General features: G+C 50.2%; 3 protein-coding genes and 1 long non-coding RNA gene across 18 annotated transcripts; 3 read left to right on the top strand and 1 right to left on the bottom strand.

The window, feature by feature from the left end:
- The first annotated feature begins 2,085 nt into the window (after window positions 1–2,085).
- On the top strand, window positions 2,086–13,892 carry CCDC42 (coiled-coil domain containing 42). Of its 2 annotated transcripts, none has more exons than XM_027047737.2 (7): window positions 2,086–2,398; window positions 2,678–2,783; window positions 3,039–3,143; window positions 4,633–4,830; window positions 9,804–10,025; window positions 10,113–10,271; window positions 10,490–10,882. In XM_027047737.2, the coding sequence occupies exons 1-7, from the start codon at window positions 2,316–2,318 to the stop codon at window positions 10,499–10,501; spliced, it is 885 nt and encodes a 294-aa protein (XP_026903538.1). In that variant the 5' UTR covers window positions 2,086–2,315; the 3' UTR covers window positions 10,502–10,882. The 2 variants fall into 2 exon arrangements, with proteins under 2 accessions (XP_026903538.1, XP_026903536.1); XM_027047735.2 differs by lacking the exon at window positions 10,490–10,882 and adding an exon at window positions 13,609–13,892 and having other exon boundaries at window positions 2,097–2,398.
- Window positions 13,893–14,699: 807 nt separating this feature from the next.
- LOC113595989 (uncharacterized) lies at window positions 14,700–56,017 on the top strand. Its single transcript, XR_003416695.2, has 5 exons — window positions 14,700–15,038; window positions 21,467–21,589; window positions 22,228–22,324; window positions 26,633–26,703; window positions 55,964–56,017. It is a non-coding gene; the product is annotated as an uncharacterized LOC113595989 (long non-coding RNA).
- Window positions 56,018–88,197: 32,180 nt separating this feature from the next.
- On the top strand, window positions 88,198–218,943 carry MYH10 (myosin heavy chain 10). Of its 7 annotated transcripts, none has more exons than XM_027047670.2 (43): window positions 88,198–88,500; window positions 94,944–95,319; window positions 111,678–111,834; window positions 118,851–118,878; window positions 134,054–134,156; window positions 134,754–134,780; window positions 140,575–140,667; window positions 151,572–151,635; window positions 153,512–153,610; window positions 156,293–156,436; window positions 156,685–156,780; window positions 158,297–158,415; window positions 159,036–159,188; window positions 162,592–162,765; window positions 164,830–165,003; window positions 165,242–165,356; window positions 169,540–169,602; window positions 178,504–178,697; window positions 178,790–178,911; window positions 180,904–180,973; window positions 181,061–181,221; window positions 184,567–184,675; window positions 184,768–184,899; window positions 185,604–185,810; window positions 189,189–189,326; window positions 190,100–190,223; window positions 191,569–191,740; window positions 193,027–193,239; window positions 196,462–196,606; window positions 197,923–198,129; window positions 200,799–200,903; window positions 202,149–202,301; window positions 202,688–202,936; window positions 203,185–203,397; window positions 205,044–205,256; window positions 206,371–206,532; window positions 210,422–210,550; window positions 213,143–213,231; window positions 213,987–214,110; window positions 214,194–214,402; window positions 215,309–215,417; window positions 216,326–216,498; window positions 217,293–218,943. In XM_027047670.2, exons 1-43 carry the CDS (start codon window positions 88,442–88,444, stop codon window positions 217,435–217,437), a joined length of 6,111 nt encoding a protein of 2,036 aa, XP_026903471.1. In that variant the 5' UTR covers window positions 88,198–88,441; the 3' UTR covers window positions 217,438–218,943. The 7 variants fall into 7 exon arrangements, with proteins under 7 accessions (XP_026903471.1, XP_026903470.1, XP_026903472.1 ...); XM_027047669.2 differs by having other exon boundaries at window positions 134,751–134,780; XM_027047674.2 differs by lacking the exon at window positions 88,198–88,500 and adding an exon at window positions 88,613–88,767 and having other exon boundaries at window positions 134,751–134,780.
- On the bottom strand, window positions 182,436–273,244 carry NDEL1 (nudE neurodevelopment protein 1 like 1). Of its 8 annotated transcripts, none has more exons than XM_027047711.2 (10): window positions 273,189–273,244; window positions 263,653–263,704; window positions 248,571–248,668; window positions 246,712–246,865; window positions 245,634–245,782; window positions 243,749–243,885; window positions 241,733–241,906; window positions 237,509–237,600; window positions 233,828–233,979; window positions 182,436–183,044 (listed from the first exon to the last, which is right to left on the bottom strand). In XM_027047711.2, the coding sequence occupies exons 3-10, from the start codon at window positions 248,654–248,656 to the stop codon at window positions 182,546–182,548; spliced, it is 1,443 nt and encodes a 480-aa protein (XP_026903512.1). In that variant the 5' UTR covers window positions 248,657–248,668; window positions 263,653–263,704; window positions 273,189–273,244; the 3' UTR covers window positions 182,436–182,545. The 8 variants fall into 8 exon arrangements, with proteins under 8 accessions (XP_026903512.1, XP_026903509.1, XP_026903508.1 ...); XM_027047715.2 differs by lacking the exons at window positions 182,436–183,044; window positions 263,653–263,704; window positions 273,189–273,244 and adding exons at window positions 226,159–227,402; window positions 230,754–230,788; window positions 257,085–257,255; XM_027047708.2 differs by lacking the exons at window positions 263,653–263,704; window positions 273,189–273,244 and adding an exon at window positions 263,160–263,287.
- Between the last annotated feature and the right edge of the window lie 10,821 nt (window positions 273,245–284,065).

Genomic DNA, 284,065 nt, shown 5'->3' with positions numbered 1-284,065 from the left:
ACACTTCCAAACTCATTTTATGAGGCCAGCATCACGCAGATACCAAAGTCAGGCAAAGACACCACAAGAACACTACAGGCCAGTGTCTCTGATGCACACAGATGTCAAAGTCCTCCATAAAATACTAGCAAACTGAATTCAACAACTCTTCAAAAATAGGGGACTCCAAGACCAAGTGGGATTGATCCCTGGGGATGCAAGGTAGGTCGAAAATCAATCAGTGTGAGACACCGTATTCACAGAGTGAAAGATAAAAGACACAGGATCATCTCAAGGGGTGGGGGGGGGGGGAGCACTGGGCAAAGTTGGACCTTGTTAAGCCATTGTTTATAACAGCAACTAACAGCAATACACTTGACCCATACAAGTTCTTCTGTAACAACCATTTTGAAACATATTTAATACAATTCGCCCCTGTGATTCCACTTATAGGGAACCTAAGACATACATGGGATGGAATACAACGTAGACAAAAAGTGGTTTCTTCCCATCCAGAGCTTGATTGTGCACCCAGCACTATGCTGTTCTGCCTTGCCGGATAACATTTTTTAAGACATTGACCTAGATCTTTTTTTTTTTTTTTCTCCTGATATTTTCCTCCTCTCCTTTTTAAGCAGTTAATTGTCTCAGAGGGAGGATGGGACCTGACCAAAAACACAGAAATGCCTAATTGTTTTCCAACAACCTAAAGCCAACAGGAGATCCTGCCGGATGCCTCAAAGGCAAACATCAAGATGCACGAGGGCTGGGCGCAGGGGGGGAGGGGAAGCTGGGCTCACCCAGGCAAGGAATCTGTGAATCCCAGACAGCCCTGCATCTTCCCCAAGGCCCCTGGGAGGGCAGGGGGAGCCCAAAGAGGGATGGGTAGTGGAGCGGAAGATTCCCGTGCGAGGTACAGAGGAAGCAACCAAAAGGGCTCCCAGACAGGCGGGGTGCACGCGCAGGAGAGGATGCCTTAGCAGCTGCCTGTAGGCGCCGACCTGGCCCTGGGCCACCTGATGCCATAGATGCAACCAGGCACGTGCCCATATACCAGGGCAAACAGGTGACTCGAGAAACAGGCAGCCCTCGAGGAGGGGGAAAGAGGGTAAACCCCAAACGAAGACCGTGCTGGGCTCTAGGAATAAACAAAGAAGTGTCCCCTTTTGCGAAGCGTCCCGTCCTTACTGGCGCTCTTGTCATCCTGCTGTGGGCCTGTTTCTTTGGGGGCGCTCCCGGTGAGAACCCCTATTGGCTGAGAGGCGGGTGGGGGTGCCGTCGTGTTCCCCCTCATCCCCGTCCCGCCCCCCCCCCCCCCCAGCGGTCAGCGCCAAGGGCGCTGGGGAGCCGGAAAAGGTGCGGCGTCAGGCGGCCAGCAGGGGGCACCAGAGGACCGGCAGTGCCGCGGGGAGGGCTCGCCCACTGGGGGGCGCCGCCCTTCCCTGGAGGGACCCCCCCCCCCCCCCCCCCCCCCCCCCCCGTCCCCAGACCCGGAGGGGCAGAGTCCAATGCAGGCGCCGGCGGGGAGCAGAGGGGACAGTGCGGAACCGGGAACCGTGTCCCGCAGCAACGACTCGAGGTCGCCGCCGTCACCCCCCACCCCCACCCCGCCCCGGACTCCTGGGCGCCCGCCTCCCCACGCCCCCACCCCCCAGTGGGCCTCCTTGGTCCCCAGGCTCCCCGCCTATCCCCACGCGCATCCCTCCCTCGCCCACCACTTGGTTCTCAAGCTCGGGCCTCCTCCCACCCTCTTGCAGGCCCCCACCCCTGCCTCCTTTTCTTCTGGGCCATTTGTCTCAGCTCCAGTCCCTCCCTCACCCCCCCTCACTCTCTCTCTCTCTCTCTCACACACACACACACACACCCCTGAACCCCCAAGGACACCCCTCTACCAAAACCCCCTCTTGGGCCATGGCCGCCCAGACCCTCCCTCCCAGGCCTGGACACCAGCATCTATTCAGTCCTAACTTCGTCCCCAAGCTCCTGGGGGGGAAATGCAGGAGCAGGGGGGTGGGATTCCAGCAAGACTGGGGTCAGGGGGGACAAGGGTCAGAGAGCAAAGCCTGAGTTCCAGAGGGTGGTCCACAGAACCAGGAGATCCGTTGCTAGGTAACCAGATCTCCCTTCACTTCCCAATACATCATCCTGAGCTGCCCACGGCAGGTGTCCAGCCGTCTTTCCCGGGTCTCGGACACCCACCCTCCGGGGGACCCTGACAAGCAGGAGGAAGGGAGAAGCAAGAGCCCAGCTACCGCCCCCCCCCCCCACCCGAGCCACCCCCAGCCACTGGTTCACTGCGAGGATCCGGCCGCCTGGCCCATCGGGTCACCACCAGCATGAGCCTGGGCATCATGGAGGAGGACGAGCTGGCCGAGTACTTCCGGCTACAGTATGGGGAGAGGCTACTACAGCTGCTGCAGTGAGTGCCCCCCACACCCCCCCACGCCCCACCTCCCAGCCCGTCCCCTCCACTTCCCACAACCCTGCGCCCCTCCCCCCCCCCCCCAAGTCCTCATCGCCCTGCCCCAGCGTGCTTCCCAGGCGCCAACACAGCCCTGTCCCCTCTCAACACACCGTCCCTTTCACTCCCGTGGGGGACAGGACCCCCTTCCCCCTCCGTGTCCACGGGTTACCGCCAGCCCCGGCCCGCCCCAGGCGCTCGGAACCCACCTGCCTGTCTTGCCCGTGTCTTGGGCAGGAAGTTCCCCAACATTGAGGAGCAGTCGGAGTCCCCATCCATCCGGCTCCTGGAAAAGAAGAAAGAGGCCAAGATCATGCACACTGCTATGGAGCAGAAGAAGGAGGTGGGGGACCGGAGGGGCGGAGGGCAGGAAGGGCCCCGGGGCTCAGAGCCCCGGGACAGTCCTCCTCTGTGTGGGCGGCCAGAGCTGGGAGTCCTGGTGAAGCTTCTGTGTTCCCAGGGAGGAGAGAGGAAGGACCTGACCCTCGAGGGGAGCAGTGTCCTGGGCAGGCAGGCCTGGGGACAGAGCCGCCCGGGAGGGAGGGGCGGGGCGGGGGGAGGGGCCCTCCTGACCTCTCTGCCCTCCCCGACCCCCAAGACGTTTCGGCGCCGGATGGAAACCCTGAATCTGCGTTGGGAGGAGCTGGGTACCAAGGAGGCCCAGCTGAAGGCTCACATCCAGAAGTTCGAGCAGTTCATCCAGGTGTGAGGGGCCCGGGGGAACCCACCCTCGCAAACTGGCCTCCTCCTCCTCCTCCTCCTTGCTCTTGCCCACTGGTCACCCCGGTTAAATGTCTCTTTGAGGCTCAGCGACGCCTGGGGCTTCTCCCTGCGCGTCCTCAATACTGTTCGTAATTTCTTGTTTCCCTGGTACACACAGTGTCTCCAGTGAACGAATGAATGAATGAATGGATGGGTGGGTGGATGATGACGAATAAACGAGGGTGCCGCGGTCAGGGTGAGGCACATGGGGATACAAAGGGGAACCAGGTAGAATTTTATTCCTCGCCACTCAGCCACCCCTCCGTCCTTGTACTGAAAAGACCAGGCAGGGGTTGGTTGAAGGACCAGGCCCAGGCATCACAATCCAATTCCTCTCCATCCGTCCTCAGAGGAGGATTTAACCATCCGGATTTGTCCAGACCAGCTCCAGCCAGCACTGATGGGGCCCTGAGGGGCCTAGCCCAGCTCCCAGGGGTGATCCCACGGGGGACCCCTGCTCTTAAGCATTTCCAGTCTTGCTCTGTGCGTAATCCACGTGGGAAAGAAGCTGGCGGCCTGCGTGTATCTTCCAGGGGTCCAGTCCTTCCCACTGGCCAGAGAAAAGCTAGTGGTGTGTGGTTGGGGCGGCAGGAGATTTGGGGGTGAGAGGTCCTCCAAATGGCTTCCAGAGGCTCCACAGTGTGGGAATCCTAAAAAAAAAAAATTGTTACAAATATGGACCCCTGGGTGTCTGTTTGCTTGCAACCCCGAGGGGACGAGGGGGATCCTGGGCAGCTCAGTTGGTTAACTTTGGCTCAGCTCATGATCTCGTGGTTCGTGAGTTCGAGCCCCGCGTCGGGCTCTGGGCTGACAGCTCCGAGCCTGGAGCCTGCTTCCGATTCTGTGTCTCCCTCTCTCTCTCTCTGCCCCTCCCCCGCTTGTGCTCTCTCTGTCTCAAAACGAAATGAACATTAAAAAAATATGAAAATAAAATAAAAAGCTCCCCAGGGGATTGTGATACGTAGCTGGACTTGAGAGCCGCTGGTTTAGGGGACCCTTGATCCTCTGGGGGGCCCCCGGGGCACAGGGCAAATGTCACGCGTGCCTTCACCTGCTTCCACTTTCCATCCGTGTGGAATCCCGGGAGCCCCCGAGGAGGGAAAGGAGCCACACGGGGGCACTGGGAGGGGTGGGTGTGGCCCCTGATCTCTGCGGGGGGGTGGGGGGGAGGCTTTGCGGGATGAAGGAGAAGGGGGGTCAGCCCGATGGCCAGAGCTGAGCCTCATGTCTGTCTTTCAGGGCACCACCTCCTGGGCCTCAGTGTGAGCTATGGGAGTGCGGCCTGGCCCCGCCTGCCTCCTACCCCAGCCCCCTAGGCTTGGACCCCCAGCGTTTCCAAGAGAGGGGCGAGGGCCTCGCCGGGGGAAGGGCAGCACCAGGGTGTGACAGGTGCCACCTCCCCTCTTCCCGTTCCCCCCCCCCCCACCCAGGAGAACGACCAGAAACGGATCCGCGCCCTGAAGAAAGCCAACAAGGAGCGCGAGCTGAAGAGGCAGCGGGTGCGCGAGCTGGCCAAGGTCAAGCAGGAGATGGGGGCCCTGCGGCTGCAGCACCAGCGGCTGAGCACCAGGATGCAGGAGTTCTCCGTCTTCAACAAGTACCTGGAGAAGGTGGTGGAGCACTCGGAGGTGAGGGGGGGCGGGAGTGGCTGGGGAGGGGTGTGTGTGTGTCTGTGATAAGCTTTGCCTGCAGTGGGATGTGGCCTGAGCCCAACCCTCCCTGCCCTCGCCCCCGGGTGCGTTTTGTAGACCCGAGAGGCAGTGGAGACAAGGGGGAGAAGGTAGCAGAGGCCGAACCCAGCACAGAGCTATAGAGGCCACTACCCGCCTGCACGGGGCTCCCCGACCTCCTCCTTGAACAGGGGCTCCCCTCCTGTCTCCTACTTTCCTCCCGCCTCTGGGCCTTCCTCCTCAGCCTCCTCCCGGGCTCCTCTGCCCAGCCCCTTCCTTCAGTGGTCCTCCACTTTTCTCCCTGGGCATCCCCCCCTCCCCCCACTCAAGACCTCCCATGGATGCCTCCCAGGCCGCCGGTCTCCCCACGCCCCCCTGGTGACAGCAGCGGGCAGGGCCCCCTCCCCAGAGGGAGCCAGTCCTGAAGTGTGTCCTCCGTGGGGGTTGTGGATCCGGGTCCTGAGGGCAGAGCCGGGACGCAAAGGATGCTCCGCTTTTTAAAGTTCCAGCAGCTTCCATGTAGAACTAATTTATCTGTGTGTGAGGCCCAGATCTGTGTTATGCCCTCCATTCTAAGGTGGATCCGTTGTGTAGTAAATGGTTCAGTTCATCCCCGGGAGGCAGGTAGTGAGGGAAGACCACATATCAAAGCAGCAGATAAATGATAAGATAGGACTCATCCTCCCCCCTCCCCTCCCCCCTCCCTGCAGCCATCAATCTGCAGATCTGACCTATCCTGCCTCCGAAATATTTCTGGAATCTGGCCCCTGTCCCTTCCCCATCCAGACCCCCAAGGTACCTCAATCCCTCATCCGGAGGAATTCAACACAGCCTTATTCCTGGTCACCAGCCTGTCCCTCTTTCTACAGCCAGCGTGACCCCCCTGCCCCTCTTTCTTTCTCTCTTTTTCCTTCTTCCGTTCTTCTTTCCTTCTTCCGTTATGTCTTCCAAAATATTCTAAGCATACTGAAAAGTACAGAGAAATATATCATAGCACCCAAGTAGGCGTCACAGCTTTGTCAAATCTTAGTATTTCCCTCCAGTTCTGTTTCCTTAAATAAAACCCTGTCTTTAATTGAAAGCCCTTGGGAGCAACCCCCCCCCCCCAAGCCCCATCCTTCTTCCCCTCTTTGTGGAGGTAACCAGTATCCTGATTTTTAAACTGCTCATTCTCATGCCTGCTTTTATTATTTTGGTGACGTATTACGTATCCAAAGATCCAGGGGGCTCAGTTGGTCGAGCATCCGACTTCAGCTCAGGTCATGATCTCACAGTTGGAGCCGCAAGTCAGGCTCTGTGCTGATGGCTCTGAGTCTGGAGCCTGTTTCCGATTCTGTGTCTGCCCCTCTCTCTCTCTGCTCCTTCCCCTGCTTGCGCTCTGTCTCTCTCAGTCTCTCAAAAATAAATAAACATTAAAACATGTAAAAATAAGGGCGCCTGGGTGGCTCCATTGGTTAAGTGACTTCGGCTCAGGTCTTAATCTCGCAGTTTGTGAGTTTGAGCCCCACGTCGGGCTCTGTGCTGACAGCTCAGAGCCTGAAGCCTGCTTTGGATTCTGTGTCTCCCTCCCTCTCTGCCCTTCCCCTGCTCGCTCTCTCTCTCTCTCTCTCTCTCCCTCAAAAATAAACATTTAGGGGCGCCTGGGTGGCTTGGTCGGTTAAGCGTCCGACTTCAGCTCAGGTCATGATCTCACGGTCCGTGAGTTCGAGCCCCGCGTCGGGCTCTGTGCTGACAGCTCGGAGCCTGGAGCCTGCTTCTGATTCTGTGTCTCCTTCTCTCTCTGCTCCTCCCCTGTTCATGCTCTGTCTCTCTCTTTCTCAAAAATAAATAAACATTAAAAAAAGATTTTTTTAATACATAAATAAATAAATAAATAAACATTTAAAAATGTAAAAATAAATAAAAAATTAAAAACACTAATCTTTTTAATTATGGAAAATTTCAAACGTATACAAAAATAGTCTACTGAATGCCCGTTACTCACCACATAAGTCCAACAATTATCAGCTCATCCTATCATCCCCCATACCTTCTTCCCACCTCCGCCATTTTGAAGCAAATGATATTTTTTTTAGCCTCTAAGTGTTTCAATATGTGACTCTCCAAGATAAGGGAAATGCCATTGTCACACCTCGTAAAAATGTGACAGTAACTCCTTAATATTAAATATCCAGTCAACATTGAAATTTCCCCAACTGTGGCACACGTGCTTTTTGTACAATTGATTCAATTTGTTCCAATCATGGTCCAAACAAGGTCCCGACATGGCATTTGGTTGGGATGTTTTTCAAGTGTCACATACATGATTCTGCTGATCAAAAGAATCCAAACAGGGGCACCTGGGTGGCTCAGTCAGTTGAGTGTCCAACTTTGGCTCAGGTCATGATCTGGCGGTCTGTGAGTTCAGCCCCGCGTCGGGCTCTGTGCTGACAGCTCGGAGCCTGGAGCCTGCTTCGGATTCTGTGTCTCCCTCTCTCTCTGACCCTCCCTCAGTCACGCTCTGTCTCTCTCTCTTTTTCAAAAATAAATAAATATTTTTAAAAATTTTTTTAAAAAGCCGAACAGAAAAGAGAACATAGGTATGATCCTGCTGATATATTTAAAAACAGGCACAAGTGAATCCTTGGTGATAGAATCCACAATTCTGGTTTCTCTGATAGTGGGCGGGCAGCTACTGAACATAAGGGGGTGGAAGATCCTTCTAGAGCTGGAAATGTTCTGTCTTCCCTTCTTCACGTATTAGTGAGAAAACTACCAACGGGAGAAAGATATCATAGACGGGCTCTTCCGTTCATCAGCTACCTTTGATGACCTCGTGAGTCCTAAGGGAAAGGCTTGTTAAGTGCCGGACCCTATATTCCCATTTTCACGTTAATGAACGGATTCTCTGGCAGCTTCCAAAAGTGACCTGTAATGTTGTTGGTATCGTTATGAATTCGTGGGTTGTTGACACATCTGGTGTGCTGTGATCCTTTGCGCTCACTCTGGCTGATGTTTCAATGTCCTGTCCTTACTTGTTTATTTTTTAAGTTTATTTGTTTATTGGGGGGAGGGGCAGAGAGAGAGAGAGAGAGAGAGAGAGAATCCCAAGCAGGCTCCACACTGTCACCACAGAGCCCGACGCGGGTGGGGCTTGAACCCACGAACCTCGAGATCACAACCTGAGCCGAAATCCAGAGTGGGACGCTTAACCAACTGAGCCACCCAGGTGTGTCCTATCCTTGAACAGCGGGAGCCTCTGCAGGTGGGCACCCCAGTCCCTTTGACATCAGCACTGAGTACCCTTGGGAGCTCCGTTCAACTTAACTGTCATGTGCTCTTGGGTCGTGGACTCGGTGAACTTCCGGAAATGCAGACGTAACGTTCTCTCTCTGCTTCTTAGAATCCTTGAATGGAGGAAGTCCACTCTCCTCTTCCGGGTTCACGGGGCATTTCTTTTTTTTTTTACTTCCTGCAGGTGGACCTCTCCGTCCCCATCTTGAACCCAGGCTATTCGTCCTAAACCTGCCACACACCCCCGCCCCACCCCTGTCATCGTTGGGCTGGCTGCTCCCTTACCTGTCCTCGCCTTCCCCCACCTGCCCCCGCCTGGCCGGCTATGTTCATACCTCTGACCTCACTTTGGCCACCCCAGGAAACCTTTGCTGGCTGTCCCCACCTCCTCTAATGCCGGGTTGGGTGGTCCCTCCCCCACAGGGGCATGCTGATGGAAAGGCCCACAGGGCACTTCCCGGAACGCCAGTCTGTCACTGGGAACGTCACGAGATGGTGAAGGCGCTCAGGGCGTGTCCCCTGGGCAGCCGGAAGGCCCACTCCGATAAACCCCTGGGGAGGTGAGTTGGCATCCTGGATCGGGTGCCCACGCCACCTTCTATGGAGAGAGGGCCACAGGGCTTCTGTTCTGCTGCCCGTGGTCTGCAGGGTCGGGTCAGAATGTCACGGCCCGGCACCGTGCTGGAGGGGACAGCCAAGCCCGGCAGGCCACCCGCCCCGCCGGTGCCCTCTCCAGCCCCCAGCTGGAGGCAGACCTCAGCAAGTGTGAACAAATACCAGAGAGCCTTGGGCTGAAGATACTACCCTACAGTCTTTGGCCGGCCCCATCCTCCAGTCCTAGATAGGGCTTATCACTCCGAGTTGTAACTCTTTCCCTGTCTGTCTGTCCTCACTCTGTACCACCCCGAGTTTCAGGCTTCCTAAGAGCAGGGTCTGCCTTTCTTATCTCCTGCTCTGGGCCTAGTGCTTAGCATCCGGCCTGGCTTACAAATGGTTCTGGGTACATTCTTGTTGGATATGGTCATTACTGCCTTGGGAGACATCTCAAAATGCATTTCCCCGCCCCCCTCCCCCCCCAAGCCCCAACCACCAGGTCCTCTAGAATCCAGCTGGGGGAACTTTGTGGAAAATTCAGGTACCAGGGACCCTCTCAGACCCCCTCGTGTTTATTAAAACGAACGTCTTGGTGGAAGGGAGCCTGGGTGGCTCAGCCCGTTAAGCCTCCGACTCCTGATTTCGGCTCAGGTCGAGATCTCACGGTTCGTGAGTTCGAGCCCCACGTCAGGCTCTGTGCTGACAGTGTGGAGGCCGGCTGGTATTCTCTCTCTCTCTCTCCCTCTCTCTCTCTGCCCCTCCCCTGCTCGCACTCTGTCTCTCTCTATCCCTCTCTCTCAAAAACAAAATAAACATTAAAAAAAATGTAAAGCTCCCAGGTGATTGCCACGTGCAGACCGAGGACCCTAGCTCCCGATTGCACGTGCCCCCCGACACCTGTCCCATGGCCCATACCAACCCAGGAGGGCCAGCGGGGGGACTCCTCATGGCCTCTGCCCTTTGACCTTGGCCGAGGGCCTCCCCACTAGGCTGAGGCATCCAGCCGGGGACCTGGCAGGCGGGCCTGGGGGGCGGCCGTGCCGTGACGGGAGCCCCCTCTGCAGTTCGAGGAGATCCACGAGGTGATTTCACGCTACAAGACGCTGATAAGCATGCACCACGACCTCATGCAGTCGGCGCAGGAGGGCCAGGAGAAGATTGAGCGCGCCAAGGCACGGCTGGCACGCTACATGGAGGAGAAGGACGACGAGATCCTGCAGCACAACAACGAGCTGGCGCGTCTGCAGATGCGCTTTGACCGAGCCCGCAGCGACGTCATCGTCTGGGTGAGCGCGGGGGTGGGGGCTTCTGGGTGAGCAAGGGACACACACACACACACGCCTGCTCATGCCCCGGCCCCGTCGCCTCCCCAGGAATCTCGCTGGGCACACATCCAGAACACGGCCGCCAAGAAGACCCTCTTGCTTGGCACCATCAAGATGGCGGCATTGAACCTCTTCCAGATCGTGAGCAAGCAGCTGAAGGAGACCGCCGCCGTGTCCCTGGAGGACACCCACAAACAGCTGGACATGGTAAGAGGGGGTGCAGGTGCCCTGCCCAGCTGCCTCGACTGAGCCAAGATGGCTGTCCATTGGTCCAGTGGAAGAATGAACCCCACAGAGCAGTGGTTCGCAAATTTAACAGGATCAGAGAGTCACCAGGTCAGGAGAGGTACTACTGGTCACCGCCTCCAGAGTCTCTGACTCGGTGGCTCCAAAATGAGAACCGAGGGATTTTCATTTTTCAACAGGTTCCCAGGTGATGGTGCTGGTCTGGCTTCCACGCTTTGAGAACCACGGCATTAGCGCTGAGACCCTTTTGGCCCTGGTGAACGCGGGCCCCAACGGGGACCCACGATTGAATTCATCGCTGGTGCAAAAACAGTCTTCTTAGATTCTAGAGACGTGCTGAAAGCTCCGTGCCTGGGGCCCACGCTTTGGGAAAAGAGGAAATTGGGGGTGGGGGGAATCAGCAAGTCTAGGAAAGTCTGTCTTATTAGGGGCACCCTGAGATTTTTCTCTTTGAAGTAACTAAAAGGAAATTGGAAAGGAAATAACTTTCTCACTATGCTTCAAAGCCGTGTGATGCTGTGTCCATGTGCCACCCCAAATCGTCTCCCTTATGTAAATTTTTTTTTAATTTTTTTTTAACGTTTATTTATTTTTGAGACAGAGAGAGGCAGAGCATGAACAGGGGAGGGATAGAGAGAGAGGGAGACACAGAATCGGAAGCAGGCTCCAGGCTCTGAGCTGTCAGCCCAGAGCCCAACGCGGGGCTCGAACTCATGGACCGTGAGATCGTGACCTGAGCTGAAGTCGGACGCCCAACCGACTGAGCCACCCAGGCGCCCCACGTAAATTTTTTTTTAACGTGTATTTATTTTTGAGAGAGAGAGACAGAGCGTGAGCCGGGGAGGGGCAGAGAGAGAGGGAGACACAGGATCCGAAGCGGGCTCCGGGCTCTGAGCCATCAGCACAGAGCCCAATGCGGGGCCCGAACCCACAAACCGCGAGATCAGGACCTGAGCCGAAGTCAGACGCTTCACCGACTGAGCCACCCAGGCGCCCCAGAATCATCTCACTTCCCACCAAAGGCACAGATATCCCGCACTTTGGGGAGCTCTGTACCAGAAGACAGGTTAGCCATACTTCCTGTCAGATGCACAGAACCATGACTAATTATTTGTTCCTTTGGCAAAAGCCTTGAGTGCTGCTGTCAAATAACAGAAAGCTCCTCAAGACCAGACTCTGTGTTTGGTTAGTCGTTTGCTGTATCTTGGTGTCTAAAACAGTGCCTGGAACACAGTAGGCGCTCAATAAGCGTTTGGTGATTGACTATCAAATCCAAGCCAACGAAAGCAATGGGCCAGAAGGCATCTCCCCTATTTAACAACAACAACAACAAAGTAAAACCCGTGAAATTTAAAGATTTCACCCCGCTGACCAGCCAGGAGGAGGGATTTCCTCAACCCGGAGAATCAGCCTGCAGCTCAGAGCACATAGAATAGAATTATCGACAGTTCAAAGACTTCGAAGGCAGTTTGTAAGAAAGCTTGCTCCCGAAGCCACAATTCTCAAATTTTCTGCGAGCAGGAGGCTTGTGCACCCTTCACATTTGTTGAAGACCCTCAAAGAGCTTTTGTTTGTATGGCTTATAGCTGCTGATATTTACTGTAGGAGACATTCAAACAGAAAAATTAAAAATCCTCAATTCATTGTTCAAGGACAACAAGAAGCATGTTAACGTAAATGGCGTTCCTGACGCAAAGCACATTTCCAAAAGAACGCTCTGTGGGACAAGGAACATGTCTGCAAATCCACTTAATGTCTGGCTTCCTGGAGGACAGGTGGGTTCTCCCTTCGGCTTCAGCATTCGTCTTGTTGTGACAGCCTATGTCACGGAAACGTCCTGCTCTGGTAAAAGCCACTGTTCGCTCGTGAGCGAATAAGAGAGACAAAGACAAATGATGTCTTAGTGTTATTGAAAAAGGAGCTTAGGGGCGCCTGGGTGGCTCAGTCGGTGAAGCGTCCGACTTCGGCTCAGGTCATGATCTCACTGTTCGTGAGTTCAAGCCCCGCGTCGGGCTCTGTGCTGACAGCTCGGAGCCTGGAGCCTGTTTCCGATTCTGTGTCTCCCTCTCTCTCTGCCCCTCCCCTGTTCATGCTCCGTCTCTCTCTGTCTCAAAAATAAATAAACGTTAAAAAAAAAGAAAAGAAAAGGGTCTTGACACACAGGACTTTGCTGGGGCTCTGCCCCAGCCTCTCCAAGCAGATAACATTTCCAAAGTTTACTTGACCACAGAACCCTCTTGGGGGGCGGAGTGTGATCGCTTATTCTAAGAACATAGTTGGAGGAGTGCTACACTTGTCTTCTCCGTGATCTTGGGGAAGTTACTTTCCTTCAGTGACTCTGTTTCCTCTTTTGCAAAACAGGAATTGTATCTGCAATAGTAACCGTATGGGGGCGGGGAACGGGGCTGTTGAGAGTTTTGGACGGTCGCGTGGTCCCATCCCCAGGAACATCCTTGAAGAGGAGACATTTAATTTGATTTTATTTTTAACGTTTATTTATTCTTGAGAGAGAGACAGAGAGAGGGGGAGGGGCAGAGAGAGAGGGAGGCACAGAATCCGAAGCAGGCTCCGGGCTCCGAGCTGTCAGCACAGAGCCCGATGCAGGGCTTGAACCCACAAACCGTGAGATCATGACCGGTGCCGAAGTCGGACGCTTAACCGACGGAGCCACCCAGGCGCCCTGAAAAGGAGAGACTTTAGAACTGAGATCGTAGAGGCCATCTAGGCCAGCCTGTTCTCCCCCTTCCCTTCTTAAAGATGAAGAAGCTGAGTGCCAGAAAGATGAATCGATTTCCCCAGGGCCGCGTGAGGAGGCCAGGTGCCCACGTAGCACGCCGAGTGCGTGTTCCTTGAAACAGAAGCTTGCGAATAGAACTCAAGCTTCCGTCGATGACTCAAGAGGATCATAAGGGGCGTCAGTTCTGGGTTCCGAGCAAACGCCCACCGTGAAGGCTGTTCAATTGTGGAGAGCCGTTTCCCCCAAGCTGCTGGCCCCTGCCTGCCGGAGGCTTCTAGTACCAGGGTCTGCTCTGCATCCCCTCGCCCCTCCCCTCCCCAGACAGTCAGCTGGACTTCGTACTTTCACCGTGTGTGCCTCCAGGAGTTCCCTGTTTGTGCCTTCTAGTCTGCCAAGCCTGAAGCTTCAACTAGAATAATTGTCAAATAAGGGATAGTGGCCCCGAGAAATCAGTCACAGGGAGACAGTGACTCCTTACAAGCTCTGCCCGGCCATGCTCCGTTTGGGGGTGGGGTGGCCTGCTGCTGGCTGGGCTGAGCCCCGGTCCCCTTGCCTTGTTAGATCCAACAGTTTATCCAGGATCTGTCAGACATCTGGACAGAGGTGAGGAGGAAGGAACAACAGCAAGTCCGGGTTTAAGGAGCAGCGGTGGTTCCAGAATGTTCTGAGACAGAGACGGAGAGAGAATAAGGCCCTGGTGAGCTTGTGGCCCACCCAGTCAGCTCCGTCTCGCCCTCTGGGACCCCAATGCCTTCCTGCTGGCGAGCACCCCGCCATTTACCCCTTAGGGCCTCAGTCCCTCCCATCCCCGAAAACATTAAATCCTATCAGACATTTGTTCCTAAGTTCTGTCTCTTTTTGGTTTATTCAGGGGGGAAGAGGGTCCACCGAGGGGAGAAAGACACCCCCTCTTGAAGCCGGCCACTTAGGCTGCCCAGGGACCAGAAAACGAATCTCAGGTCTGGCAGCTCCCAGGCTTTGGACTTGCACACAGAACTAGACCAGCACAGGGTGAGAACGTAGGACCCTTCTTTCCCCATCACTTCAAAGAAAAGATTCTTTTTTTGAAGTCGGTGTTTCTAACCGGGGTGCAAAGACTCACTAGAAACTATGGAGGCAGCTTCCCGAGTGGGAGTTCGACAGGTGGGGAGTCAAGAACCCTCCCCAGCCCAGGGAACGAGCCCTGCCCTGCTCCCCCTGAGCACCCACAACACGCAGTGTGGTACCAGCAGCACTAACGTGGGTATCGCAGGCAGGCTGCCCGAGGACGCGTCTTAGCGGGCTGGAATGAGAGTTGAAAACCAGCAAAAACTGAACTAAATGCGGACCAATGCAAAGTCTTGCACTCGGGGCCCCAAACTCAAAACCATCAGGGCAGGTCCGAGACCAGACAAAGAAAGCGTTTATGGAGCCTAGACTTGGCGCACATCATCCGGGTGAAATCCCCGTGTGGCACCACCGTCCCCGTCCTACGGGACAGCACGCTTGCTCAGGGACAAGGTCGCCATTCACATTGGGTCTGCCTGCCCTGGGCAGGTGCTCAGCTCAGCCAGGCGCCTCTCAGAAAGCAAGAACACCCATGGCTTCCCCTCCGAAGCGGGTAGCAGAACAGGAGTGAACAAGGTGATGGGGGGGGGGGACGCTGGGATCCCCAACTGACAACACTTGGGCAGCCTCCTCTCCGCTGGGGTCCTGCGGGAGGCCCTGGCCAGTCCGGGCTTTGGAATACACCCTCTGCATCCGCCAGGTGGTTCTCAAGGCTCGCTCCCCAGACCCGCAGAACCAGCAGCACCTGGGAACTTACCAGAAATGCCAATACTCGGGCCCCGCCCCCAGACCCGAAAATCAGCAACTCCGAGGGCGGGACCCAGCGACGAGAGGGGGTATAATAAGCCTGCCAGGTGATTCCGTTGCCTGCTCCGGTTGATTGAGGGCCACTGCTGTGCCGGGAGCCGCTTTCAAGGACCTGGGCTCCTTCCGGCTCCTCCCGCGTGAGTAACAGTACCGGGAATCCAGCCTGTGCCAGTCGGGGTGAGAGCAGAGACCAGAGCCCCCGGAGGATGCACACGGATGTGTGTAAAGGGCTACAGTACAGGGATTTGACCTCAGGCAGGTGTCAGTGGCCTGTACAAAGCTGACGCTGGGGCTCGGAGCCCACAGCGGGAGGCAGCCGGGGAAGAGAGACGGGGAGGGTGAGTCCGAATCCACACGCACAAGCCGGAGTCTGTGAGGACGGACAGAAGCCGCATTCCGCCTGGGGGAGCCGAACACGCACACCTGGCCCAGGGACTGAGCCCAGGAGCCAGAGGAGGGGGGCCCGGGGAAGGGGGGCCAACTGCCGAGCTCCACTTCTGCTCCCCCAGGCCTCCCACGGAGTCTCTCTGGGACCCCCAGGCCCCCTCCCCAGAGACACCCAGGGAAAGTGGCTCCGGGAGCTCCTGCTGCCCGGGCCCCAAGTGCCCACACGGCCATCCCCTCCGTGTCACGTGGCCCCGGCCAGAGGGACTTCTCCGTGGGAGGGGCGGGGGGAGAGGCCTTCTGGAAAACCCAGGGTGGCCAGTTCTGGGGGTGGTGCTCGGAGGGAAAGGGTCGAGTCTCTTACTGGAGGGACATGAGCGTCAAGGGCCCTCCCGGAACGGGTCTGTGGGCGGAGGCCGTGCCTCTAACCCAGCTTCCCCGAACCTCTGAGCCTCCTGGGCTGTGTCCGGGGAGGCGGGAGAGGGTGTGGGACCCACAGTTCCCCCAAAACCCTGTGGCTGTGAGGTGGGGGTTGAGACAACCAGCCGGTAAGGACTGAACCCAGGTCCTGGGTGGCCTAGGACCCCCTCAGCCCTGCCCCAACCCCCTTCCCCTCTCTTCCTCTTCCCCTCTCCCCTACCTTTCCCATTCCCCCTCCCTCTCTCCTCCCTCCCTCTCTCCTCCCTCCCTCTCCCTCCCCTCCCCTCCCCTCTCCCCTCCTCCCATTTCCCCTTCCCTCCCCTCCCTCCCCCCTGCTCCTCATCTTTGGACTGTCCAGTTTCCTGCTTAATTGAACACGCTCAGGTTTACCTCCCCCACACGTGTGTGCACATGTGTGTACAAATCACTCCAACACTACTGCACTTTTCAGGTTTCCAAAGGGGCCCAGCCCCGGCCGGGAAGAAGAAATTCTGTGGGTCTAGGCAGATTTCTTGATTACGAGCAGAGCCACAAACCCGCAAACTCCTTCCCAAGCCCACAGAAAGGGGCAGAGCACATGCAGAAAAGCCCAGGGATCCTCACAAGGACTCTCTCACTGAAGAGCGCCTGGGGCAGCCGGGGACAGGCCCTCCCCCCTCCCCCCCTCCCCCAGCCCCTCGGCACCGGCTGCCCTGGGCCCTGGACCCCCAGAAAGAAGTCCAAGGCCTGCCCGATTAGGGGAGAGCTGGGCTCCCAGATGCATGAGATCACCTTCCAAGGAAAAGCTGGAGTAAAGGGCCTGATTAGAGCGTTCCCAACTAGAAAAGACACCAGCTCGTTAAAGCAGAAAGAACGGATTGGTTCCAGAAATGAGTGGTTCTCATCAGCCAAGGCAGGAAGCAGGGCTCCCCGTGTTTTCTGGGTAAAGGGAGGCAAGAGGAGGGGAGACCTTCACAGACTTCCTCTCAATGCTAGAACACCCCGATCCCCATGGAGCCTGTTAGCCCTTCCAGCCGGAAAAGGGGGAGGGGGCTGGAGGGGCTCTGGAACCTTCTTATTTCAAGCCAGCTGTGGGTGGATCACTCAGGTACCTGAGCAAGCTCCCCGACTCTAGGACCTTCAGTCTTAGCAATCTCTATGGGAAGCAGGTGCGTGCGCGTAGCAGGACGGCGTGGGCAAGCGGTGCCCCCCAGGCCCAGGCCTCCAGAACTTCTGCTTCTCCCACACTGAGACGCTGTGACGCTGGCTGAGTTCAGGCCTCGCCTGGGAAACTCACCCCCAATGGCCTGATGTTCCCACGTGCTTTCCCCCTTTGAAACTTTTTTTTTTTTAATGTTTATTTACTTTTGAGAGAGAGACAGACAGACAGAATCTAAAGCAGGCTCCAGACTCTGAGCTGTCAGCACAGAGCCCGATGTGGGGCTCAAACTCATGACCCTTGAGATCATGACCTGAGCCGATGTCGGAGGCTTCGCTGACTCAGCCACCCAGGCGTCCCTCCCCGCTTTGAAAATTTAACATTTTGACGTTGAGACCGCTCCCCATGTAGACCAGGAGTGATCGAGGGCACAGGGCCATGGGCTGGATCCAGAAACAGCCAACGGAGCGAAAGCCAGCTGCACAGAGATGCAAAACTGTGTTTTCCAGCGTGTGCAATCTGTGCACAGACCTGGAGCCTTAGACCAACACGCACTAATGATCTCACAGGTAGACCAGGAGTCCGAGGACGCACCGGGTTCTGCCCTCAGGACTGTTGTCACAATGTTGGTTGGGCCAAGCTCTTTCCTGGACAGTCTAGGGAACAACCCACTTCCGAGCCCGTTCAGGTTATTGGCAGAATAACTGTGCAGCCGGGAGCCTGAGGTCCGCATTTCCTTGCTGGTTGCTGGCTCTCTGGCAAGAGGCTGCCCGCATTCCTTGTCCTATGCCATGCCCTCTGTCTTTGGAGACAGCAGCGGAGTCATTGTCCTGCTTTCCATCCCTCTGGCTTCCTCTTCTGAACCCAACCAGAGAAACTCTGCTTTTATAGGACTCGTGAGGGGCACCCCGGTGGCTCAGTCGGTCAAGTGTCCGACTTCAGCTCAGGTCACGATCTCGTGGTCCGTGAGTTCGAGCCCCGCGTCGGGCTCTGTGCTGACAGCTCGGAGCCTGGAGCCTGCTTCGGATTCTGTCTCTCTCTCTCTCTCTCTCTCTCTCTCTCTCAAAAATAAACATTAAAAAAAATTAAAGGGCTCATGATATTAGGTTAAGCCCATCCAGATCATCTCCCCCTTGCCATGTAACATGGGAGTCATACCGGGGGGTGATGATCTTAGCAGCCGTGTTAAAACTTTGTCTTCCGCACTAATCCAGAAAAGACCTCAGAACAAGAGGGACTGTGACAAGGCGGGGTGTCGAAGGCCCAGATGAGGCACGGAGGGCAGGAACCCTTTCAGATGTGGACCTGACCTCCCATTTATGCGCTAGTGATAGCTTTGGGGTTCCCCTGGGGCTTATTGCCTTCTGGGGGGGGGGTCAATGAATGGACTTGAGTCAGTCTGGGAATCTCCTGACATTTCATGAAACTTTTACGTACACGCATGTATGGATTTTTCATGAGTGAGGGATGGGGGGGCAGGAGAAATTCCCTATCTTTCGGTAGATTCTCCCAAGAATCTTAACAAGACTAGGAAGTACTTTTTTTTTCTTTTAATTAACAGTTTTATTGAGATAGAACTCCTATACCATAGAACTCATTCACTGAAAGTATACATTTCAGTGGCTCCAGTCGTGGAGCCATCGACACAATTTCAGAACCTCTTCATCACTGCACCCCCAGAACACCTCCATAGCCGTCAGCAGTCTTTCCCATTTTCTCTCAAACCCCCAGCACTCAGGAACTACTAATCTACTCTCTGGATCTCCTATCCTTGGCATTTTCTGAAAACGTTTATTTTGAGAGTGGATGAGGGGAGAGAGAGGGGGGGGGGGGGGAGAGAGAATCCCAAGGAGGCTCCACACTGTCAGCGCAGAGGCCGGCACGGGGCTGACCTGAGCTGAAATCAAGAGTCGGATGCTCAACCCACGGAGCCACCCGGGGGGCCCTGTTCTGGGCCTTTCGTATAAGTGGAATCACTCTATTGCCTTTTGCTTCATTTACTTAGTATAATGTGTTCAAGGTTCGTCCACGCCATAGGATGGGTTGGTACATCACTCCTTTTTATGGATGAATGATATTCCATTGTATAGACACAGCACGTTTTCATATCCAGTCATCAGTTGACAGACATTGGGATTGTTTCTCCTTTTTGGCTTTGTGAAGAGTGCTGCTGGGAACACTCTTGTGCAAGGTTTTCTGGGGACATCGGTTTCCATCTCTCCTGGGTCACGTTCCTAGGAGACAAACTGTTGGTTCCATGCAGGAACTCTGTTTAACCTTTCTAGGAAGGGCTAAACTATTGGGAGCTACTGCATCTTGAGATACCGGGAGTGCTTTCGTATCAAGGAGGAATGGAAAATTAGCAAAAAGGAAGGCCAGCTGGCCAGGAAGAGTCAGAAGAAAACCCAGAATTTGGTGAAACAATGGCCCAGGACACAGTTGAAGATCAATGAATGAGATGCCCAATTACGTGCCATCCAGAATCCAAGGAAGGAGGCTGGACTGTGAGTTAGGGACCAGGAAAGCCACCCTCCCCTACCCATAATTCATTTCACAGCCACCCCAGGCAGCATCCCTGCTCCCACCCACCCTCCCCGCTCACACCCAGGCTTCTGTCAATCAACAGATAGTGGTGACATTGAGTGCCTCCTATGTGCCAAGCCCAGAGAGAAGCTAAGGGGACAGATGGGGAAACAACTGATGTGGGTTCTACCTCTTGGAGCTTATGGTCTCTTGGGAGAGGCATTAAACCAGTGGTTAGCCACATGACGGTGAGGAGGAGGAGGAACAACGAGAAGAAGGTTGTCCTAACACAACATGGGGACACCCTGGGAAGGGCTGGGGTCACTGGACCAGAGACAGCGAGGACAGAAGATAGGCAGGGTGGGATCACGCTGGGGCTCGTGGGGAGGTCTTTCCAAGGATCTTGTGTTTTATTCTAGCCTGAAGGGCACGTAGAGGGTTTTATTAAAGAAACACAATAAAGAATACGAGGCCAAAGACTGCGCTATGAGCAGAAGTTTTCTTGTTTTTTTGTTCTAGAGTGACAGGCTCAGAAACCCAGTTTGGCACCCAATCTAGGATCTGGGGAATGAGGTTTGGGCAAGGAGAAAAGGAGTAGGTCTTTAAACCTGAAAAACAAAAACAAAACTCACAAACCATCTCTGTCCTGTGCCGGGAAGGCAAGTCTGGTGAGATCCGAGCTTCGTCAGGTGGGCACGGGGTCCTCACCATTTGATGGCAGGCAGGGCGCCTGGCCCAGGGTGACGGCTCATACGTCTCAGCGCACGCCAGACCTGCACTTCTGTGTGTGGTCTACACAGCATGTCAGATTTAAGCCGGGGAAGAGCATGGTCAGACTTGCCCTCGGAAAAGATGGCTCTACCTCCTGAGTGTGTAGAATGAACTGGATGGGGCACAAAAGGAGGGGGCCCAGGCGGGCCCGGGTGGCTCCGTCAGGTCATGAGCTCACGGTCCATGAGATCCAGCCCACATAGAGCTCTGTGCTGACAGCACGGAGGCTGCTTGGGATTCTCTCTCCCTCTCTCTCTGTCCCTCCCCTGCTCATGTGCTCACGCACTCTCTGTCTAAATAAATAAATACACTTTAAAAAAAAAAAAAAAAAGGTGGCTCGAGTGGCCGCAGGAGACCATGTTACTAAGGGATAATTTTTTTTAACTTAAAATTTTTTAATGTTTTTATTTTTGAGACAGAGACAGAGCATGAGCAGGGGAGGGGCAGAGAGAGAGGGAGAGAGAATCCCAAGGACTTGCAGGGGAACAATAATGCAACAGATCCAAGTGGGGTGTTGTGGGTTGACCGGGGTGCAGAGGGTCCACAGATCTTCCCGGCTCCCGACAGCAGATCCTGGGATGCCTCAGGAAGCCTGGGGCTCTTCAGAATCCAGTTGGAAACTTCCTTGGCTTCAGTATTTTGAAGGCTCCTGCCTGCTTAGCATTGCATGTTACCTGGACTCTCTGGGTTCCCAAATCTTAACTCTCGATTATTTATATACTATTTAAGTTCCATCTCCTGCTTGAATTTTTATTACTTACAACGTTAAGGATGCAATTTGGGGGGTGCCTGGGTGGCTCAGTCGGTTAAGTGTCCGACTTCGGCTCAGGTCATGATCTCAAGGTCCGTGAGTTCGAGCCCCGCGTCGGGCTCTGTGCTGACAGCTCCGAGCCTGGAGCCTGCTTCGGATTCTGTGTCTCCCTCTCTCTCTGCCCCTCCCCTGTTTGCATTCTGAACCTCTTTCAAAAATAAACATTTAAGAAATTTTTTTAAAAGGATGCAATTTTTAAGAGGCAATCTAGCGTCGTGGTTTTAAATGCAGACTCATAAACTCTGAGTGCCATGACCTCGAGCATGTTTCTTAATCTCTCTGTGCCTCTGTTTCCCCATCTGTAAAACGGAGAGCCTCGCAAGCAGCTCATAGGATTGCTATGACAACCTATGCTATGCTATGACATATGCAATTATGCTATGACATAATTGACATAATTAATGTACGTACATCATATTACGTACCTGGGACATAGGAAGTCTGGAATATTTTCTGTCATTGTGATTCCGGTGATTGAAAGAATTCACGAGCCATCATTCTGTTTCACTCTGCTCCAGAGGAGCCTGGAGGTTGGGACCAGGATGCCTGTCTCCATCAACACTGTGGTCCTTAACTAACGAGCGAGTGTCAGGAGTGAACACACAGATGGGAAGATTCAGCCGCGTCAACAAATAGCAAGGGTGAGAACTTCCAGCATCGTTGCCATCGTGTGCATGTTGAGTGCCTGCAGTCTCCTCCAAGTGTGGGTCTGAGGCACCAGAGAGGGGATGCTTGAGACAGTGATCACCCACCTCCCCATGCTGCCCCAGCCCTGCTGGGGGAAGGTATCGCTGAAAACGTGAAGGTAACTCCTAGTGGCCTCTTCTTTCTTGAGACACAGCAGGAGTGATGAAGACAGAGGGTAAGGGTGGTATTTATGCCAAGTTTTGGCCCATCCTTTTCTCCTTCCCCACAATTTTTTCCTGCATGTGCCCTCCAGGATCCCCTCTGCCTCTTAGAGAGAGAGAGCAAGCTGAGGACTGGTTAGCGGACGGTCCACACAGTGCCCCTCCTCATGGGAGGTACCAGCAGAGTTTAAAATACTCCTTCTAATAATCATTATAGATACAAAGCTTGTATAGCACTTGCAAAGAGTAGGCTTTGATACTCTGCTCTACAAAGAGGTGGAGCTAATTCCCTTCCCCTTGAGTGTGGGCTGGGCTTCCCAGCTCGCTTGGGAAGAAAGGAATATGGCGGGAGTAAGGGTTTCTGACATCCAAGAGTAGGTCATAAAAAGCACTGTGGTTTCCTCCTTTCTCTCTCTCTGGGTTCCATTCAGTCTGTGGAGAAGCCAGCTGCCATGTCATGAGGACACTCAAGCGACCCTGGTGGAGAAGTCTACACGGGGAACAAAGTCCTCCCCCACCAATAACCATGTGAGTAGATCTCGGAAGTGGGTCCTCCTACCTTAGATGAGCCATCAGATGCCTGTAGCCTTGGTCAGTATCTTGACTACACTTCATGATACACCCGGGGCCAGAATCACGCAGTTAAGCTGCTCTAGATTTCGGATCCTCAGAAATCATATTATTGGGGTTTGGTTTTTTTGTTTTTCTTTTGTCGTGATCTCACTTTCTCAGCCCTTTCTTGGCTGACAGCCAGTCTAAAGCAGCCACCCCATCACTCTCTACTATCCAAATCCCATATACTCTTTTATACCACCTATGACTACTTAACTTTCCTCTTTGTTCATGGTTTTTAGCTAGCTCCACTGTAATTTAAGTTCCACGAGAGCAGGAATAGGTGTTGGCGTATTCAGAGGTGTGTGCGCATTATCGGCAGCCGTGCCTGGTACACAGTAGGTACTCATTAAGTGTTTGGGGGTGAATCAAATGAATGAAAGGTATATTCTTTCACGGAAGGATCTGTGTTGATCTTCGCATCTCCACGATTCTGAACGCAGTAGCTGGAGCGTGATCAGAGCTCGCTTAACATTCCAGGACAAAAATAACTTTGTAAGACAGTAACGAAGTGAAAAATGAACAGTGGTGATCCCCGAACCCCTCATAAAATACGTGTGATATTCTTTTACGCCCCTAAGTCTGAGGTAACGTATTCCCTAGACCTACCGCAGATAACCATGACAAAGAATTAGTTTTCTTTTTCTTTTTTTTTTCCTACTCACTTGAAAACAGGTTGCGGACATCGTGACCCTTCGGGCCCAGATACTTTAGCGTGTTTTTCTAAGAACAGTAACACTGGATAATTTTATTTCAGTTTATTAGGATTTATGACACCCACTGTATTTGCCACGGCAGCACATACGCTAAAAATAGGAATTATCACACCCATGAATTCGATATGGGTTAATATCTAATATACAGTTGAATTTCTCCAACTATCCCAATGGCTCCCGGCGTCATTTAGAGCAAAAGACAAAGTCCTCACGGAGGCCACGAGGCACCACCAAGGTGCATTGGCTGTTCCCTGTGTGTCCAATTTGCTCTCATCTCCTTCAAGTCTTGGCTCAGATGGCTCCTCCTCTAGGGGGTTGACCATGACTACCCGTTCTTGAACTTCAGTCCCCCCCCCCACCCCCTGGTTCTCCCATCCCCTTGCCCTGTAGATGTTTCTACACAAAGTATCCTCTTGGAACCTCTTCGATTCTGAGTAGTATGTGTCTCCCCTATTAGCATGGGAGCCCTGGGAGGTCAAGGGCTGTGGTCTGTGTTCTCTGCAATGTTCTACTGCCTAGAACAGCGCCTGGAGCAAACATCAGCGGCTGGTTGCAAGCTGGGCGCGAGCCTAGAGATGTGCCTCCCACCGGCTCTGGCAAAGGGGACCTTGGGTGGTGTAATGATAATGGGCCACGCGCCATCTCTGCTGGAGAACTTGGCCACATTTCGGGGAGACCCGGACAGGATGAGGGCAAGCCCTGCTAGCCAGAGAGGGACTGAGGGATGACGGTATTTGCTGGACTCTTATCCCTGGCACCACGATGTTCTGCCTCACATCCTGTATCTCAGAACATCCCTCTTACCCCGGAACATTTTTATACTCCCCTTTAAGAAAGAGTTAATAGGGGCGCATGAGTGGCTCAGTCCGTTAAGCCTCTAACTTCAGCTCAGGTCATGATCCCACAGTTTGTGAGTTCAAGCCCCACGTCGGGCTCTGCGCTTGGAACCTGGAGCCTGCTTCAGATTCTGTGTCTCCTTCTCTCTCTGCCCCTCTCGCCCCCCCCCCCCCAAATAAATACACATTTAAAAAAAGAGTTAATAGTACTAATAATCACTGGCATGTCATAATAAATGCACCCCGTGTAACAGTCATGATGCCAAACCCTTTAAACCTGGTGTCTCTAATGTAATCCTCTTAATAATCCTGCCAGGCGGGTTTTATCGTAAATCTCATTTTCGGGACAAAGATGATTCAGAGGTTTAGCTGACTTTTAAAATTCGTATTTACTTTACTGAAATTACAATTCAAAACATCTAGCTCTCTTCCTTAAGCTCCGGCTTACAAATCTTATTCTATTTATGCCCAACATATTTTAACTCTCACTTCTAAAACGAGTTTGAACGTCTGATTCCAGTGACCAAGTTAAACTCCCATAAACATTTTAAATTGTGGGCAAACATCTATTGTGTTCGGTTTCCTCTTAGTGTACTTTAATGGTGTGACAAGACAAAATCTTTCCAAGTATTTAAATTCACATTATTCACCCAATAAATTAAACTCAAATCAATAAATTTGAGTTCTCAGAAATGTTCCAATACTATGGATAAGTTTAAGAAATTCTCAGTTTAAAATTCTAAAGCCAGAGGTGCCTGGGTGGCTCAGTCAGTTAAGCATCCAACTCTTGGTTTCGGCTCAGGTCATGATCTCGGGGTTCGTGAGTTCGGGCCCCACGTCGGGCTCGGTGCTGACGGCTCAGGGCCTGGAGCCTGCGTCTGACTCTGTGTCTCCCTCTCTCTCTGCTCCTCCTCCCCCACTCGTGCTCGCTCGCTCTCTCTCTCTCAAAAATAAACATTAAAAAAATGTTTTTAACAACAAAGAAATAAAAATAAAAAAAGATTAGTCAGGTCATTTCTAAAGCTAAAGATCTCTGAGCCAGATGGGATCCAGCATTCTTCCCTACTTGACGGCCTCTGTGGACCAGGCAAGGCTTAGAGATATTAAACTGATGTGTGATTGAATCATGGTTTAGGAATCAACTGTTTTTCCACCGAGTGGTGGAAATTCAGGCGTCCGCCAACAACGGGAGGGGACTTGGGGAGGCCGCCAGTTTCTTCCCAGGTCTGTGACATCACGCCCCATTCTTCTGCCACCTGGGAGGTCAGCCAGCAATTAGGGCAGGAAATGGGGAGACTTCCGTCAAGAATCCTGTGTTGCCTTCTCTCCTGCCCTGAAGGACAAAGGTCACCCGGGTGGGACCAGAAGACAGGAGCAGCAGAGAGAGGTTCCTCCCGAGGCAGCACAGAGGCGCCCAAACACCTGTTTATTGATCTCCTTTTGAGTTCCATTAAGCCCAGGTAGGCTGATAGGGCGGATGGATTGTTCCCATTTTTCATTCATCCAACAAGTATTCATCGCGCGTGTATTACAGGCAAGGCGTTGCCTTCAAGGAGCTCACGGTCCCCGGCAGAAAGCAGTGGCCGGAGCTGGGGCCGAATGTAATCTACGTCACCGGAGGCTGGGGAGGGAGGGTCATCTCCCTCTGGTGGAAAGAGATCAGAGCTGGCTTCGTGAAGGAGGGGACATTCGATATTCGGCTGTGTTTGCTGGGCACCTACTATATGCCCGAGGGGCTTGGGGACGAACGAGAAAGAGCTAAGCAAGGTACTGCAGGTTACGAGGGGCTAATGTTCACTGAACGCTTCCGTCCCGCTGACCCTGTTCTAAGGGCTTTACCCAGACTGACCTGCGTAGTCCTCCCTGCCCTCTGTGAGGCAGGAAACCCTCGACGCCCCCATTTTGCGGGTCAGGAGACTGATTTCACTTGCCTGTGGCTGCACAGCAGTCCCCTCCCGTCCGAAATGTAATGGCTTCGCACAGCAACCATTGTATCTTACTGTTTATTCGGCGGGTCAGGAACTCAGGGCTCAGCGGGGACAGCTCATCTCTGCTCCACTGGGTGGCACGGCATCGCGTCCGCCACATTCACAACGCTGGTCAGCGACTGGCGCAGAGCCAGCCCGGGTTCGAGGGGAAGGGATTCGGTCGACAGGCAAGGAGCGGCAAAGTCACGTGGCAAAAGCCACGCGGGATGGAAGGGATTGCTCTGGTCATCTTTGGAAACAATCTTACGCCAACGTGGGGTTTAAGTGACTTGCTTGACGTCCTACCGCTAATAAGCAGGCTGTGGGCAGTCAGCGGGGTGCAGGTGAGACGTGCAGAAGCCTGGAGAAGCTTCGCGTACGACGGAGCCTGGAGCGTAACCGTTCAGGTCGCCGCTTGACGAGAATGAGGCAAAAACGCTAGGCCGCGGATGACCTTGAGTGCCAGGCTAAGCTGTCTGGACTTGACCGTGTAGGCAGTGGGAAGCTGCGAGAAGGTCCGGAGCGGAAGGACTTGTCCAGGACCGTGCCCTGGGGACACTGGGAGACTGGCGGGCCGGTGAATACGGACACTGCCGGAGTGGTGCTCTCTGATCTGACCCGGATAGCACAGGAGGGAAGAGAGGTGTGTATGCAGGAGACATCCGGGGTGGATCCCACCTAACCCTGTAACTTGGCATTTAACAGGTGAGGAAATCGTGACTCCGAGAGGTCAACGCTCCGGGATGTCCTAGCAAAGCCACCGGCAAAGGCAGAGGGTAAGAGGCCCGTGGGTGAAAGTGTAAACGGAGGGTGGGGGCCCGGGGTCCAGGTCTCATGACCCCTAATGCATTCAAGTGCAGTGGGAGCGTTCGCGGTGGGAAGCAGGGAAGTCGGGGCTCCGTTGACTTCAGTGTGGGACACATGGCACCAGCCTGGCATGGCTGTCGGTCCAGTGCGCTGTCCAATGAGGGGGTGACTCGGCTTGAGTCAACAGAAAGAGCCCGCCCGGGGGGTGACAGGGTACCCTTCCGTGCTGGCAGCTCGGAGCCTGGAGCCCGCTTCAGATTCTGTGTCTCCCTCTCTCTCTCTGCCCCTCCCCGACTCGCTCGCTCACTCTCTCTCAAAAATGAATACATGTGTAAAAAAATTTAAATAAAACTTTTTCAAAGCAGCAGGGAAGAGACAAGAGGGGGTGGGATACACAGGGCTTGCAAAGCTCTCACTTTGAAAAAAAAAGGGGAAAGAGCCTGGTTGATCTCACTCTTAGCATCGTTGGCTGAAAGGGGGTTCCCCACCCCCCTCTGTACCGGTCGCTCCCTGGGATCTGTATTTTCTATTCTCCTGACACACTTTGTGCACAGAGAGTGCATTTTGGCTCCCTCCAAAATCGGGCTCTAAATTTAGAACCGGCCTCAAAACTTCTGATCTTTGAGCTCCACTCGCCTGGCTCGGCCCAGCCTGCAACAGCCACTTATCACCATTCACGTTCTTCCTATTTGGTTCTCCGGTTGTCTTAGAAACGGGAACGGGTATGATAGGTCGTGGCCAAGAAGCCTCAGCCAGAGCCTCACCAGGCTACCCGGGCAGGACCCGGTGCCTGCTCTTTGCGTAAAGAACGTTCTCTCCGAGCAGAAAGCGTGTCGCCCTCGCTATCTCCGAGCTGGGCCCCTTGGGCGCCTTCCAAATTCCTCCGGTCTCTCTCCCATCTGTGGCAAGTTCCTGCCCTGTCTTCTCATCTCTGCAATCGCCGGGAAGGGGAGGAAGCCGTCCTTGGTTTGTGCCTCGGCCAGCTGCTTGCCATCTGGACTCAGGCCGATTAACCCCCGACCTCCAGCCAGCAGCCTTTCTGTCGCCTCCTTCCACGTGCCCAGGCTGGGAGAAGGAGCTAAGAACCTCCTAGTCCCTCCTAGTCTAAAACGAAGAGTGGGACGGGTGGGCCTCCACCCCCACGGTGCGCCCCGCTTGAAACGGCCCGTGCCTGAGGGGCGCCTGGGTGGCTCGGTGGGTTAAGCAGCGGGCTCTTGATTTCGGCTCAGGTCATGATCTCACGGTCCAGTCCGTGAGATCAAGCCCCACACTGAGCTCCACGCTGGCAGTGCGCGGAGCCTGCTTCGGATTCTCCCTCTCTCTCCCCCTCCCCTGCTCACACTTGCTCTCTCTCAAATAAATAAACTTAAAAAAAAAAAAATTCCATGCCTCTACGAGCATGACCATTTTTACCCAAGAAATGGTCCTTTAATAATCAAAGAGAGGAGCATCACAGAATGCCATCCACACATCCCTGAGAGCAGCAGTGATGTCACATACCGAGTTCCAGCATCCCTCGAGGAAATCCAGAGGCATAACCCTCCAAAATCAACCCAGAACAATTCTGCGGGAGACCAGGCCCATCTGGATCCCATCTGTAGTCGTTCTGAAGGTCCGTCCTAACCTTCTAGAGCAGAGTTTCCCGAATTGCTCTCCGCGGAACACCAGGATCGCAAATGCACTTGGCCTTCGTCAACCTGTTGTCCGATACGTTTGGGGAAAGCGAGGTTGCTTTGCTGCAGGACTTCTCAGAGCCTTTAAGGCTAAGGTGCCTTGAGTACAGAGCCACAGACATTTTGCTTACCCTTCATAGCACTGTGGTTTTGCCATTGTGCTATTTCCATTCTACAGATGAGAAAAGGAGTCTCAGACTCACACGTGAAGGAGTCGGGATCTGAATCCAGAGGCCACGTGCCTAACACGACGCTCTATTTTTCTCCCCATGTTAGTAAGTTCCAGAAAGAAGTTACGGGCCCGGAGAGGCTGCCTTTGTCCCAGCTGAGACATCTCAGAGGAAACAGAACAAAGGGTGGGTTTGGCGGGAAGGAGAGGAGAGAGTAAGGGGGACACGTTAGGCATATGTAGAGTCAGGTGTAAAGGCTCACAGCTGTGACAGGGACGGGGACTCACATCTCCGCTGCTCCTCACGACCGGAACCAGTCTCTGGGGCCGGTCAGGTGGAGGTCACAAAGGAGAAAGACACACAAAGACTTGTGGAGGTTCAAAGATGCCCATTCTAGAAACATCCACCGTGCACCCAGATGCGTACTGCTCCACTGCCCTCCCCAACGTCACCCCCGGGTGGCCAGACTGCTCCTAGGGCATTCGGAGAGTCTGGATCACCAGTCCCTCGTTCACTGAGGGAACACAGCGCCCTGTCTGGGAGACACGGTGGCGAGCGAATCTATTGTTCTCCGGGAGAGACACGCCTTAAAAATAATGCTCCCGAGTGGTGTCGTTGCAGCCAAAGTAAGTCCTCTGAAGGGAAAGGACAGGGTTCTGTGACGGTACGTTTCAGAGGAACATGATCTAGCGTAGGGAGCCATGTGGCCATGGAGGGGGACCACTCGCCTGTCCCTTCCAGAGGCCCTCTTGCAAGGGACGTACTTGGCTGGTGGCCCCCAGCTGCCACACCTTCAGCCTCAGTGTTCACACCGAGTGCTCCCTCCCCAGGCAGCTGCTAGCCAAGGAGGGAGCACAGCAGGGGACACCGTGGCAGGGCCACCTGCCGGTGGGGACGCTCTCAAGGCTGTCGTGTAATCTGAAGCTCATCCTTCCCTCTCCCCACTTAGAGGCTCCCCACCCCTCCCTGCCCCCTTCACATCACTTGGGGATCTGCCTCTTGTTGAACAACAGAATTCAACGGAGTAAATCTGGAAGGTCTTGTTGGCTGCAGTCAACAGTTCATGAATCCAGCAGCGTCCCATCCAGCAGAGAGAAAGGAGCTCTGAGTTGCTGTACAAAATGAAAGACTTTTATACACAGAGGAGTGCAGGAAAAAGGAAGTTCTGTACTGGCAAAAATAAATAAATAAATAAATAAATAAATAAATAAATAAATAAGAAGTGGGTTGGTTATTACCGGGTCACTTTCGTTTCACGGATGGCTGGGATCTACCAGGCAGATGACCATCGGTGCTGATTAGGTGGTTCTTGGCTGACTGGCCCAAGATTCCATTTCTGGGAGAGCCGAGACTGGAATTAAGTTGGATCTTGGGGGCACCTGGGTGTGGCTCCGTCGGTGAAGCATCTGACGTCGGCTCGGGTCACGATCCCACGGTTCATGAGTTCGAGCCCCACGTTGGGCTCTGTGCTGACAGCGTGGAGCCTGCTTGGGATTCTCTCTCTCTTTTTCTCTCTCTCTCTGTCTCTCTCTCTCTCTGCCCCTTCCCCACTTGCACTCTCTCCCTCTCTCAAAATAAATAAGGAAACTTTAAAAAAATTCTTTAAAAAAGTTGAATCTTGGTTTGGGGACGCGGGGCTTAGCATAAACAGCTCAGTTTGGATGGAGCCTGTTGTCTTGTGTTTAAGACAAGGAAAATAAGAAAATAAATATTTTGAGCTGAATGATACATGGAAAGATAGTCCATCAAAATTTGTAGTAGAGGGGCGCCTGGGTGGCTCAGTCGGTTGGGCGTCCAACTTCAGCCAGGTCACGATCTCGCGGTCCGTGAGTTCGAGCCCCGTATCGGGCTCTGGGCTGATGGCTCAGAGCCTGGAGCCTGCTTCCGATTCTGTGTCTCCTCTCTCTGTCCCTCCCCTGCTCTCTCTTGCTCTCTCTCTCAAAAATAAACATTAAAAAAAGAATTAAAAAGGAAAACAGATGAACAGAAAATTAACAAAGCCAAAAAGTTGATCCATTGAAAATATCAAGAAAATTGGTAAATTCCTAACTAGATGGATCAAGGAGAGAGAGAGGAGGAGATCTCGTGGTTTGTGAGTTTGAGCCCCACGTCGGGCTCTGTGCCGACAGCTCAGAGCCTGGAGCCTGCTCCGCATTCTGTGTCTGCCTCTCACTCTGACCCTCCTCTGTTCATGCTCTGTCTCTCTCCCTCAAAATAAATAAACATTAAATAAAATTTTTAAAAACAACAATTTACAACCTCTCAAAACTGATGCAAGATGAAACTGAAAATCCAAATAGTTTTATCTATCGAAGAAATTGAATTCATGATCAAAACCCTTCCCACAAACAAACAGAAGCAAAGAACAACTTCAAGCCCGGATAGTTTTACTGGTGAATTCTCTCAAATATTTAAGGAAGAAATAACACCAAACTTACACAATCTGTCAGGAAAAAAAAAAAAGGAATAGGAGGGAACACTTCCTGATTTATTTTTATTTCCTTTCATGTTTATTTATTTTTGGGGGGGGGCAGGAGCAGAGAGAGGGAGATAGCAGTGAGTCTAATGCGGGGCTCGAACTGGTGAACTGTGAGATCATGACCTGAGCCGAAGTCGGACGCTCAACCGACTGAGCCACCCAAGCACCCCTTCTGAATTTATTTTATGAGGCCAGCAATACCCTGACACCAAAATAACAAAGAGATTATAAGTGGATGGATGGATAGATGGATGGATGGATAGATGGATGGACAGAATCCAGGTCTCCATATCTCAGTTCAATAAGATTTATTTCTTCCTATGCTACCTACCCAGAAATAGGTCATCAGGAAGGCTGTGCTTGTCATAGACACTCAAGGATCAGGTGGATGAAACACCCATCTTGACGCCTGCTTTCACTAGGATCACGGCAGAGAAAGGAGACATGGTGAATTGCATACTGATTCTTAAAGCTTCTGCCCTGAAATGACCTATTTCACTTGTGCTCATGTTCATGACCATGTCCCAAGGAGATGGGGAAGTCCTCACATGTGCTCAGCCAGGGAGAAGGGACAGTGACTCTCTCAGGAGCCACAGCCCTATACATAGTGACAGAAGAGCCTAAATAACCCAATGCGAGTGACTCGCCCAGTGAGAGAGGACAGAGTGGACAACACGGGGACCCTGGGACCTGGCCTTAAAAAATGCCACCACCCTGAGAGAGGGGATGAGCCCGTGACAGAAGCCGAGATGGGGTAACCAGGGGTGGGGTTGGGACCGGATATGTTCGTGATGAGATGGGCCCACTGCTTCCGACGTGAATGAGGGGTCCCGTAAGACGAGGGTGAGAACAATGAGGACGTCACCAGACGTCACCAGTATGTCAGTGGAGCGACAGAGGAGGCAGCCAGAGTGGAAGGGGTAAGAACTGAGGGTGAGGTGGAGACAGGAGTGCGGAATATGTTCGGACACCCTTTGAAGACGCTGGCGGGGAGGGGAAGAAGGCTGTCTACCTGGAGGGGAACGATGTGTGTGTAGAGACGACTCGTGTGCTCGTTCGGCGGGAGAAGCCAGAGAACGTTCAGATGTTGACGGCAAGGGCTGAAATGCACAAGAGAAGGCGGTCAGGGACAACGCGAGGTTCCTGGAAGGCGGGACCTGGAAACCGGAGGTGACAGAACGAGGAGGGAGGCGCCGTGCGATGGAGACAAGCCAGCAGAGGAAGCAGGGGAGAGGCAGTGGAAAGGAGGGAACAGAGCGGGGCAGCGGCGGGAGGCGGAAAGTCTGCAGCGGAGTCTTGGTGGTCCCTGGGGTGGCTTCCTGTTCTGGAAGCCCTTCCAGATCCATTCTGACTTCCGGTTCTGGACCCTCTGGAGTCCCCCTTTTTCTTGAAAATATTTCATGCATCCGTCCAACAGATATTTATGGAGTATGTGCCATGGGCCAAGCCTGGTCCTGAGCACTGCAGGTAGAAAAGTCAAGAAGACAGATCCCAACCTCTTTGGCGAGGCAGGTGCCCTCGGTTTGGACCGATAGACGTGACGAATATGGGGACCAGGGGGGAACGGACTTCCCATAGCAGGAAGAGGGCTGTTGGGGAGGGTTTGTCATGGGGAACGTCTTGGGGCCTTTGGGGAAAGGGGGTGTGTGTGTCCAGATACGTCTCTGGGGCAGCTCGATGCAGAGAACCTCTCTGGGCTTTGAGGGCTGTGACGTGCAGCTGTGTGCGGTCGATCATATGCGTGAAAAGCAAGAGAGACGGATCGAGAAAGGGACGCCCTTGTAGGAAGCGTGCCCTCTCTGATTTCTTGTTGCCCCTTTTCACTTTCGTGATAGACGCTTGAACACGCGGACGATGACGGAGAGAGTAGCACCGTGAACTTCCGAGAACCCGCCATCCTCTCTAGGACTGACCCCTCCTTCCACCGCACACCTCTGTCTGTGCGCGCCCGCCCCCCCCCCCCCCCAAGCCGGCAATCCATCGTGCATCTTGTCACAAAATCTCAGTTTCGGCTACTCCCGAAACCACGACTACGTCTCTGGGCTCTTCTGCAACCTGAGTCCATAGAGTTCTCTCGAAACTTCATTTCGAAGTGAATTTTCTTCCTCTGGTAATGGAAAGAATCCTGCCTAATTATAGAGACCCAGAGTTTCGTCCCACCCAACCTTATCTGCCTGTCACCCTGGGCCCAAGTACCCTTTCAAGGGCATCCGCCGTTTGCTTATCTACGGCTGCATAACGAGTTATCCCAGACTTAGTGACCAGCCTCTAAGATGGCCCTTAAAGATCCTCACTGGCTGGTAACCATGCCCCTGGTGCAGTCCCCTCCCATATCCTATCAAGGTGACTTGCTGAGGCCAACAGAATACAGTGGAAGTGATCACGTGTGACTTCCAGTCGGGGTCGTAAGAGACATCGCGCTTTGCCCCTTGTTCCCGCTGGGCGTTTCCCACTGCACAGCCCTGGGGGGCTTCCTGGAGGAAGCAACGATCGAACCATACCCTAAAGTCTTATTCTCCTCTCCGAATGCTCAGTGGACACAGGTCTCTGAAGGCATGTTCGGTGATGAGACTCACCCCTCAGGACGGGCTCTCGAGCTTTCTAGGATGCCCAGGGACACTTCTCGTCAATGTATGCACCCCCCAGGGCAGAAAGCCAGCCAAGGCCCCCAGCCCGAATTTTCCTGTAGGGCCACACCAGAGCAGCTCCTCGGGGACTCCCTGCCTCTGCCATAGCTCAGAGAAGTGGAGCTGAAGGAGGGGCCACAGTCCTCGGGGCCAGGAGCGGTGGCCGTCCCAAAGCAGGTGCCCACACACAGACACACACGTCCTGAGCTGAACCGTCAGTGTCAGGAGATCGAGCTACTAGCCTCCGCTCGGGTCCCCCACCCCACCTCTGCTGACCAGCTGTCTCCCTCCCTGTCGTGCCTTCTCCAAAGGGGGAGCCCAGAGCCTGCTAGAACGTCCACCCCCTTCCAACGACTCCTGGCCTTCCCGCCCACACGCCCCGTTTCCTGCAGAGCGCCTCCCGCAGGCCTGCCTTCTCTCCCGTCCTCATTTGGACTCCAATGTCCTCTTCTTCCCTTCTGCTAAATTTCCTTGTTAATGTCACGGGCAGTGGGAGGGCAGGAGCGCGTGTCTCTGCGCGTATCCCTGTGTGTGTGCGCGTGCCGGAAGCCGGTGTGGGGGTATGTGCCGGTGTTGCCGGGGGTGGGGCGGGGGGGATGGGCTCAGATGCCACAGGAGGCTGGGGCTGGAAGAGGCCTCCCTGCTCTGGCCCCTGCCCACCCCCTGCCTCACATCACCCCACACTCCCCCAGCTCTTGCCCCTAAGCCTGGAATTTCTGTCCCCAATCCCCAGCCACTATTAGGCAAATTACTGCTTGTCCTTTAAGGCTCTGCTGTGTGTCACCTCCTCCCAGGACCTTCCTGGAGCCCCTGAGTCTGGGCTGGGTGTCCCCTACAGCAATGGCTAGGTACCTGGGGGGGGGGGGGCGCTGCTGGAGGGCCAGGCCGTTGCCTGTGCTGGTGACCGTCCCCCCAGCATCCAGAACAGCACCTGGCCCAGAGTGGGAACTCAGGGCACAGGGGGTGGACGTAGCTGTGGGGTTTGGCTGCTGGGGACAGGGCACTGGGATTAGAAAGAACTGGAGAGGGTAAAAAAAAATTTATATATATATATATATGAAATATATGTAAAATATATATAATATATACATAAAATATATATTTATAAATATTTATATTTTATAATTAATATTTATAAATTTATAATATTTATAAATATATAATATTTATAAATATATATGTATTTTCTTTTCTTTTCTTTCCCCCCACTAAACAGTCTAGCCTAAACTTTCTCCTGGTGTGTTAAGGTCAAGGCCACTGTAGGGATGTCCGAGGAATGAGGGTTCATTATATCCTTAGAGATGCAGGGGGACTGTGCCCCCCACCCCGCTACCCACATACACACCGGCACCCTCCTCCCCCTCACCCCCCCAACCAGGCTGCTTTCCGGAAAGAACGTGGGTTTATCACTCCTAAATTCTAAACTTGCTGGTTTGGGGCCAGGATCAAACACACGGCAGCTCGGAGCCTCCCCCAACCGTCCTCAATCCCACCCCAAACTCCCGTGGAAGTCGGGGCCTGGGCGAGCGGGGCGGGGCCTCCCGAGCCCCCGCCCTGCTCCCCCAGCCAATCGCTGGGCCCCTGGGGTTTCCGGAGCAAGGGGTGGGGGCAGGAGTCCGGGAGCCCGGCTGCGAGGGGTTCGAGCCAGGCAGGCCGCATGCTCCGGGGACTGACGCAACTGGAGAATTTGGCTTCTTTTTATCACATATATCATTTTGCCATATATGGTCACCAAACGCTACTGGCAGCGAGGCCCGGGCCCAGATGGTGGGCTCCCAGAGCGAAATGAGCTACATAGCAGCTCAGAACAAACAGACCATCGCTCACTGGGCCGGACAGGTGGGTGGGCCAAGAGAGGGGTTATATATAGTTCTGGTCACATTCCTTCACTAATGCATGTTGGCCCCCAAATGCGCAAACAGTCTCCATTTCTGGCTCTTTTTACTGAATTGGCTAATTGCTATTCTATAACCAAGGGAACCGAAAAAAAATCCCGGCAGGAATGTGGGGGGAAGAGAGCCGCGGGCCATTTCCCTTCCTTGATCCTGTGACCCTCTCCGCCTCCGCTCGCCTTCTTCCCTCCTAGCCCCCTGAAGTCTTTCTCACTCAGCCACCGCCACCGCGGAGGGGCCCCCCTCTGCTGACTCTCCTCGTTCACCCCCCACCCCTGCCACTCCCCACCCCTCCAGCCCAGGTGAGGCTGACCAGGTGCAGAGGAGCCCACGGCTGGGCAGGCTTCAAAGTGTGGACACAACCCCCCCAGCTCCCAGAGCCTGCCCTTGCCAGATGTTGGAGGCTGGTACCCCCCCCCCCCCGCCCCCAGACTGTCTGACCAAGCAGGAGGTGGCACTCCAGCCCTCCTAGGGACCCGAAGGTCGCTTTAAGGCCAGCACAGGAAGCCAATCCCCGAAATTCCAAGAGACCCAAATAAATAAATACTGGGATTCCCCCAAAGCCAGTGTCAGGACTTCACTTTCTCCATCCAGCCTGAGGTCTCTGGATTTCTGAGGTTCGCACCTCCAGCCCGGATCTCCTCCAGAGCACCAGGCTCGCGTTACAGGTGGGGACCCAAGCCTAAAAGCCTAAAACAAAGACAGACAGATCGAGGTTAGACCAGCTCTTGAGTGGTGGGTGCACGTTTGAGGGTGTTGGCAGGAGCGGCCGAGCCCCCAGTGTGAAGAGACCAGCTTCAGAGCACATGCACTCTGGGTGAAGTGTGGCTTTGGTGACCCCCGTCTTTAAATTCGCTCCAAATCCCAGGGACGTGTTGTTCCAGGATATATACACTGCCTTCTGCATGCGAGAAACCGGAGGCAACTTTTATAAGCCGCAGGTGTCCAAGCCCGATGCCTTGTGACGTAATGGTCTGGGGTAGGTCTCTGGCGTGTGATCTGATATATATCTGTTTCCCCAAGCTGTCCTGGTGACCTGATGTGTGCGTGCCACAAAGCAAGCGGGGGCTTCCTGGGGCACGAGCCCCCCCACCCCCAGCTCCTGATCGCAGGCCGGGCCAGCCTTAGGTCCCCCAAGCAAAGCCACTGACCAGGAGGCAGACGGGACCTAGCTGGTCAGGAAGGACGAGCCCCAGCCTGGGAGTAAGAATCCTGACTCCTGCCGGTCTCTGCCCTGAATTACCAGAGCCCATTCCTCGACCCTCCCAGTTTCTTAAAACCCCAGTCTCTTCCACCACAGGGTCTGGAGCCAGGCGAGTTTTATAAAGACCAGTGAGATCATTTACGCAGTAGGGACGCAACTGGACAATGACGATGCTGGGTGCTGAAGACATGTTATTTCACTTGCTTCTGCTACCCTGCCCACTTTAAAGATGAGAGAATTGGGGCCCAAAGAAGCTAAGTCCCTTGGCCAAGGTCACTAACCGCATGCGGGAACTGGAATACAATTCCAGAGCGTGCGTGCCTATAAACCACGATTGGTGGGCACACACCAGTCTTATTCCTGGCCATCTTTGGGGGGATGTCAAGGCCAACCCAGGCAAGACCAGTTCTGGGAGGGTGCTTGAGGCCATGCAGAGAGATGCCCTCCGCCGTGGGCTGCTGACGAGTGGGTCTCAAAGCCTGCCTCTGCGTTGTTGTTGTTGTTTTTAATGTTTATTTATTTTTGAGAGAGACAGAGACAGAATGTGAGTGGGTTAGGGGCAGAGAGAGAGGGAGAGGCAGAATCCCAAGCAGGCTCCATGCTGTGAGCCCAGAGCCCGAGGCGGGGCTCGAACCCACAAACCGTGAGAGCATGACCTGCACGGAGATCAAGAGTCAGACACTCAACCGACTGAGCCCCCACCCCCACCCCCCCGCCAGATGCCCCTCTACCTTCTTTTGAGCAAAATCGGAAGGAGGAGGAATTTAGGTCTTATGCTTTATCGTCTTATGCTTAAGTTAAAAATCAAGAAAACCAAGTTTTGGGGCGCCCGGGGGGCTCTGTCGTTTAAGTGTCTGACTCGATTTCAGCTCAGGTCACGGTCTCACGGTTCGTGGGTTCGAGCCCCGCCTCGGGCTCTGGGCTGACAGTGTGGAGTCTGCTTGGGATTCTCTCTCTCTCTCTCTCTGCCCCTGCCCCACTGGCTCTCTGTATCTTTCTCAAAATAAATAAAAACAAACTTAAAAACAACAACAACAACAACAAAAAACCTGTTCCCGTTTCATGGAGGCCAGACTCCCAGGGTTCTTGCCTCTCTTCCCTGTGGTGAACCTGCGAGCCGCGAGATCGTGACCCGAGCAGAGAAGGAGAGTCAGATGCTTAACCAGCTAAGCCACCCAGGTGCCCCTTTGGAATTTTCAAACATGGACAAAAGCAGAGAAAACAGTACAGAGAACTCCCTCATACCAACCACCCTGTTTCAACACTTAGCAACACTCGAGCTCTTGCCTGATGACCCCCTCACATGCGGGTTGTTTGTTTTGGTTTTTTTTCCTGGAATATTTAAAGGGAATTTCAGATATATTATTTCACCCATTAATACGTCAGTTTTTATCTCTAGCAGATAAGGACTTTGTTTTGTTTTGTTTTTAACACAACCATCATACCGTCATCACATCCAACAAAACCAACCGTAATTCCTTCAGATAAAATAATCTGTGTTCTGTTTCGTCTGGTTGCCTCAGAAATGCCTATTTTGGCCTTGTTCGGCTCGGGGTCCAGACAAGGTCTGCACGCGGCCTCAGGGTGACATGTTTTGGGTCTTTTCATTTATGACACTTTCCGCCCTCCTGCTCTGGTTTTCATGTCGTTCTGTTGTTGTTGAAGAAACGGGGTCATCTGTCGCGTAGAATTAGCCACGTCGGCTGACTGTGTCCTCACTGAGTGCCTTAGCTGTCCCTCGAGGGTAAAAGCATACGTTCAGATCCAGGACCTGGGTTTTCTCAGCCCTTGAGGCGCATCAGCGTCACTTGGGGAGATGTGCAACATTTCAGAATCCGTGGCCTTGCCCCTGGTGGTTCTGGTTCGGCAAATGTAGGGTAGAGCCCGGAGCCTCTTTTTTTTAAGTTGCTCTGTTGATTCTGCTGTGTATCCCCTGGTTGAGAACCACTGACCCCATAGTTGGGCTTTTCTCAAAAAGGGCTGCTGATTATCCCAGAGGAGGAGAGAGAGCAGGGAGAGGAGGAGGGAGGAGAGGAAGGAGAGGAGGAGAGAGAAGGCAGAGAGGAGGTGGGAGGGGAGGAAGGAGGAGATGGGGTGGGAGGGGACACAAGAGGGGAGGAGGGACAGGAAGAGGGATGGGAGGAGGGAGAAGGAGGAGAGGAGGTGGGAGGAGAGGAGGGAGAGGAAGAGGGAGGGGTGGAGGGAGGGGAGGAGGGACAGGAGGAGGAGAGAGAGGAGGGAAGGGAATAAGGAGGAAAGGAAGAAGGTAAGATGGGGAGGGAAGGAGGAAGGAGAGAAAGAAGGAAGAAAGAGGGCAGGAGGGAGGGAGGCAGGGAGAGGAAGGGAAGGGAGGAGGAGTTGTTACCAGATAGCTACTGAGCACCTAGCACTAAGTTAGACTAGAATGGCATTGTTGGGGGGGAAATAAAAGAGGTTCAACTTGCTGGCTTAAAAGTTTAGACCGGGGAGCCAAGAGTCTGACTGTAAGAAAGAACAGACTTCTATTACAAGACCTAAGCCTGTTGTCCCACAGGTCACTTTCATACTTTGTGAGTCCATCCGTGAACAAGAGAGGACTAACGGACAGATGATGCTAAAACACAAAGATGCTCTGTGACATCGGGACCTAGGATAAGTCCCTTATGTGGTTTATAAAGCAAGCCACGTTCCACTGCAATGAAAAGAAAGAGAGCTCCTTTCTGTCCTCTTAAATAAAAGTCTATAGTCAGTATTGAAAGACTATCATTTGTGGGGAGCCTGGGTGGCTTGGTCGGTTGAGCGTCCGACTTCGGCTCAGGTCATGATCTCGCAGTTGACGAGTTCGAGCCCCGCGTCAGGCTCTGTGCCGACAGCTCAGAGCCTGGAACCTGCTTTGGATTCTGTGTCTCCCTCTCTCTCTGACCCTCCCCTGTTCATGCTCTGTCTCTCTCTCTCTCTCTCTCAAAAATAAAGATACACATTTAAAAAATTTTTTTAATAAAGACTATCATTTGAAAACGTAATCTTTATGACTGAGTGTGAAAATATTTTTTAGTTTTTTTTTAAGAGAGAGAGTGAGCAGGGGAGAGGGGCAGAGGAAGAGAGAGAGAGAACCTAAAGCAGGCTCCACACTCAGCATGGAACCCGATGCAGGGCTCCATCCCATAACCCTGGGATCACGATCTGAGCCGAAATCGAGATTCGGACGCTCAACTGACGGAGTCACCCAGGCGCTCCCTGAGTATGAAAATGTCTCGTTATCCACAGCGGTGAGTCTGATATTAGACAAGATGCAAATGGGGGGGGGGGCGGGAAAGCGTAAAGGAAAAACTCACAAGTTTGACTCATCAAAACAGAATGTATTTAATGCGGCGAAACAAAATTAAGTCAAAAGCTACAGGTTAGGAGAAAATGCTGGCCACATGTTTTTCCAAAATAAAGAAAACTCTCCAACAAGTCCGTAAGAAAAGTACAAGCAATGACCAGGGGGAAATGGGAACAGTAGTTTGCAGATAAGGATTTCCACGTGGCCAAGAAATAAAAATATGGTCAAAGAAAGAACAAGTTAGAACAGCAGTAAGATACTTTTTTGTTTTTCACTCATAAATTGAACAAAGAGTCAAGCGTGTTCATGGCAAATGTTGACCACAGAGGAAGCGAATTCTCTCAGGTATTGCTGGAACTGTAGATTGGTCGGACTGGGGGTCTGGAGATATTGGACAGTATCTACTGAAGTTGCAATGCCTGCCCCCCCCCCCCACCTTGAGAGCCCCGCCGCTTGGTACCTAATCTGAAGAATCCGTTCATCCAAAGAGCCGTTTACAAAAATGTCTTTCGTTCACCTGTTTATTCCGTGAATGTTTCTTGAGCGCCTACTGTGTACCACAGTTTTAGACACAACAAGAACAGGGCATCAGGAAAAGCGTTTTCAGAGGCGCCTGGGTGGCTCAGTTGGTTAAGCGTCTGACTTTTGATCTCTCGGCTCGGCTCATGACCTCGCAGTTCGTGAGATCGAGCCCTGTGTTGGGCTCTGTGCTGACAGTGTGGAACCTGCTTGGGATTCTGTCTCTCTCTCTCTCTCTCTCCCTCTGCCCCTCTCTCCCTCTTTCTCTCTCTGTCTAAAAATATGTATATTAAAAATACCCATACTATAAATTATTCTAGGGATGTCTGGATGGCTCAGTCGGTTAAGTATCCAACTCTTGATTTTGGACTCAGGTCATGATCTCATGGGTGCGTGAGTTCAAGCCCCAGGTCAGGCTTCGTGCTGACAGCACAGAGCCCTATTGGGATTATCTCTTTCTCCCTCTGTCTCTGCATCTCTCTCTCTCTCAAAATAAATAAACGTAAGGGGCACCTGAGTGGCTCAGTCGGTTGAGCGTCTGACTTCGGCTCAGGTCATGATCTTGCAGTTCATGAGTTCAAGCCCCATGTCGGGCTTTGTGCTGAAAGCACACAGCCTGCTTCAGACCCTCTGTCCCCCTCTCTCTGCCCCTCCCCTGCTTACACTCTCTCAAAAATAAATATTTTTAAATAAATACATATGTTCTATAGAATCTTAAAAGGATGAAATGGGTCTCTATGGACTGACATCATGATGAATTCTCCAAGATATAATGTTGTTAAGTAAAAACAAACAAAAACCACATAGAACCTAAAGCCTACAATCCAGTATGTAGAATTTAATCCCATTTATGTAAAAAAAAAAAAAAAAGGCAACATGTTATATATAGGTACATGTATGGATGGAAATGAAATGTTCTGGAAGAAAACCCAGCAAATGGGTAATGTGGTCACATCTGGCAGGGGCTTAGGATTTGAAGGGAGAGTCAAGGAGAATTTTTGCTTTTTCAGTATGGTTTGAATTTTTCACAGTGGGAATGTTTTTACAAATGCCTCGCATATTAAGAGGAAAAGAAAGCACTGTTACAGAACATAGAAAAAGATGGAAAGCTTCCCAATTCAATTAACAAAACTAGCACACCCCTGATATCAAAACCCAACAACGTTAGCACAAATACAGAAGGCTAGGGATCAATGTCACTTCTGAATATGGATGGAAAATTCCTATGTCGAACATTAGCAAATGGAATCCAGCAGTATATAAAAAAGCATGACTAAGCAGGGTTCATTCCAAAATCACAAGGATGGATGAATATCGGGAAATCTATTCATACAATCTATCAAGACAATCAGTACTGCCCTTGGGCCAAGACAACAGCACCCCCCCCGCCCCCCACCAACCTCCAGCCCTCCCCCAAAAGGTTAAAGGATTCCTCTCAGCCAAGAAGACTTGTCCTTCCCTCTTCCCTAGTAGACCACACTTTCGGTACTGGGACTCCAAAATGACCCGCCCAGTTGGCCCCAAGCCCACTTCAAGGGCTGCCTGGGTCCGTGCCCTCAAGGGTGGCACCTATTTTATTGAACAATTTGACATGCTGGTTTGCAATTTCTTTTTTTTTTATTTTTAATTTAAAAAGGGTGTTTTTTAATGTTTGTTTATTTTTGAGAGAAAGAGAGAGACAGAGCATGAGTGGGGGAGGGGCAGAGAGAGAGGGAGACACAGAATCCCGAGCAGGCTCTGAGCTGTCAGCACAGAGCCAGACGCGGGGCTCGAACCCACGAACCGTGAGATTGTGACCTGAGCCGAAGTCAGATGCTTAACCGACGGAGCCACCCAGGCGCCCCTGGTTTGCAATTTCTAAATAATTAGACATATAACAGACCAGGCCTCCATTTATACTCTTGGCCATTATACTCAGGGCCACCCAACAATAACAGAACCCAGGGGAAGAAAAGGGTGATACCAAAAATAGAACCAACATTGGAAAGATGGATTGAGGGGAAGAAGGGACAGACAGTGGGGTGGGGGGTGGGGGGTGGAATTAGAGACATTCTAAAACTCAACCACTTGGTCCTTGATATATGTTTGCCATTGCCTTCCCTCTGCTAGATGCAGTGAGGAATACCAGGGTAAGGAGGGGTGGAGAAGAGAGTCTATGAATTTAGAAACTTTGAGGGGGTGGCAGCGGGGACTGCAATTTAAAAATTAGGAACAACTTTTCTGTTACCGAAGAGGGACTTTGCAACTTCTCTTTAAGACCAACTGCTTTTTATCATCGTTTGTCTTGGCCAAGCAACGCTAGAATTGACCCTTTGTCGCGCGACTATGACGCAGGTACGCACCCACTCTTCTTAGACACGCTGTGCGGTTAACACGCCCTGAGTGCCTTTGTTAATTGTGGTGGGTTCCTCGTGCCATTCTCTTTGTCTGCTGAATCAGAGTGTGTAAGAATGTGGTAGTATTCTGGCCTTTTCTACGGAGAGGTGGTTTGGGGCTTAGTTTTTAAGGGAGGTTGACTTCTGGAGACGAGAGTCTAAGGAACAAAGCACCAGAGAAGGTACTCTGAACTCTGAGACTTCCAAATTGTCTTCTATCTTTAACTCTGTCCCCCAATGATTTTTAAATATTTTTTCTTTTTAAGTAGCTTTATGAAGGCATAATTTACATATTGTAAAACCCACCCATTTTAAAGGGACAGTCAGACAAGTTTTAGTAAAACTTATACAGCCGTACAGCCATCACCAGAGTCCAATTTCTAGAATTTTTCCCGTCACCCCAAAGATTTATTTCGTGCCTTGCTCCCGTCGCCAGCCCTAGGCAACCACTGATCTGCTTTCTGGCTCTATAGTTTTGTCTTTTCTAGAAATTTCATATCAATAAAGCCGTACCCTATGTAGTCTTACATAAGCGCGGTTTCTTTCGGTCAGCGCCCTATTTCTGAGGGGCCTCTGTGTTGTAGAATACATCAGTCCTTCACCCTGACGTCGTGTTCATGCCATTACTGAGTCGTCTCTCATCGTATGCTTATCCCACGTTTGTTTATGTTTCATCAGCTGACAAAAACATTTGGGTTGTTTACAGTTTGGGACTATTACGAAAGTCGTTGCCGTGAACTTTTGATATGAGACTTTGTATGAGCACATGCTTTAATTCCTCTGGGGTGTATGACCTCAGAATGGTGAGTCATCTGGTGAGTTTGTTAAGACTTTTAGGATCTGGGGTGCCTGGGGTGGCTCAGGCAGTTAAGCATCCCACTCTTGATTTCGGCTCAGGCCATGAGCTCATGGTTGTGGGATCGAGCCCCACGTCGGCCTCTGTGCTGAGCGTGGAGCCTGCTTGAAATTCTCTCTCCCCCTCTCACTGCCTCTCTCCCCCACTATTACTCTCTCTCTTAAGATAAATAAATAAACATTAAAAGAAGAAAGATGTTTAAGAATCTGCCCAACTGTTTGCACAAGTGACTGTATGGTTGTAATTCTCACAAGCAAGGACTAAGGGTTTCATTTCCTTCACATCCTTGTCAGCACTTGGTTATCATCACTCTTTTTCGTTACAGCCATTCTGGTGGAATATTTCATTGTTGCTTTAATTTGTATTTTCCTAACGCCTGATAATGTTGAGCACCCTTTCATATGCGTTATTTGCCATCTACGTATCTTCAGGGAAGCGTCTGTTTAAGTCTTCTGCTCGTTAAAATTGGGTTATCTTCTTATTAAGAATGAGGGGCGCCTGGGTGGCTCAGTCGGTTAAGCGTCTGACTTCGGCTCGGGTCACGATCTCACGGTTTGTGGGTTCAAGGCCCGCGTCGGGCTCTGTGCTGACGGCTCAGAGCCTGGAGCCTGCTTTGGATTCTGTGTCTCCCTCTCTCTCTGCCCCTCCCCTGCTTGCTCTCTGTCTCCCTCTTTCAAAAATAAACAAACATTAAAAAAAAAAAAAAAAGAATGACCTGTTGTGGGGCGGAGGAGGGGGGTGTGCGCCTGGGTGGCTCAGTCGGTTGAACATCAGACTCTTGATTTCGGCTCAGATCATGATCTTATGGTTTGTGAGATCGAGCCTTGCATCAGGCTCTGCACTGACAGCATGTAGCCTGCTTGGGATTCTCTCTCCCCCCTTCTCTCTGCCCCTCCCCTGTTCATATTCTCTCTCTCTCTCTCTCTCTCTCTCTCTTTCTCTCAAATGAACATTAAAAAAAAAAGAACGATCTGTTAAAAACATAAATTGTGTCAGGGTGCCTGGGTGACTCAGTTGGTTAAGCATCCACCTTTGGCTCAGGTATGATCTCACAGTTTATGAGTTTGAGCCCCGCATCTGGCTCTGTGCTGACAGCTCGGAGCCTGGAACCTGCTTTGGATTCTGTCTCCCTGTCTCTCTGCCCCTCCCCCACTCATGCTTGCCTCTCTCTCTCTCTCTCTCTCTCAAGGATGAATAAACATTAAAAAAATTTTTTTAAAAGGTACTTTAGGGGCGCCTGGGTGGTTCAGTCGGTTAAGCATCCGACTTCAGTTTGGTCATGATCTCAGTTTGTGGGTTCGAGCCCCGTGTCGGGCTCTGTGCTGACAGCTCAGAGCTTGGAGCCTGCTTCGGATTCTGTGTCTCTCTATCTCTCTCTGCCCCTGCCCCTGCCCTGCTTGCATTCCCTCTCTCTCTCTCTCTCTCAATAAGCATTAAAAAAACATAAATTGGGTCACATAACCTTCTTTGTGGAAAACCTTTTCAGCGATTCCTTGTTCGCCTCCCTCTCCTACACCCCCGGCTAACTCCCCATCATCCTTCTTCCCTCCCTTCCGATGTCTCGTCTTCAACCTAAGTCAGGAGCCTCTCACATGATACTTTGTCAGGGCACCGGCTACCCTGGTAATGAAATATTTGAATGTGTGGTTTAAATCGTGGCCTCCCGTGCCCTCCGACAGGCCCCATGAAGGGGCCACGGCTACGGGCGCCATCTTGTTGCCCTACGGCAGCCTCAGCATTTCGCCATCGCCAGGCACACAGAGGGCTTCCCGAACACATTTGCCGAATGAAAAACTGAAACAAAGAGGCCCTGCTTCCCTGAGGAGCGAGGTCCCTGAAAGGCCAAGTTGGTTCCCAGCCAGGGGATGACAGCAGTGTGAACTGGCAGGAGGGTCAGCCATGATGGGAGCCACAAAGAGGAGCCGTGCAGTGGAAAATCACAGGACGTGTCTGAGAGGAACTCGTACACCAGGAAGCGTCTGTACCAAGAGCCTGACCTAGAGACGGGCCTCTGACAGGAGAGAATTTGCACACTAGGCATTCCTTCCTGAGGAATGGTAATTTGGCTCTTGAGCTGGGAGTCAATGAGAAATCACCACAGATGAGGTACAGAGAAAGCTCTACTGTGGGAGAGGCTGTGGGAAAGGCCTCCGTGACTCAGTCTCAAAAGGAGAAATTCCCTCTCTCCACACCCCAGGTTATGGCACAAGAAGCCAACGGGAAGCCAGTCCTGTCAGGACAGTTGACAGGGCCGCTGGCTTCTGCGGATGTGCCGGAAATTTTCTCTCAACCTTTTTCTCTCTCAGCCCTGTTTCCTTCCTTGTCTCTCTCTTCACTTGGAGTGAAAACTTGTTCGTGGGTGACTCTATCTGTTTCAAGTAACCTAATGTTATTCAACGTTTGGATACGTTGAACTCTTTGAAATATCGCACTCAAAAAAAAAAAATCTAAGTGTCCCTCCGTGTCCCCAAATGAGGTTCTTCCATGTTATATGTTTCCCGTGGGCTGGTGGCCTTGGACCGATGAGCTATGTGAGCCGGAGTCCTTTTCATTTCTGCAAAGCTGTGTGACTTTTGATGACGGAGGAGATAAAGAGTGCTAACCAAGAGTGCAGGGTGACTTGGAAAGGGTCAGCTGTGAGCCAGATGTTTCACATGCCACACTGGGAATCCCCAAGGGCCATGGGGATGAGGGACAAGGTACCCAGGACTGGGTCTTGAGCCCCGGCAAAGTTTTAAGACCCTCTATCAGATTGTGATCTAGAGAACCTGGTAGCAAACAGCGCCTCTTAAACCATGGGCATTGACTTCTTCATTCTTACACGTACAGGAGAGAGAGGATCTCTAGAGAATACACCAGGATATATGGTTACCTACTCTTGGGGAGGGGGAGGGGGTCAGGGATCAGAGGCAACATTTCTACCAGGTAGCTTCAAACAATTGTTTTTATTTTGAAACAATCTCCACTTTATATGAAAGCGGCAGGTATGGTAAAAACGAAAAACAAATGAACAAAAAAACCAAAACAAGACAAAAAAATCAAAAAGCAAAAAAACTTTTTTTTTTCCTGAGCCATTTGAGAATAAGTTGCCGAGGGGCGCCTGGGTGGCTGAGTCGGTTGAGCGTCCGACTTCAGCTCAGGTCATGATCTCACGGCTCGTGGGTTTGAGCCCCGCGTCGGGCTCTGCAGTGATAGCTCGGAGCCTGGAGCCTGCTTCGGATTCTGTGTCTCCCTCTCTCTCTGTGTCCCCTTCCTAGCTTGTGCTCTCTCTCTCTCTCAGAAATACATAAATGAACTTAAAAAGAAAAGAGAATAAGTTGCTGATAGGATGCCGCCATCATCCCTGGTGGATTCCCTACGGCCAGGACCTTCTCTGACATAGCCACGATACGATCAATAAAAACCAGAAATTAACATTAGACCCGTTTCCGCCATTCACGTTTCGCCAAGGGCCAAACAACGTCCTTCCTAGAAATGAAAGGATCCGGTTCATAATCACGCATGACTGTTTAGTTGTCTTTGGTCTCCTTCGGTCTAGAACAGTCCCCGAGAGCCTAGAACAGTCCTCAAGAGCCTTCTCAGCCCTCAAAGACGTGGAGATTATAGGCCAGTAGCCCTAGAGAAGGTCCTTCAACTTGGGTGCCCCTGACGTTTCCTCACGATTAGATTTGGGTTCTGGAATCTCCGGCAGGGCCGTCACCAAAGTGATCTGTGATCTTCTCACATCTCATCCCGTCAGGTGGCACGTGATTTTGATTTGTCGCGTCACTGATGAGGTCATCAACTCTAACGGCTTCATTAAGGTGTTGTCTGCCAAGATTCTCCTCCGTAAAATTACTCTTTATCCCTTTGTAACGAACAGGTGTTTCGTGGGGAGGTCCTCTGAGACTATGTAAAATGTCCTGTGCCATCTCAGATTTTCAATGCATTCGTTTTTTAACGTAGAGACTCGTAGGTCCCTATTTTTTTTTTAATTTTTTTTTAACGTTTATTTATTTTTGAGACAGAGAGAGACAGAGCATGAATGGTGGAAGGGCAGGGAAAGAGGGAGACACAGAATCGGAAGCAGGCTCCAGGCTCTGAGCCATCAGCCCAGAGCCCGACGCGGGGCTCGAACTCACGGACCGCGAGATCGTGACCCGGGTGAAGTCGGATGCTTAACCGACTGAGCCACCCAGGCGCCCCCCTATTTTATTTTCTTTAGCTTCTTAAACTTTACTTTTTTTTCGAACCGTGTGAATGTATTAACTATTTGAAAACTATTTTTTATTTTTATTGTTTTTAAGTAATTTCTTTTTTTTTTTTTAATGATGATGTATTTATTTTGAGAGAGAGAGCAAGCAGGGCGGGAGCAGAGAGAGAGAGGGAGAGAAAGAATCCCAAGCAGGCTCTATACTGGTAGCCCAGAGCCCGACTCAGGGCTCAATCCCACAAACTGAACCACGAGATCATGACCTGAACTGAAATCAAGAGTTGGATGCTTAACCGACTGAGCCACCCAGGGGCCCCTAAAAGGGAACTTTTTTTTTTTAATGTTTATTTTTGGGAGAGAGAGGGTGGGGAGGGGAGGGGCAAAGAGAGAGGGAGACGAGGAATCCAAAGCAGCCTCCAGGCTCCCAGCTGTCAGCACAGAGCCCAGTGCGGGCCTCGAACCCATGAACCATAAGATCATGACCTGAGCCAAAGCCAGATGCTTCACTGACTGAGTCCCCCCGGCGCCCCTAAAAGGGGACATTTAAAAAAAATTTTTTTTAACATTTATTTATTTTTGAGACAGAGAGAGACAGAGCATGAACAGGGGAGGGACAGAGAGAGAGGGAGACACAGAATCAGAAGCAGGCTCCAGGCTCTGAGCCATCACCCCAGAGCCCAACGCGGGGCTCGAACTCACAGACGGCGAGATCGTGACCTGAGCTGAAGTCGGACGCTCAACCGACTGAGCCACCCAGGCAGCCCCCAAAAGGGGACATTTTAAAAGAAAGGGCCTGAAGTCTAAAACCGTCACCGGTCACACGCCTTCACCGAAGCCATCATTAATCCTTTGACCAGGCTGAGGGTGTGTGCCACCCAAGGTGCCTGGGCATGTGCGTGGGGTTAGGGGTGGGTGTCATCAACCCCAGTGGGACCCAGGGCTGAGAGTGGGAACGCTGCTTTTCTATATGGAGGTGGGTGGCTGTTACCAAAAGCAGGGAGAACAGAAAGCAGTCATGAAAGACCATAGCGGGTGTGGAAACAACAACATACAGACAAGGGGCTGTGACCGGAGGTGGGAAGGAGGGGAAACAGGAATAGAACTGAATGCCAGCAAGTCAAGCAACAGGCCCCCAGGGCCAGACGGCGCGGGGCCCGGGAGGCCCCTGCTTGCTGGTGTTTCGAGTTGCATGCTGGGTCACTGTCCCTAAAGTAGGGACCCAAGCGGGGCCAGCTGACCCCAGCTGGCTGAGTGGCCTGTTCGGGGGGCCGGGGGATCAGCTCCTGGGAAAGCGGAACACGTCTTCAAAACAAAACAAAACAAAACAAAACTGAGCCTCGGTAAAAGACTTCCGCTGACGGGATGACCTGGTGAATCTCCCAGTTGTGCTTCCCAGGGGTGGCCGTGAGCCCAGCGTTTGACCTTGGGACAGATGCCGGTGCGGAGCAAGTCATCGGCCGCTGGGCTCTTTGGGAGACCCCGGTTTGTAAACGCAGGAAGTATCGCCACATTACGCAAATTATGCTTAATGCCGCTTACTGTGTGCCTCTCCCCCCGGCTTTTCTCTCTCCCCACCTCCCAGCCGCAAACCCGTGTAGTCTGCTTATCATTCCTGCGTGCACGGATATTTTAGGAAACTGTTTGCATGTTGGCGGCTGTCCCTAGTCTGACCAGCACACCTCCGCAGACAGACACATTCTGCAGATTTCTAACAAAGCAAATATGTTGGTTTTGGCACAGGTTAGCCCCAACTTATCAGGCTATATTGCTTGGTTGACTAGGAGAAAATATCTAGGGAAAACACATTTTATGATTTTAATTGTTATTATAGGTACTCTCAAAAAATAAATCTGTGATCTGCAATATATTTCAGTGAAAGAACTCACATCTGGTTCCGATTAGCTCTGGAGTCTGTTGGCTGACTTAGCACGGGAGTCTTTTCTGGAAGTCAGCTCTGTGTCTCAGGGATTTTGTTTTCACCCAGAGAGGCACAGTGGAGACCTTGTTCCAACACAAAGGCATTAACTGTGTGACCCCCTCAAAACATGGCAGTGCTAACCAAAGACCTTACAGCGTCAGAGTCCTGTCCCAGAGGACTGAGACAGGCAAGTCTGAAGGCAAGGGCAGAACGGATGGAGAGTTCCAGAATAGCTCCACGGAGTCTCTGACGTTTGAACCTCCGTTCACAAGGAGGGACAAATAGCAGCTTTGATCGAGACAGTGGCACCTCTCACCCTTGTTCTGGGTAAGAGGACAGAATCAAAACCCTGTGATATGTTCACTTTTGTCATGAGCAAGATGGCGGGATTAATGGTGGGTTGGAAGAACGAGAGGGATTCAAGTTCCAGTCTCTCCCTCTCAACTCACGTTGGGAGGCTGGCCCATTGGGAGCCATGTGGAAAAAATAGCATCCTGCCCTTCCTCTTGGGACATGAGTGGCTCTTGCTTGGGGTGGCCTCCTTTTTCTCCATCTATGTGGCCTTCAGTCCCCCAGCCACACCCTTCAGAAAGCCTTTGATGAGTTGCCCCATGCAAGTCTCCGGGAGCCACTGAATGACTAGTCACTTTTTGTCACAAGTAGGGAGCTACGTAGCAGGGATGAATGGGTGCCTCTTGAGATGGAAATGTGTGAATAATAATATTTCAAACAGCCAACAGTTGTGGAGTATTGACTGTGTGCAAGACGCTGCTCCAAGAGCGTCCCAAGGGTTAACTCACTGAATCCTTACCGTAGCCCCACGGCAGGGGGGGGCGGGGCCACCATGATGACCCCATTTCACAGGCAACGAAACAGTGACAAAGACTTGGCTGAGGTAACTCAGCTGGTTCTACAACAGTCATCGGCAACACTGTAATAATCCATTTATATTTCACAGGAACATCCCTTGCGATGTTTGCAAATGACACAAAACATGTAAAAGCATTGAAAATTCCATGAGAATTCCCAGCTCCTGGTCACAGTTTTGGCTCTGTCCAACCTCAGCGTCCTGATCGTTCTAACCGTGTGTCATCCCTCAACAATGTGCCCTCCTTCCCAAGCCTCAGCCCCCCGCCCTTACTCAGACCTGCCTCTGTCTGCCCCGAAATGTTGTCATGGCCTCTTATCCGGTTCCTGGCTTTCTGTTGCTTCTGTCCTCCAATTCAGGTATTGCTTCAACCTCTCCAGCCTTGTCCGAGTTATGCTCTTTGACGCCCTACATTCTCTTGAGTGAGGAACTTGAGCCCAAGTACTGTGGCAGGTTATGGGAATTCAAAGTGGAAAGGTCACAGTCCTCATCCTCAAATTGTCTTCCATAGTGAGAAGACAGACTTGTTAACAGATACACAATCGCCATCATAGGAACATAAAAAACACGGCAGTCGATGAAGGGTCTCCATCTCCCCGTGGGCTTCAGAGGGGGCTTCACAGACAGGGAGCTTTGAGCTGGAAGAATGAGCTGGAGTCCTGAGTGGATCAGGGGAGCAAGTTCCAGGTAGAGGAATAGTGCACAGTGATAGGGAGCAGAGAGAGAGCCTGGGTGCACAAGGGTGAATCGTTATGTCTGGTGAGAGCACAGAGTTTGATGGGAGATGGACGGAGTTGAGAAAACAGGAGCCAGATAAGGTCACTCTGTGATTGTATGGGCCTAAGTCCAACTGCAAGGGGGCGCCTGGGTGGCTTAGTCAGTTGAGCATCTGACACTGGCTCAGGTCACGATCTCACGGTTCACGGGTTCGAGCCCCGCGTCAGGCTTGCGCTGACAGCTCAGAGCCTGGAGCCTGCTTCCAAATCTGTGTCTCCCTCTCTCTCTCTCTGCCCCTCCCCTGCTCGTGCTCTGTCTCTCTGTCTCTCTTTCAAAAATAAATAAACATTAGGGGCACCTGGGTGGCTCAGTCAGTTGAACGTCCAACTTTGGCTCAGGTCATGATCTCACAGCTCGTGAGTTCCAGCCCCGCGTTGGGCTCTGTGCTGACAGCTCAGAGCCTGGAGCCTGCTTCCGATTCTGTGTCTCCCTCTCTCTATGCTCCTCCCCCACTCATTCTTTCCCTCTTTCTCTCTCTCTCTCAAACAAAAAAAAATTTAAAAAAATTCAAATTACTCATTCTTGGGTCAAATTCCAGGTACCCTTACATCCCCCAAGTTTATTTTACTGGAAAACCCACAAATTAAGATCCCCAATGGCCTGTTTGTATGTATGTGTGTGTGTGTGTGTGTGTGTGTGTGTGTGTGTGTGTGTGCGTGCAGTGAGTTTTTACTTGATTGAATCAATTACTTCCGGATGGTCATCACTTAGGCTCCGTGATGGTCACAGTCTAGCTCCCGTCTCGTCGTACTTGGTGGCATTCCTCGTAGCAAAGGGGAGCCGTGGAAAAGTGAGATGTGTTCCAAGAGCTCAAGGAAATAATCATCGCTGCCGTTTGCTGGCATTCAGCAGGGCGCCCAGCACGGGGCACACAGCCTCTCGTGTAATACGTCGTGAACCAGATAGCATTATGCCCATTTTCCAGATGGGAACCAGCCCCAGACCGTTGCAGTGCTATCCCCAGGCAGCCTGAAAACCAGGGTTGAAAGCCCGGTCTGTGGCTCCTAGCCATGTCCCTCTACCTGGCAAGGACCCCAGGGCTCCGTGCAGCATTGAGGCCCTTGCGGCGGGGTGGGGGGAAGCCCGCTCAGGGAAGACCCTGCGGACAGAGCAGCTCTGACCCCAGGCTCCCCGGCCCCAATGGGGAGCAGAGCGTCCCCGGCAAAGGCAGGCGGACAGTTCCTAGTTCCACAGCATCAGTGATCTTTGGATCTAGATCTCAGCTATGCCGCTCCTGTGACCCGAAATAAAGAGAACTGGTGTAGATGTGCGTGGGGAGGAGCTGGGTTTTAACTCGTTTGAAAAGACTCTAACTTGCTGAGGCTCTCAGAAGAGGAATTTGGGGAACTGAGTGTCCTCAGACTTCTCCACCTGCTCTCCGGCGGAGCCCTGCCAAGCGGCCGCGGAATGCAATGCCCTGCGTGTGCCCAGCCTCCCGAGGCTCATCCAGCTCGCTCATCCTGCTGGGGCACAGGTCCTGCAGCCGGGGTGGGTGGGGGTGAGCTCCTCGGGGAGGGAGAGCTCCGGGCTGCCGGCTCCCTCTCGCCGCATAGTTGGAGCCCCAGATAGCCGTGCGCTCAGAAGGAAGTCAGAGTCAAACACCGTGTGGCCTCCATCAACACGCAGGAAGCAAGTCGGGTCAGGGCTCCAGGCAGAGTTGGGTCTCCAGCAAGGAAGATGGCGGCCTGGATGTTCCCCACGGTGGGTGGACCTCCCGAAAGAGCAGGAAAGAGGCAGGGAAGCTAGAGAGAAAGAGGGTCTCCCCCTGGGCCAGGAGGGATGGAACGGGGCCGGTTTGCTGGGACGGGCAGAGGGGAGCGTACAGACGCATTTTTTCTTTAAAGACTAAAAACCCAGGGTGCCTGGGTGGCTCAGGCAGTTAAGCCGTCCGACTCCGGCTCGGGTCATGATCTCACAGTTCAGAGGTTCGAGCCCTGCATCGGGCTCTGGGCCGACAGCTCAGAGCCTGGAGCCTGCTTCCGATTCTGTGTCTCCCTGTCTCTCTGTCCCTCTCCCCTTGCGCTCTGTCCCTCTCTGTCTCTAAAGGAAATAAATACACTTACAATAAAATCATAAAACCCTAACGAACCCGCATCTTTTTCCTGGAGGAAAGAAGTATTTTGCTTCCGTGTCTGTTTTAAAAGTTAGAAAAAGTAGCTGTGTGAATCTGGACGATCACTTCAGCTCTGTTGAGCCTCCTACCTGTGCAATGGGGAATGAAACCAGAGGATATTCTGTTACAATCCCTTTAATGTTTTTAACGTTTATTTATTTGTTTATTTGGGGAGGGAGGGGGGAGGGGCAGAGAGGGAGAGAGAGAAGCTCTGTTTTGACCCCATTTAGCGTGAAGGTCAGAGATACTCAAACCTTCCCAAGTCCTGCCCCAGACCTACTAGTCAGAGTCTCCAGGGAATGGGCCTGAGAATCTGTATTGTATTTTACTAATTATTTAATATTTTTTTAGAGAGGAGGAGACTGAAGTCTTATTTTTTTGATTTAACTTTATTTTTTATTTTTTTTTAATTTACATCCGAATTAGTTGGTATATAGTGAAGCAATGATTTCAGTAGATGCCTTAAAGCCTTATTTTTTTTAATGTTTATTTTTTATTTCTTTTTGAAAGAGAGAGAGAGCACACAAGAAGGGGAGGGGCAGAGAGAGAGAGGGAGGGAGAGAGAGAATCCCAAGCAGGCTCTGAGCTGTCAGCAGAGCCCGACATGGGGCTCAAACCCATGAACTGCGAGGTCATGACCTGAGCCAAAGTCGGACGCCCAACCGACTGAACCACCCTGGCGCCCCAGCATTATTTATTTATGTACCCAATTTTATTGAGATATAATTAACGTACAGCACGGTATGAGTTTAAGGGGTACAGCATAATGACTTGATGTGCATATATGTTGCAAAATGATGATTGCAGTGGGTTAATATTAAGCAGTTACCAAAAAATTCTCTTTTCCTTGTGATAAGAAATGTTCGGACCTACTCTCCTAGCGACTTTCTTTCTTTTTTTTTACACTTTTATTTATTTTTGAGAGAGAGAAAGACAGAGCACAGCAGGGGAGGGGCAGAGAGAGAGAGAGAGAAGACACAGAATCCCAAGCAGGCTCCAAGCTCCGAGCTGTCAGCATAGAGCCCGGTGCGGGGCTTGAACTCACAGACTGTGAGATCATGACCTGGGCCAAAGCTGGACGCTCACTCGACTGAGCCATCCGGGTGCCCCTCCTGGCAACTTTCAAATATACCATACAGCATGGTTGACCACAGTCACGCAGTATTTATTTACCTTACAGCTGGAAGCTTCTACCTTTCGACACCTTCACCCGATCCCTCCTACCCCCGGCTGTGGCAACCCCAAATCTGATCTCTGTTCCCACGAGTTTGCTGAGGTTTCTGGATTCCACTTACGAACGCGATCATGCGCCATTCGTCTTTCCGTGTCTGGCTTAGTTCACCGGCATCTCTGTTTTAGTCGGTACCCTGATGAGTCTTCCCTCAAGAAAATTCAGGAATTGCTGTAGGGGACGGGACCTCTCTAAACTCCCCCTGCCCTATTTTGGAGAAAGGAACAGAGGAGAAGAGCCTGGGAGCACGGGCCTTTCAAGGGCTCTGCATTGTGAGGGACAGGAGCCCGCAATCCTGGGGTCTTTCCGTCACCTGTGGTGTCTCCCACCTGACCTGCCGTTCAGCAGCTCCGGGGTTCTGAGTCTCTTCGGGGGACTTGCTCACACATCTGGGCACCCAGAAGGGGTAGCAGGTGATGAGCAGGGAGCCTGCGGGGCTCTCTCCAGATCCAGGTTTCAGAAACAGGGGTTCTGGCTCGTCTCTGCCGCTGAACTTGAGCCAGGACTTGGCTTCTCTGAGCCCCCGTTTCTTTACTGCTGAAGTAATCGATAATAGACTGTACTATTTACGGTAATCGGGGAACATCACCCGGGTCTAACTCTTAGGCTTGCCAACAGCATCCAGCGAGGCATCGATAGAAGGATGTTGAACAGTATAAAACTCTTCACCAGAGGCTCCCAGAGTGTGCACCATCGTGCGGGCTATTAACAGTCTTCCGTGAAAAGAAAAGCGTCTGTAGTCAGTGGAGGAAATGCCTGACTTAAACTGAATTAAACAGCCTTCAATCTAGGACTTCTCTGAGTCCTTTATGAATGCACTGCGCTCCGCCAGGACCAAGGGGGCGTGTGGGGGGCTGGAGGGGGTAGGACTCAGACGTCCTCAGGCCGGTTTGTTTGGTGACACCCCGAAAATGGTGGAAACGGCTCTTTCTGCGTGTGTGAGGCGAGGCACACGTAAGGCGAAACACGGCTCGCGAGCCTCAAGCGCGTTCACGCCCTTGTGTGACGGCCACGACCTTCTCTCTTTCCAGGACGGTTTCATCTTCCCGGCTGGCAACGCGGCTCGTTCAACTCCCGTCCCCCTCTGAGTCCTCTAGGGACCTCACGTAAGTGGGATCATATGATATTTGTCGCCTTTCAGTCAGCCCCGTGTCCCTGATGTTCATTGACGTTCGTAACATAGACCCAGAAGCGATGGCTAGAACATCTCTTGGGCGAGGGTTCTGCGGAACATGCTTTGGAAACGATGCTCTTTCTAGATCTGAGGGAGCCCTCTTAAGCGAGAAAATTTGCCAGGGACATTCCTGCCTTAAATGATTCGGTGGGAAGGCATCCGGGTCAGGAGTCAGTACTCCCGCGCCTCCCTGAGGAGGACCCCTGCGGTCCCTACTTTTGGCCATGGTTAATGAAGTGTGATGAACCAGATGAGCTTTTGAAGTCGGGGCGATTTAATGCCATCTCCCACTGCCCCTTTCAGCCTTTCCCACCTCAATCAGCATACTGCTAACAGCGAAGACAGGGCTGCTGCTGTTTCCTCTTCCACGTTCCTATGTTCCTACCACAGGCGTGGCTTCCCTTCCCTTCCACCATCATTCCACCTTTTTTTTCCACAAAGAGAAGAGTAGTCACCTAGTTTATTCTAGGCCACAAAAGATGAGCCTCGGGGACAGCCCTGTTCTATGAGAGAGGAGTGATTTCCTACTTTCTTCTTCAAGAGCCGACTTCTCTCTCCCGTTAGGAATCTCCAGCTGCTGCTTGAATTTTAAATATAATAACCAGGTTTATGCATGAGGCAAGCTTTGCCTGGTTCCCTTAGCAACGGCTCTAACTTTTACAGCCTGCTCGGAGCTCGTTCTAAAGGAACTTGTGGATTTCATGAAAATAACATCTCCATGATCCTGAAGGGAAGAAATTTTAACCTTTCAAAAGGATGGAAATCTAAAATTAAGCCACAAGGCAGAAGGAAACCCTTGGAGCCCCTAGAATAACCTTCATAAAGTCTCGCGCTAAAGACCAGAGCTGTATTTGTGAGAAAAGTGTTTAGCCCTGGAAATTCTGTTTACTCTTTTTTAATGCATCCTTCTCAACAAACGGATAACAGGGAGGGGGCTACTAAAGACAGACAGTTAGCAACAGTGCTAAACCATCTGATCGCCTGGGGACAAAGGAGACAGGAAAACTAAAAAAACCATGATGCACTGCGCTGTGACATTTCCGACAGACCCCCAATCAAAACGGCCAGAATAAAGTAAGCGTCCAGTTTTTGTAAAGATGAGCCTCCGTTACCTAGAAAACTTAACTGTTTTTGAAGAATCTGGTGTCAGCAGAGCCATTTATAATTGAAATGTCAAGCGCCATTATGTTTTGAATCAAAAAGCCTAGCAAGGCATTCAAAGATAGATTAAAAAATCTATCAGTTGGATGAATCACCACTGGTGTGTTCCCCAAGCAGGGGGAGCAGGGGAAGTCTTGGGTAAGACTAACTCTTAGATTTCCCAAATGTTGGGAAAACCACCATCTCAAACGCAAGGGTGGTCCTCTTGTGTAGGCAGAAGCTGGGATTTTAACGCAACGGCACCTTGCTGCATTCATTTAAGGAAACCCTCTAAAGGGTCTTTGATTCTGTCAACGTGTCCCCTGCTAGGGAAACGGGGGCTTTGCTTCTCTGCATGGTAATGTAAACCAGTGTCTTCCCCAAGGGCAGGGCCGTATCAGGGCAGGGCCTCAAATTGTTTCTACTGGGACCGCGTGTGACGGACGTGGTCTTGTCCAAGACTGGGGACACTTATCAGAGGGTCCAGGAAAGATGTCTACAGGCTTATCTTCACTGCCAGCTGGCAGAGGTCCCCTAAAGGCAGACAGATAGGTATGACCTGAGTCAATCCTTAAAATTCCCCCAGGCCACATTATTCTAGAACAACCGTGTCATCTAGACTTTTGGAAATGTGCTGATTCCAGAATATTGCTCGATGCCCTTTGGGGACAAAGAGCAGGACCACATTCTTCCGGGTGTGGGTGGGGTTTACCCAAAAAGGAATGGATGTTCCCATAAATGTCACCCTGGGGTCCCCGAAATAGGAACTTGGAAGGCGCCTTAGACTCTCCAAGGGAAAAACCATTTCTCGTTCTTGGAGCCTTGTGGTCTGAAAAGCCTGGACTCTAGGGAGGGTTTCCCCCAGTTACTCCCCCCGTGGGAGATTAAGTTGAAATCTGCATGGGGGGAACGTGACAAGGGCCACAGAAAGACACCAGGAGGGGACAGGGTTCCCAGTTCACATGCCGGACGCTGTGGTACAGTTGCATTCCCGATCAACAACAGATAATATTTTAGCATAAGTACATCCCAAATATTGCATGGTTCCTAATATTGCACAGGAAATACTTACACTGCAAAACCATTTGTTGTTTATTTGAAGTTGAAATTGTGTAGGCTCTTGTGCGCGTCTCTTCTGGAGTTCGGGAAAACTTGCAGAGGAGAACCCAGGAAAAGTCTGTGGTCAGGGAGGCGGTGATGGGGCGGGCGGGGCGGGGGCGCCCTGGGCTATTGGAATTTGGACGTTAAAGGGCGATGTGATCTCCTGACCTGAAGTCTGTCACACTTGGGTTACAATTCCAACATGAGGCATCAGGGTTAAGGACTGAGATACCGTTATGTATAATGAAAATGTATGTTTGGTCTTTGACCCCATTTCTGGCACAGAGCTCTTAAATTTTTTTAATGTTTATTTATTTTTGAGACAGAGACAGGGCTCCAGGGGGGTAGGGGCAGGGAGGGAGGGAGACACACAATCCGAAGCAGGCTGCAGGCTCCGAGCTGTCAGCACCACAGCCCAATGTGGGGCTGGAACCCATGAACCGTGAGATCATGACCTGAATCAAACTCGGAGGCTTAAAGGACTGAGCCACCCAGGTGCCCCTGGCCTGGGGCTTCTTAAACTTCTAGGAATATCCTAAATGAAGGGAGCCATAAAAGGTGCCTTTTCTTTTGTTAATGAGGTGACTCTCTCGGGATACACCTGTGGGAGGGGGCCGGTTGCCAGGACAACCAGCCACGTGTTTAGGGGGTTGGACCTTTCATCCCACCCCCACCTTCTGGGAAGGGAAAAGGGTTGGAGCTCGAATCCATTGCCAGAGGCCACTAATTTAATCAACCGTGACTCTCCTGACTGTGCAAGGAATCCGCTATAAAAACCCAAAAGGACGGCTTCTGAGACCTTCCAGGTTGGTGAACACGCGGAGATGCGGGGGAGGGGGTGGTGCCTGGAGAGGACACAAGCTCTGAGCCCCTTCCCCCGCATCCTGCCTGTCCCACTTCTTTCCCGCTGGACCTGAATTACATCCTTTTATAATAAACCTAGGTAATCCGGCAAATCAGACGTTTCCCCGAGTTCTGTGAGCCTCTCCAGCAAATTAATCGAGCCCAAGGAGGGGGTCGTTGGAACCGCCCATCTCCAGCAGGTCCGGCAGAAGCGCAGGTGATAACCTGTGGTTGGTGACTGAGTTGAACTGTAGGAAACCCAGCTGGTTGGGGTGGGGGGTGGGGCCCCCCTCCCACCCCGATGTTGGAATTGGGTGCAGAACCCTCATAGGGGCGTTTCTACACAAGGGCCTCCCTGAGCCTCCGAATTATCACACAGGGTATTGACATGAAACTTACCCTGTTGTCTCTGGTTCAGCCGAGCCGCCCACGCTGAGAACACGGGATGTCAGGTGCCCACGTACCTACTAAAGACAGGCTCAGAACCATCTGTGTGGAACTCCCTAAAGTGATCCAAGAAACTGGTGGGGGACCCTCGGAGCATCAGCCACTGAAGGTTGTGCAAGGGAAACTGAGGCGTGCACAGGAGACTGGATAGGGAAGGCTTTCCCTGAGTCATCCGCGATGAGGTGCAAAGGAAGGGAGGGGGTGATCTTCCCTTCCTGGAGCCCCGCGAAAGGGACCTTCAAGTACTTGGAGAGCCTGGCTTCGTCCCAGGGGGTGGCTTCCCGCCGGAGCCTGCCACACCTGGAAAGTAAAGGGGCTCAGGACAGCTGCAGTTCCACTGAGTGACCGGACACAGGTGCAGGGACCTTCCGGTGGTCCCTGTGTGCCCATGGAAAGTGGCCAGGCTTATGTTATTTGAATAGGGCCTCCATGAAGAAGCGAAAAAGAATGATGCTGAGTAGACGTGGCCCACTTAGAGCCCACACTGTGTGTGGTGCCATTTATATGAAATTCTAGAAAGCGCCATATTATCTACAGTGCGCTAGAGAGCTGGTCAGGGTTCCCCCGGGGGGTTGGGGAGGGTCGAGAGAGAGGAATCGCCAAAGGTCGTGAGGAAATTTGGGGGAGTGATGGAATGTTCATTATCTTGATTTTGGTTCCTAGGGCTCCTTCAGAAGTGAAAACTTATTTGGATGCCTGGGGGGTGGCTCCTTCTGCTCAGCATCCGCCTCTTGATTTCGGCTCAGGTCATGATCTCACGCTGCTTCGGGAGTTCGAGCCTCGCATGGGGCTCTGTGCTGACAGCATAGAGTCTGCTTAGGATTCTCTCTCTCCTTCTCTCTCGGCCCCAACCCCATTCTCTCTCTCTCTCTCTCTCAAAAGAAATAAACTTATAAAACTTAAAAACTTAGAAAAAGTCAAAACTTATAATGAACTCTAAACATGTGCAATCTGTTGTATGCCAGCTACACATATCCAGATACAGTTGTTGAACCAAAAAAGGACTCCAGGATAAGAGAACCTTCTGCGGAGAGCCCGTCTACTCCAGCAGAAAGAGGTTGGATACAGAAGCTAGTGGGGAAGAGGGCTGACTTAGCCCTGAGTGGTGAGCCAGGTGGATCATTATCCAGACCACAAAGTAGTGCTGTGGGCTGTCCCCAGTGGGAGGCTCTCTGGGGAAGTCATAAAAGAACCCCTTGTCACAAGGAGCCAGAATCTGACCAGCTGCCACATGCAGAGAGTGTTCAAGCCAAGAAAAACTTGCCCTGCCCCTCATTCCCCATGCTATCCTCAGCCCTAATTCTACAAGAGCCTGAGGCAGTGAAAGTGAGGAGCGAAATCAGGGGGACCCACCCCACCTCGGTGACCCCTTCCCTGTTGCAAATTTCCAAACCTGGGGCAGGGGAGATCAGAGAGATCAGATGGCTGAGAGATCAGAGTTCTTTTCTCTCTTTTTTTTTATGTGTATTTAATTTTGAGAGAGAGAAAAACAGAGCACGAGCAAGGGAGGGGCTGAGGGAGAGGGAGACACAGAATCAGAAGCAGGCTCCCAGCTGTTAGCACAGAGCCTGACGCGGGACTCGAACTCCTGAATCGTGAGCCAAAGTCGGACGCTCAACCAACGGAACCATCCAGGCACCCTGAGATCGGCGTTCTCATGCAAAATTTGATTTCAGAGCTTCTCAGTTCCTGAGAGACTCTGGTGTGGGAAAGATAAAATCGTTTCCTGTTTACGTACCAATGAGTCCGGCTCACTCAATAACCAGTTGTGTTTGATCGTGCAGAGTCTGCCTACCTGGTCTATTCTACCTCCCGAGGGCCAAACAATCCGCTGATTTTTCTTCATTAACTCCATGGGAGATGAAGAAAAACAGAGCCTACGTGGGGATCTTGTCAGCTAAAGGGGTCTTGCGGGAAGACGACAAGACGTTTTCGGAGGGGACGTGGTGAAGTGGTCGAGAGCATGGACTCTTAAGGCGGGACTGCCTGGATGGGAATCCTGGTTGTAGGATTTCAGGCGACACCCACCATAAGAAACACCTTAGGCTAAGTTGCATTGTAGTAGAGAACATCTCCGAACACTCAGTGGCTCAGGAAAACAAAGCTTTGTTTCTTGCTCATATCACATGTGCATTCCGGGGTGACTTTGGGTCTTCCCCCTGGGACGGGACTGAAGGAATGTTTCTTATCGGGAACACTGCTGGCATCGGGGCAGCCGGGAAAGGGTGGTTAAGGGTGGATCCATTTAATGGCTCTTAAGGCTCGTTCTTGAAAATGGCGTATGTTACTCTCTGCGAACACTTCCTTGGCTAAGCTTGGTGTCAGTGTGGTGGGGGAGACAGAATTCTCCCACAAGGAGTAGAAGGCAGAGACTATTTGAGACGATCCCAGCAATCTGTTGCGATACCTACCTGTGCAAAACGCTTAAAATAGTGCTTGATGAGGCGGTGTCAGTGCTAGGAAAGGACTGTTACCAGCATCTCCTTTTCCTCTTGACTATCTTGGTGGTTTTCCTAAGGAGGCCGGCTGCTCTCAGACACTCAGTCCGTACGTCAACCGCCCAGTTCTGCAAGAACCACCAAAACAGCAGAGCCGAACCCTAACCGAGAGGTTGCTGGAATCCGGGTCCCAGAGCCTGATTCGGGGTCCGATGGAAACAGTCCAGTGAAGAGGCGGAAACCGAGCTGTTCTGCTGGGCCACTGTCTGCAAGTCTTGCCCTGAAAGACAGGCGTCAAGGTACCAGGCGATGATTTCTCAGTTATTTCAGGAGGCGTAGGACTCCACAGTGTTATTCTTGTCTCCAGGCAGACACAATGCCTCCAACTGCTGTCAGTGTTTACGCCACGGGGGGGGGGGGGGGGGAGGGAGTGCTACTGGGGGCCGCACCCTCGGGGCTCAGTCACTGGCCCATGGGTTTCCAGAAGCATCGCGGGATCCGCGCCGCCCCATCGGGCAGGCTGGCACAGGAGGCTTCCCGGTGGGCGTCTGATTTGGGGTTTTCAACGGGGTCGTCAGAGTCTGGGGCTGGAGGCTGTCACGGAATGGTAGGCAGCGAGAGGATTCTTGCCTGTCTTGGAGCCTCCAGGCTGCTTCGGGCGCGGGACAGGGGCCACTCCTGGGTCTCAAAGACTCTTCTCGGGCCTCAGAGCATTTCAGAACCCTCCCATCTAGAGGGTGCAAGGGCAGATACGCTGCCTGTTACAAGTGGGAAACCAAGGCAGGCGAGTTGCCTGCAAAAGAGGGATAGAGACACTGAACCCACGTCAGTCCTTAGGAGGACGGCTTTACCTTTGTTCCCTTCTGGTGGCTCAAAAACCATCCTGGCATGCTCACAGTACAGCTACCTTCTGTCTCATTTTACCGCGTTTCTGCTTACCGGTTGGCCAAGGGCTTTGGGCTGTACAGACGAGGGTTGAAGTCTTGTCCTGTGGCTTGCGAGCGCCAGGAAGTTCACAATTGTCCATGAGGCAAGGCTGTGAGCTTCTGCAGGTGGATTCCAGCTGGGCTTTGGAGGGTGGCATCCCCCAAAAAGATGTACGCAAGTCCTGACGCCCGTACCTGCGAATGTGACCGTATGTGAACTTCGGGTCTTTGTAGGTGTGATCGAGTGGAGGGGGGGGGGTCATACTGAAGCAGGGTGAGCCCCCATCCGAGGACTGGGGAGAGTCGGACACAGACGCAGGTATGGAGGAAGAACACCATGTGACAACAGAGGCAGAGGTTGGAGTGATGGGTCTACAGGCCAGGGAACTCCCACCATTCCTGGCAGCCACCAGAAGCCAGGAGCGGGCATGCAGGGATCCTCCCGTAGAGCTTTTGGGGCGAGCACAGCCCTGCTGAACCCCTGATTTCAGACACTGAGCCTCCATAGCCACGAGAGAACAAATCCCTGTCCACGTAAGCCACCCAGCTAGTGGTGGTAATTTATCATCAGCCCCGGGAAACCAGTGTAGATGGGTCGGACTCCGAGGTGCAGAAAAGGACTGCACACGGTTCCTCTAGTGATTCTAACGACTTTCGGACGCATATGGTGCCCTCATGGAATAATTAGTAATTGGATGTGGCTGGAGGCAAGGCGGTAGAACGGAGGGAGTCTGGGATGGTGGGAGATGGTGGAAATACGGGCTGGGGCCTCAAGTGCAAGGTTAAGGAGTTCAGCCTTCATCTTGTATGAGACGGGAAGCCATTAGCATTTTTGATCAGAGTCGAACTGTCCCTAGTGACTTACTTTTGTTAATCAGGGGGTAAGAAATTGCCTTCCCAGTATGGCACCCCGTCCTGCTCACTAGTTTGGGCCGCAGTCATGTCAGACGGTGCTGGGCTTAGTGCCGCAGGAAGGATGACCCAAAGGTAGGGAACAGGGTCTAATCTCCTTTGCATCCTTACCCCGCAGAGTAGGTAACACGGATTATTTAGGACGTCGGCAGCAAGTGACGGAAACAGTTTCCTTAGGCAACCCGGCAATGCATTGGTTCGCAAGACGGGGGGAGAAAACGAGGGGGCATGTGATTTTGCTAGCGCTGCTGGGACACTGTGACGTATAATAAGAAATAGACATTTGGTCTTCTTCCCAGTTCCTGGCACAAAGCTCCAAAAACCCTTGGATTTACCTAAGGGATGAGAGCCATAAAACGTGCCTTGTTACGGTCAAGAGGCGTCTTCTGGAAAGCTCCTAGGCCACCTCAGGATGGGGACTGGTTGCCAGGACAACCAGTGGTGGGATTAGAGGGCGGGAGCTTTGGGGACGAGGGTGGGGCTGGAGGTTGAATCAATTGCCAGAGACCCGTGATTTCGTCAATTGTGACAGCGTAATGTAGCCTCCGTATATACCCCAAAGGAGGGGCTTCGGAGCCCTTGGGCACTTGGAGGGGGGGGTGCACTTAGGGCATGGAAGCTTTGAGCCCCTTCCCCATACTCCACCCTCTGGATCCCATCCACCTGCTGTGTTCCTGAGCTAGGTCCTTGTATAACAAACCAGTCATCTAGTAAATAAAAGGTTTCTCCAGTTCCGTGAGCCGCTCCGGCAAATCACTCAAGCCCAAGGGGAGGTCGTCAGAACCTCCGATCTCCAGCAGGCCGTTCGTTCGGAAGCACAGGTGACAACCCGGACTTGGAGTTGGTGCCCGAGGGCACACCATCGGGACGGAGCCCTTGAGCTGGGGGGGCTCTGATGTGGACGGTGCCAGAACAGAGCCGAGTCCTACGATGCCCAGTTGGTGCCTGAGAAGTGCTTGGTGGGAGAGAACTCCCCCCCCCCCCCCCCCACCGCATCTGGAGTCAGAGGTGCGTGAGTGCGGTAGCCGTGAGAGAGTCAAAGAGAAACACAGGAATAGGTTTCCTTCTCAGAGACCCCAACAAATGACCACAAACCAGGTGGCATAGAACCTCAGACACTCCTCTCTCACAGTCCCGAACGTTAGAAGTCTGAAGTCAAGGCGTCAGCAAGGCTAGTTTCTTCCAGAGTGTCTCTCTCTCTCTCTCAAAAACAAATAAACCTTTAAAAAACATTTTTTTTAAGGTTCGGGAAATAACAGGTACCTGTACACCTGTAATTAACATGACGTTGGATGTTACCTAGACTTCAATGATCAAAATTTAAAAAAAACAACAAGAAAAAAAGCAGGTGACCAGCATCAGTCTGAAAGAAAATCACTCTTTTTGTGCAAAGCTTGGTATCTCCTTCTAGAACAGGTGGGGTGGAATCTGCTGGTTTCCCTATCTTGCTTTTATTCTCCTTCCCTTTGGTAACAACACCGCCATGTTCCTTTAGGGTAATCCCCCCACTACCTCCGTTCCAGCTCTGGGGGGGCCAGGGTGGTCTCCTGAAAAGCCCGGACTGGCCATCAGCACAGTCCGTCATCCCCTTGGCCACAGTGATTGGCACCGAGAAAGGCCTCCGGTGTGTCTGGTGGGTCCTCATTGCTAGACTTTTTCTGGAACCACTGGTACAGAGAAGCGTTCTTTTCCGCGGGGGTTGCTTGGTAGGATGTGAGGCTTCCAGGGACCATCTGTACCCCTGCCTGGGACAGCCTGCCTCCGAAAGGAACCAAGACGGAAGAAAGCAGGGCTGAGACACAGAATCTGCGGCCTGGTGGCATATTTGTGGCAAATGGATCTCCCACCAGACTGAGGGAGAGGTTTACAGGGGTCATCAGAGTGGAGTTGTTTGCTGCTGACCTGTGATAACGGAGGAATGAGACCAGGCCCCGTTCATCCATTTATCCACCTGTCTGTCCAACAAATCCTTATCAAGGATCTACAAAGATCCAGGCTCTTTGCTAGTTTCAAGAATGAGTTAAAATAAATACAGTAAGACAGAAGCCCCATCTTCAGGGCCTTCCTGGGCAACGAGGAATGCTAAAGGCGTGTTTCCAAATTATAATGTGGAATGGAGGGGCATTCCCAGAGGAGGAACTTCTTGAATAAGGTAAAAACTATAAAGGGACAAGGGGACAGGCCAAAAATTGCACCGTTGTAGAAGATGAGAAGTCTGACAGGGGAATCAGGCAGCCTTGAACACTGGGTTCAGAGGTAGCTGGGGTGGTGCAGTTGGTTGAGCATCTGACTTTGCCTCTGCGTGTGATCTTGAGGTTCGTGAGTTCGAGCCCCGCGTCAGGCTCCGGGCTGACAGCTCAGAGCCTGGGGCCTGTTTTGGATTCTGTGTCTCCTTTTCTCTCTCTGCCCCTCCCCACTCGTACTCTGTAGATCTCTTAAAAATAAATAAAACCTTAAAAAAATAAAAAAGAAAGAAAGAAAGCTGGGTTCCGAGACAAGTATTGGAAGGCCAATGGAAGCCAGTGGAAGCCAGTAACTATTTATTTATTTATTTATTTATTTATTTATTTATTATTTTAATGTTTCCTTATTCCTAGAGAGAGAGAGACAAAGCATGAGCAGGGGAGGGACAGAGAGAGAGGGAGATGCAGAATCTGAAGCAGGGTCCAGGCTGTGTGCTGACAGCTCGAGTGGGGCTGGAGCTCACGAACCATGAGATCTTGACCTGAGCTGAAGTTGGACGCTCAACCGCCTGAGCCACCCAGGTGCCCCATAACTTTTTGATTTTAAAACAGGAGCCCCGCAGAGTATCTCCACGAAAGCAATCACAGTGTAGAACGTGGTTGGAAGGGCAGGAGGCAGAATGTGGGAGCGGTTTTCCAGGTAAGACGTGACAAGGTCCCGAGTAGGGGAATGTTCTGGTTATTAATTGCTGCGTTAACAAATGACCCCAAAACTTGATGGCTTAAGAAAAAGAAACAGAACCCGATGGCTAATAACAACAGTTTTATTTATCTTCCAGTTGGAGAGATCAGGAGTTCGGGCTCAGCTACAGGTGCACACATAGGTCAGCCCAGGGCTCAGCTGGATGGTCTTTCTGTCCCACGTAACACCAGCCCGGGTCACTCGGGGGGATTCAGCTAGTAGGCCTGGAGGGTCCGGAGCGTCCAAGATGGCTTCACTCTTGGGTTTGATCTCTTTGGCGGGAAAGGCTGGAAGGCTGATGTCTGTTGGTCCCCTCCCCCTCTTCATGGGGTCTGTTCAGCAGAACACAGCTGTAAGCGTGTGAGTTTTAAGAGACAGGAAGTGAACATGGTCTGCCTCTTAAACCCTGGGTCTGGAGAGTAGCACAGTATCCCTTCTACCCTACTCTGTTGGTTCAAGTGGCACAGAGTGGTGACAGCTCGGAGCCCGGGGCCCGCTTTGGATTCTGTGTCTCCCTCTCTCTCTGCCCCTCCCCTGCTCCCACTCTGTCTCCCTCTGTCTCTCACAAAATAACAAAAAAAATGTTTTTAATAAAAACAAGTGGGGACATGTATTTTGTATCTCAGTGGGAGCGTTGTCTACTCCACTGATACAGAGGCCTCTGATGCACCCACCAACACACTCAGCTTGCACTCAGCTTGCTTCCCACACGAGTGTTTCCTGGAGAACCTCTCCACTGACCCCTATTTTAAAGAAACAGAGGGGCGCCTGGGCGGCTCAGTCCGTGGAGTGTCCGACTCTTGATTTCAGCTCGAGTCATGATCCCTGGGTCATGGGATTGAGCCCCAAGTCAGGCTCTGCGCTGAGTGTGGAGTCTGCTTAGGATCCCCCCCCCCTTTCTCTCTCTCTCTCTCTCTCTTTCTTTCTCTCTCTGCACCCTCTCCCACACTCATGTGCTCCCTCTCTCTGAAATAAATTTTTGGGGCACCTGGGTGGCTCAGTCGGTTGAGCGTCCAACTTCGGCTCGGGTGGTGATCTCATGGTTCATGGGTTCGAGCCCCCCGTTGGGCTCTCTGCTGATCGTTCAGAGCCTGGAGCCTGCTTCAGATTCTGTCTGCCCCTTCCCTGCTTGCACTCCGTCTCTCTCAAAAATAATTAAACATTAAAAAAAATTTTTTAATAAAAATAGATAAATAAAGTTTTAAAAGATTTAAAGAAATAGACATTTCTGGCATTAAGAAACCATTTGGGGGCTTTTGGAAATTCAGAGCAGTTTTATTTCAAGGTAGACTCAAATGCCCATGATACATTATTGAGTTAAAAAATAATAATAAAATAAAAGCAGGGGCACCGGGGTGGCTCAGTTGGTTAAGCATCTTTCTCTGGAGTTCAGCTCAGGTCATGATCTCACGGTTCACGGGACCGAGCCCTGCATCTGGCTCTGTGCTGTAAGTGTGGAGCCTGCTTGGGATTCTCTCTCTCCTTCTCTCTGTCCTCTTCTCCTACTTGCATGCACGCGCGCTCTCTCTCTCTCTCTCTCAAAAAATAAATAAGCATTAAAAAAACAAAACCGGGGCGCCTGGGTGGCGCAGTCGATTAAATGTCCGACTTCAGCCAGGTCACGATCTTGCGGTCCGTGAGTTCGAGCCCCGCGTCAGGCTCTAGGCTGATGGCTCGGAGCCTGGAGCCTGTTTCCGATTCTGTGTCTCCCTCTCTCTCTGCCCCTCCCCCGTTCATGCTCTGTCTCTCTCTGTCCCAAATAAATAAACGTTGAAAAAAAATAAAATAAAAAAATAAAACAAACAAAAAGCACATCGAAGAGCAGATTGTATAACATTTGGGGGAAAGGTGTATGTATAAATGCTTTGCAAAAGGTACGGAAGGATACTGTATCCACCAGGACAGGCGAGGGTATGTCTCTGTCTTCACTGTGGGATTCAGCTTTCTGGAACATCACTCCTCTTGTGACAGAAAAGGGAGCCACAAGCCAGTTCTTAAAGAGTCTCCTCAGAAGTGACTCTGGTCACTTCTGCTCACAGTTCATTGGTCAGACAAGTCCATGGCTAAGCCTGACACGTTAGGGTGAGGGCGTGCATTCCCTGTGGGCAGGAATACAAAATACTCTCACAGAATCTACTGACCCGTAGCGATTACTCCTGAGGTCCTAGTGCAGGGGGCGTGAAAGAGAGGTGAATTTTCACTTTCTTTCTTTTTTTTTTTTTTAAAGATTTTTAAAATGTTTCTATTTATGTTGAAGGGGGGAGGAAGGGGCAGAGAGAGAGAGGGAGAGAGAGAATCCCAAGCAGGCTCCAGGCCGTCAGCACAGAGCCCGACTCAGGGCTCAAACTCACGAACCCGGGAGATCACGACCTGAGCTGAAATCAAGAGTCGGACACTTAACCGACTGAGCCATGCACACGCCCCGACTTTCTACACTTGTATATTATTTTAATGTCTTTCAAAAAGCATGCACTAGTTTTGTAATTAAAAATACCTTTTAGCTACCTTCTTTCTTTTTGACTTTGTATTGTGGAAAAATTCAAACGTAGGCAAAAGCAGAGAGGAATTGTATGATGAACCGCGCCCCGGCCACTATGACCTGTCACCCAGCTTGCAGGGATTCCTAACTCAGAGACAGTCTTGCTTCAATAATAACCACCCACTCCTCCCGGGTTATTTTGAATAAGTTGCAACATCGTATTATTGTGTCTTAAATATTTAGGTATGTATCTGTAGATTGCTTTTACAAATAACCACGGTATGATTATCATGCCTAAAAAATTAGCAATAATTGCTTTCTATCATCAAACATCCAACCAATGTTCATTTTTTCCCAATTGTTTTATACACACACACACACACACACACACACACACACATACACACACACACACATATATAACATAAATATAGGGGCGCCTGGGTGGCTCAGTCAGTTAAGCGTCCAACTTCGGCTCAGGTCATGGTCAGGTCAGGTCAGGATCTCATGGTTTGTGGGTTCGAGCCCCGCATCGGGCTCTGTGCTGACAGCTCGGAGCCTGGAGTCTGCTTCGGATTCCATGTCTCCCTCTCTCTCTGACCCTCCCCTGCTCATACTCTGTCTCTCTCTCTCTCTTTCTCTAAAAAATAAAATAGGGGCACCTGGGTGGCTCAGTTGGTTGAGCGTCTGATTCGGCTCAGGTCACGATCTCACAGTTTGTGGGTTCGAGCCCCCCATGTCGGGCTCTGTGCTGACAGCTCGGAGCCTGGAGCCTGCTTCAGATTCTGTGTCCCCCTCTCTCTCTGTCCCTCCCCTGCTCATGCTCTGTCTCTCTCTGTCAAAAATAAATAAAAATGTTTGAAAAAGTTAAAAAAAAGACATATATTTTTAAACATATATATGATCTATATATACATGTTAACATATGTATATAGTTAACATATATATATATATATATAACATATGATATACATATGTTATATATATATATATATTTGCGCAGTTTGTTTGACCAAGTTCCAAATAAGGTCCATACGTCAGGTTTGCTGATACATTTCGTCTCTTGATTTTGACCTACAGATCTCTCTTATAACCTCCCTCTCTCCCTTCTTTTTAATATCCTTGCAATTTATTGTTGAAGAAACTGGGTTCCTTGTCCTGTAAAATTTCCCGAACTTTTCAGATTGCTCTCCCCTGGTGATGTTTAACATGTGTGTCTGTTCTCTGGATTTGCCGTCAATCAGCAGTAGGGTCTAGAGGCTTGATTGGATTTAGGTTTGGTTGTGTATGTGTGTATATATTATGTTGGCTTATATACTTGCACCAGGAGACAAAAGTTCATTTGCTTTTCTTCTTGTGACTTAGCAAACGCTTCATGATGATTGCCTAGATCCATTATTTTCAGGGGTTATAAAGCTATTCCAATTTCAATTCTACCTTTCCTCTGTCATTTATTCGCTGCAGTAACTTCTGTAGCGAAAGCCCTTCCCTTGTCAATTCTTGGGCTGTCCCCAAGGTGCAGTTCATATAAGGAAAGGCAAGCCTAACACTTAAATTTTTTTTTTTAAATCTCTATTTGCCTGTTTCCAAAATCATGACATTGCTCGGTTAGTGTCTTCACAGCCAACCCAATAATTCACTTTTTGCTGTTGTTTTAACCACGATGAACGCATGTGTTTAAACCTATTTGCCATGTTTCGATTTATTGTTACTTTTATCAGTGTGCCTGATAAATTAAATGGCACCTTCCGTCTTTGGCCAGAGGGAGCTCCTTCCAGCAAGCTTCTGAGAAGGACCGGGCTCAGCCATTGATATTTTGTTTCCAAGTTCATGTCCTATATTCCTGCCGCCCACCTGCGCTGGGCCATTTCTCCAAGGAGCCCTGGTTTGGTTAATGGGAAATAGTATTATTTACCACAATTTGTAGCCCCTAGGGGTACTCATTGTTGCTAGGCCTTTTTAAGTGGGCAGAGCCAGGAAATACAGTTGACCTTTGAAGGATGCGGAGGGTTAGGGGACACCCAACCCCCTCACAGTTGAAAATCCACATGTAACTTTTGACCCCCAAAAAAGGTAACTCTGCTGATAGCCTACTGTTGACAGGAAGCCTTACCAATAACAGTTAGCGAACACATACATTGTATGTTCCGTGTATTGTATGCTGTATTCTTGCAATAAAGTAAGCTAGAGAGAAGAAAATGTTGAGATGTAAAGAAGAGAAAACACATTTAACAGAGCTGTGCTGCATTTATTGAAAAATTCCACATACAAGCGGATCCGTGCCGTCCAAACCGCATTCATCGTTCGAGGGTCGGCTGTAGTTTTTTTAATGTTTTTATTTTATTTTTAAGATAGAGGGAGCGGGGGCGAGGGGGGGAGGGTGTTGCAGAAAGAGAGGAGGACCGAGGGTCCGGAGCAGGCTCAGTGCTCACAGCACAGAGCCCGATGCAGGACTGGAACTCGGGAACCTAACCGTGAGATCATGACCTGAGCCGAAGTGCGATGCTTACCCGCCTGAGCCCCCCAGGTGCGCCCCCCGCCCCTGGTCAGCTACGTTTTTTTAATGACAAAATATTATCATCAATTCTTGCCAAAACTTCTGATTCAAAGTCGGTATTACAAAGCTTTTACTTAGCCTCATCTATCTTACACTATGTACCTGCTTTCTCCTACCCAGAAATCCTGGTTCTGGACAATATAACAGAACTGCCCTTTCGCTTCCTCCCACAGCATGCACACAGCAGGATGAATCACCGACACTACCACCGACAGTGGCTCAAGATTCCTTTCCTTTCCTTTCTTTTTTTTTCTTTCCTTTTTCTCTTTCTTTCTTTTCTTTTCTTTCTCTTCTTTTTTTCTCTTTCTTTTCTTTTTTTCTTTCCTTCCTTCCTTCCTGCTTTGTTTTTTTTTCTTTTTTCTTTTTTTTTTGGCAGTTCTTTCATTTTTAGGCTATCCCACTAGGAATGTACACTCAAGTTTCTATGCTTCCAACTCACTAGGAATAGCTTTTCTCTGTGTGGTTATGACTCAGTTTGGACAGAGAGTCAGGTTAATTTCTTTTATCTCCTTTAGATTTTTTAGTGATGATCCTTTCTTAAAACTTCAATTTCCGGGGGCACCGGGGTGGCTCAGTCAGTTCAGCGTCAGACTTCAGCTCGGGTCATGATCTCACGGTTCACGAGTTTGAGCCCCGCGTCGGGCTCTGCGCTGACAGCTCGGAGCCTGGAGCCTGCTTCGGATTCTGTGTCTCCCTCTCTCTCTGCCCCTCCCCAGCTCATGCCCTGTCTCTCTAAAAAAGGAATAATCATTAAAAAAAAATTTTTTTTAAACGACACACCCTTTCTTACAATCTACTTTTTTCTTAAGTTTATTTATTTTGAGAGAGAGAGAGAGTGTGTGAGGGAGGGAGGGGCCGAGAGAGAATCCCAAGCAGGCTCCACCCTGTCAGCGCAGAGCCCCACGCAGGGCTCGAACCCACAAACGGTGAGATCGTGAGCTGAACTGAGATCGAGAGTCGGACGCTTAACCGACTGAGCCACCCAGGCGCCCCCACCCTTTCTTCCATTCTAAGCATAGTCTCCTCCACCTTGCTCTTTTCATTGGCGGTAACTCCAAAGCAGAATTTTCCTTAGAACCTGGGAAAAGGGGTTCCTACCCTGGGTCCCTGCTGTAGATCCCATGCTTTAGAGGGGACCCTCCCGCCTCCATTTCTCAAACACGAGCAACACAGTCACTGAAGAAGCCCGGCCCCCAGTACTCAGCACTGGCACAGTGGAGCGTGATGCGGGACCCAGAGCACACTGTCTCAAAGCCAACACCATGCAAGCCCCGGGGAGATGCTTCTCCTGCCTCTCGCTCGGTGGCCTTGAGCAACGGTGACTGTGCCTGACGTCTGGACCGCCTGTGGGCTGTGCTCCCACCCCAGGTGGGAGGGGGATCGACATAGCTTTGAAGTATGGCAACGGTGTGAGCCAGGCGAATGCTCAGGTTGGAGCAAAGGCAGATAAACGAAGGCCCCAGATCCCCCGAGAACAATCTGACTCCCCCTCGCGCACTGAAATAGACCCGCGCAGCCGTGCCCGGGGGCGCCCGTTTCTCTACAGCTTTGCCAAGACTGTGTTGTCAAACGTTCGGGTTTGGGCCAATCGGATAGGTTGGAAAGAAGATCTGTGTAGTTGGTTAATTTTTATCGTCCTTGTTAGGAACGAGTTTGAGCATTTTTTCACAGCATCGGGGACCATTTCATTTCCTTTTCTGTAACTTATACGTTCATGTCTCTAGCCTGTTTTTCTGTGGTGGGCCTGGGTATTTCCTTCTCTACTTTCAGAAGCTCCTAGAAGGGAGAGTGAAGCTTTGTGTCTGCGAGCACCTGCAATCCTTGTCTAGACTGCACTCTGGATTCGATTTGGGGAATTCAACAAAACATAAGGCATCATCCGTGCCCCCAAAGAGCTTAAAAAATTAACTAACAACGCAATACATGAGCAACTCTGTAAAGCAGTAGGGAAAGAGAGATCTCACCAGAGGACAGCATTAACTGCCAGATACAATGACCCCAGAAATTCAGAGAGGGGGAGTGATCGGGGTCTGGTGCCCAAAAGGCCTTAAAAGGGGTGGTTGGTTCTCAGTTGGGTCTTCAGGAACAAATTGGAAACATACCAGAGAAAGTTGAAGGTAGAAATCCAGCTCCTAGTGGGGAGGGCGTTGAAAGCTGGGTGGAAAGTGTGGGCTTCTTGTGTAGACCACAGGACCCAGACCACAGGACCCCAGGAGGAGGAGAAAGACGTGTCCTAAGATGGCAGATGAGAGAATACAGGCCATTGACCCGGAGGCCTGAGACACTTACACCAGCAACCCTCCTCCACATAACCCAGCACCATGGAGGGGGGAGAGAGAGAGGGAGAGAGAAAGAGAGAGAGAAGCAGCAGGGCTTGGAGGAGGGTGGTGGTCTGGAAGACGGAACATTACCTAAAAGGACTAATTTTTTTTAAGATTAAAAAAATTTTTAAGTACAGTCCACCCCTCCGCTCCCCCAACGAGGCTCAAACTTACAACCCCAAGATCAAGAGTCCCATGGTCTGCTGACTGAGCCAGCCAGGTGCCCTGTGAAAGCACTATCTATCTATCTATCTATCTATCTATCTATCTATCTATCTATCTGTTTATTTCTTTTTAAGAGAGAGAGAGAGAACGAGCAGAGGAGGGGCAGAGAGAGAGGGAGACGCAGAATCCGAAGCAGGCTCCAGGCTCCGAGCTGTCAGCACAGAGCCCGATTCAGGGCTCGAACTCACGAGGCGTGAGATCATGACCTGAGCCGAAGACGGTTGCCTAACCGCTTAACTGGCTGAGCCAGCCAGGCGCCTGTGTGAAGGCACTATTTCAATAATCAGATCAGACAGAGGGTTCCCAACGAGGGCTAGCCATCATCATTCGGGGATCATAAGGGCGTGAGCAAAGAACGAATGACCGATTGGCGACCGTCCTTGGCAGTAATGGTAAAGCTCCGAGGGGCAGGCAAGCCCAGTGCCCTGTGCTCTCCTGCTGAAGGCCATGAGCATCCACTGCCTGGACCCACGCTTTCCCCCAGCAGGAACCGGCCGCCTCTGGTCTGACAAACAGATTCCTTGGCTGTGTTTCTGTGACAGTTATAACTGAGGAATTCGGCTTATTTTGGGTGAAATCCCTGGAAGTCCAAGTTCAGATCTCAGTCTGGGCAATGCAGCCACATTTTCCAATGAGTAACTCCGTCCAATATAACTCCTGGCAGGGCGACCCTATCCGTGGCTGGGAGAATGTGCCGTCATGCGCAGTAAATAGCAAGACCACGGTGTGTGGGGCTTGACTCATCTGTCAGAGAAGGGGTATTTTGAAACCTTGACCTCACTTGCAAACATGTGTTTGCACATACCTTTTGTCAGATGCAGATTTTCTGTTCCCAATTTAGCTTTTCCGAATTTCTCCCACTACCACCATGAAAGATGTGGCTATGAAGAGAGATAGAGAAACTTTTAATAGATCTTGACTCCAGGTATGTTTGGGGGGGGGGGGGGCGCTCATCTGTCTCTAGGCCAGCTTCCTGTTGGCTCAGGAGCCAGGACTAGGGAGACGAGAGAGCAAAGTACCAGAATGAGAACAGCTTGTCATTTACTGAGGGGTTACGTGCATTCCAGACACCAGGCTCGCGGCTTCGTGTACGGCCGTCCCCGAACCTACGTCGTGACCTGACACGTGGGAAGGAAACGGAGACCCAGAGAGGCTAAGGGACTTGGCTAAGGTGGAGTCACTCCTGAGCTGGGGTTTGAACTCGGGCCGCGTCTCCAAAGCCTCTCGGTTTAACCCACGTGCTAAACATCACCTGGAGGCCACCTGCTTGTAGCACAAGCCTCGCCTCCAGTTGGGGACCTAGAAGAAGTCTTGGGCATTTTCACAGGCTGTCAGGCATTGTAGGGAAGAGAAGGTAACTGGAGGTCCCTACGATTTGTGAATAGACACTTTGGGAGAAGAATGGGCATGCCTCTATTTCGGTCTCCCCCAGACTCCCTGTGGTCTTGACGGCCTTTGCCCGCCTGTCCGTACTTCTGTCCAAGCTAAGCACAAGCCCCCCGTTTCCGTGAGTTCTTTCCCACCCCTCCCCGCCCCCCACCCGAACACGTTGGCATCTTTGGAATTCTACGACCCGTCCTGAGATGCTCTGAACTATTTTTCTCCGCACGCAGTAGGAGCTCTGCACACAGTAGGCACGCCACAAGACTGCCGTGGCCAACCGTGCTGATAACACGGACAACCCCGGATGGAGAGTGAGCCGGTGACTTAGGGCAAATCGTGGCTCCGCCTGCCTGCCGTGTGCTCTTGGGCGAGTGTCTGACTCCGTGCGTCATCTGTGAAATGATGACAGGGTGACTTCTACGGCCCCTTCCGCCTGCACAGGTCGAGATTCTCTGATTTCCCACACGCCTGTCTGAAGGTCAGACGCGGGGTCTGGAGCTCCTTTGTGGAAGCTGGGTTCCTGGGCAGGGCCTCGGCGTTGCCCACCTGCCAGCCAACATTCACATACGTTCTATGGAAAATAGTGCTGTTATCAGTTGGCTCAGAGCCATAGACGTTCTCGATAGAAGGAAATTGGGGAATCTCCTTCTATGAGCGCATCAAAGGGCACCATTTCCTCATACGCCAGAAACACTGCACAACTATGAAAACTTGACTTTAAAATAGGGGGAGCCAGGGCGCCTGGGTGGCTCAGTCGGTTGGGCGTCCGACTTCGGCTCGGGTCACGATCTCGTGGTCCGTGAGTTTGAGCCCCGCGTCGGGCTCTGGGCTGATGGCTCAGGGCCTGGAGCCTGCTTCGGATTCTGTGTCTCCCTCTCTCTCTCTGGCCCTCCCCCGTTCATGCTCTGTCTCTCTCTGTCTCTCTGTCTCAAAGGTGAATAAACATTAAAAAAAAAAATTAAAAAACATAGGGGGGAGTATAGGCCTTTGCTTGAGCTCCCCCAGTGGTGTTTCTCACACCAGACAGCTTCCGCAAGGCTCCCTGGGGGACGCACTGCACCGGGTGGTCCCATCGCTGGCTTCCCAATCCCAACCACTTTTGGCCAGACTTCTTTGAAGAAGAAAATGAGCCGGGGAGCCTGGGTGGCTCAGTTGGTTAAGCATCTGACGTCAGCTCAGGTCATGATCTCGCGATTTGTGGGTTCAAGCCCCTCGTCGGGCTCTGTGCTGGCAGCTCAGAGCCTGGAGCCCGCTTTGAATTCTGTGTCTGTTCCTCCCGCACTCTCTGTCTCTCTCTCAAAAATAAAATAAATATTAAAACTTTTTTTTAAAAAGGAAGAAAATGAGTTAACTTGACTAGAATATTCTTGCTCATCTACCAGTGGGATCCTGGAGAGTTTCTGACAACAAACGTCTTTCAAACACCGATGATGGATGCCACGTCATATGAGGTGCCATGGGGACATGAAGTCAGGCAAGATGTAGTTTTCCCCTTAAGATGTTCATAATCTAGAAGAACCAGTCTCGTCTACAGATCACCTGAGCACCAGAAGAATTATGATCAATGTTATAAGGAAGGGACCCAGGCGGGAATGTAACCTGGTTCCATGAGTGCCCCTCACAAAGTTAACTGGGACATTGTGTGTGTGCACGTGTGCCCTCAGGGCAAGGAGAGAGTGTCCATAGTTTCCATGAGATTGTCAAAGCTTTTGGTGATTTTTTTTTTTCCTGTGTAATCCTTCTAGAAATTAAAAGAAAAGAAGAATCACATTTGGTTGGGCTGGAGGAGGGATGGGAAGCAGAGGTGGAGCCTTTTGGAGGAGGGAGATGCCCGAGACCAGCCTCCAAGCACAGGTAGAATTTCAGTAGGCGCGGATCTGGGGAAGGCCCTGGCAGAGGAAGTGTTGTGACCGAATTGGGGTGGTGGCAAAGCCTGGGGGTGCGTTCAAGGAATTAGGATTAATCCAGTTTGTGGAGTCACCGGGACAGGGACTAGAGGAGAGCGTAAAAGTAGCAGAGGCGGGATTTGGTATCACAAGCTGACCTGATACTTGCCATTGATTACATATTTGTCAGCGGTCCGGCTCTGTGCCCTGCCTTCAGGGAAGGAGGAACTGTGCCCCAAAGAAGCTCATGTTTTAATTTAGAGGGAGAGGTGTGAACAGGCAGGAAACAAAGTCGGTTTAAGTACAACAGGAACTCAACGTTTTGGCCAGAGTATTGAGTGAAGCTTCAGAAGGAGGTGAATTGACTCAGCCGGCACATTATGGGGGAACCCGGCCAGGTGGGTGAGTCGAGGAGGGACCTTCCCATGGGAAACAGCACCGGCCAAGGGGAGAAGATGGCCAGAAAGAAGCATGAGAGGCCGTTACCGGGAGAAGCCACTGTGTTGAAGGGACAGGAGACAAGCGTTTCCGCGAGTAGGTTGAGACCCCATGAGCATCACGCAAAGGAATTTCTTATTTTCGCTAGGATCTCATTGCCTTTTCCCTAAAATCCAGTCCTCCCGGTAGAAATCCTACCGACAAAAATGATTTTGGGGGGGGGCACCTGAATGGCTCAGTCGGTGGAGCATACACCCTTGATCTCGGGATTGTGAGTTCGAGCCCCATGTTGGGTGTAGAGATTACTTAAAAACCTACGATCTTTGGGACATCTGGGTGGCTCAGTCGATCAAACGTCTGACTCTTGATTTTGACTCAGGTCATGATCTCATGGTTTGTTGAGTTTGAGCCCTGCCTCCGGTTCTGTGCTGACATCACGGAGGCTGCTTGGGATTCTCTCTCTCTCTCTCTCTCTCTCTCTCTCTCTCTCTCTCTGCCCCTCCCCCACTCGTCCTTTAAAAAAATCTTAAAAATCTTTAAAAAATGAATGCTCTGTCATGGAATGACAGTTACGCAATGTCATTCCATTGCACGAGAGACCAGTTACACAATGGAATGAATGTTTATGTCCTCCCCCCACCCCCCCACCACCAAATTTGTATGTTGAAATCATAGCCCCTAATGTGATAGGAAGTGGGCCTTCGGGAGGTGAGTAGGTCATTAGGATGGAGCCCTCGTGTGTGGGACTACTGCCCTTATTAAAGAGACATCAGAAAGCTCCCTTGCCTTTCCAATCACGTGAGCACACAGCCAGAAGATGGGCTTCTATGAAGACACCTTGATCTTGGACTTCCAGCCCCCAGAACTGTGAGAAATGAATTTCTGTCGTTTATCAAGCATCAGTTACTTGGAATTCTTTTATAGCAGTCTGACTGGACTAAGGACAATGATGCCACGTCATACGACAACAGTCAGGCTTGATTTTGAACTCGGGCCCTCTGCACCATCACATGATTCTCCAGGCTCCCACCAGGTCCCATCTACCAGGGACCAGCAGACGCTCGGAGACCAACAACCTTGCTTTCGCTTCAGACCATTGACCAGACTCCGGGTTTCTCCAACGGTTTGCCTTCCGGAGTCCCCGGAATGATGACAACCTAGGTTCTCCAGTAAACCTCCCGGTGGCTTGTTTCTTGCCCACGTGAACCCCAGCAATGGTTGTCCACATTGCTAACATTTTCCTTTCTCCTGTTATCTTTTTCTGCCACCTCTTTCTCTTACTTTTCTGTCCATCTGCTCCTTAAATATTTACTGATTGGCAATTACTCTGGACGCTTGGGAATCCCCGGATGTATAGGGTATGGCGTTGGCTTTCGACAAACTCCGGGACCACTTCCCACCTTGTTTTCTGCTGCGTGCAGTACATCCTGTAGTCAAATGCTGTTACTTCCCACTGTTTTCTGGTATCACTTTTCCTTGCCTGGGTTTTGGTCTCTTGCACCCAGCCCACCATCCTTTTAAAAAAAAAAAAATTTTTTTTTATGTTTATGGGGCGCCTGGTTGGCTCGGTTGGTTAAGCATCCGACTTCAGCTCAGGTCATGATCTCACGGCTTGTGAGTTTGAGCCCTACGTCGGGCTCTGTGCTGACAGCTCGGAACCTGGTGCCTGCTTCCCATTTTGTGTCTCCCTCTCTCTGCCCCTCCCCCGCTTATGCTCTGTCTCTCTCTTTTTCAAAATAACACTTTTAATGTTTATTTATGTTTGAGAAAGAGAGAGACAGAGCACTACCAGGAGAGGGGCAGAGAGAGAGACACACACACACAATCCCAAGCAGGCTCCAGGCTCTGAGCTGTCAGCACAGAGCCTGACGCGGGGCTCGGACTGACAAACCGTGAGATCATGACCTGAGCCAAAGTCGGATGGCCAACCAACTGAGCCGCCCAGGCGCCCCTAGCCCACCATCCTTTTCTGCTGCGATCCTGCTCACCTTCTTGGGCTTGGCTAAAATAGCATCTGGAAAGCTAGAAGGGATCTCCTCATCCATCCATCCACCCATCCATCCATCCTTCTATCCAATAGTTCCTGGGCTTCTGTTATGTATGAAGCATGGAGCTAGTTCCTGGGGATACCAGCTGAACAGACTGGACTTGCCTGCAAGGTGTTGACCGTCTAACTCTGTGCCCTGTGCTCTGTCCTCCACGGTAGCCACCAGCCACGTGTAACTCTTGAGCATTTAAAGTGCAACAGGTCTGAAATGAAATGTGCCACAGGTCAAAAACACATCGGATTTTGAACACTTAGCACAAGGACAAGAATGTGTAACATCTTATTAATGATTTTTAACTGATGACGTGTCAAAATGTACTATTCTTTCTGCCTTGGGTTAATACATTGTTAAAATTAATTCCAGGGGCGCCTGGCTGGCTCAGTTGTTTAAGCATCCGACTCGGTTAAGCATCCGACTCTTGATCTCAGCTCAGGTCATGACCTCACGGTTTGTGAGATCGAGCCCTGGGTCGGACTCTGCACGGACAGTGCGGAACCTGCTTGGGATTCTCTCTCTCCCTCTCTGCCCCTTCCCTGCTTGCGCTCTTTCCCTCTCTCTCTCTCTCAAAATAAATAAACATTAAAAAAATTGATTTCATTGATTTCACTTCACCTTTTCTAAATTTTTTAAGTTTACTTATTTATTTTGAGAGTGACAGAAAGAGCACAAGTGAGGGAGGGGTAGAGAGAGAGGGAGACAGAATCCCAAGCAGGCTCCACGCTGTCAGCACAGAGCCCGACGCGGGGCTCGAACCCGCAAACCGTGAGATCTTGACCTGAGCCGAAACCAAGAGGCCGATGCTTCACTGGCTGAGCCACCCAGGTGCCCCATCACCATTCACTTCTACGGGACAGCGCTGGTCTTGATGGAGGCAAAAACATGTAAGGAGTTTTAGACAGGTGCTTCTATAAAAATGTGTGCATAGGATTCAATGGGTGATTATTTTTAATTCAGGAGGCCAGGAGACCCAGGAGGAAAGGAATCAGTTTATGTGTTAAGCGTTGTGCTAGGCACTGTAGATATGCTTTTGCTCCATGTAGTATCTTCGTGAGTTGGCTTGCCACAAAATACCTCACTTAATCCTTGCACAAGTAATCCCCACATCTCTCCAGCCTGCTGGGACCAGGTGACCAGCATCTCTCAGCTGGACTTTTGCTGCAGCAAAAAATCTTCCCACACCCCGCTTCCGTCCATCCACTATATTATAACCAGTGGGATCCTTCTAAAACGCAACCCCAGTCATGTCAGTCTTCAAATGAAAACTCTCCCGTGGTTCCCTGTTGTCCTCCGGATAAAATCTGAATTCCACCTCGGGGTCTACAGGCACGATCTGGCCCCTGCCTACCTCCTTGGTCCCAGAATTTCGCTGCCCCTCCTTGCTTGTTCTCTTGGCTCTGGCGACTCTGAACTTCTTTCTGTGCTCAGAAAACCCTGTGCCCTCTCTTCTCTGGGCTGTTTTCTCAGAAAGAATTTCCCCCCTCTCTCTGGTTAACGTCTTACTCTTCAGATTACATTTTCAAAATTACTTCCTCTAAGAAGACTGTCTGGGACATCCCCCGTCCCCACCCCTATATTTATCATACAACATTGGATCCCCGTAACCCTTTTTGGATCAGGGGACTCTATGAGAATCCGCTAAGACCTGTAGATCTCCTCCCCAGGAAAAAAAAAAAAAAAAAAGGCACACAATAAATTTTGCATGCAATTCAAAGGTTTTATAGAATTAAAATTCTTTCTTTTTAAATGTGTATTTATTTATTTAGGGAGAGAGAAATCGAGCAGGGGAGGGGCAGAGAGAGAGGGAAAGAGAGAATCCCAAGCAGGCTCTGTGCTGTCAGCTCAGAGCCCACTGTGGGGCCCGATCTTATGAACTGTGAGATCGTGACCTGAGCCGAAATCGAGCGATGGAAACTTAACCAACGGAGGCACCCAGGCGCCCTTGGCATTAAAATGCTTTAGATTTCCATGGACTCCAGACTCAGATCCCCTGCTCTAAAATTATATAGTTATTTATAATTATAATTATCGGCCTATTTGCTTATATCTCCTGCTAGACGTATGCTTCTATAGGGCCCGATCTGGCCCCTGCCTACCTCCTTGGTCCCAAGGGTAGAGACTATGCCTATGTTGATATAGGCATTTCCTCAGCACCTGGCACAATCTAGACACAAAAAACACTCAATAAGTATTTGCGGGAAAAAAAAAAAGCATTTACAGCAGATGTGACTTGCTCTATGATATTAGGATGCAGGGACTATCAACTATCATGCCTTCGTGTTTCTAAATCACCTGAAATCTGACTTAGCCTTATCCTACATAGTTGGCAAGAAGTCTTACATTAGTGCATTTCAGGAAACTCTTCTCATGGTTTGTTTGTATTTTTTTTTCTTCCCAGAACCCCAGAGCTTAAGAGGCCCAAGAAAATTCTGGAAGGTTTTTTCCTTTCTCAGCTCATTGAGGTCTCTGTTTTTAGCATTACTCCTGCTGATTCAAGATGTCAACAGGTGGGCACCGATCTGTCAGGCTGGTCAAATGTGACTGCCCCTGACAGGCTGTAAGTTGGTCATTACAGTTGTCTGCGCCCTGGGGTGCCTGGGTGGCTCAGTCACATCTGACTTTTGGCTCAGGTCATGATCTCACAGTCTGTGAGTTCGAGCCCCATGTCGGGCTCTGTGCTGACGGCTCAGAGCCTGGAGCCTGCTTCGGAAATTTTTAAAAACAATTGTCTGTGCCCTAAGGCCCTCCCAGGAACCATGTTGAAAGGAGGCCCCTCTCTGTACTTGTCACGGACACTCTAAACCTCTGACTCCTTCCCACTGTCAGGGAAACTGTTCTTTTCTTTTCTTTTTTTGTAGTCTCCATGCCCAATGTGGGGCTCGAACTCGAGACCCTGAGATCAAGTCAGTGTTCCATTGACTGAGTCAGCCAGGCACCCCAGGGAAACAGCTCTTCAACTCAAAATTACTACCCTTTTTATCTCTCTTGGATGATCTGGCTTGAAATTCCTCAACAGGCATAACAAGGACGGAAAACTCAAATAAATGGCTAAAAAGACTAGGCAAAGAATGCCAGTGAGGGTGGCTCAGTCAGTTAAGCATCTGACTTGTGATCTCAACCCAGGTCTGGATTTCAGGGTCGTGAGTTCGGTTCTGCGCTGGGCGACAAGCCTACTTAAAAAAAGAAAGAAAGAAAGACGAAGGAAGGAAGGATGGATGTCAGTGAGTGAAGCAGGTCGGCTCTAAGAGACCACAGGGATCAGTGGTGACTGAGGCATACTGGAGGACACATGCTTTGTCTAAGAATGAGTGGCAGCCGAAGCATCACCAAATTGCTGTTGAATTTCCAGATCTTCCAATTTTTTTTTTTTTTTGAGAGAGAGAGAGAGCACAAGTGAGCAAGGAGCAGAGGGGGAGAGAGAGAGAGGCGAAGAGGGAGGGAGAGAGAGAAGCAGGGCTCGTGCTCACCCAAAGTGGAACTTGAGCTCACCTGACACGGGGCTCGAACTCACGAACCATGAGATCACGACCTGAGGCAGAGTCCGATGCTTAACCGACCGAGCCACCCAGGTGACCCCAGATCATCTAATTTTTCAAGGGAAACCAGAAATCTGGATTTTCATGTGATAGCTCTTTTAAAAAAAAAATTTTTTTTTTTAATGTTTTATTTATTTTTGAGACAGAGACAGAGCATGAGCTGGGAAGGGGCAGAGAGAGAAGGAGACACAGAATCCAAAGCCAGCTCCAGGCTCTGAGCTGTCAGCACAGAGCCTGACACAGGGCTCGAACTCATGAACCGCGAGATCATGACCTGAGCCGAAGTTGGACGCTTAACCGACTGAGCCACCCAGGCGCCCCTGTCTTTTTTTTAATTATTAAGGTGTATTTTGCAAATCATGTCATTCACAGTATAAAATTCAGTGATTTTTTTTTTTTTTAGTAGATTTATCAAGTTGTGGAACCATCACCATGAATCAGTTTTAGAACATTTCCATCATCCCAATAAGATCTCTCATGTAGGGGCGCCGGGGTGGCTCAGTTGGTTGAGCGTCCAATTTCCGCTCAGGTCATGAGCTCCCGAGTCGGGCTCTGTGCTAACAGCTCGGAACCTGGAGCCTGCTTCGGATTCTGTGTCTCCCTCCCTCTGTGCTCCTTCCCCGTTCATTCATTCTCTCTCTCTCTCTCTCAAAAATAAATAAAAACATTTTTAAAGTAAAAAATAAATTAAAAAATAGAAAATAAAATTAAAACAAAAAAGATCCCTCATGTAAATATACCGTTAATCTCGCGCTGTCCCTCCTCCCCCCACCCTGGCCCTCACCCCAGGCAACCATCATTCTACTATGTCTATCGCTCTGCTTTTTATGGGTATTTTAGATCAATGGGATCACACAAAATGTGGTCTCTGTGTCTGACTTCTGTCACTGAGTGTAATGTTTTCGAGATTCACCCATGTTGTTGCACATACATACCTATCTGTAGTTTGTTCCTTTTTATTGATGAGTAGTACTCTGTTGTATGGATGTAGACATTTTGTGTATCCATTCCCCAGTTGACGGAATGCCTTTCTTTTCTTTTCCTTTCCTTTCCTTTCCTTTCCTTTCCTTTCCTTTCCTTCCTTTCTTTTCTTTTCTTTTCTTTTCTTTTTTCTTTTCTCTTTCCTTTTCTCTTTTCTTTCTCTTCTCTTTCTTTCTTTCTTTGTCCCTTCCATCCTCCCTTCCTCTTCTCTTTTTCTTTATTCCTTCCTTCCATCCTTCCTTCCTTCGTTCCTTTCTTTCTTTTCTCTCTACTGTTGTGAATATTGCCACTGCTGTGAGCATTTTGTGTGCAAGTCTTTGGGTCCATATACGTATTACATTTTTGTTGTTGTCGCTTGGTAGATACCTAAGGGTAGCGTCGTGGATCCCTTTATGTTGAAGTTTTTAAGCACGTGGCAGATGATTTTTCCGAGTGGGTGCTCCATTTTATATTCCCACTGGAAATGACTGAGCTTTCCTGTTTCTCTACGTCCTCCCCAACACTTGCTATTATCTATCTTTTCGATTCATTCCCGGTGGGTGTGGAGTGGTATCTCATTATGATTTTGATTTCCTTTTCCCTAATGGCTAATGGTGCTGGATAGATTTTTAAATGTTGGAATTCTTTCAAGTAAAAAAAAAAAAAAAAAAAAAAAAAAAAAGCTTTGTATCAGCCCTGTGCAGATGGAACAAAAAAGTTTAGAACAAAACAGGTTCATGGGCCGGAACCACCCTGAGGGAATGAGTTTGGACTTCTGACCTAAACAGTGCAAAACAATGGTCTGTGAACTTTCTCTTCTGGGGGTAAAGCAGCCTGGACTGTCAGCAAAAATTACTATGGAGAAAGAAGGGAAAGATTTCTTTCACTTGTAATGAACTTGTAGACTGAAAAACAATTGTTAATCTATTATGTTTCGTGATGCCCTTTTCCCCTCTGGTACATCATCCTGTTATGTATCCACTGAATGAGTCCTTAAAGTATCTATTTATATCTCCCTTTTATTACTTTTTGAGAGAAAGAGTGCGAGCAGGGGAGGGGCACAGAGAGAGGGAGACACAGAATCCGAAGCAGGTTCCGGGCTCCGAGCTGTCAGCACAGAGGCCGACGCGGGGCTTGAACTGCAAGATCGTGACTTGAGCCAAGGATGCTCAACCGGCTGAACCACCCCGGCGCCCCATATTTATTTCCCCCTCTTAAAGATGAGGTTAAAGAATTGATCAAAGTTTAAACACCCATTAATGGCCGAGATGGATTCAAAACCAGGTTTATTGGGTTGGAAGCCCTGTGTTTTCTTAAAGATGAGGTTAAAGAATTGATCAAAGTTTAAACACCCAGTAATGGCCGAGATGGATTCAAAACCAGGTTTATTGGGTTGGAAGTCCTGTGTTTTTCTCATCAAAATGGCAGCAGATTCTGGAATACAGCTCCATGGGGGAGGAGCCTGGCTGGTTGGATGATAGAGGTAGGAGGGACATGATATTGGAGCCAGGGAAAGGAAGGGATCAGGGGTTTCAAGGCTGCTTCCATTAACAGACAAAGGGAAGTTGGAGAGAGGGTGAGCCTGGGTGGTGGGGTGAAATGGAAACAGGAAGAAAAGAGCTTTAAGACTTGCTGCTTTGCGGTTTCCCTCTCACCCAGGTACAGATTTCCAGCAGGCAGTTAAAAACGTCAGGTCTAAATGTTGGGAGAGTCGCCGGGGCTATAGAAAGATACATTTGGGAACATTCTCTTTGATACTGATTTCTCATTAAGACTAACATCCTTGTGACATTTAATTCTGGTGAGTTTCCTGCCTTCTTCTGATGAGGATCCACTGAGTTTGTTTTAAAATTGTGGGAAGCGGTACCTGGGAGGCTTAGTCCCTTAAGCGACCGACTGGATTTCAGCTCAGGTCATGGTCTCTCTGTTCATGAGATCCAAGCAGCGAGTCAGGCTCTGTGCTGACATCGTGGAGCCTGCTTGGGATTCTCTCTCTCCCTCTGTCCCTCCCCCACCCCCGCAAAAAAAAAATTAATTTAAAAAAAACGTGGGGGGCGCCTGGGTGGCTCAGTCAGTTGAGCGTCGACTTCAGCTCAGGTCATGATCTCACAGTTTGTGGGTTTGAGCCCCGCACGGGACTCTGGGCTGACAGCTCGGAGCCTGGAGCCTGTTTCAGGTTCTGTCTCCCTTGCTCGCTGCCCCTCCCCCACTCGTGCTCTGTCTCTGAAAAATAAATAACGTTAAAAAAAATTGTGCGAAACTACAGACTTGGTGGCTAACAGGGTTGTCTGTGCATGAATGCTCTAGGCGTGGCACACTGCATTCAGAAATGACCAGTGGAGTCTTTGGTCCTCCCTGAACACACTTAAACATTCAGAAGAGGAATGTCGTTCGCGTATTTTGCACAGTTAACCTGTACTCTCCGTGCAGACTGCATTAAGGGCAGACCTCTTCATGGAACCAAGTCACAAGTCACCTGGACAAGGAGCGGCTTACCCCAGGGGCCTGGTGGGGGGTGGGGAACCAGATGCACTAGGACAAAGGACACAGGACCTGATTCCGACTTCCCCAGGAAGGACTGCGCTCAGAGGCCTCTTGGAGCCCTCTCTGAATTCCACCAGCCAACCCTTCCTTATCATTTCCTGCCTTGTTTTTTTGCTTTATTCACTTTTTTTTTTAACCAGACTGCAAGTTTCCTAGGCTTACCCACTTACATCACACATATTGCAACGCACCCATCGCCAACATTAAATAACTGCATTTTGCTCTAAAAATTTGGGAAAGGGCTTTTGATGATTTGCAATTTTCGGCAGAACAAGTAATTCGTTTTGCTCTTGTGACTTAAACTCTGTTATATGTAATTATGTAAGTCATGTTACAGTTGACTGGATGCTGCAGATATTTCAGATATTAAATATTTATTAGCTTCAATTTTTCCAGTTTCCTTTCCTTATTTTGGAGCCTCCCCCTCCCCCCAACCCGCCCCCTCCAGTTCTCCAAAGTCTTCTGAGGCCTCCGAAGAGCTTACAGGCGCTAGGGGATTGGACAGGGGGCTCCTTGTGATGAATGAATGAAGCAAAGAACGAATGAGTGAGGTGAACGAACGTCCTTTTCCCGAGTCTTCTCTCCTAGGCGGGCTCGCCTCTCGTTCTGGGATCTCAGCCCCAGCCAGGAGCCCGGGTAGGGAGCGAGGCCCCTCCCCGCGCAAACACCCCAACTGCGGCAGCAGAGAAGGCCGCCCGGGATCGCGACGGCGGCTGCGGCACGGCCCGCGGCCCGGGGCCCCCGGCGGCGCCCGCGCGCATGGGCAGAGCCGCCCGGGGCCCCGCCCCCTCCCCCCACTGCAGGTGAGCCGCAGAGCCGCGGCCCCCGCCCCCCGCAGCAGCGCCGGGGGTGACGTAAGGCCTGTGGACCGCGCTCGGGCCCCGCCCCTGCAGGCAGCGCCGGGGGCCCGCGGTTCGGCGGTGGGAGCCGGTGCGGCTGCGGGGCACGCCGGCTGCGGCACGGAGAGGGGGCGGCGAGGCGCCCGAGTGGGCTGCCGCGTCGGCCCGACGCCGGGCGAGGCGCGTCCGGGCGCGGCTCGGGGCTCCCGCCGCGGCACACCTGCCCCGGCGTCCGCACGGCCCGGGCCCCCGCGAGGTCCGCAGCCGCTGCTCCGCGGGCTCGCGGGCTCCCGGCCGCCCCGGCTGTCCGTCTCCGCGGGCGCCAGCCAATCGCCCGCGGCTGCCCCGGCCGCACCTCCCGGAATCTGTGACGGGCGTGCGGGACAGCCTATGAGACTGCGGCCCCGGCGGCCTGGGCTGGGAGCGGGAGCCAATGAGCATCATTCCAGGTGGGTGGAGGGAGCGGACCTCGGGAAGGTAGCTTCGTTCGGGTTGCTAACGTCTTCCCTTGGAGATGGGCGCGCAAACGGACCAGTGGGTCTGGGGGCGGCGGTGACGGGCGTGGAGCTGGCCCAATGAGGGTGGGAGTGGGTGGGGCAGCCCCGAGCGGCAGTGCTAAAGGAGCCCGGCGGAGGCAGCGGTGGGTTTGGGACTGAGGGGCCGGATCTGTGGTCTCGGCTGGGGACGTGCGCCGGCGCCACCATCTTCGGCTGAAGGTGAGAGGTGCGGCGGCCCGGGTCCGAACGCGGCGGCCGCGGGCGGGGGCACGGCGGTGGGGGAGGGAAGGGTCCCGGGCCGGGGGAAGGGTGCGGGGCGCCTGTGGGAGGCAGGAGCACGGAGAAGACCGAGGGGGCGCTGGGTGGAGGGCTGGTGCTGCGGACCCGGAGATTCGTGCGGGGACCGGCCCTGGCGGGGGGTGCGGAGGGAACCGACCCCGGTGGGTGGAGAGCCCTCTGGAGAGTCGAGGAATAGGGTCCTGGAGCTTTAGACCCCGGCAAGGATCGCGGCCTGGGTGTGCCGGGGGGACGACCCTTGGGGTGGGGGGGGGGGGGCTGGGGATGGCAATCCGGGGGTGGGGATGCAGGGACCTGGTCTTCGGTGTGTGGGATCCGGGGGGCACGGGGGTCGGGAGGCCTAGTGCTCCGGTGGAGGCCCCGGGGGTCCCGCGAGGGGAGGGAGCCGCGGTGCGGGCTGGAAAGCGCGATCCTGGGTGTGGGTGGGGGGCGCCCGACAAGAAGGGCCGGCTCCTGGGTGGGTTCCCGGGCGGATTAGGCCGGCCCGGCAGCCCGGGTGCGGTAGAGGGTTCGCAGGGCTCGGAAGGCCGGCGGCGCTCCCGGCCCCGAGGGGTGGGGGGCCCGGAGGGCAGGGGCCCCTCCGCACGGCCCGGGCAGCGCGCGGCGGGCGAGGGTCCGAGCCGGCCGCCGGCGCGCGGAGGGGTGGGTGGACTCCGCCGGGGCCGTGGGGCAGGAGCGCGGGCGGGGGGCCGAGGCCGGACGCGCGGCGAGGCCCGGGGCGGGGTGGGGGGCGAGGCGGGAAATGTGGCGGGGGCGCGCTGCGGCAGGGCGGCCGGGGGGAGGGTCAGCCCTCGCCTCGGGATCCCTTTATTGTGTAAGCGATCCGGGCACGGCTCGCCGCGGACTCTCTGGCTGGCCTTCTGCAGCTGGGGTCACACCCTGAGCCCATGAAATGGGCCTGGAATGGGGTCGGAGGGGAGTGGAAGCCGCCGAGTCGCGGCGTTCGCGGGGGCTTTGTGGGCCTGCGGTGGGCGGGTGCGGCTCGGGGGGACCCGGGAGGCCCCCCGGCCCGGCCGGCCGGCCCGGGAGCCGGGGCCTGGGGAGGGAGGCTGGTCGCTCGGCGGGTCTGGGCTCAGCTGGGTGGCGTGGCCTCTGCCTGTGACCGTTATCTGTTTCTGGGGCCTCTGCGGCTCCGTTCAAGACCACTGCGGTGGATGCAAGGGGGTGGGGTGGCTGGGGTGGGGTGGGGTGGGGTAGGGGAGAGCAGGCGGGGTAGCTCCAGCCTGCGAACGGAACAAAGGCTGCTGTTTTTGCCCAATAATATAATATACTAAATATAATACTTTGGCTTTGCTGAGATTTTTTTTTTTTTTTTTTTAATGCTGGGAACTGAAGATTCTCTGAGGCAGGCTTCATTATTCTCGATAGTACCTCACTCTGGAAAACTTTAATCTATTTATTGTTTTATTTCCTTCATCAGTCTGCCCTTACCAAGTATTCTCTTAGTCCCATGCTTTTGACGTTGAAGTATGCCCCCGTCTGTCTCGGATTCTGAAAAAGTGGCCATTTTATTTTATGCATCCTTTTACTTATGTGTCTCAAATTCGGTTCTTCCCTGGCCTTATCTGGAGAAACCATACGGTGTAATCGGGCGGTGTGCAGCCCGAGCTTTTGCAGCAAAGGGATGTGACCCCAGAGGTTGGCTTTTTATTTGGGCTCCTTGGGGAAATGATCACAATGAAGACAGACAGAATGAAAGGCGAGCTGGAGGAAATTCTGAAGGGCACGTCGTGCGGGGAGGGGGAGACTGTATGCTTCAGCATTTGGTGGACTTTCTCAGCGAATGGGAAGCATTGAAATTCTTGGGGTTGCCTCCACACCCAGCAGGAAGATGTTAGCAGAGAGAAGGTGTGGGCCACAGATAGCGGGTGCCCTTTTGCGTTTGGTTTGGGGGCGTGCTCATTTGGTTCAGCGGCATTTTTGGCGCATTAATAGGTTCCCACGTGCCTGTAAGGTGAAGTCGCCTCAGTGGGGGTGTTAAACCAGGTGGGACAATTCTGTTTTAGTTGATCTGTTCTAGAGGGATGTGCTGTCACAGATAATGTATCCATCGTTGTTTGGCTTGGCGTGGGTAAGATCTTCACAAAATTGAGTTGTTTTCCCATCTCTGTGCCTATAGTAGGTGCCGGGAGGCAGCTGAGAAGTTTGCTGGGTGGCATTTCGCTGGAAGTAAAAAATGGCGGTGCGAAGGGGGTGTGTGTGTCTAAATCCAGTCAAAGGGATGGGGCTTTGGCTCAGTAGGGGGTTCCTTCGTCTACAGATCAATGACTTCGCTACAATTAGCCAGTTATTCCAGATGATGCCAAACACCGTCCAGTTATCTTTCTGTCTGTTGCAAAGAGCTTCCTCTTCATTCCCTTTTCTCCTAAGTATAAGTGGTTTTTTCTTTTCCTATTAAACGTAAAGCCTTTGCGGGATTGTGCTAGTGTGTTCATTGCTGAGCCTGCCTTCTTGAAACCGGAATCGATAGGATTTTTATTTGGTGGAGAGGCAGCGTGGAGCATACCTCACGCCCTTCAGAACACCCCCGGTCACCTGGCTGGGACTCTGAGGTTAACCCCAGCTCTGCTGCTTGTGACATCCGCGACCTCGCGCTGGTTATCGGCTTTCTCTCCACCTTAACGCCTTCATCTGTAAAATGGAGATATTGATGGTTGTGAGGATTGAGAGTCGGTAAAGGTAAACCGTGTAGAAAGAATAGTGCCCGGCCGTAATTAACGATAGAGAGCAGTGTTTGCTATTTTTAAAAATTGTGCTCTGCTCCCTGCCTGCAGACTAGGCTTTTGGGAGTGGGCTCAGCGTTAAATAGCAGTATTCTCAAGATCGGGGACCAAATGCACGAAGGAATGGAGTTAAAGTGAACACAGCCTCCTCGCTGGCCGCCCGAACTCGATCAGACTCAGCAGCCTGAGTCCCTACTGCCTGCAGGGAGAGCAGTTGAAAATGTGAGGACGAGAAGGATTAAGTTGCCAGATTGACCTGAAAAAGAACTTCTCAGAGGGCCGCATTTGGGTCAGGATTGGGAGGAATGGTAGGTTTTGGGTTGTGGAGAAGGTGAAGGTCACGATGAGGGTAGGGACCACGCCTGTGATACTTGGTCAGTGTCCTGTGGCCCCCGGAAGCGGCTAAGTGCTCGCCATACAGCCAGGAACAGGAAACGGTCCGGTCCGCTCAGCGTCTTAATTACTTGTAGGAAACTCTGGAAAAGTGGAAGTAATTTGTAATCTCACTATCCAGTGAAGATTCAATGTGTATCTGTTCCTCTTTATCCACTTATTATCTGTTTTTAATTCATTATCTGTTCCCTTTTAAAAAAAAGAAGTGTGTATGTAAATTTCCCCCACAACATCAGGAGCATTTTATAATTAACATTTTTGTGATCTATTGTTTTCCCCCACCTTACAATGACAATCATTTCCTCACCTAGAAAAAATACAGATAAATTTAAAATATACCAATTTGGGGTGGCACTTGGGTAGCTCAGTCCAATAAGCGTCTAACTCTTGATTTTGGCTCAGGTTGTGATCTCACGGTTCATGAGTTTAAGCCCCGAGTTGGTTCTCCCTCTCTGTCTCTGCTCCTCCCCTGCTTGCACTCTCTCTGTCTCTCTCAAAATAAATAAACTTAAGAAAATAAAATAAAATGCACCGATTCGGCAAACTAATTTTTAAGTATATAATTTACTTTAAAAAAAAAAAAAAAAAGGTCTGCTGCAGAAATGACCTGTTAAGTTATTCTAATTTATAGCCACCCACTCAACTTAAGCATATAATTACATGCCCAATGTAATTACATGCCAATTACAGAAATTTGTGCACGCACGCGCCTACGAGAAGCGAGACCACTTCCTAGGTGTCATGTGGGATATCCAGTTCATACCTCTTAATCATGAGAGTAACTTGTTGCCATATTTTGTTAGGGTGGGATATTTTCTCTTTCAAAAGGCTGCCATGTGTAAAGGTGGGGTGTGTGTCCTCTTGTCCGGGTCCAGATTGACCTTGGATGATTCCCCCCTCAGTGCCATGGCTCCCTTCTTAGCGGTTTGCAAAGTATACGTTGCAAAGACAGAAAGCGTGTTACTGGTCTTACGAAAGCCGGTCCCTGGAGGTGATGATGGGCGTTGGAAACCATTCTTCAGACTGTACATGCTCCCCGTGAAAAGTTTCTGTACTGTATGGCCCGCCTGCTCGTGAATGCCAAAGAAGGCAAATACAAGTTGAACTCTAAAACATGTTAGCATTTTTGTTTGGAGAAGTCTTAATGCTACATCTTTTGTGATTTTTTTTTTTTGTTCGTTTGTTTCGTCTTGTTTTCTGATTTTTGTTTTACTCAAGTCCGTGATTTTCAAAATGGTAGGATATACGTTTTAAATCAGGTTAAGAATTAGTCTAGAACATTGGGTGTCAACCTTTGTTTCTATGCCAGCATACCTGTTAACGCCAGTGGCTCACCATGGCAACCAGAGAACTAAGGAGTGATGGTTCTCAAGGGGGGGGGGGGAAGCCAGGACCAGCTGCATCTGGGAAGTTGTTAGAAATGCAAATTACCAGGCTCCGCCCCGGACCCGCTGAACTGGGGACTCTGGGATGGGGCTCCAGCAAGCCTTTTGCGTGCTGCACCCGCCAAAGTTTGAGAACCAGGCTCTGGGGCGTGCATGTTTGTGATGCGTTGCCTTAGGACAAATAATTTCTGAAATGTACGTTTTTATACCATTTCAGTGATTTCACGGAGCTTGAAATTTGTGGACCCAAGGTTAAGAGCCTCTTAACAACTTTGGACTGCTTTTCTTTTGAGATTTTATTTTTAAGTAATCTCTATACCCAGAGTGGGGCTCAGACTCACAACCCTGCGATCAGGAGTCGCCCACCCCACCGACTGAGCCAGCCAGGCGGCCCTGGACTACTCCATGATTGGCCTTGCAGCTTTCTGTCTTTTGCCTACTAAGAACCCCCATCGTTTTGTGGGGGAGGCAAAAACTGGGAAGATGTGATAGAGCAAGAAGAGTTACTCAGTTGGCTTCTTGGGTTGATTTGGACGAGGTCACGGAGACCATACTTCTGGGATTTGTAATAACCTGGAATTTGGGGTAATAACAAAAGTGTTTAATGATGGCATCAGATTCCACAAAGATATTGTCAGGCAGGAGTGATGAGTCATATCGGAAAGGTGAGTGATGACTGTAAAATCTCGTCATTTGATCCAGAAAGTCAGGGGCACAAGGATAGGACGAGACGCAGCTGAGAGAGGCTTGTATGGAGCCGTGGCCGACGGCTCAGTATGAACCAATGGCAGATGGGTGTTGAGTCAACCAATTAGGTCTTAAGATACATCAATTGTGAAAATCACGAATGTTCTAGACTAACTCCTAACCTGATTTGAAAGAACGTACTTTTTTCTTTAAAAAAATTTTTTTAACGTTTATTCATATTTTTTTTTTTTTTTTGAGAGACAGAGACAGCATGCGAGCAGGGAAGGGGCAGAGAGAGAGGGGGACACAGAATCCGAAGCAGGCTCCAGGCTCTGAGTGGTCAGTGCACCGCCAGGTGCGGGGCTCGAACTCCCCGTGAGATCATGACCTGAGCCAAAGTCAGACACTTAACCCACTGAGCCACCCAGGCGCCCCTTGATGGTTTACTGTTTAGCAGCTACTGTGCCTTTTGTAGCTCCGCCCCCGTGGCCACCGTAATTCAGACACCACCTCCGTGACCTTTCATCAGGAGTCTCTGCTTTCCTTGTCTTCATTCTCCTTTGCCTTCTTGACTCCCTGTTTAATTTGTGGCAGGGGCGAGAGAAGAGATGAGGTGGGGTGGGGGGGGGGAAGTCCCGCAGGAACTCGGCCTCTTCCCCCTGCTTGGTTTTCGGCCCTTGGTAACAGAGGGCATGTCTTGAGGGCTCCTAGTTTGTGGTCACCCCTGACATTTACTTTGGATGCCCGGTTAGCGTGGCCGTGAAGGGGATGACCCCAGCGCCTCTGCTACCGTTGATGCTTCCTTTCGGCCAAAGGTTTTGATTTAAGTTCCTCAGAGGAGTAAAATCTGTGAGTTGTCCAGTATTTGTAAACACCTAACCTTGTCCTCCTCCTCGTCTTCCTCTCCTAGAGGCAATTGCTCTTGGATCCTTCTGTTTACAATGGCCCAGAGAACCGGACTCGAAGACCCAGAGAGGTACCTCTTTGTGGACAGAGCGGTCATCTACAACCCTGCCACTCAGGCCGACTGGACGGCTAAAAAGCTAGTGTGGATCCCGTCGGAACGCCATGGTTTCGAGGCAGCCAGTATCAAGGAAGAGCGGGGAGATGAGGTCATGGTGGAGTTGGCCGAGAATGGAAAGAAGGCGATGGTCAACAAAGATGACATCCAGAAGATGAACCCACCTAAGTTTTCCAAGGTGGAGGATATGGCGGAATTGACGTGCTTGAACGAAGCTTCTGTGTTACACAACCTGAAGGACCGCTACTATTCAGGACTTATCTACGTGAGTATTTCCGGCCACGTGATCGTGGGAGGTGGTGGCTGGGAATTCAAGTAAATTGCACCTGCCGTCGTGGGAGCCAAATGAGAACGTGCAGTACCCGTGCTCTCTGTTTAACGTGACTGTCCGTGTTACAGATAGAAAGGCCACCTCTTGCTTACCCCAGTCTCCCGTTCCTTTGTATCTTAGCATGTAATTTTACTTTATTATTTTTAATTTATTTTTTAAAATGTTTCTTTATTTTTGAGAGAGGGAGCACAACCAGGGTAAGGCTAGGGAGAGAGGAAGACACAGAATCCGAAGCGGGCTCCAGGCTCCGAGCTGTCCGCGCAGAGCCTGGCACAGTGCTCGAACTCACGGACCGTGAGATCGTGACCTGAGCCGAAGTCAGACGTTTAACTGACTGAGCCACCCAGGCACCCCTTAATGCGTGATTTTAAATAATCCAACCTGTGATTAAATATACTCACGTGGTAGTTGAAGACTTTTGTAGTGGTTTGCTGGAGTACGATGAGATCAGGAGAGCGTGTGGGAGGAAGACCAGGGCGTTGGATGTGGGGTGAGAGTTGCGTTAATAGTAGGATCCAGACCGCAGACCCGCGGGAAGTCCGTGTGTGTCCAGGAGCGTGGAGCACAGAGCCCTGCCAGCACAGAGGATTCTGTGAGGAGTGAGGGCAACCGAGTTACCAAGTGCAGGCTGGTGGGAAAAATGGAGACTGAGGGGTTTTGTTTTTGTTTTTTGTTTTTTTTTAATGTTTTATTTATTTTTGAGGGAAAGAGAGAGCACGAGCCGGGGAGGGACAGAGGATCCGAAGCAGGCTCTGTGCTGACAGCAGCAAGCCCGATGCGGGGCTCGAACTCCTGAACCACGAGATCACGACCTGAGCCGGAGTCGGACTGAGGTTTTTAAGAGGAAGCCAGGACGAGACTGAGGCCGGGGTTGCCCTGTGGTCAGCAGTTGACGCGTGTGTTGCAGTCACTGGCGATGTCACTGACCACGTGGAAAGAGTTACTAAAAATACTAAGGGATAAGGGAGAGCGGAAAAACGCAAGCCAGATACCCGAAAAGCTCTAGAATGACAAAAAAAAAAAAAAAGCTTGAGGGGATAGTAGACACAGGGCGGCAGTGGCTTAAAGAAGGCGCTAGAGAGCTTTGATTCAGAATAAAACAAAGCAGAGGGAAAAGTTGATTTCGTAAAGGTCTGAGTTGGGAAGAGAGCGGGTGAGTTTCTTTTTTTTAATGTTTATTTTTAGGGGGGAGAGAGAGCATGGGGGAGGGGCAGAGAGACAGGGAGACAGGATCTGAAGCAGGCTCTGAGCTGTCAGCACAGAGCCCATTGCGGGGGTCAAACTCACAAACTGCGAGATCACGACCTGAGCTGAAGTCGGATGCTCAACCGACAGAGCCGCCCACGTGCCTGACGAGGGCCATAGTTTTGTGCGAGGGGGGTGGGTGTGCTCCCGGGGCTCTTGGTCACTCAGAACTAGTTTTCCCAAAGAAATTGGCTTATTTGGTGACTATTTACTGAACACTGTGTTCTAGGTGCTGGGGAGAGGGTGTGGGGACAGGCCGGGTCCCTGCCTTTCTGACACATCCCAGAAGGAAATGAAACCGGACTGAGGATAGAGTAAGTCGGGAGAGTGGCTTTCCACAGCGGCTCCGTGAAGGGCTCTTCGAGAAGGTCGCGTTAGGGCTGGAACCTTTCTGATAGGAGGGAGCTGCCCAGGGAAGGATCTGAGGAGTGGATGGTTCTCCCACAACCTTTGCCAGAGTAGTACAGTCAAGCCTGACGGCCCCCCATTTCTGTTGTCTCTGTGAGGTAAGGCGCAAAGTGGGGGACACCCACCACGGGTTGGGAAGGCGGCTTGAACTGGAAAAGGTTTGGGGAAGAGAAGTCACCAGTAAGAGCATCACGGGAGAGCAGCATCGAGGATCTGGCCAGGATTGCACAGCAGAACGTGTGAGGCCACCACGTCCTGGCCCGGCTTGTGGTTTTGCCAGGGCACAGGCCCGTCCCGCCCTGGGAAGGCAGGGGACCCGTGGCCATCGTACCCATTGCCTGCACGGTCCCCCTTCCTTTCCTCCCTGGTCCAGTGGGCTGCAGGGGGCTGGGGGGAATAAGGGAGCGAAGGAGGGAGGTGGGTCGCGATGTGAGATGTCTGATGTCTCCTGTCAGATCGCCAGCTGACATCTCAGATTTGAGCAGGGGTCAGTGTCGGGTGCTGTCTGGTGCTGGAAACGCGACACCGGGGGTGCAGGGAGCTGCAGTGTGGAAGGGAGCCAGCCGCCTTTCCTGCCAGCCTCTTCACCTTGATTCCCCGCCTCCGACCTCCTCGCAGCTTCCTACGAGTGGGAGAGAGGAGGGACATTCAAAGGGGAAGAAGATTCTGGGTAAAAGAGAAGGAATCGAAGAAAGGACACCTGAGTTTCTCTGTAGTCCTTCCTTGCCGTGATTCTAAGAGTTTGCAAGTGTCTTTTATCAAGTAAGTTTGATTTTTTTTTTTTCCCAGCTAAACTCAGGGACAACCTGAGCGAGGTCTGGATTTCTTTTCCAAGCGCGGCCCCCCCTTGGTCTTTAGAGAAGGACAAACTGAGTTCATCTCGAACCAGTGAGGTCCCAGTGGAGCTCAGAATTTGGGACAGTCGTGTCTGCGGTTAGTGGGGTGGAGGAAGGGCTCCCGCCAGCGACAAGCTGGAGCACTTGACCTTCAAGAATCCTAGTAAGAGGGGCGCCTGGGCGGCTCAGTCAGCTAAGCATCTGGCTTTAGCTCCGGTCACGATCTCCTGGCTCGTGAGTTTGAGCCCCATGTCGTGGAGCCTGCTTGGGATCCTCTGTCTCCCTCTCTCTCTCTGCCCCTCCCCGCTCTCTCTCTCTCAAAATAAATACATAAACTTAAAGGATCCAGTAAGAAAGTGGGGCTGCGGGTATCCACGAGGGTGAGGAAGATATCCTTGGCGTTGGGATTCACCAGTGGGTGGGGATTGAGCAGCTGAGATGCAGACACTGTAGGGAGTTGGGAGCGACCTTTTGGACGCGTTTCTGGAGACCGGTGGTAACGCACATTCACGTGAGTGAGTTACGTTGCCAACAGGCTTAGTTAAGTCATTTCCTTGTATCTTCGTCGAATGTACCCTCCCCGACCTCCCGCCTCCTCAGGTCACATATCTTCATCCTCTCTCCTAGTAAAACCATCTGAAACCTGTAAATGCCTCCTCTGCTGCTGGTTTAGCTCACCTCACACGCGCCTTTTGATGCGTGGTATTTTTATTCACCAGCCCTAGATATTTTCTGTTTTCCGTTACAATTTCTTGTCCAACCTGTGAACCACCTAAAAGGAGACTTTAAAAATTTCGCAAGGCGGGGTTTCTAAGTTGTCTTTTTATTACTGATTTTTAAACTGCATGCATTGAAAAGAATACGGTTCACATAATACCGTTCCTTGTTTTTTGTGGAGACTGGCTGTGTGCCTTGTGTATCGTCAGTTTCGATGAGCGTTCTCTGGGCCTGACGAGAGCGTTAATTCTGTTATTGTTCGGTGGGGGGTTCTGTGTGTGGCCCTTGGACTAAGCTTTTTAATTCTGTCTAAATCTTCCTTACTAGTTTTTGTCTGCTTTGTCTATTAATTCCTGAGAAGTGTCTTAAGATCCCCCGGTGTGTTTTATCAACCAAGCCTACATCCCCAACCAATATAGTGTAGTTTTTGCTCTTTACGAACTTGTACCTGAACGAATCCCATAGGAGATGGTCTTTGTGTCTGTTTCTTCACTCAGCATCACATTTTTAAGGTTCATCTGTATTGCTTTGCGTTGGTATAATGCAGAAGTTCTCAAAGCACGGCCTGTGGACCCTCAGGGTCTCCCTAAGACTGTTCCAGTGGATGAGTTACAATGGCTCTCGTGATTATTTGAAGACGTTACTTGCCCCTTTCACTGTCAATGTTGGTACTGAAGGTACAGAAGCGATGGTGGGGGAAGGCAGTGACTCCAGACTGTGCTAGCGGTCATTATAATCCAGTGTCGCATGAGGCTGCCCTTAAGAAAGCAGGAGAAATCACTGATTTTATGAAATGTCAACCCTGGAGTCTTTTGAATATACCACGCGATGGGGTGGTAAAGCATGCATAAAACACTTCCATACTGAACCGCGGGGAAAGGCAGGGGCGTAGTTCTATGGGTTGCAAACTGAACTCGCTATTTTTTTTTTTTAAGAGTGCACAATTTTTATCTGATAGAGTGACTGTGACTCACAGATAAGCCACCGTTACTCAAACTGGGGTGTTCAGCAGACACATTTAGAGAAATGAACAAAGCGGCCCTGTCCCTTCAGACGGAACAATTGATCATCTTTGTTGCCAATGCCAGAATCTGAGTTTTCGCATGAAAATTCGGATTTGGGGAAACTCCCGTTTACCCCTGTGGACGTGACAGCCTGTCAGCACTTGCAACCCTTTCCGATGAGACAGAGGGCGATATTAATGACAGATTTTTTTTTCCCAATGGCGTACGATGAAATGGCATCATCTGGAAGGCCATCATAACTCACTGAGCCAGCGTTTTCCAAATGATGTGTACATAGTTACAGAATCACGGATGGGTTAAAGATTCTTTCGACAGGCAAGATAAGCTGTTGGATTTTGACGTAAGGAACAGGATGCAAGTTCGTCGATAGGGATACGTGTGCCACGTTGCGTCTGATCTTGAAGAAATTCTCACTTGTCGAGTCTCGGGGTAGCATCCAGGGGGAGTCTCCACGGTAACTGGGAAAGGCAGTTAAACTCCGGCTCTCTTTCCCAAACCAGCTATGTGTGTGAGGCTAATTTTCTTCATTTGCTCCAACCGACACAACATAGCACCACAGATTGAATGCGAAAACAGATTTGAAAACCGAGCCACTTTCTCTGGAGCCAGACAATCAGAAGATTTGCAAAAATAGAAAGCAGCACCACCTTCTCACTTTCGTTTTGGAAAACGTAAGGTTATTTTCGTAAGAGACGCTGTTGATGTTAACAAGTATCGTTACTTTAAAACGAAGAGATTTATTTTAAAATGGGTATTTTGAAATGAACAGGTATATGTTTATAAAAGTTTGGTTATATAAAATGAAAGGTCTCTGGGGTCTTTAATCATTTCGAAGAGTGTAAAGGGGCCCTGAAATGAAAAAGGTTGGGATATTTCGTTCATCCTGTTGTAGCGTTATAGCATAACGTTCCACGGTAAGATTTCTGGCCCAGTTTATCCACTCAGCTACTTTTGGACATGGGTGTTTGCCAGTTTGGGGCCAGTACCTGGGGCCCACCCGCGTGCGTTTCTGTACGGTATGTGAGGAGTGGGAATCCCGGGTGGTCGCGTACACAGATCTGTAACTCCTACATGCAGTGTTTCTAGATAAAGCCTGATTTAGGCAGATTCTAGCAGGAGACAGAAGGCCCCGGTCTGAGAGGGGAATGTAATGGTGTATTTCACGGGGTTGGCCTCGGCCCCATTTGGAGTCGGATTCTGTGTGTGGTGTGAGATGGCTGTCCAGTTGACCCAGTGCTCCAAAGTGCCACCTTGTCACATATCAGGTGCTCCTAAGTGGGCTCTTAATTGTTTCGGGGGGCTGTGTGCCCATCTTCTGGCTGAGATCACATTGTCTTTAGACTAAGTCTTGGTATCGGGTGTGGTAGGTGCCCTCATTTTTGTTATTCTTTAGGGTGGTTTTGGCTGTGACATCTTTTGCATTTCAATATAATTTTAGAACCGTATGTCAGTTTTACATACGCACATGCACACACATGCACCCTCGCTGGAATTTTGTTTGGGATTTTGTTGATTCTGTAGATCAGCTGAGGAGAGAAGCACGATCTTGGCAATATGTGATCTTCTAGTTCATGGCTGTATCTGTTTACTTAGTTCTTCATCTTCCATGATCTGTTTTATGGCTGTCTGTGGAGGCCAGGATGGCTTTTCTTACATTTATTTTGGGATATTTGATTTTTTTTTGGATGCTACTTAAATCGTGGTTTTAGCATTTTCTGATGGATGCATGATGTAGAAATACAGTTGTCGTGGTTTTAAAAATTTTTTTTTAATGTTTGTTTATTTTTGAGAGAGAGAGAGAGAGAGACAGAGCATGGGCAGGGGAGGGACAGAGAGAGAGGGAGACACAGAATCCGAAGCAGGCTCCAGGCTCCGAGCTGTCAGCACAGAACCTGACATGGGACTCGAACTCACGAACCATGAGATCATGACCTGAGCTGAAGTCGGATGCTTAACTGACTGAGCCACCCAGGTGCCCCTGTCATATTTCTTACAAGTAAAATCTTACTAAGATTGTTTATTGGTCATGACAGTTTAGCTGGTGATTCTTTTGGATTTTCTACGTTTTTTTTCTACTTTTCTATGGATATTCCTTTTTTGTTTGTTTACCTATTTATTTTAAAAGAGAGATAGAGTACACAGGTGGGGAAAGGGCAGAGAGCAAGGGAGAGAGAGAGAATCCCAGGCAGGCTCCACACCATTAGCACAGAGCCCAACGTGGGGCTCGAACTCATGAACCGTGAGATCATGACCTGAGCCAAAATCAAGAGTCGACGCTTAACTGACTGAGCCACCCAGGCGTCCTCTATGGATATTTCTATTGGATTTTCTATATGTCTACAAATAGTGACAGTTTTATTTTTTCCTTTCTAATTCTTGCACATTTCTTTTATTTGCTTTATTGTGTTTCCTAGGACCCTCAGTAAATATTTGTTAAACAGCAGTGGAGATCATCGGTGTCTGTCATTCCTGATCTCAGAAGTGTCATCATTTCACCATTAAGAATGATGGTTGCTTTGGGGTGCCTGGGTGTCTCCGTCAGTGGAGCACATGACTCTTGACTTCAGGGTTATGAGTTCAAGCCCCATGTTGGGTGTAGAGATGACTAAAAAAAATAAACTTAAAAAAAAATGATGGTTTGCTTCCATTTTGTTTTGTTTTTAATATTCTTTATCAGATTAAGGGAATTCTTCTATTCTTAGTTTTTATCCTGAATAGAAGAATTTTTAAAATCCTGTTTGGATATCACTTGTCAAATGTTTTTTCCAGCATCGAGTGAAATGATAGTGTGATTTTTCTGGCTATTTTGTTATGGTGGTGAATTACATATATTTTTGAGTGTTAAATTAACCTGGCAAGGGCTAAGTATTCTTTTTATATACTGGATTCTGCTTGCTAATATTTTGTGTAGGATGTTTGCATCTCTATTCATGAGTGAGATTGGCTTAAAATTTTCCTTGTTTTGTAATATCCTTGTCGTATTCTGCTCTCAAGTGATGCTGGTTTTATGAAATGAATCAGGGAATATCTCACCTTTGTGTGTTCTCAGATATTGCTTGGAGAGGGTTTGTGTTATTGCTTTTTAAAATAACTACAGTTTTCTTTGTAGGCAAGTTTTTCTTTAATAGATGTAGAACTTTTCAGGGGCGCCTGGGTGGCTCAGTTGGTTGAGCATCCGACTTGGGCTCAGGTCATGATCTCGTGGTCCGTGGGTTCGAGCCCCGTGTCGGGCTCTGTGCTGACAGCTCGGAGCCTGGAGCCTGCTTCGGATTCCGTGTCTCCCTCTCTCTCTCTGCCCCTCCCCTGCTTGCACTCTTGTCTATCTCTCTCTCTCAAAGATAAACCTAAAAAAATTTTTTAAAAAACCAGATGTAGAATTTCTCAGCTCTCTAGTTTCTTCCGTTCGTTTTGATAATTGTGTTTTTCTAGGAATTTCTCTGTTTCATCTCAATTTTCAAATTTATTGGCATAAAGTTGTGCATCATACACTCTTATTTTCTGTAGAATTTGTAGTGACACTCTTTAATTCCTGATCTGCTACCCTTTTTTTAAAAGAAGTCTAGGGCCGCCTGGGTGGCTCAGTCGAGCATCCAATCTCAATTTCGACTCAGGTCATGAACAGGGTCGTGGGATCAAGCCCTCTAGAGCGTTGGGCTCTGTGCTGATCATGGAGCCTGCTTAACATTTTCTCTCCCTGTGGGGATGAGCACTGGGTGTTGTATATAAGTGATGAATCACTGGGTTCTACCCCTGAACCTAATACTACGTTGTAGGTTAACTAACATGAACTTAAATAAATCATACGCTCTGAATTTTTTTTTACATTTATTTATTTTTGATAGAGACAGAGCACAAGTGGGGGAGGGGCAGAGAGAGAGAGAGGGAGACACAGAACCTGAAGCAGGCTCCAGGCTCCGAGCTGTCAGCGCAGAGCCCGACGCGGGGCTCGAACTCACAAACCGTGAGATCATGACCTGAACTAGAGTCGGACACTTAACCGACTGAGCCACCCCGGCGCCTCATAAATTACACACTCTTAAAAAAAAAAAAAAAAAAAAAAAAAAAAAAAAAAAAAAAGATTCTCTTTCCTTCTCCCTCTGTCCCTCTCCCCCGCTTTCACACTCCTTTTCTCTCTCTCTCTCTCTCTCTCTCAAGTAGAAAAATAAAAAATAAATAAGGAGTCTCCCCAGAGGTGTAAGTGCTAGGTGTTTAGCTGTATTCTGCAAGTCCCAGTATGTTGTATTCTCATTACTGTTCAGTTCAGAATACTGAGGGTGTCTTCATGGACGTTGCGAGTTATTTAGAAGTAGGTTGATTAATTTCTAGACATCAGGGGGTTTTCAGGGGCGCCTGGGTGGCTCAGTGAGTTGAGCGTCCAACTTCGGCTCATGTCATGATCTCGTGGTTCATGAGTTCGAGCCCCGCATCATGGTCTGTGCTGACAGCTCGGAGCCTGGAGCCTGCTTCGGATTCTGTGTCTCCTTCTCACTCTGCCCCTCTCCTGCTCACACTCTCTCTCTCTCTCTGCCTCTCAAAAATAAATAAACATTAAAAAAATTTTGTTTCAAACATCAGGGAGTTTTCAGGTTGATTTTGTTGTTTCTAATAATCCCTTTGGTCAGAGAACAACATACCCTGAACGATTTCAGTCCTTTGAAGTTTGTTGGACTTGTTTTATGGTCCATCATGTGCTCGAGCTGGGTAAGAGGTCAGCATGCTCTTGAAAAACACACACATCCGCTGTGATTGGATGCAGGGTCCCTCTTGTGCAGTGTATATGCTCATGGTTTTCGAGTTTTATTTGCTGTTCTCTATCGGTCACCGTTAATCTGTTCCTCTTTTCAGTCCTGTCATTTTTGCTGTATATGTGTTGGAGCTATGTTGTCACATGTATCCAAAGGTAGGATTTTTAGATCTTTCTGGTGGATCCTCGTGAAATGGTCTTTTTTTAAATAGTAAATACTTCTCAGGGGGCCGGGGTGGCTCAGTTAGTTAAGTGGCTGACTTCTGCTCAGGACATGATCTCACGGTTCGTGAGTTCAAGCCCCGCGTCAGGCTCTGCGCTGACAGCTTGGAGTCCGGAGCCTGCTTCGGATTCTGCGTCTCCCTCTCCCTCTGCCCCTCCCCCACTCGTGCTCTGTCTGTCTGTCTGTCTCTCTCTCAAAAAGAAAATTTAAAAATAAATAAATAGAAGTAAATACTTCTCTTGGGAAGTATTCGCTTTTTTCCCTTTTGCTTAGTGTTTGCACGGCTTGTTGTTTTTCAGACTTTTATGTTCAGCCTTCCTGTGGTTTTCTATGTAAGATGGTTGGTCTCTGATGGACAGCCTGTGGTTGTTATTTTTGGCCCTAATCTGACAGTATTAATATTTTAACCAGAGTATTTAGCTGATGTACGGGTACAGTAGTAACTGAAAAATTTCAGTTGAACTCGGCCATCTGACCCCTTGCTTCCTCTTGGTCCCCCCCCCCGTTCTGTGCTTTTCCTTCTTTCTCCCTCCTTTTTCGATGAGGTAACGTTTATTGTTACCATTGTACCTTTTCACCTCTCGCCCTGTGATGGGTATTTTTGCTCTCGTCTTCGTCATTCCTTTAGCGGTCACCTGCTCTCCAGCGCAGCCTTGACCAACCAGAGACTGACTGCCACTGCTGCTCTTTACCCGCAGTGGACGCAGAGCGGCCCCGGAGCACTTGAACTCTGTCCCTGCTGCCTCCCGGCCCGCACGCTGCTGCTCAGTATGTTGACGTGGATTTCTCTGTCTAGATTTAAAAAAAAATTTTTTTTTAATGTTTATTTTTGAGAGAGAGAGAGAGAGAGAGCGAGCACAAGCATGAGTGGGGGAGGGACAGAGAGAGGGAGGCACAGAATCCCAAGCAGGCTCCAGGCTCTGAGCTGTCAGCACAGAGCCCAACGCGGGGCTCGAACTCACGGACCGCGAGATCGTGACCTGAGCCGAAGTCGGACGCTCAACCGACTGAGCCACCCAGGCGCTCCTCAATTTTTTTTTAAGTAAGCTCCACGCCCAGCATGGGGCCCGAACTCACAACCCCGAGGTCAAGAGTCACATGCTCCATTGGCCAGGCCAGCCAGGTGCCCCTCCTCCTTCATCTCTCACGTTTCTTCCCCCCCCCCCCCCCCCCCGCCCCCGGATTTAGAGTCCAGAGCTGGTGGTGATTTTCCCACCACGCTGTGTGCCGTTGAGAACCCAGCCTGCGGTTTCACTCTCGTACCTTTGACGCTAATCTGCTTCTTTGCACTGGCGCTTCCTAAAATTTTCTCTTTGTCTTTGGTTTCCAGCCCACTCACTCCGAGGTGCTTAGGTGAAGTTTGCGTCTCTGTATCAGGCGTGGAGCTTGGAGCATTTTCGTCTGTGCCTTGATGGCTTTGGTTGGTTTTGGAAAATTCTCAGCCATCGCCCCTTCCAAGACCACTTCTGCCCCGTGGTCCCTTTCCTCCTGCTAGCACTCTTGTGCCACTGAGTCCAACCTTGTCACTGCGCCCCATGCAGCCTTCCCATCCTTGTGTATTTTAATCCCCATCCCCCGCCCCGCACCCCCGTGCTTAGCTCAGATATTTGCTTCTGATAAAGTGTGGAAGAACTAATTCTTTCTTCATCGGTATCTAAATTGCCTTTAAACACACCCGGTGAATTGCTAATTTCCATTACTTTATGTTGCATTTTTCATTTGGGTTTTCTTTTTATGATTTTTTAAAGGCTTTTTATGTTTGTTTTTTTATGGTTTCTTTTTATGGCTTTTCTTTTAATGGTTCCCGATTCTCTGGCAGAATTCTCGATCACGTTTTTTAATCACTCGAACATGCCACTGTCCAAGGTAACAAGACGAGGCGATGCAAACAGACTCACAGGGGTGCAGATGTTATCCTGCATTGTAGGTGTCTCATGTGCCCGTGATTGTACGGAAAGAAGCGCGGAGGCAATGACATTGAGCTGTGTCTAGAGTCCTGGTCTGGGCAGGCGGGTAGGTGAACGGGTCTAGCACGCGTAGCTCATCATGGATCAGGGGCTCAGGTGAAAGCCTGGGACGTTTCCCCTCCTCCCAGCGGGCAGGGTCCTAGTTCTGTGCTCCTGACCTTGCATGCTGCTCAAGATTTCACTCTGCTCAGCCTCCTGGTCCTCAGCCACCGATTTTGGGATTTGTAACTACCGTCTGCGTGAGCAGGACTTAATAATTCTGTGTCATCATTCGCTCACGTTCACACTGCCCTTAGGTCTCACAAATGTTCATTGCAGCGGGTCTACTCACTTCAGGGTCCAGAGACGGTCACTGTATGCTAAGTAGTTGTTCTGTCTCTTCTGATCTGTCCGTCTCCCCCCTTTTAGTTGAAGAAACAGAGTCCATTCTGTAGAACCTGCCATAGTCTGGATTTTGTTGATTGCATTTGCGTCCAGAGGCTTGATCGGATGTGGATTCAGGACACGCTTAATGCCAGCTCGTCTCTATCTGTGGTGTTGAGATTGACAAGTGAGTCAGCCCGGGGTCTGGGGTTTTGTTCGGCAGACGTGTGTATGGGGAGTGTCCTTGTCTGCCATTCACCTAAGGGTTTAGCAACCAGTTTGTTTTCGATGATTGTCCTTTTTTACAGAATTTTGGCCTTTCTTCCCCCAAAGAAGCAGTAATGATTATTCTAGTGTCTTTATCCTTGTGCCTTCTTTTGTTATTGTACCTCTTGTCCTGTTCTTCTCTAAGAGGGAAGCGCTCTCAGAATAGATGTGCCCACTGGATCGCTTATTTCCTGATATCCGTTCTGCTCTTTATTTTCTCTCCACTGTGGGGTTTTGGGCGTTCATGTCAGAGGACTGCTTACAGCCGTTCCTTGCCGGCCTCAGCCACGTCTCCTTTCCTTGTGCATTTCTGTTCCAGTTGGTGGAGTCCCTGTTCTACTACATTCTGCTGCACCTGTAAATCTGTTTCCTAAAGCTTCCTTTTAGCTGATTTTGTAGGCAATTTCCATAGGCACATCCTCTCTCTGAAGCCTCTGGATGACGATGCTTTCCTCCTCACATAGGGTTTCGGGTTTGTCGTTTCAAACACGCGTGCGAATTTCCGTGGGTGCAGTGTTTGCAGATGGTGTGGGTGAACTCTCCTTCGGGTGGTGGCCTGATGCCCTCTGCGAGCTGCAGCGGGGGAGCGGCCTGGGTGAGACCCCCCGTTCGGTCCTGCTTCTGCTCTGTGCCCTGGCCCTGACATCCTCACTGCCTCATTTCCTGGCTGCCCAGTCCTTGGAACCTTGAAAGAACGTGCACGCGCATTCCTGTCGGATGGTGGGCGTTCCGGGCAGAGAGAGCTGCGTGTGCAGAAGCCTGGAGGCGTAAAGCAGGGCAGCGTGTCTACAGGACGGCAGGTTTCTTGTGCAGGTGTTTTTGCCTGTCGCTCTGAGGAAGGTGTGTAACAGAAGCTGGTGTGTCGGAGGCCGCACAGACGTCCGTCAGGCCTTCACAGTGCTTCAGAATGTTCTCTTGGCTTGTCCAGCTCTCCCTAGGCGCTCTCCCGGGCGCGCCTGCTGTAGCGCATCCCCATTCAGCATCGCCCAAGCTCCGTACGCTCAAAGGGGATTCGTCATCTCCCCCACATATCAGACTGTTCTTCCTGTATGTACATCGGTTGAACGCTGGGGCTGTTAGCTCGCATCTTTGGTGGTCTTTATGTGCAGACCTGTTGAGCGCCATGGAGTCTCCCTCCCCCCAGCTCTCTCGTGACCCACCTCTTCCCTCTCATCTGAGCCCCGGCACTGTGCTGGGACTGGGGCAGTAGTAGTCTCCACTCCCCGCTCCTCACCTCTTGCCCTCCGGTCTCTTTTCCGTGGGGCTGCCAGATGGATCCTTTTACACACATGCTCCTTCCCTTCCGTCGCTCTTCTGCCCTGAACCTCTGATACCTCATCGCCTGTGCGGGCAGAATCTAAGCGGTTGAGTCCGCCCTTCTGAGCTCCCACCGTGCACGTTCCCTGCTCGGCGAGGCCGAGTTGTTCGCTGTGCCTTGCCTATATCCTGCCACTGAGTTTCGTGCACTTTCTATTTTATTTTTTTTAAGTCTATTTATTTATTTTGAGAGAGGGGAGAGAGAGCAAGTGGGGGAGGGGCAGAGAGAGGAAGAGAGAGAGTCCCAAGCAGGCTCCTCGCCATCAGCACCGAGCCTGACGCAGGGCTCGGTCTCTCGAACCGTGAGATCATGACCTGGCTGAGCCACCCGGGCGCCCCGCTCCCCCTGTTTTCATGGCAACTTCTTTATCCCTCCTTTTGCCCTTTAACTAGTTTTTGAAAGGACATCAGAGACCATCTAGTCTGAATTTTGTACCTCGTTTTGCAGTTTCTGACCAGACGGCCTTGACTTTCGGGGCCTGGGGTTGGTTGCGTGTGCGGCTCCAGAGTTTCTGTCCCATTTATAATCGCGTTCATCTTTCTCCTTCTCTTTTCTTACCGCTCTCTTTTTAGCGTCTCGTGTGTGTGTTTAGTCTGTTGTGTTCCTACCTAGAGGTGTGTGTTTCTTGAAGGCGTAAAAAGTCTCGTGTGCCTGTTCACACACTGAATGAGGTCTAATTGGAACTTTGGAGTCAGAGAGACAGGATTTTAACAGCATACTGCCCTCCTGCCATGTGCCCCATGTGCGTCATGAGTTCAAGCGCCAGGATGGGTGTAGAGATTACTTAAATAAATAAACATTTCTAAAATAATCATTGAGATGTATAGTTAGGATGTGTTAACCTGTCTGTATACAGGAGCCAGCCAGGCTTGTCTGGGACCTGAGCTGCCCGGACGAGAGAGCCGACAGTCGGAAGACCCGAGTGTCCAGCGAGGGAGGGGGCAGGCGCCTTCTCTGGCCTCAGGCAGACAGGGGCGATGTCCCTCTGGCCAGCTCAGAAGTAAGGCGAACAGCTCCTAGCCGTGAACTTGAGGCAGAGCCTTTCGCCTCTGCCTCCTCTCTGCCCACACCCGCACCTCCTGTTGTGACTTAGGAAAGCTGTGGGGGGCACAGCCTGAGATGAGGTTCTGACCCGACCACTGCCCTCCTTCCAGCAGGCTCCCGTCCCCGCGTTAGCACCGGTCACTGCAGTGTGCGCCTAGAGCCGTCTCGAGGGTGCCTTCTGGCGGCAGCTGCGGAGGTTTCCGCCTTCACAGACACAGCTGTGGCTGAGAAACCCTTTAGGGTCCCCGGGGAGCGGGCCACGCAGCTGAACGCCGTCAGCCCCGGCCTTTGTAGTGTCCTCTTGCCTGTGGACTCGGTCCCCCACATCACCTTCATTAAAAGGCCTGCGGGGCGCTTGGGTGGCTCAGTCGGTTAAACACCTGACTTTTGGCTCAGGTCGTGAACTCGTGCTTTGCAGGTTCGAGCCCCGCGTCGGGCCCTGTGCTGACGGCTCGGAGCCTGGAGCCTGCTTCGGGTTCTGTGTCTCCCTCTCTCTCTCTGCCCCTCCCCCGCTCCTGCTCTGTCCGTCTTTCTCTCTCTCAAAACTAAATAAACATCAAAAATACTAAAAAACAAAAAAGGCCTGTATCACAGTGCCACGGACTGCCACTTCCAGATGCCTCGGTCCTTGGAGGACTGGGGCCCCCGGCAGCAGCCTGGCGGTTCTGTTCTTCCCTGACCCCCACGGTCAGTTTTGTACACTCTTCTCAGAAATCATTCTTAGCGAATTAAGAAAACCCCCAAATCAAAAGCGTTCCTAGTATCGGTTCTAATAGTGGTGACTGTGCTGGCCAAGAAGGGTTCATGTCTTCTAGACTAATGGCTCTTAAAAATTGTTGAGGACCCACGGGGCACCTGGCTGGTGCAGGGGGTGAAGCATGTGACTCTTGATCTCGGGGTCATAAGTTCGAGCCCCATGCTGGGTGTAGAGATGATTTAAAAACAAAGCCTTTGAAAAAAAAATTGAGGGGGCGCCTGGGTGGCTCAGTCAGTTAAGCGTCGGACTTCTGCTCAGGTCATGATCTCACGGCTCGTGAGTTGTTGAGCCCTGCGTCAGGCTCTGTGCTGATGGCTTGGAGCCTGGACCCTGCTTCATATCCTCTGTCCCCCTCTGTCTCTGCCCCTCCCCTGCTTGCACACTGTCTCATAAATAAATAAAAACATTAAGAAAAATAAAATAAATTGAGGACCCTTTTGTGTCCTTTAGTGTTTGTGCGGTTTATATTTATCGGTACTTACTGTATTTGAAATTAAAACAAATTTTAAAAATATGTATCAACTCACTTAAAAATAGTAAGCCACGTATTTGTTTAAATAAATTCATTTCAAATAAGTGTACAACAGGCAGGCCTGGGGGGCTCAGTCGGGTGAGCGTCCGACTTCAGCTCAGGTCATGATCTCACGGCTTGTGAGTTCGAGCTCCGCGTCGGGCTCTGTGCTGACAGCTCGGAGCCCGGAGCCTGCTTCGGATTCTGTGTCTCCCTGTCTCTACCCCTCCCCCACTCATGCTCTCTCTCTCTCTCTCTCTCTCTCTCTCTCTCTCAAAAATGGATAAACGTTAAAAAAAAAAATAAGTGTACAACAAGTTAACATAAATAGTCTGTCACAAAACAAACGCTGTTTTCCACAGCAAAATACTTAGAGAAGTTTTATGTTTTTGCAAATCTCTTTAACAACCACGTTTTCAGGTAATTGTGGGTATTCTTTGATTCTACACCCAAACTCAACACATGGCATTTCCTAAATGATTAGCTGCAGTGTGGAATCTGGAGCTCGATTACCGACCTTTTCGTACCGCGCACACTCGGGAAAGAATAGCCCCGAAAACATGAATCACGGGCTGCTTGAGCCTTTCGCTGGTAGCCCTGTGAGGTTGGGAAGCATATGTTGCTATGGCCATTTTACAGATGAAGGAATTGAGTCCAGAAGAGTGCCCCTTAATAAGCGATCTGTGGGAGAACTGTCTGTGGCTTGGACTCGTATATCCTCGGCTCGATTTAATTAGGAGAAGGGATTACTTACTCTAGGGATGAAGGCTCCCGTTCAGATTACTGTATGGTCTCTGGCTGTGCGATATATTCAGGGATTGTTTGTTTGTTTGTTTGTTTTACCGCTGTATTTTATTTTTCTTCTAGACTTATTCTGGACTCTTCTGTGTAGTCATAAACCCTTACAAGAATCTTCCAATCTACTCTGAGAATATCATTGAAATGTACAGAGGGAAGAAACGCCACGAGATGCCTCCACACATCTACGCTATCTCTGAATCTGCGTATAGATGCATGCTTCAAGGTAACTGGGAGGGTTAGAGTGCTAAATACTCAGTTTCTTAAATGTGCGTTAGTGGTTTTGTTTGTGTCTCAAAGGGCTTTAAGCTTAAACAATCTTGAAACGTGGTTAAGTGTTTATTGTGGAGGAATTACGAAGTCTTTTTTTTTTTTCTAATGTGTTTATTTTGAGAGAGAGCACGGGGAGGGGCAGAGAGAGAGGGAGAGACAGAATCCCAAGCGGGCTCCACACTGTCAGTGCAGAGCCTGATGTGGGGCTCGATCCCACAAACTAAGATCACGACCCGAGCTATAGTTAAGAGTCAGATGCTCAACCGACTGAGCCACCAGGCACCCGTAAAAATTTTTTTTAATTAGTTGATTTATTTCGAGAGAGAGTGAGAGAGAAAGAGCATGAATGGAGGAGAGGGGCAGAGAGAATCCCAAGCAGGCTCTGCAGTGTCAGCACAGAGCCTGACGCGGGTCTCAATCTCGTGAACTGTGAGATCATGACCTGAGCTGAGAAATCAAGAGTAGGATGCTTAACCGACTGAGCCACCCAGGCGCCCCTGAATTAGGAATTTTTAAGATGGCAATGGGCAGTGTGGCCATTTTCTAGAAGAAGTAGGTAAGTATGACTGTTGCTTCATAATTACTTCACATTAATTTTTTTCATTAAAAAGCATCTAGTTTTTATATACGTTTGCTGTCCATCACAAACCGGGATAACCAGAACTCTCTTGGACTGGGTTTTAGCACCCACAGGAAGAGCCACGGGAGGGATGATGGAAAAGGTAGAGGCTTCATTGGGGAGCAAAAGGTCATAAAATATTTCTGTCATAAATACGTAGAAGAGGGGACAACAGAAGTTAGAAAGCACTGGGCCGGTTGGTGGATCGCAGTGGCTTCCTTTTGGGCTTAGGATGAAGTATAAATTTGAAGAGTCATCCCTTTGAATCCTGGCTTTAGACACAACGGTGTACGGAGGGACATTTTCCTGAAAACCAGAACGTGGCCATTTTGAACGCATCTCCCTCTTATTGCTCAAAAAGACAGCATTGAACACGGGACCTCCTAGTGCTCTGTGAGCTCTCCTGTAATAACGCTCCCTCGTTTCATCTTTTACAAAATAAACTGGGCAAAGTACGATAAACTCTATTGGCTCTTATAAAATAGTTCTGTGGGGCGCCTGGGTGGCTCAGTCAGTTGAGTGTCCAGCTTCGGCTCAGGTCACGATCTCACAGTTCGTGGGTTCGAGCCCCGCGTCGGGCTCTGTGCTCACAGCTCGGAGCCTGGAGCCTGCTTCGGATTCCGGTGTCTCCCTCTCTCTCTACCGCATCCCCACTAATGCTCTGTCTCTCTCTGTCTTAAAAATAAATAAAACATTAAAAAAAATTTAAAAAAAATTAGTTCCGTGATCTTCAGGAACCGGGATGTGATCTGTCCACCTGTCACTGCATTGCAGGCCTTGGGGGCTGGGTCTGAAGGGTAGCGGGAAGGCGTTCGTCAAGTATAGCGCCCAGCCCCTGCTTTCACGTTTCGTTGGGACGCTTATGTACCAGGTCCCTGGAGGCAAACAGGAAGGACTTCAGAGCTAGAAGGGTGACTCTCCAGAATCTGTTTAGGCCGAGAAAAGATGAGATTTAACATGAGTTCTTAGTTTCAGAGCCAGAGAATACTAAGAAAATGGCCACCGCTGGGGGGGCTTGCAGACCGCGGAGAGAGAATGGCCAGCTTCTTTGGTTTTGGTTCTGTGTCTCTGCGAAGAAGAATCTTTATATGCAGAAAAACGTTTGTATGAATGAGCGCGCTCTGCCTCATGTGGGAGAAGCCATTGGAGACAGGACACTCCTTCTCCAGTTGAACCCGTGTTTCCACACCCAGACAAGTACGTTCTCACAGTTGACGTGGCTGACCCTTTGGTCTCTGAAGTATCATCTAGAAAAGGGGGGTCTCCGGAGGGCAGTTCCAACTCTGAAAAAGGGGCAGAGGCTTCAGACCTCTGAGCTTCACGTACCTGCCAGGGAGGGTTCTAGAATCTATTGTTGACAGTCTAGGAACAACGTGACAATACACGCCACATACCTTTCGCTTAGCGGGAAGGAAAAGCACAGTGGACGGTGTTAACGACAATCAGGACCACCACACGGCGTTCCAGAGTGTCACAAACGTGACGTCCCCGGGGCTGTTCGTGGCAAAGGTGCCCATGGGGTGCTGGTGACTAGCTGAGGTTGTCCGGGTTTGTCAGGGTGTGCACTAAAGGCCATTTAAAAATGTTGCAACGTTCTAATCAGCATGCAGGACGCACGCCCGTGAAATTTGTAGATGACGTGAAACTTGGCAGGGAAAATAAATACATTTGACGAAAAGAGAGAGTTTTTGAAATTATCTTGACAGGTCAATTGGAAAAATTGAATCGAACGAAATAGTTACCAGTGATTAAATGCGAATCATGTCCCACGACCGGGTTGCCAGACCAGCCCTGTGCGGACAGAACAAGGAAGAGGTGGCTTACCAGCATATCGTGTCGTTGCTGCTATCCTCGTTAGTGCTGGAGTGAACATTTGTTGACTATTCCTGTGTGCCGGGCACTGGCCCGATGTTTCATGTGCATGACATGATCTACCACAACCATCCTGTCAAGTAAACAGAGTTGCTGTCCCTGTTTTACTGGGGCACCAAACAGTTAAAAACTCGACCCAAGAAAATGTCGGTCGTAAGGGGTTATGAACTAGGATTCAAAGCCAAGGCAGTGTGACACATTCGCATCCACAGTCATGAAATTCCACGTGAAAAGCAGAAAGAATTAGTTGATAGTTTTGGCTACATGACAACTGAAAGTTGTTCAAAAACAAAACAAAACAAAACACCTGTCAGCAACCCTATCCCATTCCGTTCTGTAGGTACGGGCTACACGCTGATGTACCGCACAGCTCCACGGGGCTGGGCTTGCGCTCGGGTAGTCGAGTAATAGCTTACACTGCCTACCAGTCCTGGTCCGTGTAGGTTTTCAGTTACCACTGTGAGCAAAACCTCCAAATGCCACGGGGGCCCGTGAAGAGATCGGTAATCATAATTACTGGTCAGAGTTTGTGTCTTTAATGCAAAGAACCAGAGGAGAGCTTACCTTCCTTCCTAAGTTCGGATTCTAGGGGACACTGTACCAATAAAATGCAGAGTGGGTCTGGCACAGAGTAGTTGCTCAAGAAACACTGGCTGAATGAATGAATGAATGAATGAATGAATGGCAGAGTTCTTGGACATAAACTTGATTTCAGAAATCTCAGCTTCCCGTTCTTGTCAGATTTGTATCTAAGTAAAACACAGACCACAACGTAAGTAAGTGCTTCATGCTTTCTAGTGTTAAAGGGAACTTAAAATTTAAACGTTTCCAATCGCACGCTGTTGATGTAAGAGATATTTTTTAAATACATGCATTGACGTATTTTGCAACATTGTAAAACTCACTTCTTCTGGAAGGTATTTTTGGTAGATTCTTTGGGATTTTTCTGTGTAGACCAGCATGTCTTCTGCAGATAGAGACATTGCTGTGTCCTCCTTCATATCTTAGGCTTTGGGTTTATTTTCTTGCCTTGTAATAATGTTCAGTAGGTGTGGCGACAACAGACATCCTTGCCGTGTTCCTGGTCTCGGGCACACCTTTCACCTTTTCACCATGAAGGATGGTGTTCACTGCACACGTTTTTTGTTGTTCATGAAATTCTTTTGTATTCCTACTTTGCTCGTTTTTTTTTTCTTCTTTTAACATGAGTGAATGTTGAGTTTTGTCAAATGCATTTTCTACATCTATTCAGATATTCTTTGGTCTGTAGATAAGGTGAGTTAGATCGTTGGCCTTTGGGTGCTGAATAACCCTGCGTGGCCAGGACGAAGGTCACCTGCTTCTCATGTGTGTACCCCCTTTGTCTGTGTCGTCGGATTTGATCTGCTCACATGTTGTTGAGAATTTCTGTGCCCTTGCTGATGACAGAGATTTGTGTGTCATTTTCTTGTATTGTAACGTCTCTGTAGCTGTAGTGTCAGAGTCGGGCTTGTCTCTGAGAGTGGATTGGGAGGGAGAGGTTTCTTCCTCTTGATTTTTCTGAAAAGTTTGGTATGGTTTTTTTTCCCCTTAAATGTTGTGTGGAATTCACTAGTGAAATACGTTTTCTTTGCAGGAAGGCTTTTAATTACACATTCAATTTATTTTTACCTGAGGTGTAATTGACATGTAACGTTATATTAGTTCCACAAAATCAAGTTCTTTAACAGATATGGGGCCAATCAGGTTATTCGTTCTTCTGAAATGAGCTTTAGTGGTTTACGTCTTTTTAAAAAGTTGCCTTTTTTATCTTAGTTCTTGGACTGTGTCTGTGGGATCCTAGGTAGCTGTTCTCTGTCTTATTCTAGACTTTGGCAATTTGTGTCTTTTTCCCGATCAGTTTGGCTGGAAGTTTATCAATTATATGATTTTTTTCAAATAACCAGAATTTGGTTACATTTTTTTCCTTCTTTTTCCTGTTCCCCATTTCATTGATTTCTGTTCTTTCCCATTTCCGTTCTTCTTTCTAATTTGAATTTGATTTGCTCTCGTCTAGTTTTTTAAGGTAGGAGCTGAGGTCATTGATCGGAAACCACTTCTGCTGTTGCATTATGATTTAACTCGGTATGGATTCACCGAGTACCTCCGTGTGTGATTCTTGGGAGGTGCTTTGGGAAACACTGAGCTAGGAAAGGCCTCCATAGTCTTTAGGAGGCTGGTTGCATTTTTGAAAGCGAAATGGTTTCCCTCAAATATCAGTTCAGGCTCTGGTTACATTTACTGGTTTTTAGAGATCGAGGTCGTCGTACGTTGTTATAGTTGTTTAGTCGGCAGGGTGAGGAGGATTCAGTGAGGCAGAAGGGAGGCGTGGTCGGATCATGGCTGGCTAGCATCTTAGAGGTGATCAAGCCCAACCCCTTACTGCACCGATGGGGAAACTGAGGCGCAGAGCCAGCACAAGACGAGACAGACGAACATCGAGGACAGAGAAGTCTGGCGAGCAGAGCTGGCTGCGGCGGTGAGAAGCACAGGACATGAAGTACGGGGCAGATTGGAACAGTAGGTGGTGGTTGTGAGGGTCTCCGCTTTCGAACAACGATAGCAAGTGTGTACAGATGCCCGAAGAGAGCCGTCCTGAATTAATTCGGAGGCAGTTGAGTTTTGGTTAGTTTTTGTATGTGTGCACTGGTTCAGAAAAGCCGTAAGAAACTTGGTGTGGTGGGGTTCTCTGGAAGTTGCTCAGACCTGGAGAATTTAGGGCTCTGGGGGTTCCTATTTACAGTGAATAAATACGGATTTGTTAAAATCCTAGCCGCATGGGTGAAGAATGCGGGAAGAGCAGGGCATCAGTGGCGCATTCATAGATGCGGAGTCAGTTCGCGGCAGAGTGAGAACCAGGGCACAAGCTTGCAGAGCCCAGGGCGGCACCCAGCACTGACTTTGAGCCACCGAAAGTGCTGGTGTAGGGAAGCGAGCCGGATCTCACGCAGCACCGCTTCGTGGGCAGGCATTGGCGGTATTGTGTGTCTAACTCCAGAATATGGTTGAAAGGAGGACGCATCTTGGAACCAGAGGGGCCCCAACTGAGCTGAGCACGGAAGGACACGTGGGGACACACGGTGGCCGTGGGCCTGGGAGAGTGCGTGGAAGGAAGGGCATGTCATGACCCCTGCAAGAGCAGACCAGTAAAGGAGGCAGGGGTCAGCCTCGTCCTGTGAATGTGGCCTGCGCAGCCGGAGGGAGGGATAGGGTGGTGGTCAGGGGCTGTTCCCAGTTCAATGAGACTTGAGGCACTGGGCAGTAACACGCTCTTTGTAGAACTCAGTTTATACACAGAGTGTACGAATGGGTTAGTTTATTTTAATAATACCGTGACATTTATTTCTCTTTGACAAAAGCTACTTATGCTGGCGGGGGGTGCCTGGGGGGGGGGGGCTTGTGGGTTAAGCAGCTGACTCTTGATGTTAGCTCAGGTCTTGGTCTCAGGGTCGTGAGTTCAAGCCCTGCGCTGGGTGTGAAGCCTACTTAAAAAAAAAAAAAAATGCTGTCCGTGCCTGAACTACTGTGAGACCCTTATTGGGTCCTGATGTAGCCACCCAAGGGCGAGCAGCCTCTGCATAGGAGTGACGAAAGATCCACCTGGGCCGGTCCCTGCGAGCGCGGGCCCGGGTCGTCACCCCTCAGCGGCTGCGGGACCTGGGTGGATTACCTGACCCCCTCCAGGAGCATTTTCTCATCTGCAAAAATGGATATCCACGCGCATAAATGATTAGAAATCATACATCCCACACTGGGGGGCCGGGAGGGGGCCTGTCCGTGGGTTCGCTGTGGGTTTGAATGTCACCTTTTCATTCGAAAAGATTTAAGTCGTTCGTCACTTTAACGTCATGTGCGATTCTGCTTCTGCTGTACGTTGTTTTATTATTTTTGGTGCCTATACCATCGGGACCTGAGACGCTGGTTACGCTTCATTTAGATGTCTGTCCACCTTCAGCCTTCCCCGCTCAGGGTTTGATTTTTTTCTCTCTCTCTTTTTCTAATAACGATTCCTCCCTAGTTGTGAGTGTTCTTGAAGCCTTTCTGAAACCTCACCCTGCCATCGGAGTCACCTGGGCAACTTACTGAAACAGGGAATTTCAATCCCAACCCCCTGAAAATGATTCTGTGAGGGAGGGGCCCTGGGGGACACGTTTTTTATAAGGTTCCCCAGGTGAAGCCGTTATGCACACGGCTTGAGCGTCAAGGTTGATTAGGCACATAAAGCCTCCGAAGCCCGGCTGTTATTCGCTGCCCCCCCCCCCCCCCCCGAAGACCTGGCCTTGTAAGGCAAAGCAAGGGTGACTGGATTTAGGGCCCTGTAAGGGTTGGGGAAGCAGCGGGGCAGGAGCGGAGTTACTAATACTCTGTGGGCCGTTACTGCAACGTTATTGTATCAAGTGTTTAAAACACCAGGCAAATGGTCACTTTCTTTTTTTTGTTTGTTTTATTTTGTTTTCTAGATCGTGAGGACCAGTCAATTCTTTGCACGTAAGTAAATTTCAAACGTTCGGACTTGTTTTCGATTCTGTTGGAAACTAAAGCAATTGGGGGAGGGGGTGTGGGGGGGGGGTGCAGAGTAGTAATTTTAAGAATTTGACGTAAACCTTGGCACTTACCATTTTAAGACTAAGATGATGTGAGTTGTTGAAATTGGGGGTTCACTGTTTGGCCGTCAAACCAGGCCTTTCCCACGTTTCTCAGCGTTGATCTGTGACACATCGGGCTTGAGTTTATATGTGCGCCTGTTGGGCTACTGGACATTTCACCCGGTGAACATTACCGACAGTCGTGGGCCTTGTGTGCTGAGTGCTAGAGAGTCGGAATTGGACGAAGCCGTATCCACAGCAGGACACCGTTAGATCTGCTTAGAAAAGGATTTTTAGGAAGACCGGACTGGCTGCGGTGTGGATGGCAGGTGGACTGGAAGACCGGCGGAGAGGCTGTTGGGAGTTGCAGGCGAGAGGCAGTGACCTCAGGCAGAGGTGTGACCGCATCCGGAGCCAAGCAAGGAGACCCGCTCAGCGAGGAGGGGGAGTTAGTGAAAGGGTCCTCACAGCCTCAGTGGGGTCATTTGCTGTGCTGTGCGCCTGAATGTGGAGCTCAGGAGAGAGCTGCTCCAGGCGCCGAGACCTGACCCATCTGCGCAGCCCTGTAAAAGGAAGGAGGGGAGCGAAGGCTGGGTGTGGAGCCTCGAGGAAAAGTACATTCAGGGGTCGGGCAGAGGTCAGCGAGGCTGAGGGGGCAGAGTGAGCCCCACGGAGACAGGTGCATCGGGTGTGACCAGGGCCAAGAGGGAGGCCGGGCCAGGTGCACTTGAATGACGGGGAAGCGGAAAAGTTAAAACCGAAAGCCTCCGGTGTAGGCCTGCTCTCCGAAACAGAGTGAAGGCTGGTGGGCAGGTCGGCGGTGGAGAGTTCTCTGTGCGAGAGAGTAAATGCTGATGAGAGACCCGGGGGGCTGGAAATCCAGGAGGTTCTCCTCGGACAGCTTCTCTTCTATGAAGCGGCAAGTCCGGGATCTAATGCGGGGACAGCGGTCGGAGCAGCTGACGTGGGTCTGTGGGTCGCATACGTTTTCTTCCAGCGGGGCTTAGCCTTTGGGTTCTACAAGTTAGCTTTTCCTGAACAGCAAACCACCCTGAAACTTGACTGCTTAAAATACCCTTCCCAGCAACTGGGTCGGGCTCCTCCGGGTGGGTCTGGGTCAGGCCGAGCAGCCCAGCTGGGCTGGCCTTGCACCTGTGCAGATGGGGGGGGTGGGGGGGCTTGTGGCCGAGTGCTCTGCTCTCACCTCTGCATCCTCATTCTCCAGCGGGCCGACCCGGGCTTTTCACGGGGCGGCAAGGTTCCGGGAGTAGCAGGTGGGTGCATTGTTCAAGTGCTTGCTTGCGTCCTGTCTGCTGCCTTCCCACTCCCATGTGAGACACGCGGCCCAGGCCAGAGTCAGGGTGGGAGACGACAGGGAGCAGAGAGAACGAGGCACGAGACAGTCGGGGCCCTTGTTGTGGACCATCTACCAGCAGAGCGCCGGACTGGAACCAGGTCCAGTCCGTCAAAAGGGGAGCGATGGCCGGTTCGGCCAGTGGGGACCAGTGGAGTCAGAGAATCGAGAATATTGGCAGGAGAAGCTGCTGCCGTGGACGGTGGGACAGCGGCACAGGGGAGGGGGTGGCTGGGAGGAAGCAGAGCGGTCGGGCGGGAGCGCTGGGGTCCGGAGAGATCAAAGATTAACGTTGGGGATACTGGTGTGTGCACAGGAAGGGCGGGTGGTGTGGCCACAGGTGTGAGTAGCTGGGGAGGGAGGAGGGGTCCCAGGGGCCTGGGTGTGGGATGTCACACGCACACATCATGGAGCGTGTAGCGCCAGCCATTCATAACGTGGCATGATTTCACCTAGAGGGTGTCCTTCATTCCAAGATCGTCTCCCTCCCAGTTTTTTGGGAATAAAAAGTGCTTTCTTTTTTGAAACAAGGCTGGAGGTTTTTGTTTTTAATGACCTTACTGGGGGAGATAAATCCGATGCTGTGACCTCAGAGAGGAGGGGTGGGGCAGGGCAGGGGCTTTGTCTGGAAACAGCATCATGGTAAGTGAGGAGGATGCCACTGACTTTCTTCCAGACGAGGGTCTGGGGTGGGGGGGGGGGGCGGAGACCAGGGTGGTCCTCCCCTGAGAGGTCTGCCTGGGAGTGGTTGGGGAGGGGGGGAACTAGGGCATTCAGGAAACCAGCCAGAGGAGGGAGCAGAGCACTCGAGGAAGAGGTGGACAGTGTGGGTGACCTGCTTCCTCTGGAATGGGGGTCCCAGAGTGTGCAGAGGAAAGGGGGGGAGCAGAAAATAAGGGGGTGTGGGAGCAGGAGAAAGCGCGAGCAGACCTAAGTGACCAGAGGAGCCAACGTCTTGGGCGTGAACACAGTCGAGGATGGCAGGGCTGTGAGCCTGAGGGACCCCTAGACTCCATCTCTGGGGGGCGGGCGGCGGGGTGGCAGAAGGGGGAGGGGACTTGGGTCTCTGGAGGCGGCGGCCGCGGCTGGTATGTACTGGCTTCCGGTGGATTCTTAGCTCAGGTGGGCAGGTGCCCACCGGGTTAGTTTCTAGACCCCGTTCCTTCTCACGATCCTGGTGGCTTCTTGAAGAAGCCCGGTGCCGGCTGCACCAGGGTGGTCCAGCGCAGCCTCCAGGTGTGGAGGACGGCAGGTGAGAAATGCACCAGGCAGTTTTCAAGGATTTGGTGTTACCGGAGCGTATGGTGTGAAGTAGAGAACCGGTAGCAGCTTGAACTCAACAAACTGCAAAATTAACCTTCGTGCCTGTGCGGACAGGATGCATCCATCGCCCAGCGTCCTTACTTGTGTCATCAGCTTTTAGGACTGTAGGCCCCAAGATCTTACAGTGTCCCCTCCTTCTCTCAGGCCCCCGTTTCTAGTCACGTTGTTGGACATTTCTGTCTTGTCCTAGCCGGTCCCGCACCTAATATCTGGCCCATTTTAGTGGATCCTGGCTGACTTCTGTGCCTTCCCTCCAGGGAGGAAATATGCCCAAATTGGGGCACTTGCGTGGCTCAGACGGTTATTTCAGCTCCGGTCATGATCTTACGGTTCATGGGTTCGAGCCCCTGAGTCTGGCTCTGCACTGACAGCACGGATTCTCTCTCTCTCTCTCTCTCTGCCCCTCCCCTGCTCTCGCTTTCTGTCTCTCAAATAAATAAAAAAAGAACTTAAAAAAAAAAAAGAAGGAACATGCCAAAATTGGAACCCCCTACACAGTAAGGTCCAACCCACATTGATTTTTCTCTCATCGGGCCCTTTTTTTGTATATACTGCAGTTCTTGTCTACTTATTTCTGTCCTGTGCATCTTGTTTTGCAATTTATTAAGGTAGGAACCCTGACTTACCGTGACTGCTTTTTAATAATCCCTGAGAACCTGGCATGGTGTTATCTACTTAGGAAATAGATAAAATTTCAAACAAAAGAATGAAATCTCTTAATGAAGGAGGAACCAAGACAACGGACTAAAGAACAGATTAAGAAGTTTTAGGAACTGGTGATCCTATATGTTTTCAAAGGAAAAAACCTTTCTGGCATCATTTTTAAGAGGCATTTTACTTTGAAACTTAAAACTCATATGGATGTAGAATGCTGTATTGCCCCCATGAACCCATCACCCAGCTTCAGTGATCTTATTTTTTTTTTTATGTTTATTTTTGAGAGACAGAGTGTAAGTGAGGAGGGGCAGACTCCAGGCTCTGAGCTGTCAGCACAGGGCCCGATGCGGTGCTCGAACCCACGAACTGTGAGATCATGCCCTGAGCCGAGGTCGGAAGCTTAGCTGAACGAGCCACCCAGGCGCCCCTCGATGATTTTAAAATGTTTACCGCATTTCCTTCATTTTTTCCCTTTTTTAAACCTTTGCTGATGCATTTCCGCCAGTTTTTATGTTTAAAAAATTCAAACCTATCAAGTTGAAAGAACGATGCCTTAAATGGCTATGTACCTTTCACTCTGTGAATTCTCTGCGCACACAAACAACTTTTATGAGTAACCATTTTATGAGTCATTGCAGACCTCCTGACACCTTGAGATACCTCAGCAGGTGTCTCCCAAGGGCGAGGGTGTTCCCACGGAACCGCGGACCACTAGCACGCTTAGACCAACGTCAGTTCCGTCCTGTCTACTGCAGAATCTGTATTTGGTTTTCTGTGCTATGTCTCAACCTATTTTTTGTAACTTTTAAAATCGGTGATCCTGTCGAGGCTCACTCCTTGCATTAGTTAGGTCTGTTTGATTCAGTATTTTGGAATAGTCTCACTTTTCTTGCTTTTTTTTTTTTTCCTCCATTGGCTTGTATTCTCCAAAAAAGCGTTACTTAGAACCTGATCTGCAAGCGTCTTTTAAAGATTATCCATTGCAGGGGCCCCTGGGTGGCTCAATCGATTAAGCAGCCAACTCTGTGATTCTCACAGTTAGTGAGACCGAGCCCCACGTCAGGCTCTGCGCTGGCAGCACAGAGCCTGCTTGGGGTTCTCTCTCTGCCTCTTTCTCTCTCTCTCTCTCTCTCAAAATAAATAAATACACTTAAAAAAAAAATCCTTAGGGGCACCTGGGTGAGTGTCCGACTCTTAATTTCAGCTCAGAAATTCCGCACGGTTTGTGAGTTTGAGCCCCACATCAGGCTCCATGCTGACAGCTCAGAGTCTGCATGGGATTCTCTCTCTCTGCCCCTCCCCTGCTCGTGTGCATGCGCATGCGCTCTCTCTCTCTCTCTCTCTCTCAAAATAAATAAACTTAAAACTTTAAAAAAAGAAAACAGTTATCCATCGCAATGCAATTTTGACACGGATTACCCAGGGTGCACTCCCCCACACAGGGCCCTCACTGCAGACACCAGCCTTAGGGGGGCCCAGGCTACCTGTACCTCTGACCAGCTGGCTATACATTTGGGGGTTGCTACCCCCTTGGGTTTGACCATTCACTAGGATGACAAATCAGGCAACCAAGAGAAGAGACCGCGAGGGTGAGGTCTCAGAAGGTCCCCAACGTAAAGCTTCGTCTCCTCTGGCTCTTCCCCTCCCTCCCCACCCCCAGCATGTTGTCATTGTTTATCCCCAACCAGGAAGCTCACCCAAGCTTTAGAGCCCAGAATTTTGGGGTTTCATTAGTAGGCACGATCGATTGAATCGTTGGCCATGCGATTGAATTCAGTCTCCAGCCCCTCTCCCCTCCCAGGATGTTGGGCTGGTTTCACATGGCTCACATGCCCAAAGTTGCAACCATTTGCTTGGTCTTCCAGTGTGGCCAGTGCCCGTCCTGGAACACCGTGAGTCACCTCATTAGCACAAGCTCTCTGGGCCCACCGGAATGACAGAGACTTTGCAAGGACTCACCAGGAGACAGAGACCAGGCTGATTGTCGATTGTGCAGCATCTGTTAATGGTCACACAGGAATCTAGGCATCGGAACCCCCCCAGATGCGTAGGAGAGGTGAGCTACAGCCTGCTTGTGGGCCAGCGAAGAAGAGAGTCCGTGTGTCTCTGTCTGCAGTGTCGGGATGGCAGCCCCACGAACAGTAAGCGGGGAGCCAGGTGCGGGACCTCGCCTCCTTGACTGGGTGGTTTGGGAGCTTGGGTGACCATGTTTGACGAGGCCTTGTGTAATGTGTGGAAGCAGGAGACACTCGGGATGACCGCTGTGGACTTAATGAAAGCTTAGCGAACGCTAATTTACTTTTGTCACCCAGAGTGCCCTCTGTGGGCGCTTGTAATGAGTATCATTTTAGACTCATTGGTCATCAATTAATAGGTTTGCATTTAGGAGCTGAGGCTCCTAGTCTCTGGTTTTCTCTTCTTGAGCACAGAGTAGCCATCAGCAAGTACCTTCTCTTTTCCTCTCTTTTAACTTTTGCAAGCATCTTATTGTGGATATTTCCAAACCTAAAGCAAAATGGGAAGAGTTTTGAATCCAGGATCCTAGACCTACCACCTAGATTCCACCAGTAATATTTGACTGTATTCTGTGATACACTGACCTGCTCAACCTTGTGTCCACGCATCACTCCATTTTCTTGTTTGTGTTGGGAGGAGATTCTTCCTTTCCCACCTCGCGTCCAGCACCCGGGGATTGCAAATTAATTGGCCGCAGAGTAACAGGAGAAAAGACTTCTATATTCTGTACTAAACTCGACGGAAAAGGAGGACAAGGGCTTCAAGGAGAGAACATGAAGGATTCTGTCGGGCTTCATGATGCTAACAGACAGCTGAATTTGCACTTCCTGGTCTGTCTTTTTCCAATCCAGAGACTCCCTGGGATGATGGTCAGTGGCAGGTGTATTTTCAGGAGGCTCTGCTTAAGGTTAGATCCTGTTTCCTTCTGAGGCTGCTGATCAGAAATAAGGCAATTTTTATGCCACTTTGATGGGCTATCAGTCCCTTCCTTTGATTTATCTCAAGTTCAAGTGTAGATATCCACACACTTCCCCTGAAACGCTGCAGTGTAGGTAACGCTAACTAAAGCCCAATATTTATATCTTTATCTTTGGAGACATGATTTGCACGTGATGAAATACACGAGGCTTAAATCTGCTTCTGCTGAGTTATTCGTATCGTCTGAACCTCTGTCAAGATGGAGAACGTTACCGTCGCCCTGGAAGAAAGTTCCCTGGCAAATCCCCACCCCCACCTCTTTCAGCCTCTTTCAGGCTTTCTTTGTTCTTGGATACCACTGGTTGTGATATTTAATAACCCGTTTCTTGTTCATATCTACTATAAGCTACATTGTGACTTGAGAAATATAAAAATGGGAAACAGTGTATCTCAGATCTGAGAGGCTAGGAGATGTTCCGTAGCATGTTCTGTGGTGCCTTTGAGTGTCCACCACGTAAAGAAGTCCAAGGGCGTGTAACTGGGATCCTTTCAAATTTAGCACCCAGCCAAGCTGGTTAAGTTTCCTACGTGAGATTAACTAGTCAATTTTACGTAATAGTTATTTTATATTGAGTCCTTCTGTGTACATAGTATCCCAGAGAAAAACACAGGTGGCAGCAACATTTTTTTTTTTTTTATCTGCTACCTAGGTGGTTTGATAGCCACTCTTTAACCTTTACTGTTTTAATCATTTACTCTGAACTTACTTTTCCACCAAAAGGATGAACATCTTAACTTCCTCTCTGGCCTCATCTGCCTACAACCACCTGGCCAGCCTTTTTCCGTGCGGACTCAGGCCGGGCAGTGTGGGCTCCCAGTTAAGCGTCTACCCCCCATGTGCTCATTGTTCTCACGTCCTGCCATGTTCGGTAGTAAAGACACTCAGGGTCTCCTTTATCCTGAGAAAGCCATGCACTTGGATCCCACGTAATTGGAGGTGAGATCCTATCAAGAGTGTTTCGTCAACATGACTTTCTTCTCATTAGAATTAAAAGTCACACTGCAGCCACGTGGGTGAGGAAATGATTCTGCCCTCTAAGCTCCCTTTTTAGAGAGTAATTTGTTTACATTTATGACTTCCTAACTGCTGATTAACTCAAGTTTTTTTCCTTTTACGTGTATTTGGCAACGTAACCATTATAAAACCGTGGTTGCCCCACACTAGGCTTCCATCAGGATGTGATGAGACTTTTTTCTTTTTTTTTTTCTAAAGACTTTTTTTTTTATAATTTTTTTTTTAACATTTATTTCTTTGAGAGAGAGACACACACACACACACACACACACACACTGAGAGCAGGGGAGGGGCAGAGAGAGAGGGAGACACACAATCCGAAGCAGGCTCCAGGCTCTAGAGTTGTCAGCACAGAGCCCGACGCGGGGCTCGAACCCACAGACTGTGAGATCATGACCTGAGCCGAAGTCGGACGCTTAACCGACTGAGCCACCCAGGCACCCTGACTTTTTTCTTACTGTTAAGGAATTTCATGTGTCCTATACAAATACACTAGGTGGTGCTGACCGAGCCCGCCTAGATTTAAAACAATTAGTTCTTGCCTAGGAGTAACCTATGTTAAGAATTTAAGATCAGCAAATTGGTAGAATTGATTAAATAGCTAAAACCCCAAAATTCAGTCAACTGATCTTTGACAGAGGCTCGCAGGTAACATCATGGGGCAGAGAGAGGCCCTTTAATAAACGGTGCTGGACAACTGGACAGCCACATGTGGAAAAAAAAAATGTAGACACAGGCTTTACACCCTTCACAGAATGAACTAGAAAACGGATCATAGACCTAAACGTAAAACCCAAACTATAAAACTTGTATATGACAGGAGGAAATGTGGAGGCCCTTGGCTCTGGTGATGCTTTTTCAGATATTTAAAGACGTGACCCATGTCTAGTCCTTCAGACTAAAGACATGACCCGTGAAAGAAACAATAAGCTGGACTTCATTAATATTAAAGAAGCTTCTGCTCTCAAAAGGACGACGTCAAGAGAATGAAAACGTGAGCTAAAGACTGGGAGAAAATATTTTCAAAAGGCACGTCGGGTAAAGGACTGTTACCCAAGATGTGCCAGAAATCTGTAAAATAAGAAAACAAACAACCTCATTAAAAAATGGTGCAGAGACCTCAGCACATGACGTGGATGGCGAAGGAGGGCACGAAAAGATGCCCACGTCACATACTAGCCGCACACACCCGCTAGAACGGCCAAAGTCTGCGGCGGCGACAACGCCAAATGCTGGCGAGGCCGTGGAGTGACAGGAACGGTCATTCGTCTCTGGTGGGAAAGCGAAATGGCGCAGCTTTGGAAGGCAGTGTGGTGGTTTCTTGCAAAGCCAGGCGTACTCAGCAGGATCCACCGGGCACACGCCTTAGCGTTTCCCCATCGGAATAAAACTTAGGTCTGCACCAAAACCTGCTTCGTACACAATCACCCAAACTAGGACGCAACCAGGATGCCCTCCAGCAGGTGAATGGATAAAGTGGTCCATCCAGACACTGGAGTGTGATCCAGCACTAAAAAAGAAATGAGCTCTCAGGCCACAAAAAGACACAGAGGAACTCCAGATGCGTATTAGTAAGTGAAAGCAGCCACTCTGAGAAGTTCCAACTATATGACATTCTGGAAAAGGCAAAAGCATGGAGACAGTGAGTAGATGAGCGGGTGCCGGGGGTGTGGGAAGGGAGGGGAGATGACTACAGGCAGAGCACAGAGGAACTTGATCGTCCTTTGCATGATATTCTAGTAGTAGGTACGAGTCATCACGTGTTTGTCCAAACCCATAGAATGTACCACAAACCCCTGGAGCGGAGTGAACCTTAACGTAAACTATGAACTTCGGGTGATTACGGTGTCGCGTTTCAGTGATGTTGATAATGGGACTATGCGTGTGTGGGCACAGGGGTATATGGGAAATTTCTGCCTTTCTCGATTTTGTTGTAAGTCTAAAACTGCTTTAAAAACAAAAATTAAAAAGCCCCCACACATCTAAGGCGACAGTGCGGTATACAGTTGAAAAGCCATTGTGTTGTCAGTGGAAGTCTGGTATTCTCTCTTGTCTCCCGTGAACTAGCTCCACGACCCCACAGCCAGTTTCTCTGGACCACAGTGTGCTCTTTGTGCACTCTTTAGAAGATCCTTTGTCTTAGAAATGCTCAAGTCTTAAAACTGTGGGAAGTTTTGGATTATTGTAGGTGCATCTCAATGGGAGCTAAATTATGGGGGAAAGAAGTATGCAAATCAGCTTGTGAATGGAAGTTTAAAATGTTCTTGGCAAATACGCCAGGAAAGGGCACTAGCCTCTTTGCAAGTGTTAGCGCCATTAATCTTTGCAGTAGCCCCGTTAGCCCCAATTACATGTCCCGTTATCCTCAGCTGACCCTGCCTGGTGTTAGCGCGATGGAGGACCTGAACCCAAGCCCTTCTTTTTTTTCTTTAAAGTATATTTATTTTGAGAAAGAGAGCAAGCCAGGGAGGGGCAGAGAGAAAGAGAGAGAATCCCATGCAGACTCTGAGCTGTCAGCACGGAGCCTGATGTGGGGCTCGAACTCATGAACCATGAGATCATGACCTGAGCCGAAAGCAAGAGTCGGATGGTTAACCAAGTGAGCCACCCGGGGACCCCGAACCCAAGCCCTTCTTGACCATAAAACCTCTGCTCTTGCTAATAAGCTGCTTTCTAACAGAACAGAGCTTTGAAACTACAGGAAAACATCAGCTAGTGTGTGGGCGGCGGGGGGTTGGGGGGGAGGTACATGTGTTGCTGGTTTTCAGATGGAGGTCATCTGAAGCAAGAATTTCAGGCAGAGGGTGTTTTTGAAACTAGATTGGATTTGATGTCACAAACATCCAGAGAGAATAAACACAGAAGCAGTTAAGATCTGGGGGAGGAGTCTCTCGCTGGAGAAATGTACCCGTGGTCCAGAAGGAACTCCAAGAAAGAGCCCACAATGGATCACGTGTTCGTGGTCCATCCCCCTGCTTCTCAGTACTGTTGGTTTTGACATTTTGTTTTGGATGGCACGCCTCTTTGAGAAGCCAGTGAAAGCCACAGACCTCTGTAGAACACTCGAACACCTCCAGCCTAGAGGCACCCCGGGTCTTGTGTGTCCCGATGTCCTGTGCAGGACACAGGGCACCCCCCCCCCCCACAGCGGGCTCCTGGCTGTGCTGTGTGTGTCGTTGGCCTCGTACTTGCACCCCGTGGGCCGGCAGCGAAGCCTGTGGCATCTCCAGGGTAGGGCTCCTTCGTCGGTACATACCGTTCGTGGGCGGAAATGAGGTCAGATCCTCGTGTCTGTCCTCCTCGCTCTTTGAGGTCGTGTTCTGTGCTCTCCTCCCTGAGGACTCTCCTGACTCCTCTGAGTTCCGTCACATCTTCAGTTGTGTTCAGGCCGCTTTTATTCCTCCGCTTCTGGCTGGGACAAAGGTGCCGCTCGTTCCCCTTAATAAAAAGTTGTTTCCAAGAATTCTGTGCCGTGGATCCTGCCACCTCTTTCACACACACATTCGGGTGCCTTTTTTTCTCTTTTTCATACTTCTGTGGATACCCTTGTCTTCATCGTTGCTGTTAGCACACTTGCCACTTAGGGAGACCCCTTTCGGCCGGGGCGGCGCTAGGCTCCTTCCGTGCACTTAACCGGAGCTAGAAAGGGGTAGACAGGATTTGAACGTAGGGTAGGTCATTTTCACACCGTAAGCCACATTCTTAACCATTATGCTAGCGTTATAGAGTCATAAAATAATTCAGAGTCCAGAAACTCAAGGTACTTCGTGAACGGTGGGTGAGGGGTGCACAGTAATGGGTGATGTTCACGGGATACAAGTTATGTGCCTTAGATGAACTGTATTTTCTCTTCACAGCAGTCTTCCATGTGAGAAGCTACCGTCCACATTTAAAAATTTTTTAATTTTATTTATTTTGAGAGAGAGAGACAGCAGGGGAGGGGCAGAGAGAGGGAGAGAAAGAATGAGAAAGAATCCCAAGCAGGCTCTGCACTGTCAGCATGGAGCCCGACGCAGGGCTTGAACTCGTGAACCGCAAGATCGTGACCTAAGCTGAAAGCAAGAGTCCAGTGCTTACCCGAGTGAGCCTCCCAGGCACCCCGCTACTGTCCACATTTTAAGACCGGGGATAGAAGGTTCCCCACCTCCCCTCTTGAGAACTCAGTAGTGAGGTATCTGGAATACATTCGTCTTTGCAGTAATAGTTTCTATGTCAGAGTTACCTCAGACCCGAAGTAGAAAAAATGTGGCAGAGTTTATATAAGCAGTTGAGAGGCACAGCCCGGGGAGTGTGACCGGGAAGGAACAAAATGCTTTAAGGACACACCGAAGCCTGTCCAATAGACAGCAGTTTGTGGAGAAACCACAGAGGCAAAACTTAGCTGAAAAGGAACAATCATAAGTATTTTCGAGACAAGTAATGATCACTCTAAACGAGACGCTCATTTCTGGGCGTAAGAGAAAAGTTATTTGTTTGAAAACAGCCGCCAGCATCATGATTAGCCTTGAAGCACTAAGTATTTTAAACAAAGTTAACCAAACAGAGAAAACCACTATCCTGGCTGTTGAGCAATTAGGCTTGAATAAAATCCAGATTCTTTGCCGTGACTTGGGGCACCCCCCCGACCCCCATCCCTGCTGCATCCGGAGCCCCCACGGTTCTCTGCCTCTCTGGTTGCCTCAGCTCCTACACCAGCCCCGTTCCTGGCAAAGATACTCCTTTGTGTTTGGGTCTCCATCCCCCCGCCCCGAACATGGCGCCCCCGGATTTCACTGGTCTGTTCTCCCCATTTTGGAGGCTCCCCCCCAACCATCGAGTCTCCAGGAAAGTGTCCTCTGCTCCTCTCTGCCTCCTCCCCAACCCCAGCTGCCTCCTTGTTGCCCTCATGGCGTCCCTCATGTCTTACCGCTTCTCTTATTTGTTTTTTGTGGTTTATTTTACATCTTTGCCCCTGAACTTGAGCTCCCCGAGGACGCAGACTTTGTTCGCCGCTCTAGCTCTTGTCCTTAACAGGAGAATGCCTGGCCTGGGTGGCTCAGTCGGTTCAGCGTCCAACTTCGGTTCAGGTCATGATCTTGAGGTTTGTGAGTTCGAGCCCCGTGTCGGGCTCTGTGCTGACAGCTCGGAGCCTGGAGCCTGCTTCAGATTCTGTGTCTCCCTCTCTCTCTACTTCTCCCCCGCTTGTGCTCTGTCTCTCCATCAAAATGAAATTAAAAATGTAAAAAAAAAAAAAAACAATTAAAAAAAAAAAAAAAGAAGAATGCCCAGTACACAGGGGTTGATTTGTATTTATTGAATGAGTGAATTAAAATGTATTACCTTATGCAGGTGCCAGTGGTAGCCAGGTAGGAGATAAAGGACATTAATAGCAGGAATAAAAAATATAAAAGGGAGCCTAGGAATAAACTTAAAACATGTGCAGGACCTGTATTCATTTATTCATTGGTATTTACAGAGCCCCTACTGTGCTGGGCACCAGGATTTCAAAGATGTATAAGACCAACACAGTCCTTGATAGTTGCGAGCATAGAAAACACAAAATTTACCCGAGAGACAGAACACCTTTTCCCATTAAAAAAAAAAAAAAAAAGTATGTTAATGTTACTTCATTCAAAATTCTGTCTCTTGTTTTTTTATTTATCGGGCAAGAAATGAGTGAGGCGTGACAAAACAATTATGTGAAGTTTATCTGAAAAAATAAACTTCAGAGACAACTTGATTTTTTTTTATTTATTTATTTATTTTGAGAGAAAGTGAGAGCAGGGGAAGGAGAGAGAGAGAGAATCCCAAGCAGACTCCACACTATCAGCACAGAGCCCGACGTGGGGCTCAAACCTACAAACTGTGAGATTATGACCCAAGCCTAAGTCGGGGCATTTAACCAACCGAAACCCCCCGGTGCTCCCAGTTCCTCCACTTTACAAATGGTGGCATGGAGGCCCGAAGGAGACCATTTCCTTCCTCAAAGCCATACAACTAGTTGGTCAGTGGGGCTCCCTTTACCCAGAGCCTCTTCAGTTTAGATTGTAGGTGTCTGGGTGCAGAGAAAATAATGCAGCCCGTAAACCCACTGACATACTTAAGTTGTGGACAAAAATAGTGCAATTCAGAGTACACTTTCCAGAAAGGGTGGGAGCTTGTTAGAAAAATTAGACTTCTAAGGCTTGGGTTGGGTACAACGGGTTTAGAGGATTATTAGTTGACCATGTGTGTATTAACATTTTGGGGTTTCAGAAGGGTTTTTTTTAAGTTCGTTTATTTTGAGAGAGAGCAGGGGAAGGGCAGAGAGAGGGAGAGAGAGGAGAGAGAAAGGATCCCAAGCATGTTCCACGCTGTCAGCTCAAAGCCCAGTGTGGGGCTGAAATTCATCAACCGTGAGAGCATGACCTGAGCTGAAACCACAAGTCAGATACTTAACGGACTGAGCCCCCCAGGCGCCCTGGTTTTTTCTTTTTTTGTTTTTTTTTCCCCCCTGAGGCTTTTTTTTTTAAATCTAATTAGATAATGAATTTTTTTGTTTTATTTATCTTTTTTTACAGTTTACCAGTGATTTAAGAATCACTGGGGCTTTTTGGGGTGTGTGTGTGTTTTTAGAGTTTAATATTTTTATTTTGAGAGAGAGAGAGAGAGAGAGAGAAAGAACATGAGCAGGGGAAGGCCAGAGAGGGAGTGAGAGAAAATCCCAAGTAGGCTCCACACTGTCAGTGGAGAACCCAACATGGGTCTCGAACTCACAAACCGTGAAATCATGACCTGAGCTAATATCAAGAGTAGGGATGCTTAACCAACCTAGCCACCCAGGCGCCCCCAAAATTTCTACTTCAATCCAAATTGAGATTTTTATCGACTGTGAAGATAGGTTCGCTTTGATCCGATCTTAGGGACCCTTTGATATTTGAACAGAAAGGCCAGAACTCAGGTAGCGCTGTGTGTCCAGAAGCTTCCCTGAATTTCAAGATCAGTACTTGAGTAGAAATCAAAAGCAGCCTTTGAAACGTGCTAGCCTTGTTTTAAAACGTAAAGCATACAAAGTGGTGGCATCTGTCCCGGTTCATCACAAAATTCACGGTGTTCGTTCACTGTCTCTACACCTTGCGTAGCGGCTGTGGGTCAGCACTGCACAAGGTTCCGTGGATTAAAAAAAAACTAACACAAACAAACACAAATGCACAGTAAACAGACGCACATGCACGGGGTCCTGCCCTTTGCCCCAGGAGCCCAGGATGCGGGGCCGGCAGGTGGCTGAGGAGATGTGACAAAATATGTACAAGGTGCTGTGGCTGTAGGAACACTCGTCCGCTCCTTTGGGGGAAGAGCGAGAAAACCTTGCCTGGACCTGAGCAGCAAGGGGCAGCCCAGAGGTCTGAAGCTCCTTCAGATTAAATCCCCAGTGGTGGATGGGTTTCTGGTGCTGAGGAATGTTTTCATGACCTCTTACGATAAATGCTGCTTCTCTGGTGGAACCCCCAAACTCCTTGAAAAAAAAAAAACACAGCACTCTGAACTTTTCCCTGTGTCTCACTGGCATCTCCAGGGGGTAGAAAAAGTGTGTGGTAATTTAATACCATTTAAGAATAATAACAATTTTCTGACTTCTGCCGATCGGTTTTTATCCTACATCCTTTTTATTTCCTACCAATTCTTGTTCCAACTCCGTTTAATTTTGTTAATTACAACTTTGGAAGGTGGACGCCCTGCTTTCTTTAAGACAGCCTGTGTTACTGTTTCTTTCAGGGGTGAATCAGGTGCTGGGAAGACAGAAAATACTAAGAAAGTCATTCAGTACCTTGCTCATGTCGCTTCTTCGCACAAAGGACGGAAGGACCATAATATTCCTGTAAGTTTTCGTTCCGTTGTTCATTTAATGCCTCGGTTTATTCTTTTACGATTGCAGAAACCAGAATGAGGAAGCACAGCTACTCAGTGTCCTGCTGGAACTGACCGCCCCCTCTCCACGACCCCCACCCAGAAACTTCCTCCGCTCAGGAGGGAATTGTAGTACCTAGGTTTTCTAACAGGCCAACCAGAATTACGATTCCGGCTTGAAGCCTGATTTCTTGCAAAGCTTTGGGAGGAATGGTTAACGATCGAAGAGCAGTGTTTTGAAGATTGCCTATTTCCACCAAAAGATGGTCCTCAAGGCTCTTTAGCTGTCTTTTCTGAGCAGGGACACAGGCTGTTGCCACTGGCCATAGACGCTTGAGACGAGGATGGAAATTTGGGGGCAGTCGATGATAGAAAAGGGGTACAGATAAAAGGGGGTCAGTGATCCTGAATCTGCCCAAGTGGCAGCTGATCCCTGAGGAACGCCAGCCAGATCCGCTGTCACAGCTCTGAGGTGGACGGTCACGTGGTGCTTTAGATGTGGCTCACCGCTTAGGGAAAGGCCCAGACTCGCTAACATTTGCGTTTATCTGTTTGTAACAAACAGCAGGAATCGCCAAAACCAGTGAAGCATCAGGCAAGTGCTTTTGTTTATGCTTCTTAGTCTTGAATGTTTGCGCTAATTTCTGTCTCTAGATCGAGTCTCTATTAGAAACAAATACCAGGAGTTGTGAGTGAAATTTACCGCAAAAAAGAAAATTTGATTTTGAAAATGTGTTGCTTAGAGACATCATCTTTTGTGAGCAGCAGCATGCCCTTTGGCTTTAAATGTGTTTTCGAGACAAGTTTGAATATTTCTCTACCCTTTTTATCATGACATTGAATCACCTGTTGATGAAGCCTTGAACCCTCAGGGTTTCGTGTGTCAAATACGAGATGGAATTATTTCAATTTTTCTTTAAATACACAGAAGCCTCGCTTTGGGCCATACGTTAAATTTTTGAGTTTGGGGCTGCAACTCTAAAGTTGTACCTTTTTGGATTTACACATTTCTAATAAAGTTTTTTATGGCCCGTATGTATTTTAAGCTGAGGGCCTTGTTGATATAATATGTAAAATTATCCTTTGTTATCCAGGGCAAGTGGTGGAGGAGTGTTATTCTTACTGGTTATCGAATGCTCCCCCCTTCAGGCTCCATAGAGCACAGCCGTAGACAGAGCCTTTCCTGCTACCCTGGAGGAGAGGGACAGCTGTCCTGGAGTTGACCCTTTCCCTGGCACTGGATGGCTTCGGTCTGGCTGTCTGCCACAAGACAATGAAACAGAGCTAATACGAAGCAGGAAAGCACAATGTTCTAGAAATGACTTACTAATATAAAGAAATTCTTAAGTGTCTATAGGAATAGTCCTATAGACAAGATTTTCAGAAACCCTCCTTAAAATTCTCAAGATGTTCTCAGACAGCAAAGCTGTGCTAAGGCCCTATGACGTTCTGTCTTCTCCTTCAGCTGTAGAGAGCAGATCATTCGTACAAATAGGAAGGGTTCACGGAATCATTGTTGTCCTAGAGGACATTTAAAGGCTCTTTTGCTGACTACAGAAGGAACCTCTAGACCAGAAATTAGCTTTTCTCTGTGTCTTCGAGGTACTCGCTAAAATGACCTGTTAATGTGCACTTGGGTCACTAGTGAATTAGCATTAAATAACTACTGTACAGATCGGGGTTTTCCAAATTCCACCACGGAATCCGTACACCATTACTGTTAACGTTTTGTTTCGATGTCATTTTAAACCACAGAATGGATCGCTGTTGTGTGAGTAGCATGCCTACCCCTGGACTGTACTTTGGGTCGGCTCCGTTGACAGGGGGCACGTTTTCCCAAAGACAGGGCAGCGACAGCTTCTCTGGCCATGCCTCCCTCCCTCCGTCATTGATTTGCATGTCCTGCTGCATGAACTCACTCTGCACATATCTCCGGGGCTGCTTTTCCCATGTTTATTGTAATAGTAGTCTAGTCCGGTGGGGGCTGTGCTTGTGTTTCTAGAAGACTGAGAAGAACACTGGTCCTCAGTTTTTCCTCCCAGCCCACTTGAAGACTAGGAGATGCTTGTGGGCGGTAGTGACCCTGCAGAGGGTCCCGTCGAGAAATGACTTCTTTGCCCACAATCGCTCCCCCTTCCCGGGGACCCCCTCACCCTATCTTGAGAATGACTGCCAGCAAGCAGTCTGTACTTTGCAAGGTGTTTCATTTGGTTTGACATCCCTGGTTTGTGAATTTACATTGAACGTTACAGGCAAAACTTAGGCACCCAGGAACCATTTGTATACATTTCTAGCCTTTTGTCACTAGACACAGTATGCGTTGTAAGAACAAGGGAGGGGAAGGCGTTTCGAGGCCCCTGATTTGGGGAGTCCTTTATTTGTCTCTCTCTGCTCATTCCTTGTTTTTTTTTTAACAGCTTCATCAAAATTTAATTCACACGCCATAAACTTCACACATTCATACAGTTCAGCATTGTTGTTTTCATTACACTGAGTTACACAGTTATCCCTGCAGTCAACTTGAGCGTGTTTTCATCCCCCCAAAAAGAAAGCCATTTGGAATCACCTTCCATTTCCTCCCAGTCCCCAGAAATCATCAACATACTTTCTGTCTCTGCGAATCTGTCTGTCGTGCATAGGATACTTGAATGGAATCCTGGCATTCTTTCCCTTCGCATGATGTTTGCACGGTTTATCCATGTCGTAGCGTGTACAAATACTCCATCCCTCTCCTTGGCCGAACGGTATTCCCTTACGGTAGGTAGGTCCCACTGTGTTTATCCATCCATCCATTGGCAGACATTTTGGATTGTTTCCACTTGGGGGCCATCTTGGACAATGCCCCAGGAACATTTGTGCATAGGGTTTGTGTGGACCTGTGTTTCCCATTCTCTTGGGCAGGCACCTGGGTGTGGGCCGGCTGGGTTACCCTAGTATTCGGTTTAACTCTTGAAGGAACCGCCCTCCATTCCCACCAGCAGTGCATGAGGGTGCCCCCATCTCCTTGCCAGCACACGTCCATGTCTGTTTTAGCCATCCGGGCAGGCTTTTGTGCTTACCTTTAAAACTTAATCATTATTGTGGAAATAGGAATAGAAACCACTTCTTAGAATTCAGGCCACAGTGGTTAAGCAGTAAACGTGAAGCGTTTACCTGCAAACTTTGGATACAGTTTTTATGACCAAGTTCAAGTCCTGCTTGGCTTTGTGCCCAGCCAGCTGGAGGCAGTCTGTGTGCTGGGCTCCCTCACCATAGGTCGCTGTTACGGATCCTCAAGAGTCTGGCACAGCGTTCAGTGCTACGCCAGAGCCTGAATCTAGGGCAGAGTTAAACACCAGTCAGTGATTTCTAAAACCTAACCGTCCCCGAAGAAGGGACTCCTCCAGGCCAGCCTGCCTGCCCCTCCAACTAGCGAGTCCCCCACCTCTGGATGGCATCTTCCAGATGACTTCCTATCTACTGCTCTGAACGGCCTCGAACTAAGAGGTTGGTGACAGCAGGCACAAGTGCAGAAATTCGAGCCTGCTGGTTGAGATGAAGTCTGGTTCTCAGCGTGACGTCGAGCTGTTGCCACCCACGTTCAGCCCTCTTGTGGGCCCTGGGACACCTACATGTGTACCCAGTCAGGCCTGCAAAGCCCAGCACGACCCCAGCCTTGCTGGCTCAACTGGAGTTTTCAAAGGGCTTTTTTTTTTTTTTAACCAACTTCAAACTCCTCTATCATATCATAGGTAGATATTAATATACCATATAACAAACGGAAGGGTATAGTTTTCATCACGATTGGTAGACCTTTAAAGCATCATAGAATTAATTCTAAATACTTAAAACTGTAAAAACAATTTTTCAGTAGCTAATGCTGATTAGTTTCCCCTACATTCCCAAAGACCTTTCTCGTTATCATATAGAATAATCGAAACCAGGGCCACTGCCCCTCCAATTCTGGTGGAAGGGTTAGCACTTAGTCACTGTCCCCTGATGGTTTATAACTGGCTTCATAGTTTGGTTGAGAGAGGTTAGCGCCATTTAATCAAAGTGTGAAATTGCACAGCACAGAAATGATCAAATTCAGCGGTAATTTCTTAATTTAAGACCCTTTTTGTGTGCTTTACGATGACAGCTTTGTGTTCAAGCTTTTTGTGATTCATTGAGGAGTTACTGAGAGCTTTGCTTGGTCCCATTGATGTCACCAGCCCATTAGGAGAAAAGTAATACCACAACCCTGCTAATAACCTAGTGACCCCAACAACAGAGACACAGAAGCGGCCCAGTCGGCAGGTTCTATGGAGACAGTGCGGACCCTTCACCCGATTCTTCCTGCCAACTTTGGCTCAGCACCATCCCCTCCCGAATGCTGCTAGAATATTTCGGGACCTCTAATGCCACAATCATTCAGCAAACACTCCCGGAGCATCCTTCTGACCTGACACTGAGCTAGGTTCAGGGTATACAGCCAGTTTATTAAAAGCCAGCAGGAGAAAGGATGGAATCCGTAAATCACACACATGAGCACACCCACATGCACTCACACACAGAGAAAAGACTCCTTGTAGCCACATCTAAGGAGTATTAAAATAGGATATGCAATACTCTACCTCCAAGTTAGGAAAACACTTGAAAGGTGAAATGTCACTGAAATTATTTTTATTAGGATTTGGCGGGATGATAGTGCATAATTCTAAGGAATCTATATTCTGTCTAGTTCCTAGATCTAAGTAGCAATAGTTAGTGCAAAGGTAGTGCCCCACTTAGGAAAATTCAGTGTTTTTCTGACGGTTTCTACATTCTGATCACAGGCTGAGTGAGGCAAGAAGCATTCTAGAGCCTGATTTTTGCAGAGCTCGTACACCCAGGGCTTTGCAAGATGCCAGCCGTGGGCACGGTGATGTGGGCGACTGCTGACCTCCAGGGGAAAGGCACTTGTTAGATTACAGAACGATGCCCCTTAATGATGCCTCTCAGTTGTTAAAAATGGTTGCCGGGATACCACCCTGGGAAGCCTATAATGTTTAGGAAGCTTTACAGCAGAAATGTGAAGTCCATAACCTGGGAGACTAATGCTACAGGGAGCATATTATCAAATGCCAGGAAAGGAAGTTCATCCCGCAGGTCTTAACGGGACTGGTTCCTGCCTGGTTTCAGTTGAACACCATTGTAGACTGCACTCAACACCTGTGAAGATCTGGGCAGTTCAGATCAGTGCTGGAGGGCAGACCTGTGGGGGGAGCGTATCTCACTGGGTCCTGTGCCTCTGGAGTACTTTCCCACCCTCGTAACGAGCGAAGGAGTCCAATTCCAGAGTTAAACGCCAACTCCATGTATGGCGTTATATTTGTTCTTTTTGGATCTCATCATGCAACGCTCACATAGCAACTGGCCGGTAGTTAAGATCCTTGCATGAGGATCCTTTTATCCCTCTGCTCAGAGAATCACATTTGCTAGTGGTTTGACATCCTGTCTTTAGGTCTAGAATACTGACTGTGGTATTTTAAAATACAGGGGTAAGCTTTGTATTTGGAAAAAGCAGATGTATCGAAGTTCCTATGATACACTCGAAAATTGCGTTCCAGGAACACAACACCACTTTGTAGTGCTTTCCGAGGCCAGAAATAGCATCTTGCTTTCTCATGCAGCTTCTTATTGTGTGTCATGATTAAAGCACATATTAATATACTTACATCTTTTGTTTGTGGAACCTATTTCCTAGCCGAATTTGCACATAAGTAAAGACTCTGCATAAAGCCTATATTCTATCACATACTCTATAGTAAGCGTTTTTAAATTTGAGCAAAAGTCAGCAGCATCCCCATCTCCATCCTCCCTGAAAGTGTCAGTGAGGACATCATCCTGTCGGCATCATTAGGGTATCATGTGCAACCCTTGGAAAAATGACACATCTACCACTAGGATAGTGGTTATTAGAATTGTCTACCTTCAGTCATTGGAGCAAGGCAGTATAAAAATAAACAGAAGTGTAAGTATTAATATGTCCTTAATTGAAGTGTCAAGCTGAATTTCATTTCATGAAAACCAGTTTGGTTTGTTTTCTTTTCAAAATTCTCTGCCTAATTTACATGCCCTGCCCTCAAATTGATCTGCTGTTTAACGTGACTTTTTCTTCCCCTTCCGATCACTTTATACATGCTGTTTTTCCCTTTAGCAGAGCCTAATATGACTGAGAATAAAGCCACAAAGGTTACGAGATGGCAAACAGAATGAAAACACTGAGGAAGAGAGGAAGTTTATTGTTTTGTCCACCCCACCCCCACCCCAGGATTGGAGTAAAGATGTTAGATTAACCTAATCTGCTTTTATTTGTGTGTGTGTGTGTGTGTGTGTGTGTGTGTGTGTGTGCGTGCGCGCGCGCGCATATGTGTAATGTCTTTTAGGGGGAACTCGAACGGCAGCTCTTACAAGCGAATCCAATCCTGGAATCATTCGGAAACGCGAAGACCGTGAAAAATGATAACTCATCTCGTTTTGTAAGTTTAAAAGCACCCGAAACTTATAATTTCTCAGATTTTTAGTGAAATGTCTACTGTGATCCAGCAAAGAGAGTACTTGTCTTCCTAGATTTTAGGGAGAGGCTAATAAAGGACGTGGTACAGAATGATACAGTCCTGTAGAAACGTGATGAGTCACATGTAATTTGCAATCTTCTAGTAGTTTTGCATTTTAAAAAGGAAAAACCGTGAAAGTAACTGTAATCCTGTATTTGCATATGTAATTGTGTATTGTACGGGTAAATGATCAGGTAGCCTCTCTGATCTTCTTCGTCTTTGGGGATGGTCTACAATACGTGTTGCCGAGCGGGCATAGAGCTTACATGAGGATGCATGTGGAGTACTTAGCACAGTACCGGGAATGTAAACGCTCCACAAACCAAGTTGGCATTCAGTGTAGTCAGCTGTCCTTTTCATACTTGCTGTTTCTCCGGGGATACGGATGTCAGAAGAATGCAACAATATGATTACTTCTCTCTAAAAATTACTTCTCTATAAGAATACTCCTCTATGAAAATAGGGTTTTCTTAATTCCTGGAAAGCTCTCCCCTCTTCCTCCGTTTGACCAGCTGTGACCGTTTGCATGAGGCTGTTCTCCTAAGCGGTATGTCCCCTGTCCAGCTACGCCCTATTGACGTGTCAGTGCCAAATCTTCTCTAAAAACATATCCAGCAAAATGGGCGTGCCTGCTGTAAACTTCTTGCCTTGAATTATAGTCCTCAAGATTCAGTTAACCATTTTCCACAGATTGGAGAGGGTCTTCAATTACAGTTATTTCTACTTAAATCATTAGAGTTAATTCTATGTTTTTCCTCCCTCCTCCCATCCTAGAAGTATTTGTACAATTCAAGGCCACATCAAAAGAGACTTTACTAATGACTCCTTCATGGATAATCTGGGGGAATCTAGTATCACGGTGACATACTCTTCTACTCTGAGTATAATGTGAAGTCCTGGCGTTCATGTTGATTTTCTGATGGCCTGGGTTGTGTGATTAGTGGAAGCAGCCAGATATGGAATCACAGAGGACCCACTGAGCCCGAAGGTAGCTAGCTAACCCTCTGTATGAGTTGGTAGGACTGCCTTGATTTTCTTTTGGAGGCTGGAGGTCCAGGGTTAAGGTGTGGCAAGGTTGGTTTCTTCTGGGGTCCCTCTCTGTGGCTTATAGATGGCCATCTCCCGGTGTCCACGTGGTCCGTCTTCTGTGTGCATCTGTGTCCTGTTCTTTTCTTGTGAGGACACCAGTCGTGTGGGACTAGGGCCCCAGTGACCTCATTTTAACTTAATTATCTTTGTAAAAACCCTCTCTCCAAATATAGTCCTGTTCTGAGGCAGTGGGGGGCACCTGGGTGGCTCATTCAGTTAAGCGTCCAACTTTGGCTCAGGTCACGATCTCGCAGTTCTTGGGTTTGAACCCCATGTCGGGCTCTGTACTTACAGCTCAGAGCCTGGAACCTGCTTCAAATTCTGTCTTTCCCTTTCTCTCTGCCCCTCCCCCGTTCATCCTCGGTCTCTCTCAAAAATAAATAAACATTAAAAAAAAATTTTTTTTTAAAGAATTTGAGATGGGACACGACTCAGCCCATGGCACCCAAAGAGGTAGTTCGAGTGCGAGAGGCTTTCCACATTATGGAGGAAATAGGAACCTATTTGTTTGGAGTATTGTTTATTCCTAGTAAGATAATCGCTTCATCCAAGTTCATTAGGTCATTATTTTAGCTTTTTATGGACAGAGTGGAATAACAAATATGCCTGTGTCAGGAGAAAGCATAGCTGTGACTTTGGGGTTTGTAAAAGGTCTGGGGAAGCTAAGGTTCATTTATAGGGTTTTATCATCCCTGGGTCATCAGCACTGAGCCTGAGCCACATTTAAATCTTAAATTCTTCCTCCTGAAAGCCCTGCGTTTAGCGGCTGTATCACGGGATAGAAGACACAATGAGCTACCAGCTTTGGGATGTGGATTTCCATGCAGATTTACAAGGATTTCTTAGTGGAAAATGCTTTATTTTACTACATAAATCAAGTTACCAGTCTTTTCTGATTTCCCCTGCCCCAAGCCACACTTTATATTCAGGAGAAACCGTTTTGTGCCTGTTTGTCTCATCTTTGCCTGGAAAAGAAATTATTGGGGCACCAGGGTGGCTCACTTGGTTGAGCATCTGACGTGATCTCGGCTCAGGCCATGATCTTGTGGTTCATGAGTTCAAGCACCACGTCGGGCTCTGCACTGATGGCATGGAGCCTGCTTGGGATTCATTCTCTCTCTCTCTCTCTCTCTCTCTCTCTCTGCCCCTCCCCTGCTTTGTCTCGCGCTCTCTCTCTCAAATCCATAAAAACCTAAAAAAAAAAAGATAAATTGCTGCCATCCGGTCCTTTGGTAAAGACTGTAGTGAGTGCGTTACTAAGCAGTAAGGACCCATCTGCCTGCCAGCGTTTGTACGTTTGGGACACGTGGAAATAGGATTCCGTATTAGTTACCCGTTGCTGTGTAACAACTTACCCTAACCCTGGTGACTTGAAACCTGGATCATCTCCGCTTCCATGTGATGGGTGGTTCTGACTTGGCATCTCTCGTGAAGGTGCCACGAAGGTGCTGTTGGTGAGGGCTGCGGTCACGTGAAGCTTGAAGAGGCCGGAGGCTCTTCTTCCAGACTTACCCGGGTAGCTTTTGGCAAGAGGCCTTAGTTCCTCCAAGGCATCCCTCACCTCAAAGACCTCTCTATAGGGATGTGTGCTCATGACATGGCAGCTGGTGGTCCCCAAGAGCAGATGATCCAAGAGAGCAAGACAGAAGCCACACAGTGTTCTTTCCCATCTTAGAAGTCACGGGCCAACGCTCTGATGTAGTTTGCTGGCCACGGAGACCAACCCTGATACAGCGTGGGAGGGGACTGTGCAATGACAGCGGTACTGGAGGTTGGGGGTTACTGAGGCCATCTCAGAGGTTGGCTGCCGCACATACATCATTAGAGAGAGATTTCCGTATTGACAAAGGCAGGTTATAATCTGTAATTTGCAATACTCTGGATTAGCGGTTCTCAATTGGAGACCCTTAGGGGACATTTGGTAGTGCCTGGAGGCATTTTTGGTTGTTTGGTTTCGGTGATGGGTAGAGGCCAGGGATGCTGCTAAACATCCAACAGTGTACAGGTTGGACCCCACGACAAAGAATTATCCAGCCCCAAATGTCCGTTATGTCGAGGTTGAAAAATCCTGCTCCAGCTTGTTTCTTTAAATTAGAGTCTGAATCAGGGCACTTGGGTGGCTCAGTCGGTTAAGCGACTTTCGCCCAGGTCATGATCTCACGGTTCATGAGTTCGAGCCCTGAATCAAGCTCTGTGACAGCTTGGAGCCTGGACCCTGGTTTTGGATTCTGTATCTCCCTCTCTCTCTGCCCCTCCCCTGCTTGTCCTCTGTCTCTCTCTCTCAGAAATAAATATACCTTTAAAATTTTTTAATTAGAGTCTGAATCAAAGTCATCACTTGTCAAAATTTATTTGCAAAGTAATTACTATACACAAGTCTCCTTAAAGCTTATTATTTATGCATCCTGTTCTGAAAGTGCACGTAAATAATTCTGGTAGGAACTTGTTTTACATCCTACTGGCAGGAAGAACTTCTTAGGTTGTTTTCTAGCAAGATCCTGCCAGCAAGAATACCTACCCAGTCTAAATCCTCAATAAACCCTGTTTGAGCTAGAGTTCCACCTCCCAAAGGTCTTATTCTGCCTATTCTATTAAAAGCTAATCTCCTGGGGCACCTGGGTGGCTCAGTTAAGTATCCAGTTCTCGGTTTCAGGTCACGATCTCATGGTTTGTGAGTTCGAGCCCCGCATGGGGGCCCTGTGCTGCGGGTGCAGAGCCTGCTTCAGATTCTCTGTGTCAAAAATAAATAAACTTAAAAAAAAATTTTTTTAAAGCTTATCCTTTAAGAAAATATTTTTCATTAAGGCAGTGTTCCTACACATAGCTAGTTCAACTGAGAAACAAAAATGTCTTTAAATTTTTTTTTTTTCAACGTTTATTTATTTTTGGGACAGAGAGAGACAGAGCATGAACGGGGGAGGGGCAGAGAGAGAGGGAGACACAGAATCGGAAACAGGCTCCAGGCTCTGAGCCATCAGCCCAGAGCCTGACGCGGGGCTCGAACTCCCGGACCGCGAGATCGTGACCTGGCTGAAGTCGGACGCTTAACCGACTGCGCCACCCAGGCGCCCCAACAAAAATGTCTTTAAATTGTTGACTTGGTTGAGTGATTTCGGCTCAGGTCATGATCTCCCGATTTGTGGGTTGGAGCCCCGCTTTGGGCTCTGCTGACGGCACAGGGCGCATCCTCTGTCTCCCTCTTTCTGCACCTCCCCACTCATGCGCTCTTTCAGTAAACATTTAAAAAAATAAAAATAGTTGACTTCGGGCTGTAATTCTTAGGAAGTCAACTTCATATTGATATTTATAGGATTTTTCAGAGAAATAGCATAGCCAGCTACTAAACTATCCAAAGGCGTTAACCGCACCAAGCTACAAAAGTAGTTGATTTTAGTGGTTCCATAAAAAATAGCGGAGTGAGTGGCCGCATGGGCTGTCGGGAGCTCAGCTAAGTCGAGGCCTCCCTGTGAAGGTTTCTGTGGGCGCTGCCGCCGCCAACGCTTTGCTTCTCGCGGCGTCAGCGGGCGGCCCCGTGTAGGCCCGTCTTTTAATCACATGTTCCGGAATTTCCATCTCGTTGTGCAGTTCGGCTCATTACTGAGCTCCTGCGCTTTGCCGGGCCCTGTGGTGCCGCCTCGTTCTTGCCGTTTGGCGGTCTTCGTGGTTTTCGCAGCTTTAACGTGTTCCAATTGGAACCTTTTCTATTCAGAATGTGCTCCTTCCGTCTTCCGTCACTCTTTGGTGCCATCAAACCTCCCGGCTGCGGGAGCGTGAAACGCAACGACGAAAATCCTCCCGGACTCCGCCTTGCCTGGTGGCCCGTGTCCAGACTGGAGTGAGCCCTGTGGGTCGCTCTTCCAGAACGTACTCCCGGTCTGTCCACGATTGCCCGTCTGTGTCTCCTGAGCACCTGATCGGGTTGTTCGTCCGTCGCTGCCTTCCTCACCGCGCTCCTCGGCGTCTGTGGGCGGCCGCTGTGTGTCGTCCGGGAGCGCGCGGCGTCTCGCGGAAGGACGTCAGCCTGTTCTCGCGATCCTTCGTTCCTGGCACGGCGCCTCGCACGTGCGCGTACGTAGTGGGCGTCTCGTAGTTACGGAATGGGCTCGGTTAGGCTGCGGCGGGCTACTGGGTGCCGCCCGCTCTTCCAGGCCCCGGGGGCGTATCGGAGCCCCTGGCCTCCTCAGGCTCCTCTGCACCCGGGCCTTCAACCTCCGGGCACTGGTGACCACGTGCGCTGGGCCTTCTGGGAACACGCGGGCCCCGGGGCTGGACGCGTGGGCCGTCTGAGATCCGTGAAGGGACGGCCGTGTGGCCAGGACAGGTGGGGGCGGCGCCCCGCGTCCCGCCGGAGGAGCGACAAGTCGCGGAAACGGCGGGTGGACGGGAATTGCGCCAAGTCGTTATTTGTGGTGAAAATGCTCGAAACTACAAACTCCCATCAGCTTTTAGAGTCCATTTGTTTCCATCTCTTTGATCTGATAGAGACGAATCATTTCCTGAAGATGATCTTTTTCTTTCCAAGTTGCGAGCAGATGGTCCGTATTAAAGGGGATTCTTTGAGGAGAGCATTACCCTTAGGAAAATAATCGTTCACGGTTAGCCCCGGTCTGTTTGTGGAGAAGTCAGATGCATTCCAGATGCAGGCGGTTTGTGTGAGATGAGTCTCTGGTAACGGAACTTTTAAAATGGGGACTTCACTTTCTGCCTTGTATCCATAGATACATCTTGCGTCTAGCAGGAAGCCCTCTGTATTCGTGCAAAGATCTTTTTTTCTCCCCCAAACGGAATCAGGCCATTTTGGCAGTCCCCAGTTTCATGTGCCTTTTTGGTAGATAATGAGCCTCAGTAGCGAGAGCCCGGTAAAGGCCCCGGTGCCCTGCCTACCGCTGGGTTACCAGATGACGGTGAAAGCAAGCCAGGGTTCTGCACCCCCACGTGTGCTTCTAAGCAAGCAGACACTAAAAACAGTCTGTAAGTAAATTGAATGCACTCACTGCTGTCTCTTGAGTACTCCCAGCCTTTCCCTAAAGATTCCCCGGGGGCAGATGTGACCATGTCAGCAACAGAGGACAGTTTGCAGCGGGAAACCAAGCGAGCATCGAGCCCAAGGCAGCCTTCTCAACAGACACGGCAGCTTCCGGGCCTTTCTGGAGTCTTAGCACCTTGTTCACACCAGACCGGGGGTGTCTATTTCCAGTCAGTCCACGTTACCCCCGGAATCTTTATATCCGTTACATACTACGCAACAAGACCCCTTAGTTCACGTGAAAACCCATCTTGTTAATTGACGAGCTTCTGGTATAGTTTGGGGGTCACCGTAGCTGAAGCCGTGGACACCGCCATCTGGCCTCTGGATTAAATCTCGCTCGTTACTCTAGATCAGGCACTAAGGGAACCTGTCGTCAGGGGAGCATAAAGGGGCCTGCAGGTGCCACTTTGAATAGCTGCTAGCCCAGAATGCCGTGTCTCTAGAAAACAGTGGAACCGTTTCCCTTGTAGCCAGGAGGTCAGGATCCAGTTGTGGTGTGTCAAGGACCAGTGTTGTTCGTGGTAGTTTTACTCCAGAGAGCTTGCAGATAAACCAGCACGGAGCCTCCCTTTAAATACCCTGTGGCTTCAAGCAAACTAACATACTTAGAAACTGTAAGATTACTCGGCTCCAGTGGTACTCCTGCGAAGCTTTCTCTGTCCTAATCGTGTGACGCTGTTCTCTGTGTCCCCATAGCCCCTCTCTGTCCTTTGGAGGGGCCCTGCCACCGTGTCCCTCGGGTGTCGAAAGAGCAAAAGCCTCATGATTCTGCTTCTGCTCGGGGCCATTAGGTCAGCATCTCTCAGTGCCATGGTCGTACGATTTGTGCAAAAGGGTCATTTGTATAAAAGTCATACTCGTGTAACCTCACAAGAGCCTGTCTCAAAAGAAGACAAGTTCTGTCCTGTTTAAAAAAAAAATCTACACAAAACTTCCTGTCCCCACTCCCCCCACCCATAACAGAACCCACCACCCAAGTGAGCAACTTGTCATTTTTGTTTTGTGACTCTGAGTAGCAGAAAAATGCTAAGTGTTCTCTAGCAAGCCCTAAAAGATGGATTTGCGTTGTGGTTTTATTTATTTATTTATTTTAATGTTTTTTTGTTTTTTTTTTTTTAAACTTTTTTTTTCAACGTTTATTTATTTTTGGGACAGAGAGAGACAGAGCATGAACGGGGGAGGGGCAGAGAGAGAGAGAGGGAGACATAGAATCAGAAGCAGGTCCAGGCTCTGAGGTGGCAGCACAGGGCCCGACGCAGAGCTTTGAACTCACCAACGGTGAGATCATGACCTGAGCCAAAGTTGGTCGCTTAACCGGCTGAGCCACCTGGGTGCCCCTGCGTTGCGGTTTCAGATGGAACGGAAAGTGTTGTTAACCTCACGAAGTTCGGTGATTTAACATCAGCTTTTAGGCCAGTGGGCGTTGTGGGTGCCAGTGACAGACGCCATCTTGATTTCCTAGAAACCTGGTTTCACGTGTTCTGTTCTGTTGCCCACATACGCCCAGTCATAACTGTCAGACTTGTGGTTTAGCCTGTGTTGTAACGGTTTCTCGTGTAGTCAGAGGCATTTTCTACATGGCCCTGCTCTTGGTCACAAAAGGCCTTTGCATCCTACAGGAATCGTGCTTCTCCCCTCCCTCCTGAACACTCTGGGCGTTAGCAGCATCTGAAGCAGACCCTTCGTGGAATGTCCGTTGTGGTGGGTGACATGGCACCCCTGGTGTTACTGAACCAGCCGTGCATTCCCGGGCAGAACAGGGCTTTCAGATAACGTGAGGCAGGATACTTCCATGGTGGTGGGAGTGGAAGACCCAGGAGGAGGGCGCAGGGGTTCGAGGTAGAATTTACTTGCCTCCCCCGTCATTTGTTGGTCCTCCAGCAGGAAATAGCATTAGATTTCCCCACGTGCATTCTCTTTTCACCTTGTTTTCTCGCTTGGTTTGCAGTTTTTTTAATTGGAAAATTGGGTGAGTTCTCTGTGAATGCGCATGATATTGAATAAAAAAAATAATGGGGACACTTGGGTGGCTCAGCAGTTAAGCATCCAACTCTTGATCTTAGCTCAGGTCATGGTCTTGCAGTTCTTGGGATCGAGCCCTGCGTTGAGCTCTGTGCTGACAGCTCGGAGCCTGCTTGGGATTCTCTCTCTTCCTCTCTTTGCCCGTCCCCTGCTCTCTTGTTCTTTCTCTCGTAATAAAGAAATAGACATTTAAAAATGAAGTATGATTTTAGTGAATTATCCTCTTGTTTTCAATTGCAAAAGTCAATATTACTGAGGTATAATTTGCACATAATATAGTTCAAATTTTTCTGCGGTAGCATCCCAATACTTAAGTACTCGTTTTTTGTACATAGAGCAAATATTTCTGTGATAAATGTAGGCCTAACATGGGAAAGGTGAGAAGGGTCCTGGTGGGTAGGAGCATGGGTGGGTGGACTGGACACCCAGTAGAAGGGTGTGGGCCACGTGTAATCTATTCATAGTAAATAGAAGGAACTAATTATGTTTTTTAAATTTTAAATTTTAAAATTATTTACAGGATCCTAAGATATCTTCCTTGGTGATTTATAAAAATTAAGCTGAGTTTTGCATCAAATAAAATTCACCCTTTTTAGGTGTACAGTTGGACAGGGTTAGACAAATGTGTATTGTAGGGAGCCCAACACCGTGGCCCAGAGAGAGAATATTTCCTTCTCTTGGGAAAGCTTCCATTTGCCTTTGTGTAGTCTGTGTAGCCCGGCCCTGGGAACCACTGATCTCTTTTGTTTCCGTGGTCTGTTTTCTTCAGAATGTCCGGTGAATGGGCTCCTACAGTATGTAGTGTGTTATGTCTTGCCTCTTTTGTACAACGTCCATCCACGTTGTTGGGTATTTCACTGGTTTGTTCCTTTTTATCACTCAGTAATATTCCACTGTGTGAATGGACCACGATGTCCTTGACCATTCTCCACTTGGTGGGCATTTGGGTTGTTTCCATTTGAGGGCTGTTGAGAGTCAAGTGGCTTTGGACATTCATGCGCAAGTCTTACATTTCTCCCGGGTCACTGGGATTGGGGTCGCTGGCACATACGGTGACTTAGGTTTCACTTTATACGAAACTGGCAGACTTTTCCAAAGTGGCTGTACCATTTTGTATTCTTACCAGGGTGATAGGAGCGTTCTGGTTCTGTCTCCTTGCTGGTCTTGCTTCAAAACGTCAGCCATTTTAGTGGGTGTGTGCTGGTATCTCTTTGTGCTCATTTTATTTTGCTTTTCTCAAATAACCGACGACGTTGAGCATCTTCTCATAGACTGTTGACCATTTACGTATCTTCTTTGATGAAATAACTGTATAAATATTTTCCCCAGTGTTTTCCTTGGGCTATTTGTCTTGTTAACTGAGTTGTAAGAGCTTTTTAAATAATCGTGCGAACAAGTCTTTTATCAGGTAGGTGTTTTGCAAATATTCTCTGCCAGTGTGTGGTATCACTCTTCATTTTCTTTACAGTGACTTTTGAAGAAGTTTTAGATTCTGATGAAACCCAGTTTATCTGTTTTTAATTGATAAACCCTAAAGCTTCATGCTCTTTGCATTCTTTCTAGGACATCTTTTTCTGCTAAGGTCGTAAATGATGGTCTCTTATTTTTGTTTTGGAAGCTTTACAGTTTTAGCCCATCCTTTTAGGTTTGTGATCTCTTTTGTGTTAACTTTTTTACGTGGTATGAAGTGTCTAGGTTCTTTTGGTTTCATTTTACACATTTCTCAAGCACTGTTTGTTGAATAGATTGGCTTTCTCTATTAAATTACCTCGGCGCCTTTTGTTGAAGGTGAGTTGACTGTTTCCATGTGGTCTATTTGTGGACTCTTCTGATTCCTTGATCTGTTATCTCTAGCCTCCCACCAATACCAATCTATCCTAATAAACACAGCTTTCTGAATTCTAGTAATGTGAGTCCCTGAGCTCTGGTCCTCTTTCTCAACATGGTTGTGATTTTTTTTTGTCCTTTCCATTTCCCTGTAAATCTTGGAATCAGCTTGTCCATTTCCCCCCGAGGAAAGCCCTCCAGTCCCTTGACCATTTATTTGGGTGATGAGCGAGTGTATAGTGTTTTTACATCATCGTCATTGTTAAGTTTCTGTGTTTTGCAAAGGGTTTAATTTGGCCTTTATATCTGTATTTATAGGGGAGATACTTGCTTTTATTTTTGCTTTCTTGTTTTTATGACAGCTTTACCGTTTGGGGTATTCCATATTACAGGAACTTTATGAAATGAGTTATAAAACAATCCGTTTTCCATTTCCTTAAAACAGTTCTGTGTGTCGTGGGGAGACCAAGTATTCCTTAGGGATTTGCAAAACTGTTACACCAGACCAATCCATCATTTTTTCAAGAAGTAATTCTATTAGGGCCGAATGCAGTGTTCCTTTAATGCTGTCAAATGTCTTTGATCTCAGATTATGTGGAAGAGCTTCTTAAAAATTGTAAATGATTAGGGTCTCATTTTTACTATGTCACAGTCCAGGAAGGTAGCCTATCTGATTGCTGCTTTTTTGGGAACTTATCCAGGCTTTTTCTTTGTGTTTCTATTCGAGGCAGTAATTAAGACCCATGTTTGCCACCAACTGATGGATACTTACCGCGAGGCACTGGCTGGTTACTTTCCTACAGTGTTCACACCCTCTGTGTCCTTACTTACTTTCAGTTTTCTCCTGATTTACTTCCAGGGCAAGTTCATCCGCATCAACTTTGATGTAACTGGCTACATCGTTGGGGCCAACATTGAAACATGTATCCTTTTCCATAACTGCATAATCCAAACCGAAGAGGTGGTTGATCTTCCTCTGGCCCAGGGCAGCCCCGTGTGGCATCACTCCGACTCCCCAGGTGATCAGACTGAAGCCCAGAGGGGTCATGACGTGGTCAGACACTTCCAGCTACTGAATGTTCATGCCAGAGTGTGGTGGTGGTGGTGGTGGTGGTTTTTCATGCCAGGCCATACCATGTTCACACAGCCGGGGTAGAGGAGAGTCCCACTGAGGGGAGAATCACCTGCACTTGAACCCAGGAAACGTTGGCGCGGTAGGAGAGCCTTGAGGTGAGCACCTCCTATTGAACTGCTCCTGAGTCCATGTTGGGTTAGCCCTTGTTTACCAGCTGCTCGCGGTATTAGTGGGATGGGCATATACCGCCCCCCGCCCCCCCCACAAGCCTTCTGCAAGGGCACAGTTCCAGTAGTTTCAGTTAGCGTTACGCAGAATATAAGCAGAGGAGAAACAAATGTCAAATACAAAGAGTCGTCCTACAAGATGTCATCTGCATAGAAGGGCCTTAAGGAAAGAGAAGTCTATGTAGAATTACTTCGATTAGAGAGGTAAGGGGCACCTGGGTGGCTCAGTCGGTTAAGTAACTGACTTCAGCTCAGGTCATGATCTCCTGGTTCAGGAGTTCGAGCCCCGCGTCGGGCTCTGTCTCTCAAAAATAAATAAACATTTAAAAAAATTGAAACAGAGGTAATAAAATGGAAAGGATTCCAAGTGATAGTGTCCCAATTAGGAAGGATACAGGTGACAGTTCTCTGCTACCTCTGACAAGTATCAGGGACCCTGTGATAGAAGTACAACCTTTTGATCCCTCAGGTAAGGGATAATTCAGAATTGTATTTTACGTCTCCAGATACGCTCAGAGCCAGAAAGTACAAGAAACACTTGGAAATGACCGGGGAATAAATCTCAAGTTTCTTCACCTTGGTCCTGCCATGACAGCTTTCCTGTAAATGTATTTTCCACCAGACATGGACGATGTGTTTGGGATAATCTGATTTACAGAATGGATTCACTTTGGTGAAGTGAAGGGAAAGCTGACTTCAGAAGAGGTGGTCATCTTCCAGAGCAGAGAAACGGAGATTGTGTAACAGCCCAGGGTGACTGTCGACCGGAGACCCCACATGGGTCCTAGAGATGCACCCCAAACGCACAGGCGGGTGTGCTGTGGTCTGAAGTACAGAAGCAGGTTGGGGGTGAGCCTCTGGCGTGTGGGAAGCCCAGGCGGAGGGGTTGTGGCCGGCTCTGGACAACCAGCATAGGGGGCCGGTGGTCAGTCTGGTCAGGGCCATCTCGGGGTATTTGGGAAGTGGATGTAGAGGGACCGGAGCCACTTGTACGAGGCTGTGTGTGCCAGGCTCTTGGGGACCACGGTGGCCAAGCACATGTCCTGAGGTCCACCTGAGCCCTGATTTCTGTCCCTGCACTCATGAGCTATGTTATTTTGAGCAATTTCCTTTGTGCCTTGGCTTCTTTGTTCATAAAGTTGTGATAAACTCCCAGAAGGCTTTTTCAGCCTTCAAAGGCTTGAGCTCATTTTCTATAGCTTCTTAGAGTTCCTTGTTTAGTGCTGTGTTCTTTGACTATAACCCAGATGAGGGGCGGGGCCGGGGGGGGGGGGGTGACGTGAACACCCTCTCGGTCCATGATTCCCAAAGGTTAGTGAGGAACGTGAGTGCATATATTTTCTTTCCTTTTTCACTTATAGGTTTTAATCATTCAGAACGGTTCATCGCGGGGGGGTTAGTATATATCAGAGAAAGAAAACGTTTTACAAATTAAATTCGTACAGTCACGGAGAGAGGGCCACCTTTTCAATTTGATCCTTAACCATCTTCGCTCAGACCTTCTGGAAAAATCTCGTGCTGTCCGTCAAGCAAAAGATGAGCGTACTTTTCATATCTTTTACCAGTTGTTATCCGGAGCAGGAGAACACCTGAAGTGTAAGTTCACAAAGTTTCCTACTATTTTGTATTTATTTGACTGTGTTTTCAGTATTATGTTTTTTGTTGTTGTTTTTTTTTTTTTTTTTTTGAAAGAGAACATTTTGGGGAAACAGTACAGTTGACCCTTGAACAAAACGGGGGTTGGAGGCCTAACCCACCCCCCAACTTGTGAGTCCCCAGAACTGAACGACTGATCGTTGGCTGCTGCCTGGGAGCCTCACCGATAACCAGTTTGTTACACGTACTTTGTAGGTTGTATACACCATATACTGCGTTCTTACAACAAAATAAACTATAGGAAGACACACTAAGAAAATCACAAGGAAGAGAGAATACATTTATAGAACTGAACTGTCCCCCCCAAAAAAAGCTGTGTGTAAGTGGACCCGTGCAGCTCCCCCCTGCGATGTCCAGGGGCCGACCGTAGTTTCGTACATACCAAAATGAAAATGAAATAGAACTTCCGTGCCACGGGTAAATACTTTTTAAGTGGCAGTTCTATAGATGGTGTTATGTCATCTTCTGTACGTTTGTTTCTTTTCTTTAAAAAACTTTTAAATTAGGGGTGCCTGGGGGGCTCAGCTGGTGGAGCGTCCCAGCTCCTGATTTCAGCTCAGGTCGTGATCTCCCAGTACATGGTGGCAAGCCCTATGTCTGGCTCTCAGCGACAGCACCGAGGCTGCTTGGGATTCTCTCTCTGTCCGTCTCTCTCTCTGTTTCTTTCTTTCTGTGCTCCTCCCTGGCTCTTGTGCGCACACTCTCTCTCTCTCGAGATGAATAAAATAAGCTTTATAAAGAAAATAACATAAAAAACGAAGAAGTTTTAAATTAGAAGGTACGCATTTTTATACAAGTTCAGTTTCAACATTTATGAATATAAAAAGTAAAGAAGAGGGGCGCCTGGGTGGCTCAGTCGGTTGGGCGTCCGACTTCAGCTCAGGTCACAATCTCGCGGTCTGTGAGTTCGAGCCCCGCGTCGGGCTCTGGGCTGATGGCTCAGAGCCTGGAGCCTGTTTCCGATTCTGTGTCTCCCTCTCTCTCTGCCCCTCCCCCGTTCATGCTCTGTCTCCCTCTGTCCCAAAAATAAATAAACGTTAAAAAAAAAAGTAAAAAAGAATAAATTGATAAAATTGAGTAAATATTTTTATTTCCAGGTTTATAACTGAACATATACATTTATGCTTCCACTAGTACTAGATGGAGCTTATGGCGGACTTTTATGCATGTATTTTGTCATGAATCCTAAGGGCTGGAAGCACAGGACTGGCTGGGTTAAAGTTCCGAGTCAGAGGTATCTGAGGGAGAAGGAAGGACGTCTGGCTTCCTGGTCTCCTCTGAAATCGGCACTGAAAATTCGGCGCTCCTCCTGTGCCAGAGCAGACACCTGCGTCGTATCACCTTTGTCACCTGGGCTGTAGGCTTTTGCTCACGCAGACATCTGTGGAAGTGTTGAGCCCAGAAGTGAGAGAAGGGACCCGTAAGGGAAAAAAAATCAGCAACAAATAAAGAGAGTAATTGCACTGAGAAATTAAACATCCGAGACGATACGGTCCGTAATGCCGAAGAAGAGAACTCTCAGGCTTTCAGACCGGCAGTAACTTCAGTCGTAATGAACCAAAAAAATAAGATCAAAGTGTTAAAAGAAGGAGAGAGGAAAAGAGAGCAAACAGTAGCCAGTAGAGGTTAAATGTGAGGTAGGTGAGAATTCAGTGACAGGACAGAAACTCTCGGCAGGAGAGCACATGATAACATCCAGTGAAGATAAACAGCTGTATCTATTCTGACCCCTCCTGAGAAACCTCCTTCTGGTCTCCACACCTTTGGCGAAAGGATACGTTAAGTTCCAACTCAGGGCCCCTAAAGTACAAGTAGTCGATGGGGGCGGCTGCTGTGATAACTCTGTCATAAATGTGGGTTGCACATCACTCTGAGAAGCAGATTTACCACCAGAAAAACGGGCTCAGAGGGTTTCGGGGCACCGGCCTGGCTCAGGACCTGCCTATTCCACATTCTGTACCTTCTACATCTGGGTCTTTACGTTCGTGTTGTCTTCCTATTGACCCCGTAACATTTGCTGTAAACTACTTTGCTAAGATAAAATTACAGACTATAGGGCTTGAAAACCTTCCCTCAAAAGATGGCTAAACTATTTAAATGTGAAAACAGTAAGGCCTAGTTATCTGGAAAATGTGCATCCTTTCCCGGCTACCGATTTCTTTTCTTTTTTTTTTTAATGTTTGTTTATTTTTGAGAGAGAAGGAGGGGCAGAGAGAGGGAGACAAAGGATCCAAAGCAGGCTCCACACTGACAACACAGAGCCTCATGTGGGGCTTGAACTCACAAATCGCGACATCATGACCTGATCTGAAGTCGGGCGCTCAACCAACTGAGCCACCCAAGTGCCCCGGGCTACTGATTTCAAATATCCTATAAGCCACTGTCCCAGAAACTGCAGTTGGAATGTTTGCAGTTTCCACCCTCGTTTTCCCTCCTCGATAGGATGGAAAACTGCATGTTTTTGAAATGAACCTATGAAGAAAAAGTGTGACAGGAAGAAGTGTGGTGGCATGGCGGGGGTGGGCCACGTCTCCCGTGATCGGCCCAGCCCAGCGTGAAGGTGGGGGTGCTTCGTCTGTTGATGGTTATTTATTAAACTGTATCCGTTATGCTTTCTCCTAGCTGATCTGCTCCTTGAAGGATTTAATAACTACAGATTTCTTTCCAATGGCTACATTCCCATTCCGGGACAGCAAGACAAAGATAACTTTCAGGAGACCATGGAAGCAATGCACATAATGGGCTTCTCTCACGAGGAAATTCTCTGTACGTGGGTTTCCCCCCAGTTCTGCTACTCGCTTAAATAAGACTTTAGCACAGCCAGCAGGGTGGGGGGAAGAGCGTAAACTAGGAAATGACACAAAATCATGAGAATCACCCGTAATTGTACAAATTCCTGAGACCTGTGTTACTGAAAAGCTGTTTACAGCTAATTTTTAGCACAAAATAAATTAGAATACGTCTCTGCTGCAATTTGATGTAATAATTTTATTTTTCTCTGTATCCATGTAAAGCAATGCTTAAAGTGGTATCTTCAGTGCTACAGTTTGGAAACATTTCTTTCAAAAAGGAGCGAAACACTGACCAAGCGTCCATGCCAGAAAATACAGGTATTTTGACCAATGTGATTTTATTTGTTTACGTGGTTTGTTGTTGTGCCACGGCCACAGTTGTGTTGTGCTGTTTGTCGTCATGTTCCCAAGCATAAGTTGCCAGCTCTCCATAACGTAAAGAAGTTCTCCGTTGTGTCTGTTGAAACATCCGGCCGCATTTCTTCACAAATAACATCATAAAGCTAAAGTTGTACTTCTCACGCGCCAGGTGACCAGTAAATTTTCTCTTTCCTAGGCTGTGTTTCATTTCACTTCTGGAACTTTTTGATTGAGCCTGGCCCTTTGAAGTAGATAGAGTCTCAGAAAAGGGAGTAAGACAGACAAAACACACATCATGCAAAAAGATGTGTTTGTCAGCATTTTAATGGGGAGTGGGGAACCCAGGAACTACTTTGAAATATCCAATCAAATGAAGTAAACCAAGATCTAACCCCACCATCAGGTATATTTTTTTAGGCTCTAAAATGTCATTTATCATTTTAGCAAAGGGTGTGGGCCGTTGGCTTTTTGTGCTTCTTTGTGTTTTTCAACTTCCCATCCAGTACATACACGCATGCATTCGTACACACGTTAACTAAAAGGGGCCAGGACCTAGAGGTCGAAGCAAAGCAGTTGGTACGAGCCAGTGGCGAGAGCCACAGACCGAAGGAAGAAATGCCCTCTGCGGCACGGCCTGTCCTGCCCACACAGGACTACTGTCCAGTTGCTGACAACACGTGTGGATTGGTGGGGAGGGGCGGGTTCGGGTCTTTGCCAGTAAGAACTTGGGTAAGTTCTATTCCCGGTGTAACTCAAAATGTGCTTATCCTTATAGAATTTTCTTATTTTAACACTTAATCAAAAATTAGAGGGGTGCTGTGTGGCTCAGTCAGTTAACCATCTGACTTCGGCTCAGGTCATGACCTCGAGGTTCGTGAGCTCGAGCCCCACATCAGGCCGACACTATGGAGCTTGCTTGAGATTCTCTCTCTCCCTCTCTCTCTCTGCCCTTCCCCCACTTGCACTCTCTCAAAATAAATAAACCTAAAAAAATGAGAATAATTTTCACACTTGTTAGAACTTGGCAGTGTCCCCAGTGAGCGCGTGAGGAGGTACGTGCCCGGCTGCCGAGAACAGTAGTAACGGAATGAGCTGTTTATTGAGTGCTCGCTGTTGGCCATGCAAATTTTTAAAAACCTTTAGGTTTCTTGCCTACTAAATATTATTGGGATCATTATGCACGACCAGTTATCCTGGTAACATGATTTAAATTAGCATAAATGCTATTTTTCTCATTCTGTGCATCATCCATGGGTTCTAAGACTCCGTAACTTACGCTGAATTACCCAGAATAAGTAACCGCTGCCTGTTGCTTCTTACCTAAGGATGAGTGGTACTCATTCAAAAGGATGAAGACCTGAAACCTGTCCTTTTTTAGGACTTACTCAGTTTATTTCTGGAGGTTTCTTATCGAACGTGTTGTGACTAGCTCATAGGTAGAAGCCTAGTACTTAGGAAACGTTTTACGCTCTAGTTGCACAGAAACTCTGCCATCTTCTGGGGATGAATGTGATGGAGTTCACTCGGGCTATCCTCACCCCCCGGATCAAGGTCGGCCGAGACTATGTGCAGAAAGCCCAGACCAAAGAACAAGTGAGTTTCACATTGTTTTTGCACATTCGTTTGAATGACCAGCTATCCTCAGAAGACCTTCCTATTGGCAGGTAACAGACCTTAACAGAAACTCTGTAACAGGTGTTTCTTGGTACTGTGTGTTGTTTTTTCTCTTGTATGGTTTTCTCCAGAAAAAATTTTGAAGTGATTTTTTTTTTCTAAAGTAAATTTGAAATATCACCTCAGGCTTTCCTCAGGTAGGTAGATCATCCAGCAAGACAAAGCTGTATAACTTCGGAAGCCCGCTCAGCCGTAGGGCGTGCTGCTCCCGGGTCCCTGTGTGGGTGGCCCAGCACCAAGAATGTGGGCGTCGGATCCACCCGTTTCGTGGCAGACTCCTTTAAGACTGGGCAGACAGGCTGCACAGAGCCCCAAGGGCCCAGGAAAGAGTCTATTTTTCCTAGGCATCTTCTCCCTTCTCCTCAGTAGATCATCTCCAGTTTATGTTTACCTGTACCTTTAACTGTCGCTATGTCAAATGGAGACAACGTTAAGTAGCAAAAGCTATTTGAGTTCTGGGAACATTATTAAACTCCAGATAACCGCTAGTAATGCTTCGTAGGTGGTTTCCAGAATAAAAGGTTGTTGTCTAATTACAGGCAGATTTTGCAGTAGAAGCACTGGCGAAAGCTACCTATGAGCGGCTCTTTCGCTGGCTCGTCCACCGCATCAACAAAGCTCTGGACAGGACCAAGCGTCAGGGCGCATCTTTCATCGGAATCCTGGACATTGCTGGATTCGAAATATTTGAGGTAGGTCTTTCTCTCTCCTGCTCTTCTGTTTATTCTTTTAATAAACACGAAGGCTCACTCTGTACCGGGTGCACTGCAGGCACCAGGGCTATAATGGCAGATGAGCAGGTGCGGCCAAATTAGGGTGCCGTGAGGAGGAAGTGGGGGGCCCAGTCACAGAAGGTGTCTCGGGAGCTACAGGTAAGCATACCTGAGGAGGAGAAGCCCCCGGCCTCTGCGAGTTTTCCTACGTGATGAGAGTAAGTCAGTGATCTTGTATGGGAGAGGATTTGTCAAGTGTTAGAAAGTGCTAGAAAGCCGGCATGGCTACACCTAGCTGACCGGAGAGCGAGGGGTAGCAGACACAGACGGAGATGGTGCTCTGTGTCCCGAAGATGCATCACGGGGTCTGGTGATAGATTTTGGTGTATTTTGCTGTTGCTGCGACTGGCTTTCTCCACACCCTCTCCATCCATCCCGTCACTGGTTTGCAGTCACAAGGCTGCTGTGGTTGTGCCAAAACATTGATACAGTTTCAGTCTCCTAAAAATTTACATCTTTATGTCTCCTTTGATGGACTGACTCCACGGTGAGGCACAAATACTAAATTAAATACTCCGTGGGACCAGTGTGATACCCTGGCCACCACGGGGTATGGAATTGCCTTAGCTTTAAAATGAACAACTCAGACGATCAGTCTGGCCTGAGCAGATCTGAGATATGTCACTGGGGGGCGCAGTCTTAGCCACTGAGCTGCCGCTGTTGCTGTAGGAGATTGCTTGAATATGTACTGATCTGTGGAAAACTCGAGAAATCATGAAAGGTGGCTGGGCATGTGTCGCATTAAAAAAAAAAATTTGTCGCCTTCTACATAATCAGAAGGTACAATGAAAGAAGAGATCCCTGATTCCAGCCGCAACAAAAACAGATGAGAGACTGAAGAATAAATTTAAGCAGAAACAGCATAGTTTACCGAAGGCAACCTCCCAGTGCTACTGTGAGAAACAGAACCACCTAGAAAACGTACCATGTTCTCAGGGAATTTCCACCTCATAAAGCAGCAGATCTTCCCCAAGTTACTTCTCAAGCAAACATGTCCATTCAAAACCTACTGATGGAAATACTATTTTAAAAAAAAAAATTTTTTTTTTTAATGTTTGTTTATTTTTGAGACAGACAGAGCATGAATGGGGGAGGGGCAGAAAGAGAGGGAGACACAGAATCGGAAGCAGGCTCCAGGCTCTGAGCCATCAGCCCAGAGCCTGATGCGGGGCTCGAACTCACGAACTGTGAGATCGTGACCTGAGCTGAAGTCGGACGCTCAACCGACTGAGCCACCCAGGCGCCTGCCGATGGGAATTTTAAGAGTGGGGGGAGACTAGGCAACCTTCTTCTAAAACTAATTTGAAAGTTGAAGTAATGGAAAATAAAGAACAGACTGTAAAATTCTGAAAAAGGAATGAAAAGGATATTAAAAGAAGTGAAACATTATGTAAAATTAAACTGTACTTCAAGAAGTATGGTCTTGACCTATGAATATATGGACCATAGAAAAATGGAGAAGGTAAAAATGCAGGATTGTGGTAGCAGGTGTTATTTGTCCTGGGGAAAGAATGGAAAAAACCTAAATGTCCACCATTAGGAAATTGGTTCAGGGAATTACAGTATATCCATACACTGGATATATTGGGTCCTGTACACCCAGTATGAAGAAGGAGCTGGCTTTATATCCTCCTGTGGAAAGACTCCAGGACAGATCAAGTTAAAAGAAAAAAGTCAAGGTAACACACACATGAGTGCACAGAACATCTCTGGAAGGATCACGAGAAGCAGGGGACAGTGGCTAACCATAGAACAAGTAGTTGACGTGAGTGAGACTTCTCATGTGGCTCTTTGCCCATTTTTTTTATTTATTTACCTTGAGAGAGAGAGAGAGAGAGCAGGGGAGGGGCAGAGAGAGGGAATCCCAAGCAGGCTCCACACCATCAGTGCGGAGCCCAACACGGGGCTTGAACCCAGGAACTGTGAAATCATGACCTGAGCTGAAATGAAGAGTCAGAGGCTTACCCAGATGAGCCCCCCAGGCACCCCTCTTCGTCCACTTTTAATTGTACACCACACATTACCATTTTAAGTACTGATTATATGAAAACGTAGTTGTAGTTTAAATGTGGAAGACAAGTTAGGAACTCAATTTTTAAAAAAAAAATGCCATCCCACATAGTTGCCCAAGCTGCATAGAGCAATAGGGTCTCCTCATCCCATGGCAGAACAAAATCCATTTACCTAAACGTGAATACGCACAACCGGGCAGTCTGCAGATATTCCTGGGAAATAATGGTGCTGAGCAGGGTGAACACCGCGTCCCTGCCCTCCAAGTGTGACCGCATTGTCAAGCAGTAGAACACCCCCACGGGGAGAGGATTGGAACAGCTTTTTCAGACTATAAATCTCCTTGGAGACGGAGTACACGTTCCCTAATTGAAGATCACTTTTCATAATGAGAGCAGTTATTTATGGACACGTGCTTCTCGCGAACAGCATGGAGGCTCAGGGGAAAAAGGTTGAGAACTTCTAGCACCTAAGGTGATTGTGCTTAAAAATTCTTCCTATCCATCCATCCATCCATCCGTCCTTCCCATCGGCAGCATCATAGACAAACCGGCGAGTTCCCAAAGAAGGAAACAGCGGTGTCTGGAACGTGTGAGAAGACGATCCAGTTTCCGTCCTGACGTCTAATGAACACACGAGGTGGCGTCCCCGTCGGGTGTGTGGCTGTTGACTCGACGGTTCTGTGCGCTCCGTGCTCGCCATGAGGAGCGTGGTCCCCCTCCGTCACCACTGTGTTGACACTAGCAGAGGGCAGACCCTTGTTTAAGAGGAGGGAACGCGCTGACAGGCGGCTGGAGCCTCCCGCTCCCCGAGCACCCTCATCAGGCCTGGCCAGGGTCTCGTCCACCACCCCCCAAAGCCAGGAGGACCTAAGTTGCTCCAGAGCCTGTGGCTGAAGAGAAGAGCGGGAACAGGAGCCCGTCCACAAGGCTTCCAGACACTCAGCCCCGTGGCCTCTGACCTTCCCACGCCTCTTTGATTTTCTGCCTTTTCTCTTTCTCCCTGTCTCGCTTATCCCTTCGCTTCTGTTTGCTAACCATTCAGCAGTGGGCACGGAGTTGTTTCACAGGTAGATGACGCGCTTAGCGCACAGAGTTTAGTGTTTCCCTGCTCTGTGCATTCCGGGAAGGTCTCCCACGGCTGGTGCGGTGAGAGGCTGAGGCCGCTCCACTCAGGCCCCCTCCTCACACAGAACCCAAGCTGCAGCTGGTCCCTGAGAATTTCCCGTGGCGGGTGTCGGTAGCGGCTGATTGATGATTCCCGTTCTCTCTCTCCCCCTCCCTCCCCACGTCCCACATCCCGCCCCGTGCAGCTGAACTCCTTCGAGCAGCTGTGCATCAACTACACCAACGAGAAGCTGCAGCAGCTCTTTAACCACACGATGTTCGTGCTGGAGCAGGAGGAGTACCAGCGCGAGGGCATCGAGTGGAGCTTCATCGACTTTGGCCTTGACCTGCAGCCCTGCATCGACCTCATCGAGAGACCCGTAAGGGCGCGCTCCGGCAGCGCGGCGGTCGTTCCCACAGCGTCGTCCCCGAGGGCACCTAGCCCACCTAAGGGGTCTTTTCTTAAGTAGGCTCCACGCCCAGTGTGGAGCTCGAATTTGCGACCCTGACATCAAGAGTCGCGTGCTCCACCGGCTGAGCTGGCCGGGCGCCCTCAGCCTAATTAGCTTTAAGATAATTGTCTAACATAAACATTGTAGAAAAGAGATGCTTTGATGAAATACCTGTTTGAAAAGTAAGCAAGCAGCCAGGGAAGGCCCTTCCTCCGCCCTCTCGTGTGTGAGCCTGCCGCTTGCAGACCCCCCTCCACCGTGCCCTCACCCCCTGCCCGGGCCACACAGGGCCGCCCAGGTCATCCGGGAGCAAGTCACGGCATTTAGACCCCTTGTTCCCATAACTAAAGCTCATCCTTGTGAGCACAAGGATGTTCTTATTTGGGCAGGGTTTTTCCTGATTGGACTCTTCCAGGGGTTTGGGGGTAGATGTACTTTTAATAGAAGTCCTAGCACGTATCAGGGGTCCTTTTCTTCTGGTTTAGTGTTCCCGCAGAAATACGCAAGACCACACGTAACTCGTGCGCTTATGATCTCCGACAGATGTCCGTGACTCGGCTGTGTGTTCTTTGTTTTCCCTGGCAGTCCGAAACCTGTCTCCCAGACTTCCAGCTCTTTAGAAACCCCCGACCTAAAGGAGCAGTGATAACACAGAACTTGACATTGAGGGATGAAGTAGCAGAAGTAAAAAGGAGCCATAATCGTGGATATTCATAGTCGTGCTGTCACTGAGCCATTTAGAAAAGGTTAAATTACACTGGGGATCCTGTTTCAGAATTTAGCAGTGTTTTCACTGAAAGGGATTAAAACGTAAGAACTAGAGTACAAAGATAGATGTGTCCTCATTAGTGTTAATGCGGAACCTCAGAGTCGTCCGGTGAGTGGGGTACGTTCAGTCACCTACGACTCTGAACCTTTGCCTCTGGAAGATTACCTGATCCTGCTTGCCTTCGATTCCAGTGTTCGTTTAGCTGCTCCAAACCCTCCGAGAGCCGCAAACTAGTGAGCCCTGGGGTCGGGGCCCATTACAGGGTTCTCCCAGCTTCTACCTCCTGGCACTTTGTCCGGCCACCTTCCTCTGACCATGTGGTTACATGTTTCCTGTATGCTTTAATCTCTGTCACTTTTTAAGCAGTATTTGTACAGAGCCAGCTTTCCTGATAAACGTAGGAAAGCTGCTCCTGGATATGGATTCCCAAGGCTGATCACGTAGGCTCGCCCCAGACTTGCCGCATTCAGTCTTGTGTCACTGACGTGTACTTGCGGTGTGTGTGGCAGTGCGGGATGACCCAGCAGCGGCGACCTGGGCCAACACATTTGGAGTGTTTCATGTCCCTTTCCTGGGCCCTCCGCCTTCCTCCAGAAGGGAAGTCCGTGCACCGACTCTGGGCACTTTTTCTTGATTGAGGCCTTTTCATGTGCCCTGAAATCCACCGTTTTGTGGGATACGGCTCAGTGGGTTTCGATGCTCACAGCATCGTACATCATCTCCACTGCCTGACTCCAACGCTGTCATCGTCCAGAGACCCCAGGCCTCTCACAGTCCACTATCTGCCTTTGTTTCTGGGCCTTTCTTCAGTGAACCAGTTGAGTGAAATAAAGTAGCGACTCTTGCGTTGGTCAAATACATAAAGTAATTGATCAATTATTTGTTCCCCTTTGATATTTTCCGCTTAATGCTTACTAGTCTTGCCGTTTGACCGGGCGCTGTGTATTTAACCGTCCCTTAAAGAGGAACTTAAATCAGTTAGGATGTGAGATGTTGGAAGCATTCCATCCAGTTGAGGTTCACTTTCGTTCTGTTTTTCTTCAATTTTTTTTTTTTTTTTTTTTTGAGACGGAGAGAATCCCTCCACTACCTCCTGTCCTAGCAGTTTGGTTTCCATAGCTTCAGAAAAGTCTTCCTCATCCTCGAAACTAACCTGCCAAGTGCAGAGGGGCATCCTGGCGTTGAAAGCGAGTGACAGTGAACTTGTCCGTTCTCATTATCAGGCCAACCCCCCCGGCGTGCTGGCCCTTCTGGACGAAGAGTGCTGGTTCCCGAAGGCCACGGATAAGACCTTTGTCGAAAAACTAGTTCAAGAGCAAGGCTCCCACTCCAAGTTTCAGAAACCCCGGCAACTGAAAGACAAAGCAGACTTCTGCATCATCCATTACGCGGGGAAGGTACGGGCTGTGTAACGGTTAACGGTAGCTTGGGTTTCGCCGCATCTGATGGCGCTGGTGACAGACGTGCGGGTAGACGTCCGCAGACCCTAAACACCGTGTGCGTCACCACCGCGTGGCCCTCGAGACAACCCACCTTTCAGATTGTCCCCGAGAACGTTCTGGGTTAAGGCTGAAAGCATTTCTTGTTTTGTGTGTGTGTCCGCCTTTCCCCCCTCGTGTGGCCCACCACGGCCAGGTGGACTACAAGGCAGACGAGTGGCTGATGAAGAACATGGACCCGCTCAACGACAACGTGGCCACCCTCCTGCATCAGTCGTCGGACAGATTTGTGGCAGAGCTTTGGAAGGACGGTAAGAACGCGCTTCCGCCTGGAGTTCAGCTTGTCCCGAAACTTTTCCGGTGAAGACTCATATATGGTCCTTTTGCGTTAGGTCCGTGTACGTGTATTTTACTTTAAAACTTGCTTTCCCTAGAGCAGGGCTGCCGCTACATCGGAATTTACCCTGGGAAACAGAACGTCTGCCTTCCTGGTCAGATGCTGTGGGAAGTGTGGAACATTCTAGGCACAGGGCCGGAAAGAACTGCACACGTGTCTCAGGCCACCCAGGGCCCAGTGTGGTTCCTACGCAGGGGTACTGGGGACGCAAAACCAGAAAGGCCCTGTACACTCGCTCTGGGTCGCATACAGGTCCGTGAGCTGCGCCCCCCCCCCCCCCTCCCCAACACACACGCAGTAGCTGGTGAACAGTTCAAATGCCCTGCATAGAGAGCAGTTGTTTTTATTTCTGTCAGCCCTCTGAGATCTTGTATTCACATGAGCCTCGAGTGTCTCATCATAGACTAGAAGGTGCTACGAGTACCAGGGAAACGAAACGTCCGCGTGTCTGTGCGCGGGGGGTGGGGGCCGGTGCTTTCCAGAGCTTTGCTCTCGCTGCTGCCTTCATCCTGATTGTACCCCACGTCTTCGCTCGGCCCCAGGCCCCGCGGGCCCTTCACCCTGGATCTGGCCCGAGGCCAGCCTCCTCAGGAGCCTGGCTCACCCCCACCTTTTCTGGACTATCTCCAGACCTTGTCATCCAGCCCCCTCCTCGGAGATAGAAAGAAACCCAGGAAGCAAAAAAGAAGGGGCGAGGGGTATTGAGGCAGAAGGAACAGGAGAACGTGAGGAGGGAAGGATAGGAGGTCCGGTCCGGAGCGATCGCGTCCGGCAGCTGCAGTGAGCGTGAGGGCCCCGCCGGCGTGGGCTGCTGCTCGGCACATGTGGGTCCCGGGAGAGATCGTGCGCCCGAGACCGGGCGAAAGGAGGGGTTTGGTGGGAGGTTAGGTGGTCTTGGTGCCCGTGGGGGAGAGTCTTGCACCAGATGCTGAGTGCTCCCAGTTAGCGCAGCGGCCTGGGCGGTCGAGGCCGCACCGAACAGACGAGGGGGCCCCGGGCCTGTCGCGAGGAGACGGTAGCACAGGACACGAGACTCCAGAGCCGGAGTGGACGGACCCCCTCCGAGCTCTGGTTGTCATGAGGCCCGGGAAGGCCTGCACTCGCAGGGGGTGATGTGCGAGGGACGCATCCCAGAGAGACGAGAGGAGTCGGGCTGCCCGTCCCCTCGGCGGAGACTGACCCGGGCGCCACGGCTGGGGGAGCGGAGCCACTGTGCCCTCCTGGCACCCCCGTAAGAGCTCTGAGCACAGGAAACAGAGACAGATGCACCCAGACCACAGCTGTGACGGATGCCACACGAATGGTAGGGAAGGAGCCTCTGGCCACGTTCGGTACAGGGAAGGGGGTCCCTTTGGCATGTGATGAGGCAGATTGTCACGGAGGAGTTGTCCTCGTCCTTGGAAGGGAACAGCGTGTTGAGTCACAGAAGCTGACACGAAGGGAGGCTCCTGGCTGCAACCGGGCCACAGAGAAGTCTGACCTCCGGTCTCAGGAGGACTTGACTCCATTGGAGAAGTGGCTTCCATAGGTTTGTGAGCCAGGGGTGACAGCGTGGGGGTGAAAGCACGGAGGTGAAGAGGCAAATTGGCAGTGATCTGTGGGTTGGGATGAAGGACCCTGGGGGCAGGGAGCTGAGTGTGAGGAGAAGAGCACAGAGGAAACCAGCATTTCTACCATTGAAGCCTCAAAAACTGATTTTCTCCATTTTGAATGAGGAGAGAAGGTGTTCAGGGAATAATGACCGTATAACAAAAGAAATTAGGTCTTGGGCGAACGGACTGGTCCTGATGTTGCAAACCACTTTTGACTCTTTATTTACTTATTTATTGTAAACAATTTTAAATTTTATTTTAACATCTATTTATTTTTGAGAGAGAGGGAGACACAGAATCTGAAGCAACTCCAGGCTCTGAGCCATCAGCACAGAGCCCAACGTGGGGCTCGAACCCACAAACTGCGAGAGCATGACCCGAGTTGAGTTGGATGCTTAATCAACTGAGCCACCCAGGCGCCCCCTTGACTCTCTTATTTTTTTAAATTTTTTTCTTTTTTATTATTATTTTTTGAGACACTGAGAATGAGTGGGGAAGGGCGGAGAGAGAATATCCCAAGCAGGCTCCACTGTCAGTGCAGAGCCCAGTGCAGAGCTCGATCCCACAACCCTAGGATCATGACCTGAGCCAAAGCCAAGTTGAATGCTCAACATACTGAACCATCCAGGCGCCCCATTATTTAATTTCTTAACCAGAAATGCTATCGTGGGAAACACCTGGCCCATTCATACAGGACTCCCTCCCACCACATGCTTACCATGGTCGTCCGTGAGGTCCGTGTGGAGACGATGAGGGACGTGTCCTTTCCCCCAGAGCTTGTGACCTCGTGGGAGAGTCAGGAGACACACAGATGCGGTAACAGGATGCGCGAGCCTCTGTCTTGGCTCCAGCTTCCTCCCTGGGCTTCCTCCATCCATCTTTCTCCTTTAGCTCTGCGCCCTGCCGTCCCCAGGTGGGGGAGCGTCGGGCAGTTGTGGGTCAGCGGTGTTAGGAGGGTAAGATCTGGCAGGGCCTGGACTGCAGGCATCCATGCGTGTTCCGTAGCCCAGATGGTGTGTCCGACAGGTAGGACCGTGTCTGGAGGGTCCTTACCTGCCTCTGTGTTCTCTGTCCATGGAGAAGTTAGGGTATTTAATTCCAGAAACGCCAGCAGCCTTGCAGACTCTTCTGGCCCCGGCCCGAACCCCGTCCATCTGCACTTGGTCCGTGGCTCGGAACCCCCGGGAAGGTCAGGTGTGCCCCAAGCTTGATTTGGCCGTGCTAGCATCTGCTCTGGAATAATCCCATGTGTTTGGTGTCCTGATGATGCTACTGTTAGCATAAGTCCTGTTGTCCATCGGCTTAGATGGACGGCGATGTACTTTAATCTGAGCGACGGGATCACAGAAGTCTCTCGCTGTCGGTGGTGAAGGGGGAGCCGATCTTCCGGGTGAAGGTCAGGCAGGACGGCGGAACCGTGTTTGTCCGGTTCCGAGGTTTGTGTGTTTCGTACAAAAAGTCAGCACCAGGCACAGCGTTTGACGGGGGTTCTAGGGCAGAAAATTCACCAGTGCTCACTCTGGGTGTAGGGATCTCGGGAGAGGGGAGCTTTTCTGTAGGAAAAGAAAATAGCCCTGGAAAAAACAAGTCCTTGTTTTTTCTCTTTTCGTAGCCACGTTAATGCAAAAGCAGACAATGAGCAGCCGACCATGAAAGCAGGATGTATGAGTCGAGCTTGCCTGTGAAGGCGCAATCCCTAGGGTATAGAATATTTTGGTTAAAATAGGCTTTTAGGGTTTTATGGAGTTCATTCAAGGCCAAACCAGGAGCAGTGTAAGATTTCTGACGGCAGCCCTGCCCTAGAGATTCCTAGCGCCCTCCTTTTTGTTAAAAGATGTTTCGGGATTTCTGTACCAGCTGCACACGACTTCTTGCCACTCCTTGGGGCTTGTATCCAGAAATTTAAAAAGCTAACGATTGCATTTTCATGTAAATGTGCCTCCTGGGGTATTTTCCGTGAGTAATGGGTATGATCCAGAAGTATCACCTTATGATTTGAAGTTCTGTTAACGTTTTGCTACAACAGAACTTGAATTTTGTTTTCCTTAGTAACTGTTGCTAATTTGTATTTGAAGCCAATATGTTTCCAAAATCTGCATTGGAAGTCAAATTACGCAGCGGTGTGCATCTTTGACCGTAAAAGGACTTAACGTGTACACTTAGCAGAGTGCTCGAACTTCCGCAGTCTCGTCCCGATTTGCTAATTGCAAGATAATTTTATGAACAATTCCAGTACTGCCTTATTCCTCTTAAATTTCATCCCGCGTTTACATAATCCCGTAATGCTGATACGATCTGATGCTGACCCTCGGGCGTGGGGACGTTTGGAAGATTGCTTAGTAGAGAACTTTGTCCAGAAGTGCAAATTCTCTGGGCAGTAATGTCACAGGGGCCGTGTTGTAGCCCGATTTCAAAGTTGACTTGTGATGTCAAATGTCTCTCACACTAACTGAAGTATTTGTGTATCTGCTCTTCTGTTCTGTTTTTGCTGTTTCTCTGCTTTAGAGATTCAGAATATTCAGAGAGCTTCTTTCTATGACAGTGTTTCTGGTCTTCATGAGCCACCAGGTGAATGTATAAAGCCTGTAGGTCTTCTCAACAGAAGGGTTTTAAGCCCACAGGAAGAACTCTCGGGGGGGAGGGGGGGTGCTGGCGGGGGGGGGGGGGGGGGCGGCCAGGGGGCGGGGAGGGCAGGGTAGACGTGGGCGTGGGGCTGGTTTCTGGGTTTCTGTTTCTGTTTTGCTCATAGACCTGCATGAACCTTTCATTTCATGCTCATTTTTATTATACTTCGAGGCAGCTGTTTGAGTGCATAAACGATACAATTGCTACCGCATACACATTGCTTCTGACTTTACGCGTAGCCCTTCCAGCCCTGCACAGTAAAAGGTATGTCCCTACCTTTTCCAGTAGTGCCGTTTTGATACACAGTCCTCCAAGGGAATGCTGGGAACCAGTAGTGTCTCCCCGGTCTCGGAGCCACCTCTGCACCTGGGATTCCAGAAAGGGATTGTTTCTCTTCCTAAGCCACGAACTTCCGGAGAACAGATAATTACACCTTCCTCCCACGTGCTGGTCGCATCATTATACCTTCTGTCTGGAATTTATGTACACGTATAGTTGCCTGGCTTTTCTGTTGGAACTAGAGACCGTGGAACCATCCACAAGGCCCGACGGCGCAACTGAGACCAGGATGGAGTGCGGTGTTTGGTCGAATTTGCACCTGGAACCCAAAATTGAGCTCCAGACAGCTGAGCCTTGTGGTCTGAACCCTCGGCCCTGGTTTCAAATACAGCCTAGCCACGGCTGGAGGCCCTCCAAAAGCCCTGCCCGGAAAGAGTATCCCCAGCCTGGTGATCACACAGTGAAATTGTCAAGTAGTGAAATCCCAAGATAGATTCATCTCGCACGGTTTCCCTTAGTGATTCTTGAAGCGTGTTAATGCTGAGACCTGCATGCATGTCCAAAGTTTTTTAAAACTCAGTTCAAGGAGCATGCCCATCTTTTCCCAGGTCACGATCCACACCATCAGCTCTGGGTCGCATCCAGTGAAGGAAGTGTGTGGGGAGCACTGGGTGCTGGGGTGGGGGCCGGACTGTACCCGAGCCAGAATGCACCCTCCACAGGAGAGTCCAGAGGAAGACACTGTCTGATGCAGTCCCCTTTGGCCTCGGGGAGTCCTGCCCGAGTCCAAGACATGGGGCGAGGGAGGCAGAAGTGGGAGGTAGTTTTGAGCTAACGGGCTGAAAGGTTAGTGCTTGATCTTTCGGACTTTGCCCCAGCATCGAGGGCCCTCTTGAAATTCCTCCCCCCCAACTCTTCTGGATTCTTGATCGCTTTAGAGAGTTCCAGACTGAGCTCTTTGAGAGCAGGGACCGTGCTGCTCCGCACACGGTCAGTAAGTTGTAGGGAGAGCGACTGAAAGGGGACGGGGTGGGTCTTCCCTCGCCGGCAGCACAGATGATCTTCTTGTGGGACCCTGATCTTCACGGTGTGCGGACCAGGTGCGTTTCCGTGCCAGCAGCGCCCCGTACAGAGCCACCCCTAGGTGACCTCACGCTGGCAGGGAGCGAGCTCGTTCACCTCCCCGTAGTTGGGTTAGTCGGCAGAACCAACGGTCAGGGTTCTCCATCTCTCCCTGTCTCTACAGGGCCTTCCGTCCGTGCACCGTGGCTAACTCTGGTCTCGGCAGCTGTGCGTGTTGTTTCTGCAGCAAAACGTCTTTCTCCCCGATAAGTGTTACGGGTTCCAACCCCAAGGAGGTTTTGAGTGAAAACGTGGGGCTTTAGTGTTTCCAGTGACTTCTCAGAAGAGCGGATGCAGCAGTTTCTAGGCTTCCAGGTGTCTCTGGCGTGCTAACACGCAGCGCGTACCCTCATGGCAAGAGAACACATAGCTAGGGAGGACGTGCGCATCCCAGGGCCCCAGAGTGTTAGGGAAGCAGCACGGAGAATCCATGCAGGTTCTGGGGTTAAAGGGGAGAGGCTGGGGTAGAGACGGGCTTCCAGAAGCATCAGAGGAGGAGCAGAGTTCCCGGAGGCTGAATAGAGAGGTCATACGAGTTTCTGCTGTAATCCAGAGGACAGTTTTCTTCCAAATCTGCTTTGACAGTCTAGACCTTGTGAGATACACCAGCAACGAGCCAGCTATGGGGGATTGTAACCTCAAGTTCTAGGCAGCGTGTCTGGACTCCCAGGGGGCGGACAGCGGGCTGTGTGTCTGCCAAAGGGCGGTGCATGCTCCTCCCCCCGGCTGTGACCCCGGCTCTGTGCCTTCCGTGTCTTGACCACCATGAGCACCAGGTGGCCACTGACAGCTCTGGAAGGCTGGGCTCCACCAGAGGAAGCGTGAGAAGTGCAAGGAGCAAGTTCTAACTGTTGCTAGAGGACCTTCCCTCTACGCCCCCCTCCCCCCGTCCTGTCTTCATAGAAGCCTCGCTTGAACTCGGTGGCCGCCATTGGCTTGGACAGACTCACCCAGGGGAGGCTGGCCAGCACTGCGGGAGGGCTTTGGGTCCGTCACAGGCCCGTGGGGGTCTCCCTCCATCTTCTCAGAGCCACCGAAATCTTCCTTCCTTCTTGTCGTAACTGAGGGGGAAACTTTTCCTTTAGCCAGGCCTCCAACCGAGATGATGATGTTCTGGCTTCAGAAACGCTGAATGGGTTTTGCTTCGGTCCAGGAAGTTCCATGTAGACGCGAGCATCGTGACTGGTAGACGGTAGTTGTTTAATCTCCTTGTAACTTTTATCCACCAGTCATAATCTCTGTGTTTAGTGCTGTTTTAGGACCTGTGGGTCGGGGCTGACGCAGTGCGTGTGCGGAGTTAAATCGTGGAGGGAGGTGTTTCGTTGTGCAGAATAGTCTTGTCCTGTTTTGTTTTGCTTTTATCTTGAGTCTTTTTTTTTTTTTAAGTTTATTTATTTGGAGAGAAAGAGAAAGTGCAAGCAGGGGAGGGGCAGGGAGAGACGGAAAGAGAATTCATAGCAGGCTCCAAACTGTCAGCACAGAGCCCAATGCGGGGCTCAAACCCACCAACCATGAGATCATGACCTGAGGGCGCCCCTTGTCTTGAGTCCTCACAAGAGCTGGGAGCTCTAGGAGAAGCCGCCTTCCTGCACTGTATCTGGACTCCCCGAGGTCACGTGGGGATGGTGACCCTTGGCTCTCCCGGGGTTATCGCGAGTGTCACGTGTGAGGGTCTGTGAGCCTGCATCTGGCCGCACCCATGTTGCTGCCGCTGTAATTACGAAACCTGGAAAATCAGTATATGTCTAGGTCCTCGGCAGTTACCTAACGCACGTCCCCTTTCTTCACCGTGCACCAGGGCCCAGCCGAGGGCAGGCGGACTGTGTGCCCAAGCGAGCCCGTCAAGGTGAGAGGGGAGCAGGTGTGTGGGAGAGGCTGTAGACAGGAGGGGGTCCCCATCTGCCCAGACCACTCCAGGCCCTGCCGGGGCAGTGAGCCGCAGTCCCCTGGAGGAGGAAGACCCAAGGATCGCATGCTCCCTGTCCACCTCTGGACTTCTGGAATTTTTCTAAAAATTTCCAGACACTCTAGAACAATGAACAGATTGGTTCCACCACCCAGTAGCGGAACCAGCACTAATGTGTTGTTACCACGTAATGGAGATACATGGAGACCCCTTTCGATGTTAAAGATTGTTTCTGGGAATTCACGGCTGTTGGATATTTGTTTCCGAGTCTGCTCTTAACTGTCGGCAACGTTTTAGTGCGCGTTAGAGTAGGATTGTCTTGATTTGTTCAAATGAGTGTTGGGAACGTGCCACATGCCTGGTACGGGCTGGGTCTCAGACACCTTTCGTAGGTACACTGGATACAGTTCTCATTTCATCGTTTGGCTACCGATGTGAACGTTAAAACAAGTTCCTCCCCCCTGTTTTGGTTCCTGCAAGTGCATTTCCAAAGAACTGACTCAAATACAGAAGTTAAATTTAGTAGCACCAGTATTTTGGCCCACGCAGATGCGAGGGATGTGAGAATCTCGTAGACCTCTTGTGTCCTGAGATCATCCCCTGGAAGAGCGGGTCAGGCATTCTGGCACCAAATGGTACAGTCCTTACTTTTCAAAAAAAACTGTCGATGGCAGTTTTAAGAGATCGATGATTATAAATTGCATTTTTGTGCTTTCAGATTCTAAGTGTGCCCTCACGGACGGTGGGGCTGCGGGGCCCCCCTGACTTCTCACTGGCCACATACGTTTGTATGGACGAACAAATTAAACATTAGGGTAAAATAGTTCGAGGTCCTTTCAGGCTCGTGGACGACCAGATACTGTGAGACGCCCACCAGCGAGCGGCCCCACGCTCTCCCGACACCGCGGACCGAGGCCAGTGGCAGGGATCAGCAGCCATAACGGGCCTCGTTTCAAGTTGCTGAGAAGCTCGTGTGTGCATTTTCTGCCTTTCTCTGGTGCCTGCCTTTACTGTTTTCAACGAGAACGTAGTCTTTTTAAATAGAGGTCTTTCTAGGCCTTGATTTGGGAGTGAAACCCTGTGTTACTAGTGTGGCCCGGATCATTGAATGAAGTTCCCCAAGTGTCTCTTGTCCCCTCGAGATCATTTTGCTCAGTTAAAACCTGACTCTCAGTTTAAGTTTTTGAATTAAAAGACAGACAAACTGAAAAGTCCAAAGCATCAACATTTTAAAAATTCTGAACGTTTAGCTTTGGGTTACCTTTACTAATACCAAATTTGAAAACTCAGGTTCATGAAAATGATGTTGTTTGTTTTTAGTTTAAAAAGCAGCCCCCACTCAGGACTGCGTGCTTAGACACCAGCATGACATCGTGTTTAACAGCTGCCCTTACAGGTCAAAGAATTGGCGGGACCGGTGCGGCCAAATCCCCGCAAAGTATTGTTCACACTTGGCTCGCCACCTCTTTCGTCGTGGGCGTGACCCGTCCTTGCGGGTAACTGTATCACTGAGGGGGTGTTTGCTACATAGTTTATTACACAGTTGCCAGGCACCGTTTTCAGGCCAACACGGGTCGGAGTGGGGGGGGAGCAGAGGAAATCGTCTGAGCTGGTGGTCACAGGGTCCAGAGACACCAGGCAGGGGCTCTGAGGGTCCTGCACGTGTGCCACATGCTGGGGAGATGTGCCCAGGGGCGCTCTGCACCCTGGGAAGAGACCCAGAATAGAGGTAACATTGTCCCAGGATCTGGCCTAGACGATCTGAAGCCTAGAGGAGGGGTTGGCCCACCGAGTGTGGAAGCAGGATGGACACCGGGACCTAAGAAGAGGGAGTTAGGTGAAGAAGTGAGGACTTACTTTTTTTAACGTTTTATTTGTTTCTGAGAGAGAGCCAGAGTACGAGCAGGTGGGACAGAGAGAGGGGAACAGGGGATCTGAAGCAGGCCCCAGGTTCTGAGCTGACAGCACAGCGCCCGATATGAGGCTTGTGAGGCTTGAACTCACAAGATCATGACCTGAGCCCAAGTCGGACGCTTAACCGAATGAGCCACCCAGACGCCCCAGGAGTGAGGATTTTAAACGCCAAGAGGTGTTTGCCAGGATGGCTGGAAGAGGGCCGGTTTTCCGGGCAGACAGGAAAGGGCAGGGACCCGAGGGCCTTGTGTCTTTGACGAGGTGCACCTGTTCTGTAGTTGGAGCTTCAGCGGGGGGGGGGGGGGGGGGGGGGGGGGGGCCAGGGGCCCCTTCATTGAGCACTGGAATGTTCTCCAGGCACCTCCTGCTTCTCTGAGGTCGGTCACATCTACAGGGGAGGCAGCCGAGACTTGCAGCAGTCAGGGGAGTGGACTCCGTCCGGGTCACACAGCTCGCGAGTGGCAGGAGTTTCTGACTTGGGCCTGAGTTCTGCGTCACTGGCTATACTCCTGGGCTGAGGGATCTGGACCACGGCCTACAAGCTGCAGGAGAAATGGAACAGTCTGAAGTATAGGAACAAGGAACTTGTTGAGTAGGGTCTTTCAGAAACACCCATTAACCCCCACCCTGGGACCACAGGCCAGTGCGGGAGGAACACCGGGGGTGGGGGGGGGGGTGGCAGAGGGAGGCCGCAACCGGCAGGAGGTTACTGCAGAATCCAGGTGAGCCGCGGGTGCCCAAACTGAGCCACGGAGTGGGGGGACACGCGGAAGACATGTCCACATTTGGCTTGACCGGTTTTGGTGAGCGGCTGGTGTGAGGACAGTCGAGGTGACTCATGGTCTCTGGCCTCGGTAGCTGGCAGTCCCTTCTGCACGGGAGGCACAGGAGGAGGGATGGGGGTAGATGGAGGGCGTGGCCAAGAACCTGCTCCGCTGTGGGATTTTGATCCCTCCCACTTCTGGCTTCTTCTCATCTTCCTGTCTGGTTCTTCCTCTCTCCCCCTCTTGGCCCCAGGCCCTCGTCCTGGGCATTCGCCCTGGGGTGGCCCATCCGGTCCCGTAACCGCTGCCATGTCCCTCTGTCTAGCGCAGACCGCCATGGCCAGGTGTCCGCTGGCATCTTGTCTCGGGTGCCCCAGGGTTACGGGGTTCGGAGCCTGTGCCCCCACTCACAAAAACCTCTTCTCCCCATCCTCCAGGGGCACTGTCAGCCCCTTGGCTGCTCAAGCCAAAGTCCCAGGACTTGTTCTTCCGGTCTCTCTGCCATACTTTCCACATCGGCTTGATGGTTAGAGCAAGTCAGTTCTGCCACCCGAACGTCTTGAGTCTCCCTTCTCGCTCCCTCCCCTCTGTAATCGCTGGTTCAGCTGCCATCATCCCGCTCGGGACCTGGACGGGCACCGCGTCACCTCTGGTGACCCCTCCCCAGCCCCTTCTGTGTGCGGCCACCGGCGGGGGGCGCCCCAAGTCTCTCTGCCCGTAATGCTTCCTTGACGAGCTTCTTTCACACCTGCTGCCCCTGGGCCCTCACACATGCTGTTCCCACTGCCTGGAACCGTCTGCTCTCCACTGGCTCATTCTTACCCTCCGGGCATGAATTCTATGAAATAGAATTGCTTCTGAGAGATCTCCAACCACCCGCCTCCCTTATAGCACCTTGCTCTTTCTTTTCAATGCTTTTCTCACTGGTGGTAACTGTAAACGTACTTAACCTTTGCTTCATCTAGTCGCTAACCTATGCGTCAAGCCTGCGACAGGCCAGACTTCTGCTAGGTATGAGGGATGCAGCGTTAACGAGAGCGTGTGGGAGGCAGAGGCACCTCTGTGACTTTGGAGTGGAGAGGAGTGACACATGTTTGGTGACTGGTGCCGGGTAGTCAGGCAAAGCTAGTTCAAGTCGCAAGGGAGGTCACCCAGGACGAGAGCGTGCCTTGAGAAAAGCAGGTGGAGCAGCGTGTGCCTCTATTTGTAGACCGCCTTGTTCTGAAAGGGTGTCCGAGGTGAGTGGAGTTTGGGCCCCAGTGGGTGCCATGGCACTCGGGACGAGAAGAGAAGTCAGCGGGACCGGAGTGGCCGTAGAGGTAGGTGGAGGCCCGGAGGAGGCGGTGTGCAGAGAAGCCGGGGTGGAGAGGGCCGTCAGAGGCCGCCGTGATGGCCCCCGGCAGATGGACCAAGGTCAAGGGCAGGTAGACGCTGCTTGCGGTTGGCCCGTCGTTGCCTGAGCAGCGTCGGGCAGGGGGAGGCGGGTGGGCCGGAAGCCAGCCCGCTGCCCAGGGAGCGGGCGGTTGGTGGACAGCACGACGTGAGGGGTGGCCGGTGTGAACTACTCTAGAAAGAAGTGTGGCTCTGAGGAGACAGGTGGGTGGACACAACGGGGTCAGAGGAAGTTCACGGTTCCGTGGCGCGTGCTGGGCTGGGGCTGGGCACCGTTTTCCGCTGGAACAAGTGAGGAGGGACAGCTTGGAGGCACAGGAAAGAGAGGGGGTGGTGGACAGACTTTGGGGCACAGGCGGGCATGGCTTTGACCCCAGCCTCCGAGTGTGGTGGCTCTGCTTTGAAGACATCGTAGGGCAGTGCGCACGTGGGCTGCAGGCGAATCGGGTTTTGTCCGGCCTTCACCAGCTGCGGTTGAAGGCCTGCATGGTAGGAACCTTACCTCCCGGGTCACGGTGTCCTGGCCGTAAAAGCCTCACTGGACGCGGGGCCTCGAGTGGGGTCTTGCTCACAAAGCCCCCTCCCTGAGCACCAGGTCTGGGGAGCAACCAGCAGGAGTGGAGGGGCCGTCAGGAACGAAAGGGCATTCCGGGGGGGCTCGGTGGGTGTTGTCCATGCTCTTAAGACAGTCCAGAAACACGTCTGACTTACTTAACAGTTGCTTTAAACGAGAGCACTTCACGTGCCGGAAGTTCTGGCAGCCACGCTGTGCTTGGAAGGGTCAGGTCCGCGTGGGTGCCGGGACCTGTCGGCTGCAGCCGCCAGAGCAAACCTTCTGGAAGTTTCACCATCGCTGCCCTCAGCTGAGGCTCTGCTTCTTATCCGGCTGCTTCCCGCCCAGCCTTCTCCTCCCTTTTCAAAAGCACGCTCGTGCCTGGAGGACAGAGCTGGAGCTCGCTCTCTCCTGACCCCCCGGGTTGACGTAACCCAGCCAACCACTTCAGTGATTTTGACTGAGAAGCGGGACTCTGGTCCCCGACCCTGGGCGCCACCGTCACCGATGTGCTCTGAGCCCGGGTACATCTTCATAAGCCGCTTCCCAGTAGACACATCACAGCATCAGCTTGTGTATCAATAATGCCAGCAGCGATCTCGCATTTCCCAAGCGGTGGCGGGTGTGACAGGCAAGATGTCCCACAGACCGCGCATTCCTGACGCCAGCGCAGCGGGAGGCATCTGCTGGGATGTGGTACGGGGCTGTCCGAGCACTGAGTTCCCTGCCATGGGAGTGTGTGGCTGTTAGTTCCACGGCTTGCGCGGTGTCTAAATACGCTGACTGCCTTACCTCTCTGGCATCTCCTCATCTGTCCCCACAAAGCTTGTGCTGCTGCACTATCACTGTGTCTTCTCTCGCCCCGCGAAAGAGGTCGCCGGGCTCATTTTCCTCTTCTTTTTTCTCTTCACCAGTGGACCGCATTGTGGGTCTGGATCAAGTTACTGGCATGACGGAGACCGCTTTTGGCTCTGCCTACAAAACCAAGAAGGGCATGTTCCGTACCGTGGGGCAGCTCTACAAGGAGTCCCTCACCAAGCTGATGGCGACACTCCGAAACACCAACCCCAACTTTGTCCGCTGCATCATCCCGAATCACGAGAAGCGGGTGCGTGTTAAGTGGAAGATGGGCCGGGGTTCAGAATCGCCCTGGGTCAGGTTACGGAGACGGAAGGGTGAACGTCTCGTTTGCTTGATTAGGCTGGAAAACTGGATCCGCATCTGGTGCTGGACCAGCTTCGCTGCAACGGAGTCCTGGAGGGAATCCGGATCTGCCGCCAGGGCTTCCCCAACCGGATAGTTTTCCAGGAATTCAGACAGAGGTACGGCAATACCTTTTTCCCAGGACGTATCACGGCGCATCTTGATGTGCTTTGGAACAGTGATAGCACAAAAAACGTGTCCCGGTCTCTTGTGTAGTTCCACTTTTATTTTCATACAGGAAAGGGATAATCCATCATTACCTTTATTGTTGCCCAAGAATGTTGAGTGCCTTCTCTGTAGCGCTGACGTGCCGGCAGGTGCCATGGGTGCTCGGAAGGCTAGTTCCTGGCCGTGCGAGAGAAATATCTGAGGCTGGGGATTGACCTTGCACTTGTACACATAGCTCTGCCCGAGACGTACACATCATTCCTTTTTAACTGGGTGTTTAAAATATATGAGTAAGGAGCGCCTGGGTGGCTCAGTCACTTGAGCGTCTGACATTAACTCAGGCCATGATCTCATGGTTCATGGGTTCAAGCCCTGCGTCGGGCTCCATGCTGACAGCTCAGAGCCTGGAGCCTGCTTCGGAGTCTGTGTCTCCCTCTGTCTCTGCCCCTCCCCTGCTCACACTCTGTCTCTCTCTCAGAAATAAACATTCAAAAAAATATATAGAATAAAAAAAATAAACGAGTAACGTATGTTCCTTTTAGGAAAACTTGAAAATACAAGAGAACTAAAAAGGTAAATAAAAATCACCCAGGAGTGACTCTTGAAAACATTTTGGGGTATTTCTTTCCATCTTCTTTCGATGACTATATCTGCATAGGTGTGTTTATGTGTAAACGTATGTGTATTTTTTCCACCAGGTACGCACGTGTAGACTTACAGTCTTTTTATCGGTAATACAGGGTAGGGAATAGGATAGATTAGAAAAGGATTACAAGCAACAAAAGGCAGGAGATAACAGAAGTGGATGCCGTCGAAACGAATGAAAACGTGAGAAATAGTTAAATTGTGGACTTAGGTCATTGGCTTTTTCCTCTTTCTGCTGGAAGTCAGAGTTTCGATTGCGGCAGCCTTGGCTGTTCCATAACCAACAAGTCTGCAGGTCAAAGAAGGGCGCTTTCTGGTGCCGTTGCAGATGGAATCCAGCTGAGAAACTATTCTAGCCTTTATGGGTTTGGGGGAGACCTTTCTGTGGCCCCAGCTGTATGATGAACACTGGGTAGAACTTCACTTCCTGTTGATAGAAGAAAGCGCCATAACTGGCATCCAGAATACAAAGCTGATGGAGACAGCCAGGATTCGTCCTTTGGTACAAGCAACGTCTTTTTGGTAAAATTCACTTTTATTGCATAAAAGTGCAATATAATCTGCATAAAGTGCACAGATCTTGAAGGTACAGCCCAGTGAACGTATGTCCCCCCAGACCAGTGCTGTGTTGAACGTCACCCTGGTCCTCGCTAAGCAGAGCCCTCTGGGTATTCCTCTTGCAACCTTTTCTGTTGCATAATAAATGCCTACAAGTCACCCGCAGGGAGCCAGAGTCGTCTTGTGTTTTAGGCCTGAGAACACATTGGGGGGCAGGGGGCATGAAAAAAGACTTTTTCAAACACTATGCTTTTACTTTTCTCTGGCACAGCTGCTTCAACCTAGTGTTTGTCCTTGGAGGATTAACCTCTGTTCAGTTTGCCTCCTGTTTCAAGAAACAGAAGGTAGATGTGCAGAAAATCTCAGATTACCCCCTGGTCGTTTCTTTATTGTTACTTTGACACGATTCTTGCCTCTTAGAGAAACGGAACTCAAAGTTTCCTTTTCTTTTTTTTAGTATTTGTTTATCTTGAGAGAGAGAGAGAGAGAAAGAGTGCGAGTGGGGTGGGATGGGTGGGTAGAGAAAGAAGGAGACACAGAATCCGAAGCAGGCTCCAGGCTCTGAGCTGTCAGCACAGAGCCCGACACGGGGGCTTGAACCCACGAACTGCAAGATCATGACCTGAGCGGAAGGTGGAAGCTCAACCGACTGAGCCACCCAGGCGCCCCGGAACTCAGAGTTCGTAGGCAGACATGTCCATTGATGTTAACAGGAGATCTTTGGGCTGCTTTTCTTACAGATACGAGATCCTGACTCCAAATGCTATTCCCAAGGGTTTCATGGACGGCAAACAGGCTTGTGAGCGAATGGTAAGCTTCCCTCGACCTCTCTGGTTTGCAGACTATCGATACGGTGTGTGCCGTAACAAGCTGTGAACGGACTCTTCCCTCTTTCAGATCAGGGCTTTAGAATTGGACCCAAACTTGTACAGAATCGGACAGAGCAAGATATTTTTCAGAGCTGGCGTTTTGGCGCACTTAGAGGAAGAAAGAGATTTAAAAATTACCGACATCATCATCTTCTTCCAGGCCGTTTGCAGAGGTTACCTGGCCAGAAAGTAAGTGGATAATCGCGAATCCGACACTCGCAGAGCATGGGCGGGTGCCGAGCGCTGTTCTGTGCTGTAGATGCAAGGGCACCTTGGCCGTGAGGAAACGGGCCAAGACAGAAAACAAAGGGCTTGGGGGTCTTGCTTCGGCGTGGGTGTCTCCGAGGCTCTGAGATCCACAGGATGGGGAAGGTGCTGGCCCTGGTCAGGGAGGCTGGGAGGACAACAGCTTTCCAGTAGGAGCAGCACAGAAGCAGTTCTAGAAGGCGTGCCCGGAGCCTGGCAAGTGAAGGAAGCAGGGTAGGAGAAGCAGGGAGGACGCTGAGGGGTGAGCTGAAGACCCTGGGTCTTGAGGGTCACCCGGCTACCACAACAGGACAGGCTGGGGCCAGAGAGCAATCGGGAGCGCCGTGGTGGGAGACCCTGGAGTGGAAGACGGCCGTCCCCGGCCCGCGGTGGTGACAGAGACAGACCGGTTGCCGGATCCGGATCCGGTTGCTTAGCACTGGAGTGGAGCCAGACGCAGTGATGGTGCTTCCTTCACCTCCTCCCGTAGGAGCCCGGGGCCCCGGAGGGGAGGGTGGGCCTGCTCCGGAGGCTTCGGTCCGCAGCCCGACGCTCCCCGTCGGCCTGGCAGGAGGGCAGCTCCGGGCGACGGGCAGCGTGCCGCCCGACGCTGTCCTGAGGGATTTCAGCCCGGTGAGGAGGAGGCGGGATCTGTGAGTCTTGGCCCACACGTGACAGAGTCTCGAGTAGAAGAGGCGGCTCGGAAAGTCCGAGAATGCGTGACGTCCTCAACGATTCACACCCAGGCAACGGTGCGCAAGGACAGAAGGCTTGGTTTTTCCGTGTCCTCGCTTGCAGCGTGTCACCGGTCCGCAAACACCGCTGTCACCGTAGCTGCCACAGCACAAGACACCTGACAGAACAGGAGCGGACACAGGCGGGTGCCTTCCTAATGGCTGCCAGAAACCTACAGCTGTCAGGAACGCGGGACGTTAACTATATAAATTGTGCAAGCACGTGCCGCTTCCTCCCTGAACTCTGAATCCTGCAAAATTATCACCAAGATCCATAATCAGAAACAAAGATTTTTTTTTTTTTTATAATGTTTATTCAGTTTTTGAAAGAGACCGAGCACAAGTGGGGGAGTGGCAGAGAGAGACAGAGAGGGAGAGAGGGAGAGAGACATAGAATCCGAAGCAAGTTCCAGGCTCCGAGCTGTCAGCACAGAGCCCGACACGGGGCTGGAACCCACGAATCGTGAGATCGTGACCTGGGCCGAAGTCAGACGCTTAACCAGCTGAGCCACCCAGGCGCCCGAGATGTCCTCTTAAAGACTAACAGCTAACACGAGCGTGTGACCGCTACATAAGGCACTGTGCCTGTCATTTGCAGCTCCAAAATTAGGCCTTCGAAAGAGCCACACTAGACTTCGGAAAGAGGCAGAGCAGTGAGTACAGGTCAGACACAGAGACGTGGACAGAAGCCCGTGAGCTGGCAGCCGGAGCACCCTAGAGGCCACTGGCACCGGTGGACAAAGAGGGAGGAAACAGGGCTGTGGCACGTCGGCCTCCTGACACCGGGACACCAGATGACATACTTCAGATGCGGGTCCCGGAGCCCCCGGCAGAGAGCGCGGTGCGCCCGGCAGACAGTCCGGTTCAGCTGAAGGCAGTGGCGGGTGGGGTGGGTGAGGGGAGCCAGCTGCCTCATTCAGACAGAGTGGCCGGCGTGTTCTTGACTCATCTTCTCCCAGAGGCCACGGGGACATCAGGGTGACGGTCCTCAGTAAGGAGGTTGAGGGATTTTTACGGCAGCCTTGAAGGAGCCTGCAAGAATGGGAAGGCAGATGCTGTTATACGGTGCTAAAAACTGCATTTGAAACTGTTGTTTTTGTAGCAGAAACTATTAAAATTAAGGCTTGGCCGAACTGGCTCAGCTGGTAGGAATAAGAAGGAAGAAGATTTGGTAGGAGCGACACTCAGGGCAGGTATACAGCCACAGCCGGAGGACATTTAAGTGGCGAGTTGGCGACACGGAAGTTCCGGGGTCCTGCGAGGGAATGGGACCCGCAGGGCAGCAGAAGGGGGAAGAGGAGCCGTCCGTGCTCCTGAACCGCGACCGTCTAGTCTTGAGGCCGTCCCGCGTGAATCCAGTGGATACTGGTCGTTGCTGGAGTGAACGCATAATTCTAGACTTTTCTTCCTGTCTTTTCCGTTCGCTTCAAGTGCATCTCTTGCCCCGGAGAACCCTGTAGCCGGTCTTACAAAGAGTTATGGAAAGGATGCCGGAGGAATGATCACAGATCTAGGGGCGCCCGATGGTTCTTTTGTTCACCCGGCACATATTTTGAGGGGCCCTGAGTACATGTCTCCCTGGGTTGGATGCTGGAGCACAGGAGTAACTGGGCCGTGCTCTCTGCTCCCGAGGAGCCGAGCCTGGTTGGGAAGGGGGCTGCGTTTGTGGACAGGGTGCAGCCAGCCTGGGGCTGCGACAAGGTGAAGGAGGCCACGAGGTCACCCTGGTGACCTAGTTTTCCATAGTGGGTGGTCCGTAGGGGCGTGCAGCAGACAAAGCCATACAGACCTGCCTGAGGGAGAGGCTCAGAGCCCAGGAAGCCCTTCGACAGTTCAGGAGGTGATGGGGGCGGAGCCAGAGTGCTGGGCCACAGGGGGCGCAGGGTAGGGCCTGAGGAGCCTGTGGGTCCCGAAAGTGTCATTGTCAGTAGAAAGATAAGTCACCTACTAGGAGGAGGGGCAGCACAGTGACCTGGGTTGGGGGTTGGGGTTTGTTTAGGCCAGAGGGGGGGTTGGGGCTTCAGAAAGGGGGCTCCGATCCTGAAGGCGAGGGAGAAACTGAACATACTGCAAAGGATGACCAGTAAGTGGGTCTGGGATCATCGGCCACTGAAGGCAGCACAGGGTAGTGGGAAAGCCCAGACTTGGTAACGAGGAGACTGGGGCTCGAGAGGTGTCTGCGTGTCCTGGAGGGACGGGGCCTGGCCGATGAACGTCTGTCTGTCTGAGAACAAGAGGCATCAGCTCGACCGTCTGCGGGTCCTTCCGGCTCCGGGATGCTGCAGGGCGGAGGAAGGGCGGGCAAGATGAGGCTGGAAGGGGACGATGCCGTGTCCGTGCCAGGTTGGAAGAGGAAGTAGTTAGCGATCGGGTGCACCAGCCAGGGGAGCGTGAGAAACCCGGGGAGGAGGGGGTTTCTTCGTGCCCGGAAACGTGCGGACACGGGCACACGGCGGAGGACGAGGCACGCTTGGGGCAGCGTCTGCGAAGAAAGTGGCCGGCCGCCATCAGGACGCGTTTTCTCTGCGCACTAACCGTCCTCCCGGTTGTCCAGGGCCTTCGCCAAGAAGCAGCAGCAGCTGAGCGCCCTGAAGGTCCTGCAGCGGAACTGCGCCGCCTACCTGAAGCTCCGTCACTGGCAGTGGTGGCGCGTCTTCACCAAGGTGGGCTTCGCGGTGTGGGGGGAGGGGGAGCCTGGACGAGGCCATGGTCCCCGCCCGGGCACAGGGTGACGTGCGATTTGATCCCGTCACAGGTGAAGCCGCTCCTCCAAGTGACCCGCCAGGAGGAGGAGCTTCAGGCCAAGGACGAGGAGCTGCTGAAGGTGAAGGAGAAGCAGACGAAGGTGGAGGGCGAGCTGGAGGAGATGGAACGCAAGCACCAGCAGGTGGGCCCGGGTGCCGCTCACGGGGACCCACCTGCCGGCGGCCGCACCCGCCACAGTTGGGTTCACGTAAACCGCAGTCCGCCTCCCCTCACGCGGTTTTGCCTCGGCCCTTCTTGGACACGTAGGTGTCCCATTTGCCGCCAGGCACATGTTCCTGACACCTGCTGCCCGTGGGACTCCCACCGTGTCCCCTGCCTGGGATGGCTCCCGAGGGCCTCGAAAGTAAAGACGAGACCACGCCGGGCCACCCGAGTCCTGCGTTAGCGTCCTTCGCCGGTGGGGATGCTTCACAGACCAGGCAGGGGCTCGGGAAGCGTGTGTAGACGACCGGGTTCAGGGCCTGAGAGACTAAGGATGAAGGCCAGGGGTATCCCTTGATCCCAGACAGCCGTAGCTGGCCCCCTGAACACACTCGAATAAGATTTTCCCTCCGCCTCTGTCAGTTACCTTAATGGAAGAACAGGAGCTCCTAAAGTCGCGTGAACTTAGTGTTGTTCAGGATGACCTGAGACGACAGAAACCAGCGGAAACGTTCTCTAGCTCACTTTGCCGTAAAGAATATTGGAAAGTTTTGCCAGCGACGTTACAGATATCTAAGCTTCCATTTCTACGGTGATGAGCACGGCCGCTGAAATCCGAGTGACCGTCTGCGGTGGGGGGAGGCGGGGGGCAGCGACCGCACTGACGCTCGGTTGTGGTTGCAGCTTCTGGAGGAGAAGAACATCCTGGCGGAGCAGCTGCAGGCGGAGACAGAGCTCTTTGCGGAAGCGGAAGAGATGAGGGCGAGGCTCGCCGCTAAGAAGCAGGAGCTGGAGGAGATCCTCCACGACCTGGAATCCAGGGTTGAAGAAGAAGAAGAAAGAAACCAAATCCTCCAGAACGAAAAGAAGAAGATGCAAGCACACATTCAGGTACGTAGGATGGTCTCTGTCCAGAACCGGGTTGGGTTTTCCGAGCGGCCCTGCCGAAGAAACAAATGGAAGCTGTGGGTTTGCGTTGGGCAAACTCCTGTGGGCGACAGGAGTCCACGTTCCAGGTCCTGCCCTTCAAAGATGGCCGGCGATGGGAGCGCCCGGTGGCTCAGTCGGTTAAGTGTCCAACTCTTGGTCTCAGCTCAGGTTGTGATCTCACAGTTTGTGAGTTCGAGCCCTCCATCGGGCTCTGCACTGACAGTATGGAGCCTGCTTGGGATTCTCTCTCTGCTCCTCCCCTGCTCGCTCGCACGTAGCGCGTTCCCTCTCTCTCTCTCTCTCTCTGTCTCTCTCTCTCAAAATAAATAAACTTAAAAAAATTAAGACGTCCAGCACTAAAAGCACACACATAACAGACTGTCTTCGGGCGTCTTCCAGCGTGCAGAGTGATTCAGAGTAGGAGCATCGCAGGGCCTGAACACTTTGTAGGGGACCCCGTTTGTCCTTTGTGTTGTCACTAATGATGGCACTGCTTGCTCCGTTCACTAGATAGGCCTGTGTTCGGGAGTTTGGTTCATAAGAAGGGCTCAGCTCCAACACAGGAGGCGGCCAGGAATCAGAATAAAACACTTAGCGCTTCCCAGGAGTTGCCATGTTACGGAGACACAGGCTGTCCTCCCGCGTAGTGCAAATACACGGTTCAGACAGTGCTAACTCTGCCCACGGCCTAGGACACTCCCTTCTCTTTTTCTCCTTGTCTCCCACACCCAGCCTCCCGAATATGTTCTTGAGTGTCACGGTGTCTGTGTCTCAGCCACCATTGCTTCGTGGGTCCAGCACCAGACTTTTGTCCAGGTCTCTTCTTGAATTTTCTCTCCCCTGATAGCTTACCTTGGCAAAGCTCAGACAATTCAGACGATTCTCAAAACCGCAGAAGATCTCACGTTATTTCCTTGGCAAAGACCGCGTGCAGTAACTCATCTGGACACTTTCCATCCTTCAAGGCACTCAGCTTCCCGGTGCCTCCTGATAGGTTAGCAGAAGATCACGAGACCTGTAAAAAGTGCGCTCTCATTCAGCAAGTCCAGTTCTGGGACTTTATTCTAAGCGTAAATCGATGCAAGCCAGCTGGTTATGTACCAGTCAGGAGTGTTAGGCCACGGCAGTTCCGTGCAGTTACAGGTAAAAAGAGGTTTATTGTCACGGGGATCCCTAGTGCATTGCTAAGGAGTGTGTGCGGGAAGATCGACGTCCAAATACGTTTCTGCGACTTACGAGTTTATACGCGTGATTTTATGTGGGACCAGACAGAGACCTAGAGTTTCTGCCGACAATAGTGAGCTCTCCTTGGTGGTACTGTTACCCATAGTTGGGACTTTCTTTTTAAGAGCATGTGCTCGTTTGAGAAATAACGTGTATTCGTGTGGGGGAAGGGTGCCCAGAGTCCCTCCCCCGCAGTGTCCCCAGGCCTGGTTTTGTACGCTCCAGCTGTTAACACCCTCATGTGAAATGCCTGTGTTTCTTCAGCGTGTGCAGAAAAACAGATCTGTCCTGGGGGAGCAGAGTTAGTGTTGTATTTTGCTTGTTCTGTACTTCCTATCCTCCCCTTCCCTTCTAGATTCCTTTGGGGCTTCTCGGGTTTTGGCACTGTTCTCTGAATTTATTATCTCATTTTGTGACATGTAAGTTCATTCAAACACATTCTAAAAATATTGATGGTAATAGGTTTTATTTTCTGTTTTTTGTTTTCTTTTTTTTCCCCATTTTCCTCCATCTGAGGAAATCCTATCCAGAAGTCAGAATATCAGAGGTCCTGCGGTCCCCGCATGGCCCCTGGGAAAACTCAACCTCGTCGGTCCCTCCTCTGTTCCTTTCCGACCTGTGAGCCTTTGAGGGACTTCTGATGTGTACCTTTTTCAACCAAACAACTGGAGCTGTTTTTGGTTTGATTTTAAGATGAATTTCCTAATTACGGTATCAATAAATGCTTATTGTAGAAAACCTAGGGAACACAGCACCTCTGGTCTCCTCCCTCCCATCACCCCCATTACTGACATTTTTTCTGCTTGCCTGTATTTCTAACCAGATATACAGATATAGTTGAAATTATACTGAATGTACTGCTCTGTTCATTGCTTTTGTGAATTTAGGACCGTGCGGTACAGGGATGCACCTGACCAAAACCAGACTGTGGGAAAGAAACCGTATGACAAATGACCTGTTCTGTTTCAAAAACAAATAAATGGCAAGGAAGGGAGGCAGAGATACACGGGAGCCTAGAGAACAAGGAGTCTCTAGAGGCTTTGGAGTCACAGTGTGTGAACCTTATTTGGATTCCAGTTCAAATAAACAAATGTATTTTTTTTTTAAGTTTATTTATTTTGAGAGAGAGAGGATCCCAAGCAGGGTCCATGCTGTCAGTGCAGAGTCCAGCGTGGGGCTGGAACCCACAAACTGCGAGATCGTGACCTGACCCGAGATCAAGAGTCAGACGCTTAACAGATTGAGCCACCCAGGCGCCCCAAAAATGTATTTTTAAGCAGTCTTTATCTTTTAGAGGTACAGCCTGAAGGTTTTACAGTAACACATGAGGTTTGGGATTTGCTGCAAAATAACCCAAGAGGCGAAGGGGGACCACGGAGGTAGAGAGGAGAGGACACTGGCCGTGAGTCCGGCGCTTGTCAAAGCTGGGCTGACGGGTGCGCCCTTCCGGCTCGTTCTGCCGCTGTGTTTGAAGTTTTCCACGAGAAAATGACCGTCTCTTGCATGGGTTTCATTCCCGAGTCAACCACGATAGGTTTTGTAAACAGACCGCCCTGGTCCGTAACGTACATGAGTACTACATACGATGAGGCAGGGCAGGACACGGAACTGTGTCTTACCTTAGAAAACTGCGCACGCCAGAATCCCACCCCACTTGGGGATGGGCTCACACGGTGAGGCAGGCTTGAGCCGAGACCACCCCTCTCAAATACGAATTTTAATTCCCATGTTGTTCCCCTTCACAAATACACCCTCTACTCAGCAAGAGATTTTGTGGCACGTTCATCGTCCTTCGATACTATAAATGACCTTTTTACGTACATCGCACCTGTGGCTATGTCCCGAAATTGCTGGTGTGAAAGGAATGCTGGTTTTCGGAGCTTGCTGTCCTCTGCCACATTGGCTTCCAGAAGGATAGACCTGGGCTGGGCTGCAGCCTGCAGTGGGTGCAAACGTCTGCTTCTCTTCCCTGTGCTTCACGTCTGTAAAAACACCCCTGCCGTTCGGCGTTTCACCACACCTCAGCGTTTCACTTCCCTGCGCCTTGGTGGAGGGGCGCGTGGTGGCGTCCTGTGGAGAGCGGGGGGCAGCTGACTGTGTGCTCTGCTTCCCAAGGACTTGGAGGAGCAGCTGGACGAGGAGGAAGGGGCTCGCCAGAAACTCCAGCTGGAGAAGGTGACGGCAGAGGCGAAGACCAAGAAGATGGAGGAGGAGATCCTGCTTCTCGAGGACCAAAACTCCAAATTTATCAAAGTAAGAGACTGCTTCTGAGCTGATTTTGGGGGTGCCTGGCTGGCCCAGTGGGTAGAGCCTGACATCGTGAGTTCAAGCCCCATGTTGGGCGTGGAGCCTCCTTAAAAAGTGGATTTTTGAGGGGCGCCTGGGTGGCTCAGTCGGTTGAGCGTCTGGCTTCAGCTCAGGTCATGATCTCATGGTTCGTGGGTTCAAGCCCCATGTCGGGCTCTGTGCTGACCGCTCAGAGCCTGGAGCCTGCTTCGGATTCTGTGTCTCCCTCTTTCTCTGCACCTCCCCTGCTCGTGCTCTATCTCACTCACTCTCTCAAAAATACATAAACATTAAAAAAACTTTTTTAAAGTGGATTTTAGAATGTGGGAAATCCGTATGTTGACAGACTCGCTGAAAGGGGCTTCCTTCAAGAAATTCTCAAGAGTTCAGGTTCATTTACTTACTTTTTCTAACACTCAACTTCTATAGATTTGTAAAGGTAGAAAGTCTTTAGTTTTTTAGACCTTGGGACCAAGTAGCCTCCTGATCCTTCACGTTCTGTGTGCATCGGTCCCTCCTTGATGACCAGGTCCTGCCCGCGCACGCACAGCTGCACTCCGTGTGGGCTGCGGGACTCGGGGGGGGGGGGTGCAGGGGGGGCCTACACGAGTGAACCTCCCACCTCTCGGGAGCGATCGGAGCCACGGGGGGACGTGGTGCCACAAGCCCGTTTCCTGAGTGACACCACGCCCCACGCGTGGTTGTGCGTGCCTTCGCTGAAGCGGTGACTTTCTACTCAGGAAAAGAAACTCTTAGAGGATCGCATCGCGGAGTGCTCCTCTCAGCTGGCTGAAGAGGAAGAAAAGGCCAAAAATTTGGCCAAAATCAGAAATAAGCAAGAAGTCATGATCTCAGATTTAGAAGGTTAGTATTTGGCATCAGAGAAACGTGGGACTGGGCTTGTGAGTGTTTAGATTTTACTTAAATCAGAACATGTGGTAATGGAAAATGGGCGTGCCGATTATTAATCAGTCTGGATTCAATTACATGGGCGTATTTTGAGTTATCATCTGCTGCCTAGTCTCCAAGTATTTGTGATGGGGTAGCGCTAACCTAAACTTTGATTTTATGAAGTTAGATCCCACGGTGAAACGCCTTGCCCCCTTGATGGACGCAGCGGGGCTCTAAGTTTGAGTCGTAGAAGCCAGTGGACTTTGTGTTTAATCTGACAGCTGCGTGAGGGTGTATAGGGTTCACTTCACAAAGAGACTGATGGCTACTGCCACGGAAAGTGTTGGGGACAGAGAACCCGCTGAGGGGAATCGCATCGCACGGAGACGGCAGAAGCTGTGTTGGGAAATCCCAGGGTGTCTACAGAGCGGACCCTGGCTTTCTACACAAGAACCCGGGAAAGAGGGTGGAAGCTGGGGAGGCATCCACGCATCTGCCGTGTCAGCGGCTCGACCCTGCGTCTGTATCAGAGCAGCGCACGGCGCTCAACGCCCGGCTGTCACGTGTCCCTACAGCACCTGCGTGGCCGCGACTGTGCTCTCCCAGCGCACTGCTTTCGCAGTAGGGAGAAAACGGGAGGGTTTTTCAAAACCTATCTCAGGTTTTGTCGTCTCGCTGTTGCTTAGCACAGACGAGAGAGGATGGCAGCGGGAGAGATTTTCATAAACCCTTTTTGCCAGCGCGTGGCTCTTCCGCTCAGGGGAGCACAGAGCACACGTGCCTGCTCTGTCTCGGCCATGTGATCAGCCCGTGATGCCCAGGCTCCACCTTCCCACACACTGGCTCTGCTGGAGGACAGTCCTGGGAAGGGAGGGAGCGCCGGCGTAGTTGAAGAATCATCGCGGGACTGTGACACCTGCCCCCACTCTGTCCTCTGCCTCCGTGCCCCAGGACCTGTAGTCCTGGGTCCTGCCAGGAACTCCCAGGGAAGGGGGATGGGGCTCCGGGCACACTGCCCTCGCCTCTGCTGAGCCCCTCTGCAAACCTGGGCCCAGCGATGGCTGTGGGCTCCCTTCCCACGAAGTGACAGAATCCACCCAGTTTCTTCCTGAAAATACCATCCTCCCACCGACCGCTCTCGCCTGCAGCTTGATCTCTGTGGGTTTCTGACGACTGAGCTGTAGACACGGTGGGGTCAAGGCGGTGGCCGCTTCTCAGTGAAATGGCGTATTTTCAGCTCGGGTCGGTTTCTCTCTCGAATTCGTTCATGTGGCCTGTCACTTGTCGGTTAAAGAGCTTCTTGGCCCTTGCCTTTCAGAACGCTTAAAGAAGGAAGAAAAGACCCGTCAGGAACTGGAAAAGGCCAAGAGAAAACTCGACGGAGAGACCACCGACCTGCAGGACCAGATCGCGGAGCTGCAGGCGCAGATCGACGAGCTCAAGGTCCAGCTGGCCAAGAAGGAGGAGGAGCTGCAGGGCGCGCTGGCCAGGTCCGCCCCCCGCACGGGGCCGTTACCGCGGGCTGTGCGCTCGGCAGAGCGTCCGGGGCTGGGCGCCAACGAAAACCCCGAGACGGGGACACGTAGTCTCCTTGCGGGTGTGGCACAGGAGGCTGAAAGAGCCGGGAGTCCACGGCTCGTGTCAGGGCAGCAAGAAGCACTCGTGAACCACCGTCGGTGTCCACGCCTAGGGATCGCTGGTCACCGAGGTCCCTGGAAACTCCCCCCAGAAGTCCTGTTACCACACCCAGCGTTTGGTCTCCGTGTGTTAGAGAGTAATTCCACAGCGTGTTTTAGAAGTTGAGGGGAAACCCCTTTTCAGAAATGATCCCCTGCCAGGGGCGCCCGGGCCGCTCAGTCGGTTGAGCATCCGACTCTTGATTGCGGCTCAGGTCATGATCTCACGGTTCATGAGTTCAAGCCCCACATCGGGCTCTGTGCTGACAGCGTGGACCCTACTTGGGGTTCTCTGTCTCTTCCCCTCCTCTCTCACCCTCTTTCTCAGTAAATAAACATTAAGAAAAAAATGAATCCCCCTCGCTCGTGGCATGATTTCCTATTGAGTTTTAAATCATTTTAGAATGGAAATCATGCCTAGTAAGTATATTTATATCTAATATTTCTTTCTAAAGAAGAATTACTTGGTTACATGGTCATAGAACTTAAACTTTACCGTTTATCATAAGCGAGTAAATCTCGTAACAGACCTCTTTTTCTGCCCTCTATCACAGTTGGTCTCATTTTGGCCAGATGTTCTGCTTTTCCTCTTAGAGGCGAGAGCTGGAATTCTGGATTCCTGTCTCTCACCCCAAGTATCCCAGCTCCTCCAGTCAGAAACTCTGCCAGCACTGAGCTAACATGCACAGCAGGCCTCCTACTGACTTGCAAGAACTTCTTCGGATTTGCTGCTTCACTGTGGGCTGGACTGGACTGCCGCCCTGAGCAGTGTGCTCTTAACATTTTACTCTGGAGCGATTTTTTTTGTATTCTGGTCATTAAAATGAGCTTGTCTGTCCTTTTAATGGAAAACCGCAGCTCTCTGGAGAGGGGGCAGGGTTCCATTCCGGTCCTGATGCTGCCGGTTCTGGTTCTGGCTCTGGGGCCTTCAGGTCATCGACCCCCGTGCCTCCTCCCCCTGCCCAGCAGGCCCAGCCCCGGCCACGGGCAGAGGGACGTGTGACTGGGGTCCGCTCGCAGAGGGGCACGGCGGGGGTGGGTTCCCCCCGGGGCGCTGGCGGCCGCCAGCTGAGCCCTTCTCGTGCCGGGCGATTTCGCAGGGGCGACGACGAGACGCTCCACAAGAACAACGCGCTCAAGGTGGTGCGCGAGCTGCAAGCCCAGATCGCCGAGCTGCAGGAGGACTTCGAATCGGAGAAGGCTTCGCGGAACAAGGCGGAGAAGCAGAAGCGGGACTTGAGTGAAGAGCTGGAGGCCTTGAAAACGGAGCTGGAGGACACCCTGGACACCACCGCGGCTCAGCAGGAACTTCGGTGAGTGGCGCACAGGCAGGCACCCCCTGGCGTCTGGCAGAAATGCTTCGGGCGCGGTGGCCTCCTTGGGGACACGGGGCTTTTCCTTTCGTTGTTGTTCTGAGTATTTCTTTCCCTCCGGGAAGTAATGGCCAAGGAACAGGGACGGGCAATAATGGCCAAGGAACAGGGACGAGATAGCTGTGGTTAGAAACAAACCCGTGTCTGGTGGGGGAGGGGCGGCTGGCGGGGAAGGAGCAGCAGACTGAGGTGTGCGGGCTGGGATGGGATTGGGAAAAGCCACACTCTGTGACGGACGTCTCCAGGGGCAGGTGCACAGAGTTGGGCGGAGGCTTGTACCAGACCCGGAAGCCTGGAGGGGCAGGTGGGTCAGACAGGATGGGCGGGGCTGTGGGCGTGGTCAGCAGAGAAGGGAGGTTCACGTTTACCAAACGGAAAAGAAGGCAGGGCAGAGGCACGTGCCGTGTGACAGGCAAGGCCACAGCCAAGCGCGGGCGGGAAGAGTCGGGCGTGTGGAAGCCTCGGTGTGCTGCCCCCAGAGGGTCGCAGAGAGCTGGAGCAGTGAGTGGGAGGCGGCCCAGTGGAGGGGCTGACTGGGGCTCCTGCCGGCACTCAGTCGTGTCTTCACGTCAGCCTCTGGGTTGTGACCTCCCAGACTGCTGCCCTGGCCTCTTCCCGCACGTCTGTTTGCTCCTCAAGACTCCAGCTTCCCCGGGCGTGAGGGGCTGGTAGACGCGGCCGGCCGCGTGCAAACAGAGGCATGCACACATGCACCCATGTGCGCGCACACGCCCCTCTGCTTGCTTCTCCGGGGTGTCCTCGCTCTGACATGGCAGCTGAGCTAAGGCCTGGAATGAAACACGAAGGGCAGGAGGGGAGTCACCTGTGAAGATAGGTGTGGTCAGGGAGGTAGGGAAGGACCAGCGTGTGTTCACCCGGCGGGGTGGGGGGTGGGGGGGGGATCTGGAAAGGGGGACGTCACCGGGTCTGCAGAGAAGGCCGCTCTGAGGGTGAGGTGGCTGTCAGATAGTGGGTGTCGGCGAGGGAGTGGTCGGTGATGGAGGAGCCTCGCGATGTGTCTGGGGCTTTGCCCATGAACACGTAAGACCATGGCAGGGACGACAGGTCACGTCCCCAGAGAGAGCCGAAGCCCACGTGAGCCAGGCCGGCCCAGGCCTCCTCCCCCTCTTCAGAACAGCCCTGCTGTCAGCCGGGTTAAGTCCCGGCCTTCCCAGTAGAAGGTCTGCTTTTAAAAATCTGGCAACGGGGGTGCCTGGGTGGCTCCGCCAGTTAAGCATCCAACTTTGGCTAAAGTCATGGTTTCACGGTCCGGAGTTCAAGCCCCAAGTCAGGCTCTGTGCTGTCACAAAAGCTCAGAGCCTGGAGCCTGCTTCTGATTCTGTGTCTCCCTCTCTCTGCCCCTTCCCCGCTTGCACTGTCTCTCTCTCAAAAACCAACGTCAAAGAAAGATTCTTTTTTAATCTGGAAATCACTGAACTAGACCTTATTGAATTGTCAATTCTCAATTCTCAGCTGGTTTTTTGACCACGATAGAGAAAAAGGCTCCGGTCCTTTTTTCCCACTCCCCTCTTGAAAATAAACAAGTCGATACATGCGCACGTTTATTAAAACCAGGGACAGGCTCAAACGTAGCGCTCGTGGGTGCCGTTTTGTGAAGACTTCCGGTTGCCCGCAGCTCCGGGGTCTTGGTGCTGGCGTGAGCCGCTCTGGCCAAGGATCCCGCTGCCTCCCCACCGGCTCCTCCCCGTGCATGTTTCCCCGGGTCTGTGTGAAAGTAACCAAACTTGGCACAAACTCTCTGGAGGACTTCCCGTGAAAGACGAAAAACAGTTGGGTGGCTCAGCCTGGAGGCGGGGCCGTGCAAGACTCCTGGTTTCATGTAGGAATTCGTACCCGGAGGACCGTGCCCCGCTAGCGGGAGAAATGACGTTGCCATGTGACCGCCGACAGCACAGATCATTCACGAGGCCAACGTGGCCGGATGCGGTGTCCGGCCTGGCCGGGCTGATAAGCTTACGTCCGGCGACCTCCCCCCTCTACCAGGTCCTTCCCCTCGAGGAGACGCAGGGACAGGCCCCCACCCCCCAGGTCGAGCCCAGTGAGACCACAGAGAATCTTCTGATCCCTTCTGTCCAGCTGCCTGTGAGCACCGGTCAAGGGAGGAGAACGTGCCCCGAGTCAGCACCCGAGTCCCCGTCCTAACTGCTGATGCGCTCGAACCTCGGCGCAAGTTGGCCAGAGTTCTTCAGGCCGGTCGTAAAGCCCCAGCCACTCTGACCCCTGATGTCTGCAGCTTGCGCGGGGGTGGGATTTGCCGTGCTGGTTTCGGGCTTCATCAAGCTCTACGCTTCTGGTAAAGATGGCGCTGGGACGGACGGATCTGTGAACTCTTCCTCCCGTTAGCGAGGTCACCACCCTACACCTGTTACAGCAAATGACAAAAACGGTGGAAAACCACGTAAAGATATTTAATATTAACATGATCTTCGTTCCCTAAATGCAGGTTAGAGCAGACCTCGATTTACCTCAGGATCCTAACTACAGCTATGTCACAGGGACGGGGAGAGTCCTGCCTCCGTCGGGACGTGCCGTCCTGTGATGCGGCCTCCCCCACCCTTAGCTCTGGAGAGCCACTTGGGGACCCACCTTTCCCAGCTGCAGTGAGACGTCCGCTGGGGTTGTGGCAGGCAGCTGGCCATCTGGCCTTAACCAGCTCCTGCCCCCCACCACCGTCTGGTGACCGTAAGGACGAGCACTGTGTCTGACCGTACGTCAGACGGAGGAGTTGAGGGGAGCTGAACTCTCTCTGGAGGGATCCCCAGGGTCACAGCGGACACACGGCTTTCCGGGACCTACCAGACCAGATAGTTATCAAAGGAACTGAGGAGATATCTTTTGCGTGACGATGGCGACACCCCAAATATAGTGAGGGGTGCCCAGTACTTCCCTCGTGTGACCCTCACAGCCTCGTGAGGCCAGGGTTCGGTCGTGACCCTCGTGCTGGGGGTGCAGAAGCCGAGGTTGAGGGTTAATGTCGTGCGGGGTGGCGGAGTTGGGAAGCGTCACACCGTGTCCATCACCTCAGGGGGAAACTGATGTCCTGCGTGAAACAAAACCACAGCTTCACTGTGTGCTTGATCGTGTTCTAAGTCAGTCTGTCGGTTAATTCTGAGCCGCTTTCTCTACGATGTGTCCGTCTAGCACCAAACGTGAACAAGAGGTGGCAGAGTTGAAGAAGGCTCTGGAGGAAGAGACCAGGAACCACGAAGCCCAAATCCAGGACATGCGACAGAGACACGCCACAGCCCTGGAGGAACTCTCGGAGCAGCTGGAACAGGCCAAGAGGGTGAGAGGGGCAGGCGCGTGGGCCCGTGTCCTGCAGGAGATCGGCCATCGGGCGCACATCCGTCCAGTCGGTGCTGAGCCCGGCCTCGGCACGGCCGTGGGGGCTGACACGGCCAGCAGCTCGCAGGGCGCTGTGTACCCGAGGGGTCACGGGCCCTTAACTTTTTGTTGTTTTTTTTCAATAACCGGGGGTGCCTGGCGGCCATCTCCAATCCCGTTCCTCCCAGGGCCGCCCTCCACCAGCGCCCCCCCTCCCGATGGCCACGCTCAAAACCCTTGAGCGCTCTGTGCCTGTCCCCATCTGCGGCCAGCCGGTCCCCAGGCCCCGCGGCCATTTCACGTGTCCCTCATGCTCTCCTCCTTCCTCCCGCCTCTGGCAGTCTGAAGCCACCACACGCGGTGTCGCCCTCCTTTCGCCGCCATCCCCGTCCCGAGTCTCACACAGGCTTCCGTCCTGACAACACAGCAGCTCGTCCCCCCGCTGACCCCCGGGGCAGACGGGCGTCCTTCCCCATTCCTCCCCGTCACCCTTCCTTCGTGCCTTCTGCTCCCGCTCCGGGGCCTCCTTCTGTCCTCCGTGGGTCCACACGTGCGCTCTCGGTATTAACGTTGACTGGACGTGCACATTTGCATGTGTCTGTCACCATGCTCAGTACACCGCGTGCGTTGCCTTTAACCGTCAACCACAACGTTGTGCGGTAGACTCTCGACTGTCATTTCCGTTCAGAGGATGAGGAAACTGAGGCCGGCAGGGTCAGGAAACTAATCGAGGGTCACACAGCCAGAACGTGGAACGGCAGAGTGAAGCCGGGCACTCAGGCCCCAGAGTCCCCACGCGACCCCCAGCTGCACCACCTCAAAAGCCCAGGCCCAGGCCCCCCACAAGGCGATCCCTGCAGCCGTGCGACCTGTTGTGGTCACCCCTGCGCTGACACCCCTGTGTTAGTCTTACCCCAGCAACAGGGGTCTCAGCTCCTCACTAAGATAATTTTCTCAACGGAACACGTTTTCTAGAAAGGATAACCCAAGTGGATGATTACATGATAGGATGTACCCCGAGTCGCCCCCACGCTGACCAGGATGAATTCCGTGGTGTACTGAGCCCCCACACGTCTGGCTCTCCTACCCTGGGCAGGGAGTACAGGGCGTTTCCTCCATAGAGATCTCCGTGCTCAGGGGAGAGCGGAGGTTTTCATTCGCTCACTCCGATGCTGAGTGCAGCCCGGGTATCGGGCACCATCCTGCTGATACAAAAAGCAGCGCCTTGTATGGAGTGTTCTAAAAATACTGGCAAATTTCTCTTCCCTCCCCTCCTAGTTCAAGGCAAATCTGGAGAAGAACAAGCAGGGCCTGGAGACTGACAACAAAGAGCTGGCGTGTGAGGTCAAGGTGCTGCAGCAGGTCAAGGCCGAGTCTGAGCACAAGAGGAAGAAACTGGACGCGCAGGTGCAGGAGCTCCACGCCAAGGTCTCGGAAGGAGACAGACTCCGGGTGGAGCTGGCCGAGAAAGCAAACAAGTTACAGGTGAGCCCGGAAAACCCAACTCGGGACGCACCCGCGGCGGCCTGTCCGCGACCGTCGAGCCCCTTGGGGACCGCTGCCGTCCGGGGTGCGTGGTGTGTTTAAGTTCAGTCCTACTAGGTATCTCAGGGACGGACAGCACGAATTGGCCTTAATTGTAGTAAATCCCACACTGAACAGTGGGTATAGCTTTGGGCTTTAAACACAACTTCAGCTGCTCCATTAGACCAGTCAGTAAGACAACTGGGGCAGTGGGCGCAGAAACGGGTGCCTAGTGTTGGTGCTAACTTGGAAAAAACTGGATTTTTTATACACTGCTGGTCCAAGTATAAATAGAGACAACGTTTTCTAAAGAACAGGTCCGCAGTTTTGGTGTCACAGGCCTTAAAAATATGAATACCCTGGGGCGCCTGGCTGGCTCAGTGGGTAGTGTGTGTGACTCCTGATGTCAGGGTTGTGAGTTCAAGCCCCACACTGGGTGTAGAGATTACTTAAAAGTAAAATCTTGGGAGTGCCTGGCTGGCTCAGTCAGGCGTCTGGCTGTTGGTTTCGGCTCAGGTCGTGATCTCATGGTTTGTGAGTTTGAGCCCCTCTTTAGGCTCTACGCTGATGGTGCAGAGCCTCTCCCTCCCTCCCTCTCTGCCCCTCCCCCACTTGTTCTCTCTCTCCCTCTCCCCCACCCCCACGCGCGCTCTCAAATATTTACAAAATTAAAATCCTGAAAAAGAAAAGACAGTTCGCATACATACGAAAGACAAAAACACGTGTACGTATAGGATACCCTACAGTCCAATAGAGTGATGTCTAGTAACGTAACCCAGGGAGATAAGGGTCACACACAGACTCTGCTTCTGAGAATGCTCGTTGCAGGAATATGTACAAAAGAGCGTAATTGGAATAACTTTCATGTCCAAGTGTGGACTCCTACGCCACCAATAAAAACGAGACGATAGATGAATGTCTGTGGGTGAGAAAAGACGCACGTTCCGTGGTGCTGCACTAGAAACGGCTTCCAGAGCCGAGCTATGCCAGACGCCCGAAACCACCGGGCGGACTCCCAGGACTCCGCACGGGGGCCTGCCCACGGCCATATTTATCACAGTGAAAGGATACAGAGCGAATCAGTAAAGGGAAAAGGCGGGAGGCCCTGAGGAAACCAGGTGCGAGCTCCCAGCAGGCCCCCTTGGGGGCAGGGAGCTGGGCCGGCAGTGGGCCGTCCTTTCCACGCGGAAGCTCGCGGAGCCTCGGGGCCCAGCGGTTCAGTTGGGGGCTGGTCCCGACGGCCCCACTGCCTGACTCCCAGAAGGAAGGCACGCGTTCGGCATACAGCACGGTGTTTACACAAGCCGCTTTGTGCAAACGGCACGGGGAGCCGTTCTATTTTAGGGAATGGTAGGCGCTCTCGCGAAATCCAGCCGAGGGCCGGGCCGGCGTTGCCAACAGGCCTTTTTCTAAGGGGAGCCGTCTCGGGCCTCCCCTGTTAACTCTTGCCTGTCCGGGGAGGTGTTCTCCAGAGAGAGGCCGTTACACGGTGTTACTAACGTCCTCATACGTTACCGTCCGGGTGGCAAGGAGGCGAGGCAAGTGACCCTCGTGGGCGCCTGTGGACGCTCTCTCCTTCCGTCCTTACGTCACCCCCTGGGCGCGTCGGGCTGATGAGGAATGTGAAGCTAAAGTGAGGAGCTGGCGGCCCTCTGGCCGCTCCCCTGCAGGTGACGGAGCCCGAGCTGAAGGCTGGAGGTCTGTCTCTGGTGAGTCCAGAGCCTTCCGCCACCACACCGTCGCCAAGACTGTTGGCACGTGCCCTCTCCAGAGGATGTTGCTAAAACAAGTAAACACAGGAATGTCGTTGGCCTGCCTTATGTGTACGGAGACGCCCTCTGCACACCTTCCCTTCGCTAATGCGACCGAGGGTCAAACCGGAGTGAAGGGCCACCTGTCGTCCCTACCCTTCTCCCCACTACCTGCTCCGCTCACAAAGAATTACAAAAGGTCTCCTACTGTGGGGATTTGGTGGGGGAGGAGCAGGTTAGAGCCGTCACGGAGGAGGAAAAGGCAACGATGTTTTTACCACGTCGTTCATGAAATCTGGCCTTAAGACTACGGCTAAATATTCCTGATAAATCTGTACCACCAGATTTTTAAGCTTAAAAAGAACTTTAGATGGGGTACGAGAACTTACACTCCTCTAAATCCCTGTAACTCTAGAAGACTAGGAATTTACTTGCACCCCTAACACAGGGTTAATGCATCTCAGTGTGAAAAAGGATTAAGTAACAGTGCCTGCTGATCTGGGAGCCTCTTCACATAGCAGAGGAGCCAGAGAGAGAAGTTAGTGCAATCTTTGTTTCTTCATGATAAAAAACAAGACGGTGAGCAGGAATGCAGAGAACCGTGCTCCGTGCATGGGCTCTGCCGTTACATTCCTCCCTGTCCTTCCAGCAGGGACTCTGACGTTGTCTGCGGTGGCTGGCACGGTGCCTGCCTCTGTGGGCACTGTTGGGAGGCAACGCCTGTGATGGAAGTCCTCCTTGGGTTTGGGGGTTTCAGGATCCCTCCTCCTCCCCCGGAAACGCTGCTGTATTTGTGTGCGTTGAAGAGTGGTGAGGCCGGACCTTTCTGTCTGCTTCCTCTCGCATCACACTGAATCTTGTATTCCTTCCTCCTTGCAGAATGAATTGGATAATGTCTCCACGCTTCTGGAAGAAGCCGAGAAGAAGGGTATTAAATTTGCCAAGGACGCAGCCAGTCTGGAATCTCAACTACAGGACACACAGGTATTCTGGGGGGTGAAGGCCCTTGGTCACAGCTCCGCCGGTTCTGTAATCTACAAGTCCGTGGAACAGGCCAGCCCCACAATTGCTTTCTTACCATCTCTGATTTTGTGCTCAACTTTTATTTGGAACCATCTTGCATCCTAACGGGCCTTGACGCTCAGGAAGTCTCTGAGGCTCAGTTATGTGGACGCAGAGCCCTCAGCGTCTGGCAGGCTTGTGGGCACCAGCGGGCACCGCCTGGAACATGGTTCACTGAGCAGTGGTCCTACTGCGCACACAAGTATAGCCGGCTGTTTTAAATAAGATTGTTTTTTTGTGGTTGAAATTATGTTACCCTGACCTACTAGTCCATTTCGTAAAAAGGTAGGTTGAGGCCTTCTTATCGAAACATGTTAGGAATGTCTTCACGTCAGACAGAAGTTAGGATGACAACTTTGATATGAAAATAACACAGCACTTTCTTCTTGGAGTTTTACATCTTCTTTTTATTAAATGTGCTAACTTTATAAGAACGTTGATTTGCTAGGTGCTGGGGATACAGGGGTAACATCTCTTGGAGCTTACACTATGACAGGGCACATCCTGGTCAGTGAGACTATGGGAGACCAGGGGCGGGTCACGGGAATCAGTCTGGCAGGAAGTTTGTAAAGGACAGACAGCTGACGGGTTGCCCGATACTGGAGGTCAGCATAATGAGAAATGCCAAGTGCCTCAACTAAGGGACAGAGGGGTGGGGAGAAAGGTCTGCCAGAAGTACGGAGATGCTGGAGACGGAGGCGTCTCGGGCCACTCAGCTCCTGGCCTGGGTGCCTATGGTGAACGACACTGCTGTTCCTCGAGGACAAGTTGAAAGCCGTATTTTGGGGGCGCCTGGGTGGTTCAGTTAAGTGCCTGACTCTTGATTTTGGCTCAGGTCGTGATCTTTTGCAGTTCATGAATTTGAGCCCCACGTAGGCGCCTGCCTGGGATTCTCTCTCCCTCTGCCCACCCCCCCGCCCCGGTCGCTCACTGTCTCTCTCAAAACAAATAAACATTTAAAACAAGATTTTTAAAAAGCAGTATTTCTGTTAAGATCGTCTATAAAATTATCAGGCGTGTTTTTAAATCGTTTGTTTCTTAAGATCACGGGGTAGTTGTGACCCACTGAGGCGCTGTGTTTTTTGTGCCGTGACTTTGTTTTTAAGAAAGGTGTTTCTGTTCGGTGATCAGTGTAACTCCGGTATCGACCTCTTGTGAAATAAACAGGAGCTTCTTCAGGAGGAGACGCGCCAAAAGCTGAACCTGAGCAGTCGCATCCGGCAGCTGGAGGAGGAGAAGAACGGCCTCCAGGAGCAGCAGGAGGAGGAAGAGGAGGCCAGGAAGAACCTGGAGAAACAAGTGCTGGCCCTGCAGTCTCAGGTGCGCGTGTGCCCGCGGACGCCGCGGGGGCCTGGAGGTATGCGCTCAGCGACTAACGTCCTCTCCGCTTGGGACAGTTAACTAGGCTGTACGAAACTAAGCCCCGTAAGCGTGTTCTCTGACCCAGCCAAGTGCCGGTACTCCGGTGAGGGTGTGGGAAGCCTCGACAGTGACCTCGGACTGGGTCCGCTGTGCAAGGACGCAGACCAGCCATCCTCTTAATGATGATGAGCTAAGACACCGTTACAGTCTGAGCCTCGTTGGCTCGCAGTCACGTCTTGATTTATACGTCTTTTCTCCAAATATGGAAAACGAGCTTTCTCTGTTCCTCACCTGTAAAAGTCACTGGGGTTGTTTCACGTGGGTCTCTCTTCCCGTACAACCAGCTGACAGATACCAAGAAGAAAGTAGACGATGACTTAGGAACAATTGAAAGTTTGGAAGAAGCCAGAAAGAAGCTCCTGAAGGACGCAGAGGCGCTGGGCCAGCGCCTGGAGGAGAAGGCTTCGGCCTACGACAAGCTGGAGAAGACCAAAAACCGCCTGCAGCAGGAGCTCGACGACCTGACGGTGGACCTGGACCAACAGCGCCAGATCGCCTCCAACTTGGAGAAGAAGCAGAAGAAGTTCGACCAGGTGGGCCCTGCGTCCCAGGGCCAGTGCCACACGCTGCCGCTTCCTGGCAGACGCTCTTGTTGTCGTGGTTTAAAATAATCTCCGTGTTTATACGTATTTGTAGAAAATTGGAAAGGGAGGAAAGCAGAAAGAAATAGCACCCATGAACCACAGTAGGGGCTCAGCAGGAAGTCAGACACACAGTGAATGAGAAGCGTGTTTGTCGCTTTCGCGTTGTTTCTAACATGTCCCGACACCGTTCCGTGCAGCTGTTAGCAGAAGAGAAGAACATCTCTGCTCGCTATGCAGAGGAGCGAGACCGCGCGGAGGCAGAGGCCAGGGAGAAGGAAACCAAAGCCCTGTCCTTGGCGCGGGCCCTCGAGGAGGCCCTGGAGGCCAAGGAGGAGTACGAGAGGCAGAACAAGCAGCTTCGAGCGGACATGGAAGACCTGATGAGCTCCAAGGACGACGTGGGGAAGAACGTGAGTATCCCAGGGACCCGGCCCCCCGCGGGGGAGGATCTGGGAAGGCGTCTCCCGACAGCGCAGGAGCATGGCGGCGTCCTGGCCTGTGCACGGATGGGGACTGAGGTCTCCCGGGACAAGCTGTCGGACCCTGCGGTCTGTGCTCGGTTCTTGGTGCCTGAGCCACGAGTTCTCGTAGCGGCCCTGACCGATGGTGATGCTTGGTTTATTCCTGTCACCTTCACGCCCCCCCCCCCCCCCCGCCCTACGTCCTGGCAGGAATGTCACTGTTCCCGAGTCACAGGGAGTTCCCAAGCACAGGTACCACGAGGTCCGCCCGGGCCAAGGACAGCGGCCCCTGTCCTTCCTGGCCCGGGCCTTCCCAGCTGAGACTCTTGGTTTTCCCTGAAGGCTTCAAGTGCTTTGGGGGCTCGTTGACAGTCTGGAAGTTTCTGTGATGCTGTCCTTTACTGCATACACGCTCTACAGGAGCCGGGGTGATGTTTATTTGTCCCACACCCCTCAGGTGTATGAGGTGTGGAGGATTGTGTGGCCGGGCTGGGGCCGGAAGCAGTCTGTTCTCCCCAGGAGGAGCCACTTAACCTCCTGATCTGTATCATCTGCCAGACAATGTTGCACTTGCCCTGTCTCAGGAAGCTGCGACATAGGGGCTCTCTGGCCACATCATAAAGGAGGGAAGACTCTCCTCCCTTCCTGTTGGGTCTCCTACAGCCTGGTGCCCGGAGGGTCAGCCCCATGGACAAGAGGCTGCCTAGACTAGAAGTGGCCATGATGGCATAGTCGTACGTAGACAACTCCACAATGACTTTGTTTTTTTCTTTTCTTTTTTTTTTTTAATTAAGTAACCTTCTGTGCCCAATGTGGGGCTCAAACTCACAACTCCACAATCAAGAGGTTCACGCTCCACCGACTAAGCCAGCCAGGCACCCAGCTTTCTCGTTCCGTCTAGTTTTCACTAGAATAATGGACATGTTCATTCCACAGACCTCACTTTGGTGCCTAAGCAGCAGCAGGGGCTGCGGGGCCTCCCCTGCCACGTCTCCTGCTGCCCCTGGGGGAGGTGGCGTGGCCGCCTGAGAGGTGTCTCGGGGACGGATCAGAGGGGACGCGGGGCAGACGCGCTCGGCACCGAGAACTAGGTGGGGGTGTGTGGTGGCGAAGGTCGGGCCACTTCTCACGCATCCCCCGCTCCACAGGCCTGACACACCTAAGTAGTTACAAGTTCCCACGTACATCTGCAGCACGGGTGAGGTTTTCACAGCAAGACGGGATCTCCCACAGCACCTTTCACACGCAGACAGCAGGCAGATGGCCAGTCCACAGACGGGCTCCTCGGACACCGTGCTCTGTTCATCGTTCTTTGGCTTTTAAAGACGTCTCCACTTCAAGGTCACCAGAGAAGACCTTACTGATGATAGAGCACGAGTGATCCATCAGGAGCTCCGTGCTGCCGTCTGAATAGCGTGCTCCAAAACGGGGGACGGCAAGGCCGTAGCAGGAGCGGGGCCAGGAAGCTGGCCCAGGAGGGACCAGAGCGGCCTTCGTGCCCTGCGGGGGCCTGTAACCGATGAGAACACAGACCACTGTCCTTGTCCGTGCCTCTGCCAAGACTCAGCCCTGTGCCGCTGCCTCCTGTGGTTTAGGTGCACGAACTTGAGAAGTCCAAACGGGCGCTAGAGCAGCAGGTGGAGGAGATGAGGACCCAGCTGGAGGAGCTGGAAGATGAACTTCAGGCCACAGAGGACGCCAAGCTTCGCCTAGAGGTCAACATGCAGGCCATGAAGGCCCAGTTTGAGAGGGACCTGCAGACCAGAGATGAACAGAACGAGGAGAAGAAGCGGCTGCTGGTTAAACAGGTAAGCGGAAGGACGCAGGGCCCCCGGGGACGAGCCTGTCTGGTCTCCAGGTCCGGTTGTGGGTCCATATGCTGCTGGTTCGTGTCGGCCCACGTCAGCTGGAGCTAAATCCATTTATGTCCTCGTTCGATTAGCTTATTCTCTGAAATCTAATGTAATTATTTTTGGTTTCCTGTTTCTCAGACAACAGCACTGCTGTTGACAACCAGGAGATTTACCGATGACTCAATAGGCCTCGTGTGGTGGGATGTCCAAGAACATGTGGTTGGGTGCAAATTCCGTGACTGTCAAAACGTGCGGGCGAAGGAAAGAACCCGGACGCCCCTTGCAAGGGGAAGTTCGCCTCACATCCCTTGTTGGGAAAAGGAAAACCGGATGCTTACATTTTTTGGTTTTAAAAAGTTGCTGGGCATTTAGAATTTTGTACAGTTTTCCAAACATATGTCAAACTTCTAATTTTAAAAGTTTAGTTTAAAATCTAATTGCGGATATTTTGACAGTCCCTTGGAGTTTGTGGTATCGGGTCTTGGATCTGGAATACATTGGTCTTACTTTGTTATTTTCACTGCACCGGCATTGAGCACACTAGTCACTTTTTGCCAGATAATTAGTCACCTCCTACTCGGTGACTTCAAAGAGCACGTATTTTGCTCCCAGTTTCTGTGGGTAATTCTGAACCGACGGGGCCGGGTGCATCATCTGAAGGCCAGGCCTGGGCTCGGGGACCCACGTCCGAGCTGGCTCCCCTCGGGTATTGGGGCCTGAGACCTCGGCACCTGGCCGCCTGGGCGTCCCTGGATGAAACCACCCCAAGAAAATGTCTCCTGGCCTTCCACTGTGTCGTGCCACCTCGGCCGGGAGCTGGAGATTGGAGGGGAAGGGCTCTGCCTCCTGTGTGCCATCACGGGGGGGGGGGGGGGGGGGGGCGGGGGGGGGGGAGTGGTGCGAACAGGGTTTTTGGCTTAAAGGCCTCTTTGAACAAACTGCAGCTCCTGGGCTTTTCTGTTATTAACGACGGCTGCTCCGGAACAGAGAGCACCTACGATGACAGGCTGCCGATCCCCGTGTGGGGACACCTGGGTCTGGCCAGACATAACCCCGGTGCCTCTGTTAGGTGCGGGAGCTGGAGGCGGAGCTGGAGGACGAGCGGAAGCAGCGGGCGCTGGCGGTCGCGTCCAAGAAGAAACTGGAAATAGACCTGAAGGACCTGGAAGCTCAGATGGAGGCCGCGAACAAAGCCAGGGACGAGGTGGTCAAGCAGCTCCGCAAGCTTCAGGTGCGTGCGGCCAGCGGGCTCTGACGGAGCACGCGGTGGCCGGGTTGCGGGCCACAGAGGCGGCACGCGTGCATCTCGTGTCTGCGGGCCGCGCGTGGCCCCTCAGCAAGTCCGGGACACGGCCCCTGGAGACGCTGAGCTACGCGCGAGCCACCCAACAGGAAGGTGGTGCTCCCCTCCCTCCCACTGCCGCGGGCTCTCGTCCTCTTTCCAGTCGTGGCTTAGCACTTCGGCCGCTCGAGTGATGTGCCAGTTTTCACTGTCGCGGTGACCGATTTCCAGAATATCTCCCGCTATTGTGGGATATAACGGACCCTCTCTCGTAATAGGCCCTTTTCTGGGGGGCTCAACGGTTATGACAAGCTTGAGAAAATTTCCATTTCTCTGGCCGTGGTGATTCCACATCTTAAGAATGTCTTCTAGGGGCGCCAGATGGCTCAGGTCACGATCTCCGCAGTTCGCGGGATCGCGTGCCCCATGCCGGGCTCTGTGTGGATAAAGTGGAATCTGCTTGGAATTCTGACTCCCCCTCCCCCGCTCGCATGCACTCCTTCTCTCGCTCTCAAAATAAACTTAAGATGAATGTGTTCTAACAAAATCTGAGAAGAAACACCTATGAACAAAGATCACAGCTGAAGTATTTGTGACAGCAACAAAGGGAAACCACCTAAATGTAAGTGGACTGCCAGCCATTTACATGGTGGGGCTATGGATGCAAGGAAGGGGCTTAAGTCCATAAAGGAAGAGCGCAGGCAGCTTCTTTCACAGCCACACACGCAGAAAGGTGTTCGTGGACAGACATAAACATAAAACATTTAAAAGGAAAAGCCAACTCTGGATAATAAGTTTAAAAGCAACTTAACTGCTTCCTTGTATTTTTTTTAAAAAGCCAAGCACAAAGCTCTTATTCTGACGAGCTTATTACAAAGATTATTAAGCATATTACAGAGACTATACGTAACTGTGATTTTGTTTACATAACAGCTGTAGATATTTTAGTACATTCACAGGGTTCTACAAACATTACCACTATGCAATTTTGGACATTTAAATCCCTCGAAAAGAAACCCTGCACCCCGCAGCGGTCACTGCACACGATCTGCCCTGTGTGGCGCTAATCGACCATTCGTCTGCTTTCTGTGTGTCGAGATTTGCGTATGCTGGACATTTCCTATAAATGGAATCCTAAAATATGTGGCTTCTGTGCCTGGCTTCTTTCCCTTAGCGTGTTTTCAAGGTTCATCCGTGGCGTGACATCCATTAGGACTTCATTCCTTTTTGTTACCATATAACGTTCCATTGTATGCATTGCCCACAGGTCATTAATCCAACAGTTGATGAATATTTGGGTTGACTTTTCGGACACTCTGAATACTGCTGCTATGAACATTCGTGAACATTTGTGTAGACGTGTGCTTTCAAGTTCTCTCTGGTAGATACATACCTAGGAGTGGAATTGTTAGGTTATGTGGGAATTCTGTTTAACTGCCTGCCCCGCCTCTCCACAGTGATGGTCCCATTTTACATTTCCTACCAGCTGTGTGTGGGGATTCGAGCTTTACTACGTCCTCACCAATATCTGCTATTCATTTTTTATAGTCATCCCAGTGGGTATGAAGTGGTATTTCATTGTGCATTTCATTTTTGATGTGCATTTCCCTAATGACTAATGAACATCTTTTCACTTGCTTATTGGCCATTATCTTATTTGGGAAAAATCTCTCTTAATCCTCTGCTCATCTTCCTAATTGAGTTGTCTTTAATAACTGAGTTTTGTAACATTTCTGTAGATACTCTAGATGCTTCTTGTGAGATCTATGATTTCCAAATATTCCATTCTCTAGTCACTCAGTGGTGCTGTGTACAATACAAATTTTTTGTTTCTTGTGCTTTTGTCATCCGATCTATGAAACTACTGCCTATGCCCAGATCATAAAGACTTACTCCTATGTTTTCTCCTAAGAGTTTTACACTTTCAGATTTTTTTTTTACCCGTTGAATTAGTTTTTGTTGGTTTTTTGTTTTTTTTAAGTTTGTTGTTTTTCACATGAGCGGAGAAGAGGGAGAGGGAGGGAGAGAATCCCAAGCAGGTTCCACACTTGAGTGTGGGCTCAAACCCACAAACCATGAGATCATGATCTGAGCCAAAGTCAAGAGTCAGATGCTTAACTGACTGAACCAACCAGGCGCCCCAGAAGACTCTTCCTTCCCCCATTGAATTATCTTGGCTCTTGGCACTCCCATCAAAAATCTGGCCGTAGATTTATGTGTTTATTTCCGGACTCAGCTCTCTTTCGTTGATCTATATATCTTTTCTTATGCCAGTGTGACAGTCTTGATTGCTGCGGCTTCGTAAGTTTTCAAATTGGGAAGCGTAACGTCTCTCGCTTTGCTGTTCTTTCTCAAGACTGTTTAGCGTTTCTGGTTTCTTACAATTCTTTACAGATTTTATGATCAACTTAAACATTACAGATTTTAAAACCTTACAGACTTTATGATCAAACCTGCAAGCGGCATGTGGGCCAGCTTGAATTTCGATAGTTTGTTGACTGGGTAGATTGATCTGGAGAGGACTTACCATCCTAACAATACTGTCTTCCAGCGTATGTCCCAGTGTATGAACGTGATTATCTTTCCATTTATTTAGCATTTCTTTTTTCAGTGATGATCTTATTTTATAGTTTTGGTGTACGAGTCATATACTTTAGCTAAATTTATACCTAAGTACTTTTGAGAGAGAGAGCGCGCACACAATTGAGCAAGGGGCAGAGAGACAGGGAGGGAAGCAGGACTCACCCAGGGCTCAAGCTCAGCAGATGCGGGACTTGAACCCACAGACCGTGATCTTGTGACCTGAGCCAAAGTCAGATGCTTAACCAACTGAGCTACCCAGGCACCCTGTTTTTTTCGTTTTTGAGGCTTATACGTGTGATTGCTTTCCTGATTTTTGGAATGTTTATAGTATATGGAAATACAGTTGATTTTTGTATATTGATCTTGTAACCTTGCTGAACTGGCTTCTTCTAATGGTTTTTTGGTGGATTCCTTAAGATGTTCAGTATACAAGATCACATCAGCAAATCAAGCTAGGTTTTTTGCTTCCTTTCCAATCTGGATACCTTTTCTGGTTTTTGTCGTGGCCTAACTGCTTTGAGTAGAACTGTTACAGGGTTAAAAGTGGCAAAGTCAGACTTCCTGCTTCATTGCTAATCATAAGGGAAAGGCACTCAGTCTTTTCACCATTCAGTATGTTAGCTGTTAGTTGTTCACTGATACCCTTTATCAGAGTTGAGGGACGTCTCCTTCTATTCATCTTACTGAGTTGTTTTTATAATGAAAGGGTGTTAGATTTTGTCACCTGCTTCTTCTGCATTTATTGAGATGATCCTACGGCTGTATTAATTGATTTGGGGTGTCAAATTAATCCTCAGATAAATCCCACTTGGATCTGGGATATAATGGTGTATAATTCTTTTGGATTATACAAACTGATGGATTCAGTCTGCCACTATTTTGTTGATTTTTCCATCTATTTTCATAAGGGATATTGTTCTAAATGTTTTCTTGCGATACCTTTGTCACTGGCACGTACTTTATTTTTTGAGCTTGCACGTGCACACACCAGCGGGGGAGGGGCAAAGGGAGAAAGAAAAGAACCTCAAGCAGGCTCCATGCTGCTTGAGGAACCCAGCTTGGGGCTCGATCCCCCTAGGATCATGACCTGAGCCGAAATCAAGAGTCGGACACAGCCGAATGAGCCCCCCCAGGCGCCCCGCCATATGCTTTCATATTTACAGTGACTGTACTTGGACTTTTATAATCCGGAAACAGTATGTTTAAAATCTGAGAGCAGAAAGTCCTCTAAAACCTTCTTCCTGCTTAATCTTAGGCTCAGATGAAGGATTACCAACGTGAATTAGAAGAAGCTCGTGCATCCCGGGATGAGATTTTTGCTCAATCCAAAGAGAGTGAAAAGAAACTCAAGAGTCTAGAAGCCGAAATCCTTCAATTGCAAGAGGTCTGTTTACTTACTTCCTCATCCATTTGTTCAAAAAATGTTTACCCTGTATATTCCTCTACCTGGCTAACAGCCAAGGGACTGGTTAGTCACTTTTCGAGCGACTTACCAGGCCGTGCTCCACGTGTTATAAAAGGCAGTGGTGTTGATTTAGTGTTGGGAAGCATCAGGATGGTTGAACTCTAAGTGTTCTAAGACTGCCCTGGTTTACATAAGACTGCCCTGGTTTACACTATTCCTGTGGTACTTAAAAGGTAAGCTGCAGGTTTCATTGACTCCCCGAGTGATTCATCTTCTGATCACTTCTTTCATTTATCTGTTTTGGAAGTTCTCCTGAAGAGGGACTGATGGGGGCTTACGTGTGCTATGGGGTCACGTCTGCGGTAGACACACCTGACCATGCAGGTTTAACAGTTTTATGGAGATGTGAGTGACGTACAAAGGACTGCACACACACAATGTGTGTTGTCCACACATCGCTGTGTGAACGGTAAGCACAAGTATTCCAACCAAGGAAAGGGAAGAGCCACTTGAGTTGAAATGTTGTTACCCGTTAATACGAAAACACGCCCACACAAACACCTAGAAATGATGGATTCGTTGTCACCAAAGACCCTGAACATAGAGCAGAGCTTGCAAGAAAGAAGGGTGTCGGGGATGGACAAGGGACTAAAAACCAAGTGAGTCGACACTGAGCAGACCCCAAGGTCCCTGGGAGAGGCAGCTTTCGGTTTGGATCCCTCTTTGTTTTGTTTCCTTGATTTTTGCTCCGATCCTTACTTCCTTTGGGTTTTTCTTTTTCTGCTTTCTTGAGTCGCCCACGTTAATTTTCCATTTTTTCTCTTGTCCGGTTCTGCTCCTAGAACGCTGCACATTCCCCTCCAAGTCCTGTCTTCACTGTGTCCTAAAAAATCTATGCTCTCGTCACCATTTAATTCCAATTTTTTCTCGTTTCAATAATGGTTTCCTTTATTCCATGAACAACTTAAAAGTGTGGTTTAAATTTCCGAATGTGTGGATTTTTGTTCCTGTTGATTTCCGTTTTCTTGCACTGTGGCTAGAGAACAGAGACCAGAGCAGCTGTAGGGTCTGGAACATGACCAGTCTTTAAAAATGCTCCGCGTCTGCTTAAAAGAACACCTGCTCCTCCGTGAAGCAGATGTTCAAGATCTGTGTGGTTCATCGTCGAGCTGACGGGGACACGCTCAGGGGAGGGGGCTCTGGGAGCCTGCCTCCCGGAGGCCCCCAGGGCACGAGCTGCGTACCCAAGCACACTCCCAGCCTTTTCAGAAAGTGTTCATTTCAGACTTTAGATAAGGGAGAAGAGACCCCCTGGAAAGCTAGCCCTGCCCTTCTGTTTCTTTTTCCTTCCCTCAGGCTCCTCCCCTTTCTCCCACGGGTTCCCCCAGTGGGTGTCCACGGCACGCCCGGCCAGTGGGCAAAGGACGGAGCACCAGAGGCCAGATGGCAGAGCTGATGCTCAGTGTTTGTTGATCTGAGGCCCTGGGGTCGGGCCCAGAGTATCGTGGCTGCTGCCCTCCCAGCTGGGCTCGCTCCACCCCACGGGTCAGGACGGCATGTGCCGGAACCCGGGCCTTTCGCCTCCATCCCGTGCGCTAACGTAAGAGGTGAACACACATGCCAAGCACATGGGAGAACTCTCTATGCGGCCCTGCTCCACAGGCATCTTTAAAGCTGTGCTTTTGCCAAATACGGCATTTTCAGGAAGCGCCAGCTGGTGGCAAGAGGCCCAGATGGGGAGAGTCAGAACCCCGAGTTTCTGCCGCCGACCAGTCAGTCTGGGCACTTGGCGAATCGCGTCGTCCGTTAGGCCTCCGTTTCCTCACCTGTGCAGTAAGGGAAACGGCGCGGCTCTCAAATCCTGAGAACAGGATTTTAGTCTTGACCCACGTGGGCTAAGAAACGCACCCTGGCTGCCTCCTGTGGCGAACCCTCTTCCGAAGAAATTTGTGGAAAAGCCGCACCAGGCAGTTCTTCCTCCAGAGGACGGGCCCGGCCCGCGGTTCACAGAGAGCCGCCCGCACCGCCTCAGAGCCTGACTCCCACCTCCCTCGGGAGCCAGGCCCTGCTTACTGCACTAGCCGGAGGGCTCACCCTCGCCCACACTCCCCACGGGAGCCGTGGTCCTCACTTCCCTGCACGACTACCGTGTTTCCTGGGACCTTGATGTTCACTGGTCAGTCCCGTGGACCTGACCTCCAAACTGCACTACTGTGTATGTGACAGGTCCTTCAAGACCGTGAGCCGGTATAGTTGCGGGCTTGCAGGAGGTCTGTGCCGAGTTTAGGATTAAGAAACACCCGCTTTCTAGGGAGGGTGGGAACGGAGCTGCCTCTTCCGTCGGAAATGGCATTAGAGCCCTCCCGTGGACCAGGAGTCCCCTCTGGGGACAGTTGTGCGGAAGGACGTGGACAGTAGCACGTCACCCGGCTTGTCTTCAGCCAGGCTGTGGCTTAATCTCTCAGGCCCGGCAGCAGCAAGGGGGCCGGAGCCAGGGTGGCCGCGGCCGGCAGGCTTCACATTTGAGAAACCCGTTACCCGGAGCTTAAATCCCACTCCGACCTTCCTTAGGAACTCGCCTCCTCTGAGCGAGCCCGCCGCCACGCCGAGCAGGAGAGGGACGAGCTGGCCGACGAGATCGCCAACAGCGCCTCTGGCAAGTGAGTCTCCTGGCAGCGGGCGGGAAGAATGGGCTAGAAACCGGCGACGGTGCCACCCTCCCCGCTCGGGCGCCTGCAGCCCATCCCCCTGGGGGCACACCTGTCACACCGGGAAGGCCGGGTCGTCTGGCATCTAGAAGTCCGTAGTTGACTTGCTCATCCGCTCGGAGCCTGCACGGACGGGCACAAGTTGCTGAGTGTCCAGACTGCCTTGGCGCCGGTCGGCCGCACAACCCAGGCAGACCCCACCCCCTCACCAGCCATTCCCACCGCAGGAGTGAAGGAGGCACAGTTGGAGCTATAGCCCGATTGGTGCAGGCCGTGCGGCCCGGCCGCACAGGTCTTCACGCCCAGACTCGCGAGGTTTGGCAAGCAGATGCCTTAAGACCTTGAGCGCGTTTCTCGCGAAGTCCTAGTTTTTTCCAGTTAAGACTCTTCCTCCGTTTAATTACCGCCCTGAGGATTCATCACGGTCCTCTTCTAGCACAGTCCAGGGTAGAGGGTGCCAGGATCATTTTGGAGGTGGACCCGGGCCGTGGAGGACAGAGGGAGGTGCGGCAGGGAGAAGGGACGGGGCCCGGGCTGGGGTGGCGGGTTCGGAAGTGTCCTCGCCGGGGCTTGTGGACAGACTGGGGGACGGGGATGGGTGCGGGGGAGAGAGGAAAGCCCAGAAAGCTCCAGCGGCGGGGAGGTGAGCTCCCCGGGGTCATGCCGCGGCCCCTGCTCTGAGCGCTGTCCCGTCCCCGCCCGGCCAGGTCTGCGCTGCTCGATGAGAAGCGGCGTCTGGAGGCGCGGATCGCGCAGCTGGAGGAGGAGCTGGAAGAGGAGCAGAGCAACACGGAGCTGCTCAACGACCGCTTCCGCAAGACCACGCTGCAGGTGGCCCGCGCCGCGGCCCGGCGCCCGGGAAGGGCTGCACTGCCCCCGTGGCGCGAGCGACTAAACCCGGCTCTCCTCTCCAGGTGGACACGCTGAACGCAGAGCTGGCGGCCGAGCGCAGCGCTGCCCAGAAGAGTGACAACGCGCGCCAGCAGCTGGAGCGGCAGAACAAGGAGCTCAAGGCCAAGCTGCAGGAACTGGAGGGCACTGTCAAGTCCAAGTTCAAGGCCACCATCTCGGCCCTGGAAGCCAAGATCGGGCAGCTGGAGGAGCAGCTGGAGCAGGAAGCCAAGTAAGAGGGTGCGGCCGCCCTCACCCCCAGACCTCCCTGCGTCTCCACTGCAGGCCGGGTCCGGGCCGAGCCCGGGAGTCGCGGCCCAGACCGCCACACGCCCCTGGCCCTCTGGTGGCACGGGGACACCTGTCACCCGAGTGGGAGACAGAAGGTGGTGTCAGCCCGTGCTGGTGACTTCCTGGTGCCAGAGGAACCCCGGGCTTCCCGCTGTCCAGACTCCACTGCATCCGGGTAAAAGGGCTTGTTGGCGGCTGCCGTAATTAACATGACTTGCCCTTTCCAGCTAACTCCCTGGCTGTCCATTTTTGCATCACATTTGTGAAGGAACGAAAGAATATTCTCTGTTCTCAGTGCATTTCTCCATGTGGCCTATCAGGGCCTGTGTGGGCCCGTCTAGAAGCCTGCTGATTAGCTTGGCTCCAACAAGAGTCACTGTTAGAGCCGCACTAGCCCCTAGCGTCTTGGTAGGCAGTCCGTCAATTTTAAATTGAAACGGTCAGTTAATAAATTGGGTCTTGGTTTGTTTGGTTTTCAGGCTAAAAAGTTAGGTAATTAGAGTAACCAAAGTTTTGCTCTCAAAAAGTCTGAATTCAGTTTATGGGACAGGTAGCTTTGCCCTTGAGATCATCACTGAATAAAGCAACCAATAGCTGTGTGTCAAGCCCCGACACATGCACGTTTTCTGCCTGGCGCCGTTAGGATAGCTGAGAGGGAACCCATACTTTAAGCAGAGGGGAAACAAAGGTTTCCGGGCCACAGCAATTACACCATCATTCTGGTCAGAGGTCGTGGAAAAAGTCTAGCTTGTGTCCTCTCCCGGACAAAAAGGACCTTAAAAACAGTCTCCTCGTTCAGCTGTCGTTTCTAGAGCTGCGAACACTAACGCGTTGGTCACTTGAACAGGGAACGGGCAGCCGCCAACAAGCTAGTCCGCCGCACGGAGAAGAAGCTGAAGGAGATCTTCATGCAGGTGGAAGACGAACGTCGCCATGCAGATCAGTACAAAGAACAGGTAAGGGAAGAAGGCGGGCCCGGCGTTACCGACCGACTGGCGAGGATAAGAAAGCGTCACAAACGTGTGCCGTCCTCCCCCTGAAGGCCCAGAGCAGCTCCTGGGCACTGGCTGGACTCAGGGTGGACACGGACAAAAGAAACGTGCCGTGTGCGGGACCTGCGGGGTCTTCTCGCCTGCACCCAGGCACCTCTGTCTCCGCATCGAGGGGAAGCGCTAACGGGACCGGTTGCCGCGGCCACGTCCTCTCGGTCTGCTGCCTGGGGAGCCCTGCTCTCCCTCTGGCTCCCTCTGCCGTGATGAGACTTGTCACCGCAGACACGGGGAGGGAAGGCGGGCTCCACTCAGGCTCTCCCTCCATCCCCCACCTTCAGGACCTAGTGACACCCAGGGCAGTTCCGGGAGGGGGGGGAGACCCGCGAGGCACTGGCGCGTGTCTGTGTCACAGAGTTCCGGTGTCCGCTCTCCGGACGGCTCTGCACTTGAATCCAAACATACCCTCCAAGACACCCGCATTGAACGGACTGTAGAAACTGCCACCTGCTAGGGCTGGAGACCATCCACATCGTTGGCTCTCGTACTCTGCAGGAAGAGGGATTCCTCCTCATGATCCCACGGGGCACTCCCGTGAAGACCCTAAACTGTGTCGTTTCTGCGGAAAACTCAAGGTGGGGGGGGCGGGTAGGATCTTACATGTTTTAAGTCTCCTTTAGTATATGGTTTGCTTGGTAGACACTGGCTTTGCTGAGAGCGGCAGGCTGACCAAGAGGCTCAGCCCATCCCCCGTGTGTGTGTGTGTGTGTGTGTGTGGCTCTCGGGGTGGTGAGCTGTGCTAAATGCTCAGGATGTGGCCGTGCTGACTCTGATCTCCCCGGTGTGGTCCGACTTGGTCCCGTGACCTCCCCAAGATGGAGAAGGCCAACGCCAGGATGAAGCAGCTGAAACGGCAGCTGGAGGAAGCAGAAGAGGAAGCCACGCGTGCCAACGCGTCTCGGCGTAAACTCCAGCGGGAACTGGATGATGCCACGGAGGCCAACGAGGGCCTGAGCCGCGAGGTCAGCACTCTGAAGAACCGGCTGAGGTGAGCGACCCCAGGGGCTTCCGGGACAGGCGCTGGGTGTCGGAGAGTCCGTGGCGGGAGCTTGGCCAGCAGCCACGTCTGTGGGCCTAGCGCCTGGGCCGGAGGCCCCCTTAGGTTCACGTGCGGTTACTCGTTCTCGCTCCCGAATCACTTGGCATTCACCCCCTCGGGATTCCCGACCTTCAGCGGTCCTCTGCCCCTGATTAGTGGACGACACAAATCCCCAGCACGAAGCTGGAGGGCCAGGCCAGGTGCCCGTCCTTGTCCGGGCATCCGCAGCAAGGGGGCCCCGGTGCCATCGCCCTCCTCCCCACACGGACTCTGACCTGCCCCAGAGCCTAACTCTCTCCCTCAGAACGTGCCAGCACGGGCGTCAGCAAACAGGCCGTGCGCTGCTTTGTGCACAGCAAGCTAAGAACGTTTTTACATACAAGGGTTCTAAAAAAAGCCAAAACAAGAACGTGCACCAGAGGCCTTCGTGGCCCCCAAAGCCTAATTAAAACACGGACTGTCTGGCCGCTGTAGAAATGCTGCTGCTTGGTCAGCAGGTAGGACCTTGCCTCTGTCCGTCTTCCTTCCCGTCTCTGTCACAACAGCTGGCTCGGGCGTCCCGGACCGGGGCCCTCCCGCTGGGTGCCCCCCGTGCTGGCGGGGGCGCAGGAGAGGCGGCCGCAGAGCCTTTCCCGACCCCGCCCGCCCACCCCACGCGGCGTCCTGAGGAAGGGCGCCCGGTTCGAGTCCGCAGGTGGCGGAACAAGCGCACAGCCCCGTCGTCTGCTCTGTGTCCTCTCCAGGCGGGGCGGCCCCATCAGCTTCTCCTCCAGCCGGTCTGGCCGGCGTCAGCTGCACATCGAAGGGGCCTCGCTGGAGCTGTCGGACGACGACACGGAGAGTAAGACCAGCGACGTCAACGAGACGCAGCCGCCCCAGTCCGAGTAGAGCCCCAGGAAGCCAGCGGAGGCGGTACAGAGGGACAGTGGGAACTCGGCCGGCGCCAGCCTGCCTCGGGGCCTCCCACACGTTGAGGAAACTGGCGAGCTCTGGGATTCCTTCCTGAAAGATCAACTGTGTCTTAAGGCTTTCTGGCCTCCACATACTGTATCCTGCTTCAGATTTAAGTACAGTTGCTCCCCTTTTTATATATATACGTACACAAAACCTACACCTATTAAACAGACTGTCTCATCCTTGCATCTATTTTCCATATATCCACCCAGAGACCATTTTATAATCCATGTTAAGAAGAGAACTCGTTTTCCAGACAAACTCCAGACCCTCGTTGCCAGTCACTGGGTTATGGGGGGGGGGGGGGGGCAGCCCTCCCCTTCCTCCCCCACCCCCCCGGGGGCTGCCCAGTCGCTCTGCATGCTCTCTGTCGACAGACAGGTAATTTAGTTCTGTGTTCATGTGGCCCCTGACTCCTCAGCCACATCCAGTCTCTTAGAACATTGTGGAACGTAAGCTGCACTCGTATCTCCTTGTATTTCCTCCCAATAACGATCGACACTATTTCAGTGAGCAAACTGTGAAGGGGGCTTCGGAAAGACCAGGAGGGTGGGTCGCGTTGGGGGGGAAGCGGCATCCTTTCGGGGGCACCATGAGTTGGCGATGTCGCCACATCTCTCCCTGTGATCGGTCCCCTGCCAGGGCCGGTCTGTGCGGCTGCGGGTGGCGGTCCCACGCGGACCCTGAGCCCCCCAGGCCCTGCCCATGCACTCACTAGTCCTGGTCCAGGCGCAGGTATAGCCCCGGGCAGAGGGTGGCGCACAGCACCCCCCCCCCACCACCCTCCCAGCCAGGCTCGCATGCCGACCTTTGCAAATTCAGCCGCTGCTTTGAGCCCAAAATGGAAACAGTAGTTTTGTGTCCCAGACTCCAAGTTTGTCGAGGAGGTTTTACCGAACCTCGGGAACCGATGCCATCTGCCTGAATGTTGACATGCCCGTGGACGCGAATCTTTTTTCATTTCTCTTCCTCCCTTCCCCCCGGACAGTGTTACAGTGAACATTTAGCATTCTGTTTTTGGTTGATAGTTAAGCAAACTGACATTACAGAAAGTGCCTTAGACACTACAGTACTAAGACAACGTTAAATACATTATTTGCCTCTGTAACAACTTACTGTATAAGTTCTGACTTTGCTTCATATCATGTACCTCTCTAGTCAAAGTGGTATTATAAACATTCAGTGACAATGAATCAGTGTTAATTATAAATCCTTGATCCTCTGCAACGTGCTTGAAAACACCAACCTTTTGGGTTAAAAGCTTTAACATCTGTTAGGAAGAATTTGTCATGTGGGTTTGGAACCTTTGGTTTCCCCCCCTTTACGAATTGTACTGGCTGTTGACCACCAGACACCTGACTGCAAAGAATCTTTTTTCTTGTATTCCCATATTTCTAGACAATGATTTTTGTAAGACAATAAATTTATTCATTATAGATATTTACGCCTGCTCTGTTTACTTGGAGGAAAAAGCACCCGTTGAGAATAAACCGACCTCAATAAACGACAATAATCGTGTAAACATGGCATCTGTTTTCATCTTCTGTTCTCAGCGTCCCACCTGGGCTCTGACTGGAGGCTGTGAACTCCAGACTCCAAACGCGGCCGGCCAGGCCCGCCGTTTCCGAGGGCGCTGTGCTCCCAGAAGCTGAGGGGTGACGGACTGGCTCTCTGGGCAGGCTTGGCTAGGAGTCCGGCTCACACAGTGGCCCCAGCGTGTGGACACGTGGCGGGGGGAAAGGGCCGCTGGGGCTGGACACCCAACGGCTAGTGGAAAAGGGGGCACTTCAGGGCTGCGAGATGAAGCCTTCAGGAGGGTTTCGGGCACCAACCAGTGCTCATTACCGGATTCCGTGTTTCAAGCGGTTTCAGACTACGGCTTCGGGCAGGATGTCCGCACATGCTTTGGGTAGAGGCGCCCGGGTGGCTCGGTGAAGTGTCCAACTTCAGCTCGGGTCACGATCTCCCAGCTTGTGGGTTCAAGCCCCACTTCGGGCTCTGTGTTGACAGCTCGGAGCCCGCTTTAGATTCTGCATCTCCTGCGCGCTCTGCCCTCCCCAAATCCTGCTCACGCTCTCAAAAATAAAAAAACAAAAAAGGGGGGGGGGGGGCACCTGGGTAGCTCAAGTCGGTTAAGCGTCCAACTTCAGCTCAGGTCGTGATCTTGCAGTTTGCAGGTTTGAGCCCCGCGTGGGCTCTGTGCTGACAGCTCAGAGCCTGGAGCCTGATTCGGATTCTGTGCCTCCCCTCTCTGCTGCTCCCCTGCTCACGTGCTCTCTCTCTCTCTCTCAAAAATAAACGTTAAAAAAATTTTTCTTAAAATGCTTTGGGGAGGATTCAGGGGTGAGATCCAAGGGCAGCCTCCCTAGTGTGGGCCAATGAGGAGAGGCTGAAATGAAACACGAGGGAACACACAACCCCCTAGAGAATGTGGATTTTTTTTTTTCTATTCCGTGACAGTCTCCGGTCAGGCCGGTTCTGGTTGGCCAGGCTGCCTGGCTGTGGTGGGGATGTAATAAAAAAAAAAAAGGCAAAAGCGCTCCCTCTGTCCTGTGTCACTACCACACAAGAGGAGGAGTGCAGTACCATGTTTCACGCGTGTCCTCACCCTCACGTTCAACGTCCCACCAGGCGTCTGTGGACTTGGAGCTTTGCGCAAAAAGCAGGAACCCTTGCCTGGTGGCCGGCTTGACTGGTGTTACGTCGACAGCGGTAACGGTGTTTCCCGCACCGCTCGGCCGTCCCGCGCCAGCACAATCGGGACACATCACCTGCGTGGACTGGTCCCATTCCAGATTCCACAAAGATGTTCGCCAGAAGGAACCTCTCCTAACAAGCCACCGTTTTGTAGTCCAAGGAGAGGCAGCCCAAGGAAGAGGGTGTGCGGGAGCGGGGCTCCGAGCGGGTCAGAGACTCAAGCCAGCCAGCTGCCACCCAGCAGGGGCCTGGCACATCGTGCGGAAGATTTCAGGCCGGACCAGGGAAGCCCTGTCCTTTGCCGAGACGAGGTTTAGACGCAGTCGGGCTCTGCTGGGGTTTTATCTGCGAGCTGTCATGCGGAACACCGCAGGCAGGCGCTTCCTTTTTTAATGCAGATGGCCCAGAGATTATTTTAATTTGCTTTAGTGGGGATAACAGACCTGTCCCTAGCCTGGCTGGCTTGAGAGTATACTTTTTTTTTTTAATGTTTTTATTTTATTTTTGAGACAGAGAAAGAGCATGAGCAGGGGAGCGGCAGAGAGAGAGGGGGGGAGACACAGCATCCGAAGCTGGTTCCATGCCCTGAGCTGTCAGCACAGAGCCGGACACGGGGATCGAACTCACAGACCGTGAGATGATGACCGGAGCTGAAATCGGACGCGTAACCGACTGAGCCGCCCAGGAGCCCCGAGAGTATACTTCTGAAACCCCGCCATCAAAGAGACCAGCCCTGTCACATTTCCGTACTGCCACCGATCTTCCCCGTCCCTGGAAACCCCAACATCGATGAAGTATGGGCCAGAGCACCAAACTTGCTCCCAGCTGGCCCTCCCTATGGCTCTGGGTCTGACCGACCTGTGGCGCCTTCCTCCTGAAGCCAGTGTGGTCGGGACACAGAGGTGGCTGTTGTCAAGGCTGGGGAAGAAAAGTGCCCACAGCTGTCACACTCCAGGAAACACCACACCCTGTCAGGTGGAACTTGACCACCTCAAAAAAAGAAGAAAAAAAAAGAAAGAACCCATGGTGGAACAGGCCGTGGGCTGGAAAGTTTAGAAAGTGAGACGGTGGCTTCTCTCCCCTGGTTCCAGGACAGGGCGTGAAGCCTGCAGCTGAGACCAGAGCCAAGTCCCAATCCGCACAGGCTTCCAGTCACTCTGGGAGGGATAGGTCTGCACCGACAGCTTTCCCGCATCCCAAGCGTTGGCTAAAACGCCGTGTCCCGTGCCAGCTGGGAGGACCAGCCAAGGACCCTGCACGCCCGGCTGCCATTGGGGAATCTAGCAAATCGCATGAAGGGTCTCATGCAATTCTTGCCAGAAATCAAACACGAAACTCTCTAACAAGGATGTGGAACCAGAAATTCGCATCTGAGTGAGTCAGCGAGGTCTGTTTGTTTTCTGAGTAGCCTAATGGCTCCCTCCCTGCTGCCCGGATGTCATGAAACCTTATTTAATGACGTCATGTGACACAATCAAGACCGTGAAACACTGGCTCTGACAGAGACCTCCCTCGAAGTGCTGTGCTGCACAGATTCTGAGATGCCCATGTTCTCACATATGGGCATCATCTCCCACGACCGCCATCAACAAGGGGCAACTGTGACCTTGTCATCGCCAGGCTCCTCCTGGTCAGGTCGGGAAAGCCCGACATCAGACCTTGCAGAGTAAGTATCAGCAACTTAGAAGAAACTTCTGGAGCCAAGAGCAAAATAAAGCTCTTCAGTAGTGCTGAACGTCACCAACGCCCACCATGGCCCAGAGGATGACGCTGTTTGAGGAAACACAACAGAACTCTGGGCGGTGACAGTTCAGAGCGCCGGAACCACAGTGCAAAATTTCAAGAAAACCTCTTCTGTTTTACTTTTTATTTACGAACCGTGATACGGAAACGTGCCTAACGTGGTCAGAAAGAGCTCTTTCAATAAATATAAAAAGTCTAAACGAGCATTTCCCTTGGCGCAGTTTTCTTAATGGGTCACAAAATAAAGGTGTATCTTACAGGTGCTGGGTTTGAGATTCTAGGAGATTCTGGGGAGCCTGAGGGGTATGTGTATTTTTAACTTGCCCAACAGGGACGGCCAGTCGGCCGGCAGAGGTCAGGGAGCCCCTGCTTTGTGCTCCCGGCCCAAATTCTCAGCACAGAGGTCTCCGGGCCAACTTGGACCAGGAAAGAAAATGTTTCATCACTTCCATTTTGAAAAATGAATTTGGGCAACTTCACAGGAAACTGTAGAACACACAAACTATCTGCATCTTTTTATTTTTTTTTTTTTTTTTAAATAAAGCTGCAGACAACACGCTCATCCGTGTCCATTTCCCAGTGGCTACTCCCATCCCCGTGTGTTAGCACGTCCGCACGCCCACATCTCAACGGCCCCGTGGTATTCTGTTCGGCTACGGAGTCCTCGTGACCATCCCCGGCCATCAGACGTTCACGTTAATGCCGCTGAGACTGTTTTATTCGTCCTTACTGCTATGGGCGATCTTCCCAAAAGGAGAAAGAAGAGTTTTCCTAGCAGATCACACTGCTACACTGATCAAAAACTTACAGAGAGTAACTCAGTGACACCAGTAATGCAAAAGTGTACCTATTCTCCTAAATCCTAGGTGACAACGGAACTTGATTTTTTTTTCCTCCCTGGCTAAAGCAATCACTATCTTTGGAGACAAAAAAAAAAACGTGTTTCTTAACTCCACCGACTACCTACAGGGAGCAACGGGGCTCTGAGCTCATTCAGACCTCACTCTCCTGACCGTGAATCCAAGCGCGTGCCAGAGAACCTACTGCCCAGGCCTGCCAGCCGAGCGCCCTCCTCCCTCGCCTCCCACGGACGGATCGTGACAGATCGTGACGGGGGTATTAGAAAACACCCCACAGACGGACAGATCTAGGTTCAGCGTGCCTCGTTTCCCTCGGGGAGGCTTCAGAGCAGACAGGAAACCCTAGCAGAAGACCTGTGGGGGCAAGCGTGACTCTGAATGGCCAACCCCACGTGGTCGCCAGCGTGACTCTGAATGGCCAACCCCACGTGGTCGCCCGGCCCCAGCACCTGCAAGCTGTGTTCTCGTTTCAAATTTGCCTCTTGACTCGCGCTGATAAAGGAAGTCCGCCACGTTAATCCTTACAAAAGGGCTACCGCATTCCCCTGTGTATCATGTTTTTAACTGCCATGGGACCAGTTTTCAGGTGAGACACGTGAAGTCACAGGGAAGTGACTCACAAACACGCCTCCTCACCCGGCCCCCATTTTTAGGAAAGACTCAAGTAACAAGCCTCCGTTTTTAAGGTCCAGCTAATGTTCTCAATTTGCTTCAAACTTTGGGGCAAATATAGACAGGAACACAGTCGATGAAGTAAAGCTGGAATGATGAAAAGGCTCATCTTAGCGTCCTCTAACCTCACTGCTGGAACCCATCCCCGGGCTGGCCTCGTTCCCACCAGCAGCCAGGCAGGACGGCTCTCCGCCCCCGGACACCTCCCCTTTCCCAGAGGTGCCAGTGTCCATGTTGGCCCTCGGAAGGGCCGGCTGGGAGAAGCAGAGTCGGTACCCGACCGGCACAGGCCTGGGAGACCAAGCTTGTGTGAGCCCCCACGGCTCGTCGTTTCCAAGCAGCCAAAACCGGCTCATCTCCTGAGACATGAAACAGAGTCGAGGCCAGCCAGCGAGGCCCCGAGCCTGGAAAAGTGGAGCACGCAGCAGAAAAGACCCAAGCTGGTTTCCAGTCCCGGCTTTTCTGTGACCTTGCTGTGCGAGCTCAGGCCCGAAACGGAAACTCTGCGCCCCCCCTTCCCATCTGAAAGCTGGGCTGAGCCAGCTCTTCCTGCTCTCAGGCCACCTGTATCTCGTTCTCCCGTCCTCTCCTGAGCTCAGCATTACACCTCTGGCTTCTGCTCTTAACTGAGTTGATGGGGTGCAGTTTCTGGCTATTCTGGACTGGAAGGAAGCAGAACACTGGCCCCTGCTCACCTGTAGGAAGGCGTCTGGGGGGCAAGGGGTGGGGACGGGCGGCGAAGCTGCGTGTCACTACCTGGGGGGACCAGCGCAGGGAGGGCTCGCTCCTCAAGGGTTCGTGAGAGCCGGGCTAAGCAGGGCATCAGGAGTCCTGGTGAGAGAGCACACTGAGACAGGCGGCTGATGGCTGGATGGGCAAACAGTCCAGGGTGGGGGCGCCTGGGGGGCTCAGTCGGTTAAGAGTCCGACTTCAGCTCAGGTCACGATCTCACGGGTACGTGGGTTCGAGCCCCGCGTCGAGCTCTGTGCTGACAGCTCAGAGCCTGGAGCCTGCTTCGGATTCTGTGTCTCCCTCTCTCTCTGCTCCTCCCCTGCTCACACACTCTCTCAAGAATAAATATTTTTTAAAAAGTCCGTAGGGGCGCCTGGGTGGCGCAGTCGGTTAAGCGTCCGACTTCAGCCAGGTCACGATCTCGCGGTCCGTGAGCTCGAGCCCCGCGTCAGGCTCTGGGCTGATGGCTCGGAGCCTGGAGCCTGCTTCCGATTCTGTGTCTCCCTCTCTCTCTGCCCCTCCCCCGTTCATGCTCTGTCTCTCTGTCCCAAAAATAAATGTTGGAAAAAAAAAAAAAAAAAAGTCCGTGGTAACTTTCATGCCTGGTGACATAACACACTATCTGAGCAAGTACAAAGTAGCCTCTTCAGCCAAATGATCCAAACGGAAGGCGGAGGATAAGACCAAGAAGTCAGCCGGCTTCCTCAGGGGCTCCTGTGCCAGGGGCCGCTGCAGCTACAAAAACACCCAAAAATACGTGAGGGTCTCCTCCTGAAGCCTGCAGCTTACACGGCCCTTTCACGGACCTGCCCATGCTCTCCTGGACCCAGAAGTGGCAACATCTGGTAAATGACAGACACATGGGTTCCTGCAGCCAGCGCCCCCCCACCCCCCAGTCATCACTGACCAACAGTCTGCAGGGGATCATCCCAGGGGCGTCTAGCTGGAAGGGAAGTGAGAAATCATCTGGGAGCCAGGGGCCAGGATTCAGGGCTCAGGGACTCATCCGTGCCTTAATTGCATTAGCTCTACTTCTGTTTTCCATCTGAGGCTCCTGCATGAATACAGAGACCTGCTAGGTCCTTAAACCTCTGATCGGATCCAATCCTTGCAGAGATGGTTGGGATAGAAGCTGGGAGTAGAGACGAGTTCTCTCTGCAACTGCTCGGCCGGCGCACCCAGGCCCAGCACACTCAGCACCCCGAGGGTCTCTCGGTGAGTCCGCTTACAACACAATCTCAGAACCGACTAACAAGATATTTCTGCCCCGTACTAACAGAAGAGATTTTTACAAAGGTATCGGACTTATTCATGTTTCTTATTTCCTTACAAATTGGATTCACTTTTCATTCACTTACAGTTTTAAGACTACAGACTATCTGGTTTATTTTCACTCATCATTACAAGCATTAGGGTTCAGAACCTGACACATTCGTACAGCCGCCCCAGTCCCCCCGTCCCTCAAATCCAGTCACTTTGTGTCTTTGCTCCCAAACACCTGGCATCTTCTCTCACTTGCCAACATCAACCTGAGGGATGAGGACAGAAGCCCAGAGCCAAGTGACATCCAGCCCCAGAACACGGACACATGTCCTAAAAGCAACACATCCAGAGGGCCGGCTCCTGGATCCACCACCCTGTCCCTCCCTCCTCCCTCTTCCCAGACCACCATGTGCAGCCCCAGGCCTTCCTGGAAACTCCTGGAAATCACAGCTATGAGCAGAGACCGGCACCAAGAACCAGCATGAGAACACCTGCATCAGACACCTCCTCGGGAGACCGCCCAGCTTTTCTTTGCACCGCCCCCCCTCCCCCCCCCCCCCCCCCCCCCACAGCTGCCATCTGTCTGCACACCTCGAGTCAGAACCCAAGGGACATTTCTGAACCGGGCTTTGCAACTCTGGTCTTCTCTCCCAGGCTGGCAGAAACCCAATAAAGCAACCTCAATCCGTTTTGTTTTGGTTTTTTCTGTGAAATTTATTGTTTCCACATTAAAAGATTTTTTTGAGGGCAAGTATTTTCTTTTAACCACATGATGATCCTATGCAGCTGCCCAGAGTAGGACACCATCGTAAGTCATTAACATGCCGTGTGAGTTCTGAATAAATAAAAGCTACAAAGCCCAAGTTATATACAAATATCTTAGGCGATAATGTTTACAAACCTATGTACAATAAAACAAATGTAAACAGTAAATGCAGCATGAGAGTAATCAAGATGATCGGGAGCAACCACTTACGGCCAGTCTGCCCACCAGAAGCCCCCTGAATGGGGCCGCTCGACGCTTCCTAACACAAGTGGACAGGCCCTCAGAGGACAAAACAAAACGCCCTGAAAGATGTCGCTTAACTGAAGGACCAGAGAGCTGGCAAGGAGGCTGCCCCCGCCCCTCACCCCGAGTCTGAGGCACACGGATGAGGAGCAGATGGTGCCCCGGCCCCAGAGGCTCCTGCTAGCTGGGGTCCAGACGCGCATTTCGCTGCTCTGGGAGGCAAGTCTATGGAATGATAACCACTAAAGTAAAATCAGAAGGTGCAGAAAATGTTCCCTAATTCAGTGACCTTCCCGACCCCCGACCAGCAGCAGGTCACACGGTGGGGAGTGGAGCTGGAGAACACGCGATCATGAGCGCTGAAGAAGCGTGGGCGGGAGCTGGTGGGAGCTGGGGGGGGGGGGGGGGGGGCAGGGGCACGTGTTGACCTGATCTGGGGGAGACCTTCTAGAAGGTCGGCAATGTCTTAAACACAACTAAACCCTATCCGTACAGCTGGGTGGGAGCTATGGGGCAGGCGTGATGATGATGGGTACTTCTGCATCCAGTGACCAAGGAGTACACGGACGTGCCACCTTGTGACCCACAAAAGTGCAATCATGTGAGACCAACGGCACCACGGCGAGAAGAGAAAACAGCCAGTATTGATATCGCGCAGAGTCCTGGGGCCAGGCAGGGCCCAGCAGCCGCCGCCGCATGCAGCCTGCCCTCTGCCAGCCGTGGGGAGGCAGACGCAGGGGCCCAGGCTGGGCCCAGGCACCGAGGGACGAGGCGTGGGTGTCCTGGGCTGTTGGAGGAGGGCAGGCGCCCCCACCCGGAGGCCGGGCACTCACACACTGAGAGGCAGCATACCCGGTGCTGACGACGGGCGCGAGGAGCCCAGACCAGGAGGAGGAGGCGCTGGGTCAAAGCCGTTTACTGCCCTGTGGGGGTGACCAGAGCACAGAGGGGAAGGGAAGGGAGGGAAGGGGAGAGAGAGACACTGTCATTTAAAATCACTCGACACCCGACAAGAAATGCACATGCCCTCTACGGGCACTCCCCTTCCGGCCCACAGCAGGATCGTGGGGCCCGGGGAGAGAGGCTGCCGGGAAGGCGCCAGCCGGTCAAAGCCTTGAGAACTCGGGGGTGCCGGAGCGAGATTACATGCTCCCCGCTCGGCAACTCCATCCTGCCAGCCACAGCCCTGACCTCTCCCCTGCGGAGCTGGGCTGAGTGTCTGCCAACGGGGAAGTCGCTAAATAAATGATGGTGCAACTCAACAATGAATTCTATACGACCATTAAAAACACATGCCACAGCCTTAATAGCACGGGGAAGTACTCAGAATGTAATTAACACTAGGTAGAATGAGCAGTTACCGACCTGTATGTGTTCAACGACGTGAAGGAAAAAAGTAGTTAGGTGCTAAGATTCTAAACTGCAACCTCTTATATAAACGGACGTTATTTCTAGGCAGCTACATCTAGAATGTGTTAGAATGTGCAGGGAGGGGGACGCTACACATATATGCACATAAAATCATATATGTTACGGAAAGAAAATTTAACGAGTTACTTTTCCTCCATCTGGGTAGCGGGTAAATTTTGTTTAATACTTTATACTTTTTCTTTGTTTTCCCAATCTCCTACACTACACGTGAATATCTTAACAAGACGGAGGAAGAAGTAACTGTTAAACTGTTTCCCAAGCAGAGCCAGACAGGGGAGGCTTCTCTGCAGAGGCCTGAGTGCCGTGCCCAGCCCAGCCCAGCCCCCAGAGCCTGCAGCCAGCACCCGGCACCCAGGCCCAGAAGGTGCAGAGCGCCCCAGCCCCGCCCAGCGGCCCCACAGCCACAGGAAGCAGCCAGCAAAGGAGCACAGGGCTGGAACCTCTCTCAGGAAGCCACGCAGCCCTTCCATACTGAACACACTCCCGGGGAATCCGCCCCACTAGCGATCTGAGAGGTGCAGCCAAGCGCGGGGCCTGCACCATGCCACGCGTGCCATCGCTGTCCCCCGCCCTCCCTGCCACCACCTGCTCATCACAGGGGTCCGGGGAGTTGAACACGGGCTCAAGGAGAGAGGTTCTCTTCAAAGGAACGAGAACAGACACACACACCCTACAGGTTCATCGTTTCATACACTGAAGAAGCAACTCGGAGAAACGGGCATGCACAGAGACGACAAATGACCCTGACCGCTCTGAAGAAAGAGTTAACATCTGAACTCTGAAGTAACCAAGCTCAGAGCAGAGATGCTGCCTTTGGAATCAAGCCGGGTACACTCAGACCAAGAGCAAGAGGAGGGGCTCTGGGAGGCGTGACCCCCCCCCCCAACTTCCTCCCCCAGCGAGCACACCCAGGAGCTCCCCTTTCCTTTCTGGGCTCGGGGAGGGCGGACATCCAGGCTTCATCACCTGTGAAAACTTCAGATCACCCTCTCCATTCTGCCTGTGACTCTCCTCAGGGCAGGGCCGCACCCCGCCTGCCATTGCAGCCTCCACGGGACAAGCCCCGGCTGTCATTCAAGCAGCCAGTCCCAGGGCCCCAGGACCCACTTCCTAGTCCTAGACGCTCAGCAACAACGAGGCAGGCCTCCGCTTTAAACATGTGACCACCAGACTCCGGTCCCAGAGCACGACACAGGCCCCGATGGGCACCAAGCAGCGGCCGGCACCTGTTCCCCCAGGGATGTGCAAAAACCCCAGGAGAATGGCCCCACATGCAGGTTTAGGGCTGGGGTTCCTGCATTTTCAAGCTAGATAGACCTTAAAAAACGCCAAGTTCATCCCTATCGTTCTATTACTAAAGAGACCAAAGCAAGCCCAAGCCCAGCCTAGGCTCACCCCGTGAACTTGTCAATGGGGGCGCAGGCCACATTCTCTCTTCCCTGTCTGCGCCTGGTCAGAGGGCACCTGACAGCCCTCGGCAACAACTCCGGTGCTCCCGATGCCGCCCAGCTCTAACGGGGAAAGCAGCAGTGCAATCCAGAATATAAGAGGAAAACAAGTAGGTGGGCGATTCCTCTGTGTGGGCAGAAATGCGAATTCTTGATTTGAAGGCAGGATGATGCACAGAGAGTAACAACCTGCCAGGGCCTCTCTGGGCACCTGAGTCAAGGTGTGGGAAGTAAAAGGCTGGGGCGGGGGGAGGGGGAGGAGAAGAAGAAAGAGGAAGGGAGGGAGGGAGGGAAGGAAGGAAGGAAGGAAGGAAGGGGAAGAGAGAGAGAGAAAGAGAAACAAACAAACCAAAGGAAGGGAAAGAGGAAGGGGGAGGAGGAAGGGAGGAGGCGGCTGTCTGCCGAGGTCCTCTGGGGAACAGAAAGCTGTGCAGTGGGGAAAAGGCTCCAAGAGAAGCAACACCCCCTGCCCCCCACATCGGGTTTCAGGAGCAGCAAAAGAGCCAAAGGGACATGTCCCAGTGGAGAGGGAACGGGCAGGGATGGAGAACCAGATCTGGGAATCACCTACACCAAAAAGGTCCCAGAAGCTATGAAATGTCATGGTCTTACCACCACAGTCTAGTTCGAGAGTCTGAAAAATGGAGAATCTAGCTAAGGGCAGATACCAAGGTCGGCTGTAAAATGGCAACAGAAGAAGTGAGAAGGCGGACAGAGCTAGTCAGGAGGGCAAGAAATCTCTCGTGACAGAGACAAAGCACGGAGACGGAATCCTTCCGAGCAGCAAGGACAGGACGAGAGAAGGCCGGAGGTGCTGCGTGAGCGCAGGCTCCCAGATGAACGGATGCTCACACGAGCCCCAGCAGCTCTGCGAACTGAAAGGTGCATTCCTGACAGGACAGATCGTACACACACAAGTCCATCTAGAACATTCCAGCATACTTGGGGATACACGAGTGAGTGTGGAGGAGAGAGCCCCCACCAGCACTGGCGCCTGCCTTGAGAAAACAGAGGGCTCCGGGCAGCAGGAAGAACCCTAGTCCCATGAAGTCGAATCAGATGTGATCCCCGGGCCTGACAGGGACACTCCACCCCCTCGCCCAGACTTCCAGCGTCATCACCGCAGCCCCTGACCCTACGTCATAGGGGTCACAGGCCTGCCGGCCACAACGGCCCCAGGTCCGCCACCACCAACTGTCTTGTCCTGCGCAGCCGAGCCAGTACGAAGGGGGACAGTCGGCCCAACGGGAACTTGACAGGCCACTCGCGGGCTGTTAAGTTGGTTAAAGCAGAGTCAGCCCCATGCAGTTAGTAACACCACTCTGTTAATGCGTCTTCCACCATATACCATGACTGCGAAAGAAGGAAAAGAGCACAGCAAACAAATTCAGTTACCCATGAACAACGTGGGAAATATGACTTTTTCTTGCCTAATAAAAAAAAAAAAAGGAAAAAACATTACACAGTAATACAAGTACGATCTTCACAGCGTGTCCTCGAAGTGGTCTAGTCTACACCCACCTACACATAGCCCAAACGACACGAGCCCGGCTTACAGACCAGGGTACATGCTACTACAGAGACAAAGCGAAAGCGGATGAAGAAAACAGAACGTTTTCGAGAGAAGTCCGGTGGCTGTGCTACACGTGAGGTTTCGACACGAAGGGCCACCAGTGGCTGGAGGACACGGAGCCATGCCGGGGAAGGAGGTCCAGCGAGCCACAGTCTAGAAACCAGCAGAAGCGATCAGACTAGATAAAACCCTGTTTCTGGGAAGCCCTCAGATCGCCAGAACTTACAGGATATTTTCAAATCACATGCACTACTATCTGAGGAGAAGGCGGTAGGTATCATGTGGTTCCATGTGGTCAGGCCTCACTGCATCTCAGGATTCTGAGGGAAGGGGAGGGGCGGGCACACGCGCACGCACCTCCTCTACTGAAGCCCCTCCCTCCCCGTGGGGCACTGGTAAGCTCAGTGACAGAGCCACAGGCACACTCCTCCGGAGCGGGACGCAGGACAGGCAGGTTCCAGAGCCAAAGGCTTTTTAAAATGAAGTTTTTCCTGCTACTAAAAGTCCAAGCTACACACTTCTACGCTTCTGTAAGAAATGGTGTTTTTTCTTTTAACCCACCAGACTGAAAAGTGGAACTGGGAGGTGGGATATTCCCCCCCTTCCTTCTGCATCGTTAGATTTTACCTAGTCACTGCGGCAGCAGGAAGAAAGGCAGAGTTTAGAGCCAGGCAGGCCAGAAGGAAGCCAGAATCCAAGCAAAGGGGCAAGGAAGGACAAACACAGCAAAAGCACCAGAGTGAGCCTCGGGGATATGGCAACTAGACAAACCTAATTCCAGAAAGAGGTTAATATCCGGATGTGTATGTACAATCCATATAAACTAAGCACTCGGGAAAAGGCAGGCCCACAATAAGCACATTTAATTCTTACCATAAATAGTTCTATTAAAAATGTGTACTATTTAAACCAAAACTAAATATCATCTGTAACTGTTTCTCTCAGGAGGCACGCCTCCAGGTTCGGTTCCGAAAATAAAGCCTACACGTGCATCCAGGATGTTCCTCAGGGGACAGGGGCTCCGCGACGGTGCCCAAAGCCCGCACCTAGTTCCAGGTTACTCCGAATCCTCCACAACTACTTTAGACTGGGACCATCTCTGGGCATCCCTGCCCCGGGGCTCTGCATCAGCGCTCAGGAAGAAGCCAGGAGCAGTGACCCTGAACTGACCATGTTACCCCTCCCTCATCGTGACTGTTCTAAGGACCCTCTACATACCAAGGCATCCCTCCAACCAGTCCATTTCTGGTTCACGCCTGTTCTCACGTCACAGGGCATGCGAGGCAAGAAGTATGATGCCAGATAAAGACTAATAACTACTCTATTGCAGGTTAATTACAAGTTGCAAAAATCACAAGTTGGAAAAAATAATTAGGTACTGTTTTCATCGCTCAGGAAAACTACCCCTGAACTTCCCCCTGTGAATGGCAACTTTCATGTAAAGTATCTATTTATTCCGCTTGCCATTACAGTATGAAAACAGGCACTCCTCAAGACTGCCCGAAACCCCTAAACCTGAGGAAAATTAATTTTATACTTACGCTCCCTGAGGAATCCCAACGGTCAGAATGAAGCTCTGATTCATATACTGCTATTCTAGAATGTGCTCCTTACTGAAATGTGTATACTTGAAGGAAGAATTCCCGTAAGGGAGAGAGAGAACCCAAAACACTCCACAAGGGTGGACAAAAGGCGCTGTTCAGATCAGACTGTGTGCCACATCCAGTCCTCCCTAAATGTGCCATAGTGAGGAAAGCTCCTTTAAGAAACTGAAATTTCTAGAGGCGCCTGGGCGGCTCAATTAGTTGAGCGTCTGACTCTTGATTTCAGCTCAGGTCATGATCCCAAGGTCATGGGATCAAGTCCAGCGTTGGGCCCTGTGCTGAACATGGAGCCTGCTTGGGATTCTCCCTCTCACTCTCTCTCTCTGCCCCTCCCCCAGTTCTTGTTCTGTCTCTCTTAAAAAAAAAAAAAAAAAAAAGGCTGAAAATCTCTAGACTTGCATCTGTATCGCTTTCATAGAACAAGAACAGCCTCTACGACTCAAAAAACAAGCAAGGGCTCACAGTGCCTCAGCCGCTGTTCCAGGAACAGCTGCATGAGGTGACGTGGTCAGCCTACCCAGACCATGGTCCTAACCGGTTGTAGCTAAATCAAGGCACATCCAAAGGATAACCGTGCAGCGTCGGTCTCTTTCACTTGAGGTACGACAATATGTGCGGACATGGAAAGATCTCGAAAGCCTAAGTCGATATAGCAGAGCAATATTTAAGGTACAGCCCCACAGACTCTCAAAAGCATGCGGCAGACGCAGAAAAACAGGACCCTACGTGCCTAGGAACAGGCGTAAGGGTGTTTACTCTACACACCTGTACCAGCTGGAACCTGCTGCACTGAGGGCGTACCACTGCTTCCAACTTACGCCAGTTTTTTTTTTTTTTAATTCTCAACTCCCCCAAACCACCTTCTCATCATACTGAACCGGTGCCTCCTGAACTGTATTTGATCCAGAGGGTTCATATTTTTCTAAAACGCAGAGTCCGCACGGTCACGACCACAGTGCTCTCGTCCACCCTAACCACAAACTGGCCGAGAACATCTCCCAGCCTTGAAGCACCCTGACGACAAGGACGGTACCACGGCCACCTTGAATACCCAGAGCCTAACACTGCTGCCTTGCAAGAGTCTGCCTCCCGAGACGGAAGCCTCAGAGCTCCCAGGGCAACAGACTCCATGGGGACCTGAAGACAACAGATTTCAGGTCCCCTGAGATCTGGGTGACACCATCTCAGGTAGGTTTACCGGACACAGTTTACCTTTCCGAAGTTCAATAAGCTCACTTAATAACATGCAACGTCACTGCTCCAAACTGTCGTTTAAAAGGTCCAAGACTTACCCTTTGTCAAAGAAAGACGTGTGTCCTGATCGAGGGAACTTTGTGCTGTCGCTGTTCATCAGCCCACAGTTAACATTCCCTGAAAGATAGGATTTTCGTGATGCCTGGTCCTTTGCAAAATTCCTGCAAGCCGCTAATTTGGATTCTAAAGCCTACGGAAAGAAGGAGGAATGATCTGGTTGTCAAAACAGTAGCTGTACGTAAAAATCTGCATTTTAAGACACTTCTATTTCAAGACTAAAATTGTACTTTCTCAGTGGATAATGGTAGCCATTTAAGCCACAATCACCTCACTAACAGAAAGAGGGGATATTTATGCTGACTCGGACATCATGAGCTCAGAACAAGTTATTCCCCTCAGTGTTACCAAGGATTACAGCTATAATCCTGACCTTCACTAAGAAAAACGTGGCACGAGTAGACAGAGACAGATGCCAGGTTCCTTTCTGGGTTGTGGACTATCAGAGAGCCATTCATTTCCTACATTCAAGACACTCATTCATTCAAATACTTGCTGAGTGAACACTGTCCTACAGCACGACCTGTGTCTGAGGGATCAGTAGTACAGACCTGCAGTCTGACACTCGGGGAAAGAGTGGTCTAGAAACGAAGATTTAGAAGACATTCACGCCAGGGAGCAGACAAGGTCACGGCTGCGAAGGAGATCAGGAGTTCAAGGACAGAACTCTGAGTAAAATCAACCCTGAAAGGGCGCGCATATGAAGACCCACCAAGATGACAAAGAGAACGGGCAGGAAGGCAGGAAGCAGACCTGACACAGGATCAGAGAAGCAAAGAAGGCATCATGTGCACATGCTCGCGCTCTCTCAAAGAAAGAGAAAAGGGGGGAAGTGCCTGGGTGTCCAGTTAAGCTGACTCTTAATTTCGGCTCAGGTCATGATCCCACTAGTGAGATCGAGCCCCACGTCAAGCTCCCGCAGAGCATGGAGCCTGCTTGAGATTCATTCTCTCTCCTTCTCACCTGCTCACACTCTCACTCTCTAAAATAAAACTTAAAAAAAAAAAAAAAAGACATTTATAAAAAAGTCAGCGTTGAATGTTTCAAGAAGTAGGGCAGAACAAAGAGCATCCATTGGGTTTGGCGGTGCTGAGATCATCAACGAGCAGGGGACAGAGCCCAGACTGGGCTGTCTGGGAGCATGAACGCGGTAAAAAACGCTAACAATAAATGAAGACACACTTTCAAAAAGACTTGCTGTGAAGGGAAGGGAGAAAGAGGGTGACCGTTAAAGAGAGATATAGGGTAAAAGGAAAGAATGGATGCTTTTACTTGGATTAAACACTGTAGGATTCGCAATACACAAATATCACATACAAAGTATGTACATAACACATAATGTGTAACCTGTAACGATTACATACAAATATTCAAACACAGTAAAACGCTAAAAATATAGGAGACACCGACAAGAGGGCTGGAAGACCTGGGATCCAAGGCACAGAGGGACAAAATCAGCCATGGGCAGAACATGATACTTTGACCACGGAGATAAAAAGGGAGAATGGCTACAAACACAGGCGATGAGAGGAGAGTAACCAAGAAGGGAAGAGGGGAAACGAAGAAGCTGAAATCAGATGGCCTTGATTTCTCAGCGGAAGAGGATGCAGGAGTGGGGATGGAGCTTCCCGTTCAAGTCAGCGGACAAAGGAGGACAAAGAAGTGGAAAATGAAACATCCCTAAGAGCACGCAGGGCTGGCAAGTAACCGCAGACCAAAAGCTCTGGTGACGTCTGGGAGGCAGGCTGTCAACTCAATGGATAAACCACACAGGAACTCCCAAAGTCACCATTTCTGAATAGATCACTTAACGTAATAAGCAAAGCAAACAAGGAACAAAGAAAGTTGCGGACAGGAAGTCCAGGAACACGCAGAGCCAACCCAGGGGCGAAGGGCAGAGAGCCGCAGCAGAGCAGCCACGAGCCTATCCAAGCGCAGGCGGGAAGGGACCGTGAGGAGCCGCGAGACACGAGACCTGGCAAAGAAAGGCCTGGCTTCTTCCACCCACCAGAAGAAGGTGGTAATTGGTGGCGCCAGGAAAAGGAAAAAGGCCTACAGGCCCAGCTAGGATACAAATAGGAAAAGACTGGGCATATTTTGAGTAAACCATAAAAAACCAAATGCTTGACACACGGTTGAGTGGCGCAAACAACACGACCCAGGAGCCCAGCTCCCGCTCTACGATGGACAGTACACACGGGGCGGGGGCAGAACACTGTAGACGCTGCAAGTTTTCAGTTTTTACAACCAACCAGTGGAGAGTGCAAGATGGGACAGAGAACTCACAAACACAACAAGGAGCTGAGAGTGTAATAAATTGACAAACAGAGGTTTAAGCATGTCATTTAAAGTTATAAAAATAACCAAGAGACCAAAAAATAAAAAACTGGGGGGATGTGAGTTAACTTCATCTTTTTGCTGAAAGCTGGGAAGTCAAGACACCAAAAAATAAGCACATTATTTGAGTTATGGAGCTAAATACTATAATTCTTGTAACAAATGGGATTTTAAAAATGGTTAGGAGAGAACATGATGTACTGTATGAAATAATTTTTATTGTTTTTTATGCTAGGCTAAAATGCAGATTCAGAATTACTCTGATGGTCAGAAAATCACTATATCGGCCAGAAAAGGCAGACACGGGACCCCGTACCGTGGCCTCCCATTTCTTCGCTATGTGACGCATAATGCAATTTCTGCTTTTTTCAGAAAATATCTCTCACAAAAAAGCATGTGAAGGGGCAGTGGATAGCGGGCAGTTTCAGGGGCAGATCACTGAGAAGAGAGGTAGAAGTCGCCGAGGGAAACAGGAAAGGGAACCAAAGCAGGAGACGCTAACTTCACAGTGGCATAAATCCACACAGCTACGTAACTGCTTCCTGAGATCCAGGTTCAGGGAAGGAGAGGTCCAACTGCTTGACTGATCCAGACGGCAGGTCTTGTCCATGGCCAAAAAGATCACAAGTCAGCAGTGACAGAGTAAGCCATCTGTGGGATCACGGATGAGCACAAGAAATGAAAGCAAGGGATGGCTAAAAGGCCAAGAGGCTCCCACCACTGTAAGGTCAGAGAGCAGGTATTCTAGAAGGAAAAAACTGAATAAGCAGTAAAACGAGTTTAATATTTCAAAAGCCCAACTGTTCTGGAATACGGGTTAGAGCCAAGGAGACAGCACAGAAGCTCAAGTGGCCAAGGAGCAGTAAGACAGACATGACTAAGACGAGGAAGGCCCGTCGCGAGCCAGTGCTGAGTCCTGCAGAGACAGCCGAGGGGGTGGTCAGGGGGGCAGACTACAGCAGGAACAGGATTCAGGAGTGGCACAGAACACATAGCAGGCCACAGAGCAATCAGTGTAGAAAAAGATGGAGGGGCCACGATGGGGAAACGGCCATGGGGACACACAGAACGCCCCCGGGGGGGGGGGGGTGGGGGGGGGGGGGCCAAGAGCTCAGCGCGCAGGGCCGTCTGCAGAAGCACTAGCGGGCCCGAGCCCCAACACTGTTCCCCGGAGCACTCTCGGCTCATCACCAGATGCTTCTGTCTCTCTGCTTAATCAAGGCCTTCAGCACAAGAAGGTCCCCTTTTTTTCTTCCCTCCCTCCGAATTAAGAATTCAACACCTTGGCAGCTGAAATACGCGGGGGTAAATAATTGAATGCTTACCCCTACTTTCCGTAAGAGATCCCCCACGATGTTTAGTGCTGATATCCTAGCGGAAGGAGTTAGTGGACTGGTACCAAAACCGTTTGGTATAGCTAGAGAAAAAGAAGAGAGGAGTGGTTACACTTGTTGTTCCCTCTCCATCTTGTTGCCGGTTTTGTTGTTGACGTTACAAAGCAGAATACGTGCCATGAAAAAGAATTCCAAACCATGGACAGGAAGTACAAAGTGGGACACCATCAATATGTTGAACTGTCTCCTTCAACTGACTGCTATTTAGACTACACCTAATTTTACATTACAAATAATGCTAAAAGGACATATATCCTTCAAACATCTAGACAAGGATTTCTGGAGAAGCGATTCCTAAAAATAGAACTGCTGGGTCACAGGATATGCCCGTGTCGTCCACCTTAGGAGATACTGCCAAAATGCTCTCTGAGAAGGTTGTGCCAAGGTCAGCAATCTGCATGGCAACGCCATCAATGACCCGAGACATTATCTTTTTCTTTTCTTTTCTTTTCTTTTCTTTTCTTTTTGCCAATTTGATAGTCATTCTGTTGTGTTTTTGTTTCCTTGCTAACTAGATATGTGAATCTCTTCTTCTGGAAATCATCTGTTTATCCTCCACACTTTATCTACTGGGTGGTCTTTCCTTTAGTCAACGTGCAAGGGCCCTATCGACTGTAGACGTTCACCCTCTCTCTTCTAGGTCTTATACTTCCCAGTGTGACATTCATCTTCCAAGCTTTTTGTTTTGGTGGGGGAAGCCTGGGCTTCCTCACCTTGGTATCATAAATACGTTCCTCTTATGTCCTCCTTAGGTTTTCCTAATTTTTTTTTTTAACATTTACATCAGTTGATCCATCAAATATCGAAGCTTTTTTCAAATGGATAGCCAAATGTCCTGATACCGTAACATGAAGACGACTCGTCTCATCTGAAATGGCACTTTTCATACACTGCATTCCCTATATATTTTAGTTCCATTGACTTATTAGTCTATTGCACCAGAAATAGGCTGCTTTCATTACTGCAGCATTAAAACATGCTCTGCTGTCTTGAAGGGAAAAGCCTGTTGTTATTAGCCTATTTCAAGCTTTTCTTGGCACACTTACTCTTCCAGAGTAACTTTAAAATCAACTTGCCAATTTAAAAGACCCTCTTGGGATTTTCATTAGCAATTTAAATTACTCGTTGATTTGGGGAGAACGGATGTTCCAACAGTCTCCCCGCTCGGAATGGGGTTATTTAGTGTGACATTTACTCACACCTTCTTGCACGTCCCCCAGCAGACGTTTTCAGTCATGCACGTTTCTTCCGTTTACTTTTGAGATGGTGTCTACCACAGTTAAGAGCTCTCGGGCTAAACTGCTAGATATGAATCCATCTCTGCCACTGAGTCGCTATGTGAGCTTTAGTAAGCCGCCCATATGTAGAAGAGGGCTAGTAAGAACACTTCAAAGTCGTTGTGAAGTTGAAGTTAGCTAATACACTCTCGAAACACCTGCCCATAGGAAGCACTCAATGCTACGGAGCGCTGATCAGTACGTAAACGCTTTGTTGCTGCCGTTCACTGTCCTTGTCCTCCAGAATACAATCTAACTGAAGGTGGGGGCGCGGTCCCATTCACCACTAGACTCCTAGCATCTAGAATAATGCATGGCACAGAACAGGGGCTCACCAGGGTATAAACAAACTGCTGTACTTTTCTCGGCAGGTATTTCCAGACCTCGCTTTTCCCTATTATCCTCAAATTATTAAATCTGTGCTTTTATGGAAAGATGTCTTAGATGCTTTCTGGAAACCGGCAGTGTTACTCCCAAAATACAATTAAAGACAGACCACTTCATAGAGGACGGCCCTTCAGGCTTGCGCTGATTTCGCTAATCTCCGGCTTCTCGTCAGGTCTGTGCTGACTCATCTGTCACACAAGTGCGGTGATCTGGCACGCAGCAGCTTTCAGGTTGGTTAAAGTGCACGCTCTCAGTCCCAGTCTGCAAACGTCCCAGCCTACTTGGACAAATAGCACTGCCTCGGGGTTGACAATCTTAATCCTGTGCCAGAGCAAGCAAGCTCTGTGTCCCACTGACCTTGCCCTGCTCACCGCAGCCAAGTCCCTGAATTAAAACTCTAATGAGCTATGACGGGACGCGCACCTGTCTGGGTCTTACCTCAACTGAGCTCCCGATTCTTCTGATTAGGGCTCAACTGAAGAATTTTCAGAACTTAGCCACACAGTTCTGTCAGTACCAGAAAGCACACCTTTGTTCCTTCTCAAATGTTAGGAATTCTGAGATCCTCAAATACACAAGCAGCCATTCCCCAAAACGGACAGTGAGAGTTTTTGACGCCTGCGACCATGTGCACCCTGCCTGCTCGATGTCCTCGGCAGAAACCCCAGCACAAGCGCAGATAACACCACCCTAACGACTCTATGGCATTTTCCCGTTCCTGAGCCAATTTCACCTTATAACTCAGTGAAGGTAGAAGTTCTCTACTGAAGGGCTACTGAGCACTTGAAATGTGGCTACTGCAACTGGGAAACTGAATTTTAAATGTGAATTCGCTGTAATAAAAACTTAAATGTGAACGGTCACACGTGGGCTAGCGGCTACTGTACTGGGCAGGACAGATAGAGAGAGCTTACTTCGCTAACTGTCTGAAGAGAAAATCTTCTATCACTCTGAAAGAGAAGATCCTTTATTTAAAAAAGGGATGGGAAGAAAGAGCTCCAGTCTGGGAAGAAAAAAGAATGGAGGAGTGGGAGGGGCCAGAGTATCTGCAAGCTGCAAAAATGCAACAAATCTGAATGAAGCCCTGTGGGGGCTCCATTCTAAGGTTCTACGTAGTGGCCACTAAGTGGTGTTTCTGCTTAGCTGGATATAAAAAACCATACTGGCTGACAGCAAAAGGAACATTCTCACGTACTGCTCATGGATTACTCCGAATGTCACCTCTGAAAACGGCAGCCACCGAGGCACGTAACAGAAAGCCCACGCCCACCTGAGCCGAATGGTAACTTAGGGAGTCTCTCTGTACACGCCGTGTGTAAAGGCCTCTAGTCTTCAGTGATATGTGAAGTGGCCCAAGAAATAAAACTGTATTTAAATACGATCCCCAAGCTTACGTGTAACAAGGAGGTGTGGCACAAGCAAACACACACACACGGCGGAAAAAATTCCGCATTAACAATAGCTGCCCTCAGGAATGCAAGCTGGTGCAGCCACTCTGGAAAACAGCATGGAGGTTCCTCAAAAAACTAAAAGCAGAACTACCCTACGACCCGGGAATTGCACCACTAGGCATTTATCCACGGGATACAGGTGTGCTGTTTTGAAGGGACACATGCACCCCCATGTTTACAGCAGCACTATCGACAATAGCCAGAGTGTGGAAAGAGCCCAAATGTCCATCGATGGATGAATGGATAAAGATGTGGTGTGTGCGTGTGTGTACACACACACACACACACACACACACACATATATACACACACACGCACGCACACACATACACAATGGAGTATTATTCGGCAATCAAAAAGAATGAAATCTTGCCATTTGCAACTACGTGGATGGAACTGGAGGGTATTATGCTAGGTGAAATCAGAGAAAGACAAAAATCATAGGACTTCACTCATATGAGGACTTTAAGACACAGAACAGATGAACACAGGGAAGGGAAGCAAAAATAATATAAAAACAGGGAGGGGACAAAACAGAAGAGACTCATAAATATGGAGAACAAACTGAGGGTTACTGGAGGGTGTGGGAAGGGGGATGGGCTAAATGGGGGAGGGGCATCAAGGAATCTACTCCTGAAATCATTGTTGCGCCATATGCTAACTTGGATGTAAATTTAAAAAAATAAAATTATGTTGAAAAAAAAAAAAAAACCAATAGCTGCCTTGCAGCGGTTAGACTGCAGTGGGTCTTTTTTTTTTCAACTTTTCAACATGAACCTGTATTCCTGCTACCATCAAAAACTCAATGTTGCTTTGAAAAACCTGCAACTTCTTAAAGACTCAATGCATTGAGCTGCTCTTATCGTACACGCAGGCGCCACTGCCCTGTGCAGCAGCCGCCTGGGAAACCAACCTCTTCCTCTGCTCCACAGAGTGCTTGACTTCACCCACTTCTAAACTGAAATCATTGCTCACCCCATGGCGACCCCTGCTTCCATCGCTAATCCACCACAGGTGCAGACAGAAAAGACAGCACAAACCTTTGGGTGAAGGAAAGCTGTTTTCCGTCCCTTTGCCAACGGGAGTAGCTGGCAAAGAAAGCGACGCCTGCACGGCAGAGTCCATCTTTTCACAGTCCAGGGTCGGAGAGCTGGGCGCCGACTTCCTGGTGACTTCCTGCTGTCTCTCCCGGACTGCCAGTTCTTGTCTTAAATCTGCAAAATGTGGCACAGGGAATAACACTCACTCGAGGACGCAGACACACCCAGCAAAGTCACATCTGAAAAGCCGTAAAGACATTCCTCCTGAATGACTATTTCCCAAAAACGAGTTTCCTATTTAATGCTTTTTATTTCTTGGGGTATAAAAATGACAACCCTACCGTCTAAATGATCTTTTAGAACTAAAACACGTTGCGGCGCTTGGGAGGGCTCAGTCGGTTGAGAGTCCGACTGTGGCTCAGGTCGTGGTCTCAAGCCGATCAGTTCATGAGTTCGAGCCCCATGTCGGGCTCTGTGCTGACAGCTCGGAACCTGGCGCCTGCTTCGGATTCTGTGTCTCCCTCTCTGCTCCTCTCCCACTCACACTGTCTCTCTCTCTCTCTCCCTCTCTCAAAAATAAACATTTTTTCTTAATTTTTCTTAATGTTTATTTTTGAGAGGGAAAGAGAGAGACTGAGTACAAGCAAAGGAGGGGCAGAGAGAGACGGAGATACAGAATCCGAAGTGGGCTCCAGGCTCTGAGGTGTCAGCACAGAGCCCGATGCAGGGCTCGAACTCACGAACCGTGAGATCATGACCTGAGCCGAAGTCGGATGCTCAACTGACTGAGCCACCCAAGTGCCCCTCAAAAATAAACATTAAAAAAAAGAAAAAGGAAAAAAAAAGCCAATACAAATGCTACAACCTAAGAGGACAGCGAACTATGCTCACGTGCAAAAAGAAACAGGATGGAGGCCAAACCAAAACTCACACTGAACCTACAGGACACAAAAATAAATGCTCTTTTCAACTCATTTGCTTTTATTCTGTTCTTTTGGGATTACTGCAAAATCAATGAAGTACACTTTTAGAATTTTAAGTGGGTTGGTATGGTTTATTAATTACCAAATGCAGTATTTTGTTATAGAAAGGAAGCATTGAAAACAGTCGCAGTTTTTTTTCTTGCTTTCAAATCTAGAATTTTTAAGCCCAAATTAACATTTCCTTTTCCAGTTATTCAACTGACCTACAGAACACTGACGTTAAAAAAAAAAAAAAAAAAAAAAAGAAGTATACAAAGTTATCCCATTCCTGGGTATATACCGAAATGTCTATCCGTGGATAAATGGATAGACAAAATGTGATCTGTGCATATAACAGGGTCTTATGCAGACTTAAAACAGAAGGAAATTCGGACACGTGCCACTACAGGGATGAGCCTTGAGGACGTTATGCGGAATGGAAACAAGCCAGTCACAAAAGGACAAATACCGTACGGCCCCACCTCTGTGAGGTTCCTAGAAGAGTCAGATTCACAGACACAGAAGGAAGAACGGCGTTGCCAGGGCCTGGGGGCAGGGGGCCGGGGAGTTACACTGCTGTACAAGCATATAGTGAATACATACTTTCCTTTTAAAATTCTCCCTCCCTCCATCTTTTGTTTAATACATGGTAGAATGCAGATTATAAAGAAAGCAGTCTCTTCTTTATCATATGTGCACACACGCAGTGTTATTATGTGCGTAACACAGGAGAGGACCCAAAGAAACTAAGCAGGACACACACAGTGGTAGCAGTTGAGGTTCTGGAAAACAGACCAGGGTTTGAATCCCCACTGAAAAGCTCTAAGACTTTGGACACAACTCCACCTCTCTCTGCTCAGTTTTCTGACCTGTAAAAGGGGGATACTACTACCTACTTCTTCGAGTTGATGATGTAGGTGCTGAGAGACTAAAAGCAGCACAGTGCCTGACAAAAGGATCGTGCACATGGCCTTCAACCTTGCTCCTGGAGCTGGCTTAGAACCAGGGCTTAGGGACAGTGGGGTAGAGGGTGTTCTTCAAGTTTTAGGTTTACCTCTGGCTTCATCCTTTAACCGCTGTACAGAGACTAACAAAGATTCCTTTTCATCAAGTTCACTTTCTAAAAATGCATTTCGTTCAATGGCCTGATTTAGCCTTTGTTCAAAGTCTTCCAGTGACACTATTGTTGCTCTAAAAAGAAGAAAAAAAAAATTGGGAGTCCATGAATTAAATAAATAGCGTGCAAACAGCTAATACAAAAGGAAACTGTCCGTTTAGCTCATGCCATTTCCTGACCTAGAAAGCCTGGCCCAGTTGAAGGAGAATGGTCTCCACCCCCTTGTGACCTCTGGTGGCACTTAGTATCTCTGTGGCTAGTTTGGGCCATTCAATGTATTCTCTTAAATGCCCACCGAAATTCCTTACGGTTCCTTAAAGGAAGGACACCTATTACACACTTTACCTCCCCCCTGGATTGTAAACACAACAACCAAGTTGACACATTTCCAAGAAGACTTTCCAACAATTTTAGAGTACATTAAGAATTAAAAATGCGTTTAAAACACCAAGTCCCAGGTCCCGCTCCATTTACTCCCTTCCGTCTCTTCTTCCTGCATTTCTCGTCGTGCTCATTTATTCAACAGACATTAACATGCACCTACTACGTGCCCCCTGCCCACTGCGTGCAGCCTGCTACAGAAATAAAATTCCCTAACCTCAAGTTAGAACTCTTAATGCCTGTGGCCAATTTTATCAAGTCCTATCGGCTGTCAAAATGTCTCTCAACTCCACTCGCTCTCCCCCAACCTTCTGCCCCTGGCTTAATTCCTCATCCATCACCTGGATTACTCCTCAAGGGTCTTCCTCCCTACTTCCAGTTCCTCAGTCCTATCCCATCAAAGTCTGGTGTCCCTCCTTTGTTTAAAAAATTCTTCACGAGGCCCTCATTGCCTCTAGAACGGCTTTCAAAGAGCACACAAGGTTCTTCCCAATCTGGCCCCAACCACTTTCAATCTCATGTTGTGCAACCACACTGTCTCCACACATGTCAATCAAAGTGAGATATTCCCACCTCCTGAGCCTTCCTGCCTCTCTGCCTTTACACCTCTCTTTTCCCCTGGCTGGCCTCTTCCCTCCTCGCGGACTCCAGCTTCAGTGCCAGCGAAGACTTCCCCTGCTCCCCCACGGTACGCCAGCAGCCGCCGCCTCTGTGCCCTGGGGCCGCTTGGACACTCTCTTCGCTCGAGTACTGACCGTGTCAAAGGTCTACGTCGGTCCCACCCGAGGGCGGCGGCGAGCTTACCTCTGTCATCCTCAGCTCTAGCATCAAGCCAGGCATGTAGGAGTCACTCAGACATTAAGGAAAGAACTACCAGACAGTAATTGTAAAGTAACAGGAATCAAGTTTGGAATGGTTCAGAAACAACTCGTTACAGACTGCAGAAAAGCTCAGCAACAGTAACAACAGCAAGCCACTCTAGGCCGTGCGGCAGAATCGTGACGAAAGCAGTATTCTGAGAAAATCCATAGGTTAGCATTTAAACTGAAGAGAAGGAGAAGGAGTAAAGATGTAAAGACAGATCAGTGAGGAAGTCACTACAGAATTCAGGCAGACGATGTGGGGCCTGCCAGAAGTGTGGCAGCACTAAGAACACAGAGGGAAAGACAGAGGAGTAAAGGAGAGGTGTTTAAAAAACAAAACAGAACACCAACAGGACCAACAATGGTAATGAAGGACAGAAGAAGGACAAACAGGGAGAAAACCCTGGAAGGGCATTATCTGGAGAGAGAAGGATCGATTTAGCACCAATGTGATGAAACACCAGAAGGCAACGTTCTGGGACCAAGATCTAGGTGACAGGCTGAGCTGAGAGTTGACAGATCTTCAACCCTGATCGCCGAGTCTGCTTGTTCTAACCAAGTGCACAGCATGCATTTACCTCTTTGCTCGCTCCAGATCATCGTTGGCCTGCTCCAGCTCTCTCACATACTTATGCAACTGCTCCTTAATGGCCCGAGTCTGACTTAAATCATCTTCTAATACCGACACCTGCTTGTAGCTCTGTGCATACTGATGTTCTAGTTTCTCCTGAAGGCATGGGTATAGGAAGGAAAGTGTGTGTGATTAATATAGAGTTGTCCTTAGCAAAGGAAGTAACCCAAACTATGAGGGCAGGGATCCAAGGAAATTACCCGCAATCTGAGGTGATGGTACTCCTCTCCTCCTTACAATATTAAAAAAAAAAAAAAGACATTCATTCCAAGCACCTTAACTCATAAATTTAGAGAGTCAACCATTCTCCCCTCAGAAAGAAATCTAATAATGACCTCTCTGAAAAGAAGTTATTTCACTATTTTGTGAAACTAGTGCCTCAACCCCACACTTGGGGAGGGGGGTGAACTCTGGGTTCTCAGGCTAAACGCAGCCCGGGTGAGCACAGAGAGGGAGACCACCACCCAGAGCCCCACTGCCCTAGCTCTCACCTGTGTCCCCCCCGCTTCCCCAAACCATAACCCCACCCCACACCCAGGGACACAGAAACCCTCAAGCACTTGGCTAAGGCAGGTGATGGACAGCAACAAAGGGGGTTAATCCTTTAACTCCTAGAAATCCCTTTTTAAAAAGGGATTTTTTTTTTTAACCCCAACTGAACTTCAAAAGTAAAGAGGCTATGAATAATGGAATAAATGTGTATTTCATACAAAATAATTTTAAAGTGCCACCAAATGAGGCAATCTTGAGCAAATCAGGCAGCTTTGGAAAATGACACAATGGCCACGTGTCCTGAGAACACGATCGCTAAAAACCGGACGGCCACAGGGTTTCTAAGTGAGCTCCTAAACCCCAAACCACCTTCCCCTTGGTTCCATGAAAGAAAAGTTTATTCCGAAAACTCACTCTAAGGTTTTTTTTTTTTTTTTCTGCCTGCTGCTCTTAAGCTCCACCCAAAAACCGTATCCCTCATGTGAACACAGCCCAGCACATTCGACACCAGCTTGTAAAGCTGCCACAGTTACCTTCAGTGCTTCGACTTCATACTTCAGTCTCTGGTTATCGGCCTGCAAGTCTCTGTTCCTCTGTTCAGCCTGTACTAACTGTGCCTCCAGCTCTGCTTCTAATTCTCGGCTTCCCTCCTGGAATTCAACTAGCTCATCCCGAGCTTCCTGGAAGCTGATCACAGACAGAGTGGGAAAGAGGAGTTACAGGAGGAGTCCCAGGGTCCGCGGGAAGACGACTGCAGGTCAGGTCAATGACTGTGCCCGAACGCTGGTGCTACCACAAAATATACTACGCGATAAAGACAGTCTTACATCACTTATTCTAGGCTCAGGGTTCAGTGAAAGTGACTTAAAAGGTCCAAAAGGACTCACATTTTACACACTCACCCCTAAATCTTTTTTTTTTTTTGATGTTTATTTATTTTTGAGAGAGAAAAAGAGAGAGAGTATGAGCAGGGGAGGGACAGAGAGACTGGGGAACAGGGGATCCACAGTGGGCTCTACATTGACAGCAGACGGCCTAATGCGGGGCTCAAACTCATGAACCATGAGATCATGACCTCAGCCGAAGTCAGACGTTTAACCTGAATGAGCCACCCAGGTGCCCCACCCCTAGATCTTTCTTATTTAAGGTATTAATAAAGAAACACACATTACTATGCCACAAAGTACTGTTAACTGTTTTTCAATACAACTGGTTTCCTTTGTAATTTTATTATTTAATTGTATGCACTGAAAAACATTATTTTGGGGCGCCTGGGTAACTCTGTCAGTTAAGCATCTCACTTAATTTCAGCTCAGGTCATGATCTCGTGGTTCGTGGGATTGAGCCCCGCATCAGATCTGTGCTGAAGCAGGGAGCCTGCTTGTGATTCACTCCCTCTCTCTCAAAATAAATAAATATTTAAAACAAAACAAACAAAAACACGTTATTCTGAGAAGGGGTCCACAGGTTTCCCCCGCCAATAAAGGCATCTATGACACAAAAAAAGATTCGGAGCCCCTGACATAAACAGACCCCTCCTATATCCATCAGCATAATTTACTTGGCTTCGATGAAATAGCAATGAAAGGTTTGATAAGGCTCAACAAGCTTTATATACCAAAGTAGGAAAGTGTGTGTGTGTTAAGTTGCATTTTAAAAAGAAATCTAAGGGGCACCTGGGTGGCTCCATCAGTTGAGTATGCAACTCTTATTTTTCAGCTCAGGTCATGATCCCAAGGTCATGGGATCAAGTCCTGCATCGACCTCCTCATAAGCATGGAGCCTGCTTAAGATTCTCTCTCTCTCCCTCTCTGCCCCTCTCCCCGACTTGCACTCACTGCTCTCTCTCTCTCTCTCTCTAAAAATAAAAGATAAAGAACCAGAAAGAAATCTAAAGACAAATTTGGTGCTTAAAGGGTTATTAATATAAAAGGCTTCCCCAACTAATTAGAATAATTGAGATTTCTATTAAAACACTCCATTTCTATTAAAGCTCTCCTCCCCTCTCCAAAGCTTCGCTAGCTCCAAACACTGATAGCACTTGCCTGAAGAGAACTAGCTGTATGAAGCCCTAGACAGCTTATCAGAATCTCCCAAAGACCAAAGGATGAGACAGAATCAGCACACACACAGCAGGCCAAATGTAAAAGGAGGTCAACTACCAGAAGAAATCACAAACATGAAGTTTTCTTACTGTTTTAATAATTTGAATAAAATTTTATGGCATTTTTATACTATGTAAATACAAGCAATGCTCTATTTCCAGAATCCCAAACCCAACCCCGAAACTCTAAATTTAGCTTTATGTTAAAATATACACATATCTGCACACACTGGCACTGGTATTCCAAACGCCTTCCCCTAGTTTCAGGATGCTTTTCAATATCATTACCTTTGTTTATACTTCAAGGAAAGTTCCTTCCAATAAGCGGTTTCCTCCTTTAAACTTGAAAAATTTGGTATATCTTCACCATCCATGATCAAGAAAGCCTGTGAAATATTAAAGACAAACTTTGAATGTTTATTTATTTTTTTTTTTTTTTTGAGAGCAGGGGAGGGGCAGAGAGAGAGGAAGACACAGAATCCGAAACAAGCTCCAGGCTCCGAGCTGTCAGCACAGAGCCCAATGTGGGGCTCGAGCTCACGAACCGTGAGATCATGACCTGAGCCATAGTCTGAAGCTTAACACACTGAGCCACCCAGGCGCCCCTAAAGACAAACTTTTAAATAGAGAATGGGGCACCTGGCTGACTCAGTCGGTGGAGTGTGCAACTCGATCTCGGGTCATGAGTTCAAGCCCCACACTGGGCAGAGAGCATACAATAAATTGATAGATAACTGACAGCTATTTTTTTTTTAATTTTTTAAAACCATAGAGAACATAGGAATCTAAAAGTAGAAAATCTGGGACAACATGAAATCTACAGCATTTTGGAGGGAGTTAAACATGACAGACCCTGAGGGTGATTAACTATAATAACTCGGACACACAAATCATCTTACTGCCCAACCTCAGGGACCCCCAATGTTCTGGATAAAGTCAGAAGAGTACATCAACAACGTGCTCTGGTATAGAGGCACACGAGGCACTTTGGGTCAAAGCCCTAGGCTATACAGGAACTGGCCCCGCGGAATCGTCCAGCACACCGGGCTCCGGCAGCTGCATTCCAGCCAGCTGATCTTCTGGGAATAGAGTGACAGAACCAAGTTTACTGCCTGAGCTGATGCTACTATAGCATGTCCCCCTCTGGGATACGATGGCTTCAAAAGACCTATCTGGGACATTTCATGCCAGGTGACCATACTAGGTAATCGGGTACCACATTCTCAATAATTTACTATTATTACACTTCTTTTAAGTCCAAAGCTTCCTCCATAAGCTCACTAATCCCCCAACTTCAATGTTCTCTAATCTTGGTTGCTCACCCAAAGCATGTGTGGGGGGGGGGGGGATCTATTCACTTAACTTTGCGTGTGGACTATCTAAAAACTCCAACTGGCCAGAAAATGAAATACCAAGGTCATTGGGCTCACTCTACATTCATAACTAGAGTGTCTTACCTCCTACAACCCCCTCCCAAGTATCCCATTTTATATTCCAGCAATACTGTTCAAAACGGTCTTAACATGACATCCTGTTTCAGATCTGGATGCTCCTCTACCTGGAATGGCTCTCACGTCCTTGTGCATTTGGAAAGGGTCTACTTGTCCTTTCAAACCTCGCTGCCATCCCTTCCAGAAAGCCTTTCCTAGCCTCACCCAGACAGCACTAAAATCCCCTACACTCCTGTCTGCCATCATACCCCACACTTGCTTTCCTGAATATACTTACCACACAGTAATGCATTTGCTTAAACCATCAGGCTGTGCACTGTTCTTATTTCTACCCCAACACAATGCCCGCACGATAGCAAGATACTCAATAATATTAACTACGTTAAACCAAAATTGGATCAACCTAATCCATACTGGGCAGCAAGAACTGAAGACCAGCTTTAGAAGTAAATGAATAGAAACTTGGGGTTGCAGAGAACTTGGGAGTTCACAGAGCACGATCCACTCACAAAGGCTGAGCAAGAAGTCACAACAGGAAACTCCAACTTCAGGGCGGGTATACCAGACAGGTAGGTACAAGAGTGATTTCTCATGGAATAATAGTAACAGATAACTTCACACACTTGGTTTGAGGCCAGCTGCAGTGTTTCAGTCCAACCTCTCCTAACCACACCACCCAGCATTACTTTCGACATGTTAGTCAGTCTCCCGATTATCTGAAATTACCAATCAGCCTAAGAGTTCTTTGAAAACAGATGGATTCTTGACACACTCCGCCTCTCTCATGGCACCAAGCACAACACTTTGCTCAGAGAAAGTACTTAGTGCTCTCTAGCTTTTCCTGAGCAACTGCTACGTGTCAGACACTGTTGAGCACCAGAGAAGTGTTGAGTGCACCAAGTGCCCCCTCCTCTAATGCGATCACTCCTCCACGGCTCACTTCTGTCTGCGTTACCCTGCTCTTGGAGATGCCCTTATGGCCCAACAGCACGTTAAAATGTAAGCTGCACGGAGTGAGGAGTCCTGCTGAGACCGGCTTCCAGGGCTCCAGTTCTGCCATTAAACTCCTTAAGCGATATGCTTACTCTCTTAACCGTTTTTTTCATCTAATTAGAGTTTGGACTAGATGACTTAAGGTTTCTTCAAGTAGGTATACTGACTAGTAAACATTACTGATTGATCTTACAATCCTATCCCTTCATCAAAGCTCCCCATCCCCACTCCATTTTCCCAGTTGTAGGGGCAATCTTATTTGTAGCTACAATATGTAGTGAGGTGTGAATGATGAGGCCAGTCCAGAAGTATCTGTATCCCAAAAGAGTATCGGAAGCCCCTGAAGGCATCACCATGTGCTATCAATAACTCTTGAGAGTTCCTGCCTAAGTCACTGAGGGAAGGGACCTATTTCATATTAACAAGCCAGATGAAGATATAACTTCAGCACACGAGAGCGAGCATCCAAACATGAGGCAACAATCACTGTGTCCTCTGAATGCTCTACGTAAGGCCTTTCCCCAAAACGCCCCAAAAAATGTGGGTTACATTTGAAATCTATGAGTTCAGCCCTACAGAAGCTCACAGGCACGGGTCTTCAATTTTGGATAGATGCACTGGTCACTTAAACAATGGCAACCACACACCAATATGCAATTCAAATATTCGGTTTTTTAATACACAATCCAATAAATTACGGTTTTGCGAAACGTTATGAAGATCAGAGGAACACAAGAAGCAAAGTTTGCTGCTACCTGCTCTAGCTCAGATAAACATCTGCAGAAAAAGGAAAGGTTCCCAGCTAGTTCCTTGAGAGCAGGACCCGTGTCTCATTTATAAATCCCTCCTCCATCACCAGAAACATGCGACACAGTAGAAATTCAACAAATATTCACACTGATTTATAACCTTTCTTTCGTTATTCCCTCTTTACTTTCCAAAGTAATGCTTTCCTTTATTAATATCTAAATTCCTATTCCAGGAATGGCATAAGTAAAAAGATTTGTGAGTTTATTTCTACCATGTATTAAATGGGGATTATAAAACCTATCGTTCTTGGCTAGACAGAATAATCTGTCCGATGCATGCCAAGCCATATTCGCAGTCACTTAAAAGCCTCCAAACAGGCTCCACATCGAAGAATATGGAGCTTAAGGGACATACAGGGGACAGCTTTGGAGACACCACCACAAGCTTGCCATCTAAAATGATCACTATCCAGAGGCGCCCGGGTGGCCCAGTCAGTTGAGCGTCCGGCTTCGGCTCAGGTCATGATCTCACCGCTTGTGAGTTCAAGCCCCGCGTCAGGCTCTGTGCTGACAGCTGGGAGCCTGGAGCCTGCTTGGAATTCTGTGTCTCCCTCTCTCTCTGCCCCACCCCTGCTTGTCTCTGCCTTTCAAAAATGAATAAACATTTTAAAAAATGTTTTTTAAATAAAAAAATAAAAAATAAATAAAATGATCACCATCCAGCCCTCTGGTCTTAAATATAAATGGACAACCAAGAACCACCAGACAAATGAGAAAACCCAGCGGTGTGAATAAGAAAACCCCAGGACCTACTGAACACAGAGGAAACAGGTAAATTCAGACAATGAGAGAATTTTTTTCTCACATTAAGATCTCAGGGGGGTCACTTCCCACACACTTCCTGAGCCAGTTCCACGGGAGAGAGAACCAAGACCTAGGCTGGACAGCAAAGGATACAAGAAACGGTGGCTCCAACGTAGGACTGCAAAGAGGTCCCCAGATGAAGCCTAGTCCATCAGGCCAAAGGAGTAACTCAGCCAGATGGACGGCTCCAGAAAAAATGAGGAATCCCAGGTAACAGACCATCTGAGTGGGAAGCTGGAAAAACGTAAGGTTGTGATGAACACACATCACTCCTATGTCTGTAAGAAAAAAAGTAGGAGCACTGGCTGGCTCAGTCAAGGGAGCACGTGACTCTCAGATCTCAGGGTTGTGAGTTCAAGCCCCATGCTGGGGATAGATACTACTTCACATCTTTTTTAAAAAAGAAAAAAAGTAAAAACTTCTGAGAAGTGAAACACACTGTTAGAAAGTCCTAAGCTTTATATACATTTTAAAAGATTTCAAGTCTACAATGTTTAATCTGTTGGTTTACATTATTTTATGCAAATGAGACAAGTTCCATATTTTATAGCCATCAGTGAAATTCCTATTTTTGCCCTTAAATTTGCCATAACTTTAGGGGCGCCTGGGTGGCTCAGTCGGTTGAGTGTTCGACTTCAGCTCAGGTCATGACCTCACAGTTTGTGGGTTTGAGCCCCACATAGGGCTCTGTGCTTGACAGCTCAGAGCCTGGAGTCTGCATCGGACTGTGTCTCCCTCTCTCTCTCAAAAATAAACAAACATTAAAAAAAATTTGTTTTTGTTTTAATTGCCATAACTTCTGTGTGTTGCTCCCTTGTAAGGTTCTAGGATTTGGTGAACAAGTTTGTATTATTTTTTAAGCCTTAATTTTGTAGACTTTGAGGATAATACTTCTTCTCAAAGTATTTCTGGTCTTTGTAGCTAATATTCACTCGGCAGCCATCTTGGTCCCTTCAAAATTCACTGTCATGCTTTGGACCTTCTCTAGATTACATACACGCCTTTCTGAAATTGAGTGATGGGTGCCCCCTCAGAATTTCAACATGTTTTTAAGTTTTCAGTACTCTCTCTGCTACGAGACAGCAATTGCTATGGGTCGACTGTGTGGTCCACGGGCTGGAGTCCTTACAGAAGTTCATAATGACCATCAGATGCCGTCCTGGGCAACTGACATTTCTTTGAATGTGTTTTAATGTGGAGTCAATCCTTCTACAGTTGTTTTTAATCTAAAACTGCCAAATCTGAAACTTCTGTGGAGGAGGCTGTTCTGTTGTTCCCGGCCCATTTACACGGGTCTTAAGACCCGAATGTGGTTATGACTTTGAAGGGCACTTAGTAGTGTTCCCTGAGGAATCTCACTATTTACACTTGTGAGTGTGCTATAAAGTACCCATTTGTCCCTGATTTTTGGTTCTTAAATAGGGCCATATTCTTCACAAAACTACCAACGTTTCCATCAGTATTCTCTGGTGACTCAGGTTTTAAATAGACTTTCCTGAGAAACTTCTTGAACGTCTAGCTCTATTTCTTGTGTCCTCCTTGTCCAACTACTTAGTTCAGTGTCAAATAACACTAGCAAAATTAATATGCGTTTTTACTTCACACATGCGTCTCTTATTCTCTTGATTCTTATTTGAACTGAATGTTGACTACGATTTTTGCAATTAGAGGCTGCTTTTACAACGTGCTTATTGGCCCCTGAAACAGTATAATCTACACCTGAAACCTTTTACTAAAGTGACCATCACCTCTTCTGGAACAAACCAATTAAAAACATTTAACCCAGGAACATGGGGTAGAAACAACACAGCATAGTAGCTAAAAGCCCAGATCCCGGAGCCAAACTGCCTGGGTTTGAATCAGACTCCTCTATTCACTCACTGGGTGACCCTGAGCAAGTTACTCAACCACAGTCCCCCAGTTCCTCACCTGTACAATGGGGGTCATAACTAAAATAAGGTTGTTATGAAGATTAAGTGAATTAATATGTGTAAAGTACTTAATACTAGGCCTGGCACATAGTAAATGTAGCATAAATTTTGTTAAATTGTACAAAAAAAAATTGTTCAGTAGTGGACCTTTGAAATACGACCACAAAATAAATGTGCTTCAGAATTTATAACATACAAATGATTCCTTAAAAGTTAATCTCTTCCAGAAGGTATACACACAGTCTGGTGAAACCACCATTACTGAAAACATTTTTAAAACTTCTTTTGGAACAGCCTTGAAGACCTAGATTAGAAACTAAAAAAAAAACAAAACAGTTACTTCTTTGTGGTCACACCTCATTCTTACTGCTTCCTGATTGGTATTATCCAGTTTTATCATTCTGATTTTATTCATGAGAAATAACCTTTTCCAAAAATCAGAATTTTTACAAATGACGAACACTTGCTACCACTGCGGATATTCAAAAGATCTTCTCAGGGGCTGTAAAGAGGAAGTCGGTTCAGTTTGCCTCAGGTTACAGCGGGAGGATGTGTTTACTGTGTTACTTGAAACTATGTAACTGGAGATACTAAGGCTATACAGAGTTAGCCAATATGGAAAACTACACTGCTAAAAAAAAAAAAAATTTAAAGCTATTAATGACACGTCAATAATCTCAGGAAGCTGCAATCAAAGCTGATAAATTTGTCCTCTCCCCTGCTACCCAAATCTTCCCTCAATGCCGTGTCTCACACAGACGGGGTACAGATCTCAAAAGTATGACAACTTTTACATGGGGGCAACATCATACTGTATGTGACCTTTGGATATCTAGTAACTGACAAATCAGCTCATCTGGGTATGAAACAGCCTGTCCAAAATGCTGTACTTACAGAGAACCTACTTTTTGTGCAATGGAATAAGAAAATTCATTTCATGGGATGTTGTCATCTTGTTAATAGTTGTATTAGGGACTTAATGAGATTGAGAGAGTTCTTTTGGAATTCACTATAGGTAATGTGCATGCATTTTAACCAAAATCTCGTACTTCTCCCAAAGGTGACATTTACAGTTTTTGGTGTGTTGTTTTTGTTTGTTTGTTTTACTTTTCAAAGCTTATCATAAATATGCTCTCCCTTTCAGGCCTGTCAAATTTCTTCTCCTACCTCACGAAGTGGTCAGGAACTTCTGCCAGAAGTAATTTTAAGCGTCAGTAACTGCATTTATGTCAGCGCGATTTAAAATGAGAATAAAAATAAGTTTTGCAGATGTCGTGAAAGCAAGATCTAAGTTTTTACTGAGGTTCCTACCTACTCTGAATGTCCCTTATCCAACTTCCATTTATTTAACAAGCCAAAACAGAACCGAAAAGAAAACAGCTTCGGAAGAGTCAGCCACTGCCACCTGGACCGGGCCAACCTCTAACCAGGGCCAACCCAACTTTCCTCTTGTTACTTATAATCTCTCAGTCGTAGATGTGAATTTTAGTAAAAATTCGGAAGAGAGATCTTGCTCAGCTCTCCGTTGGTTCTCTCCAACCCACGAACTTAAGGCTGCATTTTACCGCACTTTGTGATTGAGCGAAGCCACTAATTACTCTGGTTCACAGGTGGAGGATACAAAACGATTAGCCAGCACAACCCACGAACGTTCCAGACAGAGTTAGAATCTTCTCTATGACTGGGCAGCAAGCAGGTAAATGTGCTCAAAAAAAAAAAACAAAAACAAAAACAAAAAACAGGTGAATGCACCTTCTCCTAGCTGTCGGCACAGTTTAGACAAGCCAGATTTTCTGCTCTGCTTTCTAGTTGAGAAGGGTATAAAAATCACACACACACAAATGTGATTCCGAGCCCAGAGACGTGTCTCCGGCCATACCACCCTGAACACGCTGTGTGATTTCGGAAGCTAAGCAGGGTCGGGCCTGGTTAGTACTTGGAAGGGAGACCGAGCCCAGAGACGTAAATTCTGATCCACACGAAGCCTTTCACCACTTGTAGACTCCAAAGCCCAGGAGAAATCACTTACCACCTACCGCCCTCCACCCCACCTGGGCTCAATGACCCCCCTCGACCGCCGGGGGTGCTCTCTGTTATCCGGCAAGAACAGAATCAGGCACAACAACGACTGGGCGATGAGGTTCCAAACAGGCAGCAACGAGGGTTCTGAAATGCGTCAGGGCGCTACAGAATTGGGATTTAATCACCAGCGCTCAAAGAACCCTCACTTCCTTGGCAAAACTTAAAAGGTTACTTTGTTGCTAACTACCAAAAAAAGGGGGGGGGGGGGCGAGCACAAGCAACCCAGACACTTTTCCCAACTCCGGGAGGGGCGAGGAGTCACGGCAGTGTCACCCGAGCCCGACGTGGGCTGCTTCCGCTGTCGCCCCCAGCGGGGAGAGGCCACGCGAGCTGGGAATCCGAGCGCACAGCCCTCCAGGACGAAGGGACCTGGGGGGGGAGACTGGGCGCGCCGCTGCCACCTCCGACCCGACCACTCCTAGCGCCACCAGCGCCCCGGCCCCGGTGCCACGTCCCGGCCTGCGTCCGCGCACGCCTCACCCCAGCCCCACAGGCCGCCCTCGGGGGGCCGCACCTCGGACCAGGACGGGCAGGGGGGCAGTTGGAGCGGTTGGAACAGTTGCCCCGGACTGGCCGCCCCCAGAGCCCGGGCCCGGCCCGGCGGGGCCTCACAGCCGGCCCGTGGGCCGGGCAGGCTTCCCCCCCACACCCCCACCCCAGGGGACAGGCCTCGGCGCCGCCGCCGCCACCCGGCCCGGCCCCCTCGGGAGCGGCCCCGCACCGCCGGCTCACCTCCAATGTGTCAAAAGCGCATGTTCGCCGCCGCTCGACCGACGTCTCCGCTCCGCTGGCCTGGCCAGGCCCGCCCAGCCGCTCAGCTCCGCTCCCCTCCGCAGCCCAGAGCTCCACTCCGCGCACCTCGGCGCCCGGCTCCTCCCCGACACGTCAGAGGCCGCCCCGCGGGCCGAGGCCATTCTGTGACGCACGGGGCGGGGCCCGGAGCATGCGCGCCAGGGCGCGGACGACCGGGGCGGGGCTGCGGCGGGGACGGCGTCACGAGGAGGGGGCGGGCCGGGCCGGGCGCGCTGACGTCAGGCTGGTGGGGGCGGGGGGAAGAGGGCCTTCGCGCAGGTGACGCCGCGGCGCCGCGGTTCCCCCGAGAACATGGTGAGGTTCGGGGAAGTGACGCCCGCAGGGGTGAGACCTTCCTGCCTCCCAGACTTTCAGCTACCGAGGTCCTTCAAGTATCTTGTGTTTCAGAGCGCTCATTTGCAAGGTGCCTCTCGGCTCAGATTTCACCACCGACCCCACCCGCCGACCCCGACCACCTAGCAGATTAACAGGGGTATTCTCGTCGTCCTTCCCACTAAGACCTGTGTAGTTTTTACGGGACTCCCCCCCCCCCCACCCCGAAATTGTACACCCGTGCTTGTCTTCCTCCGGCAGATTGTGAAGTTCCAGGAGAGCTAGACCCTCCTGTCTTTCTCATCCCTACAGGTGGCTTGGTCCCAGACAGAGTGGGCACTCAAATACACTTGCTGAATAAATGAATGGATTCTTTGAGGGGAATACAAATATATCCACATATATTTTACGTGTCTAAGCGTCGTTTTGTTTGTGTGTTTATGCCTCTGGAGCCCCTGAAGAATGGAATCCTAGGGGACTCGCGAGGGAAGAGGGTTGAGGGGGGCACTCAGCTCAGAAAGGGGGGAAATGAGGATGAGCAACCGCTTGGGGAGTGGAAACTTGAACAGAGCTGTTTCGAAAACAACTCTAGGAATCTTTACTGTATAATGTGCAGTGTAATTATCTCTCTGATGTCAGTACTGCTGGAATAGGATCCTTGGGCTTTTTGGACACAATAATGATGTGAAAGGCCTCAAGGCAAAGGCAAGGTGAGTCTGGGAAGTCCAGCTGTGTTTTGGGGGGAAATGGACATAAACTGGAACAATGCAAAATGGACTGTAAGAGGTGTCCAAATAATAAATATTGGAGAAGAGATCAATGGGTTAAGGATGGTACCTTGAGCTAGGCTCGGAAAGCTTCAGGTTGAAAGATCATGGTATTGGCTGTAAGAGTCGTTCACCTTCACTGTGCCATGTGTGTATACTGATAATTATGCAAAATGTTGATTTGCATACTCCTCACAATGACCCTGCAACATAGGTACTGTTAGTATTCCCACTTTACAAATGAGGAAACAGAGACTCAGCAAAAGCAAAGTTGCCCAAGGTCAGTCAACTAGGAAAAAAAAAAAAAAAAAAAGAGGACTCGAGATCCAAACCCAACTGATCTGGATTGTTTAATTCCAGAAACCACACTGTTACCCCAATTACACAGCCACTCAACTAGGGGGTCTATTAATAATAACTGCTGTTTATTGGACTAAAGCACTGTGCTAAGTGCTTTCCATCAATTCCCTCCCTCCGTCCACCCAAGCAGCTTGTGAGGCTGGAATTATTACCTTGAGTGTATATGCTGCAAAACTGAGGGTTTAAAGTAGAGTTTAAACCCAAGCAGGTCTTTGTCCAAGCCCAGTGACCTGGGACACTGCGGAAGCTCTCTCAGGGTCTGGGGCTCTGCTTCCCTGGCTGAAGCTGTGCTCTGACCGATGAGGTCACAGGCAAAGAGCTAATTAAGCAGGCAGACCTTCCTGTGGACCTAGTGCCAAGACAGAGCAGTCCCAGCCCAAGAGGAAAAAATAAAGTCTGCAACTCTTGGCCCCGCCTCCTGGCCGAAGTCCTAGGAAATACACTGAGTCACCTCATGGCAGGCCAGGCCCTACAGAAAATGTTGGCGTCATCTTGCAGGCCACCATCCCAACCTACCCGGTCTGGATCCTGCACCGGTGTTTGTCAGGACTCGTGCATGGGCCCCATCTTAACGAATGGGCTTTGCCTGGCCGGGCTCTCGGTAATATCAAAGCCCTTTACTGATCTCCTTCCTCTGTGCTGTTGAGCTTTCTCTCAGGTAGCGGTCAACGACCTTTGCCCCACTCCCTGCTTCCAGTATGCCCATCTAGAGAAAATAAAGAAGCGACGACCGAAAGCAGCCTCTAAAAGCAAACGAAGTTACAAAATCAGCTCTGTGAAGGTAAAAAAGATGAGCGAAGTTGTTCCAGTCTCTACCTTCGTCAACTATCAAGTAGGGGGATGCTGAAGCATGGGTCCCCGTACAAGGTCCCTCTGGGATCGAGCTAAAGGGGTCAATATCACAGTCCTTGAGAGGCTGCACAAACACCCCCACCTTCCCTGCCACCCACACGCTCAGAGACTCAGGAAACAGAGGCTGATTTCCACTGCGGGGTAGTGGGGGTTGACCAGTTGCCTCAGGAGAGGTTTGGACACAAATGTCAACTCCAGCTAATGAGAGTGCTGGACTCCAGCCACATCACACACAAAGGTGACGCGGTGCACACAGGCCTGCCTTGAAAACTCTGAGAAGATGGGGTATATGCAGCCCTTTGTTGAATCAGGTGAGCGGACACCTCAAAATCAAAGGTTTGATTCAGGTGACTCCCTCCCTATTTTTGTGGCCGGTATTTTCCATACCCAGGCTGGGCAAGGGACTCCCGATGGCTAGCTGGTTACTAACGGCCTGCCGGACACATCCACCAGATGTCCCACCACCTCCTCTACCTCCTGCCTACACCCCCAAAACACATCCTCCTTTGGCCCCAGCTGAAATTTTCAAAATGAGTTTCAGGTTTCTGCCAATGACATCCTCACTTTCCTGGTTACTAAGATACAAAGGCCTCATCAAATCACCCTTAATCATCCCCTTCCCCGGCCTCCGTTTTACTCTCGAGGGCACCAAACCCAAAAGACTCCCTCAAATCCATTTTCCCACTATTTTCTCCCTGGATCTCCCCAGTGCAGAGTCTCCTGTGTCTCTGCCCCCTCCCTTCCCAGACTTCTCTCCCTTGAATTTCGTCTTGTTCCAGCCCATCAGAATCATCTTTCTAAAATCCCTCCGTGTACAGAGCACCACTGCCTCCAAAGCTTGTTTCAGCATCCTGTTGCCTTTGTGGTCAAGTACAAGGCCTTCCCAAAGCAACTCCAACCCACTTCTGTCGACTTCCTACAGTTCACCTAGACCCTCCACTATGTCCCCCAAACAGCTCCCTGCCTCTCTGAGCCTTTTTTTTATGTTTATTTATTTTGAGAGAGAGAGAGAGAGAGAAAGAGAAGCAGAGGGAGGAGAGAGAATCCCAAACAGGCTCCACACTATCAGCACAGAGTGTGACACGGGGCTTGATCCCACAAACCGCGACTCCATGACCCGAGCTGAAATCAAGAGTCAGATGCTCAACTGACTGAGCCATCCAGGCACCCCTCTCTGGGCTTTTATTTGACTCCCACTGCCCTGCATGTGACTGTTGCTCTCTAGACTTGGCCAGCCCACCTTCCTCTCTGCCTTTGGAAGTCTCATTCATATGCCACCTCCTCCAAGAAGCCTTCCCTGAATACCTAAAGCCCCAAAATGAATGCTCCTTCCTCTGAGTTCAAGTAAAACCTCACATAGTTCGCAGGGGACTTACTGAACACAGCTTTTTGGTCATAGAGGTGTCTGAGCTCCCCACAAAGAACCAAAGCTCACCGACCACAGCGACAATATTGATTGTCCTACTATCCCCCAGCAACAGGCATTTAGCAAACACTCAATTCAATGTGCTTTAATTAAAAGTGAAAGAATGAATCAATAGTTTGGTGGCTATAACTCCAAATGCAAGACCGACAGCACATTCTGGAAAATGCCCCAAATTCTGAGAAGAAAATACATTATACAAAGCTTCACTAGTATACAAGGCTCAACTTAGGTGATGTCAGGTTACAAAGGAATTGGACTCCAAGTCGGGGGCAATTATGACTTTTCTGTAGCCCAAATCTTCTTTTTAACTTTTTAATGTTTATTTATATTTGAGAGAGAGACACACACACACACACACACACACACACACAGAGCATGAGCAGGGGAGGGGCAGAGAGAGAGAGGGAGACACAGAATCGGAAGCAGGCTCCGGGCTCTGAGCTGTCAGCACAGAGCCCGACGCGGGGCTCAAACTCAGAAATGGCAAGATCATGACCTGAGCCAAAGTGGGAGGCTTAACCGACTGAGCCCCCCACATGCCCCTGTAGCCCAAATCTTAAACCCAGCCTATAGTACCTACAATCCCCTTAATATGGTTATTAAGAATAACCATAATAATAATAGGGGATTTTATTTAAAAATTATACTCTTGGATACTCAAGGTGAGGAGTAGCTTTCTAGAAGGTGGCAAGTCTTTCATTCATCAGCTCTGAGTGTAGTGCTTGCTCTGTTCTAGGCCTTGGGGATTCAACCACATCACTCTAAAAAGCACACCCACCCCCACCCCCACGGAGTTTCTATTCTAATGGGGAAGACAGACAATAAGCAAGCAGACAAATTTATTTCTGTCAGATCACGACAGGTGCTGTGAAGAAACATACCCAGGGTGGGAGGATGCGGTGTGGCAGGGGCTGGTCCCTGAGTGAATATAGGGTTTGATGTCACAGGATTGATTGCCTTCCTCCATAAAATTGTCAAGGCCCTTAAGATAAAGGGCTGCTATGGGGCGCCTGGGTGGCGCAGTCGGTTAAGCGTCCAACTTCAGCCAGGTCACGATCTCGCGGTCCGTGAGTTCAAGCCCCGCGTCAGGCTCTGGGCAGATGGCTCAGAGCCTGGAGCCTGTTTCTGATTCTGTGTCTCCCTCTCTCTCTGCCCTCCCCCGTTCATGCTCTGTCTCTCTCTGTCCCAAAAATAAATAAACGTTGAAAAAAAAAAAAAAAGATAAAGGGCTGCTATATAAAATGCAACAGAGATATGAAAATAAAAACGTCATAATATATGCAAATGCCTTGAATAGAGAAGTTTATCTTACTTTCTGGCCTACTAAAGTGGGGCATTCAATAAATATTGGTTGGAGGGGCGCCTGGGTGGTTCAGTTGGTTGGTCCAACTCTTGATTTCGGCTCAGGTCATGATCTCACGGTTCGTGAGTTTGAGCCCCGCCCCTGTGCTTGGGATCTTTGCGCCCCTCCCCCCTTCAAAATAAACTTAATTTTTAAAAATGTTTTACATAAATAAAAATTGGTTGGATGCATGACTGCTAAGGTGTCTGCAGAATGTGCAGCCTTCAACCAGATAAGTTCCCCCAAGATAAGGGATGGTAACCAGTTTACGTTTGATTCAAAAATGCTCCCTTCTGGTTGGTCCTTGACCCTGGAGCCCGAACAGCCGAGCCCGAGGTAATCCTGCACCACCTTGAAGACAAGAGGAAATTCCTTTGTTGCCTTTCTTGCATCCTCAGTAGCTTCTAGAACAAACAGTGCTCGCCAACCACACAAAGCCACTGGGCCTTCCAAACCTCAGCTCTGCTGTCTGAATCTCTGTCCCCTAAATTCCAAACTCCAGGCGTCTGTGAGTCCACGGAAAGACAAGGATTGGGTATGATGACTTTGCTCTGGTTTACGTTCCAAACTCCCTTGCTGCTCTTTCCCTTTCCACTGTGTCTAAGAATGCCGCCTGCTTCCGGCTGGAGGACCACATGTCTCCAGGGCCCCCCACCCTCCGCAGGCCTCCGGGCTGGCTTGCTAAGAAGTGGCCCCGTGCAGGTGAGAAAGAGGACAATTCAGGTTGAGGTTGAAACAGGCCTTCCTGTCAGAGTCCAGCTCTGGTGCCTGGAGGGAAAGGGCCCTCGTCCTTATCCGGGGTGGGGTAAACTGAGGCTTGAAGAGTCTTTGCTTAGCCTCCCTCACCCTCCCCCCCACCATTAATGGAACCTGATATCCTGCCACATTGCCATGAATCTCTTGGAACTGCCCCCATTGCTTCCCCAGCAACCTACCTGAACGGCGGACTTCCTCCCATTCTGGAACCATCTAGAGCCTCCTGGTTTTCCTGGCTTCAGAGCCTCCCCCTGCCATCCAAGCCTCTGTCTTCACTGTCAGCCCCGGCTCCCACCCAGCCCTTTGTGTCACTGCCCACACCCCAGAGCGCCAGCTGCCTACACAGAGAAGGATGATACCACACTCTTAATTGCTAGCTTGGGTAACACCTGGCAACCCCAAGGGCTGTTGACATCACACCTACATAAACAGTGTGACTGTCCCCAGACAGAAGCAATACCTGCTCACATACCTTTACAGAGGCAAAGTGGCGCTGGTTTTGCTCACTCCCAAACCATTCTGATGAAACGACGGGACTTTAAGGAAATGGGAGTGTTTCTTACCAACCTGTGCTGATTGTACCAGCCAATTTCAGCCAAAACCCATCCCCAGGGAAGCCAGTGAGTCAAAGTTACCCAGACGGGACGGAATGGCCGTTCAATAAATACTTACCGAGTGCCTGTCCTGTTCTGGGCTCCAGGAATAGAGCAGGTCATGAAACAAGCTTACAGAAAAGAAAGGAAACAGAAAAGAGACATTAGCATGTCGGGGTAGTGAAAGCTACTGAGAAGAAACGAATAGGCTAGAACTTTTCAGTGTTTTTATATTTAGGGTGGCATTTAGGGCGACACCTGGCACGGAGCAGGCACTTAACATTTGCTGAATGGAGAAATAACCTTGCAACGAATGTTCTTAAGTTCTAACATATTTTCATTGCTCTCTGCTGCTGAGCACTTCCCCTTTTTTCTTCCTTTTTGTCGAAGCAGTCTTACCATTTAGAACTCCGATAAAGAACTCTACCATAAAAAAAAAAAAAAAAAGACTAACAAGAAGCAGTTGACAAAATTTAAAAATTCAGGCAGCTAACACACATATCGTATTTCCACCTTGCTCCTAATCAAACACATTCCAAGTAGAATAGCATGTGTGCAAGCAGGGGAGGGGCAGAGAGAGCAGGGGACAGAGGATCCACAGAGGGCTCTGCGCTGACAGCCCCAAGCGGGGCTCGAACTCACCAACTGTGAGATCATGACCTGAGCTGAAGTCGGACACTTAACGGACTGAACCACCCAGACACTTTTCGGTACTTTTTAACCAAAAGTAATTAAATGTATATTTTTTATTAAAAAAAAAAAAACGCATCCAAACTCAAAGCAAGATAATTTGCTCGAAATTCCTTGCAAATGATTTGCTTAAGTCTGTGGCTTTTAGGACCTTTTTAAACTCCAGCCTTGAAGCCAAGCCACTCTCTCAGATACAAGAGCCAACGTGGACACGCTGGAGTAAGTTTCAACAGGAAGGCTCCCACTTGCATAGCACAGATCACAAGAATTAATTTCTTCTGCTAGGGCTCCCTAATTAGCCCCGTCTGATGGGGTTCCCTCCCATAAACATAAGTTCTGCAGAAGTCTAGTTTCCACCCTACAATCTTTTTTTTAACAAAATTTTTTAATGTTTATTTATTTTTGATAAAGAAAGAGACAGAGCATGAGCAGGGGAGGGGCGGAGAGAGAGGGAGACACAGAATCCCAAGCAGGCTCCAGGCTCTGAGATGTCAGCTCAGAGCCTGACGCAGGGCTTGAACCCACCAACCACGAGATCATGACCTGAGCCAAAGTCAGATGCTTAACCCACCGAGCTCCCCAGGCGCCCCTCAACCCTACAATCTTTTCAACTTCATATCTTCTAAACACCTGTTAACTGACAACGTAATGATATTTGGGATTTTGAATGGTAGAACTATCTTGGAGGTCAACTATCGCTAACTTGGAATATCAGGATTGCTTTTCTGCAGCTCACGTATCTGGAGGCCACTGTCTCAATAAAGGGGAACAATACCCTGACCGTTGACGGTTACACCCTACCTAACCTGAGTCCATGGGATCTCGGAGGACATTTCACACTAGCCTTTGTCGATTCCTACTCAGTATAATATGGGAACAGGTCCCCATGTCCACTTTGAAAATTACAAAAGGGGGTTTTGTGGGTTTTGAGGCGCTGTGACAGCAAGAGGCCCAGACAAATGCAAAAGGTGGTCAAGGGTGGCAAGACCCACCCCCCACCCCCAGCCAGAGGGGAGGCCCCACCCCTCCTCAGGGCTCCCCACCCTGGTGTGAGAGCCCAGTCAGCCTCTGCCTGGAGCCCTTCCCAACCACCACCTTAGGAATTCAGGAATGTATTCCTCTTGGCCAAATCAGCCCTATCACATTTGATTTTGCTCATTGCTTCCCTTCTCAGAGCCTCAGTTTCTTCCTCTGTAAAACGAGCAGGTTGAACCCGATGATACTCGCTGTCAGTGCCTGAGAGTCAGGATGGAGGTCCCAAGCACCCTCTCTGGGGGACCTGAGGTCTCTGCCTCTCCTTGGCCAGTCTGCCCTACAGTCATTCCTAGGTCAGTGGGGGCAGGTCGTATTCTTGTCACGCTCCTTTGCGATGCCCTGGGGAGTCCCTGAACTTGCCGAGAGAACTATCTAAAGTCTGGTGTTTTCGTCTCCTGTGGCCGCTGCCACTAATTACCACAAGCTTTCCGTGGCTTAAAACAACACAAGTGTGTGTGCTCTCCTACAGTTCTTGCCCAAAATGGGACCTACAGGAGGCAATCAACGTGTCAACGTGTCGGCAGGGGCTGGTTCCTGCTGGAGGCTCCAGGGGAGCGTGGGTTCTGGCCACTCCCAGCGTCTAGAGACCTCAGGGCTTCTGAGCTCTTGACCGTCTCCTCCAGCAGCTGTTTCTGGGGTCACATTGTCTGATTTTGCCACACACACACAACACACACACACACACACACACACGGCTTGCTCTCCTGAGGACTCTTTCGATTCCGTGTGACCCACCCAGATATCCCAGAATAATCTCCCCTTTTCAAAAGCCTTACCCACATCTGCAAGGCCCTTTTTGCCCTAGAAGGTAACACACTCACAGGCTCTGGAGGTTAAGGATGTGGACAGCTTTGGGGCACTGTTTTTCTAGCTGCCACAAACCATGTTCTCTGACTTCGGCTCAGGTCATGATCTCACGGTTCGTGGGTTCGAGCCCCGCGTCGGGCTCTGTGCTGACAGCTCAGAGCCTGGAGCCTGCTTCGGATTCTGCGTCTCCCTCTCCCTCTCTGCCCCTCCCCTGCTTGTGCTCTCTCTTTCTCTCTCTCCCTCAAAAATAAACATTAAAAAAATTAAAAATAAAAAAATAAGATAAAATACCAAGTGTCTGTGTCTGTACCATATAACATCACTTTGCAGGCCACCAGTCATACAAAGCCCATCCGTTGGGGGACAAAAATAGAATCCGGCCTGCTGGCTTTACAGAAGAGGGTGATTTGTCCAAGAGCGCACAGCAGCAAAGAGCAAAATTTCAGCAACACCCACAACCTCTCTCCCCCGTCTCCGTGCTCATTAATCACAACTTGAAAGCATGTCAACGTCTTCTGAATAGCACTCCCACATTGGTGATTCATATCATATCGTCTAATACTCAGGTCCCCTTCGGTTACACTCCTGGGTATTTTATATTTAGAAAGTGGAGCGTCCTATGGCTTCCCCTGTCGACCAACATTCCTGGCATCCTATTCATCTGTGTTAAACAGCTGCGTGTTAACTTGGTGCACATTTGGACAGCACCCAAGCGCCGAGGAAGAATGAGCTGAAAACGGAGGTCAGTGGCCAGTGGTGACCTTGGACTGCGCTCCCTGGAGTCTGTCCCAGCTGCAGGCTGGACCTCAAAAACCACTTTAGAGAAGACAGCATTGCTTTCCATATGCACAGCGTGGGATGATATAATTACTCTCCTCTTACATAACAATCGGCGTGCGAGAAGCAATAAAAATAGCTTTCATTTATTGGATACTCGGTATGGGACAGGCCCTGTGATAAGTACCCGCCAAACATCCATTCACAGCAGCTCTGTGAAGTAGCTCTTCGTGTCCCCACTTTACAGATGAGAAAACCAAGTCTCCGAGAAGTTAAGCAACTTGTCCGGATCACAGGGCAGGCATGACAAAGTCTGTATTCATAGAGCCTCTGAAGACACCAGAGAACGAAGAAATCCACCTGAGATGAGGAGGAAGAGTGGAGAACCAAAAAGGCTGGGCAAGCTGCCCGAGGACACACAGCTAACAGGATTCAGGATTCCTCAACGCCCAGACCAGTTCATTCTTTCCGATTTTCTCTCTTAAGCTACTATTTCTTGGATGATTTCTTCAGACACCTGCCTGCTCTGCTTCCGTGTTCTCATCACTCACAAACATCAGTCCTCCCTGGTGCTTTTGTCCTCTATCATCTTCCCTCGAGTTGAAAGCTGTGGAGAAATCTAATAAGAACTGCAAAGTGACCCTTTAGCTCTTCCTCTGACCCATGGAAAGAAAAAAAAAAGATAGAAAGTGCTAGAAAATCTCTGCGAGTCTGTATTCACCGATTTGGAATTAGTAATTATTTAACCAGAAAAGGATTAAACTTTACCTTTCTTCTTTCCTCCCAAAAAAAAACAGATTGCTGAGCAGATAACACAGTGGGAACACGGTTAAATGGAGTCATGATCAAAAGGGAAGCCTGTTAATGAAAATTTTAACCCAAAAGAACCTAAATGCCCATCAGTAGGGTATGATCATATATCCACACAATGGGCACCTGGAAGGCTCAGTCAGTTGAGCGTCCAACTCTTGATTTAGGCTCAGGTCATGATCCTAGTGTCGTGGGATCAAGCCCTGCATCGGGCCCCACACTGAGCATGGAACCTGCTTAGGATTCCCTCTCTCTCTCCCCCACTCAACGCGCACTCTCTCTCTAAAATAAAATAAAATAAAATAAAATAAAATAAAATAAAATTCCTCCCAAAATAAAATAAAAATATATCCACACAATGGAGTATCATGTTACCACTAACGATGACGTCATAGGACAACGTATCATAATATGAGGACAAATTAGGATTAGTAAGTCAAAAGCATGACTACAAATTAAGATGACTCTGTTTTTATTTTTGTAAGTACATGGCTATAGAAAAATCGATTTATATTTTCTTTTTTTGTGCATACCTGTATTTTCCAAATTTTCTACAGCAAATACAGATTTCTTTCTTAATCCAAGGAAGGGAAAAATATCATTAAAAATTAGAATAACAATGAGATATAACTTTCTGCTAATCAGATTAGAAAACTGTAAAAGAAATGATAATGTGGGAGCCCGGGTGGCTCAGTCTGTTAAGTATCCAACTTCAGCTCGGGTCATGATCTCACAGTTTGTGGGTTCGAGCCCCGTGTCAGGTTCTGTGCTGACAGCTCAGAGCCCGGAGCCTGCTTCGGATTCTGTGTCTGCCTCTCTCTCTGCCCCTCCCCAACTTGTACTCGCTCACTCTCTCAAAAATAAAATAAACTTTAAAAAAATGTTTAAAAAAATAATAATAAGACAAAATAAATGATAATACTCAGTGCTGCTAACAGGATGAGAAAGCCAGGGTGCCTGAGTGGGCTCAGTCAGTTGAGTGTCTAGCTCTTGATTTCAGCTCAGGTCATGATCCCAGTGTCGTGGGATCAAGCCCCACATGGGGCTAAGATTCTTTCTCTCTGTCTCCCTCTTCCCCTCACCCCCACTCATGTGTGCTGTCTCTCAAATAAAAAAAAAGAAAAGTATGAGAAAGCCAATGCTCTTGTACAACACTGGTCAGAGTGCAAATATAACTATCACAGTTACCAGGATGGACTGAATACTTGTCTCTTTACTTCCTCTTGAAACACCACAACAAAGACAGGACAAGAATCCTAAAAGGCAGAAATCCACCAGGACAGCAGGACAGTGCACAGAAGAGGAGACAACGGTGGACACAAGATGTTACCAGAATCTGGGGAGATGGAAGGTAGATTGGTGAGTGGTAGCTGTTGGAGTGGATCAGAGAAGTCTGGAAACTGAATGCCAACCAGAAGCAAGCAGTGTTGTGCCTCGGTCCTACCGACCGGCTCAAGAATTGGAGGTGACAGCTTATGTCAGAAGGTGGTGTGGGGTGGGGCTAAAAACAGGAAGATCTGTTGAAAGTACAGCGTGTTTACAAAACACTCAGAGGCTGATTTCACAGCCCAGGCAATTGATAAGCCAAGGTATTTATCTTTCCCACCCTAGCAGGAGGAGGACATTTATTCTCTGGAGAAACTAAACCAGAGAAGCTCCAGACCAGAGGGCAAGGCTTGGTCACCACACCACAAAGAGAAGGGAGATAGAGGGAGGGCAGATCCTTCAAAGGCTGCATATTGAATGATGAGATCCCAGCTTCCTTCCCCTGACAGCCCCCCAAGAATGCCTACAGCCTAGCTTGTATCCTCCAGGCAGGAGATCAGAGACTCTCTCTCAACCTCTCTGGCTCCAGAGAGGTCTCCCAACCACAGCACCTGGTCTGCCCACCAGATTGCCTCAGGGAGAGGCCCAACAGCCAACAGGATCCTCCACCCAATCCCTCCCCCCACACCCACACGGAGCCTCCAATCAGCTTCTAGTTCCTTGATCATAAAAATGAACATTTAGCAAGGAACCCACAAACATTTGAAAAAGCCTCCAATATAAAAGATAGAACAAAATCACACAAAGGAAACAGGAGTAGTAGATACAATGGGGGGAGCAGAGATAAAACAGAAAAAGAAAATTTATCCTTACCTTTAATGTTTATTTATGTTTGAGAGAGAGAGAGAGAGAGAGAGAGGCAGAGAGAGAGAGAGGGAGAGACAGAATCCAAAGCAGGTTTCAGGCTCTGAGCTGTCAGCACAGAGCCCAATGTGGGGCTTGAACCCACCAACTGTGAGATCATGACCTGAGCCAAAGTTGGATGCTTAACTGACGGAGACACCCCGGAACCCCAAAAAAGAAAGACTTTAATATCTTCAGAGAAATAAAGATATCATCACATCCATAAAAAAAGAACGTGGTGCTACAAAAAAGGAGCAAGACAAGAACCTTTTTTTTTTAAATGAGGGTTGAAATTAAAATATGCAGTTTAAAAAAAGATGGCAACAGAGATGATCTGATGTGTCTGTTCCTAATGAGAAAATGTAAAAGCCCTGTTGGAGGCGAATCAGTGAGACATATGTTAAAACTAAGAAAACAAAAAACTGAAGCAACCGTCAACTCCAGGGGGGAGAAATTAAACAAAAGGAAGGAAATAGTAACAATAAACTAGACAGCTCTGAGAACAATACTTACATAGTTATGGCATAACATACTTCTATAATGTAAACTGAACACTGATTTAACCAAAATTTGTGATATAACCATACCGGGAAGATGTGGGAGCAATGATATAGATAGGGTGATGCATCCTTACCTTTTGGAATAAGTAAATAGATAATGACTACAGTAGAAAAAAAGTACAGCCATACAACCACTTTAGAAACAACAAAAATAATTGCTAGTGTTTATATCTGGTAGGGAGAACTTGGAAGTGGGAAGATGAGACAGGGAAACGCTATTTTTTTTTATTGTGCAGCTTTAATAAAAAAATTTTAAATAAATAAAAAGTATGACATTTTATTAGAGGAATTTGGATGAATGAATTAAGACTATAAATATATGCATAACCTTTCATCCAGCAGTCAATTTGTAAGAATTTATACTAAGGAAATAACAGGGCTAATATGCAAAGATGTATGTTCAATGGTGGTTACTGGAGAATTATTTCTTATTATACCAATAAATAGGAAATAGTCTAAACATCCATTGTAGAGACTGAGTTAATAAATTATGGTATGTCCACACACTGGAATACTACACAGCTGTTAAGAAAGACAAGCTAGAGGGGCGCCCGGGTGGCTCAGGTGGTTAAGTGTCTGACTCCTGACTTCGGCTCAGGTCATGGGTTCCTGGGATAGAGCCATGCATCAGTCTCTGTGCTGACAGCACAGAACCTACTTGGGATTCTCTCTCTCCCTCATTATCTGCCCCTCCCCACATACACACTCTGTCTTACTCGTTCAAAATAATAAAATTAAATAAATAAATAAATAAATAAATAAATAAATAAATAAATAAATAAAATAAATTTAAAAATTAAAAAATTAAATAAACATTAAAAAAAGACAGACAAGATAGATATTTATAAACTAACATGAGGGGTACCTGGGTGGCTCAGTCGGTTGAGCATCCGAATTTGGCTCAAGTCACGATCTCGTGGTTTCATGGGTTCAAGCCCAGCATCAGGCTCTGTGCTGACAGCTCAGAGCCTGGAGCCTGTTTCAGATTCTGTGTCTCCCAACCCCTCTCTGCCCCTCCCTGACTCTAGTGCTCTGTCTCCCTCTGTCTTTCAAAACTAAATAAATGTTAAAAAAAAAAATTTTTTTTAAACTAACATGAGATGATACTCAAGTGATATTATTAAAGGAGAAAAGGTTAAAGGACAGTAAATAGAGTTGGACATAAGAAATATTTATTGTAGAAGTCTAGTTAATTTCCAGAATATAGAATATAAGAACTCCTATAACTCAACAACAACAGCAACAACAACTCAATTGAGAACTGTGTGAAAGGGGTGCCTGGGTGACTCAGTTGGTTGAGTGTCCGACTTCAGCTCAGGTCATGGGTTTGTGGGTTTGAGCCCCTGCATCAGGCTCTGTACTGACAGCTCACAGCCTGAAGCCAGCTTCGGATTCTTTGTCTCCCTCTCTCTCTCTCTCTCTGCCCCTCCCCTGCTTGCATTCTCTTTCTCTCAAGAATAAACATTAAGGGGCGCCTGGGTGGCTCAGTCGGTTGAGCGTCCGACTTCAGCCCAGGTCACGATCTTGTGGTCCGTGAGTTCGAGCCCCATGTCAGGCTCTGGGCTGATGGCCCAGAGCCTGGAGCCTGCTTCTGATTCTGTGTCTCCCTCTCTCTCTGCCCCTCCCCCGTTCATGCTCTGTCTCTCTCTGTCTCAAAAATAAATAAATGTTAAAAAAATTTTTTTTTAATAAAAAAAATTAAAAAATAAATAAACATTAAAATTGTTTTTTAATTTTTTTTTAGTCTAGAAATCTATACGCCAAAAATGTCCATAGTCATCTTTGGGGATGGAATCATGCAAAAACTTTCACTTTCTCTGTATTGTTGGGGTTTATAGCAACTATCATACCAGTTAAAAAAAAAAAAAAGGTCTAGTTCCATTTAGAAAATGAAATAAAAGTAGGGGCATCTGGGTGGCTCAGTCGGTAAAGTGTCTGACTTGTGATTTCTGCTCAGGTCATGATCCCATGATCTGTGGGTTTGAGCCCCAAGTCGGGCTCTGTGCTGTGCTGACAACATGTAGCCTGCTTTGGATTCTCTCTCTCTCTCTCTCTCTCTCTCTCTCTCTCTCTCTCCCCTGCTTGCACTCTCTTTCATAATAAATAAATAAACTTTAAAATTAAAAAAAAAAAAACGAACTAAAAGTAACCTCAAGTCCTGAAGGATATCATCTTACAGTTTACAAAACACTTTCGTCATCATCGTCCTGCTTCAGCATCACAGAAATCCCACAAAATAGAGACACCGTGTCATTCCGTAGACAAGAAAACAGGCTCATGGGCTCGGAGAAATCTACCCATGAGTGAGACAAGGAGCCAGGATTCGTGGCACTCTCCTAACTTGGTCAGCTCAGTGTGATTTTTAAGTATCACAGGGACCGTGTCTCAGTCAGTCCCAGATAAACCTGTCTGAGCCCCGGAAACTCTCTCTGCACCCCAGGAAGAAGCTACCCGGGCAGCCCAGGAAATAGAAAAACAAATCAAGGGATTTTGGGGAGACGTGGACAGGCACTGTGGTTTCAGGAAGCCACCCAAGCAAAACTCTCGCGTCACGGCCAGAGAAATAACCAGCTTCACATACTGACCTCAGCCTTTGACAGCTCCCCCCAACCCCAACCATGGAGGAAGACGGTCCGCAGACCACCAGGACCCCTCGCCCCTGGTGTCCACCCTCCCCTGGCCCAGAACTTCTCCGATCACACTCTCCCACCCCCCCCCCACCCCACCCCGCCTCGTCCGCCCTACCCTCCCAGTAGCAGGACGGTACCTGGGCCTGTGTCCCAGGGCTCACCGATCAGACCAAGAGCAGCACGCTTGGTGTGGGGGGGGGGGGGGGGACACGGGCTGGACCCGCTGAAACAAAGCGGAAGTCAACAGGAAGCGTGAGAATCACCTTTTGACAGAGGCACACGGGCACAGGAAGTGGGTTGTGGCCTGAAGGCTGGGGCCTGGCATCTGGAAGTGAGGCAACCCTTCCACCTTCCCTGGCCTCTGAGGAAGGGAAGAGAGAGATCAAGCCTCGCTTACCTCCTCGGCCACACTTTTTCACGGCTCCCCATTTTCACTACCCACGCATGCACGCCCCCGTCCCCATGTTTGGACGGGACCAGAAGGGCAGGGGAAAGGCTGTCACTCACTAAGGACGGGAGACGCGCAGAACACGGGAGAGGGTGAAGTCAGACTTGGAGGTCCGAGTCTCACTTTCCCCATCTACGAAATGGGGGTGATTCCAGGGCTGGCCTCACAGGTCATGTGTGCAGCAGGCTTCACGTATGTCCCCTTCAGTGGGTGCTGGTGTCCTCCCTCCTCTCTGCCTCTCCAGACCTGCCCCCACTCCTCAATCATGACCAGATCAGACCACCCCTGGTCTGGGGACTCACCCTGAACGCTGCCTGCAGGCCTCACGTATCATTTAGTCGCACCATATGGGAGAAGCACTTTTTTTTTTTTTAATTGTTTATGTATTTGTTTTGAGACAGAGAGAGAGAGAGCAGGGGAGGGGCAGAGAGACTGAGAATCCCAAGCGGGCTCTGTGCTGTCAGCGCAGAGCCCAACAGGGGGCTCAGTCTCGCAAATCGTGGTATCATGACCTGAGCCAAAATCAAGAATCCGATGCTCAACCGAATGAGCCACCCAGATGCCCCTCTGCATCATTTTTAAGAATCACTACTGAGGCCCTATACTGACCATTCCTTTCCCGGGGTGATGTGTGACCTCCCCGGGGTCACCCAGTGAGGGTAGAGGCTGCATGGATCTGTCTCTGTATCCCCAGGAACATTCAGCAGAACGCTAGAAGTTAATCCATAAGTGTCGCGAATCTTCCAGATGCTATGGAAACACCACCGTATTTAAAGTGCGCAGGTAAACTCAGGAGCCTGGGCTGAGGACCCCACACCAGTGGGCAGGAGGCTGTGGCAAAGCCCTACATGAGGGCAGGACCAGGGTAAGCCTTGGCTCCTCTTAGCGCCTCTCTCACAACCCCCGAAAGCCCTAAAGATGTGAAATGGGCAATAAACCAAAGCTTGATGTGCCAGGAAGTCTAGCTCCTACCCACCCTATCCATTTCCAGAAGGATCCCTGCTGAGCCCGAAGTAATGCTCAAATCCCCCTCAAAAGCAATTCTTAGACTTGTCACCAGATCAGGAGACCAGCCCTCCTCCCAGCTCTCTGTCCTCACCTCCCAAAACTCCTTCTTTTCAGATGATGACACCTTCTTCAAGATTACTCCCTCCAATGTACCACTCCCCAGGGTGCCCACCTAGCTTATTCTTTTTTTTAAAGTTTATTTATCTTTGAGAGGGAAAGAGAGACAAAGCAGGAGCAGGGGAGGGGCAGAGAGATAAGGAGACACAGAATCTGAAGAAGGCTCCAGGCTCCGAGCAAGTGTTCAGCACAGAGCCCAACGTGGGGCTCGAACCCACGAACCGTGAGATCATGACCTGAGCCAAAGTCGGTCACTTAACCAACTGAGCCACCCAGGCGCCCCTCTTCCCACTTTTTTAACTTGCTATTTTTAAATAATCTCTCCGCCCAACATGGGACTTGAACTTCCAACCCTGAGATCAAGAGTTGCGTGCTCTTCCGGCTGAGCCAGCCAAGCACCCCTCTTCCCATCGTACAGACGAGGAAACTGAGACCCAAAGAGGCCACACAGCTTGCCTAAGGTCACACAGTAAGTGGACTCACACTCAAACTTGCGTTGCAGACATTTCAATGACAAAATAAAACAAATAAAATCTTAAATTAAAAAAAAAAACTTGTATTTTCACGAGGGAACCCGTTAGTTGGTTTATCAAAGTTTTCAACCCACAGCGCTCTAAATTGAATTGAACAGATGGCACTATACAGCCACAGAGAAAGCAAACATATGGGGGGGGGAAAAAACAACAACACCCTTACAGGGTTCTTGATCTTGGGGGATTCACCGCTGGAGGAAGCACAGAGCCAAAACGTTAGGGCTCAAGGTTCCCCCTGCCTCAGTTTCCACTTCCTAGGTGCTCAAGCAAGATCTTGGCCCTCCAAGTCTGGATGGCAACAACACGTCTTTAGAGCGCCACCTGCTGGTTGTGTTTAGGTATTCATGATACGTTTCATCCCCCTCCAGCGAGCCGCAGCTCAGGGTCTGCTGCAGGTTGAGCTGTCTCCGGGATTCTCGTCCTTGCCAGCCTGGTTTATTTCTGCTCCTTCTCTGGCCTTCAGCATCCACCATTCACTGTTTCTGTTACTGGTTCAGATAACCCGTTCTTCTATAAACGATAATGTGGTACCCCACGCTTGAGTAGCTCCCTGACCTCAATTCAGTTCAGCTCAATAGGCATTTCTTGAGCTCCTATTGGGAGAAAAGCGTGTGACTTCAACCAAACATTCCTTATTTCACTAACATTAAAGCAAAGGGTCAAGCCAGGCACTTAGCGTTCCAACCAAGGCATAAAGATTTAAAATGGATCCCTACCAGGGGCGCCCGGGTGGCTCAGTCGGTTGGGTGTCCAACTTCAGCTCAGGTCATGATCTCACGGTTCATGGGTTCAAGCCCCACGTGAGGCTCTGTGCTGACAGTTCAGAGCCTGGAGCCTGCTTTGGATTCTGTGTCTCCCTCTCTCTGCTCATGCTCTGTGTGTGTGTGTGTGTGTGTGTGTGTGTGTGTGTGTCTCAAAAATAAGTAAACATTAAAAATTAAAAAAAAAAAAACGGATCCCTATCAGAAAGTATTTGCAACATCCACATGGACATATGTCTATTTACCTATACTTACATCCATCTAAAACAAATAAGAAAAGGGAAGCATCCAACTAGAAACCAGCAAAAGGTATAGATAAGTTCATAGCAGAAGAAATACAAATAGGCAAGGGCATTTTTAAGAAACATCTCTTTCTTCTATTCTTTTAAATTTGATTTTAAAAATTATTCTATTTTCCCCATTAGCTTCATAATTACACATTCTTTTACCATTCCTTTAATGGTTATCAAGAGATTATGTGGGGGAGCCTGGATGGCTCAGTTGGTTGAGCATCCAACTTCCGTTCAGGTCATGATCTCACAGTCCATGAGTTCAAGCCCCATGCCAGGCTCTGTGCTGACAGCTCAGAGCCTGGAGCCTGCTTTGGATTCTGTGTCTCCCTCTCTCTCTGCCCCTCTCCCACTCACACTCTGCCTCTCTCTCTCTCCTTCAAAAAATAAAATAAAATAAACATTTAAAAAAAAGAAATGACTGTTGTTTAAAAAAATTATGTGCCTCTTTGAAATACTAATCTACCATAACTTGTATGTTTACCACTCCCCAGATAGTGCAAGAATCTTACAATTGAGGGGCGCCTGGGTGGCTCAGTCGGTTAAGCGGCCGACTTCGGCTCAGGTCATGATCTCGCAGTCCGTGAGTTCGAGCCCCGCGTCGGGCTCTGTGCTGACAGCTCAGAGCCTGGAGCCTGTTTCAGATTCTGTGTCTCCCTCTCTCTGACCCTCCCCTGTTCATGCTCTGTCTCTCCCTGTCTCAAAAATAAATAAAACGTTAAAAAAAAATTTAAAAAAAAAAAAAGAATCTTACAATTGAACTCCACCTACCCCCCTCCTGCCTTCTGGTTATTATTGTCAAGTATTTTAATGCTTCACGTATTTTTAAACTCTTAAGATATTATTTTTCTATACAGCCAATATTCACGTATATATCCAATGCAGTTACCTTTTGTCATTCATTCATTCCTTCATTCTTTGTTCCCATTGGGAACATTTTCTCTCCCTGTTTTCATTTGTAAACCTCTCTGTTCCACCTTCATTTTTGAAGAATATTTTTCTCTATATAAAATCCTAGATTGGCAGCTATTTCTTTCAGTCATTTAAAGATTATACCATGTAGCCTTCTGCTCACTCCGGAGGCACATAGACCATGTGTGGCCTTGACTTCCACTGTCTCCTGGATCCCACCATTTATCTTGAAAATGAGCTCTCAGTATTGTTATCACTCCTCTACAAGTAATGTGACTTTTTTCTCTCAGCCAACTTTTTAAAATTCTCTTTTCTTCTGTTTTCAGAAGTTTGACTACAATGTGCCTATGGGGGGATTTTTTGGTATTTATTTTGCTTGAGGGTTGTTGTTTCTTGAATCTGTGGCTTAATGTCTTGCATTAATATTATCAAATTTGTAATCAGTAACTCTTGAACTACTGCTTCTGAACCAGTCACTCACTATCCTTTACTTGAATGACTCCAGGGAAATGTATTTAGACTTCTATACCATATTTCATATTTTCTTATTTTCCAACCTTTTCCCCTACTCCATGCTTCAGACGATATATTTTCTACTGACCTATCTTTCCATATACTAATCCTCTCTTCTGTTGTATCTAATCTGCTGTGAAACCCATCTATAGAGTTTTTTATTTCAGTAATAGTATTTTGCAGTTTCAGAATTTCCACTTGGCTCTTTTTAAAAACTATTTGTAGGGGGATGGGCAAAGTGGGTGAAGGGGAGTGGGAGGTTCAGGCTTCCAGTTATGAGGTGAATAAGTCACGGGAATAAAAGGCATAGCATAGGGAATATAGACAATGATATTGTACTAGCATCATATGGTGAGAGGTAGTAGCTATACTTGTGCTGAGCATAGCATAACATATAGAAAAGTTGAGTCACTGGGACGCCTGGGTGGCTTGGTCGGTTAAGCATCCGACTTCGGTTCAGGTCATGATCTCATGGTCCGTGAGTTCGAGCCCCGTGTTGGGCTCTGTGCTGACAGCTTGGAGCCTGGAGCCTGTTTCAGATTCTGTGTCTCCCTCTCTCTCTGCCCCTCCCCTGTTCACGCTCTGTCTCTCTCTGTCTCAAAAATAAATAAACGTTAAAAAAAAAAAAGTTGAGTCACTATGTTGTACACCTGAAGTTAATGTAGCATTGTGTGTCAATTATACTCAAATTAAAAACTTTTTCAGCGTCTCTAGTTATTCTTTATGTTCTTGAATACATTAGAGTCCATTACAATAATAGTAATATCTTTTTCTCCTTTGGATCTGGTTCTATCCTCTGCTTTTCTCTTGGCTTTTGTTTCCATAAGTCTTGTCTCCTAGCTTATCTGTTAATTTTTTTTAAGTAGGTTTCACACCCAGCACAGAGCCCAACATGGGGCTTGAACTCACAACCCTGAAGGTGAGACCTGAGCTGAGATCAAGAGTTGGGTGCTTAACCAACTGAGTCCAGCCAGGTGCACACACATACTCCTCCCCCTACTCCCCATTAATTTTTGTTATATGCTGAATGCTGGGTAGCATGAAAAATTGTAGAGGCTCCACGGGATGTTATTTTTCCAGAAGATATATAAATTCTGGTTGACATTCTTCCAGGCAGTTAGAGTAGGGTCAAATCATATGATCCAATCAGGACTGAGACTACCAGGCTTTGTATGGGCTGGCCCATGTCTGGATTGTCCTTACTCCTAGGTCATAGCCCCGCAGGAGTCTCAACTGAAACCCTAGAGGATTGACCAGATTCTTCTTTCTCACCAGATCCTGAATTCCAATTTTAGGCCACCATTTTCTGCTCAGCCTCAAGGCCTCCCAAGCAAATCAGCAAATTCCTTAAGGAATTTCTTCAAGGAAAGCAGTGGAGAAGATGCCCCTTACCTCAAAGTGGTTTCTTTCTCTACAGGATCCTGGTTACTTAAGTTCTGCCCATGTTAGCTACTCTCTGAAGCCTTAAAACAGCTGTGCATGCGAATGTGAGTGGGCGTGGGTACTTATGTGTATGACCTAATTTTTACATTGTTCTCTAAAGGAATCCTAGTCTGATACAAGCCACCATGTCTTGACCAGAGGCAAAACTCAACGAGGACACATTTTTTTTTCAAGGATAACTCGGACTCTTCTGTGGAAAACAGACCATAGGGGGCCAGATGAGGGAGGAGAGGGGAAGGAAGAAGGAAAGTTAAAAGGCTATCTTGAATTCCAAACAAGTTGCTGATAGTGTCTTGAGCTAGGATATTGACAGTGATCACAGAAGTGGAAGATTTCAAGCCTTTTTTTTTTTTTTTTGGTAAAGATAAAGTTACAATTATACCAAGGTGAGATGAGTATAGGGTGACAAGAGGCAATCCCACATGCTGCTGGAGGGAGTCTAAACTGGTACAACATTTTAAAAAAATGTTTACTTACTCTGAGACAGAAAAGTATGAGTGGGGGAGGGGCAGAGAGGGAGAGGGAGAGAGAGAATCCCAAGCAGGCTCTGAGCCATCAGCACAGAGCCCAATGCAGGGCTTGGTCCCACTAACCAAGAGATCATGAACTGACTTAAGCCACCCAGGCGGCCCTACACTGGTATAACATTTATGAAAGGACATATGACAATATTTATCACAAGTATTTAAAATTACATTATACTCTGACTCATCAGTTCCATTTCAAATAATTATTTTAAGGAAGTAACACCAAGATTTTGCAAATTAAAATGGTGCAGAGACTTTTTATACTAGGAGAAAATTGGAAACAACTTAAATGTCAATTAATACATTAAATAAATGACTACATCTGTTAAAAACAAGGGCATAGGGGTGCCTGGGTGGCTCAGTCAGCTGAGCATCCAACTCTTGATTTCAGCTCAGGTCATGATCTCAGGGTCATGGGATGGAGACCCACCTTGGTCATCATGCTGGGTGTGGAGCCTGCTTAAGATTCTCTCTCTTTCCCTTTGCCTCTGCCCTTCCCTCCCCCTTCTCCATCTCTCTCAAATAAATAAATAAATAAATAAACACGGGTATAAAAGAATGTTTATTGGGGACCACAAGCTAACACTAAAAAAAAAAAAATCAGGCCCTAAAAGTATTTATACAATGCAATCTCACTTATTATCTTACTATAATTATACATTATATAATACATCATTACCTTAACATAACCATATATGGGGTGTGTGTGTGTGTGTGTGTGTGTGTGTGTGTGTGTGTATTATACATAAATAGGCTAGAAGAATAAACACCAAAATATTTATGGTGGCTATCCGGACAGGTGTTGTAGAGCTTATGTTTTTCTTCTTCATGTGCCTTTTATGAATTTTCTACATTTTTCCCCCCAACAGTAGTTCTATTTTTATAATCAGAAAAAATATACATTTTTTTTTTCACTCCCGACTCTGTCCCTGACTCTAGCCTTACCTGTCTCAAGCGCTGAGGGCTCTCAAATGTCAGGGAGGCTTTCAGTTCTGGGATGAAAGGCTCATTTCCAGCTCTCTTTCCCATGAAGCTGCCAGGGCCCCCAGAAAGTGGGAAGAAGTTTCCCTTCCACTCAGGGCCCTGAGATCAAACTTCTGTCCCCGCTTCTTTAGCCTCCCTGCCGGCACCTGTCCCAGAGCGCGCCTGCGCACCGGGGGCTGGCGACAGGCAAGGGCGTTCTGTGAGTTTCGCCATCGCGAGAGGCAGTGGGCGGGAGCGCACGCAGGTCAGGGCGCTGCAGGTGCGCAGCTCCGCGCTGGGGCGTTCCTGCTCGCCCCGCCCGCTGCCCCACCCCTGCTTCTCTCCCAACGCCCCGGAGTCCGCACCCACCACCCCGATTCTTGCCAGTTTCATCCTCACGTACGTCCAAGCTCTGTGCCTCCTTCTCTTAGGATTCTTTTAGTTGATCCTACTCTGGCTTCAGGACCAAAGGGCTCTCAAGCATTTAAACCCAGCCTTGAGCTCAGCCTGAGGTGGCTTCTTTCCTGCTGTGAGATCCCAGGCCTCTGTCCCCCACCTCCCAGGCCACCGTCCCTTATTCTCACGTCCCAAGTCAGCGCGTCAAGGTCTGTGTGCACCATTTCAGGCGGTCTGCAAAGCGAGCCTTTCTTCTGCCCCCTCCCCCAATTCCCAGTATGTATTAAATGTGCTGTTTATTAGAAGTATGATTAGGGGCGCCTGGCTGGCTCAGTGGGTAGAGCATGGGACTCTTGATCTTGGTGTCGCCAGTTTGAGCCCGACTTTGGGAGTAGAGGTTACTTTATGTAAAGAAAATATTTTTAATATAATTTATTGTCAAGTTGGCTAACATACAGTGTGAACAGAGTGCTCTTGGTTTTGGGGGTAGTTTCCCATGGTTCCTTGCTTACGTGCAACACCCAGTTCTCATCCCGAGGAGTGCCCTCCTCAATGCCCATCACCCATTTTCCCCTGGTTAGATTACTTTAAAAAAATAAAATATGTATTTAAAAATATACTTTTTAATATTTTGTATATATTAAATATATATTTACATATTTATATGTATATTTTATATATTAAAATGTGATTCCATTTTTTTTTCAAGACAAATCAAGTAAACAGTTGTACGTGTGTGGCACTCTGATACGGCAAAAAATACCAGGACAAATGGGCTAGATAATGGCACATTCCTCCACAAGTCCCTCCCCCTTGCCCAGACCATCTTCTCTCCTCCCCTTCCCAGACTCAGCTCCTGCAGAATCTACCTAAGATCATGCTTTTTCAAAGACAACACTGGTGAACGTCGGCGACAAAAGTATGGCTCTGACCCCGCGGTGGCCTCGTTGAGCTTCTCGCTTCATTAGGACTCTGAGGAGGGAACTCTGGTGTGGCTCCCAAAGGAGTTTCGAATAGAAAGATGAACGACCATGTTTCCCGAGCTTCCCTTGCCCCAGCCCCCAGCCCCACACACTTGAGCTAGGGGCTTGTGAAGGTAGATTTGTTCATTTAACAAACATTGATTTGCTGGGCTCTGATGATACCGGGCCCCGTGCTACAGAGGTGAGTCATCACCCCCTCCTTCAAGGTCTTAAAAGATGGAGATGGGGGCACCGCTGGGGGGCCAGCTGTGATGAAGTAGAAAGGCATTCGAGCCAGAAAGAAAAAGAGCATGAAAAAAAATCACAGATCTCCAATAGCCCAAGGCCTTCAAGGCATCTGAACTGAAAGCCACCTCTGTGGCCACGCTTCATGACATGAGACAGCGAGGGCAGGGCAGTGAGGGCCTTGTGTGGAGGCTGAGTGTGTGGGCTTTGTACTGAGGGCAGCAGGGAGCCCCAGAGGTCCTCGGAGGGAGGGAGGGACAGGGAGAGACCTGTGGAAACACTCTGTGGCTTCTGCAGACCCTGGTGCCATCGGGCTAAGGGGGCTGAGGGCCGAGGTGGGAGCTGGGAGTGCAAAGTGGCCCTTATTCCGCCTACCAAGCCGTGTGCCCTGGTGGGGCTGCCCTTAACCCGGACAAGGGGCATCTTTGTTTTCTGTTCACAGGTCCCAGGTTTCGCCTGTGCTACCAGCAGCCCCAGGCTGTGTCATAAATGGGGGAGAGCCCCAGGGGGTGGCACAAAGGGAACAGGTAAGACAGAGATTTCAGAGGCCCCAGGGAAGCCTTGTGGGGAGGAGGTGAGCCCAGGAAATTTACAGGCGCACGAATAAACTGAAACCCCAAAGCAGGACTCAGAGCCAGCTGTGAAGGAAGCAAGGTCAGGGCCTGATAACTGCACAGGGGTGGAGAGACCCTCAGGGCTGCGCTCAATTCTGGGTCCTCCCTGGGCCTCCCTGTGGGGAGTGTGGCCTCACCGGGGAGGCCTGAGGGGCCGGGCTATGCTGGCTGGAGCAGCGCATCTTCAGGGGTCACTAAAGCCTTGGCCTCTGCCCTGGCTTCCCTGGGGACCAGGGGATCTTCCGCTCCTTACCTGGGGATGGCTAGGCTTTCCCAACTGCCCATAATCCTCAGGCCGATCAAGAGGCTCATGAGCGGAGGCAGGGCAGGAGGAAGGTCAAGGATCATGTACACACACGCACACACACACACACACACACACACACACTCAAGAATCAAGGAGATGCCCACCTCCTATCTCACAAGTGTCATTTAATTGCAAGCACCATGAGCATACACAGGGGCACAGCCAGCTTGCCCCCCACCCTGGCCTTTGCCCTACACCCCTTCTATGACTCCACCCTCATCGAGAGCCAGGACTGAGCAAGCCTCCACTGGCCCAATATGAACAGTCAATGCGATGGCTTCCCTTCTCCTGACCCAACACAGCCCTCGGCATCGCTGATCAGGCCCTGGTCAATGATCCAGGTGTGCCCACAGGAGCATGTTCAGCTGAGGAAGATCATTGTCAGGTGTCTCTTCACGGAGGGCAGTGATATAAAGCCCAAGAGCCTCTGCCCTAGCAAAGGTTTGCCTTACCCCTTGATCCCATTCTTCCTCTTCTCCGTCCCCTTCCCCACCTCCCCCAACCGTCCACTGCCTCAGGGCACAGCCTGCAGTTTCTGGCTCCAAATTCACCTCCCCCACACCCCCCCCCAGCCTTTTTGACCTTTGATATTTGGAGTGACTCACTTTTACTTTTATTAAAGTGTTCCCCGGTTCAGAATGGCAGGAGTGACCATCTCCTTAGGGTGGCTCCGGCTCACCGCCCCCACCCTGTCCCCACAGCAGGTGGAGAAAGGGTAGAAACAGTGTTGAGTTTTGAGTGTCCCTGCTGCTGGCCACCCAGAGTCTCTCCGGGGAGCAAGAGACCCAGGACCCGCAGGAAAAACTCACTCCCCTGGGGGGGCTGCAGATGGACACCGTAGATGGTGGGGACAGAGGAGCACTGTCTAAAAGAGCCACCTCAGCTTCTGGTCCTCTGCCATCCAGCCTGGAGGCAGAAGCAAATCTCTAAGCCACCCTTGACCCCAGCCATCTCCCAGGCCAGAGGTTCCCAAA

The sequence above is a fragment of the Acinonyx jubatus genome, chromosome E1 (assembly GCF_027475565.1).
Source record: "Acinonyx jubatus isolate Ajub_Pintada_27869175 chromosome E1, VMU_Ajub_asm_v1.0, whole genome shotgun sequence".
Lineage (NCBI taxonomy): Eukaryota > Metazoa > Chordata > Mammalia > Carnivora > Felidae > Acinonyx > Acinonyx jubatus.
This window is presented reverse-complemented; position numbering and strand designations above follow the sequence as displayed.

Excerpts from the sequence above, each read along its gene's own strand:
- MYH10 (XM_027047669.2), top strand. The coding sequence starts at position 88,442 with ATGAGACTGCGGCCCCGGCGGCCTGGGCTGGGAGCGGGAGCCAATGAG. Across the intron at positions 202,302-202,687 it reads TGCTGGCCCTGCAGTCTCAG|CTGACAGATACCAAGAAGAA; the intron begins GTGCGCGTGTGC and ends CCGTACAACCAG. Across the intron at positions 206,533-210,421 it reads AGCAGCTCCGCAAGCTTCAG|GCTCAGATGAAGGATTACCA; the intron begins GTGCGTGCGGCC and ends GCTTAATCTTAG.
- NDEL1 (XM_027047711.2), bottom strand. The coding sequence starts at position 248,656 with ATGGATGGTGAAGATATACCAAATTTTTCAAGTTTAAAGGAGGAAACC. Across the intron at positions 245,783-246,711 it reads ATGAAGTCGAAGCACTGAAG|GAGAAACTAGAACATCAGTA; the intron begins GTAACTGTGGCA and ends CCATGCCTTCAG. Across the intron at positions 233,980-237,508 it reads ATCTCTTACGGAAAGTAGGG|GCTTTAGAATCCAAATTAGC; the intron begins GTAAGCATTCAA and ends TTCTTTCCGTAG.
- CCDC42 (XM_027047735.2), top strand. The coding sequence starts at position 2,316 with ATGAGCCTGGGCATCATGGAGGAGGACGAGCTGGCCGAGTACTTCCGG. Across the intron at positions 2,399-2,677 it reads AGGCTACTACAGCTGCTGCA|GAAGTTCCCCAACATTGAGG; the intron begins GTGAGTGCCCCC and ends TGTCTTGGGCAG. Across the intron at positions 10,272-13,608 it reads CCCACAAACAGCTGGACATG|ATCCAACAGTTTATCCAGGA; the intron begins GTAAGAGGGGGT and ends TTGCCTTGTTAG.